At 42.9% G+C, this 288,358-nt stretch overlaps 2 protein-coding genes and 1 long non-coding RNA gene across 6 annotated transcripts; 2 read left to right on the forward strand and 1 right to left on the reverse strand.

Moving 5' to 3' along the window:
• Nucleotides 1–182: 182 nt before the first annotated feature.
• On the forward strand, nucleotides 183–5,929 carry LSM8 (LSM8 homolog, U6 small nuclear RNA associated). The gene is made up of 4 exons (XM_074952115.1): nucleotides 183–314; nucleotides 1,626–1,666; nucleotides 3,093–3,220; nucleotides 5,713–5,929. Exons 1-4 carry the CDS (start codon nucleotides 284–286, stop codon nucleotides 5,801–5,803), a joined length of 291 nt encoding a protein of 96 aa, XP_074808216.1. The 5' UTR covers nucleotides 183–283; the 3' UTR covers nucleotides 5,804–5,929.
• Nucleotides 5,930–25,859: 19,930 nt separating this feature from the next.
• ANKRD26 (ankyrin repeat domain containing 26) lies at nucleotides 25,860–222,621 on the reverse strand. Of its 4 annotated transcripts, XM_074942300.1 has the most exons (41): nucleotides 222,308–222,620; nucleotides 216,718–216,832; nucleotides 216,305–216,478; nucleotides 203,185–203,291; nucleotides 201,471–201,608; nucleotides 192,384–192,532; nucleotides 185,725–185,775; nucleotides 180,579–180,612; nucleotides 180,418–180,490; nucleotides 171,284–171,344; nucleotides 169,896–170,875; nucleotides 168,770–168,896; nucleotides 167,300–167,361; nucleotides 165,951–166,053; nucleotides 162,475–162,503; nucleotides 162,288–162,375; nucleotides 162,151–162,195; nucleotides 156,920–157,177; nucleotides 144,126–144,205; nucleotides 139,420–140,472; nucleotides 138,311–138,543; nucleotides 136,090–136,248; nucleotides 127,629–127,662; nucleotides 127,228–127,369; nucleotides 125,434–125,650; nucleotides 117,643–117,826; nucleotides 113,799–113,945; nucleotides 110,930–111,883; nucleotides 108,019–108,171; nucleotides 104,889–105,064; nucleotides 104,540–104,633; nucleotides 102,023–102,100; nucleotides 89,137–89,271; nucleotides 74,633–74,745; nucleotides 74,065–74,206; nucleotides 67,627–67,917; nucleotides 66,358–66,593; nucleotides 60,019–60,265; nucleotides 32,492–32,549; nucleotides 27,931–27,976; nucleotides 27,034–27,167 (listed from the first exon to the last, which is right to left on the reverse strand). In XM_074942300.1, exons 1-40 carry the CDS (start codon nucleotides 222,514–222,516, stop codon nucleotides 27,945–27,947), a joined length of 7,761 nt encoding a protein of 2,586 aa, XP_074798401.1. In that variant the 5' UTR covers nucleotides 222,517–222,620; the 3' UTR covers nucleotides 27,034–27,167; nucleotides 27,931–27,944. The 4 variants fall into 4 exon arrangements, with proteins under 4 accessions (XP_074798400.1, XP_074798403.1, XP_074798401.1 ...); XM_074942299.1 differs by lacking the exon at nucleotides 32,492–32,549 and having other exon boundaries at nucleotides 25,860–27,167; nucleotides 167,300–167,349; nucleotides 222,308–222,621; XM_074942302.1 differs by lacking the exons at nucleotides 32,492–32,549; nucleotides 169,896–170,875 and adding an exon at nucleotides 170,956–171,158 and having other exon boundaries at nucleotides 25,862–27,167; nucleotides 167,300–167,349; nucleotides 222,308–222,614.
• LOC141980746 (uncharacterized) lies at nucleotides 59,792–62,035 on the forward strand. The gene is made up of 3 exons (XR_012637599.1): nucleotides 59,792–59,812; nucleotides 61,470–61,600; nucleotides 61,764–62,035. It is a non-coding gene; the product is annotated as an uncharacterized LOC141980746 (long non-coding RNA).
• Nucleotides 222,622–288,358: the final 65,737 nt, after the last annotated feature.

Genomic DNA, 288,358 nt, shown 5'->3' on the forward strand with positions numbered 1-288,358 from the left:
ACTCACCTTGCTCCTTCTTCAGCCTCGAGTCCCACCTGTCTGAGGGAGGGGCCAATGCTTGGCCCCCCCGCCCGGGGGCTGTCCTAGCCGCGGGACAGCCCCGGCGCCCGCATTCGGAAAACCCCACCCCACACACCTCCCTCAAGCCCCTCCCAATCCTGCGCGTGCGCAGTGCGTCAAGCCCGCGGCGTCACTGAACGTTCGGCGCGGGACGTCTCGCGAGAGCCGGTTGCCGGCCCCGGTGGTGCTGGGAAGTAGCGCGCGGAACGGAGCCCTTGCCGCCATGACTTCTGCGCTGGAGAACTACATCAACCGTATCCTTCCGCCGGGATACGTGTGCTGCTGAGAGTCGAGAGTCGCGAGCCGCGCAGGGAGGGCGGGGGGAGCCGCGGGGAGGCGGAGTGGGGTCTGCAGTGGCCTCTCTCTCTCCCTCCGCCTTCAAGGGGTCGGTGGCGGCGGCGACTGCTGCTGCTGCTCCGAGACCCTTGTGGGACCCGCCCCCAACACACACACACCCCCTGGCTCAGCCCGGGCGGGGATGGAGGCCACGGTCTTCCCGGTCCGTGGGGCTCTGCGGGGCGGGGGCTGGGCCGGCGCTGCCTGCGGTGCTCTCTGGCGTGGGGCAGCGCGGCCTAGGGGGCTGAGCACTGAGCTGGGACTCCGGAGACCTGGTTTGGTTCTGGGGTCTGCCGCTGCCCGGCTGGTTGATTTTGGGCAGGTCACGTCCCTCATGGCGTGTGCCTCAGTCTCCCTGTCTGCAAACTGGGGCTAATGATAGTGACACCCCCCCCCCCCGCGCTCTATGGATGAAAACGCCAGGTCTGAACAGGTTTCAGAGGCCGTGTTAGTCTGTATTTGCAAAAAGAAAAGGAGTACTTGTAGCACCTTAGAGATTAGCCAATTTATTTGAGCATAAGCTTTCGTGACAGATCAGGGCACCACTCTGAGCCGAGGCACATTCAAATTGACAATAAGGTGTACATTTTTAGTAGTGAGGGTGATTTACCATTGGCGCAAACTAGCCAGGCATATGGTGGAGTCTACGTCTCTTGATGTCTTCAGCACAACACTGGTTTGTTTTTTGGGGTAGTATGTTTTAGCCCAACACAAGTTATGGTGGACAATATGGGGGTAAGTGGGTGAAATGTGATATGTAGGTCAGAGTAGATGATCTAATGATTCAATTCTGGTCTTAAATTCAATGACTGTGAACAAAATAAATAGCCCAGACTCAGAAACTGTAACGGGATGGGACATCTAAAACGCTTTAGGGAGCCAGCACAGGCTGTCTGAGGCTGTCCTGATGATAAAGGAAAATACTTGCCTCTATATATTTGGGGGTCTGCTGCTTTGATTTTCTGACTCTCCTGCAAAGAAAAGCACAGTGATGCTGGTTTGACAGAACAAAAAAAAATTACCCCAGACCACTGCTAATTTCAGAGGTTGATTTCATTAGTCAGTTAACACATTTCTTTAACAATTTTTTGAGTAAGAAATTTTTAAGGCACAAAGTTAATCTCTTGAATCATAATTAATACTACAGATTTGTGTTGAACACAACACCTTCATCTTGTTTCAAGCTGTGAATATGTTTTCTTTAAACATTTCCTTGACTGTACTGTTAGGTACTGTTGCAGTAATTACTTCTGATGGAAGAATGATTGTGGTGAATATAAAATTAGTACTATGTAAATAGTGTTGTTTGGATTATGTGGGTTTTTAAAAAATAACTAGAGCATTAACCTTCTAATGGCAGATGCCACACTCAAATAACAAAGCATGGAAACTGCTCATCTTGAACATTGTTCATCTTTCCTACAGAGCCTAAATAACCTTTTTTTTAAAGAGACATCACTTTTAAAATCCTGTCAATTTAAAAACAAGATTCAAATATTGGTGGGGTATGAAAGACCCACACAAACAGGGAAAACTAAATATACAGCAGAAATGGGGAAATTCGCTATTTTTAATTGACCATCAACTGCACAAAGTACACTTGAAAAAAGTAACTGCCTTTAATAGAGTGGTTTTCAAACTGCGGGTCGTGACCCAGTACTCGGTCGCGGAATGTAAGGCACTGGGTCGCGGCAGCTCTGGTCAGCCCGTTAAAAAGTCCCGGGCCGTTAAAAGTCCCGTCAGCAGTGCTGCCCAGCTAAGGCAGGCTTGTCCCTACCTGTTCTGATGCCGTGCTGTGCCCCGGAAGTATCCAGCAGCAGGTGCGGCTCCTAGGCGGGGGGGCCACGGGGCTCAACGTGCTGCCCATGCCCCGAGCACCAGCTCCACACTCCCATTGGTCGGGAGCTGGGGGTGGGGCAGCGCCTGTGGGCGAGAGCTGTGTGGAGCTGCTTGCATACCTCCGCCTAGGAGCTGGAGCTGCTGCTGGCTGCTTCTGGGGTGCAGCGCGGTCTGTGGTGCCAGGACAGGCAGGGAGCCTGCCTTAGCACCCCTGCTGTGCCACTGACCTGACCGGGGGCCACCCAAGGTAAGCCTCTGCCCCAACCCCACACCCTAATCCTCTGCACCAGCCCTGAGCCCTCGGAGCCCCTTCCTGCATCCCAAACCCCTCATCTCCAGCCCCACCCCAGAGCCTGCAACCCCAGCCCAGACCCCCTCCTGCACCCTTGCCCCAGCCTTGAGGCCCTCCCCCCAACTTAGATCCCCATCCTGCACCCCAAACCCCTCATCCCTGGCCCCACCCCGCAGCCCTCACCCCTGCACCCCAACCCTCTGCCCAAGCTCTGAGCCCCTCCCACACCCCAAACCCCTCATCCCCAGCTCCGTTGGGTCGTGGGCATCAACAATTTTTTTCAACTGGGTTGCCAGAAAAAAGTTTGAAAACCACTGCTCTAATACTAAGTTACAGTAATCTTAACTGTTACTTGTAACACGTGATAGTGCATTATAATCATCTTAACCTGACTGCTATCAAGTTCCAATCTCTAACAGTACATGTTTATTCAGCTTTAAAGCTCAGAGTAAAATCTAGATTGATCATCTCTTCTACAGTATATTGCTGCCTGAATTATTCTTGTGAGCTAAAATGAAAAACTTAAAGATAATTGGAACACTTAAATTTTTTGTGCGCTTTTCAGGGAACCCTCAAAGGTTTTGATCAGACCATCAACTTGATTTTGGATGAAAGCCATGAACGAGTGTTCAGTTCTTCACAAGGAGTTGAACAAGTAGTATTGGGATTGTACATTGTTCGAGGAGATAATGTGTAAGTATATCTTATTCTTTTCTAAAACAAATCAGAATTAGTTAAAACTGTTTTAAAGCTGTAATGATGCAAGATGTCAGATTGATAAACCTAGAAACCCTAAATTCTCTTTATCCACAGGTTCAGAACAGACAGTAACAGCAAACCTGCCTCAACCTTGACATAGTGGGCAAACATCTGTAGAATGGCTAAAATAGTTCAGGCTCCAGTTTTGGCACCCCTTACTGAAACAGCCAAAAAGTGTTCCAGTTAGCACTAGCTTGGATGAAGATGTGCACACTTATCACTAGAAGTGAGGAAGACATTTTACAAAGGCCCTGAATAGCCATCAGAGGGTTGTTTTTGGTCAGTAACAGGTTTAGTCATATTGAAACTGGTAACCTAGAGCATTGTTTCTCAAATGCAACCACGACAGCATCCTGGGCAGAGATGGGGAGGGGGTAAAGCAGTGGCCCCTCCCTGCAGCACCTGGAGCAGGCTTCCGCCCCCCTCTTCTTCTCTCCTCCTCCCCCCCATCTTCAATTGTGGGACTGTGGGGGCAGGCTTCACACCCCAACCCCTGCCCGGCTTCAGCCCGAGGCTCCAGTGGCAAGCTTCAGCCCACCCTGCTTGGCTTCAGCCATGGGACTCTGTGGGAGAGCTTCAGCCCCCACCCTGCCCCTTCAGCCGTGGGCCTCTGGTGATGGGCTCTCTGCTTCAGCCCCCCTCTGCCCCAGATCCAGATGTGGGGCTCTGGCTCTGGGCTTCACGCCATGGTCAAGAGGCAAGGAGCAGGGTGAGCCTGGGTTGCGAGGCCCTGAAAGGGAGCTTGGGGCAATGCGGCGGGGGAGCAATAGTGTCCAGGGGGGTGCTAGAGAGTCCTGGGGAGGCAGCAGAGGCCGGGGGCACCAAAATACAACTATACATTATTTTTATTATTGGGTCTGCAAAAAACAAAACAAAACCCTACATAAAGGAATTGCAATGATTTGGACATGTATATGTGCATATTTATTTGTTTTTCTTAAAGTTAATTAAGTATTTTAGGAAACTGTGTCTGAGCAGCCACCAGAAGGAGTTGTTGGCCACAGTCTGAGACCACCAAAATAATTTGTTGTGAGAACCCGTGACCTAGAAGTGAAAGGGAGTTGTATGCTTCAGACCTGATGACCTGTAATAAAAATTGTAACATAAGTTCTCACTTGTGGATTTAGGACTTATTATTTATTTGTATTACCATAGTGCCCAGCTCCCTGTAGTGCTAGGTACTGTACCCACACACAACAAAAAAGGCCATCCTGCCCCAAAGAGCTTCCAATCTAAGTATAAGATGAAACAACAGATCCTGGAGTACAAGGAAATAATATTGGTCAAAATGATAGGAGCAGCCTAAGTGTTTAATATTCTGTAAATATCAGGGAAAAGAAGAATTAAGTAGAGCTGGATGAAGTTTTTCAGATGAACAGTTTATTTGCCGAAAAATGCAGTTTTGAGGCTACCAAAACTATTTGCGTTGAGTTTGACAAATAGTTTCAACCAAACTGAAAAATTTGAAACATTTTTGGTAATGTCAAACAAAATGTTTGATTTCTATTAAAAACAAATCATTTTTATTTTTCTGGCCTTTTTACCAAAGAAAAGAATTCACAAAATAGCTGGAGGAGGTGGTGGTGGTGGTGATGCCTTCCTCATAACCGTTAGGCTGCTTACCTAGGATGTGACAGACCCAGGTTCAAATCACTGCTCCCATTGCAGGAGAGTGCCCAGGACACTGGGCAGTGGAGTATTCTGATACAGGGCTTTCTTAATCTCTCTTTTCAGAGTAGCAGCCGTGTTAGTCTGCAGCCGTAAAAAAAAAAAAAAAAAAAGGAGTACTTGTGGCACCTTAGAGACTAACAAATTTATTAGAGCATAAGCTTTCATGAGCTACAGCTCACTTCATCGGATACTTTAATCTCTCTTGAAACTGTTCCACTTTTTGTAAATAATTAGTCACTGAAGCAGGGACTTGAAATTAAGCCTCTCACATCCCAGGTGAGTGCCCCAACTACCAGGCTGTAGAGTCATTCTCACTCTTTCCCTGGCTCAATGACTGTACATGGTTATTCACACACAATCGTGGTGAAGTCATTGCCCCAAGGAAAGCAAATGAGAATAACTCTACCGCCTTGTAGTTAGGACACTTGCCTAGAATGTGAGAGACCCAAATTCAAATCCCTGCTCTAGTGACTAGGAGTAAACAGATTTCATCCAAAGTTGTTGAAGCATCAAAATGTATAATATCTTTTCAGGCTTCTAGATTGCCAAATGTTTGCAGAATGTACTTATTGTTCAATTTTATTTTATTTTTTTGCTCCAAATAAAATCTGTGGGGAAAAATTACTGAAGTTTTGCAATTCTGTAATCACAGACCTCATTCTGGTATAGCAAGTCACCATATTTGTGGTTTCCATCTTGTTTCAAAGTGGGACAATTTCTACTAGTGATATTTAATCTATTTTGTTACTTTATAGTGCTGTCATTGGTGAAATTGATGAAGAGACAGATTCAGCACTTGACTTGGGGAATATTCGAGCAGAACCTTTGAACTCAGTAGCACACTGAACAGGAGAAACACAAGGATGCACAAGGACTTTGTAAACTTTGGCTATATAGAACTATTTAAAAAACAGCATGAAGAATTTTTACAAATTGTTATAACTTGGTTGGCCCACACTTTATTTTGTGAATGTGTTGTAGTTTGATATGTAAATTAAAATACCTACATTTTATTGAAGTCTCTCGTATAATTTCACTGCAAAGTAAACATACATCTAACGTTAGCATTTAATTTCAGTGGCAGACTTGACACTTCAGACATAAACGACTCGTGAATGCCACTTTTGAAGCAGAAACATAAATCACTACTCTTAAAGGTGAAGTGTGCTTTACTGTGTTGATTTGTAAATTACACTGCAAAAACACAAGTCAATTTAACTTCTGCCAACAAGTAGCTTTTTTTAATGTGTGATATTTCAGTATTACAAATAGTGACACATTTTGGACAAATATAGTTCTGATTTGAGTGCAGGAGTGAAAGTCTTAATACTAGGATCCTTGTTTACTAACCTATATGTGGAAATTTCATGATGCATGTTTCCAAAGTATTGCAAATTTGCTTTTATCAAGTTAATGGGACTGTTACTCTTCTGGTAATCACAAAACATCTGAATGTATTTTGTTTATTAAACCATTCCAGCCATTGCACCAATTCACAAATGACAGAGCATTCATAACTTCAGTGCACCTCTGTGGTGTTTGTGAATATCAGTTTGCAAAATAAACATAATTTTCTGTCACTTGCACTAACACACATTAGGCTACTATAATAGTGAGATCTATTCATTGTGAACAGGGGACTTAAACAGAGTAGTCAGATGGAAGGAAGACTGATAAGTTCCAGAACAAAAATTATTCTTGTCCTGTACTCTAAACAATCCCTCTTGCATCTTAAACTTTGGGGAAGAGCTGAATAAAGAGAATGAATTGTTTGTTTGCTAATGTGTAACTTATTTTTGTTAAGCATTAGTTTTTTACATATTGCTGGCTCAGGTTAATGTCAGAGTAGAACAAATTATTCATTTTTCATGTGTATTTGCATGTACAATTACTAAATGAATGTACTTATCTTTGTAAAGTTCTTTAAGATTATGGATCAAAAGCACTAAATAGGAGCTAAATATCGTAAATTGGGCAGATGTAACTATGCACTAAACCGAGGGAGGCTAGAGTGCCTGTACTGGAAAAGGCTGCAGTAGCAGTAATTACTGCACAAAGGCAGAGTCCTTACACATTTAAATGTGCAATACACAGAAAACAGACATCATAGCTACATACATCAGTCAGGTAAAACTGACTCGCCAGAGCTGTATTAAAATTATTTTCTCAGTCTGAAGAGTTATCCATCTACTTAGCTGTTTGTGCATCCCAGGATCATATTAGATCTTTCAGCCACAGCATCAGACTGGAAGCTCATGTTCAGCTGATTATCCACTACAACCCCCAGATTTTTTCAGAAGTGCTGCTTCCCAGGTTAGAGTCTCCAACCTTGCAAGTGTGGCCTACGTTCTTTGTTCCTAGACGCATACATTTATGTCTAGCCGTATTAAAACACATATTGTTTGCTTGTACCTAGTTTCTCAAGTGATCCAGATTGCTCTGAATCAAGGGCCTGTCCTCTTCATTATTTACCACTCCTAAATTTTTTTGTGTCATCTGCAAACTTTATCAGTGATTTTATTTTTTCTTCTAGGTCATTGATAAAGATATTAAATAGGGTGGGGGTCAAGACCTAATCCCTGCGGGACCCTCCTGGAAACAGACCCTCTTGATGATGATTCCCCGCTTACAGTTACATTTTGAGACCATTTAGCTAATTTTTAATCCATGTAATGTGTGCCATGTTAACTTTATAGTGTTCTAGTTTTTAATCAAAATGTCATATGGCACCAAATCAGCCACCTTACCAAAGAGTACATCAACACTATTACATGTAGCAACCAAACTTGTAATCTCATCAAAAAAAGATATCAAGGTAGTCTGCCAGGATCCATTTTCCATAAACCCATGTTGATTTACATTAGTTACATTACCCTCCTTTAGTTCATTATTAATTGAGTCCCATATCAGCAGCTCTTATTATCTTTCCTGGGATCAAAAGTTAGGCTGACAGGCCTATAATTACCCTAGTCATCCTGTTAACCCTTTTTAAAAACTGGCACAACATTAGTTTTCTTCCAGTTTTCTAGAACTTCCCCAGTGCTCCAAGACTTATTGAAAATCAACAGTAACAGTCCAGAGAGCTCCTCAGCCAGCTCCTTTAAAACTCTGGGAGGCAAGATGTCTGGACCTGCTGATTTTAAAATGTCTGATTTTAGAAGCTTCTGTTTAACATCCTCCAGATATACTAGTAGACTGGAAAGAGTGTTATCACCATATGGTGAGACATAATCTGTTTTTTCCTCAAATATAGAACAGAAATATTTATTGAACACCTCTTCCTTTTCTGCAAAGTATTGTTTAATCATAATAGTAGGACCAGAGCATAGCAAGATAAAAAGTTTTAATGTAACATAATATCTAAGTGTATGTTGGTCTTACCCAAAGCTTAGGTTGGCCTACCTTCACTTGAGTACCCCCACCTCTGGGGACTGGGGTTTAGTTTGCTTCCTCACTGACCCTCTCTCTCCTCTGTGCTTCAAGAGCTCTCAGTTTCTCAGTCCCAAAGTTGTTTGTTCCAGTTTCCTGCCTGAAGGCATCACCTCTCTTGGGTACAAGCTGAAACGCTTCCCCCACCCCAGGTCCCCAGCCATACAATTGATCTCAGCATGGTCAGAGAGAAATTTCTAGGGGGATGACACCTGCATTGTCCTTTTAAGTGTTGGTAAATGGGGCAATCTGAAGCTATTGTCTTCCCTTTCCTGTGAACATGTAAGTAAATCCTGCATGAATTAATCCTTGAATTTGACAGTCATTGAGCAAACAACACAATCACAAATAGATGGAAATATCATTCATAAAATATTACAGGCATCTTCCCATCCTTCACAATCTGAGCTCCATCCAAAGACCTGAAAAACGTCCATGTGGTATCATTGGTACTCCTTGTCTCCTGTGCACTGGGGAAGGCCATCCCTCAGATTGTTGTTTGGCATGCTGTGTCTTCATGCCTCGGACTTGAAAGGATAGGCACATTTAGCTCCTGGCCTTCCTCATGACAGAAGCCATACAAGCCAGCTCTTCGGATCCATCCACTAGTCAGGCCCCAATCCTCAGGCAAAAGAAACTTTAGAAGTCCCTAATGTGCCCAGCACCATTATTGGGTTTTGAGTCAGAACACTAAGTCTAGTTTCACTTCCAGATCTCCAGTGCCAAAGAGGCTGGTTCTGTCATTTGAACCTTTATCTCAGGGTGTGTGAGGTACTGGGGAATTCAGTGCCTTTTCTGGCCAAAAACTGGCTGGTGCTATCAGTGCAGGTTCTTCCATGCCAAGTCTGTTCCATTGCTCTGGAAGTTTCCAGTTAAGTGCCTTTGTGTCAGTGCTAAGCTTTCCTCTGATCTCGGTTCTCCATCAGACCTAAAGTTTAGGAATGCCTGGGTTCCCTTCTCTGTATTTGGAATGGTGCTGGGTGCAGGGGAAATTATAACTTATGTTAGGGAAAGAAAAGTACTGTGATGTTATAAGGTCAACCTGGTAGCCATACAAGGGCAGAGTTATGGTTGTGTGGTTGTCTTGTGTGAGAAATATTCCCTTAACTCTGCATTTCCTCATGCTCTAACCTTTGTTTTCATAGTGTCTAACACTCTTTTAAGAGAGAGGTGCTGAGACTGTAACTGAGCAGGTTCTGTTTCCAAAGGTTTGACTTTGCCTTATGCATTTCAAAATCTCTTGTTCCAGAAGGATCAGAGGAGCAGGATACAATATTGTGCAGCAGCAACCTTTACAATGTTCCTTGTAAATGAATACATAATTACGGACAAAATATACACATCTGAAAGAGGCGGTTAACGTAGACACATTCATTGATGATATATCTGCCTAGATAACATATTGACGAGAAAGAACCTCCTCTGATGCTCTGTGCCTGTTCCAGAGAGCTGTGTCTAGAATTATAGAATAGGTACCTCTATGCACACATACAGTGATGGCTGTAGAGGGTGCAGGGCGCACCAACAACATGGACACACTGAACAGTTTCAGCAGTAATAGACACACTTTGTTGTGCTGCTTGACCTTGGAGTGGAACAATTTTTTTTAGTGCATCTGGGGCTATAAAATGCTACTTAAAGGCAGTGATCCCAAAGCATCCACCCTTGATTTTTCACTTGTGCATGGGAAAAAGATGAACTTCTGGAGGCAATGGATTGAATAGTTTTGTTATCCCTATGGCAGCGGTAAACAGCAGTTCCTAATGCTATGGCTGGTGCGCATGCTGACTCTCAACACCTCTGCTCCAGCAGCCAGTGTTTGGAAACTTCAGCTCCTTCTGCCAACAGGTAATAAAAAAGCAATGGCATTGTATTTTTAAGCAAATATAACTTTTTACAACAGGCAATATATATATATATATATATATATGTAGTGTGACAAATATGGCGATAGGTGAAGCAGATAGGGAGGCTAAAGAGAAGAAGGGGATGGTCAGCTGGGCATTGGTCCTGTTGGTATCGAGGAGGTGAGCGGGCTTCTGCCCACCCACTACTAAAGGACCTCCCCCAGCCTAAGGGGAGGATCCACAAGTAGGCCAGATTTATAGTCTTTGCGCAAAGCAGTGTGGAAGCAGTCATAGTTGTAAAGCCTTGTAATGAATTATAAGTGGCTGACTGCAAATCTCAAGAGTCAGGATTGAGTTGTCTGACTACTATCTCTACAGCAGCCCTACTTGAATGAGCTTTAACTGGTTCCTCAAGCAACAGTTCTGCCAATGAATAACAAAGAGAAAGCATGCTTGTTCTTTGGACAAAATGCACTACATCTTGAATAAAGCAAAAAGCTGGATGGGCTTTTTTAAAATGTTTGCTCCTGGTAAAAACTAATGGACATGATCAGATGCAGTTTGTGAAAGGAAGTTTTCCTGGTATCTTATTTGTATAGCTATAGCCTATGACAGTACAACCTATTTTTGAAAAAGGAATTTGCCATGATGCAGTTTAAAAATCTAGAAGTTGATCCTAAAAGAATACTTAGAAAGCTGCCTTTGTGACACATCTTAGCAAGGAAATTAAGAGGTGTTTCTGACACTAACTATATAACAACCAGTGTATAGATAAAACAGCAAAAATTTATACAACTCATTAGCACAAAATCCCAACAACAGCTTCTATGCCAAGTCACACAAGGGACTTTCACAATACAATGATGTGTTTCAAATAAAAGAATCACAAAATACTTAAGAGCTAATTAGCCTCTTCATACAATTATCTAACGTCAGAAGAAAGGTTACAAAGTGGCAGAGAAGTATATGGGCCCACACCATCCTCTCCTATGGTAAAACCAGAAGGAGATGGCTTATTAAGATGAAATCTCTGTGAGCAGCCATTTACAGAGATCCCATGCGGGAGGTGGGGTTGCCCCCCTACCAGAATAGGCCAGGGGACCTGGCTCAAACTTGAGAGTACCCAAGGTTCTATTGGAGGCCATCTGTGGAGAAGCTCTGTGCTTCCACAACAGCTCTGGCCCCTGCCACCTGATAACACACCTGCTGTTAGAGTTCCATTACCGGGGATCCCTGCTGCCTGAGGTTGTCCCCAGATTGTTGAGTGGGAGGTTCCATAACTTGAATTATTTTCTCTGGGGAAATCTCTGCAGGGCCAAAGGAGGCATAAGGTACATGCCCCTCACCACCCCTCTCCCCTGCCCATTCACTCTCCAAGTCTTCCTGAGGGCTGATGCTAGGCCCCAGGAAAGGCCTCCTGGGGGAGGGTGGAACAGTGTGGTACACATGGATACATGGCTACCATCCATATGTGTGCCTGGATTTCAAAAGGGAAGGCTAGGCAAAGAATGAGACATTTCTTACCTGATAATTTTCTTTTAGCAGTTTCTTTTCTTGTTCATTTCTAATGGGTTAAAACCCCCACCCCTCCAGAATTCAGAGGCAGTCCAGTGTTGTTTCTGGAGGCTCCGGGACTAAGCCCCCACCCTTCCACACAGGCCACTGGAGGAGTACTTCGACAGCTGTAGAAATACTACAGCAACCGATTATTAGCATTAAGACAACCTGATACAATGTGTTAAATTAACCTTAAAACAATTATAAATATCTAACTCTCCCTCTAGTCATTTACCAGACTACCAGGGTGGGCTGAATGAGGAGAGAAGCTGCTAATGGAAAGAAAATGATCAGGTAAGAAATTTGGCATTCTCTTGCACAGCATCTCTCCTCATTCATCACTAATGGGAAGCAGCAAGCAGTGAATTCAAAAAGTGGGGGAGGGGAAAAGGATGCTTTAATTATTATTATAGTTGAATAATAGGCAAGAATGGAAGTTTCCCTCCATAAAGAGCCAGAGCTCTGTAATCTAAGGAATTATGTGGGAACCAACCCAGTAGCAGCTTCCTGTGGAGAAATGGAAACTCACTTTGCAAATCTTCCTCAGATGAGGCTTATACACTTTCCCTGCAGTGCCTCTAAAGACTTCTGTGATGCCTAGCATGCCACTTAGTGCAGAATTTTTGTGTTTTGCCTGGAGCAACTTTGATGCGTTATATTACCTTGACATTTTGGATAGCATTAGATGAACAAGACACAACTGGTGCATGTACTCCATGTGCTTCAGATATATTTTAAAGCACTAGGAATACCTATTTATGACACAACCTTCCAAGGTTTAGAACAAAACAACTGGAGACCTGTTTCCCAGGAATTGTGGAAAGAGGAACTTATCTTGATCAGAAAGATTTCTGGAGCTATAAGAGTAACCTTTTCCTCATGACAACAACAGAGTAGTTCTTGTAGAGATAGGGGAGCTAATTCCAAAAGCTGCATTTCAGAGGTACTGGCAACTAGAAAGGCCAGATACAAGCTTGTGTAATCTTGTTATTCTGATTAATCTTGGCACCTGATACTCAAATGAAGACTCGAATGTGCCTACCTATGGAACATTGCTCGGGCCAGTTCTTCTTCGAGGGCTTCTTCATGTCAATTCCAATCAGGTGTGTGCGTGTGCACGTGCACAGTAGCAGGAAGATTTTTCCCCTACCAGCATCTGTGGGGTCGGCCTGGGCCCCCCCATGAGTCACGCCTTCATGGCGCCCAATAAAGGGTCCTGCTGACCCACCACCTCCTCAGTTCCTTCTTATTGCCAATGACGGTTGCTGGAACTTCCCCTTGCTCTTGCTTCGGCAAGCGGCTTAGCAGTAATTTCGGTTTTCACTGTAGATAGTTAGTTCTAGTTGGTTAGTATAACATAAATTCACTTATAAGTTACACGGGGTTCCTCCCCCTTGTTTTTCTCCTCCCCACCCCCTGCCCCGTTATCTGTCAGTGGGGCACTCCGCGATCCCTGGGCTTCAAGACTTGCTCGGACTGCGTGAAGCACATGCCTAAAAGTGACCCCCACACCTCCTGTTTACGGTGTCTGGGCAAGGGAAAAAGACCACTGCAAGATCTGTTGGGAAGTCTGACCGAGAACTCTAAGAGAGGGAGCAGCGGCTTAAAATCCTCCTCATGGAGGCAGCTCTCCGACCTCGGTTGGACCCAGGTGCCGGGGATCCTGCTCCCAGTACGTCTTCTTCAGTGCAGAGTGCTCCAGCGCCATCTTCGAGAGATCCGGTGTCGAAGAAAGACACTGCCAAGGAGGCTTGGCACTGGCATGGAGCCTCTTGGGGGCATTCCAGCCTTCGGCACCGGTCCCAATCACCGGCACAGAAGAAGAGGATGGGAAAGAGGCTGATCCCCCTTAGCAAGATTCAGGGACCAGCCATCAGTGGCACCTCAGTCGGGCCACAATTCCGAGGCTCAGAGTGGGGCTATGTCGACTCCTGCCCAAGTGAGGCAGTCGAGTCTAGGCCCATCACACTCGCTGAACCCCTTGGAGCACCTGCTGCTCCCATCCACCCAGGAGACTTTTGAGGTGGCGCAGGACCTGCTGAGATTCACGGTGCCATTCTCACCCTCGAGGCAGAAGGATTCGCCGGCACTGCAGGCTCCATCCTGGCACCCATTCAGTCAAAGGGAAAGCCGGCGATGATGTCATGCTAATCCCCGTCACCTCAGCACCCCCTGATGCCAGCACCTCCATCCAGGGAGCGCAGTCGGTCCCCAGGCTCCTGACGCTCTACGTCGAGAGGTACAGTGCTGCCCTGGTCCTCCTATTGTGAAACATCAGAGTCGGCGTCAGACTCGTACCGCTCTGACTATAGCAGAAGCAGAAGGTCCAGCTCAAGGCACCATAGGGGGTCCCGCCCGATGCAGTGGCCCTCACAATGGCAGAACCCGGCTCAGTGGCCCTTTTGGACTCTGTGGGCTTTCCATCAAGGCCAGGGTCAGAGCCAAGGATCCCGCTCGGGAGCTGCATTAGTGGCGTCTGCAACATTTGTTCCACCACAACCAGCGACTGAGCCATTATCTCCAGTGCCGCCGCTGCCCTCGACAACATCTTTGGCACTGGAGGCGTCAGTGGCTCAGACTGGTGCTACGGTGCTGGCTGCACCTTCGGCACCGACGATGGTACCGGCACCAGCATTTACACCAACATCGTCATCGATGCTGGCTGCGATGGCGTTGATGAAGACCCTGGTGCAGATGCTACACCAGGCGTCTAGACTGGCACTGGTGTGGGACCCGACATCGGCACCAATACCCGCATCCTTCACGGCACTGGGACCAGGCCAACCAATCACAGCCTCCTGGGGGTCAAAAGATCCTTCGGGTGGGGATGGTAGAGAGCAACCACCTCCTTTGGTGGCCTCCGCCTCTTCACCAGATGAGGTACTAGTGGGCACTTCCGTAGCCCGAGCTCTGGAAGACTCTAGGGTTTGCAGCAATTGCTGTGCTGGGTCACCCAGGGTCTGGGCATTAAGGTGACCCAGCCTTAATGGTAGATGACGCAGACCCTATGGTTAACATCCTGGCCCCCTCTGGCCCTTCCCGTATCACCCTACCATTTATAAAGACAATTACCGACATGACTAAGACCCTGTGGCAGACCCTGGCCTTGCTATCACCCACCGCCAAGCGTAATGAACACCGGTACTTTGTGCCCTCCAGGGGATATGAAATCATGCTGCATCCATCTGTTAGAATTCTTTGAGGGTATCAACAAACTTGTGGACAAAGGTGATCCAGTGGATATAGTGTACTTGGACTTTCAGAAAAATCTTTGACAAGATCCCTCACCAAAGACTCTTAAGCAAAGTAAGGAGTCATGGGATAGGAGGGTAGGTCCACTCATGGATCAGTAACTGGTTAAAAGATAGGAAATAAAGGGTAGGAATAAACAATCAGTTTTTCACACTTGAGAGAGGTAACTAGCAGGGTCCCTCAAGGATCTGTACTGGGACAAGTGCTACACAAATGTTGAAACGAAAAACTTCAGTGATGTGGTGTTCACCGGGGCAATGTTGTTGGCTCATTTCCTCAAACTACCCAGGCAAACATTATCTGGCTGCATAGACAATTGCTCATGTTTTTTTTCTTTACTGGGGCAATTGCACAGTAATCCTTCCAGACTACACATGCAAAGAAACGAGAACACATTCTTAAATATCATTCTCAATTTGCATCCCCCAAAGATTTAGTGGGTATCATGCCCTATCTGTGATAAAACTTGTCAGAGTGAGACCATTTTGACCCACATCACAGCAATAGTTTGATCTCTAGATCTGTGTAAAAATAAAACAAAACACCAAAAACTCTTTGAAAAAACGCCTATTTTGGGGGCTTATATTTTTGCACCCCCCTAGCTCAAATAACCCCAATTTTTGGTCTCTACCATAGGCTGATGTATCCTCCCAATTCAATGCGTGCACTGTCCCTCCCATCCACCCAAATGCCACAGGTTTGGGCAGGAGCGCCATTTCAGATTTTGATGGGGGGAGCCCAGCAGGGGCCCAGGGAGGCCACATGGCCATTGGAAGCTTGAGGAATTTTTGAAGTGACAGAGAAGTTTATTATGCCAGAAATAACTTGGACAATCTTCTCCTCCAATTCTGTACTTGTATCACACAGATCTAAGATATATTGGGAAACAAGAAGGAGAGGGGCGAAGTTAGCTATGTAACCCTTCTGCCATGTGCTGAAGGCAGCAACAAGGGCTGGGTTCAATATATAGGACAGGGGTGGTCAAACTACGGCCCGCGGGCCGCATCTGGACCGTCGGACCTTTTAATCCAGTCCTCGAGCTCCCACCGAGGAGTGGGGTTGGGAGCTTTCCCTGCTCTGGTGCTTTGGCTGGGGAGCAGGGTTGGGGGGCGTGCCTTGCTCATCATCGCGCATGCAACAGCTCCGTGCGGCTCCTTGAAGCAGGAGCAGCCAGGGGGCTCCGCACACTGCCCCCGCCCCAAGCACTGGCCCTGTAGCTCTCATTGGCCAGGAACCGTGGCCAATGGGAGCTGCGGGGACGGTGCCTGCGGATGGGACAGTGCACAGAGCGGTGTGGCCCTGCCTCCGGATAGGGGACGGGCCGCTGTTTCCAGGAGCCGCTTCAGGTAAGCACCATCTGGATCCTGCAGCCTTGAGCCCCACCAGGCCCTAACCCCCTTCCCCAGCCCTGATTGCCCTCCAAACCCTTTGATCCCAGCCCAGAGCACCCTTCTGCACCCCAAACCCCTCAGCCCCACCCCAGAGTCTGCAACCACAGCCGGAGCCTTTATCCCCCCTGTGTGCCCCAATCCCCTGCCCCAACCGGCCCTCCATACAATATCCATACCGAGATGTGGTGCTCAAGCCAAAAAGTTTGCCCACCCTTGATTTGGGAGGGGGTGTGTGTGTGGGGGTCCTCTTAACAATGCAAAATAGAACTGTCTTGAGCCCGGTAAACTGGGAAAACTGAACACCACCCCTGGCCGCCGCGAAGAGGCAATACTTCACCATGCGCAAGTCCTGTGTATAACCAAAAAACCCTTTTATTAAAGGAAGAAAACACAGCATTAATTTCAGAAAATACTGCAACAATGACGTGAAAGGACTTGCATATTTGAATGTGACCTGCTCGGTGACAGGTTCAGGGGCCCTCGCATTCACTGCAGTTCTCCGTGGGGCTAGCTTGGCTCCAAGAGCCAGGAAAAAGGCCTCAAACCAGCAGCAGCGCGAGCGCTCCAAGGGGTGCACTGTCAATCACCCTATTTTCCTTCCTGATTGGTTAACTCTGTTCCGATTTTACTGCGCCTTAGCCACTAGTGAGACGTTGCTGGGCAGGATAGCAGGAGGGCGGGCTCTGCCTGCCTGATGTTCTGATTGGCCGTGCGTCACGCCGTGTTGCCGGGTAGAGAAACCACTCTTCCCTTGGTGGTTTGTTCGGCAGCGGAGGTTGAGCTTGGAGCTTTATGATTGGCCAGAGAAATGTGATTTTGTTTTTCGATTGGCTGTCGTGATGCCAGTCTGGATTTTTGATTGGCCTGAGAAAGCTGTTGCTAGGCAGAGTGACCAGCTCTGGGACTTTGCACAGGCAAGGCGGGAGCGCAAGAGAATCGGGGTCAGGGGCGGGGCGGTGGTGGCGAGGGCTGCTTTTGTGTCCACCCGTGATGGCGGTGGGTGCAGCTACACCCGTGGGCCCCGGCCAGAGCCACCACTGACCCTGGCCCTGCGCCCTCAGAGGAACCGGACTGAGCGCGCGGCTTTCAGGGGACTCAGAGGGGTCGAGGTTTAAACAGAAGACGGGAGGCAGCCTGGGCTGTAGCGGGCTGCGGCATCACTCGAGTCCCACCGAGCCCCAAAGAGCTCACAGCGTAAGGGGCGGGGCGGGTGGGTGCAGTGGGCGAGCCGTGGGCGCAGGTGGATTGGGGGGTGCGGGGGGGTTGGGGTGCACCAGCAGAGCTAGAGGATGCGGGGTATGTTGGGGTGCACTGGCAAAGCTGGCATGTCCCTCACTTGAAACCCGCATCATCTCTCCCTATCACCCGTCCCCATGTATCGCTCTCCCCGTAACCCCCTGCCTGTTGCTACAACCCCAAGCTCCTGTTCCCCCAGTCCTCTACCTCATAATGCCCCCCTCTCCAGGAAGCAGGCCCATCTAATTCCCCCTCCCACGAAGACTTGGATTACATTCCCCCTAAATAAAATTGCCACCCGTCACCCACAAATAGGGTGCCCAGGTGTCTGGTTTTTGACTGGAACACCTGGTCGAAAAGGGACCCTGGCGGCTCTGATCAGCGCGTCTGACGGGGCTGTTAAAAGACCCATTGGCGATGCTGCGATGCTAAGGCAGGCGAGTTCCTACCGGTCCTGGCTGGCACCGCGCTGCGCTCCAGGAGCGGCCAGCAGGCCTGGCTCCTGAGGGCGGGGGGAGGGGGCACAGAAGTCCATGCGCTGGCCCCACCCCGAGCAGTGGCTATGCACTCCCATTGGCTGGGAACTGGCCAATGGGAGCTGGGGAGGGGGGCAGTGCCTGTGGGCAAAAGCGGCATGTGGAGCCTCGTGCCCCCCCGCCTAGGACCCAGACCTACTGGCTGATTCCAGGGCACGTGCAGCACAGTGCCAGGACAGGCTGGCAGCCTGCCTTAACACCCCACCCCGCTGCGCCACTGACCGGGAGCTGCCCAAGATAAGCCGTGCCCCAACCCTCTGCCCCAGCTCTGAGCTCTGCCCCCAAGCCTGGAGCACCTTTCTGCACTCCAAACCCCTCATCCCTGGCCATAGCCCAGAGCCCACACCCCCAGCTCAGAGCCCTCATCCCCCCTGCACCCCAACCCCTTGCCCCAGCCCAGAGCTCCCTCCCACACGCTGAACCCCTCATCCTCTCCTGCAACCCAACCCCCGGCTCAATTTGCAGTCCTGTCCCGCACTCCAAATCCCTCTGCCCCATCCCCCAGCGTGGAGCCCCCTCCTGCACCCTAAACCCCTCATCCCCAGCCCCCACCCCTGAGCCTGCACCCCCAGCCAGATCCCTCACCCACTCCTGCAACCCAACCCCCTGCCCCAGCTCAGCGAAAGTGAGTGAGGGTGGGGGAGAGCGAGCCACCGATGGAGGGGGAATGTAGTGAGTGGGGGGCAGGGCCTCCGGGCAGGAGGGAGCCTCAGGGCAGGGGTGGGGCTAGGGTGTTTGGTTTTGTGCAACTAGGAAGTTGGCAACCCTACCCACAAATCGCTGCAACCTCCACCCACTCACTCCAAAACTCCTTTTGTCTTAGGTGAGGGCTGCTTGTGATTAACTTCATAGAGTCCAAGGCCAGAAGGGACCATTGTTACCATCTAGTCTGAACTACTGTATAACACAGGCCAGAGAACTTTCCCCAAATGATTCCTAGACTATATCTTAGAAAAGAAATCCAATCGTGATGGAAAATCATCAGTGCTGAAGAATCAATCATGAGTGTTGGAAAACTGTTGCTATAGTTAATTACCCTCATTACATCTTATTTCCAGTCTGAATTTGTCTTGCTTCAACTTTCAGCCATTATTTGTGTTATACCTTTCTCTGCTAGATCGAAGAGCCCATATTAAATATTTGTTCCCCATATACGTAAAGACTGCAATCAAGTCACTCCTTAACCTTCTATCTGTTACGCTAAATAGATTGAGCTCCTGGAATCTATCACTATAACATGTTTTCTAATCCTTTAATCATTCTTGTGGCTCTTCTCTGAACCCTCTCCAATTTATCAAACTCCTTCTTGAGTTGTGGCACCAGAACAGGATACAGTGGTCGCACCAGTGGTAAGTACAGAGGTGAAATAACTTCTCTATTCCTACTCGAGTTCCCCTATTTATGCGTCCCAGGGTCGCATTAGCTATTTTGGTCACATCACCACACTGGGAGCTCATGTTCAGCTGATTATCCAGCATGACCCCCAAAACCTTTTCAGTCACTGATTCCCAGGATACAGTAGGCCATACTTATAGAATGGGGGACCTTTTTTGTTAAAATGCATATTGCTTACATCCAGTTTACTAAGTAATCCAGATTGCTCTGAATCAGTGACTTGTTCTCTTCATTATTTACTACTCTCCCAATTTTTGTATCATCTGCAAACTTTATCAGTGCTTATTATATGTTTTCTTCCAGGTCACTGATACATGTTAAATTGTGTAGGGCCCTAAGAATCAATCCATGGAGGACCCCATTGGGAACACACCTGCTTGATGACAATTCCCCATTTACAGTTACATTTTGAGACCTCTGTTAGCCAGTTTTTATTCATTTAGTGGTTACCATCTAAACTGTATATTCTAGTTTTTTTAATCAAAATATCTTCTGATACCAAGGCAAATGTCTTACAGAAATCTAAATATATTACATCAGTACTGTTACCTTTATCAACCAAATTTGTATACTCACCACCAAAAAAAAAAAAAATCAAGTTAGTTTGACAGGACCTATTTTCCATAAACCCATATTGATTTGCATTAATTACCCTCGTTTAATTCTTTATTAATTGAGTCTCTTTATCAGCTGCTCCATTATCTTGGCTGGGATTGAGGTCAGGCTGATACAGGCCATTTACCCTTTTTAAAAATTGGCACATTAGCTTTCTCCAGTCTTCTGGAACTTTCTCAGTGCTCCACAATTTATTGAAAATCAATTGTAACAGTCCAGAGAGCTCCTGAGCCAGCTCTTTTAAAACACTTGGATGTAAGTTATGTGGACCTGCTGATTTAAAAATGGAATAGAAAGGGTGTTCACACCAGCTGATGAGATTATATCATGTATTCTTTCCCCAAATACAGAACAAAAATATTTATTGAACACTTCTGTCTTTTCTGCATTATTATTGATAATTCTCCTATTTCCATCTAGTAATGGACAATACCATGTTCAAGATTGCTTTTGTTCATAATATATTTTAGAAAACTCTTTACTTTCCTTAATTCTGCTGGCCATAAATTTCTCCTTCTGTCTCTTGGCTTCCCTTCTACTATTCCTAACTTTTGCTTTATAGTAATTACTATCAACTTCCCCTTTCTTCCATGTGTTATATTTTTTTACTTTTTATAGCTGCCTTCACTTCCCCTCTCAACAAAGTCAGTTTTTTAACCATTGTGGCCTTCTTCTTTGATTGTGGCTTTTGGGGCTTCTAGTAAGATGTTCTTAAATCATTCCTAATTATCATTCATATTTTTTCTGATTAAATTCTTTCTTACAGCTGATTTAGCTCAGAATTGTTTTCAGCTTTATGAAGTTGGCCCTGTTAAAGCACCAAGTATATATATATACACTGGTATGGACTTTATTCTCTTTGTACATTATAAATGTGATTGTGTCACATTTAAGCTACTATTATCTTTTAGTTCTGTGATCAGTTCGTTTTTATCTATTAGGACAAGGTCTGATAAAGAATTCCCCTGTGTTGGCAGCAACACTTTTTGAGTTATGAAATTGTCTTATATGATGTTTAACAATTCCAATAAATTAGAATGTTTTAGGACAGGCAGAATGAGACCTCCAGCATATGTTACTCAAACTGAAATCCCCCCAAGTCACACAGATTATTTTCCTACACATTATAGATAGGTGCATAAGGAGGTGGTCATTCTGTTCCCTAGTGTGATTGGGTGACATCAATCTAAAGACTAATAGCCCAGCTTGTGCTTATTTGATTGGGCATTGATCCATAAGCATTCAAGATAATTTTCTTCTAAGTTATCAGTGACTTGGAAACGCATAATGCCATTTTTTGACAGTGAATGCCATTCCCCTTCCGCCCATTTGATCCTTCCTAAATAAGTTGTAACCATTGATTTTAACAGTCCAGTCATGTGAATCTTCGCACAAGATTCAGTAATACCAACTAGATCAAATTTATGCTCAAATTAGCAATTTCAGTTCCTCATTTACTACCCAGGCTCCTAGCATTGGTGTATAGGCAATTCAAACATTTCTTCTCTTCATGTCCTTTGGTTTCTTGATTAATTTTGTTCTCAACATCTCGATTTTGTGCTGACTGCTCCTATCTTCCCTCTCTTTACCCTGCCCTTTTGCTATTAGTGTAACACTCTCCTGACTACTGTAGCCAGCCTGTCCCTGCGAAGATTGGTCTCCCTTCTATTAAGGTGGAGGCCATCCAAATGGCCCCAGTAGGTGGTGGACCATTGTTCCACAAAACCAAACCTCTCCACCCTATACCACTTCTCTAGCCTGCAGTTCACTTCCAAAATCTTCTGACTTCTACCTTCCTTCCCTCATGGGACAGGAACCATCTCAAAGAAGATCGCTTGGATATTTTAATTCTTCAGCACGCTTCCAAGTTCCCTGAAGTCATCTACTCTCTACGAAATATCTCACAACACAGTGTCATTAGCACCAATATGAACCATCATCAATGGATCCCTGCCCGTCGACTTCAGAAAGCTAGCCAATCTTATTGTGACGTCTTGTGTCTTGGCTCCAGGAAGGCAGCGTACTGTCCTGTTTTCTGTCTGTCCCTTGTAGAATGTTCTTTCAATTCTTCAGAGTATTGAATCTGCAACAAGGATAGTCTGTCTTCCTTGGAAAGCTGGAAAACTCTTTGTGAGAAAGCTAGATTTTCTTGCAGGTTAGACTGAGTTACCATCCACACGTGTCCTACGCATCTTTCCATTCCCTTGGACCTGCTTGATTTAGGGGATATCTTCCAGAGTTTCCATATTGATGAATTGGTATCAATTTGAAAGTTCTAGCTGTGTGGAATCCCCCCTGGTCCTCTTCCCTCTGGTGGCCACAGCCTGCTCATCTTCATCTGTCTCCAGCCACCTACAATGCCACCCTGACTATCTTGATATTACTTGTAGTGCTGAAGCTGGAAGGACAGCTGCTCACACTCTCTCTGAAACTCCAGTTAGCTTCCTCTGTGACTCTTGAGTTTGCTTAGCAAGTGACTTTTTATACTAAGTCTTTCCTGCTTAGTGCAGCTCAGCCCTGCCCCTCACCACTAGGGAGCAATCAACCACTCAGCGACTTCAAACTTATCCTTAGTTATGCTAAGTGAAAGGTGATCTCACAGTAATCAATCTCAATAAGGTCTGTGATTCATCCAGACACTAGTACCTTTAGCTTTAAAATGCAGCAAAAAGAAACCAGTGTTTTCTTGGGAACCCCATGGTCAGATGACCCCAATTTTGGATCACTAATGCTACTGGGCACCTCCATGAGGCAAATTTCAAAGCAGTCGGAGTCACTATTCAGATTTAGTGGGAGCCATGCATGACCTTGGGTGAAACTCAACAGATTGAGACCAATGGATCACAGCAATGATTTGATCTCTAGATATGGACAAAAACCAAACAAACAAAAAACCCCAAACACCTGGAAACTTTAAAAAAATGACTTCTTTTTTCAGGGCTTATATCTCCACCACCTTAGTCCAAAGGCCCCCAACTTTGGGTGACTAACTCTACCTGTCACCTTCCTGAAGCACACCAAATTTCAAAAGGACACGGACTAAGAATATTGATTTTAGAGGATCTAGGAAGGTCAAGCTTTAAACATAAGCTGTGGTACAACTTTACTGTAGTGGTGCTGCTGCACCACTGTAATGCTTGAAGGGGAAGATATTTTATTAACATTTAATAAATTCCTTTCAAGCCACTGGCATCCTGTCCTGGCACGTTTTTTGTGAATAGGCTGTCTACAAGAAGAAGATAGCACACTATTGATCCTGGCCTGGACACCACTCAACTGAGGCGAGGTGCTGGTACAAATACCTTGTGTATGGGACTAGCTTGCTAGATGGCCTCAGAAGCCTTGAAGGATGCCTGTCTCCTCCCCAGTTTGTCTAGCACCATGAATGTTGGGCAGGAGTCATTTAGTACCACTCGAGGCTTTATTCAGTAAATCGAGTAATTCTGAACATGGGAAGAGATATCTCACTTATCTCTCTATAATCCCATGATGGTGCAACCCTATGGGGAATGGAGTCCTCATGTGTCTTTGATCTGGTCATAATCTGCCTGAAGTACTACTTACATTTTAGTGTGGGGCCAGCCTGAAGAGAGAGGCCCCCTTATCCCATCGTTAAGACTCTGAGCCCCGTTTGCTGGTAGGGCATGGTTTTGTGGGCTGAAAGCCAGATAGGCACAATTCCCATTACGCTGCAGCCTGACGCAGATAGGAGTAGGTTGGTTTCCATACTATGATGTTCTCTGTTTACACAAGAGCAAAATATGAATGGATTTCCATTTGCATTTAATTCTGTGTCTGGAGAATGATGGTCAGTGTGGAACAGGAAGAGTTTTGGGTCCCAGTAGATATTAAAGGATCCTGTGTATTGTGCTATTCGGCTCCTTGCCACAGAGTTGGACTTCAGCATATTAGCTTTCATTTTAAAAGCAAAACACCTTGTAGCCCTTGTGGTTGCAAAGAAAACCTCAAAACCCTTAATCAAGTGTAAATGGATGCAGTGTCATCTGCCTGTGTCTGAAGAGAGGCTGATTAATAGCTCTGAGAAGGGTCACTTGCCCCATTCATCTGAATCACAGCCACACGGACTGCAATTCTGTAACTGGTAATTTGGCAGTTTTCTCAAGATGTCACAAAATTAACTGTTTCTGTTTTAGCATCACCTGTTGCTGCACTCAAGACACCTGACATTTTGTTTTGTTACCCTGTACCTTGTCTGTACCTACCTCTTGCTCTGCATCTTTCCATATCACAGGGAATTAATTGGATTACAGTGCATGCTCATTACAATATTCTGTGGACCTAGGCAGCAGGAGGTTGGGGAGTGAGAACTGGAGTACAGCCAGAGGGAGGGAGGGACAGAAGCAGAGACTAGCTAGCGCAGCAACTGAGGTCTGGGGATCTGGTGAGTACAAGCTTCTCTCTTCAGTAGCACATATGGGAGAAGGAGGTTGTGAGCTGGGTTGCCATGGGAGCTGAAGCCCAACCACCAAGAGAGCATACCAGAACAAATGCTCTAGTCTAAACTAATCATGGTTGAAAAGTATAATGAAGTTTTATGCCAATGATTATTTTCTACTAGAAGCCACAGTGGTGTATGTTTTCATGACGGTGCAGATCATAACAACTGATGTTGATACACAAGAAATTAATGTTACAGTGGAATTTAGGAGTTGCTGCTGTGGAATTTTGTCCCATTGTGTCATGGAATACAAATGGCTCTGGTTAGCTGAAGGGTTTGATGGCTGATTGCTAAGAGATTACCAATTTAGGATACTCAATTTCATATTAGGGGCATTTAGGGAAGACTCCAGAGCCAAAAATGATTTCGATTTTTGAGTTGTAGTTTGAGGTTGGGTTCCTAGTGCTTTCCCTTAAAGATGTGTGTGTTGGGGGAAGGGATGTAATTTCAGTGAGAGCTGCTGGGAGTGCTGAATACTTTGGAAAAAATCAGGTCATTTATTTAGAAGTCTAACTTTTGGGGCACCCATTTTTGAGTCTTGGCTGGGGTATCTAGAGGTGGTAGATAATGAGCTGGATCCTCAGCTGCTGTAAATCAGCATAGTTCCATTAAAGTCAATAGGACGGTGCTGAACGACACCAGCAAAGGATCTGCTGCAATACCGCCCCTAAACTGTATGAGGTTTTAAAAGGCAACTTGCTCAGGGTGAGTGGAAGTTTTATATGGGATATTGAACTCAGTAGGAACCATTCTCTCTGGCCCACTGAGCTGCTGTTCCTTCAATCAGAAGGAAGGAGAAGACCAGAGAGAAAGGAGTATGTGGATAAGCATGGACATGGGTGTGTAGGAAAGAGAGGCACGGGACTGACATTTTGTGGGGAGAAAGGAGAGACAGAAGTATTAGAAATGAGATCAGTTGTGAGGGTTGGGCAGAAGACAGGAGAGGGAGTAAAGGGATGGTAGGAGAAGGACGGAAAGAAAGAACAGACACTGAAAACAACACAGAGGATGATGCGCACAAGTATAGTCAGGAAGAGAAGCAATGTAAAACAAAAAGTGAGACATGTTACATTTAAAAATTTATTGAACAGCTGATATGGAGTATTTTATAAGTAAAGACAATATACCAACTGTACAAAACTGTTTTATTCCTTTAAAACTGTTAAGAGACATGGTGGCACAGGTTTTTTCCACCCAGGCTAGTTAGCTTAGTTCTTGGAATAGTGGGTACAGGACAAATTTTTCATGTCCTGCTCATCTCAGTATAATCATTGTTCATGTTTTCTCTAGTGGGGATTTCTTCCTCCATTTCACCATCTTGAACCACAACATTAATGACTTTTAAAGATATTTAATGGCAGAAATATGGGTCTTCAGTAACAATGGATGAATCGCTGGAATAAGTAAAACTGTCTTGATCATTGAAACAGACTCGCTGTAAGTCCAGTCTACTAGATTTATGATCAAGGGGTCTTCTGATTTTAGTAATAATGCAAAACTTAGCTTTTCCGTGCACCAACTTTGAAAAATAACAAGAAAATTGGAGGTAGGCGCACACAAAATATATATAGTTTTACTCTATTTCATCTACAGAAGAGTTGTACTTATAACATAGCAGTGATCTACTAACAACTCAGAATGCCCCAAGTTGCTGTATTATTCAATTAAAAATTCAGTGCATTGTATTGATAAGTTCCTCTACTGTATAAAACACACACTACAAATCTCTTGGCACTATTACAGATATGTAGTATTTTTTAAACTCAAACACAATGGAATAAAAGCAAAAACAAATTAGGCAAGTGCCTAATTCTGCAAACCTAATATAGGTAAATCTTACAGTGAATCAACAGGAGTTTTCCCTGTGTCAGGACTACAGAACTGGGCACAAAACAGATGCATCAGATCTGAACAGGCTAATGGGCTACTTAAGAGAACATTTAAAAACATAAAATACATGTAAAAGAGAAAACACAAAACAAAATTCAGGAAATGCTTTGGTTAAAATACATCAGAGAAAATGAATGGGACAAGACTCAGAACAACTATTGTAACAACTAACATTCTGGCAGTTCTGTCAAACTCAAGAACACTGGTCTGTATTTCCTTTGCTAGTTACAAATGAAAACAAGGTATGGCTTATATATTTAATTTAAAAGGAGACTATATAACTATGTGCTGTTTCTCCAGAGAGAAGTGCAATGTGCCTGATATTTATAAAATACCTTTATAGTTTATATTTAAATTGTAATTAAGATTTTTCACATCTGAACCCATTTAATGGGAAACCATTAAAATGTTATGTAAACAAAGTCATTTCCACAAACTTGCTTTAATGTTTTGTTCAAATCATATAATTTTTCTTTAATACATCTAGATACTGCTGTGTTGCCCTGGAAACCGGATCCTGATCCACATTTAGATTTTTTGAAGATCCATCAGTAGATCCTACAGGAGAGACTCTTACAGACCCAGTTTCAAGTTCAGCTGTGGCTAGAAAGAGCAAGAAAAACAAATGACGATATATGTTCTGTGTTATGTTGTGTGATGGTTTTACAATAGGCTTTGTCATAAACCCATTGAATTTTTTCCACTGACAGCGGTGGACGTTGTGTCAGGTCCAGAGACAGCAGATATACATTTTAAATCAATACAAAGGAAACACGATGAAAATTACATAAAAGGGATATTCACAAAGGAAGGGACCAGATTTTTTAATTATATAAGCAATATATTAGCCTTTTTGCTAATCAGTAAATAACTGTTAGTATTTCAAGGGCTATTGAAAATCATAGGTCAAATCCATAGATGCTCTAAGCACACCAAATTCCAATAAAGACAACGGAATGACAATTGCTTATTCTAGTGATACATTTGGAAGAATATGAATTATATACAATAATACTGATTAAAATATGTGTGAGAGGAGAAGTGATTTTTAAAGTTTGTGAAAAATCTTAAAAGAGGATTTACTGTATTTGTGTTAATCCTATGTGTATGGTATTTGGGAATTCCTGCAAAACTGACTTCAGATTAAGACTTTTTTTTGTGGGGGAATTACATAATATTCTGTACAGCACTTTGGTAAGTGGGCAGTCCTTGCAAATTTTTTTTATCAAATTTGAAAATTAGTAGAAACAGCAATGGTGTATGACATAATAGCTTAATACTATTTTTGAATTATAACTATATCATAAATTATATTTAGTAACACTCAGTTTTTGAAAAAAAATGTTAACATGCTCTAACAAATTACCTTGGTCAAGTTCTTTAGTGATACTTTTTTCTAGTTCCTGCTGCATCTGAAATTAAATATTAACAATATTTTACATATAAACAGTTTAGGGTAGTTAGTGTCACAAAAATATTGCTATATATTTAAAAACAGAGTGTAACTAAAAGTGAAACCGAAATCCTGAACAGAGATTTAATTTTGTTTTGGAGAAAATCCTGATTAGCTGAGTCTTCATATTCTGATGGTTGAACAATATCAGCAGCATCGTAAAACAATCTATACCTTCATAGACATCATAGAAATGTAGGGCTGGAAGGGACCTCAAGAGGTCATCAAGTCCAGCCTCCTGCACTGAGTGAGGACCAAATAAACTAGACCATCTCAACTGACTAGACGGTTACTAATTAGCCTCTTCTGTCCCTATGAAGTATTTTTACAAACTATAATTCACTACTCTATAGCTCAGAAGAGTGTTGGACTCTTGGCTTTTGCTCCCCTTCATGTACATGCTGCTTAATAAACCGTCCTTACTAGCTGTTGGCTTATTAATGTATTTAACTAATGATAAATGATTCATAATTTAGTAGTTAAACACATACAAACAAGCACAATCAATTAATAATGGAGGGCTAAATTCTATCTTCAGATATGTGAATAAAACCACAATTAAATTCAGTGGTGGATATATGTATCTAATTCTAAGTTTGACCTGTTAAAAATATGAGGCCCAGTCCTGCAACCCAATGAAGCTACTGTTGCATGAATAAGTTTTGCAAGATTGAGTCCTTAAATTGTATATAAAAATAAAGTATCAGTATTTAATTTAGCTGCTATAAAAATGTACAATATCAGTTTACTGCAAGGCCCTCAGATCACACTGAGAACCTTCTCTCTATCTTTGTGGAAAGATGCAACACTCATCTCTTTTTGTCATCCTTCTCCTAAGGATGGTGAAATGATGGTTATGGGATCGGAGAACAAGTTCTGCACCTTTGTATTAAGTGGCTTAAATTGACTAGGAGAAACGGAAAGGTGTGTTCCTCTCTCAAGGGAATTAGTTACTGTCACTTTTACAGTTCTGATTGCAAGCTCTTTCTAAGCATTTTGTTTATTCATACCCATGGTACTGTGTAAGTTATTGTTATTTATAACTTGTATTTCTGTAGTGTCCACAATAGACTTTTCATTAAGACAGTCAATGACCTGAAGAATTTAAAATCTAAACAGACAAGACACAACAACAGCCAGCATATAAGAAAGCATAATTTCTAAATATATGGAGCTAGCACACAGATATAACAGTGGTGAGTACCTCATGAACAGTAATTAATACTTTTACAAATGATGAGTTTTACCCGTTCAGTATACTGAGAAACAAATGGAAGAATTTAAATACTGGTTAATATCCCTTTTTTTCCTTTACAAGGTTAATTTACTCACCAGTTCAGCATTTTGGGATGAAGAAACTGCTTCAGTAAGGGAGTAAGGTAAGACACAATTGGGGAAAGCGTAAGAACAGAAAGAGAGCACAGAGTCTGACTGGTACTGAGTGGCAAGGCAAACAGTTTAGAGTGCACATAGGTGCCTTCTGTTGGATTTACAGGATAACTGGAATCAAATTAAGAAGCATGCCAATGGAAAGAACCATCAGGAAGCCAAGGTGGGGGAAATTCTGAAAATTCTGTACCTTAATGGGTAAAGAAGGGAAGTGGAGAAAAGGAGCCCCTAAATCCCAAAGCTCCAAATTATGTATGGCCAGGAAGAACAGCAGCAAAGCCCTGGGAAGGAAAAGGCTATTAGGGTTGAGGGGGAGAAGCTGAAGGAGCAGAAGACAGCAAGAAGTGGGGAGTCAAACAGCCCACCATGGGAGGAGACTAGCCAGGATCCCTGGGAAAGGAGAAGTTATGCAGTCTGAAAAAGTACATCCACAATCTGTTTCTGGAGCCTGCACAAACAGGTGCATGGCGTACACAGATTACTGAGTATCTGCTCTACTGGTACAGAATCATCAGTCAGGATCCCCTTGGCCTTCCCTTGACCCATTTCATCCTATTTTTACCTCTTCTTTTTCTTCTCCCAAAGCCTGAAGTCATCCCTCTTATTCTCATCCGTATCTGTCAAAGAGGGACCAACTGGAAAGAAAAAGCTGAGAAGAGATGGCTAAGAGTTGTGTTTCACACTTCCAGAAAAGGAAGCAAAGAATACTAGGGTGGTCAGGAGTCAACCTACATATATCTTGGGCATTATTTTTGATTCACCTCTCCTCTGTCAGGAAGACTCTGATTCTCTTGTGCCTTTCTCAGCTCCTATTGTGGACTATCCTCAAGAGAGATCAGGGAACTCTTTTTTAACTTTATCATGAACCTGTGTGACTGAAGTATCGAGAGAGTCACCTGGGTCACTTCCGATGAGGTTCCTGGGGATGATCCTCTAATGAGCATGTCATTTAAGAATTATTACAGATGAGTTCCTAAACTCACATGATTTATTATCAGTGTCAGTACCTTTATGAACCTGAGTAGAGACAGATGACAGATAAAAGGAGTAATACTTTGTATTTGTAGTGACTACTTGTGTAGGGAGGGAACAAAAAAATTGAAGAAATTGCTAGTGATGGGAGCAGAGTGGAATATGCAGCTAAGCTTCTGTCAGGCCTGCTGGAGAGATTGTAAAAAATAATGGAAGCTAGAATCCGATCCTGAATTTAATTCTTCTTCGTTGACCTGTTCAGCCTCTTGAGGTCTAAGATGGCTTGGATTCTTCCTGATCTTTCCCTTTCTATGAAGAATATGGAATAGAACCCTGAAAACATTTGCTCTTGGGAGAGAGGCTCTACTACTCATAGCTCTGGGAGATGAGAGATTTACTTCAGGATGGCTTGCTGTGTCTTAAGGCTGCAGAATGGATAAGATGTAGAAGAGCCTGGAGCACCAGAGATTATCAGTGTTGTACTCTAATGTTGACTGGAACCATGTGTCTAAGTGCCCTCCAGGAGTATTTCTGGGTGGAATCAGGCACAGTTGCATCCATACTGACTGTCTGGATTGGAAACAAGGGCTAAACTTGTTCCCTGATCAGGACTTGTCTGTGGGTTACTGGTTTACTGTTTACCCTGGAATAAGAGAAGTCCCTTATCTGGTGGCCTGTGTTGTGGGTAGCAATGAAAGGAGCTTTTGTATAAGGACTGTAGTCCTTTTATCTTTTTTGGTGTAGAGAATAAATACTTTCACTTCCACCTTATCCCAGTGTCTACCTAAACAGGATTCCCACCTGAGACCTTTGAGGCACAGAGGGAGTTGCTTTGAATAGTTTTGCACAGCCTTTTGCTGCCAGCTTCATGGAGTCCATGGATCCATCTGCCACAAATGTAGTTGCTAGGGATAGTTTCTTCAGTGTTGACTCGACCTTGTCATGGGCTTCTGGTGGTCCAAGCTTTTCAACTCACTGCACCAGGACATCATGGCTCTAGTGAAGAATATGCTTGCGAATGAGTGTCTATGGGTTTATCTACACAGCAATTAAAAACCTGCCAAGTGGGAGGGTCTCAGACCTTGGGCTGCAGCCTGAGCCTGAAGGTCCACACTGTAATTAAACAGCCCCTCAGCCTGAGCCTTTTGAGCCTGAGTCAGCTGGCACAGGCACCCTTGGGTGTCTAATTGCAACTCTATGGATCACTGAAGAAATTTCCAAGTCCTATCTAAGGGTAGCGTCCATCTTCTTATCTGCAATGTCTTTTGGGAAGAAATAACGGTTGGTAAGATTAGCACAAATTTTTACTTGGGGAGTTTCTGTTAATCAGCTTTAGGGAGAATAAAGAACCTTTGGCTTTTAAGATCCTATGAAACTCCAGGGCTTGTTGACAGCATTTTTTGTCTTCGGTTGGGAGTTTCTTATCTTTCCCCAGGAAAGAGGAGTGGAGGATGAAAAGGAAGTGAGAAAACTATTAACATCAAGAAAAAATGAAAAACTAAACTATAAAAAATACAACTTAAATGATAAAGTAAGTATTGAGGTCTAGACTGATAGGCAAAAAGGAAATGAAAGGGTCATCATATACAATATATACAGTACTGTAGCATGACACTAGTCCATACACAGTAAATGCACGACTGATGGACTTTTCCTGGATTCAGTGGATTAGATAACTATAAGGCAGTCCTTGTGAGAAACTCCAAGAGTAGATTTTACAAAAGAAAGACTAAGTTGGAAAACAACTTTTTACCTAAAAGATAAAAAAATATATCCACCAACCCCTGCTGTTTAAAGACAGCCATGATTCAAATATAATAAATATGATTCTGCACATTCCATTCTTCAGTACTGATCAATGGTATCATTTTAGATGTTGTCAGTGTTACACACAAATACATAAAACACAGCAGTACTGTCTTGCTAATTTAAATAATTATGCTATTCACTTTTGTAAAGTATAACAAAAGTATAAACTAAGTTTTAAAATTTGCAATATGATGACAATCCAGACAAAATCTGTTCTTAATTGAAATTAAAATTTAAACAATACAAACAGACAAACGTGCCCAGTAAAAACAACTACATTTATTAAGCAATACTGACTACACACCTTGCCATGTATCTGGTTGCAGAGAAGAGAAGGAAGAAACAGACTTTTGATCAAGGAGCTGAAGAAGTAAGAACAAAAGCCAATAAGTTTATAGGTCTTGGAAGTCAGAACTGAAAAATGACCCATAAATAAATGAAGAAAATAAAATTACTTAGGATTTTTGAATACTATACTACAAGAGAGTGCAGATGGAAAAAGACTGGAAACAGAACTGAAATTTAGAGATAAAATAAGGAGATTCCGCCTATTTTCACAGATTAAAAGATGTGCTTTATAAATATACTGACTCATGCTTAGTGTGGTTGGCAATAGAGATCGCTATTGTTTTCCAACGTAAACTGTTTATTTTTATTAACTATATTTTAAAATATTCACCTATTAGTTTTATGCATAGCTCTTTGTTTAATGTTTACTAAGGCCTCAATCCTGCAAAGAACTCCACGTGGGCAGATCTCCCCTAAAGTCATCACAGCTCCCTGAAAGATTGGGGCCTATTAGCTAGAACCTATCCTAGTGAACAGTGTGCAGGTATAGCACTCCATACACAGATCTCCCTCTGCCCCTGCACAAGGGAGGGCAACGCATACTCCTCACTTCCTCCTGGCTACAGAGAAGCTCTGCTGTTGGAGATCCAGAGAGTTAGGAGGAGTTGAGGTGGGCTAGCAAGTTTAAACCTCCCTCCCTTCATAACATTGTAAGTTATCTAAGTTACTACAGATGCAGTTTGCAGTCGATTTCCCAAGTACTTATAGTTGCTGTTTCTTCAGAATAATGTTGTATTTTTAATATGAAAACTGTATGTTATTTATCTGTAATTTTCTATTTAAGGCCGACCAATGTGGGTCGTTAACGTGTACATATTTTTTTGTTTCCTTTTCAAAAAGGTTTTATATGCAGTGTTTACATTTTGAGGTTACTGATGAATATAGTATTTATTCTGGGTCAGAGTTAAGGGTGCTGTGATTTGATTAAATATGCTTTTAAAAATACTTAATATGAATAATGAGTTTATATTTCTTCTATACCCAGCATCAGATTTATGAGGTTCTTAATTAATAATTTCTTTGGTTTTAAGTGCTTCGGTTTTTAGATGATGTGACAGGTAACTATCTTGTTATCTTTTCTTTTGTGTAGGTAAATGAAAAGACCATTTACATTTTTTTTATTTAGTGGGCTGGACAAGGTCACTAAATTATTAAACCAAAGGAGCGGCTAGCACTGAGCAAACTAATAATGGCTTCTGAAGAATAATGTCTCATTCAATTGTATCTGGCAGTGTATTTCCATTCTGTATATAGCTGAGATAGTCACGGATGCATGCACAGCATAGCCTACCTTCACTGAATGTTGGTAAAAAGTGCCAAAAAGTTGACACATTAAGTATCAATTTCAAGGCTGAAACCTAGGTATCTTCATTAAAGAATCAATGCCTAACACATTAGGAGACTCTTCTTCCCTGCCAAGACACTGAACCTCTCTGTTGTGCTTTAGTTGCCCCATCTTAAAAATGTGTTTAATAATGCTTTGTATGTACATACAACACTTGTTCATCCATACATCTCAAAGCCCTTTACACATAGCTGAGTGAACATTATCGTTAAGGCTACGTTTTAGTCAGAGGTATTTTTAGTAAAATCATGGACAAGTCATGGGCAGTAAACAAAAATTCATTTTACTGTATACCCCTGACTAAACCTTGTGGGGACAAGCGACCATGGGGGCAATGCAGGTGCTGGGGGGGGTGGCCCGGGGGTGTGTGCCGCAGGTACTCAAGGGGGCGCAGCCTGGGGGGGCGCCACAGGTACTTGAGGGGGCAGGTGCCGCGGGTGCTTGGCAGAGGGAGGGTTTGGTAGGGCTAGGGCAGGTTCCCTACCCAGCTCCTGGGAAGCGGTGACCTCCAGCTCCTAGCTCCACATGCTGCCTCCACTCCACCCCAAGCCCCGGTTCTGCAGCTCCCATTGGCTGGGAACCGCGGGCCAATGGGAGCTGTGGGTGGAGGCAGCACATGGAGCTAGAAGCTGAGGGAGAGGAGTTCCTGTCGGCCTTCCAGGGAGCCTCCACCAGGTAAGTACTGCCCCGCACCCCAATCCCTAGCCTGAGCCCCCCCACACCCAAACTCCTGCCGCTGCTGGAGGGTTTCGTGGGGAGGGGGCATGAGACTGCCCCAGCAGCAGCCAGTGCAACTGGTCCAGGGGCTGCCCGAGCTGCTCAGGCAGCTCCCGGGCCAGCCACATGGGGCTGTTGCAGAAGTCATGGAGGTCACGGAATCTCTAACTTCCGTGACCTCCGTGACAAACATGGAGTCTTAATCATCATCTCCAATTTACAGGTGACCTAAGCAACCACTTTTGAAACAGTGTGTATGAGAGGCATGTAAGAACGTGTACTGTTTCTTTAAATCTGTGGAGGAATCTTGGAAGGTCAGAATTTGGGGAGGATTGTAGGAAGAAGCTCAACAGAAAAGAAGACAAACACAGGGTAGCTGTAAGATTAGTCCAATTTTCCTTATTTAGTGTTAGAAGAAACCAACTATTTTACCACATCCCAAAGTCTCTTTCCACTTTTGAAAAATCACCCAAGGATGTTGACAAAAAATATCTTCTATTGCCACTCAGTGCTGCCTCAAAACAGCTCAGCTGATAGAGAATTCATACCTGATTTTCAAAAAGCACCACTTTTTAAAACATTTTATCATTCTTGTCCTTGAATGCTATTTCTAGCATAAACCAATGTCAAAATCTACTTAAGTTTCAATTTTTGTGAGGTAATGTAGACATATACAAAGAAAAACACTTTTCTGAAGTTTCAGAGGGGTATTGTTAAGACATTTTAAATTTCTTGAGAGTAAAACAATCAAAACAGTCAGAAAAAGTTCTAGCTGAAAATGGAACTTAATCTTAAAAAATCTCTAAGTATGGAAAATTCTCTTCTTTGCATTAGAAAAGGGATTAAAAATCAATCAGAATGGGACTGTGGTTGTAATCTCTAAACCATGAGGAGGCTATCACTTGAAAAGAATAATGAACACTTGTGGAGCTCAGACTGGAATTCTGCTTGGCTACACAAACACAGGATCCACCACTTGAGCTAAGGAAAATATCAGTTTGCTGCCATCTAGAGAAATACCATTATGTTTTAAGCTACAACCAGAAAAAAAAAAAAGCAACATGCTTTACTCCACAGGACAGTGCCCAAGTCTGTTTCCACTTTAGTCTACATGAAAGAACTCACATTGATAGCAGTAAAAGGATGATTGGGTCCATAACGCTCCACGTGGGTGGTGGGTGAACCTCCGCTTTGGAGTGGCTAGTGTGCTGGCGGTGCCCGCTTCTGCCCGAGGCCCTGCCCCCTCTGCATGCTGGAGCTCCAACCTCCCCCCATAACAGGAGAAGCCCTCCTAAGGCCCATCCCCACGACTGGAGGAGCTCTGTGGCCTGCCCACCCCAGCCACACCAGGCCACTCACCCCCCCCCCGCCCCGAGCGCCAGTCTGGCCCCAGCCAGGCTGGACCGAGCCCCCGCACCTCCAGACAGGCCAAGCACCCGGCTGAGCCACTCCCCGGACAGGATGGACCCCAGCTCCCCTCAAGTCAGGATGCCAGGCCGAGCAGCCGGCCCCAACCATGCTGAGCACCAGGCCAGCCCCAGCCACACTGGCTGGGCCAAGCTGCTGGTCCCCCCGTGTCCAGCGAAGCAAGCCGCCTCACTCCCCCACCAGACCTTCCTGCCCACTGCTGGCTAACTGCGTTCCCTCCTCACTCCCCTACCCCCGAGGAGTAGGGATGTGGCGAGCAGCAGCAGGCAGGCAGCAGCAGAAGTTGGGGGCCTTGGGAAAGGGGAAGGGACATGGCCACCATGGCCCAGGTGTCCAGCAGCAGGTCAGTGGCAGCTGCGCCAGGGAAGGCTTAGAATTCTTTGTCCTATTATACCCGCTGCCCATGATGCTCCACAATAAAAATTGTTAAGAACTTTGCCTTATCTCCAAACATAGGCAGTATATGATTTTCACAGAGATTTAACAACTGGGAAAGTTTGAAGAGTTAATAACAAGTGGTTTTTGATGCAGAGGGAGAAAAATGTTTTTGTTTTCTGTTAATCTGTAAATCAAGATTTCTGAATTACTTCAGACTGACTGTTGAAAATACAAAAACGGCTTCAGATGATGCAGAGAATCTGAGAACTTGTGTCTTGTTTATTGTACACCATTCATTCTTTATAGTGAATAAGGCAGGAGTCAGGCAGAAGAGAAGGTTACTCACCTTGTGCAAAAAGAAAAAAGAAAAGGAGTACTTGTGGCACCTTAGAGACTAACCAGTTTATTTGAGCATGAGCTTTCGTGAGCTACAGCTCACTTCATCGGATGCATAGCATATTATGGAAACTGCAGAAGACATTATATACACACAGAGACCATGAAACAAAACTTCCTCCCACCCCACTATCCTGCTCGTAACAGCTTATCTAAAGTGATCATCAAGGAGGGCCATTTCCAGCACAAATCCAGGTTTTCTCACCCTCCCCCCCCCCAACAGACACACATACAAACTCACTCTCCTGCTGGTAATAGCCCATCCCTCTTTGAAACCTCTCTTTATAATGCGCATGATAATCAAGGTGGGTCATTTCCAGCACTAATCCAGGTTTTCTCACCCCCCCCCCACACACCCCCCTCCAAAAACCACACACACAAACTCACTCTCCTGCTGGCAATAGCTCATCTTACAATGTGCACAGCAATAATCCAAGTTTAACCAGAACGTCTTGGGGGGGGGGGGGGGTTGTAGGAAAAAAACAAGGGGAGATAGGCTACCTTGCATAATGACTTAGCCACTCCCAGTCTCTATTCAAGCCCAAATTAATAGTATCCAATTTGCAAATGAATTCCAATTCAGCAGTTTCTCGCTGGAGTCTGGATTTGAAGTTTTTTTGCTTTAAGATAGCGACCCTCATGTCTGTGATTGCGTGACCAGAGAGATTGAAGTGTTCTCCGACTGGTTTATGAATGTTATAATTCTTAACATCTGATTTGTGTCCATTTATTCTTTTACGTAGAGACTGTCAAGTTTGACCAATGTACATGGCAGAGGGGCATTGCTGGCACATGATGGCATATATCATATTGGTGGATGTGCAGGTGAACGAGCCTCTGATAGTGTGGCTGATGTTGTTAGGCCCTGTGATGGTGTTCCCTGAATAGATATGTGGGCACAGTTGGCAACGGGCTTTGTTGCAAGGATAGGTTCCTGGGTTAGTGGTTCTGTTGTGTGGTATGTGGTTGTTGGTGAGTATTCGCTTCAGGTTGGGGGGCTGTCTGTAGGCAAGGACTGGCCTTTCTCCCAAGATTTGTGAGAGTGTTGGGTCATCCTTCAGGATAGGTTGTAGATCCTTAATAATGCGTTGGAGGGGTTTTAGTTGGGGGCTGAAGGTGACGGCTAGTGGCGTTCTGTTATTTTCTTTGTTAGGCCTGTCCTGTAGTAGGTGACTTCTGGGAACTCTTCTGACTCTATCAATCTGTTTCTTCACTTCCGCAGGTGGGTATTGTAGTTGTAAGAATGCTTGATAGAGATCTTGTAGGTGTTTGTAACTGAAGTTCTTTGAGATGTGTGTCCCTGTGGGTGCTCCACTTCAGGTGTCGGTGCATCACAGAGCCGTTGATTGGAGATTTTCGGTTGCAGTGTCTGTTCGGGGTCCGCATGTGCAGTAGCAGGCTCACGGTGCCGCTGGTGCCTCATCTAGCCCGCACATGGCCTGACTCCTTCAATTCCTTCTCTACCATGGAGTGTTTAGCTTGTACTCCAAAGTAGAGGGGAGGAGGGTGGGTAGTGGAGCACCCCCAGGGACACACATCTTGAAGAACTTCAGTTACTGCACAAGGTGAGTAACCTTCTCTTCTTTGAGTGCTGTCCCTGTGGGTACTCCACTTCAGGTGAATGTAGAACAGTGCCCTCATGAGGATGCAAGGGGCTTTGGAGTTGAGTTCGTTGCTGAAGCTAGTACCGTGAGACCTAGCCTTGTATCTGAACTTAAGCTGAGAGTAATTGCGTAGTGGTTCATGAATGTCTGTTCAGAGGCCCAGGCGGCCGCCCTGCAGATGTCTAGAACGGGCACATTGTGTAGGAATTCTATGGAGGTAGATAAAGCTCTTGTCGAGTCGGTTCTGATGCCTGGAGGGGCTTCAGTGTTGTGTAGTGAATAGCACATATGGATACAGCTGGATATCCATTTAGATATTCTTTGCGTAGATATGGCAGAGCCCTTCGATCGTTCTGTTGTGGACACAAAAAGTCAAGGTGATTTTCAGAAGGGCTTCATTCTGTCCAGACAAAATGCTAAGGCACGGCACACATCCAGTGTGTGCAGGACCACTTCTTGAGTGTTAGTGCATGGTTTTGGATGAAATGTAGGTAAGTGAATTGGTTGGTTGAGGTGGAACGAGGAAGATATTTTGGGCATAAACTTAGGATGTGTTCTAAGTGTCACTTTATCTTAGAAGAATATTGTGTATGGGGGATGAGCCATGAGAGCCCTTATCTCGCTGACTCTTTGCACCAATGTAATGGCAACCAGGAATGCCACTTTCATAGATAGTAATGAGCATGTGGCTAAAGGTTCGAATGGGGCCCTGGTTAGATTTCTGAGCACCAGATTTAAGTCTCAGGCTGGTGTGGGTTCTAGGATGTCTGGGTACATGTTCTGTATGCCCATTAAAAATCGCTTAGTAATCGGGTGAGTGAATATCAAAGTCCTGTCTACCTGTTGGTGGAAGGTCGTGAGGCGGCGAGATGAACTCTAAGTGAGCTTGTAGCTCCATCTCAAGCTGAGGACGGCTGAGAAGGAACTGAAGGGGTTGGGGTGTGCGCGTGCAAGATGAGGCACCAGCGGCGCCGCAAGACTACTATTGCACACACACACCCTGACCAGACACTGCTACTGAAGATCTCCCATCAACAGCGCCGGGATGCACCAACACCTGTAGTGGACCACCCACAGGGACAGCACTCAAAGAAGACATAACAGTACGAGATCATGGGGCCCTAATTCTAGCCTAGTTTTGCCACTGATTTAAAGGGAAGCAAGATCAAGTTCTATAGTACTACACATACCGTAACAAACATATGCAGTCTTTTCTTTGGTATTTCTGACTTGAACCCTTTACTCTGAAACTTTAATCTCTGAACATCACTGTTCGTATGGAATAGATATCTTGTACTTTTACTTCTTCAGAAATGGGTGCAGAAGAAGAATATGGCTTCAAATACGATGCTGAAATACTGGGCTATGAATAGATACCCTCAGTCTGCACAGCTATGGGAAATATGTATTTTACTCAACTGTTCTCCAGCAATGACTGTACTTATTGCTGATAGTTCTGTTTATTTTTCTGAAGCATGTTTGAAAGAAGAAAATAAGAGGTATAACCCTTTGGAAAAAAACTAACTATTCAGTGATCTGAGATGATCAATGTTGACATTAAAGTGGAGTCAAAGTTGTTCCCTGACCAGTGAATAGATTAAAAGAATCTTGCTGAAAGTTCTGCAGCTTAATGAAAAAGTTAATGAAAGAGAAGACTGATAGACACTGAAGGTTTAAGCTCCTAAGATCAGACTCCTGTTTTGTTAGAATACATGGCAGCTGAAAATCCAACAAAGAAGAAATTAGAGGATCTACATGAAAAGAGCTGAGTAAAATGGGAAAACTTGGGAGGCAGCATCACTACAGAGGCAGATGAAAGTATCAAAATGGAAGAACTGGATGACACGGAGGACTGGAATAACTGAAATGGGATCAGATTTAATAGTACAAAGTGTATGGTCTTGCACTTAGGGACAAATAAGAATTTATCCTATAAACTAGGGACTCATTAGCTGGAAATGACAAAGGAGGAGAAAGATTAGGGTCTATTAGTCAATCACTGGATGACTGTGGCCCACCAATGTAATGTGCTACAAAAAAGGCAAATGTGATCCTGGATATATCGGGAAAAATATTTCCAATAGAGACAGGGAAGTATTAATATCATTGTACAAGGCACTGGTAAGACCTCATCTAGAATATCGTGTACAATTCTGGTTACCTGTGTTCAAGAAAGATTAATTTAAACTGGAATAGGTGCAGAGAAGGGCTACTGAGATGATCAGGGAATGGACAGCCTATCTTATAAGAGGAGACTAAAAGAGCTTGACTTGTTTAGCCTAACAAAAGAAAGGCTGAGAGGGAATATGACTGCTCTCTATAAGTACATCGGGGAGCAAACACCAGGGAGACAGAAGAGCTATTGAAACTAAAGGACCATGTTGGCAAAAGAACAAACGGGTATAAACTGGCAATGAATAAATTTGGGCTAGAAATTAGAGGAAGGTTTCTAACAGTCAGAAGGGGAGTGAGGTTCTGGAACAGCCTTCCAAGAGAACAGTGGGGCAAACAACCTAACTAATTTTAAGATGGAGCTTCATAAATTTATAAACAGGACTATACGACGAGGTTGCCTGCAATCGCTGGGAACTGTACTTGATAATGCAGGAAGTCCCTCCCAGTCCTGTGTTCTTATGGGAAGAGAGGGGAATGGTAAATTACCCATGAATCTAATAGTAGTTCTGCTTACTTTCATCTAGAGAAGGAAATCATCTCTATTAGAATAAAAAAATAATCCTGCCCTGAAAAGGTAAATTTCAGATTTTACTATGGATATGTAGTATGTAAAAGTATGTTTGAACTATCTACAAATATTTGTAGGATGTAATCAATAAACAAGGCTAGAGAGCAACTTTTTAGGGTGGTAAAAGGGAATTTAATTTGGAGTTATAGGATGAAATTAGGAGAGGGAAATTTAGGCTGAGTAACAGGAAAATCTTCCTGACAGTAAGACTCTTCCTGATATTCACCTCAAATCTTTTTCCTAATAAGATTATTGAATTTTGTTTTCAAAACTATTTAAGATATTTCAAAAGTAAACCACATAAAAGCACTTGCAAATATATAGTGAAGAACAATCCTCCACTGCCAGCTAGATACAACAAATGACCTAAAAGTAGGCATTTATTTTTAATTGTAAAGAAAAAATCCAAAATTAAGAATGAGAACATGTAGAAAATGTTTGACATTATTAACCCAACAGCAGAATTAGTTACATTCATGCAACCCTAAGAGATGCCTGGAAAATACCAAACTGTTTTTAAAACTTAAAGGAAATAATTGTTTAGATAATTTCACTGTAATTAATGCGATGTAAGAGCTCCCATCAAAGATGCTAAAACATGATTGACACACAATTATAGAACCTGGTCTACTGTACTACTAATTAAACGTTAGACCTGGCTTTAGCACCTGAAACTAAAAGGGACTGAAAGTGACAGATTCTTTCTTTTTTTAAACCAATAGGTGGTGTTGCTGAAGTAAAATGAAGAGAGATATTCGGGTATGTAAAGAGCCTATCACAAAGATGAAGTCTTACAAGTGCCATGCAATAATTAAGCAGCACTGAGGATGCTCACTGCGATTTCGCAAATCTCACATTTTTCGGAAGGCTGGCAATTGATGAATCCTATTGAAAAGGATTACCCATTAGAAAACGCTCTGGGAGGAAATCTCATGAACAGTTAGAATGCTGTGAATGTTCAAGACCTTTGCCATTTTGTGAAACACATACTGAAAGGAAGTTAATCGCCAAAGAAGTTTGCATAAGGGATCTTCAAAACTTCAAATCTTCAAAAGGGATGTTCCTTCTTTCCGAAAACTTTCCACCTAAAATCAGAGAATGCGATGACAAAAGGGTTAGTGCTGTATTATCATTTGTACAGCTAGGTCTGGAACATCATTCTTAATAGATCAAATTAATGGTGCAAAGAAAGCCAATGACTGACATGTTTCTAGTCAATATTTTATATTCCAGAATGCATGAACAAAAATACTCCAAAATTCCTAGGTTAAGTCAATGAATAATAACAAGAAGTCATCATCTGCCAGAGTCAAAATTGGAGCGTGAAAGGAATAAAATTTAAGTCCAGTGTACAGGCTCAGATTGGCTTCTATTTAGTCTCTCAGAGGGCTTGACAGCCTTCTATGAAATAAAGGAGGCTTAATTACATTGGTACCAATGATGTCCCTGAAGGGATTAACAGGGTTCCATGAGGGCATACCTCAGTCCTGTAATTGGCACCATGGCTAGTGCTGGCACCTTTTTCTGTGCTGATGCTGGCTTACTTAGTGCCACTCCCTTGGCACAGAACTGAAGTGCCCTTCCCTTGATGGAATAATTTCTGTTCTCTGTGAGGCAGTGCCTCTGTGCTTGCAGCCATGTCTGATCTCTACACGGCCCTTCCTTTCAGTGTCGTCCTGGAGTTGGGACACTGGTGCTGGCTCTGATGAAGTCATTGTTGGTGTTGGTGGAGCTTGTGCTAAGGCCAGTGCCAAGTCTGTTGATGATGATACAGAATTGGCAGTGATGCCAAAATGTACTGGGCAATTGGCATCAATGTCACCAGTGTCTGTTTCAACAGTTTTATTCTCAGCCTTTGTTTCACTGCTAGGCCCTGGGGCATTGTGTCTGCTTGGAGTGGCACTCACTGAGGATAAGCCTTTGGGTTCCTTTCAGGTGGATGTCTCCACTGGGTCTAAGGTGACATGCACCAATTGCACAACTACCAGTAGTTTCAGCAACGCCATCCCTCAACTTGTGAGTCCACAACAAGAAGGATTTCAAACTTATCAGGAATGAGGTCTCCCCGCAGACAGAAAAGGCACTGACTGTGTTGATCAGCCAGGGGAGTAAGTCCATCGCAGGTTGGGCAGGGCTTAAATCCCGAGTCCATGGCACCTTGCCTCACTGTACAGCATGCTATCTTTCTGTTGTTTTTTAAAACGTCGAAATTGGAAAATTAATCAAAGGTAATACTTCTTCACCAAACTAATTCCAAAAGATTAATTTGAAACTAGAGGAAAGTTAACAAGTCAGACACTTGCTAAATCCCATCTCACTTCCATGTGCAATAAGAGAGAACCGAGGAAGGGCAATGGGCTGCTCTGCCCTTTATGTCCTTACACGGGAGCATGACGCAGCACAGGGTGCATGTGTGGCCCAGATGGACACTGCTATTAAATTTTTTTTTTTAAAGAGTAAGATGCTCCAGGGAAACCCCAGAAGAAAATGAGATCACAATTACACCAAGCAGCAGCAACAAGGTCAATGTCTTGAGAAGAGGGAGTTTATTTAACACAGAGTTTGCCCTCCCTTCTTTGAAAACAAGTTCTTGAAGATGGAGAGTCTGAAACAGGATGTTTTCCTAGAGGCCAAATCCAAGCAATAATGTGGAGAGTGTGCCAAGTAGCTGCATTTGTCTGGATAGATGAAGATGTCTGTGAGGTAAAATGTGGTAGCAGTCTCACCTTGGATCAAGTAAGCCTTGACAAAGCCTTTGGGCCAGCTGGATCACAGAAATGAGGAATACAATCTGACAGCCATCTAGACCGCATCCTTTTGGTAACAGCATTGCCCAGGGCAAACTGAGCACCCCCTCAAGAAGTGGTCTTCTCCCAGAGACTCAAGGAAACTGGTGTGCTGGTCCTTTACAGATACTTTATTACCACATGGCACATACTGTTCAATGGTAGATATTTTATCTGGATCTGATATGAGATTAGTCAACTTTAAATCAGGAAACTGATTAGAACTAACCAACTTAAAACAGTATTAACACTACTTAAGGTTTTAAAAATATTTTAATTGAAACTATAGCTAACCTACAAACTGATCTGATATAATTCACCATACTGCAGTACAGCTGAAGCAAGTGATCATTTTGAAAACTACTGACTATGGTGGAAGCAGCCCTGGGTCCCCAATATATGGTAACAAACAGATCAGTGAGTTGCTGTTCTTGCATTCTTGATGATTTTGGGGTTTGTAGCCCAACAGTGGAGCTCTGTCAAGACAATTCTTAGTGGAGAAATTATTGTCTGTTGATCTTATTAACTGCCTATTGTTAACAGTGTTCTCAGATCTCAGTACCCGCTGAAAGGGGAAATAATAGAAACTAGTTGATTTGTCATAGCCTCATTTCAGCCAGTAATGAGTTAGTTAATGGAGAAAAAATTCCTATAATTGGTTTAATTTAATTCTTCTAAAATAAGTTATGACCAAAGCATTTAAATACGCTATTATAAAAACCCTTAAGGTAAGCAGAGATTAAAGTAAACCAGCAGTGAGCAGCTCACCAATTTTGGTGGCTGTTGTCAAAGATCTCCGTCTCGTGCTGCTTTGAGATTGCATTATCTGGTGGCGATGTGATGCACCAAGAGGTAGGACAAGGAATTAATGTCCTCATGCAGGTCAAAGCAGGAAAGAAAGTAGGTGTATTATGAGCACACATGCACATGCGTGCACTGTCAAGAGTGGTGTAGAGATATACTCCTGGTGCTCCCCTTTTCTGTATCTTATATACACACACACTATAAAATCTAGTAAGACATAAAAAAATCACTAACCTAAAAGTTGCCTGTGTCTTCTTTTCCTGCTTACATTTCTTTATTCTGATTTTCTCTACTTCCATTTCCACTTTCTTTCCCTTCTCTGTCTTTCTTTTTCTGCTTCTTTAAAAAAACACAACTCTTACCCCTTTTTGTTTAAGCTGGAACAGCGTTCTTTCTTTTATCTATATAGAACAGATTCCTCCCTTCCCCTTGTTCTTCCTGTTCTTTATTCTGTTCCATTTTCTCCCTGCTGCTCTTCATTCCCTCCATTCTACTCCTATCCTAACTCCTATTCTTCCTTGTTCGGCTGCTTCCTCCCCTTTTCGCCCTTCAACTTTTCTGTCTCCCATTTCTAATCTTTGCCTTCCTAAATCCTTTCTTACTTCCTTCTTTCTGGATTGCCTATTCCCTGCTGCTTGCCTTTTTTGCCATGGGTTAGTTCTTCAACAGACAACATGTCCATATTCTGTCCTAAATATATGTTCGTAATTATCAAGAGAACGTTGCCCTCTTTAGATTTGCCACTGCTACTCATTAATTCATATTGGTTTGTCCTGAAGCCATTTTCTCAGGTACAGTAAGCAGACACATTTTTAACAGGATGCTGATTAAATGGATTCTACTGTAGAACTAAACTGAAGAACTTGTCACTGAAGTGACAAAAAATATTTCTCAGCTCCTACCAATGGTGGAGTGAATGGGGGGAAAAAAGAGAGAAAGTAAGTCTGAGCTGAAAGCAAAGTCTTATTCACAGAAGGGAACTGAGAGGTATTTTGTGAAGAATCCTGTACTCAAGTGATCTAAATATAGTTTGGTGGTTCCTTAGCCTCATAGTAGGAGGCCAATGCATTCTTCATAGAGTGAAGATCATGCATTGAACATGTGATCCCTGTTAGGGTAAATGCTGAGCAGTTCAAGAGATTCTGTGAACCCATTTAATGAAGAAAAGACAGTTACCTTTTCTGTAACTGTTGTTCTTCGAGATGTGTTGCTCATGTCCATTCCATATTAGTGTGTGTGCTTACCACATGCACGGGTGCCAGAAGTTTTTCCCTCAGCAGTATCCGTAGGGGACCGGCTCTGGTGCCCTCTGGAGTGGCACCCGCATGGCACGGTATAAGGGGTGCCACTGGCTCCCCTCACCCTCAGTTCCTTCTTGCTGGAAACTCTGACAATGGGGAAGGAGGGCGGGTTGTGGAATGGACATGAGCAACACATCTCGAAGAACACCAGCTGCAGAAAAGGTAACTGTCTTTTCTTCTTCGAATGCTTGCTCATGTCCATTCTATATTAGATGACTCCAAAGCAGTACCCCAGAGGTGGGTAGGAGTTCATGGATATGTCGATTGCAACATAGCTCTGCCAAATCCAGCATCATCTCTGGCCTGGTGAGTGATGGCATAATGAGCCATGAACATGTGGACAGAGGACCATGTTGCAGCTCTACAGATGTCCTGGATAGGGATGTGCACCAGGAAGGCCGCCGAAGACGCCTGTGCTCTTGTCAAGTGGGCTCTGACAATTGGCGACGGCGGAACCCCCGCCAGGTTGTAACATGTCCTTATGGACAAGGTGATCCAACTGGCAATCCTCTGCGAGAACACGGGAAGGCCTTTCATTCTATCTGCTGTAGCGATGAAGAGCTGAGTTGATTCACGGAAAGGCTTGGTACGTTCTAAATAAAAAGCCAATGCTCTTTGGCCGTCCAGCATGTGAAGATGCTTCTCTTCACTGGTCTTGTGCGGTTTGGGACAGAACACCGGGAGGAAGATGTCCTGGTTCATATGGATACCACCTTCATCAGGAAGGCCTGGTGGGGCTGCAGCTGAGCCATGTCTTTGTAGAAGAAGTTCTGAGGTCAAGGCTTTGATTTCAGAGACCCATCTTCCCAACGTCACTGCCACTTGGAACACGACCTTTCATGACAGGTGGGAAATGGAGCAAGAACCCAGCGGCTCAAAGGGCGGGCCGGTAAGCCTAGAGAGGACCAAGTTAAGAGGGCTATGGGACAGGAGCCCGCACCTGCAGGAGGAGTCTCTTGAGCCCTCTCAAGAATCGGATCGTCATGTCATGGGAAAACATTGTCGTCCTTGGATCAGTTGGTGAAAAGCAGAGATGGCCCCGAGATGCACTCTAATGGAAGTGTGTGCCAGGCCCTGGTTCCTCAAATGGAGCAGGTAGTCCAGGACAGCCTGTATGGAAGAACGTGAGGGAGAGATGCCACGTTCGGATGCCCAGCGGGAAAACCTCGTCCATTTAGCCAGGTAAGTCAGTCTGGTTGAAGGCTTTCTACTCCCCAGGAGGACCTGTTGGACTCCTTTTGAACAGGTCCGTTCCTCTGGGTTCAGCCACACAGCATACATGCCGAGAGGTGGAGGGACTCGAGGTTGGGGTGTAGGCGCTGACCATGGTCCTGTGACAGCAGGTCCAGACAGTTGGGCAGGGGCCAGGGTGGGGCCACTGACAAGTTCATGAGCATGCCGAACCAATGCTGGCGAGGCCACGCCGGGGCGATCATGACAACCTGCACATTGTCTCTCTTGATCTTTGCCAGGATCCTGCTGATGAGTGGAATCAGAGGGAATGCATAATCAGGCTCCCTGACCACAACAGGAGGAAGGCATCAGAGAGGGAGCCCTTGCTCAGACCTTGCCAAGAATAAAACCGGTGCATTTCCTGTTCTGTCTGGTAGTGAACAGGTCCACTTGGGGAGTTCCCCACCTTTGGAAGATCATGCAGGCTACTTCTAGATGGAGCGACCACTCGTGGTGAGAGGAGAAGTCCCTCCTGACCTGGTCCGCCAGCATATTCTTGACACGGGAAAGTGACAAGCTTCCAGGTGGATTTCGTGGCTGATGTAGAAGTCCCATAGATGGAGTGCCTTTTGACAGAGAGCCAATGAGCACGCTCCCCCTGGCCTGTTGATGTAGAACATCGAGGCTGTGTTGTCCGTCAGGACTTGTACCACCTTGCCCCAGAGGTGGGACAGGAAGACTGCAAGCCAACCGGACTGCTCGGAACTCTTTGATGTTTATATGCAACCTCACCTCCTTTGGGGGCCACATCCCCTGTGTCTGGCCGTTGCCAAGGTGCGCACGCCAGCCAAGGTCTGAGGCGTCCGACACCAACTCGATGTAGTGAAGGGGTTTGTTGAATGGAACGCCATCCAGGACTTGCCCTCAGTTGGTCCACCATTGCAGCGAGGTAAGTATTGCCTGGGGAATGGTAATGATAATTTCTAAGGGGTGCTGGGACTGGGAATAGACTGTCCCCAGCCATAGTTGCAGGGGCTGCATCCAGAGCCTGGCACAGTGGATCACGTAAGTGCAGGCTGCCATGTGACCCAGCAGGTGCATACGGACCCTGGCTGTAGTCAAAGGGAACGTGGAGACTTCCGCGCTGAGGTTTGTCAATGCGTGGAACCTCTTCAGTGGCAGGAACACCCTGGTGCAGGTCGAGTCGAGGACTGTTCCAATGAACTCTATCCTCTGCACCGGCACTAACGTTGACTTTTTGTCATTCACCAGTAGGCCCAGGGAGCGGCACGTGGCTTGAAGCACCGGGACATCCCTTTGGACTTGAGACCTGGAGCTGCCCTTGACGAGCCAGTCATCGAGGTATGGGTAGATCTGGATACCCTGTCACCTGAGGTAAGCTACTACCACCGACATGCACTTGGTAAACACTCTCGGTGCTGTCGCCAACCCAAATGGGAGAACCGCAAACTGGTAGTGGTGGGGCCCCACTGTAAACCGGAGAAAGCGTCTGTGTCCTTGAAAGATTGCTATGTGGAAGTATGCATCCTTCAAGTTGAGGGTGGCATACAAGTCTCCCGGATCCAGGGAGGGGATAATAGAAGCCAGGGAAACCATGTGGAACTTTAACTTCTTTAGGTACTTGTTGAGATCTCACACGTCCAGGATGGGCTGTAGACTGCCCTTGGCCTTTGGGATTAAAAAGTACCAGGAATAGAACCCCTTGTTCCTGTAGTCAAGAGAAACTTCCTCCACCACTCCCAGCTGTAGCAACCCCTTTACCTCCTGTGCAAGGAGACTTTTGTGAGGGGGGTCCCTGAAGAGGGACAGGGAAGGCAGATGGGGGGGGGTAGAAAGGAACTGGAGGGTATAACCCTGCTCCACCATGCTGACGACCCATCGGTCCAAGGTTACAGTGGTCCAAGAAGGTAGGAAAAGGGAAAGGTGGTTGGAGAACACTGGGACAGATGGATCCAGGGAATAGTCTGCTAGGTTGCCCTCGGGCACACCCACAAAATGACTGTTTGGCCCCTTGCTTGGCACAGGTCGAGCCCGACTGGGCAGAGGGTGGAGGCGTGTGGCTCTGACAGTGCTTGTAGCCCTTGGCTCGTTTGTGAGGCTGGTCCTGCCAAGGCTGGCTCCCCTGGCCCTGAGGCTGCTGCGGTTTGAACCACTTACGTGCCGGGGTTGGGACATAAAGACCCAGGGTTTTCAGGGTGGAGTGGGAGTCCTTGAGGCCATGGAACTTGCTGTCTGTTTGCTCTGCAAATAGGGCTCAGCCATCGAAGGGCAGTCCTTCATTGACTGCTGAGCCTCAGAGGGCAACTCAAAGAGGAGCAGCCAGGAGGCTCTGCATGGAGATAGTGGAAGCCATGGTGCGGACAGCAGCATCAGCGGTATCCAACACCGCCTGGAGGGCTGCCCTGGCCATGGTTGTGCCCTCATCAAGGATTGCTCGGAACTCCTTCTTGGAAGCCTTGGGGAGCGACCCTTCGAACTTGGCCATGGCTTGCCACATATTAAAGTCATATCAGCCAAGGAGGGCTTAGTGGTTGCCACGCTCAGCTGAAGGCTGGAAGATGAATAAACCTTACGCCCAAAGAGATCCAACCTCCTCTAGTCTTTATTTTGGGGGTGGCCCTGGGTTGTCCTTGACTCTCTTTGTGGTTAACCACCTCTACCACAAGGGAATTGGGGGCCGAATAGGAGTAGAAGTACTCATGCCTCTTGGTTGGCACAAAGTACTTGCATTCAGCCCTCTTAGAGATAGGGGCCAGGGAAGAGGGGGTTTGCCACAGGACATTCATGATTTTGGATACCCCTTCATGAAGGGGTATGGCCACCCTGGCAGGAACCGAGGAGCAGAGGACATCAAACAGGGAGTCCGAGGGCTCTTCCAGTTCCTCTGCCTGAAGCCCCAGGATGGACGCGATCATTTTCAAAAGTTTGTGGTGCACTTTGGTGTCATCTTGAGGAACTGGGTGAGGGGGCCCCGTGCGATGAGGACAATGCCACAAGGCCCTCTACTTCCATTGGTGGTCCAGTAGCTTGCTCCCCTGGGTCCTCCTGGACCTGTGGGGTCTTACCCCCCAAAGCCTCGACCAACAGAGGGGGATGAGATACTGAGGCCGCTGGCCTCTCCGAGGCTCTCAATGCCAACCGGGCAGCCTGGGAGGGTTGGGTGATAACAAGGGTTCCACAAGTACAATGGTACTGTCCACTGCGCCTGGGGCCATGGGACAGGTTTCAGTGCTGATGATGTAGGCGGCACTGCAGGTATCGGGGCTAGCCCCACGGTCAGGGAACCTCGCTTAGTGCCGGAGGTATAAACGGAGCGATTGGTACCGGGTGACCAGGATCAGGTGGAATGGTGGCTCTTGTCTGACCGGTGCCCATCACTGTGTCCCGAAGCCAACCTGTCCGAATGAGACAGGCATCTTGGTTGGGATCTCGGGGACCAATAGCATTTGGCGGATCTGCGTTGGAGACCTGGCAATTCACACCTCACTCTACTTGACTAGTACTGGGACGTCAAACTGGACCGGGAGCTAATAGGGGCTGGTTGCCAGGAGGATCTTCCTGGATAAGGTGACCTATTGCTAGGAGATGGGCGATGATGACCTGGTGATCTGCAATCTCTGATCCTCGATTGGTCCCTGTGATTGGTACCGGGCCCTTGGAGACAGTCGGGGCCGATCCAGGAGTTCTTGCCAGGTAGCGCGTGCCTCAGAGGGTCTGTGCCAATCTACCGACGAGGTACGCCTTGAGTCCCTCCATTGGTGCTCCCTGTGCGGAGACCAAAGAGGGCTCTGCTGAGCCTGCCTCTCTAGTCCTGAGGCATGACGGCTTCTGGTGGGTGCGCAATGATGGGACGTCCCTCTCGATGGGGAACAGTGCCGCTGAAGTGGGGACACCCGCATAGGTTTTCCCCAAGACCAGGGTACTGCTGGAGCCGGTGTGGGCAGCACCGGGAACGTAAGGCTCTCCTGAGCTGCCTGAAGGGCTTCGGGTGTCAATGGCACCTGAAGCTGGCTGGGGCCTGCACCGCTATCCGGAGTCACAGGTGAGGGATGGGCTACACTGCTTGACTTGAGCTGGGGCCCGACTTCCTGAAGGGGGCATTGAGCTGCATGGCATGGGTCGTGGCTCACCCCCAGCCCTCTCCTTTCCCTTACGGGAGGTAGGAGATCTTCCCCTCCCAGTCTTTTTCGGCTTCTTGACTGGAGCCATGGAGGGGGATCAGTGCTGGCTCGTAGACGGTGCCAGCCGAGCACTGCGCATGGAGTCCACGGTGCTGGATGTGGAGTCAGACCATTGCTCCGGTGCCAGAGTAAATGCCGACTCCATTAGGAGCTTTTTCAGACAGATATCATGCTCCTTCTTCGTCCTAGGTTTAAAGGACTTACAGATCTGACACTTGTCACTTACGTGCCCCTCGCCTAAGCACCTTAGGCAGCTGGTATGTGGATCGCTGGTGGGCATAGGTCCTGTGCACTGGTCACAGGGCTTAAAGCCTGGGGACCAGAGCATGCCCCATCCCCTGGCTGACTGCCATTGGGACTAACGATGAGTTTGAATACTACTAAGGGTAACTAAGAAACTACTAACTATATTACAGGTTTTCGAAGTTCGCATGAAACAATGCTAGCTGAAGCAGCAGATGTTCCAACACCATCACTGGTGGCAAGAAGGAACTAAGGGTGGGGGTAACTGGCGGTGCCCCTTATACTGCACCATGCGGGCACCAGAGCCAGTGCCCTACGGATACTGCTGAGGGAAAAAACTTCCATCACCGGTGCACGTGGCGAGCACACACACTTAATATGGAATGGACCTGAGCAAGCACTTGAAGAAGAAAGAGTAGTTACTTACCTTAATGTAACTGTGTTTTTTTGTGATGCGTTGTTTGCACAAATTCCACCTTGAACATGCATGTGCCCCATGTGCACCATATCAGATTCTTTTAAAATATCAATATCCATTGGGGCTGCTCCTGAGTCCTGGGAGCTCTCAAAACCACCATAGCCAAGGATATAAGGGATGGGACGGCCTCAACCACTTTTCAGTTTTTTCATTGATAAAGAATCCCATGTGACGGGACTTTGAATTAGCAAGGACAGAGGGCAGGTTGTGGAATCTGTGTGGACAATACATCTTGAAGAACCTCACTTACTGACTGTAAAGTTAAGTAACCTTTCTTTTTTGAGTAACTGTCCACACAGATTTCACTGTTGGTGATAAATAGGGCTGTCAATTAATCGCAGTTAACTCATGCGATTAACTCAAAAAAATTAATTGCAATTAAAAAAATGAATTGTGATTAATCGCAGTGTTAAACAATAGAATGCCAATTGAAATGTATTAAATATTTGTGGATGTTCTTCTACATTTTCAAATATATTGTTTTCAATTACTACTAACACAGACCACAAAGTGTACAGCGCTCACTTTATGTTATCATTTTTGATGACAAATAGTTGCACTGTAAAAAGGATAAATGAAATAGTATTTTTCCGTTAAGCTCATACAAGTACTGTAGTGCAATCTCTATCATGAAAGTGCAACTTACAAATGTAGATTTTTTTGCTACATAACTGCACTCAAAAACAAAACAATGTAAAACTTTAGAGCCGACAAGTCCACTCAGTGCTACTTGTTCAGCCAATCACTAAGACAAACAAGTTTGTTTACATTTACGGGAGATAATGCTGCCCATTTCTTATTTACAATATCACGTGACAGTGAGAACAGGTGTTCACATGACACTTTTGTAGCTGCTATTGCAAGGTATTTACATGCGAGATATGCTAAACATTCGTATGCCCCTTCATGCTTCAGCCACCATTCCAAAGGACATGCTTCTATGCTGATGATGCTTGTTAAAAAAATAATGAATTAATTCATTAAATAGTGACTGAACTCCTCGGGGGGAGAACTGTATGCCTCCTGCTGTTTCACTCGCATTCTGCCATATATTTCTTGTTTTAGCAGCCTCGGATGATAACCCAGCAGATGTTGTTCGTTTTAAGAAGACTTTCAGAGCAGATTTGACAAAACACAAAGAAGGTACCTATGTGAGATTTCTAAAGATAGCTACAGCACTTGACCCAAGGTTTAAGAATCTGAAGTGCCTTCCAAAATCTGAGAGGGATGAGATGTGGAGCATGCTTTTCAGAAGTCTTAAAAGAGCAACACTCTGATGTGGAAACTATAGAACCCGAACCACCAAAAAAGAAAATCAACCTCCTGCTGGTAGCATCTGACACAGATGTTGAAAATGAACACCTTTTGGTCCGCGCTGCTTTGGATCATTATCGAGCAGAACCTGTCATCAGCATGGACGCATGTCCTCTAGAATGGTGGTAAAAGCATGAAGGGACATATGAATCTTTACCGCATCTGGCTCCTAAATATCTTGTGACACCGGCTACAACAGTGCCATGTGAACACCTGTTCTCATTTTTAGGTGACACTGTAAACTAGAAGCGGGAAACATTATCTCCTGCAAATGTAAACAAACTTCTTTGTCTGAGCGATTGGCTGAACAAGAGGTAAGACTGAGTGGGCTTGTAGGCTCTAAAGTTTTATATTGTTTTATTTTCGAATGCAGGTTTTTTTGGTACATAATTCTATATGTGTAAGTTCAACTTTCATGATAAAGAGATTACACTACAGTACTTGTATTAGGTGAATTGAAAAATACTATTTCTTTTGATTTTTACATGCAAATATTTGTAATAAAAATAAACAAAGTGAGCGCTGTACACTTTGTACTCTGTGTTGTCATTGAAATCAATATACAGTATTTGAAAATGTAGAAAGCATCCAAAAATATTTAAATAAATGGTATTCTATTATTGTTTAATAGCACGATAAATCACGATTAATTTATTTAATCGCTTGACAGCCCTAGCGATAAGCAAACAGTATCCTGCGCCCAGATTATGTAAAGGAGTCATATTTAAGTACTGATTGAAGAATCACCTGACCAAAGCTTGCATCTGATCTAGAGGCTTGAATGGTAAAAGTATCGACTGAACTCCATATAGCTCTTCTACATATCTCAGTCAATGGGTCCATTAAAAGAGGCAGTGTAGACCCAGTGGATTCGAATCAAATGAGACCAGATGTGTCTAAGGTAATATCATTCTTTAATAATACATACAAAGTATGTATATTGTTCAAAATCCATTTAGACAATCTCTGCAAGGATATCTGTTGTCCCCTCATCTGTCCTACAAAAGTACTAAGCAGTCTCAGTGAAGCTCTAATCAATCAATCTAGTCCTGTCCAAATAAAAAGACTGCTCTAACTACATCCAGTGTGTAAAGGTTTGCTTCGGCAGGTGAAGAATGAGGTTTGGGGAAAAAGACTGGCAGATGAAGAGACTCATTAATGTGGAAGTCTAAGACTACCTTAGGCAGCAACTTCAGATGAGGCCAAATAGTGACTTTGTCCTTGTGAATGATGGTATAAAGAGGGCCTGCTATAAAGGCCTGAATCACCCATATCCTTCTGGATAGGGGCATAGACACTGGGAAGGCCACATCTTCACTGAGATGTGATGGAAGGAGCAGGTAATCATGGGCTTGAAGGAAGAACCCATTAAACTAGACATTGCAATCAGATTGCACGGGACAGGGACTGATGGAAAAGCTTGGATTAGTCCTTTCAGCAATTTTTCCACAGTGGGGTGACAAAATATCATGTAGCTTTATACTGGGGAACAATTTGCTGAGATTGCAGCCAACTGGACTCTAACCAAGTGCAGGGATAGTCCTGATTGCTTTAACAAGAGCAAATAATCTATATCTGAAGCTGTTGTCTAGAGAGGTGAGCAGTGATGTTGTTCAGCCCAAATAAACAATTGTTTCCATTTGGACTGGTAAATTTTCCTTGATGAAGGCTTTATGTTTCTGAAGCAAGACGAGTAGGATTGATGCAAAACAGCTCCTCTCTGTAGGTGTCAGTCAACCAGACTCCAAACTGCCAGGTGCAGGGACTATGGGTCTGGATGGAGGACCTGGGTATTGTTCTGAGACAGCAGGTTGGGTAAAACCAGTTAGGTGATTGGCTTTTGAACAGACAGTTCAATCAGGTCCAAACAATACAACTGCCTGGATTAAGCTGGGCTATCATGGTTTTATCTGAGCTTCCTAGCACGCTCGGAATCATGTGTATTGGTGGAAAAGCATACATCACCCCTGGTGTCCAAGGGATGAGGAAGGTATCTGTGAGGATCCCAGACTCCTGCCTTCTCTGGAGCAAAATCTTGGACATTTGTTGTTATGGCATATAGCAAGCAGGTCTACTGTCAGAGACCCTCATCTGTGCAAGATAGCCCAGGGAGTCAAACACTTGAGGGACCACTCACAAATCTCCAAGAGTCCTCTGCTGAGGCAGACTACCAGCATGTTCTGATGCCCCAGAAGATGAATAGTTAGTGGGATGACATGATGCTGAACGCTCCAAGTATGACTTCCTGGCACAGAGGGGATGGCTGGGCTTCTCCTTGCCTATTGATGTAACACTTTGCAATGGTGTTTTTGGTAAGCACTTGAAAGGCCCTGAAAGAGAGGCAGAAAGGGCCTTGCATGCCAAACAAATTGTTCTGAGTTCTAGCATAGCAATGTGGAAGGAGGATTCAGGAGCTGACCATTTCTGTTGAATCTGAAGTTGATTCAGGTGTGCTCCCCACCCTTAACAAGTGGAGGTGTACATGATTAATCTTTGATGGAAGGAATGTGAAAAATGGAACTTTTCAATACACTTATTTTGGTTGTGCCCACCAATCAAATGATCACAGGACTTCTGTGTGCCCCTTCTTGTCCATGCTGCACTGAGCAGATACACCGATTTCAACCACACTTCGAGTGGACAAAAGTGAAGCGTGGCAAAATCTTTAGAGAAGTTCTCACTTGCGTTATGAAATGCACCTGGAACTGCTTTATGATGTCTGATCTCTGTTGCGGTTGGTATGTCTTTGCTAACCTGGAATCTAAACATTGCCCCTATGAGTTCAATGCATTGTGTTGGAGTTAGTGTGGATTTGTTTTTGTTGCCCATTGAGTCCCAGAGGGCTGAAGAGAGCTAGAGTTTTTTGTATGGAGTAGGTGACTTATTGAGGGGACTGATTAATGTGGAAATCAGATGAAGCCTAAGGGTGACTAAGGTATATTTTCTGTGATACTCCCAGCACAATGTGAAAGTAGCTGTGAACCAGCCCATGGGATCCAAAAAGGGGATAACACAGGCTAAGGTGACCATCCTGAATTTGAAACACTGAGCAAAAGGACTGAGATGTTGAAGATTCAGGTGGGGTCTCCATGCCCCCTTCTTCTTTGGGATCAAGAAGTAGTGGGAATAGAGCCCTTTTCCTTTGAATCCTTAAGGAACTTCCGCCACTATTCCCAGTGTTAAATTTATTGTCTTAAAAGTGTCTCGTGAGAGAGATCTCTGAGGAGGAGCGGGAAGAGTGGGGAGGAGATTGTAACAGCTTGAAACTGGATGGGATACCCCTTGTTCACTATCTTGAGGACTGACTGGTCTGAAGTAATCCCAGCCCAAGCTTCTCTGAAATAAAACAGGTGGTTTCCAACATGAATAGAAGGGAGTCGATGCACAGGTGGTCCAGCTGGGCTCTCGACATTGCTTTCAGAGATGTTTTGTGACCAACTGTCCCTGTTGCAGGGGTGCCAAGGAAGAGCTCAAGGAATGTCATTGGTGAAAACACTGCCTCTTCCTTGGTGGCTATGAAATGCGTTGTTGAGGATAGCATTGCTGCTGTATTTATACAAGGACTGCTGACAAAACATTGTTGTTTACCTCTAAGAGCTGGATCACATAAGCCTCAGTGACTGGAGGGTTGTTCTCTGTATCTTTAAGAAAGTGCAATGCCCCATCAGTGTCACTACTGAACAGTTAATTACCTGGGAAGGGTAGATCCTGTATGGTCACTTAGACTTCATGAGGGATAGTAGATGTCTATAGCCAGGACAACCTTCTCATTGTCACAGCCATAGCTGTGGTTCTGATGCATTGCTTGGAGCAATGTTCTAGCAGTGAGCTGTCCATCTGTCATGGTTGACCTTAACTCTTCCTAGTATTCACGGGGGAGCTTCTATGTTAAGGTGAAGAACCTGTCCCAAAAGCGGACATCATACTTAAAAAGAAGTGCTTGATAACTGGCAACTCCTAGTTGACGATTCGCTGAGAAGTATATTTTTTTGTCTGAAAAGATCTAATTTCTTTGTCTTTTTCTGGGAATGGATTTGGGCTGTTTAGATTTCTCATGAACAGCCTGGACAATCAGGGTACTGAGGCTGGGATTCTAAAAAGTATTTGTGCCCATTAGCTAGCACAAACATCTCTTGTTTGTGCACTTGGAAGTTGTGGGGGGAATGGATGCAGGAGTGTCCCAGATGACCTTTGTTGGTTCCAAAAGCCCTAAATTAATAGGTGAAGTCATTTTGCTTAAAGATGATGGGTGGAGAAGGGCTAATATCTTATGTTGCTTTTCTTGGATTATCTCTAATAGGATATCCAATGTTTCTGCTAGTCTCATCATTTCCTGAAAAACTTTTAACCACCCTGAAGAGTATGTAGGAGGAGGGTTGGTCGTTTCATCAGCAAGCGAGGAGGAAATAGCTAGAGATTGTGAGTGGTCCGAGGAGAGGTCATCTCCACTGAGGTCTTCCTCTCCTTTCAGAAACTGATGATGTCTGGGGGTGGGTACTAGGACTGGCTCAATCTGCTGTGTAGGCAAGGGGTGGTCTTGGTCTGAAGACCACTGAGGGAGCTGGTTTCCCAACATAAGGGTTGATACTGCATGGAGACCAATGAAGCCAGTGTTGGTAGGAGTGTTGAGGGGGAGGACGACACATGGAATGGGAGAGTACCAGTTTAGAAGTTCCCTTATCAATTCAGAACTTGTGGGTGCCTCTTAGGGGCACCATCATTATGTATGCATCACTGGTTTTCTTGGTGCTGCTGCCATTGGTATGGACCTATCCAGCGCCAGAGAGGAGTCTGCCGCCTGAGTGGTATCAGAAGTGGCAAAGTGCTTACTGTGTGAAGTGACTGTCAATGCCGACTTCGGCTTTTCTGTACTTGTGTGAGGCTCAGCCTCAAGGGACTGGAGTGTCAGAGCCTCAGGTGAGGACTTAAGTCTTCTGACTGGGAAGGAAGATTTGTACGTTCCTTGGTCCGAGGAGCAGTGCTCCTTATGGTCCCTCTCCTGGGTCAATGCCAGAGGAGTGGGTATTCTGAGTGTTCTGTGAGTTTGGGATGACATCATAACTTGCTGGAGTGTGTGTGACTGACTGGATAGAGAAGGTCTCTCAGGTCACTTGCCAGGATCTGAAGATGCATGCATAGACGTCTCCAGGTGATGCAGCTTCAGGGTACTCAGAGATATTTGTGTACCAAGTATCACTCAGCTACGTGTCCTTCTCTTACACCTAAGAGGCATCTTGAATGTCTATCACTGATGGACACTGCTGTCTCGCAGGACAGGCAAATATTGAATCCTGGAGACTTGACTTCAGTCATTCTGAGCCTGTGTATGTGGGGTGAGGGGAGAAGTGTCTAGCTCTTACACAGAGAGATTGGGGGTGTGTGTGTGTGCAAGAAATCAGATATTAAGTAAAAACTCCCCCCCCCCCACAGTGTTAACTAAGCTTATGTAAGCTACCAACTACATACCAGACAATAGCTCCAAATCCTCTCTGTAGATGAAGGGAAGTGGACACCATGGGGTTCCATTTTGTAGCCACAAGCAGTAAGAAGGAATTGAGAGGTGGTTGAGGCTGCCCAGCCCATTTTAAACTCAGCTATGGTGGTTGTAAGGGCTCCCAGGCTACAGGCATGGCCCCAATAGACACTGCTATTGAAAAACAATCCAACCTTGCATGCATGGAATCCATGCACACTCAGGGTAGAATTTGTGTTGACAGTAACTTGAAGAACAATTAGTTTTACCTTTTAATTATTATTTACCATTCATATTTCAGCAGAGGAGGAAACCAGGCAATAATACAGTACATATACGGTATCATTTATCTTGCCATATTATGCTACTCTTCAACCTGAGACAGCCCAAAGAGACTAAGCTAAGGAGCTATTAAAAAGTAAATATTTACTGTGCATGGCATAAATTCCTCACCAAGGGATGTATACTAAATACAGACATCCCCATTGTACAGCATTCTTTTTTAACGGGGCCCAAGTGGCCAGTATTCTGTGCCAAGTCACTTGCCAAAGAGTGGAGCCCTATGACGCATGTATATAGCATAAACATTAGGAAGGTAACAGAGGAAGGCAAAAGTACCGTTAACTAATACTTGTTCTTCAGAATTTTTGTACCCCTCTTTTAAATTAAAGCTAGCAAGAATTACAACATCATGAGCTTTTTATCTTCACCCTTTCATAATACAAACGATCTTTCTATGTAAATAAATAATATGCACCTGTGTTAGGAGTTTCCTGCAACCTAAGACAAATATTCTTAAGATTTTTTTCTTCTTCTTGTTAGATGTTAATTGCCAGATATTCTGTCTTGTGTGCATGCTTATTTGCACACAGGCCCATACGGCCCACTGTATGTAAGTACTATAGTCTCTTTTCCCTCTAAAATTATATATATATTTATTTTCATGATTAATTATTGTGGTTTTTACACTATTAGGTTACAAACATTGGGATATATATTTTGCATTTAAAATGAACGCTCATTAATAAGACTAAGACAGACTATGCTTTAACCTAAATTATATAAAAATAATTTAGAATGATATTTGTAATTACTCACCTTAGCAAGATAAGCTTCCACTCTGTTTTTTGAAGATAATGCATTTCCAGTTGGGTTTATGAAACTTCCTCCAAGACCAAGACTTCTATTTAGTGTTAAATTATTGCCGAGATTGCCAAGTTGAGTTGTATCCAGGACTGGACTTGCAGAAAGACCTCCATTTACAATGCTGTTAGCAATTAAAGATTTGCTCCTATGGCGCTCATGAAGGAGTTTTGCATTGGCCTCTGCTATCCTTTCATTAGCTCTGTGAAAAATATAGATGTAGTTTTTACTCACGCTTTCACAACTAAATGTTATCATCCAAATTTCAAGCTATTTTTATTATATTTCTATAACTGTAAATGATTAAGAATATTAGAAATGAGGAATTACTCAATTCCCTCTATCAAAGAAGTAGCCATGTTAGTCTGTATCCACAAAAATAACGAGGAGTCCGGTGGCACCTTAAAGACTAACGGATTTATTTGGGCATAAGCTTTAGTGGGTAAAAAACCCACTTCTTCAGATGCATGGAGTCCCACAAAAGCTTATGCCCAAATAAATCTGTTAGTCTTTCAGGTGCCACTGGACTCCTCGTTTTTGTCAATTCCCTCTGGAGTTTTCTGAGAACCCAATTCTGAAAGATTCTGAGTGCCTCTTGGGAATGAATGGGAGTTAGAGATGCTCAGCAGTTCTCAGAATTTGACCTCAAGACAATTTATCTTAGGTAGTTATAAGTCCCGATTACTATAATCTTTAATGTATTTATATTATCTCATAATACCCTGTGAGAACAGAAAGTAATATTATCTCCATATTACATAAGGGGGAAACTGAGGCCCAGAGAGAGTAAGCAACTTGCCCAAGATCACAGAGGAAATCTTTGGCAGAGCTGGGAACTAAACCCAGGTCTCCCAAATCCTAGACTAGTACCCTAATAACTGGACTGTCCTTCCTCTCAATGTAGTTCCAATCCTGAGAAGTACTGTTATAATGGGAGCTGAACTGACCCTAAACACACCATCAGATCAGGCTTTTTTTCTAGAGAGCCCTATTCTTATTCAAGCATGGATTGAGGCTGATAGGGTAAGGAAAAAAGAGATTACTCACCCTGGGCAGTAACTGCAGTTCTTCGAGATGTGTCCTCCTACAGGTGCTCCACTTCAGATGTGCATGCGCCCCACACATATTTAATCTGAGATTTTCATGAGCAGTCTGCATTTGGCCCATGCATGTGCTGCTGATAGCCTCATGCCCTGCAGCGAGGCTATATTAGGCTGCATGAGCAAACTGCCCTCAGTTCCTTCTTCACCGCTGCACCTCAGAAGAAAACTCTGAAGCAAAGGGGAAGGAGGGCGGGTAGTGTAGCACCCAAAGAGGGACACATTTAGAAGAACTACAGCTAATGCACAGGGTGAGTAACCTCTCTTTCTTCTTTGAATAATGTCCCTATGGGTGCTCCACTTCAGGTAACTCCCGAGCAGTATCCCCATAAGGAGGAGGAAGCCTCAGAATCAAGTCCAGCACAGAAGAAAGAACTGCATTGCCAACTGCTACATCAGCTCTAGAGGCACTGACTAAGGCGTAGTGCCTGGAGAAGGTATGTACCAAAGACCATGTAGCAGCTCTGCAAATCTCAGATACTGGGGAATTTTTAGGTTGAGCTATAGATATAGATTGTGACTTAAGTGAGAACCTTTAGATCTGTCTACAAACAAAATGAGCAGTCTAGGAGATTTACAAAATGATTTAATCCTATCTAGGTAGAAGGATAACACCCTCTTGACATCTTCAGTATGGAACACAGTCTCCAGATTGGAATTATGTGGTTTTGGAAAGAACACTGGCAGGTAAATGACTTGACTCACATGAAACTCAGAAGACACTTTAGGAAGAAACCTGATGTGTGGTCGTAAAGTAACTTTGTCCTTGCAGAATACTGTGAAAGGAAGGTGTCATAAATATAAAGGGAAGGGTAACCACCTCTCTGTATACAGTGCTATAAAATCCCTTCTGGCCAGAGGCAAAGTCCTTTTACCTGTAAAGGGTTAAGAAGCGCAAGTAACCTGGCTGGCACCTGACCCAAAATGACCAATGAGGGGACAAGATACTTTCAAATCTGGAGGGGGGAAAAGGCTTTTGTCTGTCTGTGTGATGATACCTTTGCCGGGAACAGATCAAGGATGCAAGCCCTACAACTCCTGTAAAGCTAGTAAGTAATCTAGCTAGAAAATGCGTTAGGTTTTCTTTGTTTTGGCTTGTGAAATTCGCTGTGCTGGAGGAAATGTGTATTCCTGTTTTGTGTCTTTTTGTAACTTAAGGTTTTGCCTGGAGGGATTCTCTATGTTTTGAATCTGACTGCCTGTAAGATTATCTTCCATTCTGATCTTACAGAGTTGTTCTCTTATCTTTTTTTGTTCTTCTAATAAAGTTCTGTTTTTTAAGAATCTGATTGGGTTTTTTGAGTCTTAAAAATCCAAGGCTGGTTTGTGCTCATCTTGTTTATTCTCAAGCCTCCCCAGGAAAGGGGGTGTAAGGGCTTGGGGGGATATTTTGGGGAAATAGGAACTCCAAGTGGTCCTTTCCCTGATTGTTTGATAAATCACTTGATGGTCGCAGCGTTCTCCCTAATCCAAGAGCAAAGACTTTGTGCCTTGGGGAAGTTTTAACTTAAGCTGGTAGAAATAAGCGTAGGGGGTCTTTCATGCGGGTCCCCACATCTGTACCCTAGAGTTCAGAGTGGGGGGGAACTCTGACAGAGGGTCTACCATGAAGGCCCCATCTCCCCGATTCTGTGGGCTGAGGTAATAGCCACTAAGAAGGCTGTTTTCATAGACAAATTCAGTAAGGAGCGTGTCACCATCGGTTCAAAAGGAGATTTCATGAGTCTTTTAAGAGACAAAATTAAGGTCCCAAACTGGGGTGGGGATTACCCAGACCTTTCATGAATGTTATGGTTGTAGAGTGAGCAAACAGTGAGAACCTCCAATAATGGTATGAAAAGCTGTTAAGGCACCCAATTGAATCTTGAGAGAACTAAGTAATAGACCCATTTGCTTTAGTTGTAGCAGGTATACCAGAACAAGAGGAAGCAAAGCAGATTTGGGGACAGGATTCTGGAATTCAAACCAGTGACTAAATCTTCTCCACTTTTTGAAGGTATTTCTGGTAGAATCTTTCCTATTTTATCTATTGTACTTCTGCAAAGCAGACCAACTCTAACGCCACGAACCATCAAGGAGCCATGCCTTCAGGCGGAGAATGCTCAGATTACGATGCAGCAGCTGACTGGCACCCTGGGAGAAGAATGATTAGAAGATTTATCACTGGACAAAGAGCTAGGCAAAACAGGTAGGAAATCAGGCCTGCCTTGATTGCGTTGGGGCTATTAGGATAAGTCTGCTCTTATCCTGTCTGATTTTGTTCACCACTTTGAGAATCAGAGGTGTTGGGGGAAACGCATAAAACAGTTTCTTCGTCCAAGTGAGGGGGAAGGTGTCCCCCAATAAATTATGACCTAAGCCCCTCCTTGAATAGAATAGATAGCATTTTTTGTTTATAGCTGTGGCAAAGAGGACCACTTCTGGAAATCCCGGAGTCTGAAATATGCCAAGAACCTGGGAATCCAACCCCGATTTGTAGTCTTGGGAAAAACGCTTGCTGAGAGTGTCAGCTGTGACATTCATTATTGAAATTCTTATGCAATGTTTTATATAGCAGTTCCATAACCTTATTGCTTCAGCGCAGAGGGAAGGGGATCTCGCTCCTTCTTGCCGACTGATATATAACATGCAGGCCACATTGCCTATCATAACTTCGATACACCTGTGTCTGATGAGAGGCAGAAAACAAACGCAGGCATTTCCGACTGCTCTGAGCTCGAACAGGTTGATGGGGGGGGGGTGGATTCTTAGGGTGACCATCTGCACTGTAACATTAGAGCACTGAGGTGCGCCCTCCTCCATCCTAACAGAGATGCAACTAGGGTTACAGTTACCATTGGCATTGGTTGAAGGAAGGGAATCCGTACCCCTACATTGTGATGAACATTCCACCAGTCTAGGGAGTACCTGACTTGTTGAGAAACTGACACCTGTTTGTCTAGGCTGTATCTGTTTGGTAAGTAAACTGGTCTGAGCCACCACTGGAAACAGCAAAGGCACAATCTTGCATGTTCTGTCACAAAAGTGCAAGCTACCATGTGACCTAGAAGTTGAAGACTGTTTCTAACAGAAGTCTGGGGTTTTCTTTGAATATTTCTGACAAGGTTTGATAGTGTTGTGGATCTGTCCAAGGGAAGGAAGGCCCTGGATGCCAAGGAATACAGGGATACCCCTATAAATTGTATGTTCGGAACAGGAGTCAGTGTGGATTGTCCCACTTTCAATTGAAAACCCAAGTCCAAGAACAAAAAGTGCTTTCTGTTTGGCAGATAACATTTCTTGGTATGACTGAACCTTGAGCAACCAATCGTCAAGGTATGGGAATACTGTAATTGCCTGATGACACAGGTAGGCAGCCACCACTGACAGAACCTTTGACAACAATCTTGGAACCGATCAGGGCTCTGGAGAACTGCTGCCAATAAGCTGCCCAGGAATCCCAATATGGCCATTGAAGACCATAAGGGGGAGGTGGGTGGTATCCAGGGTTGCTCTTATCAGGAGTCATGAGGTCCCCGGACATCATCTGTCTCTTAGAGAAAGGGGGTTTATATATGGATATGTAGGAGAGCCCTAAACAGAGATCCGTGATACTGAAGAGAGGTTTCCATCATCATTATCTTCCTCCTCTAATGGGGGAACTCTGACCAAAAAGGGAAGTGACTGTACTGGGGATATATAAGGGTCTGGAGATTGAGAGGTTCTCGGTACCTAGAGATGCTTGGTACTTGCCAGCAATGGAGACTCTGGTTCAGGAGTCACTGATAAGTCCTTTGGATACCTAATGTCTTGCAGTACTGAGTGGAGCTGCGGCACTGAGTGCTGTTGCAGCACCGACAGACTGGAATGCTTGTCCCTGCAGAATGGTGATGATGGTTTTGAGTGATTCACAGGCAGCGCTGATGTAGATGGAGGCTTAGTTCTACATGATATTGAAAAGCTTGACATAGGTACCAGGAGAGGGGTTAGGTCTGATGGTACCTATATTCTTCTGTGTTTTCTCTGATCATCTCCACTAGATGGTACTGGAGCCTTCTCAGAGCCAGGTTTACTCTTCAAGCTGCTGGATTTTCCTGACTCACTGGTACTGGAGGAGCCCTTCACTTTTATGGTACCAAGCCTTGAGGATGAAGTCTTTGAGGCTGCTGGCCTGGTCTAAGAGCGAGGGTTTTTGAGATGGATCTCTTCAGAGGGGAATTAGAGCTTCTCTTTTTAGGATCTTTAGAGGAGGTCTCTGAGGCTTTCCCCTTTGCAGGAGAGTGTTGCACCAAAGTCAAAGGGGCACTAGAGGGACTGATGTACGGGGTGCAGGGGTTCTCCTGACTTGGCTCCGAAGTGGGGAGAAGGGAGCTCTCCTTCATTAACAGTCACAGCTTGAGTTCCCAGTTCTTCTGTGCCCTGGATTTGAGGGCTAACCGGAAGTTACACTTCTGTGGACCATGCAACTCTCCCCGGCAGTGAACCCACTTAGACTGTCCATTGCTGATCAGGATAGCTTCTCTCCATGTGAGGCAACATTTGAACCCCGGTGAACCGGGCAGGCCCCTCAAAGAAAGGATTTTCCCAGAAGCAATAAAATAATCTTTCAATAACCAGTAACTAACTACTGTACTACTACTACAAATTAACTAAACTAAATAAACTCAGTAGAATGAACTCAGCAAGAACCCGAGGCAGGCACAATGTAGACATGCTAAGCTCCATCTCAGGCTGAGGCAGTTGCCTGCGCAGCCTCATATAGCCTCAGTGCAGAGCACGAGGATATCAGCAGTGCATGTACTGGCCAAATGGACATTGCTGATGAAAATCTTTGATCAAAGACATGTGGAATGTAAGTGCACCTGAAGTGAAGCACCCACAGAACACTACTCAAAGAACTGCAATTTCTCTTGCCTACTGTAAGTACAGATTATTACAGAGCAGCCAGAAGACATGCCTGTTAAAAATCAAAATAACTTTATAATATACTCTATAAAAACGAATGATATTTCTGCTACTTATAAAATATTGACAGGAATTCATGTTTCTCAGCCTTCCAGTTAGTTGTGAAAGTCTACTGCATCCACAGATAACTGCTCTTGGATTGATGCATATTACGGTGAGCAGGTCCAGGAGTGAGGCATTTTAAGATGAAAGTTAATGAAGGGAAAAATAGTATTTTACCATTTGTTTTAAAATAAAGATTTTGACTTACCTATCCAGTTTACTTGCTAGTGATTTTCTAATTTTTAACTCTTCCAAATAAAGTTCTTTGTATCTTTCCAGTTCTGTCTGCGTAGACTGTTTTTGAAAGACACTGTCTTCTTGTGTGTTTTTTATTCTAGCCAGTTCAGATTCTAGATCTCTAATTCTGTGCTCCAACTGGTTTCTCAGTGAAGTATTATTAGTAGTTCTTATTTGTTCTAATGTCTCTTGGGAGGCTGCCTGCGTCTAAAGCAAATAATACAACTTTAATAAATTGGAAGAAAGAGGATTTTTTTCCCAACTGTTACTCATATTCAATATAAGTACACTATCTTACTCTGATAGGGAACTACTCTTCCTTAGTGCCATCAACGATACAGGGAGACATTTGAAGTCACTACGCAATAGAAAGATTTCAGCTTAGAAAGAAACTGTCCATTATTAAGGATCTATTACATTAAAGTTAGCACTACACAACTTTCAGTCTTATAGGACAATAGTCTAATGGAAACTGGAGCCAGAATCCCATGTGATCTATACACACATAGATAATACTTCCAGCATTGAAATAATAAATGTGGAGTCAAAAAGAGGAGGTTATTTTGTAACTTTTGTTCTCTCAACATACTGTGTTCAGAACCACACTGTAGCAGTTAACATGCCTGGTCACTGACCATGGAACCATCAGTAATAACAAATCGAGGGGGTGAGGGGAAGCGAAGGGGTGGTGTAGGTGAGGTGGTAGACACACATCTTTTGAGCCCAAATAGTCTACTGGCCGAGGATATAAATAATCCATCCCCTTAGTCTTTCCTCAGTTCATCTTTATCTACAGAAGCTCATGAACTGAATTCCAAAGAAGAGGGGAGGAGGGAAAATCAGTGTAGCTCTGCAAAAGAAATACAAAGAACAAAAGCTACTTTGGTCAGTGTGATAGGATACAATCCCTCTAAGAGTAAGCAAGTTGAGCATCCCCTCCAGGGTAAAAAATGAGTCATGAGGGAAAATCAGTCTGGGGCAGTCTTTGGGATAGAATGACCTGCAGGCGCTACTGTAAGGGATTGTACTCAATTTTACTTTTCTTTGTATTTTTTTTCTTCCTTCTACTGTATCTCTAGTTCCCTAACTACCAAACTGGAAACATATGGAAATACTATACATTTAGCTTTTATGATGAAAACAAAGCACCTAAAATATAAATTTCAACATGGAAATGAATATGGAATATAAAGCGTAAAGTACCAATTTACAGCATACAGTAAGTAGCAAATAAATTAACCTGCAAAAATAGATTGACTTCTTCTAGTTTTTGTCTTATTTCTTGTCTAGCTCGTTCTTCAATCTCTCTTTTATACTGTTCTAGTTGACTGTGGTCCATCATATTAGTCTCTACTTGATGTTTGAGAGTAGCTACTTCTCCTTCCAGCTGCCATTTGCTCTTCTCCAGCTTTTCATGATTCTTATGCAGTATCTTCATAGAAGACAACTGTTCTCGTAGATCACGATTTGTAGATTCTAACTGCGTAGATTTTTTTGACTCTATATCCAGCTTTTTGGAAAGTTCATCTATCTGTACACATTGAAAAAGTTTAAACTCAATCATCAAACAGGGGGTTCAAAATTTCTCTAAATTCAATGAAAGTCAGTGAAAAAAATCACAATAATTTTACAAGTTCATAATTTTGCATTTAAAATTATAATAAATCATTCTAAACTTACTAAAAGCAGATCTTTTAAATTATTTTTCATAGAACAGCTTAAGTTCTCTTCTTTATCAGCCTATATACAGTAGTTTCCAGAAATACTTTAAAAAATAAAATCATTTAGGCCCCAAACCTACAAGCATTTTGCCCATGTATTTGGCTTTAAATGCGTAAGTAGTCCCAATGAAGTCACGGGCCTATTCATATGCTCTAAAGTAAACAGGAGCATAAGAGATGGGGCCTTGTTATGTATCAAAAATGCTATGCAACCCTTTAAAACTTGCAAAATTGGATTGTAGGAAGCCTTTTATGTTAGCAGAGAAATAAAATATATTTGTGGTAAATCAAAAGGTAGTTTGCTTATAAGAATTTAAAAGACAATGTGAGATCTTTCAGTAGGATCTGAAACCTGAATAAAACTCACTGGAAAAAAAACTGTTAATCTTTTCTGTCATTACTGCATATTTTATGGTTTCCTTGTCCTTTTTAACATAAAAAAGGAAAATAGGAAAATAAATAAAATAAATACTGTGTAAAAATATGTAGACAGTATCAAACAGACCTTCTTATTCCAACTGTACTGATATGTATAAACATAACTGCAAGGAAGGGAATATATACAAATCCTCTTCCTTGATGTTCAAATATAATTTTTACATTTTAACTGCAACAAAGTCATACAAATACTATTAATTTTATTTATAAAAATGCTCTGATGTGAAGGCACTCAAAGCACTAAACACATAATTAAAAAAGTTACTTAATTTCTAAAATATAGTGCACTAGCAACAAAGCTAAACTCATAAAATGATGGGAACAGACTGTAGTAAGTTAGGCCCTACCTAGGAATGGTGGAAATGTTTCTAAATATAAGCCAGATAAGGATAATAAAAGCTATTTCTAGGACACGTTTTCAGGTTTTTAACAATAGGGCAGGATGGGCTGAGACAGCTGACAAGGGGAAAAAAGTTCCACTCCCTACAGACCTACCTCATTGCCTGCTTACCTAAAATATGATGGTGGAATCCCTAAAAGGCAGGTGACATCAGAGCCTTAACATATAATAAGACTCAAGAAGATGGTCTGGAACAAAACCAAGTATATTCAATGGCAAAAAACTACGTTAATGCAGATTTAAGGTTGCTTGGGGCGTGTGGTCCCCATGCAGAACGTTGAGTTGAGCAAATCTCAAAACTTCTGAAAACCAGCAAATGCAGTTAAGGTTGTCCATGCAACCTTAACTCTGCTTTCTTTCAGCAATGCCCCAATACACCCTGTTAACACACATACCTTTACTCTGCCACTCCCCAGGTGCTGAAATGAACAAGCTCTTCACCTCCTTTTACAACACATTCACTCTCACCCACAGAATTCCATCTAATACTATGGGTGGGGAGGAAGGTTGCCCACATCACCTCTGCTCTGTTCCCCTGGAGATGGCAGCAACCAATGGGAACTATTTGCATGCAGACAGTGTTAGGCATATCTACACTAAATGGTGGAAGGCATAAGGCATTTTTTACAAAGACCATTGTCAGTGGTGAGGGGCAATATGAGAGGATTCTAATGCTTTAATTATGTTTAAGTGAAAGTGATGGCTGAGATGATATCGTGTTGTGACAGATTTCTGTTACCAATCTGCCTGAGGCGTCAGGTGATCAGGCTGACGCCACAGGATTGTTTGGGGGAGGAGATTACAGAACATACCAAGTAACTGAGTTTTTAAAGCTTTATTGATAAAATAATAAAACAACAGCAGAGAGTGCTGGGCGGGGGGGGGGGGGGAGGTTCCCCACATCACTCTGAGAAAGGAAGAAAGCATTAGTGCCCCAAGCCCTAACCCACTTTCATACTCACACCCACACTACCCGAGGCTGGCCAAGCCTGGGTGTAACATAAGAAGAAGAGGGGGAGGGGTGGACGGCAGTTCTTGTGCTGTGCACAGGTTGTCCAGGGTCCGCTGTTGATCTCCAATTTGCCTCAGCTCCCGGGCGGGTTTTTAAGTCCTGGGGTCTCTTGGGGGGTGTCTCCTTCAGAGACCTTTGTTCCCCATGCTCTGTGTACCAGTCTAAACTGGCCTTCCATGGTTTCTTCAGCTTTCCCAAAACACACCGGTTTCAGGGCCGTGAGACAGTTATGTTTTTTCCTTGTTGGCCTTTGCTGTCTTGGTCTTTTTTGCAGCCCCTGCATTTCGTTCAACAACTCTTCTTTCTTACAGCTGGTCGGGGGAGTGGGGGGTGGACTCCCCCCCCCCCCCTTCTGTCTTGGCAGGTAGCAGAGTGAGTGTGGGTAGTGGCCTTGGGCTGATGTCAGCTCCTTATTTTCGGGTTTAGCTGGAACATCAAGTTAACCCGTTTCCCACCCCCCCGCCTTCTGTCTTTTTGCCGCCTGTAAAGAAACCTTTTGTTCCGTATTTATACCTTTAACCCTTCCCAACATTCTTTCTAATACATACAAAAACATTTGCAACATATGAGGCTGGTATTTACACGGGGGACCCCCGGGGGGGAAGGGGGCAGCCATCTTGTGACAGTGTGAGTAAGCGCAAGGGAGTTGTAAAAGGCTGTGAAATAGGCTATGTATACACTATGAACCTTACAGCTGTACTGGTGCAGCTGCGCTGCTGTAAGGTCTCCTGTGTAGCGGCTCTTTGCTGGTGGGAGAGAGCTCTCCCGCCGGCATAATTAAACCACCCCCAACGAGCCGTAGTACCTGTCGGCAGAAGAGAGACATACCACAGTCCACACTGGCGCTTTTGTCGGTGAAACTTATGTCGGTCTGGGTTGTGGTTTTTTTTCACACCCCTGACTGACAAAAGGGCTAGTGAGGACAAAACCATAGTTCTTATATTGCACAGTGGTATTCTTTATGGGGAGTTGGCTAAGTGTGTGAGCATATGCCAGGATCCGGGACCTCCTCAATCTTATAGTGCCAAGGGCCAGAGTGAGTATATGCATATTGAAGCATTGCTCAAAGAGTGCAGAGGGAAGCTGGCGTGGGCAACCTTTTTTTTTCTCCTTTTTGTTTTTCAGTAGTGTTCGATGAAAATCATGTGGGTGAGAGTGAAGGGGTTGTAAAAGAAGCGAACAGCTTGTACATTTCAGCAACTACTGGGTTGGAAGAGTAAAGAGATGTGTGTTTATGGGACATATTGGGCATTGCTGAATGAGGGAACAGAAATGTTGCATTGGCTTAACTGTGCATTTCCTGGTTTTCAGAAGTTTGAGTTTTGCTCAACTCAACATTCTGCAAGGGGACAACATATCACCAAGCAAAGCTTAACTCCATTAACAGTTTTTTGCCAATTGATTTCCTGGGTTTTTTAATAGGAAAAGATACATTGTTGATAGGAGTTAATAGTCATGTAGACAGTTGTTCATATCCCGTCCTGCAGTTTGCATACTCAGTCAAATCAGCAATCCCTATACTGTACTCCATACTGTGTCACAAACTTCTCCAACCTTGTGGATGAGGAATCACCCAGAATCGACATATTGGCAACCTGGCAGAACACATATTGCTCTTCCCTTAGCAGTCAAGTCACCTGTGCTGTCAGTTCTGTACTATGTGTTTTAGGAAACACCACATTAATCTACTCCAAGATCAGGAAATAGCCCTTTGCCCTAACCTCCCCAGAGGCTAGTAAAATGAAAAAAATCTGTAAACCACCAACGCAAGGCTCACCTACAGTGGCGTAGCCAAGTGGAAAAAACAGGGGGAACGGAGATAAAAAAAGGCGCCAACCCCTGGTACTGACCCGGCAGTGCTCCGGGTCTTCAGCAGCACTTCGGCGTCAGGTCTTTCACTCACTCCAGTCTTCGGCACTGAAGGACCCCCCCCACCCCCAGCCACTGCAATGCCGCCGAAGACCGGAGCGAGTGAAGGACCTGACGCCGAAGAGCTGCTGAAGACCGGAGCACCGCCGGGTCAGTACCAGGAGGTGGCACCTTTTTTAAATCTCCACTCCCCCTGACCCTCCACTGAAGACCCAGAGCGCCGCCAGGTGAGTAAAAATTTTAAAGGCGCCAAGTAATTAAAAAGGTGCCACTTCTGCTCGGTGGAGGAGCGGCTGCTGCCCCACTCCCCCACTAGCTACGCTACTGCCCACCCCTTCTGCAACTGCAACCCCTCTCCTTGTCTGTCCTTCTTGCCAACCCACAAGTCGTCTGTCATCAGCTCCTCCCAACCCAAAATAAACATTTTGCTTAAATCAGCTACTGACTATTCTGCTGTTGTCATAAATATAAAGGGAAGGGGTTAAGAAGTTCTGATACAGTACTATAAAATCCTCTTACTTGTAAGGGGTTAAGAAACTCCAGTAACCTGGCTGGCACCTGACCAAAAGAACCAATAAGGGGACAAGATACTTTCAAATCTGAGGCGGGGGAAAAGGCTTTGTTTGTCTGTCTGTGTGTTGCCTCTGCTGGGGACAGATCAAGAAAGCAAGCAATCCAACTCCTATAGAGTTAGTATGTAATCTAGCTAGAAAATGCGTTAGATTTTCTTTTGTTTTTGGCTTGTGAAATTTGCTGTGCTAGAGGAAATGTGTATTCCTGGTTTTTTTTCTTCTTTCTGTAACTTAAGGTTTTGCCTCGAGGAATTCTCTGTGTTTTGAATCTGACTGCCTGTGAGATTATCTTCCATTCTAATCTTACAGAGTTGTTCTTTTATCTTTGTTTTGTTCTTCTAAGAAAGTTATGTTTTTTAAGAATCTGATTGGGTTTTTAGGATCCTAAAAACCCAAGGCTGGTCTGTGCTCATCTTGTTTATTCTCAAGCCTCCCCAGGAAAGGGGGTGTAAGGCTTGGGGGGATATTGGTCCTTTCCCTAATTCTTTGTTAAATCACTTGGTGGTGGCAGCGTACCCTCCAAGCACAAAGAGTTTGTGCCTTGGGGAAGTTTTACCCTAAGCTGGTAGAAATAAGCTTAGGGGGTCTTTCATGCGGGTCCCCACATCTGTACCCTAGAGTTCAGAGTGAGGAAGGGAACCTTGACAGCTATGTTCACAGTAAACCTCCCCATAAAATACAAGCACACGATATTATAACAGATAACTTGCAGCAAGCAGCGTGAGTTATTAGATCTTTATTGCACAGGTGTACACAGATTAGAACTAGAAACATCAGTGGAGGGCTGTTCACTGGTTTAATGGTATTGGCACATTCCCTCAAACTACCCAGGTAAGCATAAAGTGCTTGCATAGAAACCCTTTCACGGTTTCTTCTTTACTGGGGCCTGTACATTGTAATCCTTCCAGACTGCACAAGTACGCAATTGAAGAAACAAACACTTTCTTAAATTCCCCAAAGATCTAGTGGATGCCGTCCATTACCGTGGGTAATAACCAATCAATTAAGAACATTTTGAGCTGCATCCCAGCAACAGTTTTATCTCTGGCTCTGCGCAAAAAAGCCTACCTAGTAACTTTTTGAAAAACTGCTATCTTTTTCAGAACTTATATCTCTGGAACTACTGTCTCAAATGATCCCGAATGTGGTCACTAGCCCTACAATGTATTCCTGCAAAGCAATGCGAATTTCAAGAAAATCAGTGCAAGCATGCAAATTTTAGAGCACTGTGAAGCACAGTTCATTAAGCAGGAAGGATAGAGGGACGATGGAGGGAAAAGGCTTCTCTACGCATCCTCCTTCAGCACAGGAGTCTCTGAAAGGTCTGAAGTGGCCCTCTCATCTCAATGTGTTCTTTTGAGCAGAATGAGAACATCCTATTGAGATGAATACAACCTGAAACAATAACTCTGAGATGTGTGAACTAGTCCATTTATCTCAATGGGTGTTCCCATCCCCCTCCTGAGTGCTTTTTAGAGCCTGTGAGATGCATCAGGATCTCATGAGGCTCTTTGGGTGGGGAGCTGAGAACGGTTATTTCTTTACAATCTTTAACCAGAATAAAAACAACAAAAATCCAACTCAAAATGTAGCCACCACATTTATAGCAATTCTAAGAGGAATATATGAAGAATGAATTATGTGAGTTTCAAATATTAGAACCTACCTTTGTCTTTAATCTACTAACTTCATTGTCCATTTCAGAATATCTGTTCTTCAGTTCTCCCTGGAAACTAAACTGGGACACACTCTCTCCATTCTCATATTCCTTTAGTTTCTTCTTAGCTGTTTTTAGAAGTTTCTTCATTCTGCGTAGTAAGTACAGTAGAAAGACATACAGACTTGTTTATGTATTTTTAGAAACCATAGCCAAGCCCCTCAAACCCATTTTAAATATATTTGATAGACAAATCTGAGGAATCATCCTCTCAGTCTCAGAAATCATTTTTAGGGCAAACTTCTGGCTGCCCCATGTGGGATGTAGGTGTAGGTCCTTTTTTCTCCTTCCCTACCTGAAGAGTTGCATGGCAGCCTGGCATAACATACCTGCTCACTGCACTTTGCAACAGGTGCTCAATTACAAAAGTGAACAACATTAAAAGTTCGGCATTATACAAGCAATTTGTGAGGTCAGTTGTGCAATCATTTTTCAGTTAAAGTTTAATTTTGTAAACAGAACAAAGTCATGTTTTAGTTTACTTGATATTTTCTTGAAAGTGCTGAAAAAACTGTACCCATTACATTCTTTTTGTAATTCACTGTTTCTCTTCATTTCTTGATCCAGCCGGGCTTCCACTGATCGTTTTAACTCTACTAGCTTCTTCACTTTTTTCCTTTCACTCTCGAACTTTCAAAATGAAAAAAAAAACCAAACATATACACATTACTACATATAGTATTAATGGAAGTTTTCACTTGCTATGTATGATACATACAGGAAGCAGACCTTCACATTCTTTACAGAGAAGCTGGAATACATCTTTGTTTTAAAATTTTGATGTTTTAATATAAAACTCTATTAAACATACATTCATGGCCAATTAAGAAGCAGATACAACTGATGCTAAGTCTTGTTAACCTTATTAACTCACTGTTCATTATTATTAAATATTATTTATTTCAGTGTTGCTCACATCGTGATAGGTGCTGTCCATGTACATATTAAGACACATTTTTGCATCACCAATTATCTCATATTAAAACTCTGGGGTTTTCATTAGCTGCTATTCTTCCAGATGTAGAAAGTATATTTCATCTCATCTCAAATTTAGATTTTGTCTTGCATCCCTTCAGTATGGGCTGAAATGAATAGGCTACTTTCTTCTCTGTTCTCACTTAGGACATGGGATCAAATTGTCACAGTGGAATTTTGGCACCTCCTGCAGTAGCAAGAGATCAAGACTATCAGCCCCAAATCTTGATTATAGAGTTGGCTTTCCAGAGTAGGGAAGATCTTCACAGAAATCTGTATTTCAGGAAATACATGGGGAAAAGTTGCCATTTTATGTTTAACTTCACCACATCAGAGACTAATGGATTTCATCTAACAGTAACCCAGTAGACTCAGAGAAGGCACTATCATGTGACAGAAATACGTATTTTCTGGGATTACCACACTGAAATCTTCAAAATGTAGCACAAGGAGTCCCTTCCATCAAAATGGTGATGCCTAGTGGATGAGTGTGGACTGAGCACTATGTTGCTTTCTGGAAGATCTCTAGCACCAAAGTAGACTCCTGTTTGGATCAAGAAGCTACTATGAGTCTCACTAAACATCCTTTGCCCCTCCAAGGGGCAAAAGACTTAAGCAAATAAGGTTTCTCAATGTAAGTTTACAGTCACTTAGCTAGAGTGGAACAAGAAATTGGCTGCCCTCTCCAGGAATTTACCCCATACTTGTGGGCTCAGTTTAGCATTTGTTACATTAATCTCACTCATGGTTGAGATTTTCAGGGTCCTGGTGAGATACAACTATTGGGGGAGGTCATGATCATGTAGATGGTGCCTTAGGTAACATGGGTCAATCCCACGGAGGCTTTTGAAGATGAGGGCTGAAATTTTAAGTTTGTCCCCAGTAGTTACAATGAGTTAGTGACAGGGGAGCATTATGGTGATGTACTCTTGGAGGCCTGTGGCTCTGTAAGCAGGCTGCTATGTTCTGAACTAATCAATGTTGTGTTTTTTTTTTTTTTTAAGTAGTTTCATTCCTAGTTAAGTATATTCCAGTAATCAAGCCTGGAGAGCATAAATGCTTAGTCTGAATGTAACAGATTTTGGCCAGCAGTAGGTGAGAAAAGGATTTTTTTTGGTAAAAAAATAAAAATAAAAATAGTTGTGGTTAATGAGGTATCCAGCGCAATGAGGAGACCAGATGAACACGTACACCATTTCCACGATCTGAGGGCAGACACCCTCAAAGAAGCGTGATGTTATGGAGATGGCAAGTTCTTAACAGTTTCTGTCCCTCTCTGACATCAGCCCCATCTCTGTCCTTCTGGATTCAGTTTCAGTCAGCTGCTACTCTTCATCCAGCCAGGCTCTTGGAAAGCTGGAAAACTGTGCTGCTTGAGTCTGATGTGGTACTTGTGACTTTCCTGATGGATGGAGGAAGGGAAAGCTTGACTTGAGGGAACTACAGGTCACTTTTGTTTTCTTGGCATTAGTGTGATTAGCCTTAATTGTCTCCCTAATATGATTTCCATCATGAGGCAGCAGGCCCTTAAGCTTCTGTTGTACCTACTTCCGAAGGCCAGACACTTGCCGCAGCAATCCATAACTATAGGCATCTGGTTCCAGAGGCAGTTGCTCTTACTGTGGTATCTGCAACATCAAGCAACTTTCCAACTACCTTGATAACATTTCTGAATTCTTTCTGTTCTTCAAGAAAAGAATATATGATGTAGCAAGACTTGCTCCACATTTTGTACTCATAGTAGCCCATGTGAGACTGGCAGTTTCCTATGCAAGTGGCAAACTCAGCAAACTATGTTTCTGAAGGAAATCAGCATCTGGAATTATGGCAAGGCAACAGAAAGAATGGATACCTGTGTTGTAACTGTTGTTCTTCCAGATGTGGTTGCACATATGTATTCCACTGAGGTATTCGCTTGCCCAACAAGCTGGACCCAGAGTTTTCTGTAGCAGTAGCCATCAGGGCAGTGCATGTGTCCTGTACCTCCCCATAACCCTTCCAGAAGCTACGTAAGTGCAGTGCCACCTCAACACCCCCTCAGTTCCTTTACAATGGAATATGGGGGGTGTTAGGATATCGATATTCAGGCCTTTCTGTAAAGGCCTATACTCTAAGAATTTAGGTGTATTCTTATCACTTGGCTAGTTATAGAGGTATAAAAGAAAGAATCAAAATCACTGTCTGCCTGTGTAAAGTCCTTCTCTTACTGTGACAGTCTGAGGCCCTGTGCTTAGGCAAAGATCTTTGGCTAAGCAACAGAGGCAGCCATAAGCTGAGAAGCAACTGGTCACCTCCTCACATTCCAAACTAGTCACATTGAAATAAGGTGCTATTGGGCTGTTAGGAATACAATCCTGTCTTGATAATGCCTATCACCTCCAGAGAAAGGGAAGTGCCTAGAAGATGTAAAAGGAAACTTAGTTTGATAGCATCCTGTCTGGCAAGAACTCACTTATCAATAGCTGGGATGTGAAATCCTCACTTCTGTATTGTTTTGTCATTATAGTTCCCACTTTGCTATTGTTTGTCTGTATAATCTCTGTCTGGTTCTGTGATTGTTTCTGTCTGCTGTGTAATTAATTTTGCTGGGTGTAAACTAATTAAGGTGGTGGGATATAATTGGTTACATAATCATGTTACAGTATGTTACGATTGGTTAGTTAAATTTCAGTAAAATGATTGGTTAAGGTATAGCTAAGCAGAACTCAAGTTTTACTATATAGTCTGCAGTCAGTCAGGAAGTAAGGGGGAAATGGGAACAGGGAATAGGCGTGGGGAAATTGGAATCATGTTTTGCTAACTTGGGGAATGGGAACAAGGACACAGGTAAGGCTCTGTGGTGTCAGAGCTGGGAAGGGGGACACTCAGGAAGGAACCTGGAATCATGCTTACTGGAAGTTCACCCCAATAAACATCAAATTGTTTGCACCTTTGGACTTCGGGTATTGTTGCTCTCTGTTCATGTGAGAAGGACCAGGGAAGTAAGTGGGTGAAGGAATAAGCCCCCTAACAGGGGGGTCAGGACTCCAATGCAGATGTGATAGAAGGCGGGTCCTGGCATACATGTGTGCAACCATATCTCTAAAGGACAACCCTTAGAATACAGGTATGTAACTTTTTTCTTTTTTGAGTGGTTGCACACACATATTTCACTTAGTTGACTCGTAATCAGTACTCTTAGGAGGTGAGACTTGGAGTCTACTTAAATAATGACTGCAATATTGCTTTCCTAAAGTTGCAGCAGCTCTTGAAGCAGTTGTGATGGCATAATTATGAGTGAAGGTACGCTTCCACGGAGGACCAAGTAGCAGCCCTACAGATATCCAATATAGAAGTGTTTCTCAGAAAAGTTATCGAGGTAGCTTGAACTCTTGCTGAATGGGCCAATAGTCTCTGTGGAGGAGGTGTATTTGCTAAACTGTACGTCATTATGATACAGGAAGTAAGTGTCCATCTAGAAAGTGTCCATGCTGAAACAGGTTGGCCTCTCACTCTGTCAGAATACAAAACAAAGAGCCAAGCCAAGGGGACAACCTGAAACATCAGAGCCATTAAACACAGAATCATAGAACTGGAAGGGACCTCGAGAGGCCATCTAGTCCAGTCTCCTGCACTCGTGGCAAGACTAATTATCTAGACCATTCCTGACAGGTGTTTGTCTAACCTGCTCTTAAAAATCTCCAGTGATCTCCACAACCTCCCTAGGCAATTTATTCCAGTGCTTAACCACCGTGACAGTTAGGAAGTTTTTCCTAATGTCCAACCTAAACCTCCCTTGCTGCAATTTAAGACCATTGCTTCTTGCCCTATCCTCAGAGGTTAAGAAAAACAATTTTTCTTCCTCCTCCTTATAACAATCTTTTACATACTTGAAAACTGTTATGTCCCCTCGCTGTCTTCTCTTTTCCAGATTAAACAAACCAAATTTTTTCAATCTTCCCTCATAGGTCATGTTTTCTAGACCTTTAATCATTTTTGTTGCTCTTCTCTGGACTCTCTCCAATTTGTCCGCATCCTTCCTGAAGTATGGCGCCCAGAACTGGACACAATACTCCAGTTGTGGCCTAATCAGAGCGGATTATTAATGAGCTCCTGGAGAGACTCCACTTAGCTTGGATCCTTACAAAATTAGACCTGCGTGGAGTGAAAAACAGCCATTTTGAATATTTGGCTATGCTGTTTGGCCTCTGTAATGCTCCTGCTACCTTCCAGCATTTTATGAATGAAGTATTTAGGGATATTCCAGATCAGTTCATGGTCACCTATTTAGCTGACATTCTCATTTTCTCTGAAAATCAAGAGCTCTGTATCTGTATCATTCTAGACTGGTTTAGTCAGAACCACCTCTGTGCCAAGTCAGAAAAATGTGAATGTGACAAGAACATGGTGGAATTTCTGGGTTATGTCGTATCCCTCGCAGGACTCACCGTGGACTCCTGCAAGGTAACGGTGATTACAGCCATGTCCTTCTTTGAATGGTTCCAGTCTATCTTATGAGTTTGTTTTTGGGGAAGACCTAGAGAGGAAGACCAACCCCACTTTCTCCCAGGAGAAAAGTCCAAGTCCAGGGGTCTGTCAAAAACCACTATAGCCTTGGTAGTGAACTGTGTACAGGTGGCAGGGTATTCAAATGAGGGCCCTGGGGAGAGAAGAATCTCACTGCCTGTTCCATTAAGTGTTGCTTGAGGCATACTCGATGTCATAAATAGAAAGGGAAGGGTAAACCCCTTTAAAATCCCTCCTGGCCAGAGGAAATCTCCTCTCACCTGTAAAGGGTTAAGAAGCTAAAGGTAACCTCGCTGGCACCTGACCAAAATGACCAATGAGGAGACAAGATACTTTCAAAAGCTGGGAGGAGGGAGAGAAACAAAGGGTTTGTGGGTCTGTCTACTTTTTGTCTTTGCCGGGGATAGACCAGGAATGAAGCCTTAGAACTTTTAGTAAGTAATCTAGCTAGGTATGTGTTAGATTATGATTTCTTTAAATGGCTGAGAAAAGAATTGTGCTGAATAGAATAACTATTTCTGTCTGTGTATCTTTTTTGTAACTTAAGGTTTTTGCCTAGAGGGGTTCTCTATGTTTTGAATCTAATTACCCTGTAAGGTATTTACCATCCTGATTTTACAGGGGGGATTTCTTATTTCTAATTCTATTTTTATTAAAAGTCTTCTTGTAAGAAAACTGAATGCTTTTTCATTGTTCTCAGATCCAGAGGTTTGGGTCTGTGGTCACCTATGCAAATTGGTGAGGCTTTTTATCCAACATTTCCCAGGAAAGGGAGGGTGCAAGTGTTGGGAGGATTGTTCATTGTTCTTAAGATCCAAGGTCTGGGTCTGTAGTCACCTAGGCAAATTGGTGAGGCTTTTTACCAAACCTTGTCCAGAAAGTAGGGTGCAAGGTTTTTGGGAAGTATTTTGGGGGGAAAGACGTGTCCAAACAGCTCTTCCCCAGTAACCAGTATTTGTTTGGTGGTGGTAGCGGCCAATCCAAGGACAAAAGGGTGGAATATTTTGTACCTTGGGGAAGTTTTGACCTAAGCTGGTAAAGATAAGCTCAGGAGGTTTTTCATGCAGGTCCCCACATCTGTACCCTAGAGTTCAGAGTGGGGGAGGAACCTTGACATGGTGGCAGAGTGGTGGGATTAACCTGAAATCATTTTGAGATCCAGTTGAGATTTTTTTGAACTAGAAATACAGATTTAAAAAAAAAAAAAAAAAGGAAGTCCAGAAGCAGCTGAAACTGAAAGCAGCTTGTTTTTCTCTGCTTTGTGGCCAAGCAGAGACAAAAGGGGATTATCTTTGTGAATTGCAGGTTTTCTTTGCCTGGAGGCAGGGTACTTAACTCCTGCAGGGAAATTCACAGTCTTCCAACCCAGAGTTTTTTGTTTCCCTAAAAGTAAATAGAAGGAGGGGTGTTCTACCCATTTGCCTGGAGACAAAAGTGGCAGGGTTTTTTTTTTTGGATTTTGATTTTTTACAAGGAGCACAAGTTTAAAAAGGAAACTTGTTTTTTCTTTGGGCTGGGTAAACAGGTTTCAAAGTAGTTGGAAGTTTTTGCTTTGATTTGGGCCCAGAGCAGAGACAAGGGAATTGTCTTTTTCTGTAGGCTGACAATCACTATCAGAGAATAGGTATTCTATTCCAGCACAGCAAAATTTTACAGCCAAGTTTTGTTTGTTTATTTCTAAGCCTCGGGTGTAAAGTTAGTTAAAAACAGAGAGGTTAGGATGACAGAATCCACAGCACAACAAAAGATGGAATTAGCCAGATTTCAGGCTGAGGAAAAACAAAAGGAACATGAAAGACAGATAGAACTCATGCAGCTGGAAAAGGAGGTACAGGAGGCTGCCCACAGGAGGGAAATGGAGGCAAGGAAGCATGGGGAGGAGGAGAAGGAAAAAGAGAGGAAGCATGCACTGGAGATGGAGAAGGTAAAGGCTCAGCAGAATATACCAACAAACCCTAGCAATCCTTCTCCAGGTACCACTCCCCATCCCAGAAAGTTCCCCACCTACAAGGCAGGTGATGATACTGAGGCCTTCTTAGAAAACTTCGAAAGGGCCTGCCTTGGGTACAACATCTCTACTGACCAATACATGGTAGAGCTGAGGCCACAGCTCAGTGGACCCTTAGCTGAGGTGGCAGCTGAAATGCCTAAAGAACACATGAACAAGTATGAACTGTTTAAATCCAAGGCGAGAGTCAGAATGGGGATAACACCCGAGCAGTCTCGTCGGAGGTTCAGAGCCCTAAGGTGGAAACCAGACGTGTCATTTACCCGACATGCCTACCACATTGTGAAACATTGGGATGCCTGGATATCCGGAGCAAGTGTTGAATCTCCAGTAAATTTGCCCTTCCTAATGCAAATGGAACAATTCTTAGAGGGTGTTCCTGAAGAAATAGAAAGGTACATCCTAGATGGGAAGCCCAAAACTGTAATCGAGGCAGGAGAGATTAGAGCCAGATGGGTGGAGGTGGCAGAGAAGAAAAAAACTGGTCGCAGTTGGAGCGGAGACCAGAAGGGACAACCCCAGGCCACACCCTATTACCGGGGGCCGCCCAAAGCCCCACCTACCTCCCAAAGAACCCTCCAGACCCCTTATCGTCCCACCACCCCGTTCTCCAGCAACCCTCCTCGCCCCAGTGACCCGTCAGCTGGACGATGTTTTAAATGTAACGAGCTGGGGCATGTAAAGGCCAACTGCCCCAAGAACCCCAACAGATTACAGTTCATTGCACCGGAATCACACCAGAGGTCCACAGGCCCAGATACCTCCCAGATACCCTTGGAGCGGAGGGAAACTGTGAGTGTGGGCGGGAAGAAGGTCACCGCGTGGAGGGACACCGGAGCACAAGTGTCAGCTATCCATGCTTCCTTAGTGGACCCCAAGTTAATCAACCCAGAGATCCAAGTGACAATTCAACCCTTCAAGTCCAACTCTTTCGATTTGCCTACAGCCAAGTTGCCTGTCCAGTACAAGGGCTGGTCAGGAACGTGGACTTTTGCAGTCTATGATGATTATCCCATCCCCATGCTGTTGGGGGAAGACTTGGCCAATCATGTGAAGCAGGCCAAGAGGGTGGGAACGGTCACCCGCAGCCAGGCTAAACAAGCCGTGAGGCCTAGCTCTGTTCCGGAAACTTCTATCAGGACCCGGTCAGAGGTGATGGACCCGGACCCCAGACCAATGTCTGCAACAGCAGTAGTGGATCCAGTCCCAGAGACCCAGACGGAACCAGTCCCAGAACCGGAACCAGCCGAACAACCAACACCAGACCCATTGCCAGCACTGAATCCAGTACTTGCAACCTCAACACCAGAGGGCCCCACCGACCCTGAACTGGTAGCAGCCGATAACCCTACACAAGAGGCTCAGCCGGAGCCTGAATCCCAACATAGTGCACCAGCGGAGAGCGGTTCACAGTCAACAGAAACGGCTCCATCCCCTATATCACTTCCAGAGGGACCAAGCCTAGGTCCACAATCCAATGAGGAACTGATGTCTCCAGCATCAAGGGAACAGTTCCAGACCGAACAGGAAGCAGATGAAAGCCTCCAGAGAGCTTGGACGGCGGCACGGAGCAACCCACCGCCTCTCAGCTCTTCTAATCGATCCAGGTTTGTTGTAGAAAGAGGACTTTTATACAAGGAAACTCTTTCTGGTGGACACCAGGAAGACTGGCATCCTCAGAGACAGTTGGTAGTTCCAACTAAATACCGGGCCAAGCTCTTGAGCTTAGCCCATGATCACCCTAGTGGCCATGCTGGGGTGAACAGGACCAAAGACCGTTTGGGGGGGTCATTCCACTGGGAGGGAATGGGCAAGGATGTTTCTACCTATGTCCAGTCTTGTGAGGTGTGCCAAAGAGTGGGAAAGCCCCAAGACCAGGTCAAAGCCCCTCTCCAGCCACTCCCCATCATTGAAGTTCCATTTCAGCGAGTAGCTGTGGATATTCTGGGTCCTTTTCCGAAAAAGACACCCAGAGGAAAGCAGTACATACTGACTTTCATGGATTTTGCCACCCGATGGCCGGAAGCAGTAGCTCTAAGCAACACCAGGGCTAAAAGTGTGTGCCAGGCACTAGCAGACATTTTTGCCAGGGTAGGTTGGCCCTCCGACATCCTCACAGATGCAGGGACTAATTTCCTGGCAGGAACTATGAAAAACCTTTGGGAAGCTCATGGGGTAAATCACTTGGTTGCCACTCCTTACCACCATCAAACAAATGGCATGGTGGAGAAGTTTAATGGAACTTTGGGGGCCATGATACGTAAATTCGTAAATGAGCACTCCAATGATTGGGACCTAGTGTTGCAGCAGTTGCTCTTTGCCTACAGAGCTGTACCACACCCCAGTTTAGGGTTTTCCCCATTTGAACTTGTATATGGCCGTGAGGTTAAGGGGCCATTGCAGTTGGTGAAGCAGCAATGGGAGGGATTTACACCTTCTCCAGGAACTAACATTCTGGACTTTGTAACCAACCTACAAAACACCCTCCGAACCTCTTTAGCCCTTGCTAAAGAAAACTTACAGGATGCTCAAAAAGAGCAAAAAGCCTGGTATGATAAACATGCCAGAGAGCGTTCCTTCAAAGTAGGGGACCAGGTCATGGTCTTAAAGGCGCTCCAGGCCCATAAAATGGAAGCATCGTGGGAAGGGCCATTCACGGTCCAGGAGCGCCTGGGAGCTGTTAATTATCTCATAGCATTCCCCACCTCCAACCGAAAGCCTAAGGTGTACCATATTAATTCTCTAAAGCCCTTTTATTCCAGAGAATTAAAGGTTTGTCAGTTTACAGCCCAGGGAGGAGACGACGCTGAGTGGCCTGAAGGTGTCTACTACGAAGGGAAATGTGCTGGTGGTGTGGAAGAGGTGAACCTCTCCATGACCCTTGGGCGTATGCAGCGACAGCAGATCCAGGAGCTGTGCACTAGCTACGCGCCAACGTTCTCAGCCACCCCAGGACTGACTGAACGGGCATACCACTCCATTGACACAGGTAATGCTCGCCCAATTAGAGTCCAACCTTACCGAGTGTCTCCTCAAGCTAAAACTGCTATAGAACGGGAGATCCGGGATATGTTACAGATGGGTGTAATCCGCCCCTCTGAAAGTGCATGGGCATCTCCAGTGGTTCTAGTTCCCAAACCAGATGGGGAAATACGTTTTTGCGTGGACTACCGTAAGCTAAATGCTGTAACTCGCCCAGACAACTATCCAATGCCACGCACAGATGAACTATTAGAGAAACTGGGACGGGCCCAGTTCATCTCTACCTTGGACTTAACCAAGGGGTACTGGCAGGTACCGCTAGATGAATCTGCCAAGGAAAGGTCAGCCTTCACCACACATCTCGGGCTGTATGAATTTAATGTACTCCCTTTCGGGCTGCGAAATGCACCCGCCACCTTCCAAAGACTTGTAGATGGTCTCCTAGCGGGATTAGGAGAATATGCAGTCGCCTACCTTGACGATGTGGCCATATTTTCGGATTCCTGGGCAGACCACCTGGAACATCTACAAAAAGTCCTTGAGCGCATAAGGGAGGCAGGACTAACTGTTAAGGCTAAGAAGTGTCAAATAGGCCTAAACAGAGTGACTTACCTTGGACACCAGGTGGGTCAAGGAACTATCAGCCCCCTACAGGCCAAAGTGGATGCTATCCAAAAGTGGCCTGTCCCAAAGTCAAAGAAACAGGTTCAATCCTTTTTAGGCTTGGCCGGTTATTACAGACGATTTGTACCGCACTACAGCCAAATCGCCGCCCCACTGACAGACCTAACCAAAAAGAAACAGCCAAATGCTGTGCAGTGGACCGAAAAGTGTCAGAAGGCCTTTAACAAGCTTAAAGCGACACTCATGTCTGACCCTGTACTAAGGGCCCCAGACTTTGACAAACCGTTCCTAGTTACCACAGATGCGTCCGAGCGTGGTGTGGGAGCAGTTTTAATGCAGAAAGGACCTGATCAAGAATTCCACCCTGTAGTGTTTCTCAGCAAAAAACTGTCTGAGAGGGAAAGCAACTGGTCAATCACTGAAAAAGAATGTTACGCCATTGTCTACGCTCTGGAAAAGCTACGCCCATATGTTTGGGGACGGCGTTTCCACCTGCAAACCGACCATGCTGCACTGAAGTGGCTTCACACCGTCAAAGAAACTAACAAAAAACTTCTTCGGTGGAGTTTAGCTCTCCAAGATTTTGATTTCGACATCCAACACATCTCAGGAGCTTCTAACAAAGTGGCTGATGCACTCTCACGTGAAAGTTTCCCAGAATCAACTGGTTAAAATCGTCCTTGAGATGTGGAAAATATTGTTAGTCTTTATGTACTGGGTAGTATATTTAGAGATGCATGTGTCTTATTAACTCTGTTTTCCTAGAGCTCCAGGAAGAAATCCCAGCCAGTGTTTCACCCTAGCTGAGATTTGGGGGGCGTGTCATAAATAGAAAGGGAAGGGTAAACCCCTTTAAAATCCCTCCTGGCCAGAGGAAATCTCCTCTCACCTGTAAAGGGTTAAGAAGCTAAAGGTAACCTCGCTGGCACCTGACCAAAATGACCAATGAGGAGACAAGATACTTTCAAAAGCTGGGAGGAGGGAGAGAAACAAAGGGTTTGTGGGTCTGTCTACTTTTTGTCTTTGCCGGGGATAGACCAGGAATGAAGCCTTAGAACTTTTAGTAAGTAATCTAGCTAGGTATGTGTTAGATTATGATTTCTTTAAATGGCTGAGAAAAGAATTGTGCTGAATAGAATAACTATTTCTGTCTGTGTATCTTTTTTGTAACTTAAGGTTTTTGCCTAGAGGGGTTCTCTATGTTTTGAATCTAATTACCCTGTAAGGTATTTACCATCCTGATTTTACAGGGGGGATTTCTTATTTCTAATTCTATTTTTATTAAAAGTCTTCTTGTAAGAAAACTGAATGCTTTTTCATTGTTCTCAGATCCAGAGGTTTGGGTCTGTGGTCACCTATGCAAATTGGTGAGGCTTTTTATCCAACATTTCCCAGGAAAGGGAGGGTGCAAGTGTTGGGAGGATTGTTCATTGTTCTTAAGATCCAAGGTCTGGGTCTGTAGTCACCTAGGCAAATTGGTGAGGCTTTTTACCAAACCTTGTCCAGAAAGTAGGGTGCAAGGTTTTTGGGAAGTATTTTGGGGGGAAAGACGTGTCCAAACAGCTCTTCCCCAGTAACCAGTATTTGTTTGGTGGTGGTAGCGGCCAATCCAAGGACAAAAGGGTGGAATATTTTGTACCTTGGGGAAGTTTTGACCTAAGCTGGTAAAGATAAGCTTAGGAGGTTTTTCATGCAGGTCCCCACATCTGTACCCTAGAGTTCAGAGTGGGGGAGGAACCTTGACACTCGAAAACTGTGTTCTCTTGAAAAAATGACTGATACTGCACCTTTCTTTAACGTATCCCTCACAAAAACACAAAAGCCAACACATGTAGAGGGCACTATTTGAGACAGACACCCCCGAAAGGCAGTGCTTTAAGCTCAGTGAGTGCTGCATGCCATCGATGCCTAACACTGAAAGCCAAGTACTACACACTTTAAAAACAAAAATAAAATCATAAAGGAAGCCTAACTACAGGATACTAACTGCTAAGTAACTATTTACAAAAAAGGCAGAGATCTGCTCACTGACTATGCAGATAAAAAAACATGTGGTAAACTACAAAGGGCGACGAGCAGTGACTCAGGCCACGAGCAGTGAGAAGGAACTGATTATGGGTGTGATGGCATCCCCACTCTCCCAACATTGCTTCAGGAGGGGCTATGAGTTGGTGAAGGGCACATGCACCACCTCAACAGGTACTGCTGCAGAAAACAGTCTGGCTCCTATGCACCAGGCACACACACACCCAGGGCCAGATTAGGCACCCCTAGGCATAGCATTTTCAGTGCCCCCCTGCCTACAACGGACCTATGTGTAAGAGTCCTGGCCAATTTGTGGGCCCACAGAAAAATGGGTGCCCAAGCCTTGGCAGGAGCTGCTGGGTGAAGCCCTGAGCCTGGTGTCCCGAGCCCAGGCAGCAGTGGGGTGCGGGGGTGGAAGCTCCGAACCCAGGCGCCCAGTGCCCCGGCAAGAGTGGGAGGCAGAAGCCCGAAGCCCAGGCGCCCTGGTTGGAGCTGTGGAGCAGAACCCCCAAGCCTGGGTGCATAAGTCCTGGCTGTAGCCGTGGGGGCTGTAGCCTTGAGCCCCAGCTGCAGCCACCAGGTGGAAGCCCTGAGCCTGGGCGCCCTGGCTGAAGCAATGGAGGGCTGAAGCCCTGAGTCTGGTTACCCAAAACCCCATGGCAGGAGCAGGAGAGAGGGTGGAAGTCTCCACCCAGGCAGAAGCTAATCTTACTACCTGGCTACTGCAGCACATTGCCTGGCAACTCTGAAAAGAGACTCCTGAGGGCTTCCATAAAAATACACAACGTTCCCGTATAAAACACATTTGGAGGGAATTTGGCTATAAACCAACATTTCAGTGGTCTCATTTACAGATGAGCTATAGGTACTAAATATGTGGAAGAGGACATAAGCCTCATTAATCTCAAGAAGAATCCCACTGAGACAGAGGCTGTTCTAAAATCAGTGAAACAGATTGGTGAATGTCCTTGAATCTCTTTCCTGAAAGAAAGATTTTGGCCAGAGCCAAGTCCAGGATGACTCTATGAAGGATAATCTTAGGTAGGAACAAAAATGGAATTGTCCCAATTTAGATGGACAGCTAAAGATTTGGAACAGTGTGCGTGTCATGTTGAAGAAACATTTTAATGCTTATTGAGAACAATAAAACCGCTGTAACAATTTTTATTGCTTCACAGGCAACTGGCAAGACAAAGGCGTCTGGAACGGGATAAGTCAGAAAATATAGGAACCCCAATTGTTAAAGGTGCTACCTTCTGAGTTTTGGCCAGGATCAAGGCTGATGTTATTCCAAGGTTTAGTGACTTTTGGAAAATGAAATTTTTTATGGTAATTTTTAATAAATTTACCTGCACAGAAAGTACTAATAATGGAAAACTTGTTTTTATTTATTTTAAACTAAAAAGTATAGCTGAGACAGCCATCAAGATTTTCTGGGAGCTCCTCCAGTCTTCCTGCATACAGTGAAACTGAAAGCTGATGATATATAAGGGATTGCTGTGGTTCCTCTCCAGAAGTGGTGCACAAAATACACTAGTGAAGTCAATGGTTGTAGAACTACAGAGCTATGTGACTTTCTTGGCAAACACAAAGAGCATACACCCAAGAAGGTGGATCTATTATATGTTGTAGCTTTAGAGAATCTGACAGTTACTGGCTATCATATCATCATATAATATACCACATCACCCCTCAAGAGACACAAAATCTTCCAGATTTTTAAGAGGCTCTCCGCCTTCTGTTATAAACCTGCCAGCTGACTTCCCAGAATTCGTATGTCACCGTAAGCTTGAATTTCACAGGATACTAAGAAGGGTGACATAAAATGAAAATGTAACTATTTAAAATACAGATACAGCCTAAAACTGACAAATTATTTGGGTATTTTTTTTTTGACTTACTTGTTCCAACATCTCAGCCTTTTCCCTATCAAGTTGAGATAGACGAACTCCAAGTTTGGATCTGGACTTCAACTCCTCCTCCCACAGATTATGTGTATCTTTTGCAGTCATTGACAGCATGGTTTGCTTTTGGACCTACAGAGTAAGCATTTGCACAGAACAAAAATGTAACAAAGAAATGTCAAGATTATTGTCAGGCTGGAAGTTATAGAAATTTTAGTCACATATGAAGGCCCTAATTATCAGTACAGTAACTCCTCACTTATGTTGTAGTTATTTTCCTGAAAAATGATACTTTAAACGAAACGATGTTAAGTGAATCCAATTTCCCCATAAGAATGAATGTAAACGCAGGGGTTAGGTTCCAGGGAAATTTTTTTCCCCAGAAAAAAGACTATATATACACACGCGCACACACACACACATATACACACACACACACACACACATATATACACACACAGTATAAGTTTTAAACAAACAATTTAATACTGTACACAGCAATGATGATTGTGAAGCTTGGTTGAGGTAGTGGAGTCAGAGGGTGGGATATTTCCCAGGGAATGCCTTACTACTAAATGATGAACTAGAACTCGGCTGAGCCCTCAAGTGTTAACATGTTGTTAATGTAGCCTCACACGCTACAAGGCAGCAGGAATGGAGGGAGGAGACACAGCATGGCAGAGAGAGACAGAGACACACACCGTGTGTGTGTGCGTGTATGTATGAGAGAGAGAGAGATCGTGTGTGTGAGAGAGACGCACATTACCTCTTTAAGTACGCTGACCCCACTCTAAGTACATCGCCTTTTTAAGTAGATCAGCAAGTTGAGACAGCAGCTGCTGCCAGCAAGCTCCCTCCATCCTGAGCCCTGTTGTGCCGCCCCCCCGCTCTGTTGAGATGGGGAAAAGGAGTGGGGGGCAGGAGTGGGAGGAGGGGGCCACCCTGACATCAGCACACCTCTTTCCCCCTCCCAGCACAGCAGCTCCAAGGCAGAGGGCAGGAGCAGCACACGGCAGTAGGGGGAGGGACACCTGAACTGCCTGGCAATTGATAGACTGCTGGGTGGCTGCTGCACAGGGAACTTAGGGGAGCTGATAGGGGATCTGCTGGTCCACCCTGGTTCCAAGCACCCCCACCAGCTAGCTCCAACAGGCTGCTCTTTCTGCAAGCAGTGGACAAAGCAGGTGGCTGCCAAACAACATTATAAGGGAGCATTGCGCAACTTTAAACAAGCATGTTCTCTAATTCGTCAGCAACGTAACAATGTTAACCGGGACGACATTAAGTGAGGAGTTATTGTACTGGTCTTTTTATCTGCTAATTTCTCTCTTAAGAAGCCCATCCAACAATTTATAACAAGAGCGCTGTCTTGTTACTTATGACCGGGAGGCAGTAACAAAGAAATTAGAGGAACAAACCAATACGGCCCACTCCAACTCAACTCTCCAGAATGAAGTATAAAGTTAACTCAAGAAAGAAAACTAAGAGCAACACTGGGAGAACTGGTGGACAGAAATGGCATGCCATATTATATATCTCCAGAAAAATCAGCAGGTGAAATTTCTCTATTTCTAATAGAAGGCAGGCATTAGATGATTAGAAGCAAAAATATATAAACACTCACTCCAACCACTCTCACAAATTTTAATATTATGTACAGATTTCCTGTCAGCCCTACACCAACCTACAAGACTTCTGTTAAAAGGCTGCATCAAAAGAAGTCAAACTTATACAGCCTGGTAAAACTGTTGATGCTTGATCATGATGTAAACTTGAAAATTTCTTGCATGTGTCCCTTACACTTACTTACGAAGTTGTTGTAGACTGACTGAATGGTAATAATTCCTCTGCTTTTTGGTAAGAAGAAACTCCTTATATTGTAGGCTTCCCCAACAATTCCTGATCCACTTAGAAATAGAAAAAAAGACAGTTACCTTTTCCGTAACTGGCGTTCTTTGAGATGTGTTGCTCATGTCCATTCCATATTAGGTGTGTGTGCTCGCCACATGCACCGGTGCCAGAAGTTTTTCCCTCAGTGGTATCCACAGGGGACTAGCTCTGGTGCCCCCTCGAGTGGCGCGCAAATGCCGCGGTACAAGGGGCGCCACCAGCTCCCCCCACCTCAGTTCCTCCTTGACGGAAACTCTGACAGTGGGGAAGGAGGGCGGGTTATGGAATGGACATGAGCAACACATCTTAAATACCACCAGTTACGGAAAAGGTAACTGTCTTTTCTTCTTTGAGTGCTTGCTCATGTCCAGTCCATATTAGGTGACTTCCAAGCAATGCCAATGGAAGCAGGCAGGAGTTCACAGACGTATAGATTGCAACACACCTCTGCCAAACGCAACATCGTCTCTGACTTGCTGAGTGATGGTGCAGCGTGCCGTCAATGTGTGAACTGAAGACCACGTCGCAGCTCTGCAAAAGTACTGGATGGGAACATGTGCCAGGAAGGCCGCCGAAGACGCCTGAACTCTGGTTGAGTGGGCCCTCGCAATCGGCAGTGGTGGTGGGACCTGTGCCAGCTCATAACAGATCTGGATGCAGGAGGTGATCCAGTTGGAAATCCTCTGCGATGACACCGGAAGGCCCTTCATGCAGTCTGCTGTCATGACAAAGAGCTGGGTCAACCTGCGAAAGGGCTTGGTATGCTCCAGGTAAAACGCCAGGGCATGTCTGACGTCCAGGGCATGTCTGATGTCCAGGGCATGCAGCCTCCTTTCCTCCCTAGTGGTGTGCGGCTTCAGACAAAACACTGGGAGGAAGAAGTCCTGGTTAACATGGAAGGAAGACACCACCTTCAGCAGAAAGGCAGGATGGGGTCGCAGTTGAACTTTGTTCTTGTAGAACACCGTATACAGTGGCTCCAATGTCAGGGCTTTAAGCTCTGACACTCATCTCATGTTATCGCCACAGGGAATGCGACCTTCAATGACAGGTGGGAGATGGAGCAGGAGCCCACAGGCTCCAAGGACTGGCCCGTGAGCCTGGAAAGAACCAAGTTAAGGTCCCACTGTGGGACAGGTGCCTGGGCCAGTGGGAAGAGTCTTTCAAGGCCTCTCAGGAATCGGACCAACAAGTCATGTGAAAACAATGTCTGACCTTGGATTGGTGGGTGAAAAGCGGAGATAGCTGCAAGGTGTACTCTGATGGAAGAGAGGGCCAGCCCCTGGTACTTAAGATGGAGCAGATAATCTAAGATAGACTTAAAGAGGAGCGCATTGGAGAGATGGTATGCTCCAACGCCCAGTGGGAGAACCTCGTCCATTTAGCCAGGTAGGTTGCTCTAGTGTAGTGGTTCTTAACCTTTACTGCAGCCTGCACCCCTTTGGTTCTCAAAATATGTTCTTGCACCCCTTATCAAAAATCAAAATATGTTCTCACACCCCTTATCCAAAATTGTTGAAGTAGGTCAGTTCTTTAAACCTAGATATATTTTTTGTTTGTATATTACAGTAATCGTTAAAAAAATGTATAATGTTAATAAATACATAGGTTTGATGAAAGCGTTTTGAGGGTACTTATGTGCCTGTGCTTAATTTGTCTTTTGATGATTTACCTTCTAAAAAAATCTGGCTTGTCTCGCACCCCCAGAAAGGGCATCTCACACCCCCAGGTGGTGCGTACACCCTAGGTTAAGAACCACTGCTCTAGTGAAAGTCTTCCTGCTTTCCAAAAGCATTTTCTGGACCTCGTTAGAGCAAGCCCGCTCCTCCAAGTTCAACCACGCAGAATCCACACCGTGAGGTGAAGGGGGGCGAGGTTGGGGTGTAGGAGATGCCTGTGATCCTGCAAGAGGAGATCTGGTCGGGATGGGGCCAGGGAGCGGCCACCGCCAGGTCCATCAGCGTGCCAAACCAATGTTGGCGTGGCCACACACTGCAACCATGATGACATCCCTCTGTACTTGGGACCTGGAGCAGCCTTTGATGAGCCAGTCATCAAGGTATAGGTAAATCTGGATACTTTGACGTCTGAGGTAAGTGGCTACTACCGACATGCACTTGGTGAACACCCTCAGTGCTGTCACAAGGCTGAATGGGAGGACCGCGAACTGATAGTGGTCGGGTCCCACAGTGAAACGTAGGAAGTGTCTGTGACCTTGAAATATCGTTATGTGGAAATATGCGTCCTTCAAATCAAGGGCGGCATACCAGTCTCCCGGATCCAGGGAGGGGATGATGGAGGCCAGGGAGACCATGCGGAACTTCAGCTTCTTTAGGTATTTGTTGAGGTCTTGCAGGTCCAGGATGGGCTGTAGACCACTCTTGGCCTTCGGAATTAAAAAGTACCGGGAACAGAACCCCTTGTTCCTGTACTCACGAGGAACCTTTTCCACCACACCCAGCTGCAGCAACCCTTCTACCTCCTGTGCGAGAAGACTCTTGTGAGGGGGTCCCTGAAGAGGGAAGGGGGATGGGAGAAAGAAAGAAACTGGAGGGTGTAATCCTGTGACACAGTACTGAGGACCCAGCGGTCCAAAGTTATAGTGGTCCATGCAGGGAGGAAAAAAGAAAGGCAGTTGGAAAACAGTGGGAAAGACGGATCCGGGGTATAGTCTGGTAGGTAGCCCTTGAGTGCACCCTCAAAATGCTTGCTTGTCCCTCTATTTATTGCGGGTCAGGCCCGATTGGGCAGATGGTAGAGGAGGGTGGCTTGGGCAGTGCTTGTAGCCCCTACTCTTCTTATGGGGCGGCTCCTGCCAGGGTTGACTCCTTTGACCCTGAGATGGCTGCAGTGTGAACCGTTTATGGGCTGGACCGGCGACATACAGCCCTAGAGTATGCAGGGTAGAGTGGGAGTCTTTCAGTCCTTGCAGCTTACTGTCCATCTGTTCTGAAAACAGGGCCTGGCTGTCGAAGGGGAGGTGCTGCATCGACTGCTGAGCCTCAGTTGACAGACCTGAGAGGAGCAGCCAGGATGCCCTCTGCATGGAAATGGCCGAGGCCCTGGTGCAAACCAGAGTCTGCTGCGTCTGAAGCTGCTTGGAGGGCCGCTCTGGCCACCACCGTGCCCTATTCGAGGATCGCCCGGATTGCCACTGTGCCTCAATGTCGACCTGTTCAATTGAGACGAGTCCCTCGCGCGGGCCCTTTGGGATCTTCGGTGATCGGCGTTGGTAGACCAGCGATCTATGCCTCATGCTGCTCGTCTGGTGTCGGGACCTAGAGCAGGCCCAGGAGCCGGAGCGGGCCGGTCGTCAGGAGGATCTCCCCGACTGTGGGAATTTGCATCTCAGTGACAGGTGCCAGCAGGCGGGTGACCAGTGGCTCCGTTCAACCGATTGGTCGCATGATCGGTGCCGAGGCATTGGAGACACGAAGGGTTGGTCTTGATGCTCATGTCAGGGGGTGCATGCCTCTGCAAGTCTGCGCCAGATTACCGGCGAGCCTCGCCTTGAATCCAGCTGTTGGTGCCCAGGGTTTGGAGACCGAAGAGGGCTTCTCTGAACCTGCCTCCCTACTTCCGAGGCATGATGGCTCCATGCGGGCGAGCGCTGGTGGGACATCTCCCGTGATAGGGAATGGTGCTGATGAATGGTGCCACTGAGGCGGGGACACGTGAAATGGTCCCAAGGCTTCAGCCCCAGACAGGGGGCCTGTAATCTGAGCCCTGCTGCTCAGGGTTGAAGCCTTCGGGCCTGGGCAAGTGTAAGCCAGCCCCAAAGACCCCATTAAAACAGGGTCGCGACCCACTTTGGGGTCCTGACCCACAGTTTGAGAACAGGTGTCTTAAACAATTCAGAAGGGAATAAAGGAATATGTGCCTCCTTCTGTTTATTTGGAGCAGATTTTAATCTTGCCTTCCTCACAAGTGGATATGGGTAAGGAAGAAGAGTATTCTGAAAAGGAGCAAGTGAATACAAGTTGATATTATTTTCTGGACTTGGTCCTAGGATTGCTCAGTCTGTGTTTCTGCCTTCTTTCTCCTTTAGAGGCTCTTGGAATGCTCCCAAGAAGATTGAAACTGCTGCATGTTGGTCCCTTCTTAAGCACCTGTAAATCCTTTCAATGGTGATGGTCATGCTCCTGGCTGAAAAAACTTGTGATCTAACTTGTTTATGCCAATTTAATTTGATTTCAAATACTGGCATAATCTGTTGAGCCCTTCTGCTGTTCTTAGTCTCCCACTTCCATACTCTCAAATTATATAATAGATAAAAATAATGATAAATATTTTATACTATTTTGCCTTTCATTGAATGTTTTCAAAATACTTTATAAGCAATTATTTTGGTCTCAACCCTCTGTGAGGTATGGAAGTACTATCCCCATTTTGCATATGGAGAAAATGAAGCACATTCTAACATGTTCAAGATGACATGGCAATCCACAGCTGAGACAAGAACAGAAAGTTTCCCACATTCCACTCCTGTGCCTTAACTACATAAGCATTTCTTCCCTATAGGCCACAAAACATATTATGCTTGAAACTGTTCATGTTGATGAAAACATCACATGTTTACAGTGGCCTCATATACTTTAATGTCAGAAGGGACCATCATGATCATCCAGTCTGACCACCACACATAACCTCACCCATCCACCTCAGAAAAAGGAACTGTTAAACCCATAATATGGCTCTTAGGAAACATATTAACAAGTCCTTACTAAGACACCTTGTTCTATAATAGGGTCTTGAATGCAACTCCTCTGGGTATTGTGCAATTTCCCGCCTTCATACAAAGCTCCCAATCCAAAAACAGTTATTTCATTCCTGCCCCACAACCATGATCACTTATAACAGTTTGCAGAGGAGATAAAAATTCATGGCCATGTGAAAAAAAGGTTACTCACCTTCTCGTAACTGTTGTTCCTCGAGATGTGCTGTTCATGTCCATTCCAATCAGTTGTGTACGCGCGTAAGTGCACGCTGGCCGGAAGATTTTTCCCTTAGCAGCATCCGTCGGGTCGGCGTGGGCGCCCCCTGGAGTCGCGCCCTCATGGCGCCTAATATATAGCCCTGCTGACCCGCCACCCCTTCAGTTCCTTCTTGCCAGCTACTTCGACAGAGGGGTAGGGGGGGTGGGTATTGGAATGGACATGAACAACACATCTCGAAGAACAACAGTTACGAGAAGGTAAACAACCGTTTTTTCTTCTTCGAGTGCTTGTTCATGTCGATTCCAATCAGGTGACTCACAAGCAAAAATAGGAGGTGGGGCCAGAGCTGTCCACTGACTGGAGTACTGCTCTACCAAAGGCTGTGTCATCTCTGGCCTGCCTAATAACCGCATAGTGTGCGGTGAAGCTGTGTACTGATGACCACGTTGCCGCCCTGCAGATTTCCTGGGTGGGGATTTGAGCCAGGAAAGCTGTTGATGAAGCTTGCGCCCTTGTAGAGTGTGCTGTTATCGGGGGCGCTGGGATCCCTGCTAGATTGTAGCACTCAGTAATGCAGGCCACAATCCATGATGAAATGTGCTGTGTCGAAACAGGCTGGCCCTTCATCCCGTCCGCTACTGAGACAAAGAGTTGTACCGACTTCCTGAACGGTTTTGTCCTCTCGATGTAAAAGCGCTCTGCGGACATCGAGTGTGTGGAGTCTCTGTTCCCGGCTACTCGCATGAGGCTTGGGGTAGAAAACAGGGAGGAAAATGTCCTGGTTGACGTGGAACTGCGATACAACCTTCGGGAGGAAGTCCGGATGGGGCCTGAGCTGAACTTTGTCCTTAAAATATAGGGTGTAGGGCGACTCGTATGTTACACCCCTGAGCTCAGACACCCTCCGGGCTGATGTTATTGCCGTAAGGAACGCGACCTTATAGGAAAGGTAGAACAGGGAGCATGTTGCTAGAGGCTCAAAGGAATGCCCCATGAGCCTAGAGAGGACCCAGTTAATGTCCCAAGCAGGAACCGGTTGGCAGACAGGCGGGTACAACCCGTCGAGGCCCTTCAGGAAGCGACTGACCAGGGGGTTAGCAAAAACCAAGCGGCCCTGTACCCCCGGATGGAAAGCCGAGATGGCAGCCAGGTGTACTCTTCTAGAAGACAAGGAGAGACCTTCCTGCTTTAGGTGGAAAAGATAATCCAAAATCTGGGGCACTGAGGCTAGCACCGGGGGAAAGTCACGCTGAGCTCACCAGATTGAAAATCTCTTCCACTTGGCCAGGTACGTGGCCCTAGTGGAGGGTTTCCTACTGCCCAGAAAAACCTGTCTGACTTGTTCTGAACAGGAGAGCTCAAACAGATTCAGCCATGGAGCCTCCATGCTGTGAGATGTAGCGACTGCAAGTTCAGGTGCAGGAGCCGCCCGTGATCCTGTGTGAGAAGGTCCAGGAAGAGTGGTAAGGGGCTCCCGCTGACATGTCTAGGAGAGACGTGTACCAATGCTGGTGGGGCCAGGCTGGTGCTATGAGGATCTTGAGCAGGACCTTGTGTACAAGCGGTAGGGGTGGGAAGGCATTTAGAAGCGGACCCCCACAATGGAGGAGGAACACATCTGCTGTGAAGCCCGGACTGTGATTCTGGAAGGAGCAGAACTGCTGACACTTCCTGTTGCGTCGCGTGGCGAAGAGGTCAATCAGGGGACAGCCCCACTTCTGGAAGAGTGAGGATGCAACATCCGGGCAAAGGGACCACTCGTGGATGTGAAAAGACTGCTGAGGTGGTCCGCCAACTCGTTCTGAACTGCTGGAAGGTACAACACCTGTAGATCGACTGAATACTCTATACAAAAGTCCCATAACTTGAGGGCTTCCTGGCACAGGGAAGAGAAGCGTGCACCCACCTGTTTGTTGATATAGAACATCGTGGTCGTATTGTCCGTCATGACCGATACACATCGACCTGCCAGATACGGGTGGAATGACTGGCACGCTAGGCGTACCGCCCTGAGCTCCCTGACCCCAGTGCTACGAGCGATTAAACCTCCTGAATGAGAAGTTGCTCGTGAGAAGGGTCCCTGAAGAGGGACGGGAAAGGGGGTGGAAGGGCGGGAGGACACAGAATTGGATGGAGTATCCCCGGCTCTACCGTGCGAAGCACCCAGCAGTCCAAAGTTATATGGGATCATGCACCATAGAAAGGGGATAGTCAGAAGGAATAGGTAAGGCGGGGTAGATCCAGTCTCTGGTCTGATATGAAGATGGAGATCTGTCTGTGACCAGAGGTCCTGAGTCCTGTGGCCCCCAAGATGAGCTCCCCACCCCAAATCTGATACGTCCATCACTAGCACTAGGGATGGTTGTGGGGCAGCTAAGGGAAGTCCTGAGCATACCTGCTGAGCGTCCGTCGACCACAGGAGTGATAGGGCGAGGCAGGGTCATGATCCTGTCCAAACTGTCCCTGGCAGGTCTGTACACTGATGCAAGCCACGACTGCAGCGGTTGAAGCCTGAGTCTGGCGTGCTGAACCACATACATACAGGCCGCCATGCGGCCAAGAAGTTTGAGACAATTTCTCGTGGTGGTGGTGGGGAACTGGCTGAGTCCCTGGATCATGGCATCGAGGCCCTGGAATCTCGCCTGTGGGAGGAATGCTCTGGCTTGGGTTGAGTCCAGAACCCCCCCATGAACTCTATCCTCTGGACTGGGGACAGAGTCAATTTTGCCTCATTCAGAAGCAGGCCCAGATTCTTGAAGGTGGCTCTGATGAATGCCACCTCAGCTTTCACCTGAGCCCTGGATCAGCCTTTGATCAGCCAGTCATCAAGGTATGGGAACATCTGTACCTGATGTCTCTGCAGAAAAGTGGCAATGACTGCCATGCACTTGGTGAAGACTAGAGGTGCTGCTGACAGGCCGAAAGGGAGGGCAGTAAATTGGTAATGGGAACCATTGACCACAAACCTGAGGAACTTTCTGTGGTTGTGCGTGATTGCTATGTGAAAATATGCATCCTTCAAGTTGAGGGCGGCATACCAGTCTGTTGGATCCAGTGAAGGGATAATGGAGGTCAGGGAGACCATGTGGAACCTGAGTTTCCTCACAAACTTGTTGAGGTCGCGCAGGCCCAGGATAGGCCTGAGGCCGCCTTTGGCCTTCGGTATTAGGAAATAGCGGGAATAGAAACCCTTGCCCCTGTGCTCCAGTGGAACCTCCTCCACCGCCCCCAGTGCTACGAGCGATTACACCTCCTGAATGAGAAGTTGCTCGTGAGAAGGGTCCCTGAAGAGGGATGGGAAAGGGGGTGGAAGGGCGGGAGGACACAGAATTGGATGAAGTATCCCCGGCTCTACCGTGTGAAGAACCCAGCAGTCCAAAGTTATATGGGATCATGCACCATAGAAAGGGGATAGTCAGAAGGAATAGGTAAGGCGGGGTAGATCCAGTCTCTGGTCTGGCGCGCCGTCCTCGACCACACCTTCAAAAGGCCGGTTTAGGGCCAGAGGGTGGTTTGGGCTGGCCTTGATTAGTGGAGGAATGTTGCCTTCTCCTACCGTTCTGGTTCCTCCTCCTAGAATTGTCCTGGCGGTTCTGCTGCTGGAACCTTTGAGGAGGTTGTGGGCGAAAGTGTCTCCACTGTGGGGTGGGGGCATGCAAGCCCAAGGATCTGAGGGTGGCTTGGGAACCTTTTAGGCTCTGAAGCCGTTTGTCCATCTTTTCTGAAAAGAGTCTCACCCTCAAGCAGGAGGTCCTGAACTGTCTGTTGGACTTTGTAGGGCAACCCTGAGACTGCAACCAGGCCCCCCGCCGCATAGCCACCCCTGTTGCCATGACTCTTGTGGCAGCATCGGCAACTTCTAAAGCTATGTGCAATGAAGCGTGGGAGACTAATTTCCCTTCTTCCACCAAGGCAGTGAACTTTGACCGAGAGTCCAAAGAGACGAGCTCCATGAACTTTGCCATTGAAGCACAGGTGTTATAAGAGTACCTGCTCACAATGGCCTGCTGGTTAGCAATACGGAGTTGTAACCCACCAGTGGAGTAGACTTTTCTATCCACGAGGTCCAGGCATTTAGCATCTCTATTCCTTGGGTAAGGACCTTGGAAACCTTGTCTTTCCCGCTGGTTAGCTGCATCGCCCACTAGCGAGTCTGGAGGCGGATGGGAGTAGAGATGCTCAAAACCTCTGGAGGGGACGAAGTACCGCCGCTCATTACGTTTGGCAGTGGGTGACAGGGATGCCGGTGTCTGCCACAGGGTCTTAGTGGTGTCCACCACCGTCTTTATGAGGGTAACGCTACCCGTGAAGGCCCCGAGGGTGCTAGGATGTCCACCATGGGATCCGTGTCCTCTATCACCTCCTCAGCCTTGATGCCCAGACTTTGGGCAGCCCTACGGAGCAACTTTTGTAGGACTCTGTTATCCTCTAACGCAGGAGCTATAGTCGTCCCTGCCAACGCTTTGTCTGGCGACGAGGAGGAGGAAGCGTGTGCCAGTAGTGGAAGCTCTCTACCGTCTGCCCTGGAGGGTCACGTGACTCCCAGGGCAGCGTTGGAGGAAGTGGTGCCAGGGCCATAGGTGTCGTAGCAAACATCGGCATCAGCATTAGTCTCACCGGACGGAGCTGAGTCAGCACGCTCACAGGAGCTGTCGGGGTCAGGGAGGGGGGCGAGGTGCCTGCATCGAGCTTGACAGAGACAACGGTGCAGGTGTGGGAGACAGGTGCATCAATGTCATGAAGGCCGATGCTGAAGTCAGAGCCGAGCACGGTGCCAGAGTTGATGCCGGGGCCAGAGGCAAAGGCGTCGGGACTGTAGGTGCCAGGGTGGATGCACAGTGGAAGGTGGCACGAAAGTGGCGGAGGCCACTGAAGATGTCACTGAGTGTGGGCCCCTGGTGATAAGCCCAGGGAATCCAGAAGGGCCACTTAGGTGGATACTGCCACTGCAGAGGCCACGTCTGATGCTACCTTCTGTCTCTGCCTGACCTTGCTCTAAGGCTTCTGCTCCTACTCGAGTGGTAGGAGTCAGGCTCCGACTCCGGGGTCTCAGACACCTAAGACCACAGAGGAGCTGATCCTCAGTGCCTCGAATGTCAAGAGCTCGGGGAGTGGGAAGGCACTCTGTCGGCGCGTGTAGGTGCCGATGGACAAGGCGAAGGGGAGTGCCTCGACATCATAGCCAGCTTTCCCTTCGCACTGGAGGATGGAGCTCCGTCGGCGCTGAGGGTTCCTCCATGGTAGGCGAGAACAGTGCTGTCAGATGGAGGAGATCTCTGGCGGCCTGGTATGCTTCCGGCGTGGATGGGAGCTGCAACTGCTGTGTAGGCGCTGGTGATCGAGGTGGGGCTGGAATCGACTGCCTCACCTGGACAGGAGTCGACACCGCCCCAGAAGGAGACCCTGAGGAGTGTCCCGCCTGGGGTCACACGTCTCAAGGCTTTGCCAGAGGAGAACGGTCGTCTGGCTTTTTCTTGTTTTGAGGCACTGGAGAATGGGAGCAGTGCCTACTATCAGATGGGCCCCGCGAGGAGCTGTGGCAGTGCCGAGCGTCCCTGGAGGAGTCCTTCCTCAGCATCGAAGTTGCTGATGGCGCCAGGGCACTCCACATTGAGGACGACGCCGTAGAGGTCGGGTCTCTTGAGCCCAGGTAGGAGTGGGGGCGTAGGCCTGCATCCATGAGGATCACCTTCAGCCGCTGTTCCCTTTCTTTAAGTGTTCTCGGGCGGAAGTCGCAGCAGATCTTACAACAATCTTTCTGATGGGTCTCCCCCAGGCACTGAAGATACGACGAGTGCGGGTCAGTCTTCTGCACGTGCTTGGCACAGGCCATGCAGTTCTTGAAGCCCAGGGACCACGGCATGCCACGACACTGGGGCTAAAGTGGGGGGGGAACCCCAACTACTATACTATACTATTAACTGGCGTACTATTAAAAACAACCCGATGGATGCTGCTAAGGGAAAAATCTTCTGGCCAACGTGCACTTACGCGCGCACACACCTGATTGGAATTGACGTGAACAAGCACTCGAAGAATTATGTCTTTTAATTTACCTGCTGATTTAGCTGTTCTTCTAAATTGATTTTTGCTGTCTGTAAGCCTGTTATCAAGTCTTCAAGGCGATTATGAACCTATACAAGCATTAAAAAAATATATCACATTTGTAACTTTCCACACTCAAGTTCATATACAGTTACAGAACAAAAGTGATGCAAAGAAACAAACAAGTATTGTGAAAATTTCTAAGGGCAGTCAGACATATTCAAAGAATATTTCCCTTTTTGTATTATACATACCAATCATATCTGTTTTGATGTCTATGTCAACTGATTATTTCTCCTAACATTCCAGACATTATGGGACAGATTTTCAAAGGGCTTCTGAAAACGTGCTAATAAAATTGAGAAGTCGTTCATCTGCTAAATGAAAATCCACATTCTTTTCTAAATTAAAAAACCACAAATATTATCTATATTTGAGATCCTATTTGATTTTGGAAGCCGTGTGCAATGTGTTGCAATGCAGGAGGTGCAGGTTCAGGAACCATTGAGAGATTCCAATTCCAATAGACTAGTGGAATTTGGAAACATCAGAAGCATTATGGCCATCACCTTTATAAAGAAATGGTTTAGATTTTTCTCAGATGTTCAAGGAGAGGATGGACTGAAAGGGGCAAGTTATACGTTGTGGGCAGTTAGGGTTTTAAGCTATTATGCTAGATAAAATGTATATAGAAGACAATGTAAAAATAGCTTTGTATGTATAATAGTTTCAATGTTTATATTGTGTTTTCTACTTTTTGTAAGGTGCTCAGAGCAATGAGTGTGTGCTTGAAATCAGTCAAAAAAAGAAGAAAAACTGTGCTTTATAGAAAGGATAACTTACGTGATGGCCCTCACAAGATTAAAAAAGGACTGTCAATCCAGAGAGGATGACAAATTACCAATAATTTGCCTTCACAGAGTATTTTGACTCAACAATTCTACGTGTCACACGTCTATGAACTATGTAAAATGCAGTAACTGTTGTGAAAGCATGCATACCCTATTCTCAGAATCAAATATTCAAGGCAAAAATTATATAAAGTTCACAGCCTAAATAACCCCAGTTTTTTACTGTGGCTCATCATCTAGCAGAGAACTTAGAAGAAGTGTGGATCTTCAGAGTCAACATACAAGTCTCCTATGTTATTTGCCATATATAGAGAGAAACATAGAGGAGCCTCTGTTCAGATCCATTCAATTGATCTCTAAATCCAGGCCTCTTATTACACTGCAGGTGTCTCAGTACCTTAGGGTATACGGTGGTAATTCATTGCATATAAAATCTCTTCCATAGCATGCCTAGAAATAGCCTAATAGCATCTTCTTCTCCCGACCCCAAAACTACTTCCCACTTACTTCAGTGATAGAATCTTCTCCCGTGATTGAAATAGACTGTGGATACCAAGAATAATTCCTCTCAGAACAACTTGCTTCTGCTAGCATTTCTCCTCAGTTTCCACACAGTCCAACTCAGAGAGCTACAGGACTATGTGACAAAAGGTCTATCTTTGAGGAAGAGGTGTACGGTAAGATGAGTCTATATTAGACCTGAAAACAATGGCCTTCATAGCTAATTCGGAAAGATGAAAACTAATGATGCTCCCCATATTGCTTTGCCAGTTGGGTGGAGTGGACAGTTCAATATCTGTGCCCATTCATATTTGACTTCTCTATGGCGCTGCCTACAAGGGTGTCAATTAGTGACAACTGTTGTGATGATTTCTCTGATATGGACCTTATTTAAATGAAAAGCTAGCCATCACAGAAGAAAAACGGATCTTAAACAAAAAATCAACATCTCACAAAAGGTACCTACCACAGGGATCCAACTTTGTTGTTTATTGCACATCACTAAACACAGTATTAGGAAGCAAAGGGAAAAAGCAACTATACATAGCAAAACCAACCTCTGCTTATTGAAAAATCTCATCAGCTGACAACCTAAAAATGATTTTTTCCTTCTATACATGTGTTCTTCCCCTATTCATTGCATATTTAAACCTTTAGAGTTCTTTCATTTAGATTATGTTAAAGAAATTCTAGCCATGAAATCAGTTGTTAAAATTGAGAAGCCGACATATAATACAAGGGATGTAATTCTATTCAGATGTTCTGATGATGTCATTTAGCATCAGCAGACTAGTGCGGAAGTATTTTGTCACCAAAATCCCAAGGGAATTTCTATTTATTAGCTGGTTACATACATATTTTTAACAATTTGCATGTCTAATGAATGTTTGAAAACTTGTCTGATTTAAAGTCAAACATTCACATTAGTATTAATAATAAAATATATCATACTGAAACTGATTTAATATATAATGACAAATGTATAATAATAATACATATAATGCCGTTTAAAAGTTCTCAGAAACCAAGTATTTGGCTATATTAGACTGGGATTTTCATAAGAGCGTAACTCCATCAGATCTGAGAATCTATTTCCTTTAGGCTCCTTTGAAAATCCCAGCCTTAATGCATAGATGCAATAAACTCACAAGAAAGTTAAGCCTGTGGGTGACTTACGGAAGCAGAATCCTGCAGGTCTTTCTGAAGTACCTCAATTCTGATTGTTTGCTGTTTGGTTGTAGCTTCCAATCTGGCATTTTCAATTTCTAGTCTTAAAAGCAAATATACTTTTTAATATGTAACAATATAATTTTTCTGGACAAGTCTCTAAATCCATAATAGCACAAAACTTGAAATAGTTTTGAAATAATCATTTATATATGAATTTCATAATCTAAAACTCATTTTAAAATTGTATCTAGTATTTAATTCTGTAATATTTAATTGTGTATTAGCAAAAGTCCTTTTATTTCTGGCCATATTTTAACAATAAAACCTGGTTTCAACATATTGGAAATTTTCCTACCTTTGTATATGTTCTTCCAGTTGTTTTATAGCATTATTTGTTCCAGATGATGCTATTAGAAGGTCTTGCAATTTCTGGGAAGAAGCATTCACTTCTCGTTCCTTACTATCCAATGCATTCTTCAAATCATGAACACGTCGTTCAGACTGAATATATTGATCTTCCGATTCTTGCAGCTGTAAACAAATCAAATTTCAGGTAACTGATGTTTGAAGTGCAAGTATTTAAATCATTATTGAATTTCAGATGAAAATTCAACTTCCTGTACATACACATTTGTTTTAAATAAATCCCTTGTCCATTTCCTTTCCTTTCTGTCCAGATGTATGAAAGCCTTGTCCATGCCTTATCTTCTTCCTCAATTACTGCAACACCCTCCATACTGGCCTCACTAGTCCCATATTGCTCCTCTCCAATTTGTCCAAAACAGAGCTGCAAAAATGATTTCTCCTCATCTTATAAGACCACATCACTCTTTGGATGTCTTTACTTGCTCCTCCTTGCCCACTATATCTTGTTTAAAATTTGGCTCTGGGCTCCAGCAAGTATAAGCCAGCCCCAGCTACCCCATTAAAACAGGGTCGCGACCCACTTTGGGGTCCTGACCCACAGTTTGAGAACCGCTGAACTAGATAATATGTTAAGTAAAAGATATATACATGCATCGCTTTGTCCAAGTGAGTTAATGAGCTTAGTTACTCTAAGACAAATTGTTATCAGGTATGTACAACAGTTATAAAAGAATGTAAATTACTTAAATGTCACTGTGTTTTAGATGCCTAGAAATAATGTTAAGTCAATAAGTGTTTAAAGTGCTGAGACGACAAAAACTACTCATTGTACTACTCTAAACATAAATTGTATGTAGGTGCTGAAAAAGAGATAATGAATACAGCAACTGGAGCGTATACATCTTTCAGAACACATGGTTTGTGATGTCACAAAATGGACAGCTCCTTAGATAATAGAGAAAAGTGTGAATTGAAGAGTTTATTGTTTCTAATGTAAGAGGTAAACCATTATTAAAGTTACAAGTTACCCATAGTTATATGTACTGGTGAATAACAATAAAATGAGAAGTGGCTTTGAATCATCAAGTGCACACTTGATGTTAGTAGGTGTTGTGTGTGTGGAAAAGGAATAGGTTTAATTGGGTTCTAGTTTAGTTTATGAGTTTTGCTTCTCTAAGCATTCAAGAATAGGTTTAGCTTAGAATTATGTGGTAAGATGATTTTAAATTGAATTGACATTTCAGTAGTTAAAGCAACTTAAATTTCTAACTTTAGAATTTTTTTGATTGAACTGTTTTGATAATTGTACAGTATTTGATTTGTATAAAGCTTGTCTGGCAATTTGGCAAAAGACTTGTATTAAGTTTCCATAGTGATACCAAATTATTTCCACAAAATAATACACAAGAAGTTTTATCACTGAATGATAAAATTTTGTACCTTTCAGTTACTGTGATTTGATGTATTACTTCAACAAGTAATAGCATCCTATGTCAAAGCAATTCACTTAAACCTTGTAAACACTATCCTATAAATATTTTTAGTTTGCTTTCTGTAAACTTATTTTTTTTAAATTCTATTCTGATAACACAAAGTCTTCAGAAATGTCAAATGCAGACAATAAAGTTTTCAGGCTCTATGGCAAAACTCCTCATTTGAATAGTTAATCACATTCCCCCGTCTCCTGGGGGAAGGCTGCTAATCAGAGTTACAACATGTGCCTAAGGAATAGCCTACTTCCTCCAAAAAGGGCAACTGCAACCACCACTGGTCCTATCCTCCTCGCCTGCAAAGAAGTCTTTGGAACTGGCTGGAGAGAAGCTCGATTTTAGTACCAATACACAACTCTTTCTGGCTTCCAGCTCTACCTACACTTCCAAGACTAGAAGGGTGACAAAAAGGATTGAAACTACACTTCAGACGAGCTTCCAATCCTGCCCCATTCCACACCACCACAGCCTGAGGCAGAACCACAGAGTAAAGGAGTTTCTGATCCTGCTCCCTGCCTCAGTCCTCAGAAGAGGGGGTGAAGAGCTAAGTGTTTTCCTAAAAATAAAGAGGGTGGAGAGAAAATAAAATGCTTGGGATGGCAGAGAGGATGAAATGCTTTGTAGGAGGGGGCTGAAAATTGAATTGTTAGAGGAGAAATGGAGAAAGAAGAGAGGACTGATAAATTCTAGGAGCAGGGAGGACAGAATCAGTTATTTGCAGGTGTTCTGAACTGATCAGTTGGAGAACTGCTGCTGCTCCAAAATTCAATGAATTAATGAGAAATTAATGCATGTTTAATTGATTAGTTAAAATTATTTACCTTGTGTTTTGCACTGTATCTGTCCTAATACTCTCACATTAAATGCCCTACTCTAGTCTTTCTAGTGCACGTGCACAGATCTTCTTGCTGCTGCCAATAAAATATGTTGTCCCAATTCTGCTTAAAATGGAGATTAGACTTTCTGCAATGTTTAGAAGAAAAATATAGTAATGAGAAACAACTATTTTTACCTATAGTTAATGAGGGCTGACATCATGCAGAACATTTTTCTTGAATGCTTAGAGAAGCAAAACTCATGTTATAAACTAGAACCCAATTAAACTATTCAATTACTTTACACTTAAAGAAAAAATGAAAATTTTAAAAGGCCAATTTTGTGTTTCCTCACCTTGCTTCAAGACTTTAGCGTGACCATAATAGTTAAAGTAAAGCTACTATTAGACGACAAAGGACTCCCTCCCTTCATAACACTGAAGTCAAAGGAAAGTGTACAAGTTTAACCACAAGGTGACTGTTGTGACAAACCATCAGTAAAACACTAGCAACAGAAATTAGCTTCTGATTTTATGTGACAAAATAAGACACTAGATATACTTGTATTTGAACTGTCATACTATCATAATCTTTAAAATAGACTCCTATTAGAAAGATTCCATTTAGTTTTATGAATTGTGACATTTCGTAATATCTTGCCATTTATAACAAAGTAAATTAAATTAATTCATGAATACAACTGTATTTGATATTATTCTCAAAATAAGCAGAACATGTTATGTTTTTCACTATTTGTAAAATCAATGAACCAACTACGGATTTACTACTATATGAAGTTAACAGACTTGTATACCTTCGTTTTAATCTTGTCTATTTCCTTTTGCAAATGTAGTTTGTCCTCTTCCAGGTCATTGCGATAACGTGTTGTAACTTCAAGTGAAGCTTCTGACATTGATTGCTTTTTAAGAGCATCAGCAAGTTCTTGTTGCAGTTGTCTTACTGTACCCTAATGAAATATTTTCAAGTTAGTATTAATAAAGATTACAAAAATTAGTATGAAGAGTCCAGATTAGGATTTAAAATATATTTTATGATTTGTCAGGTTATATATGTCAACTAATCCATTCAGAAGAGCATAAAATGGTAAACAATCATGACTGCCAGTGATGCGCCTAAATAGCTGCAGGCTCCCTCCCACCTGACCACTGTCAATCAAAGCCAGTTGGACAGCTGGTGCCAATGAATGCGGATTGCTATTTCTAGAGAGGTTAAATGTTTTAGACTGTTTAGGATGTGTGCTATCTTCTGCTCACGGTCATTAAAAAGAAAGGGTCTTGGTCATTCCATTGATGTAGGAAAGGCCTTTTACAGAGAGTTTTCATTGTTAAGTCTGGTTTTGTTTTATTTTTTTAAGATATACCAGAATACAGATTTAACCATTTAGGCATAAAAGCCACAATTTGATTGAGTGTATAGTTGGGACATTTAGCATTTAAGAATTTAGTCATTAGCTAGGCCTTCAACATCTTAACATATCTGACCTTCTCAGAGCTTCTGGAATCATAATACATAAAGGTAAATGCAATTTCAGAGTATCAATAATTTCCCAGCAACACTAAACTTAAGGCAGAGATCTACCGAAGAATTGCTGACATTCAGGGTTTATTTTCAAAAAGACAAGGGACAGGAGAAAATGTCTGAAAGAACACTGCCAACTTAAAAATCATAACTCTGTCTGAAAATTTTGTTTCTGATCTTCTTACAAGTAGCACATAAAAAGACAACAACAGAAAGAGATTACAGGAAAAAAATAGTTTCCTCCAAGCTTGTTTGTTTACTTTGGGTGTAGTTCAACCCACTGCGGATGGCTAGCACATGGCCTCTGCATCACTCAAATTTCAATTCTGAGGGCTTAAATGAGATCTCAGAGGTACATAGACTTGTGCTGGCCCCTACACAGAGGCGATTTTCACTCTTGTGCGTTTGCAAGCACTTTAGCTATAGTTCGTTTTAGCTGTTTTCCTGTTCAGTCACTCACTACCTTTCCATTTTTTTGTGTGGTCTCTCATACAGCATCAGAGGAGCAAAAACATGCTTACATCTCACTGAAAAGCCTAAGTAGGGGAAGCTTGGAGCTATTGTAGTACCTGAAACTAACTCATTTTTGAAGATGGTGACTAGATTTCAAATTGCCAGCATATCCTCTTCTCCACTCATCTGTCTCTTACCAATTGTCCACCCTTCCGAATGATTCTTCAATTGATTTCCACCCATGCCCAAATCTAATTTACTCTCTCTTATGTTCAGCCTCCCTTTCTTAATCTGTTGCTTTTCTTAGTTTTCTCCAATATTCTTCTTTGTCCTTGTCAAGGCTGATTCCCCACTCTGGCACTTCGAGTACAGAAAGTGGGGGCCCGCAAGGACTCTAAAAATTAATACTTGCCACTCTGGGCTTGTATTAAACTCCCAAGGTTACAGCTTTTCTCTGACCTTGGATAGGTAGTTGCTGCTACCACCCAAGTGCAGAACCCCTTTGAGATCCCAGGAAGGCACATTTGGGAATTTCTTCCTGTGGGGTACCCTCAAGCCCTCGCACCCCATCCCCTTCTGGGGAAGAGCTGAGAAAGAAAAACAAAGGAAATCAGCTGTTGTCACCAGCTAATTAAACAACATGTGCATAAACCTCTTAGGACACAAAAATCCAATTCTGTTCTTAAAAAAGGTAAATTTTATTAATAAAAAAAGAAAAGAAAATACATCTTGGAACTTAGGCTTTTGCTAGATTTAAAACAAACAAACAAACTACAAGGATTAAGTATCAAGAATAGGTTTCCTGAGGTCTAGCTTAAAGGTCACAAGCAAAACAAAAGCATCTGGGGCTAGCACAGAGGAGTCCACAAGCCATAAAGAAATAAAGAGATAAACCTAATCGCGTCTTCCTAGAAATTTCCTGATCTACTTACATATTTGGGGTTTTAGATGAGTAGTTTCTAGGTATGATATTGATGATTTTTCATACCTGGCCCAAGCTTCTCACAGCATAACTGACTCTCCCCAAGAACAACAGACAGACAGACAAAAAGGGAGTCTTGTTTCAATTTTAAAAAGTTCTAGCCTTCCCACATTGGCTCTTTTGGCCAGGTGCCCACTCACTTCCTTTTACCTATGCATAGCAGTGAGACTTTTTAACCCTTTAGAAGTAGAGCACTTAGAGAACAGTTACTAAGAGCGATTTTATAGCTACTGGCTGGCTGGGTGTCCATAAAATGGAGCTATCCCTTCATTTATCACAGTCCTATTGCCTCACTTATTTCCTACTTCCTCTCTTCTAATCTTTTGCTTCTGTGGCTTTCCTTTGTTCCATGGCACTCCAGTCTAATGCTACCTGCAATTTCTTGAACTGTTTGGAAAGTTTTACTTTCCATTCCATGGTGCACAAATACTACTAGGTAAAAACTGAAAGGAGATCACACTTGTAGACAAAGTAGTTTATCCTTGAATAGTCTGAATTCGGAAGTCATTGCTCAAATCTTCCGAGCAGAATACATAGGTGAGGAAAAGCAGAGATGGATTTATTTGCCGCAAGCTATTACTATTCCAAGTACAAAACAGATAAGTGTATTCCCCTGTAAGTAAATTACACAATTATTTTTTCCAACTGGTGTATTTCAAAATTTTACAAGGATAAATTTTAAACTTTGTTATGGGACCTTTAGTGAATAAATGATAAAACTCAAATCACTGTTTGAAGTTTTTATACTTACCTCTCTTTCTACTTTCTCTGTTTCATATTTAAAGACTTGCTCCCTTAAATTATTACATTTTGTGATTAATTCCTTATTTCTCTCTTCCATCATATGAATTTGCTTTTCAGTATCAGCTCTAAGTTTACTGAATATATCACTAAATCTGTCTTGGACATCACTCACTACTTTTTCTTTGATGATCCCCTTGTTTTGCATATCTTCCAACTGCTGCCGGAGTAAGACGTTTTCACTTTGAAGCTGTGCCAATCGTTCTTGCATAGATTCCTGTTTTACAATATATTTGCTCATTTGATCCTTCTCAGTTTGTCGAGCATAATCAAGTTCCTTTGCCTGACATTGTGCATGACTTAGATCTCTTTGAGTACTTTCTAAAAGCAAAGTTTTTTCTCTAAATGTGTGTGTTACATGATGAAGTTCATTTTCTAGACTGTTAGCTTTAGTTTCGACTTTACTAAGCTGTTGAGACAAGATATTATTGGTGTCTCGCAGATTGGACAGGTCATGATTGAGCTTGTCTTGCAAACGAAGCCATTCATCACGCTCTCTTTGTAGTGTTCGCTCAACATCAGTTTTTGATTTCCGACAGCATTCAAGTTCTTGAACAGCAGAGTTCAAACGGGAACGGAATGATTCCATCTCTGTCTCCAGTCTATCTTTATTTTCTTTTGCATGCTCTATTTTGGAAGTTAACATTGCAGATTCTGTCTTTAATACATTCAGCTGTCCATTGTACTGAAAAACTGTTTGTGTCAAAGCTTCCTCATTTAGTTTTAGCTCCTTCCTAAGATCTTCATTTTTTTCTTTCAAGACCTCATTTTCTTCTAAATATTTGGTTTCTTCCTCCTGGTGCCGAATTCTTATTTGATCAAGCTCTAGTCTTAGTATAGCAATTTCATCTTGCAATTTCTGATTTTTGTGTAACAGATCCTTTTCTCTCAGATTATCAGGTACCTGAGTAATTGAGAAGATATAAACATAGAGGTGGGGGGGGGGGAAGAAGGGAGAGGAGTTACATTTAAAAAAACTGATAACAAACATGCATTTTGATGTTTTCTAATAATCAAACTTGACTTACTTAAAATAGCTTTATAAACTACAATCTAATCGGCTGAAAAGGCTCTGAACGCATGTTATCTTTTAGTGAATGAACTCACTGGAACTATAAGATACTATTCAGCAACCAAATCAGTAAGCCACATTCAAGTTTCTTTTTTACATCAACAATAATATAAACAAAGCCTTTAAATATTTTAAATCTAAATCCTTTCAAATACATTACCGTACATGTACGCTTTAGTACAGGCACCACACTATAGGCCCTACAAGAAGGATGTGGAAAAATTGGAAAGAATCCAGTGGAGGGCAACAAAAATGATTAGGGGACTGGAACACATGATTTATGAAGAGAGACTGAGGGAACTGGGATTGTTTAGTCTGCGGAAGAAAAGAACGAGGTGGGATTTGATAGCTGCTTTCAACTATCTGAAAGGAGGTTCCAAAGAGAATGGATTTACATTGTTCTCAGTGGTAGCAGATGACAGAATGAGGAGTAATGGTCTCAAGTTGCGGTGGGGGAGGTTTAGGTTGGATATTAGGAAAAACTTTTTCACTAGGAGGGTGGTGAAGCACTGGAATGCATTACCTAGGGAGGTGGTGGAATCTCCTTCCTTTGAATTTTTTAAGGTCAGGCTTGACAAAGCTCTGGCTGGGATGATTTAGTTGGGAATTGGTCCTGCTTTGAGCAGGGGGTTGGACTAGATGACCTCCTGAGGTCCCTTCCAACCCTGATATTCTAGGATATGGGGGTGTTTTTATATTCCTTTAAAAATATGGTTTAGGCTTGTTATCCCATTTGCAGAATCAGCAACAGAACCTCGCTCTCCTGATTCATTGTGTTTTAACTTCCCTATTTATTATCTCCTTCTCTGACTTCTATTTGAATATATATCCTACATATTTTAACTTTATGTATTATCTTGGCATTAAAGTGTGGTTTTTTTCCCCACGTATCCTTCGTTTTCCTTCCCTCTCTCTTTTTTCCCATATTGCTGAAGCTTAGGTATGTAGTCTTCCAATCATCCAAACAGCATACTGTACTCAGATAATAATCAAATAGGAGATGCATATGTAATCTCTTTTGCTCTGGAGACGGATAATTCATCCACTGTACCAAGAATTTTGGGTAGTGTGGTGAGGAAGAAGTACGACCAAAAGTTGGAGTGTTCCTGTCAAACAGCTTCTCACTGTGTCAGCCTCAGGCATGTTAAATGTAATCACATTACTTTGAAGATGAAGTTACACTCTCAAAAGTGACTGTAAAAATGGGGTTCTTGGAGTCCACGTTTGTCTCAAATTTGCTCAGTTTACAAATAAACAGCTATTTTTAATAGATGTGTTCTTTCTGCTTTGTCCATCACTGCTAGTAGTAAGGAACTCAAATGGGAACTTTGTTATCTAGTATATCATAGTATTTGAGCCAGAAAAGGATCCAGATCAATCTCCTGCAGCTTCACTGGCTCTGCACTGCTCGCAGGAGTTAAAAGTAATTAAAAAAACAACAGAAAACATTTGAGAATATTGTCAGAAAAATAAGCAGATGACTGAAGTTGAGAAAAGTGTCATTTTTACTTTACAAATTTTCTAAGAGTATTTGGTGGATACTGCCGTCCACAACATACCAATTTTAAATCTGGAAGTGAAACAAAGAAAGATAGGAATGTTTACAAAACTATATTACTTTCATATATTGTAAATATTCTGGCAAAGGGTGGCATGTTAAGTCAATGCAATTACAAAACATCCTTTGTTTACACTCAATAATGAACACTGTGTAATTTTTCCTTGAACTGGACAGAACGCTGCTTACTTCTGAACTTTTAGCTGCAGTTATTTTAGTTTCTTCTTCTATTTCTTTCTGTCTCCAAAGATGGTTGTTCAAAATACCCTCTTGTAGAGCTCTGGCACTCTGTTCTTGAGAGAGCTGTCTCTGGGTTTCATTACGTTCTTCTTCAACCTAACACAAACACATTTTAAATATTTTAATATTGGAAAAATATACTGGATATAGTAATCATTGTCCTTTTCATCATGGCTTCCTCACCCATACATGAAGAGGTTCTGCACATTTGCCTAAAGAACACCTCTTTCAGATATGTCTGCTTCCTTAGGATGCATATAGGATGGAAGTCTATCTTGAAAAGACAGAATTTAATATGGTCTTTAACTGACCTTTTAACAGTAAATTGAAAAGAACTTCCAATATTTAGATCACCCCAAGCATTAAGAAAAAACATTTTTGTAACAAATTTTTCTTTCAAAGATGAAAGTAGTCACAAGTAAACATAGCTCTAAAGTTTCAAAAATATGTCCCCAAATTATGGACTTAAAGTTGCAAATACAATTACTGCACCTGCAGTAATTACTGCAATTGTGGACTAAACTCCTGATTGCCACAGAAAATACACAAATAATTGCATTTGCAATCCTGAAGCCTTAACTGAGACCCAGCTAAAAGTCAGGTTCTTCATATCACTGCACAGTAATTTACAGCAGAATTTAGTTAAGACATTAAACCTCAGAAATTTATAGCATCTTGACTTCAAAAGGACTTAGGTATGTGCTTAAAGTTAAGCATATGCTTAAATGCTGTGCAGAACAGGACTTCAGTGCTTCGCTGAAATGGGATTTATAACTTGTGCTCAATCCAAGACTTTGTCAAATTGTTGTACAAACAGTTCAGTGTGTTCATACTAGTCATGCTTACTGGTGTCTTGAAGTGTTGCAGTTTTCACCACATCCACAAAGTCTGTTCTAAACCATTTCAGATGCCCTTTCGGTACTGATCATACAGTTCCTGGCACAGCTTCCAGAAGCAACTGATTCTGGGAGATTTCAAAATATTGATGATGGAATGTGTGACAGTAACAGAAAGACCACCTGAGCCATTTTATTCTGAACCATATTAGTTCCACGTACATTTGCACGAAATCTGTAGAAGTTGAAACTGTTCAGACTAATCTAGTATTTATTCCTACTGAAAGAAAGTCTAATCTAAATGGTAGTTGGTACCAATAAAAACAATTTGGATCTTGTATGCGTAAAAATAGGATGTGTTCTACAAGTGTGGTAGAAGGACCATGCTATTCTTAGCATAGTAAGTTTCTCTAGAGAAGACAAGGCCTAAAAGTCACAATGGGGAATTGCTATCATGTTTTGAGGATAAGTTCGTATGCAGGCTGAACTTAAGAATGTTCAATGATAAAGCAGCCTTAATGTTAAATACATTTCAACAATGAGGGTTATAAGTAGGTCAAGGCTAGTGAAAAGATCCATGAGATCATGTGCAGACAGCTGAATGGTACACACTGCATAAACATGACTGTTTAAATAGCTTAATCATTGGATTTGAGATACCCAATCCTTTACGATAGAAATCATGATCCTTATTTTATAGTCAGTGTCTCACTGAGTATCAACTACCTACACAAGCCCAATAAAAACTATCTGTTAGAAATAGAGACCATGAATTCATAGCTTTACGATGTTTTGCTTTTTTTAAAAAAAAAGCAGTCAACATTAAGTGAAGACTGACACTAAAATGCAAGTCAGAAACACACAAAAATTCTGTGTGTGTTTTCTGAAAATACGAGAAAAAAATAAATCAAATGATCTTTTCAACTTAAAGTGATATTCTCAATATTCTTTGTCACAGACTTCTTAAGCTGAACTAATTGGACAATTTTAGATTATTTCTGAAGCTGTACCAAAAACACCAGTCCTCTCTGATGAGCAGGTTACTTTTCATGGAAAACTAATTTGGTACTGAAAATGTACAGAATCTACAATTAAACAATTTGATCACCTAGTATCACCTAATATCAAATATGGGTAAATGAATTTTCCAGTGTTTGGTATTGAATAAAGAACCATTTTGCAAGAATGGACACCCTGCTTCCATTTTAAAAGTTTAAATAACTAGAGCCCTGCAGAGATACAAAATTTGAGTCCACATCCATCCATGATCCGCAGACATGGTCTGCGGATATAAAGCAGATATCTGCAGATTTGCAGGGCTCTATAAATAACACACACAGTTCTCACAGCTAGGATGTTACCAAGGGACACAAAGTTCTTACCATTTTTCGAACCATATTCACAAGGCCTTGTATTTCCTGAGGTGTTTTCCTCTTGAACCCCAGGTCTAATGTAGTTGAAGGAAAATTAATTCCTTTAAGAGCGTTCTCTCTCACCGGAGGAATAGAAAATGATAGAAGAGGGGAAGGAAATCTGCTTTCAAGTCTGCTGGGAACATGTGCTCTACACAAAGGAGTAGAGGCAACAGAGCCTCTAAGAGGAGGACTAGAGAAAGAAGAGATGGGCTCCTGATGAGGCTGAATAACTTTCTTCATTCTACTAATTCTAGATCTGCCAGACCATTTGCTACAATCCACACAGACAGAAGTCAAAAGAAAATTTCCTAGCACGCTACACTCTGAAAATATCCACTTTCGAGCAACACTATTGCAGTCTGCACAAATATTTCTTAAATCTACATTTTTTTCAGCTTGTTAAAGATCTTCTATTCCAAATTCCCGAACAAAATACTAAGCTGGAGATAACAGGATTCCAGGAAAAATTTATAAAAGAAAATACAAGGCCCGGGGAACTTGGCAGAGTGTCCTGGAGTGAGACAAAAACCTTCAATAATTTCTTGATGTTTGTTCATAAGTTCTACCTCTCATACTGACAGTATGAGAGGGATGAAAAATAGGCAGGTATTTGAACTATTCTTAAAATTGAACTCAGACAGGCAAATATGGCAAATTTAAAATAAAATCAGTAAACTAACAATGTTCCTCTACTTAATTTTACCAATTTGTAATCAATTTATTATGGAAAAATAAAAATAACGATACATCCTTATCTGCATCCATCTCTCTTGCTGTGTTCATCTGACATCACAAAACACTAGAGCTTTGCTTTCATGGCTAATTATGACGTCACTAAAAATTTCTCCACACCTGCCTATCTTTATTACTCAATTTCTTGTTTGTTCTCAATCATAAGGTTACAAAGGAACAAGATACACATTTGTCATTCCTCTAAATTCAATGAAGCAGGGTGAAATGACAAATATTTTTTGTCAAGAACCAAAAAAGAACAATTATCAGACATTTATCTTCTTCACTTTAGAGAGTCCATAAGAAGATGAAGAAGTTCTTCGAGTTTACCACCCTGGCATATCCACATTTTTGAACATGGCTTAGTGCCACAAGCTCAATAGCATCTGGAAAGCAGTGACCATTAGGGGTCTGAATAAGCCTCCCCACAGATCAGGATTGTTGTTGTCAGATAACAGAAACTGAGGGTTGCTGGGACTACAGTCCCTTTTATGCCTATATTCAACAAACAATATGATCAGTCTGAGAAAAATAAAAAACAACATGGGGTATATCTGTAGAAGCAGCATATTCTGAGATTGCATATGCTACTGAGTGCTGGAATCTGCAGAGCCAGCTCTTGAAAGAGAATCATAGTTTCATGAGCATGTATATAGAGAATTATATACTGCCATTGTATGTTTGACAATTTTTTAAAACCCATTTTTAAAAACATATTAGAACAACACATCTGAATTAAAACAAATTGGAAGAAACACATACAAGAAAATTGTGTTGAATTACATATTTTAAGATTTAATAAACAATAACCTGTTTCAAGTGATTTCTCAATGTTCTCAACTCCATTTCTAGACTCCTTTGGGTTAGCTCAAGCTGTTGTTTCTCCTCCATCTCTTTACAGTACTGATCTTCTTTCTTTCTAAGCAGTTCTCTGTTTTTGTCATACAGCATTTCTATACTCAATCTCTTTTCTTCTTCTTGTTTCAAAGTAAACCTGGTATTTAACACAACATTATTTTAAAACCAAACCCCTGGAACATGCTTGCACCCATCATGATTTTCAACTGTTGATATTTCAGCCTACTTAAAAATTGGTAAAGAGAAATTTTCCACAGTATATAGCCTGAAGACCAAACAAACAGAAGAAGCACATTTTTAAAATCCCCACCACCTTCAATTCTTATTGTGTGACTCTGAAACGGACTTTTAAAGCAAATTGTAACCTCAATCAGAGGTGCCAGCTGTACAAAAGTTTTGATGAAGATACATAACACACAAACTCACTAAAACAACACAATATTTGGTTATAAAGTTATAAAAGGCAAAGTTGTAAAACACATTTCCTTACATAATGAACACAATGCCTTACTTAAAATTAAATACATACTTTGATTATCTTCAATGCCATAAGGGCCAAATCCTATATCTTATCCCAAACCATGGAAGTGGGAAAGAAAGGGCTTCTCCCTGCTCCCTTCCAAAAAGGTACTATCCAAAATGTTGAGTCATTCTACAGTAATATGGAATAAAGCATATTAAAACAGAGCAATTAACATAGAAATAAAACATATGGCCAGATTCTCAAGCTAGTGTAAATCAGTGGAGCTATGACAATTTACTATAGTTGAAGATATGGTCCAATGAATCTAAATAAGGTAAAACTTGGCAGCTACTTTAACTAAATATCTTTACTCTGAACCTGTAATATTCACTAGTAATTCCAAATAATAAGTATAGGTAATACTACCAGTAAAGTAAGTGTTTAAGGCAAAACTGGCAAGATTTTAAACATGACTTTTGTACAAATAAACTGACTGAACACCTTGTAGTAATTAAGCAGAATGTTTTCTCCTCTGCAAAGGTTTTTTTCCATAATGGAGTGTACTTAAAGAATGAAGCCAATAATCTAAAATAAGTTTAGAAAAAAGTCTTGCTAGTTAATCAGCATAAGCTTCAAGCTTAATGTGATAAAAATGACAAGCATTTTTTTTAAATGCATGAAACTGAACCTTAAGGTATAACATCGATTTAATTTTTAGGTTAACAGAGAATGAAGGCCTTGAGGAGAGTTTAGCAATTTTATTTTTTTTCTTTTCTGATAATTGAATCCAATTATCTATAAGCGTAGAGACAGTGAACAATGAAAAACACAATGCATGGTATGTTTCCTTGTTCCCATGACATGAATAATAAAGCATTTGAGTATTGGGTGACCTTTTAGATATTTTAACCAATATCACAAATCATATAGACAACAAGGAAAATCTGATTGTATACGAGGAAATGGCTGGTTTAAAATCATGCTAAACATTTTCCAAGTATTTGTAACTACTAATATACAAGTGATTCATATTTCAGAGTCTGAACTCCAAACTTTACAAATAGTAAGGAAGACAAAGTGTCCCATTATGAAAAACACTGACATGTAACATATGAATCTGAACTTCAAAGATAAAGGGTTCAATGCCATACTTACTGTAACTCTGCTAGATTACAGCTGCTCATGAGTGTAGACCTGGTATTCATTTAGTTGTAATTTTATTTAAAAAAAAACAACATTCAAATATTTGTTATGAAAATAAACAATGTGTAAGGATTTGGTAAATAGAAAAGAAAAACAAAAGTATGCCAAATTTGGGATCAAAGTGAAGTGTCCTTTTAAATACTAATACTTATTTGTTACACAAAAATCAACTTCTAAAAACAGTCTATTAATGTGAACAGTAACAAAACAAAATTACCCCCCCCCCCCAAAAAAAAAAAAAACCAAAAACAAAAAACACCATACTATTCAGATGTATAGTTAAGAGATACTGCTCAGGTGGAAGCCCAAAGTTTGATCTTCCTTAACGGTGGAGTCCATCTAAAAAAGGAGTATCTGCCCTCTGTCTCAAAATTTGCTTGTTTCCATCAGCCTTTCAGCACTGAACCCAACCCTGGCCTTCATTCTAGACACTACCCACAGTTCCTAATACCATATATTAAACTAAAAAGTTTCAAAGATCACTAACATTAACATTAACAACTCATGAGCTTTCATCATTATAAATGAAGGTTACTTTCTTGTAACCGGAGTTCTTTGAGATGGCTCTGCACATTCCCACTTAAGGTATTGAGCCACCTAGTGGTGCTTAATGGTAGAACCTTCGCCAAATGGCATCTGTTAGAGTGCTCATGTGCCCCTCAGCATCTCCAAATGGTCTGAGAGTGAGGCTATATAAGGTGCACAGAGTCCTCTATCAACTCAGTTCCTTTCACCACCGACACAGAGAAAAGAACAAAACAACTGTGAGAAAGAGGGTGAGAAGTGTGAATATACAGATTTCAGAGTAGCAGCCGTGTTAGTCTGTATTCGCAAAAAGAAAAGGAGTACTTGTGGCACCTTAGAGACTAACAAATTTATTTGAGAATAAGCTTTCGTGAGCTACAGCTCACTTCATCAGATGCCTCCGATGAAGTGAGCTGTAGCTCACGAAAGCTTATTCTCAAATAAATTTGAATATATAGAGCCATTTTGAAGCACTCTGGTTACAAGTAAGTAACCTTCATTTCTTCTTTGAGTGGCTGTGGATATTCCAATTTATGAATAATTTGTTAAGCAGTGCTGAAAATAACATGAAGCCGGGAAACGTAGTCCTAATTGAATAGAGAATGAAGCACTGTTCTATTAAATCTAGCATCATCCCCTGAAGCCAAATATAGAGCATAATGTTTTGTAAAGTGTGCATAGAACTCCAGGTTGCAGTCCTGCAAATCTCAGCAAAAGGGAATTATTTAAGACAAGCAAAAAACACTGCCACATATCTAGTGGGATGATATCACAGGTACAGGAGTTTTTGCTAACGTGTAACATTCAACAATACATTGATTAGTCCATCTAGAAATAGTCTGGTGAGACACAGTATGACCCATGTGATTTTTACCACAAGGGATGAACAATCTAGATGGTTTTTGAAAACTTTTAGTTCTATTTAAATAATATTCAAGAACTCTTCTTGCATCTAACGTATTTAAAACAGATTTCCCCTTATTTGTACACAGTCTTGGAAGAAATAGCAGCACAGTAATTGTCTGATTGGTGTGAAATTTAGAAAACTACTTTTAGCAAAAACCTAGGATCACGTCTAAGAAACACTTTGTCTTTATGAAAAGACAAATGGTAAATCAGCCATCAAGGCATTGAATTCACTTACCCTTCTGGCTGACATTATGGAAATAATGAATGCCATTTTTAGAGACAGATGATACAAAAACCACTCAGCCAAGGGTACAGAGTGTAGATAAAACCAAATTAAGATCCCAAGGAGGGACAGGATACCTCAAAGTGGGATACATTTTAGATAATCCCTTCTTAACTTTTTAACCATATTATGCACAAACAGTGATCTCAAATGGTAAGCTGAGATAGCTGCCAACTGAACTTTCAAATATAACCCCTTAGTCTTTAAGTACACTAAATATTCTGAAATACAAGGAACAGAAGCTGAGACAAGGGAATCAGATTTTCACCACATAAAACAGCAGCCTTCAACAGCCAATCATCCCAATATGGGTAAACAAAAATACCTTGCTTTCTCAAATGAGCCTAGAGACACTTTGTACATATACTCTTGGTGTTGTGGACAGGTCAAATGGGACCACCTTGTACTGGAAATGCTGTCCCGCCGCCATGAAACAGATACTTTCTATGACTGTGTCTGATAGAAATATGAAAGTATGCATCTTTTAAATCTAGACTTGCATACCAATCCATAGTTGAAAGTGAAGGGATTACGGACGCCAAAGTTAACATACAGAAGAACCAAAACTCACAAATATATTTCGTCAGGTTTACTGAAAAGACCATCCCATTCGAAGGGGAGATCTTCCATCTTAATTCCAGTATCCAGAACCAGAGAAGAGGACGAAAGCCTGGAGAGAGTACTTTGACACATTTTGATCTTCCATTAGGATTGCATTTGCCAATCTCCTTTTGTCATCTGACAAACCCTTCACAAACAATGCCATCTTTTCCAGCAGGTGGAATTAACAGCTGGTCATAACTGCTTGATAATTTGCCATCCTACCACCAAGAGAGGAAGAGAACACCACCTTTCTCCGTAGAGACTATCATTAGGAGTGGAATATGCTTGTCCAGACCTCAACCTGCTACTAACAGCAGCCACCACCAGTGATTTAGGTATAGGATGTGTGTTAAAATATGAAAATCTTTCTAAGGGTATCTGATATAATTTGTCTGCCTTCTTGTAAACAGGCTGGCAAGATGCAGGAATGGACCAAATAGTCTTAGCCAGCTGCAGCAGACAATGAAGAACTGGCAATGACATGCCACTTTTGGAGATAGGCACAAAAATGTTGAACACTGGATGGAATGTTTCCTCCACAGCTACTGAAGGTAAGGTCAAAGTGGACGCCATGCGATCCACCAGGCCATGAACTGCAGAGTCCTCAGAAAGGGAAGTGGCGCAAGCCATTCCCACATACTCATTTGGTGATAAATCAGGATCATAGTCTGTGTCAGCATGCTCATGTTCAAAAAGAGGAGCTATTTCCTCATCTTCTTCAGACAGAATTTCAGGTACCACTGTTTGTGATGCAGACAGATCCGGTGGAACCAGATCTCAGGATTTCTCCACCACCAAATTCTTTATAAAGGAAACATCATCTCTCCATTCATAAAGAAGACAACTGAAAAATTTCTGCAGCCTCACCCAATAAGGTTCTGGAGCCCAGGACTGTCGTTTCTCCAGCAACTGGGTTCCAAGAATATACTTGTAAGAGGAGGAGGAGCCAGGAAGAAACAAGTCTCTTTATTCTTCCTCTATCCTCCTGTAAACACAGATTTGGCCTCAGATACAGAACGGAGTGCACCAGAGACAGCAACAGACCTGGAGGATGGAGAGAAAACTGTTTGTGGAGATTCTGTAAGAATCTTAGGAGGAGGTGGTATAGGTGAATCAGGAGAAAGACCAACAATCTCCTCTGTTCTTCCCTTTTTTTTAAGTGAAGACAATGCAGACCTTGGAATCGACGAAGCCTGTCTTTTCTTGAAGACTCTCACATCTAGATCTGAGGAATGCTTGGAAGTTGAATGGTATACATCAGCCACAAAAGTAAAAGTCTTCTTTGGATCTGAAGATGGACTCGGAACCAGAGCAGATGTCAAAGCCAGAGCTGAAGATCTGAGCAGCACAGGATCCAGTGAAACACTCAGGTCTACTCCATTGGTCCTTGAAGCTGAAGCTAGAACTGGCCTGGGTTTCAGAGCCGTAGCCATAGAGGCCCTGTCAGAATCAGATGGATCCGATAAAAATGACTCAAGAGATCTGTCACTGCTAACTGTGCTTGTCTTCACCCTTGCTTTCTTCCTAACAACTGACACAGCCGGAACAGAGTTCCTGGAACCCTTAAGGTTCTTCAGTTTGCTGGAGGAAGTCATGGAAGCCAAGACTGGCCTCTTAGACCTTGGATCCAACAAGTTTTTGCAACTGGATGGTTTGGCCTCAAGAGGCTCCTTAAGGAGAAGCAGCTGTAATCTGTTGTGCCTCTCATCGTGCACTCTGGGCATGAAGATCAGCAGATGGAACACCCAGAAGGAAAAAAGTTGTCTCACAAGCATTTCAGGCACCGAATGTGGTCATCTGATGCTGGGAAGACAGCTGGGCTTGAAACCCAGCTTCTTTCTCTTCGGTTCCACCATAATCCAGAACTGAAATATTAACTAACTATACTTCTATATGGGGGGGTGGGGGGGACACAACAGGGGATTGGATGGGTGGGGCTCGGCGGGGGGCGAGCCTTGGTGGGATAGGGATTCAAGGGCAGGGAGGGTGGCTCGATGGGGCGGGGGGGCTCAGTGTAGTAGGTTCTCTGTGTGTGTGAGTCTTAATGCAAGGGGATTGTGCAGACATGAGGGCAGCTCCCCATACAGTGACCCCTTCTCCTTGTGACCGAGGAGTAATGTGGGCAGGAAGTGGGGGAGGGATGTGGCCTTTCCTGGGGTGGGTCTGATTTGGCCCCAGCTGCTCCAGGGGAAGAGAAAGTTCCAGTCCCCCCCGCCCCCAGCAGCTGAGCCAGATGCAGAATTCCAATTCTCCCAAGAGTAATTCACTCTGTCACTCACCTGGGCTGTACACTGTGAAAGCAGCTGAGCCACCTGGTTCTCCTGGGTCACTGCTTTCCTGACCTCCCCTTACACAGATCATGAAGGCGAAACTTACCTGCTAGCAGAGAACACGTGGCTGAACTCCCTCAACATTCCTCTGTGCCCCCTTAAGGGGATGAGGGAGAGGGGGGACAAGCAGCAAAGCCAGGCGCTCTATGCCTGCTGGTCAATTTCCCCACGTGGGCTGTGCAGTGAGTCAACAGGAGCTGCTCCCTGCCCTCCCCTTATACAACCTACATGGGCAAACTGACTGGCAAACACAGAGTGCCTTGTGTTGCCGCTCACCCCTGCCCCCCAATGTTCTTTCGCGGGGAGGAAGCAGGGCTAAGGGAGAAATCTGTATGCTCCCCCCATGCATCCCCTCTGCGACATATTCAGTTTTGGGGGGGGGGGGCAATGCTTCCCCCTCCCCCAAAATCCCTGCTTATGGTTATCGCTAAACAATTATCAAGACACTAAGAACTGGAGAAAAACCAGGCCTGAACAGACTGGAGTGATTCATTTTTGTCTGCCACAGCAGTTGGAAGGAACTGAGGTGGTAGGGGGCATCTGTGCCCCCTTATAAAGCCTCACCCTCAGAATGTTTGGAAACACTGAGGGGAAGACTAGGAGATGGTGTGCGAGGACTCTAACAGGCACTGCTTTGAGAAAGTTCTGCCATTAGGCTCCACTAGGCAGTGCAATACCCATAAGTGGAAATAGCAGAGCTACTCAAAGAACCCTCATTTTTCCATACTCTCTCCATCTCCTTTTTGTTTGCCATCATTCTTTGGGGCACGGATTTGTCACATTATTTGTCTGTAAAGCACTGTGTGTACTCATGATCCTATGTAAAAAATGTCTAGAAAGTCCTAATTTTGTAAATAAGCAACTTGTTTCTGAAGATTGGAAAAACAACAGCCTGGAACAGATCTTACTTAGAGACTCTACCAAAAGCATATCACCACACAGTCTCTTTCATATAAGGTGTACACTGGATTGTTTATGGTTAGTGTGACAGAGGTTACAAGGGTAGTTCTCACCATGGCAGCCAAGAAGGGGGAAACTGTATGGAGTGAGATTTACCTGAGCAAGAGATAGCAAAAGGCAGCAAAAGGGCAGCTGTGCTCTATTCCTTACTTTATCCCCAAGTAAATCACTCCCTCCCTTTCCATGTTACAACAATTAGCTGAAAAAAAGATTGCATGAAAAATATCTGGCAGGTAGACTTTCCAGGCAAAACTACTATCGAACAGTAAGCTTTTGACCAAACAATTTTGAGCTGGATGCTGTAAAGTGCTGAGAACTAGCCCAATCCAGCAAAGTACTTAAGAATGTACTTAACACTGAAAAGCATGCTAATCGTCCAATTGACTTTAATTCCAGCATCCCTTTTGTTATTTGCATTCAGACAAAGTAACCTGGTAAAATGCTTATTAGAATTTAAGATTCCGTACTTGAGACTGCTGACATCGCTTTCCCATTCCATTTTTTGGTGATCCAGCATGGATTTCAATTCTCTGGTCTCTTCCAATACTGCTTGTAGCTCTTTCTTTTCGTTCTCCAGCTTTCTTACTTTTCCCAAAAGCTGTGTATAGCGGCCCTTTTCACGTTCTATTAATCGTTCATATCCATGAAGTAAGTTCTGAATTTTCAAGAGACTAATAGAATCTGCTTTGTGAAGAAAATCAACAATGTAAAGATATGTGCAGATTTCAATTTGCAAAAAAACCAAAAGCACTTCAGATTGCTTTAATTTTCTATACTGTATCTGGAAACAAATGTAAATGTCTCTTTCAGTACTATTCAAAATCCAATATAACAAACATAACAAATGCTCGCAGAGTATTGCTTGCAGATTTCTTTTGCATCTCTGTCGAAGAAGAAATATTTTCTAAAAATACTTCTGTTCACTGTATAATTTATGTAAAATATATAAACTATCATTTACATTAGAAGTGCAATGTTAAAATTTTATTTTCATTTTTATTTCATTATGCGAAGTACAAACCAGATTATACACACACATATTCTGTGTGCGTGTCTGAACATAAAACATTTTATACCTCCAGTGATTGTGAATGCATGTCCAATTCAGTAACTTCTATATACTACAAAATGCATGCTTCTACAGTGAGGAGGCAATTTTCAAAGGCATAAAGAGGAACTGGGCACCTAACTGTCTTTTATGCCTTTGAGAATCTCCGCTTGCAATACCCGACAGAGAAATTTTGTGGCATGTTAAGTGGTCATTGCTTGTTCTAAGTAAAGATACTGTAGAGTAAAGATTATACAGTAAAGCTACATCACTTCTGTGCAAAATGGAGACAGATATTAAGTTTGATCTCTACTTCCCCTGACAAAGGTATTACAGAGGCCACATACCCAGCTCTGGGAGTGGGATAAAGGAGCCCTTTGCAGCTGCAATACTGGATACCATTGTCTCTTTAAATGCCAATGCTAATAGATTCTGTAGTGTCTGGCTGCTGCTTGTGGAAGCTAGACAAATAATGGGGGGGGGGGGGGGAGGAGAAGGAAAATATCTAGCTAAAGCTCAGCAAATCTACAGAGAATGGGGAGGAGATTCTGTGGCATCTCTATAGCTTTGTCTCCACTGCAATTAAAACCCTGCAACTGGCCCATGGCAGCTGATTCAGGCTTGCGGAGCGTGGGGTAACAGGCAGTTTAATTGCAGTGTAGACATTCAGGCTTGGGTCAGAGCCCAGACTTTAGGGCCCTGAAAGGTAGGAGGGTCACAGAGCCTCAGGGCTGCAGCCTGAGCCCGAATGTCTAAACTGCAATTAAGCATCTCCTTGAGTCCTGAGTCTGAGTCAACTGGCATGGGCCAGTTGCAGGTTTTTAATTGCATTGCAGACATACTCTAAGAGGCTATCTCCCTTAATACCTTTGCTGGGGATTTTCCTCCCCCTGTTGTGTGTCTGGCTCTGGGGCTTTTAGAGACCTTTTAGGAGGTAGAATAGGCCCTTTTACCCAGTCTATGAGGGTTATCCTGGCTTACTACCCTGAATCAGTGCATCAGACAGCCAGAGCTCCCAGGGAATGTATCCTTCTTTATGGTCAAAGGAGACAATAAGTTTGGGAACAAATAGCTAGAAATACCAAGGATTTAAAAATAAATATGTGCTTTAATTTACAATGAGAATTCCAAGACACACAGGTGAAAAGCATTAATGTTGTCCAGAAATTGAAATCATTTGTCTTCTGTTGCTATGGAAACATAACTCTTTTACCTTTGCCATCCATACTAAGCTGCTCTATCAGCAACACAGCATCTCTGTAGGTTGAAGCAGGCAAGTCAAAGTCCTCTGTAGCAGTGTCAGAAGACTGAGTTAATTCATCAAAATCATCTGCAACATCCATCTGTTTGCCAATCTACAAACAAGACATAATTTCATGAGTAAAAAATAACGCAAATTACCGTACATTATAACAAAAACAGGGTTATTATTAATTTACTCAACTATTTCCCACACATTGTGGTCTCAAACATAATAGACTGTAAACTCTTCAGAGACGGGACAGTGATTTACATATCTGGTGAAACACCATCCCATTTATGAGTACATAAAGTGCTATATAAATGCTTAACATTTAAAGCAATATTTTTGTTTAGTAAGCTATTTTACAGTACCTTGTTCCTTTCATCTACTGTTCTGGCTCCAGGTCTAGAAGACAAAAATAAATTTTGATATTGGAAAACTGATGTTAAGATAGAAGTAAAATTATATGTTTGTTCTGAAAATATTGATTTATTTATTTAGTAAATGTGAATTCTTTTACGGTCAATCCTGCATGAGATGTGGACAAGGGCTCAGAGTATACAGCTGAGTTACCATCAGAGCTGCTTAACACAGTGCTTTGTTACTCACAGTCCAACAAGATGAATAAGCTGAGAGCAGTGGGTGGACTGGCAAGAACACTGCCCAGAATAAGTCATGAGGTATTAAACAGCTGGCTGAAAAAGTAATACTATTTTCTTACAACTAGGCCTGGACATGGACGCTTGCTCACATTGCTCAGAACCATGTACACTTCACTACACTCTGCAGTAGATGGCTCTCTGTGTAGATGCCGAACAAACATTATGCTCAAAACTGGGGGTTTTGGTTCTCTCTCTTCTTTCAGCATTAAGGACAAAGCCTCTTATGGTCCAAAATAATTTTAAACCACTTATTTTTGGATTCCCCAGTTCTCCACCAACAATGTTTAATTTTAGTTATAGCTGTTGAGAACCTAGAAAAGCAATCTAAATGAGTCTTGCAAATATATTCCATAAATGCAGAAACTTAATCCTTTTAGTGTGCCATAAAGTGTAAATATGGTCTCAACAGGAAACAACAGGAACATTTTTTCAATGAACTTTGGATGTTGCAGAGCATTACACACAAAAATGGTTTGATTTTCTAAAAAGAATAAAAATTACAGTTTCTGACATGACTTTTTTTAAGCAGTGATAAACTTAATTTTTAAATACTCAGAAACATACCTGAACTGAGTCACCATGTGATCTTATTGATATAACTGTTCTTCCCCTCCTCATCCTGTTCTTTCCTTCACTGATTTTGTTATTTCCATATTTTAGATTAGAGGTTCTCTAACTGTGGTCCCTGGATAACTGCTAGCCTAAAGTACGTGCTGGTGGTCTGTCACATGCTGCTAGCTCCTCCTTATTTCTAAAAATATATAGACAGCTAAAAATAGATTCTACTTCCCTAAATATATTTTTCTTCATAAGCAATTACGCAAAGTGAGCAGTCATGGGGTAAGAGGGATGGTCCTCTCATGGATCAGTAAGATAGGAAACAAAGGGTAGGAATAAATGGTCAGTTTTCACAATGGAGAGAGGAAATTAGCAGGGTCCCCCCAAGGATCTGTATTGGGACCTGTTCTGTTCAACATATTCATAAATGATATGGAAAAAAAGTAAACAGTGAGGTGGCTCTGGGGCTTTTAGAGACCTTTTAGGAGGTGGAATAGGCCCTTTTACCCAGTCTATGAGGGTTATCCTGGCTGGTTATCCAAAGTTTTCAGACGATACTAAATTAATCAAGATAGTTAAGTCCAAAGCTGATTGTGAAGAGTTACAAAGGGATCTCACAAAATTGGGTGACTGGGCAAGAAATGACAAATGAAATTCAATGTTGATAAATGCAAAATAATGAAACCTAATCCCAACTATGCGTACAAAATGATGGGGTCTAAATTAGTTGCTACCACTCAAGAATGAGATTTCGGAGTCATAGCGGCTAGTTCTCTGAAAACATCTGCTCAAAGTGCAGCAGCAGTTTAAAAAAAGCTAACCATGTTGGGAATCATTAGGAAAGGGATAGATAAGACAGAAAATATCACAAAGCCACTACATAAATCCATGGCACACCTACACCTTGAACACTGCATGTGATTCTGGTCGCCCCATCTCAAAAGAGATATATTAGAAATGGGAAAAGTAGAGAAACAGGCAACAAAAATGATGAGGGAGATGGAACAGCTTCTGTATGAGGAGAGATTAAGAAGACTGGGACTGTTCAGCTTGGAAAAAAGAAGACAGAGAGGGATATTATAGAGGTATATAAAAACATGAACGGTGTGGAGAAAGTGAAAGTGAATTTACCCCTTCACATAACACACGAACCAGGATTCATTCACCCAATGAATTAATAGAAAGCAGGTTTAAAACAAACAAAAGGAAGTATTTCCTCACACAACACAGTCAAACTGTGGAATTCATTGACAGGGGATATTGTGAAGGTCAAAAGTATACACAGGTTCAAAAAAGAATTAGATAAGTTCATGGAAGATATATCTATTAATGGCTATTAGCCAAGATGGTCAGGGACGCAACCCCATGCTCTGGGAGTACCTATACTTCTGACTGTCAGAAGTTGGGACTTTATGACAGGGGAGAGATCACTCATTAATGGCCCTGTTCTATTCATTCCACCTGAAACATCTGGCACTGGCCACTGTCAGAAGACAGGATACTGCGCTAAGATGGACCATTGGTCTCACGCAGTAAGGCCATTTATTTGTTGCAATTACCAGTGTGTTAGGCATCTGTACAAAGGAAGAGATGCTCTAAACATCTGTAAATAGGATAGCAGACAGTCCCTGAGGATTTTCTGTATTAAAATATATTCCAAGCTATGAAAAACACTGAGAACTGTTATTTTAGATTACAAACTCTTTGGGTAGAGACATTAGAATTTGTTTTGCGAAGTCCCTCGCAAAACAAATTCTAAGCTCTGTTGGTACTACAGTAGACACTCATTAGTAGCAACATATCAGTGCCCTTTTGCTATCATGGAATCATAGGACTGCAAGATACCTTGAGAGGTCATCTAGTCCAGTCCCCTGAACCCATGACAAGTGTTGATCTAACCTGCTCTTAAAAATCTCTAATGATGGAGATTCTATAACCTCCCTGGGCAATTTATTTCAGTGCTTAACCACCCTGACAGTTAGGAAGTTTTTCCTAATGTCCAACCTAAACCGCCCTTGCTGCAATTTAAGCCCATTGCTTCTTATCCTATCTTCAGAGGTTAAAGAGAACAATTTTTCTCCCTCCTCCTTGTAATAACCTTTTACGTACTTGAAAACTGTTATATCCCCTCTCAGTCTTCTCTTCTCCAGACTAAACAAACCCAATTTTTTCAATCTTCCCTCATAGGTCATGATTTCTAGACCTTTAATCATTTTTGTTGCTCTTCTCTGGACCTTCTCCAATTTGTCCACATCTTTCCTGAAATGTGGCACCCAGAACTGGACACAATACCCCTAATCAGCGCAGAGTAGAGAGGAAGAATTACTTCTTGTGTCTTACTTACAACATTCCTGCTAATAAATCCCAGAATGATAACTGCTTTTTTTGGAACAGTGCTACACTGTTGATTCATATTTAGCTTGTGATCCACTCTGATCCCCAGATCCCTTTCTGCAGTACTCCTTCCTAGGCAGTCATTTCCCATTTTATTTGTGTGCAACAGATTGTTCCTTCCCTATTTACTTCAGGCCATTTCTCCAGTTTGTCCAGATCCTTTTGAATTTTAATCCTATCCTCCAAAGCACTTGCAACTCCTCCTACCTTGTTATCATCCGCAAACTTTATAAGTGTACTGTCTATGCCATTATCTAAATCATTGATGAAGATATTGAACAGAACCAGACCCCGAACTGCTCCCTGTGGGACCCCATTTGATATGCCTTTCCAGCTGGACTGTGAATCACTGATAACTACTCTCTGGGAATGGTTTTCCAACCAGTTATGCTCCCACCTTACAGTAGCTCCATTTAGGTTGTAGTCCCCTAGTTTGTTTATGAGACGGTTACATGAGACAGTATCAAAAGCCTTACTAAAGTCACGATATACCACATCTACCGCTTCCCCCCTAGCCACAATGCTTGTTATCCTGTCAAAGAAAGCCCTTAGGTTGGTCTGACATGATTTCAAATCCATCCTGACTGTTACTTATCACCTTATTATCTTCTAGGTGTTTGCAAATTGATTGGTTAATTATTTGCTCCATTATCTTTCTGGGTACTGAAGTTAAGCTGATTTGTCTGTAATTCCCTGGATTGTCCTTATTTCCCTTTTCCTATGCTGCTCTTAAGTGGCGGTTGCTGTTATGGGGAGTGTCTGACCAAAGGCATATGAAGAGTTAAGAGGGTTTTGGAAGGGATGTGGCAGCCACATTGTGAGGGGGAAGTTAGGGGGCGTGTGTGTGTGTGTGTGTGTGTGTGTGTGTGTGTGTGTGTGTGTGTGTGTGTGTGAGACCCCAAGTTTGGGGGGAACTGGGCAGCGGAACCCTGTGTTTGGCAGGGGAACCCCCAGTTGGCAAAATGGCTGAGCAAACCTGGTTGCCAGGGCCAGGATGAGGATGCTCCCACTGGCAGGTTCATGCTCCACCCTGGACAGGTCAGTGCCCTGACCCCTCATTGCAAAACAGCATACCCACACCCCACTGCCAGCAATCGAGATGGAGGGGACAGCTCAGTGCACGGGGGGTCTCCACTGCAAAATAGCGGCCTCCCCATCCCCACCAAGCCAGACGCTGAGGAAGGGAGAAAGCCCTCTAGCTGTGCCTCTGATGCTCCGTCAACCCCAGCTCCCTGCCCCCCAAAATCCCTTTCTTCCAGATCTTCCCCCAAAACTCTCCCTCACACATGCTCTCTACGCAGGTTCTGTCAGGCAGGGCAAGTGGACAGGGATGTGTGCTCTGGAGCTTCGCTGAAGGGCCAGGGTCGCAAGGGGAGTGCAAGTATGCAGTTTGGGGAGGCAGTGCCCCTACATGCCCCCTCAATCTCCACCACTGGATATGATATCACAATGTCACAAATAGTGATCTTATGTGATGGCTATGTTGCTGTTACCGAGTGGACACAGTTGGGAAAGTGTTTCTCATAGCGGCAGTTGCTCTTATAAGGTGTTGCTACGAACAAATGTCTATAGTATTACTCACAGCTGAAGAATAACTTCGTCACCGAATAAAATTACAAGAGCAACAAAAATAAGCTAAGAATGACTTCGACACTATGCTGTTAATTTTATGTCATGAAAATGTGTTGCAATGGGTAATATCACAATGAAATAATGGAAATCAGTGATCTTCTCATGTGGGGCTCTGCAAGGAGGCAAAAATATTTGTGAGATACTGTCACTTATCTATGTAAGCACCAATCTGTTTCCCCTTCTCACCAGTTAGATAGCAAAGTTGAGAGCAAAGGAAGAACAGGAGAGCAGCACCACCCTACCCCAGCAGGGAAATGGGTAAGATGTAAAAAAAAAAAAAAAAAACTCTCTCAAACAAATGCTAGTGAGTAACTTTTCCTTTTCGTAAGTCTTTCTTCTGCCCTCGTCTAATATGCATTCAGGATATTTAGTGAATGTTGAGACAAGAACCCAACATTTACTTAACAGCGATACTTGAAGGACCCAGGCCCAATGAGAGAGCACTGGGATGCAGAGGAGTTCAACTCATATTGTTATATGAAGGAATGTGGAGACAACAAGGTTACTGTCTGGCAGTCATCCAAGCAGATAAAGTGACAACCCCTATAACAGAATGTCACTGAACCTCCTAATGGTGAGTAATGGCCAGCCTTCTTGTAAGCTAGACAGTGTTTCTCAATGACTGGTCCATGAACCAGCGCTGGTCCCTAAGATCTCCCTGACACAGTTTAGGAAGGTAGCAAGCTGGTCCCTGCTATCTAAAAGGATGAGAAACACCTGAGCTAGAAGATACAAGTGCATACCCTTCTAACAATGGTAGTCTTCATTATCAATTTATCTCTATTGCAGCTATCAAAAAAGGCTAATGTCCACATCCACAAACACCATGTGGAGTTCTTTAAATGGGGAAAAGTAGTACCCTAACTATGCTCCAATCCCCCATGAAGATGCCAAAAAGGAAGGCTAGGTGGGTTCAGAAGCAAAGTCTTCTTTCCTTTTTTATTTTGCTTTTCCTCCTATACTCCTATCTTTTTTCCCTAAAAGAAAAAGACTACGGGCTGGTCTTCACTGTGGGGAGATCAACGCCACTGCCCATAGATTCCTTCTGCAGGAATTCCATGTATATCCCCTCACACACCAACTAAATTGTTGCTTCAACCCTTATATGTATGTGCTGCAGTTGGAGTGTACCTGGTCCACCCACCATTCTCTGGGGTGTACAACCCATCCATGCAGCAGGAATCAATTTAGAGGGTGAAGACCAACTAAATCAACAGCAGAGCGCTCTCCAAATCGACCCCAGTACTCCAGCTCCCCGAGAAGATTCAGGTAAGTTGATGGGAGAGCATTCGGGGGGACGGATAGCTCAGTGGTTTGAGCATTGGCCTGCTAAACCCAGGGTTGTGAGTTCAGTCCTTGAGGGGGCCATTTGGGATCTGGGGCAAAAATTGGGGATTGGTCCTGCTTTGAGCAGGGGGTTGGACTAGATGACCTCCTGAGGTCCCTTCCAACCCTGATATTCTATGATTCTATGACGCAGCACAGTGAAGACACTGCGGTAAGTCAACCTAAGTTACGTCGACTCCAGCTATGTTATTCATGTAGCTGGAGTAGCATAAATCAGGTCAACTTACCCCTGTAATGAAGATAAGCCCTAAGCATTAAAAGAAGAGAAGGGGAACAGAGCAGTACTAAAATGAGGGCTACACATTTCTGAATAAAAGGAAGCAAAAGAACCTGGAGAGGAGGAAGGTTTTTATAGATAAGAGAGAGTGAGCTCTCAACTCATTTACCTCTTTATTTCCTGACATACTACACACTTTTTGAGAAAATTATTATGGAAGGGATGGTATATGGTCATGGTACTAGTGGACAACCAGCAAGATGGATGGATGGGGCATGTCAGACCACTGGAAGGTCAGCTGCTGAGAGCTCAAGTTAGCGATGGATCGTGAAGGCTACCAAAAATTCTGCTACAATGTCACTGATATTCAGACATGAATAAATAGATTTACTATACTTTTTAGATAGCTCACTTATATTAAGTTGTTCTGAATGTCTGAAATAGGATGGGAGAATAGTCATATACTGCAAAGATCCTCCTAGAATACTTCAAAGAGAAGTGTGCTAAGCTTACAGCCACAGACTATCACTGATTTCGTGTACCTGAACAACAAAACAAATAGCAGTATGCAGTGTTGTAGCTTTGTCGCTCCCAGGATATTAGAGAAACACGGTGGGTGAAGCAATATCTTTTATTGGACCAAATTCTGTTGGTGAGAGAGAAGCTTTTGAGCTGCAGAGCTCTTCCTCAGGTCTGGGAAAGGTACTCAGAGTGTCACAGCTAAATACAAGCTTGAATAGATAATTTAGCATAAGGAGTGAGAATATATACTAAGGGACCATTCAAGGTGAAGTGGCCTGTTAACACCCCTATAAGTCATAGGACAAAAAGGGGGCGGATACTGGGTTACAGATTGTTGTTGTAAGTCATGAATCCAGTGTCTTTATTAAGTCTATGATTTTTAGTGTCTAGCAAAGGTATGAATTTAAGCTGCCAGGCTCATCTTTCGAAAATGTTTTGCAGGTTTCCTTTGAGGATGAGGACTGATCAATCACTCTATAGCTAACCTCTTTGTTAAAAGCGTTCACCCACAGGTGATACAATGTTTTTTGTCGTTTATCATTTCCCTGTGAGAGTTCATTTGAGAACATAGTGATTGTCTGGCTTCACCCACATAGTTATGAGGCATTTAGTGCACTGGATGAGGTACACTAAATGTCCCAATAAAAATTGAAAAAAATCAGACATAAAAATACAAAAGTGTGAGAGCACACTATTACTGAAAACTTGCTTACTTTTTCATTTTTACCATATAATTATAAAATAGATTGAAATATAAGTATTGTACTTAAATTTCAGTGTATAGTATATAGAGCTGTATAAACAAGTCATTGCCTGTATGAAATTTTAGTTTGTATTGACTTCAAGAACCACTGGTATGTGCTAACTACTTACGTGGAACTATCTGTCCTAGTATTTAGCTGTGACAGTGAATACCTTTCCCAAACCTGAGGAAAAAAATTCTCGCCCTCTCCAACAGACGCTGGTCCAATAAAAGATATTACCTCACCCACCTTGTATACAATAGCACCTCAGAGTTACAAACACCAGAGTTATGAACTGACCAGTCAAACACACACCTCTTTGGGACTGGAAGTACGTAATCAGGTAGCAAAGGGGAAAAAAAAGCAAATACTGTACAGTACTGTGTTAAATGTAAACTACAAAAAAAATAAAGGGAAAGTTTAAAAAAAGATTTGACAAGGTAAGGAAACTGTTTCTGTGCTTGTTTCATTTCAATTAAGATGGTTAAAAGCAACATTTTTTCTACTGCATAGTAAAGTTTCAAGGCTGTATTCAGTCAATGTTCAGTTATAAACTTTTGGAAGAACCACCATAACATTTTGTTGAGTTATGAACATTTCAGAGTTATGAACCACCTCCATTCCTGAGGTGTTCGTAACTCCGAAGTTCTACTGTAGTACTTATTGTTAGTGTCAGTTCTCAAGCTAATTTCTACCTTAAATAAGTTATAGCTCTAATAGTCTTAAATTAGAAATACAGCATTGGTATATTCTGTACCTTCCTTCATCCTGAGATGTTTCACTTAAAGTGCTATCATCCAGTATTTGGAATTGATTTCCATTGGTAGAATTCATCTGCTGATTACCCCTCTGTTTTGAAATACGCTTTTTGTTTTCATTTTTCTTTGCATCCTTCACATTCAAGGCAGAATTACTACTTTAAACATAAAGAAAGAAAAAAATCCAGTACTTAAGTATCTTCAAATAAAATACTTTGTAACATAGACAAATACAAAAATAATACAGACGACAATACCCAGGAACACTGAAGCACTTAAAAGAAACATGTCTTCTATGATAAAGTACTGAAGCTGATTCCACCAAATAGTGAAGGACACACCAACAGTCTAAGCACAAATTTTTCTCCACACATGCATGTGGCAACATATATTAGAATTCCTGGGCCAGATTCAGCCCAGCAGGAGCAAATGTCACTCTTCTGCACTTGAGTAGTTCCAATGGGATTTCAGTGGCACTACTCACATGCTTTAAATTAAGCACAGTTTGCTGGAAAAGACTCAGCAGCTTGCAGGCTCAAACCCCACAAAGTGCTCTTACTTACTGTTTGGGAAATTCCAAGAACTACTTATCTGCAATTTGATCAACTTGGTAACAATTTTCTGAGATTTCTGTACGGGCAAGGAATAGCGATGGAATTCTTTATAGACATAAATGTGACTCTTACTAATCCATTTCTTTAGCTAAAGTTAAGTTGAAATAGATATCTGAAAACTGTAAATTTCCATCATTTATAGAAAAGATTTTCACGTTGTAAATATTTTTTAGATTACTAGAATACACTTTTGTATTCAAATATAAGCAGTGTTTAGTTTCTTTTAATCACTCTTTTAATCAATCTATCATGTGGTTATTTTTAATTCTCTTATTAATTATATGTAATATAACAAAAATACTTTATATTGTCATTCTACATCCTGCCTTGTCTCAACCCTTACTCCAGAGGTGGCCACATTTTTGGATAGATGGGATATGAGGTGGATAGACCCTGATCCTTGTTAGTTGTCACTGTGGCCTGACTTTCATGGATGCACAAGTACACAGGGAGGCATAAATGCCCCCTTATTCCCTTGCACCTATAGGCAGAGGTAGAGAAAACAGCCTCCACAGTGCTCATCCTTTGTACCCCACATAAATGAAAGACAGTAGGAGACACAGAATGGGGAGCAGGCAGAGCACTGGCTTCACCCACAATGAACCAGCTAGCATAACTATCCTGGTACAACCAGCTAGCACAAAGATGGTACAGGGTACTTATTGAAGCAAGGGGGAACCCAAAAAGCAGACTGTGACTCACTGTGCCTCCCTGTCTGCTCCAGGGGTCGTGCAACAACTGAGTCACAGTGTTCCTTCTGGTCTGCTCTACAGGCAACCCAACAATGTGCTACCACGTACTCAGGGCAAAAGTATGACTGTGCCTAAAAGGGGAAGAAAAGAAGAAAGGTGATGAGAACTAGTGTTTGCCTACACTCTCAGCTGAGTTCAGAAGAAAAAAAGTTACTAAAAGGTTACGTTGCAGTTAAGAAAACCTTGCTGCCACTAAGCAGCAAAATTAAAAAGAAATGGTCATGTGTGATGGCAAGCCAACCTTTGTCCATCTGCATGTTATTCCAACTCTGCGTAACTCATTAAAAGTATCATCTCTCCCCTTATTCCTGCGAAACACACATGAATAGAATGACAATTAAATCTATAATCTTATTGATTATAAAAGAGACAACTTGCACCCAACCAGAAAAGGAAAAAATTAAACTGTGAGCCACTGTCTCTCTATAGCTAAGTCTGCAACCAGTTTCCACAATGCCATCGTATTTTTGCAGGTCTAATTTTGGCTTTGAAAATGTATTTGGCCTGAATATTGATACTGAAGTCAAAGAGAATTTTTAGGTGGTTCAACATTTTTAAAAAAGCAGCTAATTTAGGGTCCTAAGTCTATTTTAGGTGCCTAACTTTTGGCAACCTTTTAAAAAAATCTTGGTCAATGTGTTCATTTATTCAATGGGTAGTGCACAAATTATTATGTCCTTAACGATTTTTAGGAAGGAAGGTAAATTTAGTGTTATTTGTAAGCAAACACAATGTGTACCCCAAGTTTTCACAGGTGGAAGACTATTTCATTAAGCTACAGAATAAAAAATACTTCAGACAATTAGGTTTAAATGCAAATAAATAAAGATCATTATTTATTTTTACTATCTTACCCCTTCAAAGGTATTTGAATTAACTTCGCTCTTTCCTTGGAGGAAATACTGTTCTTCGTGTGTTTTTCTTCTTCTGTGGTTTCTCCACTTTCTACTGTAGAATATTGATTCCCTTTTACAGTGAGCTTCTGTTTCATTTGCTGGTTAATACCATTTCCAGCCAATGTTTGCATATATGACTTATAAGCATCTTCTCTTTCCCCACATTTTTGCTTTCTCTTTTCTTTTTCTACCTAGGATAAGAAAGTTTGACGCTTAACATTTTTGTTATCATTTTCTTGAATTAATAAAGAGGTACTCTTGCCAAAATGTACACTAAATTGTACTCCTATGATTCACATAAAGGAACTAAAAAGTTAAAAGAACTACACTTACATAATATTCCATTACATAGGTTAGCAAGGGAGTGGGAATACTTTCACCATTGGGGGAAAAAAGATGAATTCACTCACTACTAAAAAGTTTAATAAAAACATACCCTTTAAAACTGAAATACAATTTACATCTTAAAACATGAAGCAATGAAGAGCGTAACTGTATTAATGACAGCAAGTTAGAAGGAATGAATAGTGTTTGTTATGTAGACATAATAGATATGATTAACAGAAATGTGTACACAATTCTTTTTGAATGAAAAACACCTAATCAGAGAATGGTTTCACTGAAAACTGAAGAGTTTCAGCAAAGGGTAATGAAAGATACACATGCACAGAACAGAGCAGATGCAAAGATTAGTCAATACCCTGTTCAGATGCTATTTTCATTCTTTGGTTCAAAGTGAGAACTGATGTAAATGTGTGCATTTCCTTTGAAGTCAATGGAGTGCCAACTACTTACACTAGAACTGAATGTGGTCCTTTATGTTTGAATTGTAGACTACTATTAAGAATAACTAAATTTTAGATTTCTTAAATCTTCTATACCACATAATGGAGGAAAGGAAGATTCTCTCCATCTGCCCTCTTTCGAGATATGAAATATATTTGCATTGCACAAAAAGCCAATTTGCACAAGAAACCTTTCTGAAATGATGAATAGCTGAAGTGAACAGGATGGTTGATGTGGAGCAAAGACCAATGAAAATGAAGCAGCAGCAGGTGAACCTCTACCTCTTTTTGTAGTTGTACTTTCTCTTTCTCCAAAGCCAGGAATACTATCTGCAGCATTCCTACCTCATTCTTAAATCTTTCCATATCTTGTTCCAGTTCTTCATCCAATAGTCTTTTCAAAGTTTCATCACGAGATTGTCGAGAGTTTCCCAAATTACTTTCAATTTCAGTATTACTAGTTTTAGGATTGCCAACAAAGCAGTCTTTGGGAATATCATTAAAATAGCATGTGTCTTTTCCAGGTTTGTTTTTTGCTACAGCAAGAAGTGTGCTTTTATCATCTGTAGAAACAGGTCTTACAACATCTGGAATATTAGCTCTTTTGTCCAAAATGCTTTCTTTCAAACTATGTTTTAGTGAACAACCAGGACTATTCTCTAAATCTGAAATATTTCCATCCACATTTTCTTCTATTTCCATAGCAGCTATTTGGTCTCCCCTCTCTTTGTTTGCAGCTACTTTTGTACTTTCTGCATTGTTAGTAAAACCCTCTTCATTTACATTCCATACATGTTCAGTACACAGTTTGTTATCATTTTCACATAGCCTGATAATATACTGATTGGGATGCTCATGAGAACTGGAATTTAAAGCATAGCAAATTACGTTTTCGTTGCTGGATTCCTTTTGTTCAAGCACAGAGCATAGGTCCATAAATTCACTTCTTCCTTCTATTCTACTGGTGGGTTTTGTCAAATTATGTGGTGCTTCGTGAATGCTCTCCAATTCTTCACTGAAGCCATCTTGAAATGTCCCTTCCATGGGGGTAGTTTGCTGAACTTCATTAATTTCACCAAACATTTTCTTTAGCTCTGCTGTAATGCTTTTAAAATTTGTTTTCACTTCCCTTTTGTCTTTTTCAACCCACATTTTCTCATATCTTTCTTCCCAAAGTTTTGGATTTAATTGCACATCATCACCATGTGAGTCCTCATTTTGTTTTAGTGGCTCAGTTTTCGTTTTTGGATGTGGAAATGAAATTTCTGTTTTGTCAGTCTGATTATCAGATGCTGTTTTTTCTGTGAAGTTGGTTGTGCCTAATATGTGTTTATCCTTAAGAAGGCAGGTATGGAGAAAGAAAAATTAGTTAAAGATCAGCAGTTACAATTAGTCTAGTAAGCTTATGTTGCAAACTTGTCCAACTACCACAAATCTGAGCCAAAGAAATCTTGAAAATAACTGGTCTGTAACCAAATCTTGTAAAAAATCCCTAAACATTAAAAAGGTTTATTGAATGTTGTTTTTATAAAAGGAGTCTTTATTTTTTATTTTATAGAGTCTTATTTTGGCTGGATTGGATTTATCTGAGCAATTTGGTTTCTTAAACCATTTTAAATTTTCAACCCGTCTACTTTCTGTAATTTCAAATATACAAATTAAAGACAGACACTGGAATGGATTATGCCTCTGAAATCCATGTGGAGAAAGAGTTTACCCATATACAGATCTCCTTCTCTCTGTGCAGAAGGGCTTTCTACCTAGACCCCTCTCTCAATGGTCCAGAGACTGCACTCGGAAAGCAAGAAAGGGGAAGAAGAGACAGGCTAGAGCTCATGTTATTCCCTAAGGGGAGCCATGCTGGCCCTATGTCTCCTTTCAAATATTTGAAATTAGAGAAAATTTCAACACAGAAGTCACCTGTAAAAGTTTGTACACAGATTGTGTTAATTATCTTCCCTCACCCTAAATTCCAGGATCTGCCCCACCCAAGGGGAGGTCATAGTAAGACAGATCCAAAGATGCGGAGCTCTCACGGGGGCCATGCAGCTGCATGGATAGCCTGGTCTCTCACAGATCCCCTGAAATCCTCCAGGTTTGAGGGGGCAAACTTTCTGTGGTGATGAGGCAAACTCCAACTCCCACTGGGATAATTGGGATAATCTCTGTGAGGGAATCCTTGTGGAGATTTCTTCACAAGAAGTCCCCGCCCACAGTTTCTAACAAAGAAGGGACTCAGATCTATTTCTAGTTATTTGCTGAAAACACCACATGGGGTGGAGGTTGGTTCTGCTCCAATGATGTGCATGTATCCTTCACATTTGTAATTCACTATACCTTGATTTTCAAGTTTTAAAACCTACAAAATTATTCAAATTAATGATAATACGCCCAATGGGTTTAAACATTGACACAAGATTTCCATGCCATGCAAAATGCAGGGGGCTTTAACCTTTGTGCAATATTCTGTTTCATTGGCTTTATTTTTACAATACAAATAATTAATGTTTTGGCGATCATCACCTAGTTTAATGAATACAGTAATAATTACTGCACCATTATTGAACAGGTGTTTTCTTCCAGTTACAGGGTTTTTAAAAATAGCTTATATTGAGTACCCATGTCCCTTTAACAAAAAGTTGTTGAAAAGGAAATTAAGATCTTGTCTCCTAAGTAAAATCTTGTGCAATTTAAACAGGCAGGCTGAAGAAGAGAGCTCGCCTACTGAAGCCAATAGGGTTATACACATAATAAAGCAGACAGAACTTGGCCCTTCATTTGTATGATTCCTTTATTTTTCTTCTTCCATTTAACCATATTTGTTTTGCATGAACTCCGATTGGTTTGTCCCAAAATTACAATTTTGTAATTTACATTTTAATAAGGTTATTGTTGTAACAAATAAAAATTTACAGGTTTGTATTATGGTTTGTTTAATGAATCTTTGCTTCAGCCAATCAAAAACCAGCCGTGAAAAACAAATCTAAATATGCAAAGGCGAAATAAACAACATTTAAAGTCTGTGTCATAACGCATGGGGGTCAGACAAAGGCTACATAGGCACCCTTAATTCTAGCATTTCCAAACGTCTGAGTGCTTGACTTTAAAAGAACATTATTACAGTTGCAATCTCATTTTGTGTGTGTGTCATTTCCTTGGTTTTTAAATAAGCAAACTGAAAAAAACCATTCCCATGTGGCATCATATTAGGCCATGGATCATTAATAGGGTTGAAACCTTTAGATCCATAGATCTCTGCCACTTGAGCTAATGGAGTAATTGATAGCAGCTGTAGCTTGTCAGCTTCAATGAGGAGAAACACAAAAAGGGGATGAGACACTTTACCAGCAGGTTTCATAAATATTTGCTGACAGCTGAGGAATGGTGCCACTCAGGAATTTTGAGTTCCATTCCAGCCTCCACGGGGAGTGTGCACTACTGAATATACACACAGTCCATTCCCCCAAGTGGGGCCTTTTCTGCCCCACTTCTCCAAATGGTCTGTCTCTGTCCATCTTTTTCCTACATCTTTGCTCCTTGTTCCAGTTCCAGTCCCCACTCCTCAGGCTTCTTATTCCATCCCAGTCTTCTTGCCCAGCCAGTTCTAGTCGCACCCCCAAGTCCCCAGCTCCTTTTCCCCGGTCTCCTTGCCCACTGATCCCAATTCCTCTCTCGGCTCCTCATCCAATCTATCTCCTGCAACCTGGCCTCCAGTCACCTCTATCCTCCCCCATCCCCTCTGGCTCCAAAGCCCTATTTCCTTCCAAGACTGCTAGTTCAATCTGACAGACACATAACAGGTCCTTGCACCAGTCTCTTTGACCAGCCAGTCCCAATTCTCTCCCCACAATCTGACTCCTTGGCAGATCTGTCTTCTCTCCCTCATCACATCATTCCTCCCAACCCATAGGTTCTCAGTCCCAGTTTCCCCTTGGCTTCTCATCTTATGTCAGTTTCCCTGCCATCTACTAGCTCCCAGTCCCTCTCACATTCTCAGTTTTCAACCCTCCCAGGCCCAAGTCTCAGTCTCCCCATCTCTCCAGGCTTCTTGTCCCAATCTACTACCCCACTTCCCTCAGGCTCAGTTCTTGTCACCTCTGTATTCAAATCAGGCAGCTTCCTCCTCCACACTGCCTGGGTCCATGGCGGAGAGAGGAAATGGGGGTGGAGGCGGATGCGTGATTGAAAGCACAGGAGACAGTCTCCCTGCTCTGAGTTCAGGTGCCTAGTCCCAGAAAAGACTGCAGCAGTCCAGCACTGCATTTGATGAGTAAGTCCTGCTCAGCCCCAAGCTAGAACACGCTCACTACAGACAGAATATTTGGGGAATTCAGCTACAAAAATCTAAATTTTCTACTGTGAATGTGTGAACTGCTAGTTTTCAAAAGCCTGTAACTTGGTGAAATTTGCAAAGATTTTTATGGGGACAGCAAAAGGAATCTCCTCTATTCCTCCTCTTCCCTTCACCTTCCCTGCAAATTCAAGTTCTTTCTCCAAAGCACAGAGCTTTTCAAAGAAATCGTTGCCAGAATCTTTTAACATGGGCCAATCAAGGTTTTTCTCCCTAGCTTCACTCTGAAAAATGGCAGACCCATTTTGGCTGAAATATTCCAAACAAACAAACAAACAAAATCAGCCTGAGGCAGAAAACCAGCAAAGAAAATCTCAGCCCCAATGGTTAAAGTATGACAAAGTTATAAGCAACTGAGAACAGGCTCTTTTACTGGGAAGTGCTAGGCACCCTTAATAAAAGGTGGCACTACGAGTCCCACCTATAAAATGATTTTAGTCTACAGGGCTGATTTGATTCATGGACTCCAAAGCTTATTTACAGTTTTTTAAAAGTACTTAGCAAGGGCTTTGTGACATTTATCATCCAGCAATTCGGCATGTGAACTGGCTAAGGTCAATTTTATTTGGTATAACATTAGCGTGAAACAATTTTCAAGATAGTCTTATCTAAATTAAAACAAATTTGCTTTACATACCTGCTTCTTGCAGTTTTCACCTGCATCTTCTTGTTCTTCATCTGGTGATGGCATATTAAAGGAAGGTTCGGATAGTTCATCTATATTAATATTGAATAAAAATGCTTGTAATTGTAACTTAAAGGCATTAGCCTTTAGCATTTACTTCTGCCTATATTACTTTGCAAAAGGTCAATTCTTACAGCTAATATATATACATTAAACAACAAGGAAGTTTTAAAACATCAATGGAAAATTCAAGTTTCTCATAAACTTATGCAATTTTGAAGCAGAAACTGACACAAAAGTAGATTTAAGATAGAGCTGGTTTAGTTTTGAATCTTTTCTTCTAATTAATTGCCTTTTTTTATATATATATGAAAGAAATCTATTATAGATCATTATAATAATAGACGCCAAACACATATCACTCCTCTCTCTCATGGAAATAGAAAATTAGACATATAATTTCTCAGTCATGTTGCTCATTCCACCTTACTCATCCTGTTGCATATCTGTATTATGACACCGTCTAATTACATGATCACATTTTTCCATAGGATGCCTGCCTCATTCAGTGCACAGGATGGACCTGCTTTGGGGGTCAATCAAGGCTGAGTAGTAAAGGAGGATGTTTACAGGACCCCTGCCTCATTTGTTGCAGAAATTGGGAATAGGCTTATCAGAATTCAATTATTTTTTATAATTTCAGTGGATAACATCAACATTTATCTTTAAGCATTTTTTTCAATTATTGATTTACATTTTCACAGCTGCAAAAAAATTATGGGTTTTAAAAAATTAAAAAATTAGTTTTTATTTAAATAAAATTGTTTAAGTTAAATATATTTTTCTTTTTAAAAATAAACCTATTTAAAAATAAATTTGAAATTATGACAACCTACGTCAAGGCCTAAATTTACTATAATCTATTAAAATAATTCAATTAAATAAAAAATATTAAACAGTACATTTTTGCTCTGAAGTTTTAAAGAAAGCTAAACTATGGAACTGGTCAAGCACATGGAACAAGAGTTTGTTGAAGTGCTAAACTAGTGTCTGACAGCAGGGGCAGAGAGAATATTTTCTTCATTTAAGATTATAAAAACAGTTCATTTCAATGACTAGCTCATTTAAAGTTAAGTAACCATTTGGGAGTTGAAAAACCAGGAAAGCTCGTTTTCTTCCAATGTAAGAATAAAAATTAGGTGAGAGAGGATGAGCTCTACTAGTACTAAAATCTTAAAGGATATGGTGACCAGAAACAATCAGTTCAATTCACGAAGTACAGACAATATTCCTCAGTTTGATAATGTTTTAAACCAAAATGTTTTGATTCAGTTTTTATAAAATGTATCCAGCACACTGAAGGTAATTATTTAAATATTGTTTGTGCATTTTTAATTGAATTCTAATTCCCATCCAAATAGAGACTGAAACAAATTGCGAGTAAAAATATTAATCTAGTAAATAAGAAACATCACCATTTCCTACCATAAGGAAAAAAAAAAGGAAAAATTAAGCATCTAATAAATGTTAAGCAATGTAATTGCTTAAATGTGTATAGATACAGTGCATCTGTCTGGTAAGCAAAAAGAGGTACCAAATTTAACTAAAAGACTATAATTTAGTTGCAAATCAACATGTTTTAATGGTTATCAACTAATGAGAATCAATAGCTCTTTAGAAAAAGAAAAGACAGTTACCTTTTCTGTAACTGGTGTTCTTCGAGATGTGTTGCTCATGTCTATTCCACAATAGGTGTGCGTGCTTGCCATGTGCACCGGTGCCGGAAGTTTTCCCCCTAACAGTACCCATAGTGGGGAGTGCCCCCCACGACACCTGGAGTGGCGCCTGCCTGGTGCGGTATAAGGGGAGCTGCGCGCTCCCCCCACCCTCAATTCCTTCTTGCCAGATAACTCTGACAGAGGGGAAGGAGGGTGGGATGTGGAATAGACATGAGCAACACATCTCGAAGAACACCAGTTACAGAAAAGGTAACTGTATTTTCTTCTTCGAGTGATTGCTCATGTGTATTCCACAATAGGTGATTCCAAGCTATATCTGTTGAAGCTGGGTAGGAGTTCACAAATTCCCAGGATGGAGGACAGCCCTGCCCAACCCGACGTCATCCCTGGTTTGGGGGACGATAGCATAGTGCGAGGTGAACGTGTGAACCAAAGACCACGAGGCGGCCCTACAGATGTCCTGGATGGGGATGCGGGCCACGAAGGCAGCCGACGAGGCCTGCACCCGAGTCAAGCGTGTCCTCACAATGGGTGGCGGGGGGACACCTGCCAGCTCATAACAGGAATGGATGCATGAAGTGATCCGATTGGAAAGCTGCTGAGTGGAAATCGGCTGATCCCTCGCGTGCTCAGCTGAGGCGACGAACAGTTGCAAGGACTTTCTGAATGGCTTGGTCCGCTCAAGGTAGAAAGCCAGAGCCCACCACACATTGAGCGTGTGGAGACGGCACTCCTCACTGGATGAGTGAGGCTTGCAGCAGAGGACCGGTAGAAAAATATCCTGATCCATGTGGTAGGCAGAGACCATCTTCAGGAGGAACGCGGGGTATGGGTGGAGCTGGACCTGGTTTTTATGAAAGACTGTGTACGGTGGCTCGGAGGTCAGGGCCCTGAGGTCCGAGACTCACCGGGCAGACGTGATTGCAACCAGGAAGGCCACCTTTCACGAGAGATGAGACCAGGAGCACATGGCCAGTGGTTCAAACGGGGGCCCCGTGAGACGAGCCAACACCAGGTTTAGGTCCCACTGTGGGACCGGGGGTCTAGAATACAGAAAAAGGCAGTCCAAACCCTTAAGGAACTGGCCAGTCACAGCATGGGAAAATACCATGTGCCCTTGCACCGGCGGATGGAAGGCTGATATGGCTGCCAAGTGCACCTTGACTGACGAGGGCGCCAGGCCATGGGCCCTCAGGTGGAGGAGGTAATCAAGGATAAGATGGATTGGGGCGGTCACTGGGGAGATACCCTGGTCTGCCGCCCACCTAGAAAACTGGGACCACTTTGCCAAATAAGCGCGGCAAGTGGAAGGCCGTCTACTTTTGAGGAGGAGGCGCTGAACCTGTTCTGAGCATGTTCTTTCCTCTCCACCTAACCACTGAGCAGTCACGCCATGAGGTGACGCGCCGCCAGGTTGGGGTGGAGGAGACGGCCCTGGTCCTGAGAGAGCTGGTCCAGCGGAGTGGCAACGGCCACGGTGGAGCTACCGGCAGGCCTGTGAGGGTCCCGTACCAATGCTGCCTGGGCCACGCCAGAGCAATCAGGAGGACCCGGGCCTTGTCCGTCTTTATCTTCTCCAGGACCCTGCTGATTAGAGGGAATGGGGAAAAGGCGTAGAGAAACCAGCCTGACCAGGACAGGAGAAAGGCATCGGAGATAGTGCCACTCCCCACTCCCCCCCCCCCCGAGCAGAACTGGGGCCATCGCTCGTTCTGCCGAGTCATGAACAGGTCCACCAGGGAGTTCCCCACCTTCAGAAGAGCCAGTGGGCCACTTCCAGGTGGAGGGACCACTCGAGTTGCGAGGAAAAGTCCCTGCTCAAGCAATGTGCCCTCTTGTTCCAGGCTCCCGGCAGGTGGAAGGCCTTCAGGTGGATGTCATGGGCTATACAGAAGTCCCACAGCCTGAGGGCTTTGCAGCAGAGGATCAGGCCCCGCCTTGCCTGTTGATATAGAACACTGAGGCCGTGTTGTCCGTGAGGACCCTGACTACCTTGCCCTCCAGGTGCGAGCGGAAGGCCATACAAGTCAGTCGCACTGCCCTGAGCTCCTTGACGTTTATATGTAAGGTCAGGTCTTGAGCCAACCACAGGCCTTGGGTCTGGAAGTTCCCCACATGGGCCCCCAAACCCAGGTCCGACGCATCGGACACCAGCTCCAATGATGGGGCCCTGTCCCTTAACAGGACCCCGTGGAGCATGTTGTTTGGGGCGGACCACCACCGTAGGGAGGTGATCACAGAGTCCGGCACTGTGAGGACCTTGACCATCCTGTCCATGGCATGGGAGAACTTTGAGGCCAACCAGAGCTGGAGGGGCCTCATCCTGAGTCTGGCATAATGGACCATGTATGTGCACGCCGACATGTGACCCAAGAGTTGTAGGCAAACCCTGGCTGTTGTCACCGGGAACCTTGTGACCAAGTCAATGAGACCTTTCAGGGTCTCGAATCTGTCTGGCGGGAGAGAGGCACTGGCTGACACTGCATCCAGGAGTGCCCCGATAAACTTTATGCGTTGGACCGGGACTAACATGGATTTGGTGTTGTTTACCAACAGACCCAAGGCGGTGCATGTGGACAGGAGGAGAGCCACGTGATCCCTCACCTGTGACCGGGAGGTACCCTTGACAAGCCAATCATCCAGATAGGGAAAATATCTGGACCCCCCGCCGTCTGAGGTCGGCCGCTGCCACCGACATGCATTTTGTAAACACCCTGGGGGCAGTGGACAGACCAAACGGGAGGACCATGAATTGGTAATGATTCTGTCCCACCACGAAATGGAGAAAGCGCCTGTGCCCCTTGAATATGTGGATGTGGACGTATGCAACCTCTTGCTCAAGGGCAGCGTACCAGTCCCCGGGATCCAGGAAGGGGATGACGGAGGCCAGGGAGACCATGAGGAACTTGAGCTTCACCCATGTACCGGTTCAGACCTCGGAGGTCCAAGATGGGCCTGAGCCCCCCTTTGGCCTTCGGGATAAGGAAATAACAGGAGTAATACCCCTTGCCCATGAACTCCTCGGGCACCGCCTCTATCGCTCCTAGACCTGGGAGCCGCCCCACCTCCTGCTCGAGCAGAGCTTTGTGCGAGGGGTCCCCCAAGGGGGACGGAGGGTGGTTGGGCAGGGAGGAAGTAAACTGGAGGGTGTAACCCCAGGAGATGGTGTTGAGAACCCACTGGTCCGAGGTTAGCCACAACCATTCTGGGAGGAAAGCACCCAACTGGTTGGAGAAGGGAAGCTTTATTGGGGGTGGATCCCTGATGAGGACTGGTGGGGTGCCCCCGAGCATCCTGTCAAAAAAGTCTTTTCCCCACCTGCCTGCCCTTGGAGGACTCAGGCTGGGGGGCAGACCGAGACTGCCTCTGAGGGCGTCTCTTATAGTCCTGCTGTATCTTATGGGCGGCCTCGTACTTTGGGAGGGCGGCCTGGGCAGGAGTCTGCTGTGGCTTGAACTTAGGTTTTGCCGGAGTCGGGACCCAGAAGCCCAGAGTCTGGAGGGTCGTGCGGGAGTCTTTCATGCCATTCAGCCTTGTACCTGTTTCCTTTGCAAACAGAGCTTTCCCATCGAACGGGAAATCCTGCATGGAAGACTGCGCCTCCCTGGACAGCCCAGAGAGCAGGAGCCATGACGCCTGTCTCATGGACACCGCAAAGGCCATTGATCGTGCGGCTGTGTCCGCAGCATCCTAGGCTGCCTGCAGGGACGCCCTAGCGGCCTTTGCCCCTTCCTCCGCTAGCGCCTTGAACTCCTTCCTATCACACTCCTGGAGGGAGTCCTCAAACTTGGGCAGGGAGCCCCATAGATTCAATTCGTACCGGCCCAGGAGAGCCTGATGGTTTGCCACTTGTAACTGGAAGCTCGAAGATGAATAAACTTTCCTTCTGAAAGGGTCCAGGATCTAAGAGTCTTTGTTCTTTGGGGTCGGGGCTGGCTGACCCTGCTGTTCCCTGTGGTTGACCGACTCGACCACCAGGGAGTTGTGCGCCTGGTGGGTATACAAGTACTCATGCCCCTTAATGGGTACAAAGTACTTGCGTTCTGCCTTTTTAGAGATGGGGGCCAACGAGGCCGGTGTTTGCCACAGGGCATTTGAAATCTTAGCCACTCCTTCATGGAGAGGCAAGGCCACCCTACCTGGTGCTGATGGGGACAACATGTTAAACAGGGAGTCTGAGGGCTCCTCCATCTCCTCTGCCTGGAGGTGGAGGCTTGCTGCCACCCTCTCTAAGAGTTCTTGGTGTGCCCTGAAGTCCTCCTGCAGGACGGAGCGGGGCGGGGCCGCAATCGCCTCCTCCGGGTGGGGCGAAGAGGCCGGTGCAGTGCTCTGGGTGTTGGCCTGCACTGGAGGATGCACCACGTGGTCGGACTCCGGGCACGATCCTGAGGACGCATGTCCCACCGCCTCCTTTCTCGGGGGTCTGGAGAGGGAGGCCGATGGTGCCTCCGAAGCTCCGGCCACCAAGCGAGCTCCCACTGGGAGCTGCGCTGGAGGCCACAGTGCCCACTGGTACCATTGGGCTGGCCACGACGCTCGGTGCCACTGCACCTGCTGTGGCATCGGCGGGGCCGGCTGTTCGGGTTGGCTGGCCTCGCCCATCGAAGGACAGCTACGAATGGAGGCCGGGCTGGTGTAAGATCTGCTGCTGTCTCTGGACTGGGAGGAGCAGCGGTGCTGGGATCTATGACGGCCACGGGACCGCAATCTCGACATGGAAGACCGGTACCGGCGGTAACAACTGCTCTGCGAACGGTCTTGACGGGCGGACCCGCAACAGCGAAACGCTAGCGATCGACACCCGGGCCTGCGATGTCTTGGCGGAGACTTGGAGCGGGACTCCAAGGGGGAATGGTGTCGACGACCGTGGTACCCTCTCCGAGACAAGGACCGATTGCAACACCCGCCACGGTCCCGCCGATATTCGCTCCTTGAGGATGAGTGGTGGCGCGAGTCCCAGCCGGCCGGAACCCAGCCAGACAGTCTGGTCGGCGTCGAGGGCAATCCACATGGACTCTGCCCCGAGCGATCACTGGGCGGTGATTGGCGTCAGGAACGTTTCCTCGACTGAGATCAGTACCGGAATGGAGGCGACTGCAGAGATCCCAGCGGCGGCTTGCCTCTGGAGCGCAGGGCCAACATCGGTGGCGCTCCGGGCACCAGCATGGACATAATGTCCCAGGCTGCCTGGAGGGCTTCAGTCGTGGATGGCATCCGGACATCCAGAGAGGCCAGTTCCGAAGGGGCTGGGCTACTCCGCTCAACGTGAGTCGGAGGCCTGGGGCCCGGTGGGGATCGAGGACTGCCCAACATGGGCCTAGCCTCTGTTCCAGACTTCCCTCAGTGCCGCTGCGAAGAGGGAGTCTTCCTGGCCCGCTTGGCATGCCCAATGGACGGGGACCGGTGCCGACTGGTCGATGGCACTGGAGGGTCACCGCGTACCGCGGTGCCGGTTCGGAGCAGCGTGCCGGGGTTGGGGTCAGCGCTGACTCCATCAGGATGGCCCGGAGCCTAATGTCCCTTTCTCTTTTGGTCCGAGGCTTACATGACTTGCAAATCTTGCACCTTTCGCTAATATGGGTTTCTCCCAAGCAGCGCAACAGTCTGCATACAGGTCACTTCTTGGCATAGAACGCCTACAAGAGCCGCACGACTTAAACCCCGGAGCACACCCTGGCCCGGGCTCACTGACTAACAAAATAGCTAACTAACTATAGGTACTAACGCTGAATGAACTAACAGTTCTGGGGATGGGCTACAGCAAAGCTGGAGTTGAGCAGTTCCGACGCACCTTCACTGGTGGCAAGAAAGAACTGAGGGTGGGGGGAGCACGCAGCTCCCCTTATACTGCGCCAGGCAGGTGCCACTCCGGGGGTCGCGGAGGGCGCTCCCCCCCACTACGGGTACTGCTAGGGGAAAAACTTCCGGCACCGGTGCATGTGGCGAGCACACACACCTATTGTGGAATACACATGAGCAATCACTTGAAGAAGAACTAAAAAGTACAAATGCAAAACAAGATTAAAATCAAATATTTAAAATTACTTTGATTAAAATTAATCCACTCTATTTACAGAACAATTATCCACTTTGGGAGTCTCCCAAGCATCTGGTACTAGCCACATCTCATATGGCAATTCCAATGTTCCTAAGAACTTCAAAAATGGCCAATTCAAGTAAGAGACAACTGAAAAAAAAAGATCTCTATAGGAATGTTTGGAACCCTTTTCAAAAACAGGTTCTGAAGACTGAAAGATGTACTGTGATTCCTCTCCTTAAACAGAACCTAAACCAGTGGTCCTCAACCTTTCCAGACTACTGTACCCCTTGTAGGAGTCTAATTTGTCTTGCACACCCCCAAGTTACACTTCACTTAAAAAAACTACTTGCTTAAAAAATCAGACATAAAATACAAAAAGTCACAGCATACTATTACTGAAAAATTGCTTATATTCTCTTTTTATCATACAGTTATAAAATAAACCAATTGGAATATAACTATTGTGCTGACATTTCTGTATATAGTATATAGAGCAGTATAAACAAGTCATTGTTGTCTGTATGAAATTTTAGTTTGTACAGACTTCGCTAGTGGTTTTGATGTAGCCCGTTGTAAAACTAAGCAAATATCTAGATGAGCTGATGTCCCCGCTGGAAGACTTCTAAGTACCCCCAGGGGTACACACACCCCTGGTTGAGAACCAATGATCTTAATCAACAGTGCTTTGCAGAAGTGTTCACAGATGACCATGTGACTGCTTTGAACATATCTGCTAGTACAGTACATCTTAGGTTGGCAATCAGAGCTATTCTGCCTCAATGAGGGCCATGTTCATGATGTGACTGCAGACCTGCCCAGTCACAGCAGTAATACAATACAATATTAGACAGGTATTTAGACATGGTTGTTTTAGTAATGACAGCGCCCACACAGATGGTGTCAAACACCACATCTACATCCAGCACCCTCCAGGTTTACTCCTAGGCTCCTTCCCTCTCCCTCAGCTCCTCTGTTACCCCTGACTCCCCCATGCCTTTGCACTCTTCTGACAGGTGCAGGAAATACAGTTCTGTATGGTAATTTAAATGAATTACACAAAGTTCTGTATTAATATGCCTAGTAAGGAATCTATTTGTCAAAAAAAATTACAAGAATCTTTTTTTTTGTTTGTTTTGTTGTTACAGACATACTTGACAGATATTTTGAAATAAATTACCAAAATAGTTCAAACTGTCATGATTTATTTTGACAAATAAAATATGCAGATTTTTCAAATATTGTGTGCAGAATATTTAATTTTTTGGTACATAATTCCCCCCGAAGTAACCAATTTGGTGCAACAATAGGCTGAAGCCTTGCTTTGTGAATGGCATAAATCTTTGCAAGATAACTGGTGAAGCACATTTGCTGAGCCAGAAGGGCTGCTAGGACTGAACCAATACCAAATCTCAGCATCCATTGGAGAGACAGTAATAAGGAAATTGCTTGAAGGAGAAATCCTTTAGAAGTATTCTGGGCTGGTATCTTATCAACCTTACAGGATTCTCTCAAGTGCCTCAAAGAATAACCCCATTTATTCCACATCAGGAAATAAAGTTGCACCTTCTCTATTAGGTTGCTGTAAAAACATCAGGCCCATGTTCAAGTCCCCTCAGTCAGCCTCCAATGACAGTTTATGGCTTTTGTCCCAATCCTTATAGTGATTAATGGATCAAACCCCAGTTACGTTAAAGACCAAACTGCAATCCATCAACTGCTCAGACAGCTGTACTCCTGTGGGACATTGCAGATCACAAAACCCAGGACTAAGCATGCAAGTATTGGGGGCAGGACATTCTCAGTTCAGGGAATCCAGCTACAGAACAATCTTTCACCTGAAACCAGTGGGTATACGGTCGGCATGGCTAAGCTGTGCTGCCACTGCCCATGCGAACACAACTACACTACTATTTATACTTGTGTTAGCTCGATGTGCTAGCGCAAGTATGTGTACACTTGCTGGGAATCACAGCTCTACTTCATAATGCAGATCGGGTCTAAGAGTGCCCTTAGGCAGTTTAGCTTAGAATACTTTAAAGTGGACTAAGCTCAAGTGCACAAAGGTATTTTCAGTACACAGTAAGAGGGCAGATGGAGAGTTAGTATAGAGTAGCTAGGGTATAGTAAATCCAAACCCTACCTTGCTGTTCCCTAACTTCCCATGTAGACAAGCCCTTAGTGAATGCAATGCCTTACTGTTTTTAGGAAACATTGCAAACCCTTCTCTTTAAAAAGACTTTTCCATCATAATGGCAACAACAACTCTGACTCCCCTTCTAAGTGAAAAGAACCCAACAAAAACAAATCAACCAATTTTTCTTTTTAAAAAAGAACTCTACCCCAGGCAGAGGTTTTATCCTGAAAAGGTTGAAGTACCAGACATACTGCAAAGTCTAGTAGGGACTTGACTATTATTATCAATTTTAAGTGGAAAGGTGACAGTGTATAGTCCTAAAATAGAAAAAAAAGTTAAATGCTGGGTATCTTCTGTTAGAGGATAGCTAGGAACACTATTACCATCTTTTGATGTTCATGGTCTTGTATGTTTCTTTTCAACATTTTTCTGTCTTTCTACATTTTGTGTAATGAAGTTACTGGAAAACCAACTGCTTACCAGTGAGAAATGAGATCCTGTTGTTGGAACAGTAAAGTTATTTTTATTACAGTATTCTGACTTTGAAGGTCTTAGTTTTTTCCATGCTCTTTGAAGCATTAATCGTTTACAGCTTAATAACAGCAACTTCAAAGCAGGTGTCATTATGTGCTTTCCATGAAGCATCACAATTCTCCAAGTAGACCTAATACACAACTACATCATGCTCATCTCCCAGGCACTGTTTCAAGTAGCTGGGCTTCTTTCCTGAGGTGAATCAGGTCTGATGCATCTTTGTGTCAGAGTTTTCTCCTCCGCCACTCCCAACCCAGAAAGTTATCCTCATCATCACCATCCAGAAGAAAGGTTCATGTCCAAAGCCTCTTATTTATGAATGACTTGCACCATGTTTCACCTTCTCTTCAGCTATATTTTTGAATTGGTGTCAAACTTTAGAATAATGTGACTCAAATATAAACTGATTTCAGAGTAACAGCCGTGTTAGTGTGTATTCGCAAAAAGAAAAGGAGTACTTGTGGCACCTTAGAGACTAACCAATTTATTTGAGCATAAGCTTTCATGAGCTACAGCTCACTTCATCAGATGCATACTGTGGAAAATACAGAAGATGTTTTTATACACACAAACCTTGAAAAAATGGGTGTTTATCACTACAAAAGGTTTTCTCTCCCCCCACCCCACTCTCCTGCTGGTAACAGCTTATCTAAAGTGATCACTCTCCTTACAATGTGTATGATAATCAAGGTGGGCCATTTCCAGCACAAATCCAGGTTATCTCCCCACCCTCCCCAACAAACCCACTCTCCTGTTGGTAATAGCTTATCTAAAGTGATCGCTCTCCTTACAATGTGTGTGATAATCAAGGTGGGCCATTTCCAGCACAAATCCAGGGTTTAACAAGAACGTCTGAGGAACGGGGGGGAGGGGTAGGAAAAAACAAGGGGAAATAGGTTACCTTGCTTAATGACTTAGCCACTCCCAGTCTCTATTCAAGCCTAAGTTAATTGTATCCAATTTGCAAATGAATTCCAATTCAGCAGTCTCTCGCTGGAGTCTGGTTTTGAAGTTTTTCTGTTGTAATATCGCAACTTTTATGTCTGTAATCGCGTGACCAGAGAGATTGAAGTGTTCTCCGACTGGTTTATGAATGTTATAATTCTTGACATCTGATTTGTGTCCATTTTTTCCTACCCCCCCAATCCCCCCGTTCCTCAGACATTCTTGTTAAACCCTGGATTTGTGCTGGAAATGGCCCACCTTGATTATCATACACATTGTAAGGAGAGCGATCTCTTTAGATAAGCTATTACCAACAGGAGAGTGGGTTTGTTGGGGAGGGTGGGGAGAAAACCTGGATTTGTGCTGGAAATGGCCCACCTTGATTATGCTCAAATAAATTGGTTAGTCTCTAAGGTGCCACAAGTACTCCTTTTCTTTTTGCGAATATAAACTGAGAGACTCGGAGTCAAAGACAATTTTTAAAACATATCAACAATGCAAAGACAATCAGTGTGTGAAACAGCTTACCAAAACAATTACAGGAATAACTGTGCAACAAAAAGACATATATAAGGTAAAAACAATATACAAAGAGTATAGTGATTAAGAGAAACATTTTCAAAAGCACCTAGGAGAGTTATGATTCTTAGTAGTCTTGTCTTCACTATGGAGCTAAATCAGCGCTGCTGCAACAAATGCAGCGGTTATCGAGATATTCTGCTGACATTGACCATCCACAGGCATGGCCTCCCGCAGCTCCCAGTGGCCGCGGTTCACCATTCCCGGCTAATGGGAGCTGCAGGAAGCGGCGGGCTGCAGGGACGTGCCGGCCGCTGCTTCTCGCAACTCCCATTGGCCAGGAATGATGAACCTCGGCCGCTGGGAGCTGCAGAGGGCCGTGCCTGTGGATGGTCAATGTCAGCAAAATGTCTCACAGCCCGCAATCAGATTACCCTGATGGGCCGCAGGTTGCCCACCACTGCGCTAAATCGATGGGAGAGCGCTCTCCCATCAATATCTATACTCCACCTCAACGAGAGGCAGAAGCAATGTCGGTGGGAGAGTGGCTCCCATTGACACAGTGTAGTGTGGACCCCGTAGTAAGTAGACTTGAGTTATGTCGACTTGAGTTATGCTACTAACTTAACTCAAATTGCGTATCTTAGATCAACCAGCAGCTGTAGTGAAGACAAGCCTTAAGTTCCACTGAATTTAAATGGGACTTTGTGATGTCTGAAAATGGGATGCAGGCACACTTCCTCACGCCAAATTAAGGTATAGAGAGTGTGGAAAGGACAAGATAGAAGGATCACAAAGGTTTTCCACTCCCCAAATTCCAGTTTTCAAGTAAGTTCTTCCACAGTAATTGTAACTAAGAAAAAATTATAACAGATTATATCAAACAAACAAATACCTTTGCTTTTTAGTATTACTGGCAGGAGTTGTTTTTGGAGAGAATATAAATGGGTATTTTCTGGTGCAGTCACAGTTTGAGCTTTTGACATTTCTTCTAATCTTGGAGGAATAACTTCAGAAGCTGTGGCTGCTGCATCATCCTTTGCTGTTAACATTGGTAGTAAAGATGAAGGATTCCCAAATGTCAAAACGTTGGGGCTTTTAGTACCTGGTAAATTTTTAAGTGAAATGCTAGTAGAATCCCAGTCTGATACATCTGAAAAGAATATCAGATTTAAAAGAATTAAAATGCAGACAGTAATGCTAAATTCTAGTAGCATACTCAGTTATCCATAACCACCACATAGCAGACTGCATCTTTCTACCCTCAGATGCACATGTAGAGGTCAGAGTTATCCCAACAGTATCAAAGCCACTTAGACACATCTCAAGGCAATCTGTGCACATCCAGCGACTATTACTCTAACAGAACATAGTTTGCGTGTACCTTAGCAAGCCACAAAACATTATTTTTGATGCTATCTTGTGATTAAGGGGAGAGATCATTTTTTTCCTTTCTGAACTGAGATTTCCTTCCTAAGAAATAAGGGTTCTTTACAGAGGGATTCTTGCAGTGACTCCAGAGTGAAAAAGGAACTGATTATTTTATTTGCGTAAAAACACTATGGGAAAGGGATATTTATCTATGCTCTGAAAGCCCCATATTCTAAAAACAGATATGATTTGAAAATCAGTATCTAGGGAAGCAATATGGAAAAGTAATATCTCTGATGCTTTGGGGGTCATCCAAGCCAGTAAAGGGTTCAGTCAACACCTGCCTTGGAACTCTGGGTACCTTAAATGTTATGCTGTTGTGGTTCACAGCCCTGACACCAACAGCTAGCATACAAGCAAGCAGGTCACACCCTGGATTCTACTGCCCAATTACTCTTTACAGGGGACATCGAAAATCTTTTCAGCCCTGAGCTCTGCCCCCAAAACATCTTTCTCTACAGTACTCAGACCCTCTTACTGTGGCATCCACAAATCTTATCAAGTTTGCTGCTCCTTTAAAGAGACAGTACACAGCAGCTTATTAATTGGGCTGTCAAGTGATTAAAAAAATTAATCGCTCTGTTAAACAATACTAGAATACCATTTATTTAAATATTTTTGACTGTTTTCTACATTTTCAAATATATTGATTTCAATTACAGCACACAATACAAAGTGTACAGTGCTCACTTTATATTTATTTTTATTACAAATACTTGCATTAATCACGACTAATTTTTTGAGTTAATCGAGTGAGTTAACTGCGATTAATCGACAGCCCTACTTATTAACTTAACTGGAATTGACAAACAAGCAAAGCACTGAGTTGGTTTATGGCAAATGTAAAACAAGCTTATTAATAAAGAGACATAGGTTTAAGTCAGGGATTGGCAACCTTTGGCACGCGGCCCGTCAGGGAAATCCGCTGCAAACCGCGGCCAGTGGGAGCTGCAATCGGCCGAACCTGCAGGCACTGCAGGTAAACAAACCGCCCCGGCCCGCCAGCAGATTTCCCTGACACATCGCATGCCAAAGGTTGCCGATCCCTGGTTTAAGTGATACCAAGTATAAGGAACAAGGTTAGAAATGGCTACAAAAAATAAAAAGTAAAAATATGTTTCTACAACTGAATTTCAACTTAAACTAGTCTTTTCTTCAAATAAGTTTCTCACCACAGACCTCAAAGTGTGTCAGAGTGAGGAGACAGAGCTGGAGCAACAGAAGCTTACTGACCAGGACAAACACAGGTGGCTTGAACAGAAGAGGGGGGTAAATCACACAAATGAAACTTGGAGGAAGGACATAATGATGTGCCTGATCAGGTGGTAGCACACAGACAGGTGTATTGTGGACCCCGTTACTCCGCTTGTAGCCTGAGTCACTATGGACACTAAACGTTATTCCGACTGTGTGAACATGGGAAGTGTTTTTTTCTTGATGTGCTACTTTCTGTGATGATATAACAAGGCTGAGCCCAAGGGCTAAGGTACAAACCTGCCATGACCACACTCAGTGATTAAGGGTATAAACCCTCACTGGGGAAATTGAGTCAGTGTTTTGTGTGTCTGTGGCACAGCTAAAAGGTGCTGCTAGAAGTGGTAGGACCCTAGCACAGATAGGTTAATAGCTATGAGCCAGCACTCCACTGAGAGCAGGGAAACTGAGGCACAGCTGGAAGGTGTTGTGGCCCAAAATCTGCTGGGAGTGGTGAGTCACTAGTACAGCAATGTAAATAGCTGTGGGCCAAGATTCCTCTGGGAGCATAGCAGAGTCAGGGTGGTAAGATCTGGTTTCATGCCCTTGGAACCCTTTGGCCTAAGTGACCCAGATGGGTGTGCAGCAACTGCTGAGGAAATACAGATGGGTAGGGAGGGGAAAAGGTGACCCGTAACCTATGGGCTCAGGGGGATTTAGGACCAACGCCTAAGGAATGGCTAATTGTACTGCATCAATGTCAGGGGGGAGATGTGACAAAAATGCCCATTGGTGGTTCACTACTCTGTGTCAGCAACTTTTGTCAGGCCTGACATACTCACTAAACCTTACACACTGTTGTCATAATTTGTCTCTAAAAGGTATCACATGTAAGGAATAATATGCAACTGGGAACACCTGGCCCCCAAAATCATTGTGTAGTATATGTATACTGTGTACAAAGAGTTATAAATACATGCTAGAATTATGTTCTTAAAACGTGTTTGACCAACAATGCATAACCCAGTCTGTCCAGGAAAAAGGAATATGTATTTGTTTGTCTGACCAGCCTGGTCGTCAGGCAGAGACAATGAAGATCCCAATATATATAAGGTAAATAAAACTATCAAGCAAAAAAGTGGGGGAGAAGATAGCATAGAATTTACACCCCTGAAGGAGAAAAACTTTATCTGGGCTCATGTTTCACAGAATACATTTTAAACGTTTACTCGACTATGAAAAGAAAGGAAGAGAACCCCATAGTTATCCTTCACTCAAATAGTCAGAGAAACCAAACACTTTGAGCTCTGTGTGTTGGGTCCTGGTTCAAGAATAGGCCAGCCATGTTGGAAGAATGTCAGTGATGAGACAAACTACTTTAGTTAATATTTTAAGTAGATTTTTAGTGTTAGAAACATATTTTTACTTTTGTTTGTAACCATTTCTACCTTATTCTTTATACTTGGTAACACTTAAACCTATGTCTTTTTGTTAGTAAACTTGTTTTACTTTTACAATAAACCAACTCAGTGATTTGAAGTGGAAGGTTTGTCAACCCCAGTTAAGTTAATAAGCTGCTGTGTACTGTCACTTTAAAGGAGCAGCGAACTTGATACGGTTTTGTGGATGCTACAGTAGGAGGGGCTGTGCACTGCAGAGAAAGATGATTTTGGGGCAGAACTCAAGGCTGGAAGGGTTGTGGAGTTCCCCCTGCAAAGAGAAATTGGGCAGTGGAAGCCAGGGTACAACTTGCATGCTAGCTGTTGGTGTCGGAGCTGTGAGCCACAACAGCATAGCATTTAAGTCACCCAGAGTTCCATGGCAGATGTTGACTGAACACCATAACTGGCCAGGGTGAACCCGTAAGTGTCACATTGGCATAGGCAGCAGGATTCACATACAGGTTGCTATTTGAGAATTACACTTCAAGCAACAATAAAATAGTTTTAAGTGATTCACAAGTCAAAAGGCTGGAAACAATCAAAGAAAAATTACAGCTTAATTATTTTCTGTTTATTATCTCAAGTGTGGAAATAGAATAAAGGAAGTTTAAAATTAGCAACTGTGAAACAACTGCAAATTTAGAGCTGGCTCTATCGGAAAAGAAGCAAAAAGCCCTAAAATGAGAGGCTGAGAAAGCTGCACAAGAATACCAGAAATGAGAAGTCAAACAAGACAGACAGACATTTTTGGGGAAGAACTCAGGTATGGAAGGGCTGTTGAGGTGCCCCAGAAAAGCGTAACTGGTTGGTGGTAACTAGTTGCATGCTTGTATACTGGCTGTTGGTGTCAGGGCTGTGAGCCACAACAGCATAGCATTTAAGGTACCCAGAGATCCAACTCCTTACTGAACTCTTTACTGGCCTGTGTGAATCCTTATGTATCACAGTATCTTCTTCATTCTGTCTTTTACAGGCTTGGCAAATGCAGTACATTTCCCTTCCCCCACAGATTTACAGAGTAATGAAATAGGTGCTCCTAGGCCCCTTGGACACTGGAAACATCTAGCCACTAGTGACATGAGACCATCTCCATGCGCATGAACTCTGCTTAAAACTGCTTTGAAACAAAGAAATATCTGTGAATGTTTCTCTCAAGTCTGACTCTTGAGATAATGTTAAACTGAAGAGAATAAGGTGTCATGGAACTTACTGGAAAACACTGAGCAGATGAACAGTAAGAGCCAACAAAAATATGCTACTAACTGCCCATCTGTTTGTTCTGCATTTGTAACATAATGGGATCCTGGTCTATTACTAGTGCTCTGTAGTGCTACTGTAATAGAAATAATAAAATATCCAACTCTTTCAGCTTCTTCCAAAAAAGCACATGCTGCAAAAAGATGAGAAAAATGGAAGCTCATGCTTTTAACACATGTTCTGCTCTCAAACTACAAGCATACATTTACAAATTTCTCTAAAAAGAAGCTTAGTCTCCATTGAATTCGAAGTGGGGAGAACTGAAGTACCTTTCCTTTTTAAAAACAAAAAGAATTTGAGATCCTAAATCATAAACAGACTACATGTATGCTATATATACTTTATTTACAATGCATTTCAAAATACATGAAAGTTCTCTCTTTTACTTACCTGCCTAGAACTGAATCCAGGGTTTTGTATTCCCCCATTTCAGTTGATATGCTTAACACCTAATTTTTGCAGTGGGAACACAGAACCCTGAATTCAGCTCTTGGCTGATTAATAAAAGAAAAAAAGACACATTACAAATCAATGTAAATTAAAGCAAACTTAAAAATCCTTTAAGTCCACATTTTCTCTATACAAGATTTAGGATCTCAAACTGGGGCTGTATTTTTGGATCAGTTATTGTGTGCTCTTCAAGAAAGAATTAGCAAATGTCACAAGGCATGTTAAAAGCACAGAATACTAACAAATTAAATATGGAGTTTTATACATTGACTGTAAATCATTTTTTGTATAAATTGCAATTAAAACATATGTTAGTAAAAAAAAAAAAAAAGGACAAAAAACATATAAATACCTTCAATATCATCTGCATCATCTAAACCAAGTTCTTCCATTAAATCTTCAAAAGAAAAAAATAAGCAATGTTGAAGATAAATATTTGTTAATGAAGATGTCCAATCCCACACCAAAATTTGATGTAGTGAATATTACCTGACTTTTGCCTTTTGCCAATCTCGATTCCCTTTGCAGGACAAGAAGAGGTGTCATTTGTTTCTAAAATTGCTTGAGTGGTCTTTGGCTATTATAGACAATCCAACACACAAAAATTAAATAAAATTCAAAATAATGATATATTCTTTAATTAGTAAGACAAATTCTTAGCATAAATGACACTTACCTGTGAATCAAGATTTTTTTCACAAAAACCTAAAAAGAGGAGGAAAAAGTATTATCTACTGTCTTTTAAAATCCTGAAGTGTAATAGTGATCAACTTCATGCAATATTAGTACCTTGTGTGACAACTATGTATTGACTATTTGCAACCATTGTTTTAATTCCACAAGACTTATTTTTAGTGAGGTAAAATATATCATAGCAACCAGCACGTTAGTATTATAGAAACTCAAGATTGTTCAATCATGCATCTCAGATTTCAAGTGACCAAGCTAGAGTAATTCATGTGAAGCAATAAGGCCATGCTGATCAACAGTACAAAAATAAAACCTTTATTCTTTCTTAGAAGGCAATAATCCATTCCCTGAGTGGAAAGTTACAAAAGCCAAAGTGGAATGGAGTAGTTTAATGTGTTATAAAGCAGTGCAACAGTACAATTATTATGATTATCCCACAAGTGTTTGTGTGTTGAAGAATCTCTATTTTCTGTAGATGGGAGGAGTCGGAGGAGAGTTATATGCAAGTACAGATGTCATCTCAGTTTAGTTATCTGGCAACAAATTCTCAACACAGAGACCTCTAAATGATGTTATCTCAGTTTAGTGATCTACAGATCAGTGTGCTTTGATTACCAGGAACTAACAGAAACAACTCTTCTGTTTGGCTGTATTGTCCACTTTTAATACAATTCTCAATAACAGCTTCAACTTTTGTCTAGCGTAAAATCATTTCCATACCCATGTGATCTACTGGCCTATCTACACTTCTTGTAGCCTCTACCTTAGTCATCATATAGTTTCTCGATCCTCTTTTGCAACGAGGAATATAAACTGTTAGAAAGGATGTACAGCACAATTTTAATACTACCAACATTCAAGTGTTCTTATAAGCAACTATTACTTCATCTCAACAAAACTGCTGTCCAGTGATACAGTAATCTTTCTCATATATTTCCACAATTGTCTTTTGATCTTTTTAAAAAACATTTTATTTAGTTTAGCAGAATCATACCAAAGTAAAGGGAATGCAAAGCAACAGACTTCCCCAAAGCAACCCTGCAGTACAGGATTTCAAGCCTTCAAAAAGATGGAAAAGTTTTGGCTACAACTTAATGACATATGATATGAAATTTTCATTTAATTGTGTCAATATGTTCATCATGTTCCAATGAGAGTGAATTCTTTAAAGACAAAAATAGGAAGAAACATGCTGTCTTAGCAGTAGAACGTTCTTGCCCTCCTCATAAGCACGTAGTCACAGAGCACCATGCAGAAAGTTTATTATTTTAAATATTAAGGTTTATGTATTATTTTATCAAATAACATTTTATCCATTACTTTAGCTTCCAGGCAAAACAAAGAGAGAGATCAATATAAAAGTAGCTACAAAAGGAGGAAGTATTACCCTTTTGTGTTCAACGTTCACCCACCAGGAAAAGTCAAGAAATTCAGAAGAGGACAGATACTGCCAACAAAGTTTAGAGAATCAGGCAGATGCTGGGTTGAAAAGAGTCAGTCTTTGCTCTACAGGCTAACAGATTTGAACTCTGGCTAACCAGCAGAAGTAGCAAGTTCCACAGCCCAGAACTTTCAAATGAGAACAGTTTCTTCCAGGTGTCAAGAGCGCGCTTCTGGGGACAGGAAGCAAAAGTGGATCAGGTATCTCAGACATTTTGTTGGCGCACAGAGAACGAGAAGAGGTTTGATTCTTAATAGTGGATTGGCAGAGCACAGGGGTTCTCAAACTGGGGGTCATGACCCCTCAGGAGGTCGCAAGGTTACTACATGGGGGGTCATGAACTGTCAGCCTCCACCCCAAATCCCGCTTCGCCTCCAGCATTTATAATGGTGTTAAATATATCAATTTTTTTTTAAATTTATAAGGAGGGTTGCATTCACAGGTTTTCTGTGTGAAAGGGGTCACCAATACAAAAGTTTGAGAACCCCTGCCATAGCAGATTGGAACTCTACACCAGATGGGGCACGGAGAAAAGGCACAGACCTGGATCTGGCAAAGTTACACCCAACAGAGAGTTCCTCCCATGGTCCCTCTGAGAATTTGTGGCCAGATTACAGCACCTTTATGTGCCTAAGCAGTGCCAAAGGGCCCCAGCACTCAAGAAAATCTGGTCTGATATGTCCAAAATTGTCCAGCTCTAAGCCAGGTAGGGCTTTACATACCGACACATAATATTAATCGCAGCCAAAACCACTGGAATGAATGAAGAATAAGGATGATGGGTCCAGCTGGACCTGCTCCACTAACCATGCAGACTACCAAATTCTGCATAAACTGAAACAAGGTGGCCACTAAGGTAGCTTTAAGTATTGCACAATTATGCTAATCAAGATATGAGGTGTCAAATGTCTTGATCAAAAGACATCTGTAACTATTAACCATTATTTTGTGCAAGGTTCATATTGTTATTCTTTTTTAATATTGAATAGAACAATAATCTTTTACAGTGATTTACGGAAAGATTATTTGGCGCACAAAAGGGATACAACTACGGACTTCCCATTTGCCATTTGAACAGTTAAGAAAACTAGACTTCTCAGATGCCAAGTACTACCCTTTCTGGACTCAAAAATAAATTAGTATTCAGAGATAAAGTCTGAATTCAGAAAATGAAAAAAATCATATATTTCCGAGAAAATTATCTACTTCATTCACTCCTTTCTATCTAGAACCATCTGTTAAGCTCTGGAAAGTGGAGTATTTGAAAATATAAATGCAATGGATCCAAAACAGCTGGGCACTGAGAGTACCATTTATGAGACACACAGATGCTAAGCAAATAAAATACTCTGTCTTTGCCTCTGGGAGTTCACCCAAATCTTCCTTCCCCCTTAAGGTTTCTCACTCTCAGGATGGAGATTATGAGGTCCTCAAGTAATACATAATGGATGATCTCAGGTCATTCAGAGTCAGACATTCTATCAAGCCAAAACCTCCCCATCTCTTTATAACTTTCATAGGCTAAACCTCCTGGGCCAATAAAACTATAGAGAGGAAATAAATATAACAGCAGCAAATCATAACACTTTTTGACCATAAAAAAATCTCGTATACCATCTTTTCTGTCAGAAAAAACTTTCTATACAAATAAAAAAAATGAACCTTGTCAAGATTTTGAAGAACATTTACAAGTCTAGTGAAAATAGAGTTTGAACTACTAAGGAGAGTATCATTCCAATTACTACCCATTTTAGCTGCTAGTCAATGGCCAAGGACATACAAACTACCAGAGTTCCTTTGAAATGGATCATCTCCTGAATTAATGTCAAAGCATTTTCTGCTCTTATTAAGAATAAAAAAACCCAATCTATTAATAATGACAATTAACAAACAGTTTTCTATTGCCACTGAGAGAACCACCCTCTCCTTTTTTTTGAAGAATTCCTAAGGAATACATAGAAAATTAAGCTTATTCTATAAAAGCTCATGAAGTATGGATAAGAATACAATGATAAAATTACCTTCACTTGGTTCCTCAGAAATACTCTGCATGTGTGTTTCAGTTCTGACAGCAGATGAAATTGACAGGCTGACTGGTAGTTTTCTTGGGCTTTCAGAAGCACACTGGTTAATTAAAAATATGCATGATAACCTGGATACAATTCATTTTTAATTGCTTTCTACAGAAAAAGTATAAATATTTTTAGTTGTTGGGTATCAGCAATGATTTACAACCAAATACTTTTGCGTTCTACCCACTCACTATACATAGTACTCATATATCTCTGAAAAAGCTTTGGAAAAGAATTGTCATAATATAGACTATTTAAAAATCGTAATACTTATGAATATTTTTAATTAAAGTGTTAATATAATGCTAGTTAAAATTTCTGTCAACTAAGATGTCTGAACTAGCCTGGATAAACATGAAGTAGGGAAATAAGATAACAAATCAAGAAAATGAAAAAAAACGACTGCTTGAATAATAATTGTAGTTCTTTACAATGATTGTTTGTTTGTATCTCTATACTGTAAGTGCAGGTGATGTTCATGTCCTCAGCACACAAGTCTATGGGAATTGTGCATACACCCTACGATAATCAATAGGCCCACAGCTGCACAGGGAATACTATGAGGAGGACTGCAGAAACAAAGTCCAACAAGGCCAAAAAGTTGACAAACACTAACACTAACTATCCTAAAACTTTAAGATTAACATTTTAAAAGGATAAAAGTTAAACGCTCTCAAAAGACGACTAATGTGATAAAACACCACTACATTCTCCTTTCTTCCTAAAGCAGTCTGCAAGAACTGAGTAGCAACTGGGGCTATCCTCCGGATATGGGAGAGGCAAGAGACCATAGCTAGGATTTATGTGCAGCTCCAATGGTTACAGCTTTTTCATAATGTGCATCAGCTTAAGAGGGGATTTATAGAGGCAATGCTTGCAGATCAGATAAAGGGTGAAAACCTGGCCCCAAATCCATTCAATGAGAGTTTTACTGTTGACTTAAATGGGGCCAAGATTTCATTGTCTTTTTTAAAATAAAATTAAAAAAAAAGATTTAAATACCTAATATTTTTAACTTTCAAAAACATTTAAAACAACTAAACTCTTTAATAATTCAATATGATGCTAGAAATACTAATTGAATCGGGGGGGGGGGGGTCACTGCCAGGAGACCTAGATTATTAGCAGTCTTAACTAGTCAGCCCCTAATATAGCATAAGTACTTCAAAACCACAGCATCAAGCCCTATGATCCATTAAGCAGCAAAGAAGTCAGAAATGCAATAAAAGTAAACTCTTAAGAGGTAGTGAATTGAATACAATTGGTGCGATCATAATAGCCATATTAATAGAAAGTACCTCTGAATCCCAGGGTGATTCTGTATCCTCCTCCTCTTCCAATCCTAATACTGACATTGTATCCACAGAATAAAACAAATATGAAATTTTACTTTTCTCTTATAAACATTTCACATTAGTTTGTTCTCTATCAGATAAGCCCTGTATTCATAAAATAGCCAATAGGCATACATAATTTATCTCAATCTGTATACAAATAATTCACATGTGCTGCTAAGGTAGCTGCACACCACAGTGTGTCACTCTGTTTTCTTTAGGACTCCATCTTTCTTCCCTCCTCCAGTGGGAGCCTGCTAAACACCTGCTATACCTGCTGAAGAAAGAAACTGAAGGCTAAGGCCTGGTCTACACTTAAAACTTACATTGACTTAGCTATGTCCTTCAGGGCTGTGAAGTATTTTGCAACTTAAGTGCAGCCCTTAAATTGACCTAACGCCGGGTGCAAATATGGCTAAATCAACAGAAGAATTCTTCCATCGATTTCGTTACTGCCTCTCACGGAGGTTGGTTACCTACACTGATGAAACAACTCCTACGCTGATACAGGAAGCATCTATACTACGGTGCTACACTGGCACACATGCAGTGCTGTAGCTGAGCAGCTGTAGTGTAGACATACCCTGAGAAATACCTAAATCCTTATATGTGAAGGCATGATGACATCCTCAAAATTCAGTGTTCTGGCTGCATCTGCTGGTTGGGAGGAACTTTAACAAATATCTGAACTGGTACAGAAGATTCAATAGAATAAGGATTTTTATAGAGCACTGGTGTTACATGCTGCCACTGAGTAGCTCCACTTAAATGTATTCTGTACTAGCCACAGTTTCCAAATGGTTTTAAGGTGTAGCATGATTTGGAGTGTGTTGCAGTACTCAAAAGTTACAAAGGCACGGCGATGGAAGCTACATCCCACCAAAAAATAGATTTGAACCCTACCTGCCAGACACAGAAGAAAAATAACATCAGTACTAGCCACTGCTGCTATTTGATCATCTAAAAGCAACTGAAGGTTGTGAAATTAGATAATTTGTAGAAATACATCTTTAACTAAAGGGTTGGATGTAACATTCACCCTCTCTTCTGATTGTTGTCAACTCACCAATGTCATTTTAGACATATCTGTGAGGTGACAATTTAAAAATGTAGGCTATAAAAAATCCGAATTATTCCTATTTCTGTGCTTTACAATATGTCCAATCTACTTTATGCCTTTTTTAGATTATAAGTGCTTCAAGACAGGTGTAAGTGCTTCAAGTGTAATGTGTGTCCTGTACTCTTTGGAGTCCTTCAGAAACAAAGGAACAAAGTGATTTATCAGCTGAGTCATTCCCTGAAAGTGTACCAGGGCAAGTGAAAAACATCTCATGGTTCACAATACCAGAGGCAGCAGATTATGATCTTTTCTTAGTACTCTCACACAGTAAACTAATCTAAGAAAAACATTTGGGTTACTATTTACTAATTTACCTTTCCTAATAGGAGTATCTTCTGAGGGATTCTGTGCTTCACGGTTGCCATTACAAATCAAACTTTTATCTCCAACATTTGAAATTTGTGGTTGTTCTATGTCATCTTCCTCCTCTGATGATTCTTCCTAGTAGAAAGAGATTGAATGAAAAATATCTTCCCAAAGAAAAATACTAAACAAAACCAAATTATTTTCTATTTTAAGATGTTATACTCCCACTCATTATTGTAGTGTCTGAGTGCCTGCTACATTAAATCAACAGTAATAGCAGAGTCACTTTTTGAGGCAAAAAACTCTGCTTGGGTATGGGGTTTGTTTAGTTGGGTGGATGATTCATTTGTTTTAGGTGGGTTTTGTTTTTTTTTTTTGGATGGGGGCACATTTGTTTGGATGAAGGTATCAATGTTGAGAGTATCATTTTGCTATGGTGAAAAGTTCTTGCAGCATTTTCTAAAGATGGTCAGATTCACCTAATCTCCTCTGGAATTTCATTCCTTATTTGATCACCTCAACCAAGAATGCTTTTATTCCCAGATCTCACACACTTAACAATGGGCTTTATCTGTATTGTCCCAGAGGTGCGCAACTGACCTTCTGATTCTAAATGTGACTTTATATTCCAACCACCTTCTTTTACTCATTTTTTGTATTAAAAAAAAGTAAATTAAAAAAAATTCAGTTTATGCTGTTATAGTTCAATTTACTTTTCATAACACATTTGGATTTTGTCAGAGCCCAGTTACTCTTGCAAATAATACCCTATTTATTTTATGCATCATTCTTTAGGCCACAAATTATACTGACTTCAGAATAATGAGTCTAAAATTCATCCTTCTATAGCATCATAACCACATTTAGAATAAAAAAAATGCTGCTCATTACTATCCTAACTAATGCATGAAAACTCTGCTTTATTGGAAACAAATTTATGGTCAGTCATTTCTTTATTCAATGCTGAAGATCAGATTAAATTTGAGTTACATGATTCTTGTTATCAATCTTGTATAAAGGTTTTTCATTTAACTATATTCAAACCATTCAGTTACAATACAAGTACCTTGTGTCTTATCTTCTGCTTTACCTGTGTAAAAATCCTTGTTATTGGGTTTGTCCCTTTTTACTTACTTTGATGCTTGGTTGAAACGCTTCTTTTAGATTTTCTTCAACGCTATTTACAGGCAAATTCTCACTTTCTGGTTCCAGTGTTTCACAGACTGTATTATCCAATTCCTTGGAATTCTTGCATTGCTCCTTTCCAGCATTTTGATCACCTAGAAATCTAAGCTTCTCTGAGTCCTGTCTTCTGTTCTCACACCTTGGATTTTCTGTCTCTGACCAAGGATCATCATCACTTTCAAAGATATCATCTACTAGATTTGGGTTTTCCTCCTTAATATAACAACTATTTAAGACAGATGGAGATGCACCTTTTTTCCAGGCTGTCATTTCAGAACCTTCAAAAGAAGAGCAGTTCTTACATCTGATTTTCTCATTTCCATCAGTATGTAACAATTCATTTGTATTCTGAAATTCATTAATTTCTTCATGTTCACTACCATCTCCTTTTTTTGATGAATCATAAGGTACTTCATTATTTACCATCTTAGATGATATAGCAGTTATATTTTCCTTTAAACCTTCATAATGTCCAGCTATAAAAGACACAGGAATATCAACAGATTCCTGCATTTCCTGATCTTTCTCTTCACATGTTTCATGACTACCACCATCGTGTATATTTTTGCTTCCACTTTTAACTTCCCTTTCAGATTTAACAGCATTGTTAAAGATTTCTAACTCTTGATCATGCTTATGCTCCAATTTTCCAACATATTCCTCTTCCTCATCCTCTGTGTAATCATCATGACTTCCTTCTTCATCTTCTGTACCTTCATCCTCCTTTTCTTCCTGACTAAATTCTTCCTCATCATCTTCCTCCTCTTCTTCTTCCTCTAATTCTCCTTTCTCCTGTTCACTTGCTTCTGAAATATCTTCATTTGTCAGTTCTTTACATTCCTTTTTATTCAAATTTGTGTGATTTCTGGTTACTTGTTTGAGGTTTTGCCTTGATGACTGAGGACTTCCAATTCTAATATCCTCGCCATCTTCATAAAATCATAGATGAATTTGAAAAAGAAAACACAACATAGGAACCAACAAATTAATTGCACAAACAAAAATTTACCTGTTTAAACCCCAGGAGAGGAGGAGTCATCTGGGAAGGTTCTGAAAAGGAGCCAGGTGAGGGATGGACAGGTCGAGGGTAGGACTTGACTTGGGAAAAAGGCTTAGGAGGGGATTCAATGACATCTTCAGCTTCACAATCAGATTTATTTTGCTGTGAAATGGCTACATGTTCTGTTCTCATAATGCTACTTTTCTCACCTACTACAGTAAAAAAACCAAAGATTAAGTATACTTAAAGAGGAAGTAAAATACATAATAAATCTACAATTTCCTATCAACATATAATGTAGTAAAGGAGATTCCCCCTGCCGCCCCCAATTGCTTACTGTTTTTGTTGAATTGCTGGGAAGAGTTCATTAGCAGAGTCAAACTTGGTTTCTGTGGTTTCTGTAAATAAAGTTAACTTTAAGCACATTGAGTTTTTACATGAATAGTAAGCAACACCCCTCTCATCAAATATTGAAGACTAAATTCATTAACATTTTCTTACTGACAACGCCAGTTGAGGTCTCCATCCTGCAGTCCTGACTCAGCCAGCACTCTCATTGAAGTCAGTCAATGAGAGTTTTGCCCAAAAGATTTAGCCCATACATCATTAAATAAAATATTTCTAAGTGAATTATATTCTACAAAATCTTTTCTTTAATCCAGTCGGCATTAGCAATACTGGCATTTAGGATGTTTTGTTTCAATTTTATGTCAAAGAGTCTTTAATACTTGGCTCCCTAGGATTCCCTAGGATTAGCCAACAGATTAGTCACTTAAAATGGCCCAGTCCACTGCCTGATGACACCAAAATTCCTACATCATGATGGGAAGATGTTACTGCTTCTATTTTAACACACAATGCACATGAAATACAGTGGAAATTCAGCAATTTATCATCTGAGTGGAAGAGGAAAAGTCATCAAATTGATACAAAAAATACTTACACAGAAGTTTGCAGGAATTTGGATAAGAAGAAATTAGTGATCCAGACAGATAATCTAATGACTGTATTTTAAGGTAAGTTTTCAAAGAAGTTCACGAAGATTTAACTATGTGTTTCCTCACTGGTGTAACATAGGAAATTCCCTAAGCAATGCTTTTAAAACATACTCCTAAATTTTCATGTACAACTTCTAAGGAGGTTTCAGAAGATCTAATGAAAACCAGAGTTGAGAGAGTGGACCTTCAGCAGGTAGTGCTTCCATTATTCACGTTCCATGCTTAATGAGAATGGAAAAGGCCTAATAAATAATTCTAGTGTCTACCATGTTCAATCAAATTATTCAGCAAGTGGTGGTGCTTAGAAAAAGACCTAGTGCTCCTTAACAGCCTATTGTGTATTTTAGCAATGGTATGTTAATACTATAAGCACTTGTATTTAAAAAGAGAAATCAAAATACAGAACAGTTACTTACATTTCAATGCCTGTTGCTTCAAGATGTTTTGTCCACATAGATCCCACAGGAGCATGCAAGATCAGATTCTTTTGGCCAGCAATCTCCACTGGGACTGCGGCTTCACCCTTCACATCCTCATGTCCCACCCAAGAACATAAAGGGTAGAGCAAACTCAATCACTTCTCATTCCTTTCACCAATATCAAATCCCAAGCTAAAGAATGCTGCAATACAGGGGAAGGCATACATAAAAAATATGCAGTTTGCTGATCAAAAGTCACAAACCAATCCTGAGGTTTTAGGGAGGGAATTATAGAAGCCAGAGTGACCATCCTGAGCCCAAAGTGATAAATGAATTTGTTGAGTTGGAGATGTCATCCTCCTTTCTTTTTCAGATTGGCAATACAAACTTCTGCACCGAGCAGTAGGAGAATGACTCTCTCTTGTTTCTTGTAAGAGGAATCTCTAAAAATGAATGGGGATGGGTGGGCAAGGCCAGAAACTGGACCAAATAACCCTGTTTGATAACTTCCAGGATCCTGCAATCCTTAATTCTAGTACAGTACCACCCTACAAAAAGAAATAAAGGAGGTTGATAAGGGACAGGTGTGCAGGGGCAGAGTGTGTGTGAGAGAGTAACAGGTGAACAGATCTGTATAGATCAGTCCAGGACTCTTGACTGTAGAATCTATTTCTTGTCTCAGGGATGGTGATGTGTGGGTTCTAACAGAAGATAAGGTTGAGCTTCTCCTTCACTGATAGTGAGGTCTTTTCTTGGGAAGCTCTGAGGACTCCTGTTGATAACAGTAAGAGAAGCTGACCTTAGCCTGGAAAAAATTTGAGGTGTAACATGCCTCCTCCTCTGGACTATACTGTAGGGGCCAAAGTGTCTTTCTATAGTTTTCAAAGAGAGTGGACCTCTTTATCTAGGTCATGACTTTCACATGAAAGGTCCTCAATTGTGATCTGACATTGTCATCATGGATGAAACCAATATAATCTGTACAGATTAGATGGGCTGATTATGGAGCTCAACTGACATGAGGCCAGAGCCGAGGAGCATGCATCAGACAGTAGATTTGATCAGCAGTGGGGGGTCAGGCTTTGAAGGAGGAACTGTGGCCAAATCGGAAACAGAATGACTCCTCAGCCTACTCTTTGATTGTACCAGGGAAGGTGATTGGTACAGTTGTTGTTTTTGACCATGGTCAGCAGGAACAACTGACTCACCTGTGGAAACCTCAACTGATCGATCATGAACTCTAGATGAGGTCTGAGGTCTTTTGGTAGCTGTCGTCCCCTGGGTGCTAGGGATAGTGTCTGAGTTTACCAGAGAACTAGCTGAATGTGGTTTAAGAGCAATTAAACCATTTTTCAACTCACAATTCTCTGAGTCAGAGATTCTCTTCATAATTTCTACTGGAATAATCAATTTCAGGCAGCATTTCAGGCTTTCTGCATCCATTCAGAGAAAGATCTACAGATGGAGCACTTGTGAAGTAGGTGGCCTTCTCTAAGGCAAAAAGTCATTTAGAATGGCCATCATTTTGGGATTGGCCACCTCAAAAGAAGGGCAGGAGGGCAGGACTTAAAGTCTAGAGACTTTGTCTTGGCCATGACATTAATGCTTTCGTACCAAGTATCCTCATAGTTTCTAACTTATTTTTTGGCCCAATGGGCAAATAAAATGTTAAGTACTAAACTAATCCTAACATTAATTGAGGGAGTTATGGTTTGGCAGACCAACACTGCTGAATTCAATCTCGCTGCCATGGGTGATAAGAGGAACTAGGAGATGGTTGGGCCTGCTTTACCCACTATCGCTTCACGTGGATTGGTGCGAGCACATGCAGGGTAAAGAGGCAGCCCCAATGAACACTGCTGGCCAAACTAATCTGATCATCACACACACAGCGCATGCCCACCTAGAGCAGGATCCATGTAGAAAAATACTCAAAGAACAACTTCTTGTTTCAGGAAATTGCTAGTAGGCATATGATCTGAGGAGAAGGAAAATGTATGTGGCTTCTTCACAAGTAGCTGATTTGTTTCATACGGTATATAAGCTCATGAAGATTTTTTGAGTCTGTAAACAAGCAACTTAAGAGGTAAATTGTGTAATAACTTTAAAGGAGAGAAAGACTTGGTAGAATGTTGCTGCACATATACTCTCCCCGCCCCTGCAATTTCAAAGCACTTTGGCCCAGATTTTTAAAGGTATTTAGGCACTGCTGCCCTCGACATTGTAATACCTAAGTTAGGAGCCTAAGTCTCTGTGATGGGGTGCGACTCACCATTGTGGTGCCTCCGGCTGGCTGTCTTGGGGATTAGCTCTGCTAGCCAGTGCACCCTTTTCTGGTGGTGTCTCACCGCTGTCACTTCTCCTCCAGGACCCTTGTCACTCCCGAAACCATGTCATTGTCTTCATGGCACAGCCCTCTGGCTGTGTCATGCTCTGTTCTCCCCCCTTCCAGGGGAAATGCAGTGTACTGTCCAGCCACTTCCCTCAGTGGCAACTGCAGCCCATTGTCTGGCCAATTCCTCATTGGTGGTGGTCGGGGGGGTGGGGGAGGTTTGACCTGGGCCCACCCACTACTCTGGGTCATAGAATCATAGAATATCAGGGTTGGAAGGGACCTCAGGAGGTCATCTAGTCCAACCCCCTGCTCAAAGCAGGACCAATCTCCAACTAAATCATCCCAGCCAGGGCTCTCTCAAGCCTGACCTTAAAAACTTCTAAGGAAGGAGATTCCACCACCTCCCTAGGTAACGCATTCCAGCGTTTCACCACCCTCCTAGTGAAAAAGTTTTTCCTAATATCCAACCTAAACCTCTCCCACTGCAACTTGAGACCATTACTCCTCGTTCTGTCATCTGCAACCACTGAGAACAGTCTAGATCCATCCTCTTTGGAACCCCCGTTCAGGTAGTTGAAAGCAGCTATCAAATGCCCCCTCATTCTTCTCTTCCGCAGACTAAACAATCCCAGTTCCCTCAGCCTCTCCTCATAACTCATGTGTTCCAGTCCCCTAATCATTTTTGTTGCCCTCCGCTGGATGCTTTCCAATTTTTCCACATCCTTCTTGTAGTGCGGGGCCCAAAACTGGACACAGTACTCCAGATGAGGCCTCACCAATGTCGAATAGAGGGGAACGATCACATCCCTCGATCTGCTGGCAATGCCCCTACTTATACATCCCAAAATGCCATTGGCCTTCTTGGCAACAACGGTACACTGTTGATTCATATCCAGCTTCTCATCCACTGTAACCCCTAGGTTCTTTTCTGCAGAACTGCTGCCTAGCCATTTGGTCCCTAGTCTGTAGCAGTGCATGAGATTCTTCCATCCTAAGTGCAGGACTCTGCACTTGTCCTCATTGAACCTCATCACATTTCTTTTGGCCCAATCCTCTGATTTGTCTAGGTCTCTCTGTATCCTATCCCTAGCCTCCAGCATATCTAAATGTAAATAGCCCTGTAAATAGCCGCCACTTGCTGCGTCTCCTCCAACTCCTCTGTTCCTTTCCCTGGGCCACTTCTCTGAGGCCCCAGCACCATCTTTGCCCTTGCCTCAGGACTTCAGTCTGCAGATCCCTGCAGCCTACCAGGAGCTATCTTAAGCTTTCCCGGTCCCTGCCTAAAGCACTGCTCTGTCCAGAGTGATAGCTGTCTTCAGCCTGCAAGGCAGCCAGTCCTCCCCTTCTCAAGCTCCAGGGAGCAATTGAAACTGCTCTCCCCTGCAGTCCTTTTTTTATGGACCTCCCTGGCCCTGATTGGCCGCTCCTTGGAGCCCCTCTTTAATTGGCTGCCTCCTGTGCAGCCTCCCTAGGGCTCAATTAACCCCATTATAGGCTACTGTGGGATGGACACCTCATCACAGTCTCATTTTCAGAAGAAACTCAGGCACTTAGATGTCAACACCCAATTTACAGTCATCAGGATTTAGGCTTCTAAGTGTCTATATCAATTTTGAAAATGAGACTTAGGTGATGCAACGCTGAGTGCCACAACCTCTAAATACCTTTAAAAATCTGGGCCTTTCATACCACAGCGAACATAGAAGGGGAGAATATTTAAATCTCATGGATTTAAACTGGTTAATCATTTCCAATATCCCCTTTTCTCTTTTTGAAGACTCTGTGTTTGAATAATAGTCCATCTTCTCCTCCTGCCTAACTCTATAAATGAATACATAAGTCAAACTTCATGACCTTTTAGATACTGGACATAAAAAAAAAATATGACTCAAAAAATTCAGCATGTTGAATTTACAGAAGGATCCCAGATTGGAAGAGACAGATAATAGGTTTTGTTCAAATATAAACTATTTTCTATAACACAGAAGAGTTATAAACATGAATATTAAATATAGTTCAAAATCCCTGGTGTAGTTTTCCCAGTCCTTCTTTATTGGAATATGATGCCTGGTTTTCACTTAAACTGTAGATCGACCTAGCTACTTTGGGTACGTAAAATTCACACTCCTGAACACCACTGGTAAGTCAACCCAAACCTCAGTGTAAATGTGATTTGGTCAATGGAAGAACTATTTCCTTTTTGTTTAACATGTACTGTAAAATTAAATTCTCTAAGACCACAATTTTTGCTAAGTTTGGATATTTCTGGAAGTGCTTTCTTGCCTCATGAAAATAGATTATATGATCCATATAAGATTAATAAAGATTTTTAGACTGCTATAATCAGAATTTTTGCCTAGACTGAATGATTTCAGCCTAGGCAAATATCTCAGTGCTCATCAAAAAAACAGAAGAGTATATTTTCAGTTAAAACTAAGTAAAGTTTCTCTGCATTTATAATTTTTTTTTATAGCATATAGGGGAATGAAATGAAATGGATTGTTAATGAAGCTGAAGGATATGGGAAAATTGTTCCACATAGTGAGAACTGCAGAGAAAAAGACTCTTGTATCAACAGTAATGAGAATGTAGGTGTGACATTACTGACATGAACTGTGACCGTATAGATCATTGTTGCAACCAGGATCCTACGGTGGCACCAGGTCTTGTACAGAGGAGGTCAAGTGGGGTGTCTACGGAAAGGTTGTAGTTTGCTGGTTATAATTATGCTCTCTGTATGTGTGTATCATTTTTGTATTTGATGTTATGAATATTGGCTATGTCCTTCTATCTCAATGTTTTTTGATTCTAAGTAGCCTCAGTGAAGCATTTGGTCAGCTTCTTGAGAATGGGCACTTACTGAGAATAGTCCTATCAAAAAACACTTAACTGACAATGGACTTTGGGAGATGCCAGTCCACATCTGAGCTTTCCCGGGAAAGTTCAAACTAACATGTAAACAATGGTGTCAGCCTACAAAAAACTGAATCACTCATAGACATGTGACTTGCCCAGGTGGCGACAAACTCCATCTTGTTGCTGTGATTTTGCACAGAAGAACAAAGGGGTTTCCGCCCACAAGAGAGAGAATATAAAAGGCCCTGAAAATCCCTCCATTTTGTCTTCAGCTGGCTTAAGAGATGGCCTCTCCACCCCAAATTGATGCCTGAAAGAAACTGGAACAAAGGACAACTACAGGGTGTGAGTGATTGCTGGACGCAGACTAGGAAGGAGTCCAGTCTGTGAAAGAAGCTTATTGGAACATCTCTGAGGGTGAGACTTACCTGCATTCAGTTTCCTTCTGTATTAGTCTTAGACTTGTGTGTTTTTGTTTTATTTTGCATGGTAACTTACTTTGTTCTGTCTGTTATTACTTGGAACCACTTAAATCCTACTTTTATATTTAATAAAATCACTTTTGCTTATTAATTAACCCAGAGTAAGTAATCAATACCTGGGGGAGCAAACAGCTGTGCGTATCTCTTTATCAGTGTGATAGAGGGAGGACAATTTATGAGTTTACCCTGTATAAGCTTTATACAGAGTAAAACGGATTTCTTTGGGGTTTGGATCCCACTGGGAGTTGGGTGTCTGGGTGCTAGAGACAGGAGCATTTGCTAAGCCGTTCTCAGTTAAGTCTGCGGCTTTGGGGGACGTGGTTCAGACCTGTGTTTGCAGCAGGCTAGCGTGTCTGGCTCAACAAGGCAGGGTTCTGAAGTCTCAAACTGGCAGGGAGAATGGGCTTAGAGGTAGTCTCAGCACATCAGGTGGCAGTCCCAAGGGAGTCTCTGTGACAAAGTGACAGCAGACCTCTGAGGTGAGGAAAAGGAAGAGAGATAGGAAACAAGGGGGGAAAGAATACTGCTTATGAATGAGTAACATTCTTCAAAGACAACTGACTAGTTGTTTCACTTTCATATTTTCTCCCTTTTAAAAACAAAATCACCAAGTATGTGTGTGGTAATAGACCGGGGTGGGCAAACTTTTTGGCCTGAGGGCCACATCTGGATATGGAAATTGTATGGCGGGCCATGAATGCTCACAAAATTGGGGTTGGGGTACGGGAGGTGGTGAGGGCTCCGCGCTGGGGTCAGAAATGAAGAGTTCAGGTGTGGGAGGGGGCTCCGGGCTGGGGTAGGGGGCTAGGATATGGGGGAGGAGGCTGGGGATGAGAGGTTTGGGGTGCAGGAGTGTGCTCTGGCCTGGGACTGAGGGGTTTGGAAGGTGGGAGGGGATTCAGGCCTGGGGCAGGGGGAGGAGGTTGGGGCGCAGTCTCCAGGCGGCACTTACCTCAAGTAGCTCCCGGAAGCAGTGGCATGTCCCTCCTCTGGCTCCTACGCGGAGGCGTGGCCAGGGGCTCTGCGCACTGACCCGTCTGCAGGTGCCTCCCCTGCAGCTCCCATTGGCTGTGGTTCCTGGCCAATGGGAGCTGCGGGGGTGGCGCTTGGGGCCTTGGCAGTGCGCTGACCTCCCTGGCTGCCCCTACGTGTAGCAGCCGGAGGGGAGACATGCTGCATTGCCGCTGCTTCTCAGAGCCACGCAGAGCCAACCCCCAACTCCGCTCCCTGGCTGGAGTGCCAGAGTGGGGCAAGCCCCAGACCCCACTCTCTGGCTGGACCTTAAGGGCCAGATTAAAACATTTTGGCCTGCGGGCCATAGTTTTCCCACCCCTGTAACAGACAAAACCAATCTGAAGATTATAAATTAGAGGCTAACCAGAAGAAATTAGATTTCAGAAGGGACTGGAAGTTTGAATGACATTTGAAAATAGCTAGCTACATAGAAAAGAGGCTATTCCAAGTTGGGAGACAATGAGAAAAACAGTGGGAGTCACAGAGGGAGAAACAAAGACAATATGGAAGCAGCAAGAGTGTGCAGAGAGTAAGGCGAAGAGTGGGACTATAGAGGAAATGAGAGCTGAAAGCAAGCAAGGCGAGCTGTGTAAATGCTTAAAGTTGAAGTAATGGAGTTTGAAGCTAATAAATCATCAGAAAGCCAGTAAAAGTATTTTAGGAGTGGGGTGGAAGAACATGATCGGAGCACCAGGAAAGAGGGCATTTAAGTACCCCGAGGTTAGCATGAGCAATATAACAACAAAGTAGAAGGTAGAACCACTTCAGTGAGTAATCGACAGAGCCCACTTGAGGAACAATTAATTTGTTGCTGAGGAAATGGGAACCAGTCAACATGGTGAAGCATTTAAGTGGAACTGTATATAAGAAATGTCTGATGAAAAGAACAACAGGCAAATAAATAATTTCATTTTAATGCACTGTTACCCTGTCATAAATATACTACAGTTCAAGATCAAATTCTTAATTCTGGAAGGGAGTAGAGGTAATTGTAGGGTTTAAAGAACTACCTTTATTCTCTTGAAACCCTGATTTAAATGAGCAGAAATAAGTACAATATATGAGGTGGTCTTTATCTCATCATCTACTGAATATTTATCCAAATCATAAAATCTTCATACACTCTGCCACAACTAAAAGTCTTTTTAGAAGGGGCTCAAAGTGGGAACAGAAAGGGTGAAGATCAGGTCAGCTGCATTTGTATTTTGGGAAAACTTGCACTATGGCTGACTAGAAGTAAAGTCTCTCAATCACAGCAAAAAAAAAATCTTTGCTAAAATCTCCCAAATGTTAAAAAAAAAAAAAAAAAAAAAGGATATATGCTTCCTCTTATATCTAGGAAATATTTTTCCATAAGAGTATGATACCTTAGGCGTAAAATCTAGTTCTTCCTCCTCTGATGTAAGCCAGCTGTCATCCCCTTCATCTTTTTTAGAGCTTCTTAAATAACAAAAACATAAGACAATAATAAGTGGTGCGCTCTCTCTCTCGGATTTGCTAAAATATGTTATTTTTTTTTAAATCTTACCTTACTGAATCTCCTTGGGAAAGGTCATCTATAACTGTTCAAATATTGATTAAAATAAAAAATAAATTAATAATTTTAGCATTAAAAACAAAAGACTTGGAAGCTGCCAAAGGTAAGTAAAAATATTTAGCATGAGCAAACCTACAAGTAATTCAAGGCTGAAACTTAGTATAGACATCTTAATCAAGGGTAGTATGAATGTAAATACATTTTCTATTATCAGTTGAAAAAATCTGTATGTTCAAAGGATGAAACAAATAAGGTCTTCAGTTTGGTAAGCACTTTTGTACTTATGTTCAAAATATGACATACAATTTAAAAATGAAACTAAGTTCCAAACAATTGGAACATAGTTAATCATTTTTGGTGGGCATGATGTGGTGAAAGGGAAGTAAAACTGCTAAGATTATAAAATTTGGAATTGTGGGCAATTCATATGAATAGAAACTTAGTCTTTTTTATATTTACAGTATGGGCTATACATTGACATATGTTGGACTATGTCCGCAGCACCATTCTCTTCTCTGCATTACTCTGGTAATGCATAGGGAATGGAGAGCAGTACCCTTGTATAGGGAAATTGCCAGGTGGTGTAAAGCTGATTGGGCCTGCTCTACATCACCCACTCTTGACCCCTCTGAGTAAGGAGCGCTACAGGGACAGAAAGGATGTGAGTACAGCATGTTGCACTGAACCACACTTCGCTAGTGGAACGGCAGTAACATATATCAGTGGCCAAACTAGATCCATGTTTCCCCCAGGACTGGGGAGGCCAAAAGATGGTGGAAAACCACTTATGCATCCCCATTCCCAGCTATTCCGAGGCCAGCTCTAGCACACCCAAAGATTGGGTCCATAGATTAGTCAGCAATGACTCTCTGAAGATTTTAGACGTGCTTAACTTTACAGATTGCAAGTAGTCGAATAGAAATAAATGGAACTACACACTGTTCATAAAGCTAAGAACATAGTTACATGTGTGCAGGATTTGGGACTTTACCATAGAGTGATATCCAAGACATTGTAATTAGAATGAAAATGGTTGAGATTCCCCAACTCCACTGACTTTAATGAGACTTGACGGAGCTCTGGAATTTCCAGGATCAGAAAATAAATACTGTTCTATGTTCAGAAAAATTGATATTTGAGATATCATTGTGCATTAACTCGTGTAATTCTTATTTTAAAAGACAAAATTAATATGCCTTTTGTGACTTTCCATGAAGAATTTTTTTTTTAAACTTCTTAACATGGAAATCAAAGAGCAAAGAGCAATTAAGAGTCTTAAACAAAAGACTGATATAAACATAATAAAGTCAGGAAACTGAAAATTAACAGCAACATGTTAGTTACTTAAGCATAGGCCAAGTTCATCTCAAGGCATACATGTCCTCTGTTCTACAAACAACCAAACAAAATACAAATAAACTTGTTTTACTATGACAGTAATTATATTCTTCATAACTCCAGAATGCTGGTACACTGATGATTATTTTTTCATAATCTGAGCAGAATTTTCATATTTTGCCTTACTGTTTGCACCTACTGTGTCATTTTTGCTAGACAGGCCTGAATGGTTGTAACTTCAACTCTGGGCATAGATGAAACACTGAAAAAATTCTGATTAGCAAGAATGGAGGTAAGTGCAAATATTTTTAATGAATTTTGACCTTTTCTCCAAAAGAGTAACTCTCAAAAACAATCATTTCCCCAATTTTTTTTTTCCATTTTAAAAATATTTTTATTATAAAAATACTATACTCTTAACGCGGCAGAAGAGTCTGTCCTATCTCAGGCCCTCTCCTTTTGTCCCTCCAGGCCCACGAACATGATACAGTTCTGTTGTGACCTAGAATCCTACTTTCAACGTCTCCGACTCAAAGAATATTTCCAACACACCTCTGAACAACATACTAACCCACAAAATCCTTCCTACCAACACTACAAAAAGAAGGATTCTGCGTGGACTCCTCCTGAAGGTCGAAACAACATTCTGGACTTCTACACAGATTGCTTCCGTCGACGTGCACGGGCTGAAATTGTGGAAAAGCAGCATCACTTGCCCCATAACCTCAGTCGTGCTGAACACAATGCCATCAACAGCCTCAGGAACAACTCTGACATCATAATCAAAAAGGCTGACAAAGGAGGTGCTGTCGTCATCATGAATAAGTTGGAATATGAACAAGAGGCTGCTAGGCAGCTCTCTAACTCCACATTCTACAGACCATTATCCTCTGATCCCACTGAGGATTACCAAAAGAAACTACACCATCCGCTCAAGAAACACCCTGAAAAAGCACAGAAACAGATCTGTGCAGACACATGCCTAGAACCCCGACCAGGGGTATTCTATTTGCTACCCAAGATCCATAAACCTGGAAATCGTGGACGCCCCATCATCTCAGGCATTGGCACCCTAACAGCAGGATTGTCTGGCTAAGTGGACTCTCTCCTCAGGCGCTATGCTACCAGAACTCCCAGCTATCTTCGAGACACCACTGACTTCCTGAGGAAACTACAATCCATTGGTGATCTTCCAGAAAACACCATCCTGGCCACTATGGATGTAGAAGCCCTCTACGCCAACATTCCACACAAAGATGGACTACAAGCTATCAGGAACAGTATCCCCGGTAATGTCACGGCAAACCTGGTGGCTGAACTTTGTACTCAACCACAACTATTTCACATTTGGGGACAATATATACCTTCCAGTCAGCGGTACTGCCAGGGGTACCCGCATGGCCCCACAGTATGCCAACATTTTTATGGATGACTTAGAACGACACTTCCTTAGCTCTCGTCCCCTAATGCCCCTATTCTACTTGCACTACATTGATGACATCTTCATCATCTGGACCCATGGAAAAGAAGCCCTTGAGGAATTCCACCATGATTTCAACAATTTCCATCCCACTATCAACCTCAGCCTAGACCAATCCACACAAGCGGTCCATTTCCTGGACACTACTATGCTAATAAACGATGGTCACATAAACACCACCCTATACAGGAAACCTACTGACCACTATACTTACCTACATGCCTCCAGCTTCCATCCAGGACACACCACACGATCCATTGTCTACAGCCAAGCTCTAAGATACAACCACATTTGCTCCAATCCCTCAGACAGAGACAAATACCTACAAGATCTCTATCAATCATTCTTAAAACTACAATACCCACCTGCTGAAGTGAAAAAACAGATTGACAGAGCCAGAAGAGTACTCAGAAGTTACCTACTACAGGACAGGCCCAACAAAGAAAATAACAGAACGCCACAAGCTGTCACCTTCAGCCCCCAACTAAAACCTCTCCAACGCATCATCAAAGATCTACAACCTATCCTGTAAAATGATCCCTCACTCTCACAGATCTTGGGAGACAGGCCAATCATTGCTTACAGACAGCCCCCCAACCTGAAGCAAATACTCTCCAGCAACCACACACCATACAACAAAAACACTAACCCAGGAACGTATCCTTGCAACAAAGCCCGATGCCAACTCTGTCCACATATTTATTCAAGTGACACCATCATAGGACCTAATCACATTAGCCACGCCATCAGGGACTCGTTCACCTGCACATCTACCAATGTGATATATGCCATCATGTGCCAGCAATGCCCCTCTGCCATGTACATTGGCCAAACCGGACAGTCTCTATGCAAAAGAATAAATGGACACAAATCTGACACCAGGAATGATAACATTCAAAAACCAGTAGGAGAACACTTCAACCTCTCTGGCCACTCAGTAAAAGACTTAAGGGTGGCAATTCTGCTACAGAAAAGCTTCAAAAACAGACTCCAACGAGAAACTGCTGAGCTTGAATTAATATGCAAACTAGATACCATGAACTTGGGTTTGAATAGACACTGGGAGTGGCTGGGTCATTACACATATTGAATCTATTTCCCCACGTTAAGTATCCTCACACCTTCTTGTCAACTGTCTAAATCGGCCATCTTGATTATCACTACAAAAGTTTTTTTCTCCTGATGATAATAGCTCATCTTAATTAATTAGCCTCTTACAGTTTGTATGGCAACTTCCACCTTCTCTGTATGTATGTGTATATATCTTCTTACTATATGTTCCATTCAATGCAGCCGATGAAGTGGGCCGTAGCCCACAAAAGCTTATGCTGTAATAAATGTGTTAGTCTCTAAGGTGCCACAAGTACTCCTGTTTTTTTTTTTTTTTTTTTGCAGATACAGACTAACACGGCTGCTACCCTGAAACCTATAATGTAGTTTGTTGGTTGTTCTTAAAAATGTTTTTTTTGCACTGCAATTTTGATCAGTCTTTTAGTCACATTATGCCTTTAAAAAAATCAGAAGTTTTACTTACAAAAGTTGACTTCAAAAACAAAATACTTTTTTAAAATGACAGAGAACATTTAATTTGATTGTTTTTTCCAAAAGATTACAATACACACAAACAAAAAACCCTGATTTTGCAGGAATTCCCATAAATTATGTATTTTTAACCAATTTGTCTCTTTATTGAAGGAGAAGGGGCAGCTATGAAGTAGAAAGTCTTGACTAATGGGTTCCAGTTCTGTTGGGAGTCTATTATTATTGTTGCAGTCCATTTATTTAAATTGAAAATGTTCTCAATTCTTGATGGTTACCTATAATTGTTACATATTTTACAACAATAATGAATTATGATTTTTCTTTAGAAGATAAGAGAGAAATTCATGCTGCAAGTTTTGGGTGTTTCAGACACCCTTGCATTTGGTTTGGACCAGCCATAAAGCGTTTGATCTAAATCCAAACTGTATTTGAGGGTTGCTCATATCCACTGTTTTGGCTCAGGCCCATCTCAAGTTTGTAGTAATATCAAAATAATAGATGTAAATAAGAACACCCTATTACTTAATGTCACGCTACAACACACATTAACACACAACATTCTGCACTCTTACATGACGAATGCCAGGACTGACTAATTAGTTCTTAAATATTTGCAAAACAACAAAAGCTATAACATCACCACCACAAAAAACAATTTAAAAAGTAAAATCAAGCCATTAAAGGACTTTTGAATTCACACAAAAATAATAACCATCAAATATGTATAAACACTTGAATTTGGTATTTTCACATTGGAAGTCTTATTGTATGGAATACCTTTCCCTGAATCTCTTGTTCTTGATGTCTGGCTGGGAGACTGTTGCATTTCTATTTCCATTTAGGGAAAGGCATGGAAAGGACAGATGAAACAATGAAATCAGAAAATAAAGTTGTAAAGCAGAAACATGCATATATGAAGATGAAACAAAGAAATACACAACTACTGACTGTTATTAATCCATTGAGCAATTATGATAGTGCTGAAAGCAAACAAGAAATGCTATTTGTATAGACTCTTAATACCGTGCCAATAAGTTTAATTTTCATCTTATTCTCCATAATCTGAAATGCCCTCAATTCAATATTAAAACAAAAACATTTCTCTATCAGGATCTGTACTTTACTACTGGCAATCTCTAATCCCTGCCTCCCTGAACTCATGTGATTCTAGTCTGTCACAAACTATTTTATTATGTTTCTATAAGCACCCATTCCTTGTACTGCAGGTATGTTTATTTTCACCATATACATGGAATGCAGGGAAACCATCAGTGCAGTACAATAAAGTTTGCCTGCTGGAGGGCCTAAATTCCCTTCACAAATACTATGCTCCAAAGCTGCTGATGTATCTGTGCTGGAAATGGCCCACCTTGATTATCATACACATTGTGAAGAGAGTGGTCACTTTGGATGGGCTATTACCAGCAGGAGAGTGAGTTTGTGTGGGGGGGGGCGGAGGGTGAGAAAACCTGGATTGGTGCTGGAAATGGCCCAACTTGATGATCACTTTAGATAAGCTATTACCAGCAGGAGAGTGGGGTGGGAGGTGGTATTGTTTCATGGTCTCTGTGTATATAATGTCTTCTGCAGTTTCCATGCAGTATGCATCCGATGAAGTGAGCTATAGCTCACGAAAGCTCATGCTCAAATAAATTGGTTAGTCTCTAAGGTGCCACAAGTACTCCTTTTCTTTTTGCGAATACAGACTAACACGGCTGTTACTCTGAAACCAAGCTAAATATGTGAGCTCCATAGTCCAGAGCTAGTGCAGGAGACCTTTGCACTGGGGATCCCATGCATAGGTCTCCGGCACTTTGGATCAGGGCACATTCTCCAGTTGTGACGTGGTTTGAGACCATTTCCCCATAGGCATGGTTAAGTATGTTTCTAATACTTGCTAATAAAGTTGTAGCTTTAAGGCAGCTCACCTTAAAATAGCGTCTCTTATTTGTGCACACCTGAAATAATAAAAAGACCTACCTATTGTCCTAAATCTGGGCCTGGAGGGGATCCTCTTTACATATATTGGTCCATGACCCATGTGAAAATGATGAGAGAATTCCTCCTACTCCAGACCCACAAGTGGGAAGAGTGAACAGTGTGTGGAGGGGACGGGGCAGGACACACATTGACCTCCAATTTCACAGGAAATACTCTGAAAAAAGTAATTCATACTGGAGCTATATTAGTTTTCTGAGAATGCTCCATGCTGTGGAAAAAACTCCAGAGGTAGCCATAAGCAGAAATCAGAATGAGGCAGCTATCCCAGAGCCAATGCAGGGGCTCTGCACTTCCACACAAAAGACCCTATGACTTTGCTACAACCCCAAGGTCTACGCAAACCTGAGGGGAAACCATGGACTGAACGTCTCATGAGTGGGAAGGTGCGGGCAGATGAAATTCAGAAGAAATACCACCAGGTTCCCTCACAGGCCTTTCTTCCCTATGCCTCTGCAGTGGGTTTTCCCACAGAAAGGGAAAACTGGCCAAGGTTTCATCAATTACTGTAACTGCAGTTGCAGATATAGCAGGGGAATATGAACATGCTATTTGGCAAGCACTATAAACATGATGCCCTTTCAAAGTTATATTTTTTCTTTGACAGAGCAGTGAACTTTGAATTTAGAATCTGGTAATTATCTTGTGACTAATCTACTTGACAGTCTTTTAAAGACTTTAAAAGAGACTAAACAGTTAAATAAGGAAAAAATAAGGGACATTAATAGGGCCCTACCAAATACAGAGCCCTTTTGGTCAATTTCAGTCATAGGATTTTAAAAATCATAAATTTCATGTTTTCTGATATTTAAATCTGAAATTTCACGGTGTTGTAACTGTAGGAGTGCTGACCCAACTCTGATGGCAGCAGCGCAGAAGTAAAGGGTGGCATGGTATGACCCTGCCACTCTTTACTTCTGTGCTGCTGCTGGCAGCATGCAGCCTTCAGAGCTGGATGCCTGGCCAGCAGCCACTCTCTGGCCTCCCAGCTCTGAAGGCAGTGCAGAAGGAAGGGTGACAATACTGCATCCCCACTACAGTAACATTGCAACCCACACCGCCCATGACCCTCTTTTGGGTTGGGACCCCCAATTTGAGAAACGCTGGTCTTCCCCATTAAATCTGTATAATAAAGACCAGATTTCACAGGGGAGACCAGATTTCACAGTTGTGATGCGTTTTTCACAGCCATGAATTTGGTATACATTAAGGATCCCAAAAATAAACAAAATAAATAATGTTTACTGGCTCTGAGATAAAGTAGTGCCTAATCAATCACAATTTGTAAAACATTAGCTTAATTTACATTACAAAATGATATTAAAAATTAGCAAAATTTGTCATGACCTGTACACGGTTTGTATTCTAATCAAATATTTTTCTGCCCAAATGGAGTTTTTACTGAATCTGGCAATGATGAATCAAAACAGTACATTTAAGAACTGTTTTGATAAAAATTTAAAACATTAAAACAGACATGCTAAAATGCAAAAAGAATTTCAAGTTTTCTGAACATCTTTTCCAACAAGAAGGGCAAAAGGGTAGAAGAATGTAAGGAAATAAATAAATGTAAGGAAATAAAGTGGCATGCAGGGACATTTTTTGGTCTTTGAACCTCATCAAATTTTTCTCTAATTCCTAATATGCTTTCTTCCCCCACAAAATCTTTTAATTAAACTACAGCCACTCTACTTTCCACATATTTTACAGAGTATAGCTCTTAAAGAGAAATATTAAAATCTCATTCCATTTTATTTCTTTTAATTAAGGTCATCTGTCCAGGAAAATAAAAAGGAAGTTTTCTGATCCTACAACCACTTGTACTGGCTTGCCAGTATAGTGCAGTTTCTGGACCTTAAAGAAGTTTAAAAATGCGTGAGCTGGTTGGGGAAAAATGTAATTTTTTTTAACCATTTTGTCCAATTTGTGTTTTGATTATCATTTTCCCTTACCTTACAAATGAGAATGACCATGATGTACAAAGTTAAGGCCCAAACTGTTTTAAGTGTTCACTAATTTGGGGTACTTCAGTTCTTAAATGCCCAACTTGAGATACGTATGGTTGATTTTCAGGTATATTGTATGCTCAGAGCTCTCCTTGTCTTAAGACTAATGACATCCATGCAATAAAGCAGGCACTTAAAAAAAGTAGGTGTTGAAACACCACCTAGACACCTGACCAGACCCAGCTGGAAAGCAGGGTGTAGATAAGAAAGGATACAACAATGAGGCATCATTGGGATCCAGAAAAGAGACAGAACAACAGCTGATGAAGCAAACTCCTGTGGGGAGCTCCTCTGACAACCTTGGTCAAAAAAGACCTACATGGCTGTTTTTAGAACAGTATTTAAAGTAGGTAGAGGGTAGTGCTCAACAGCTAGTAAAGACCTAGCTCCTGATCCAACCTACAAAGGCCAAAAAAACCTTAAGAGAAAGGGGAGGTCTATCAGCCTTGAGATAAGGAATCCTGCAAAGTGTTTCTTTAAAGAAACTTTCTTTATTCATTACTAACAACTGTTTGCAAACAGAGAAAGGCAAAGAAAGAAGAAACAAGGAAGAGATAACCACAGCCCTTCACTACAATAAAGACTTGGTGCTTGAAACACAGCAGCCTCAGAATGGCTAATGAGTAGGGCCCTAACAAATTCATGGCCATGAAAAACGCATCACGAACCGTGAAATCTGGTCTCCTCCCATGAAATCTGGTCGTTTGTGTGCTTTTTCCCAATACTATACAGATTTCATGGGGGAAAACCACTGTTTCTCAAATTGGGAGTCCAGATCCAAAAGGGAGTTGCAGGAGGGTCGCAAGGTTATTTTAGGGAGGTCGCAGTATTGCCACCCTTACTTCTGCACTGCCTTCAGAGCTGGGTGGCCAGAGAGTGGCGGCTGCTGACTGAGGCCCCAGCTCTGCAGGCAGCAGCGCAGAAGTAAGGGTGGCAATACCATACCATGCCATTCTTACCTCTGCACTGCTGTTGCAGGCAGCAACTCTACCTTCAGAGCTGGGATACCTGCCCGCAGCCATCGGTTTCCAGCTGCCCAGCTCTGAAGGCAGCACCACCGCCAGTGCAGAAGTAAGGGAAGCAGTACTGCAACCCCAACTATAATAACCTTGCAACTCCTCCACAACTCCTTTTTGGGTCAGGACCTCTACACTTACCACACCTTGAAATTTCAGATTGAAATAGCTGAAATTATGAAATTTATGATTTTTTAAATCCTATGACAGTGAAATTGACCAAAATGGACCGTGAGATTTCCCGCATATACAAGAATATGACAAACTGCTGATCTAATAGCATATTCTCCACTAAGGACAAATGGTGACATTACCTCCTTTTATTTTCATTGAAAAGACTTCAAAAGCCAAATTCCAATCTCTTATAGGAAGCATGTTAGATCCCAATTCCTGATTATTCTGGCTTTGCAACAGTGTGAATGATCCTGAGTATGCAGAACAGGATCCATGCCTGTTTTCCAGTCACAATTGCCAGAGCTGCTCAGGAGCCCAAGAACTCAAATAAACTTCACATCTCCAGACAACCCTTCTGCGTCTCCACAGGTCAGTGCCATCACACATCTGCACTAACCACTTCAGAGATGCAACATTAGGAGAGACGTGGTCCAGGGAGATTATTTAAGTGCCATCACAACCAAAGAAGAAAAAAGAACCTTTGAGACCTGGACTCAGTAAATTGGGGGGATGGTATATTCTTCCCTGAGCCTTTTTCTCTCAGCTGTAATGTTTTTATTCAGGTATGTACAGTTCGATAAGTCTTCACTCATGTTCTGTTTATCTGTAACAGCAATACCAGGTGGTTCCATAGGTGACAATAATTGCCCAGGAGATGGAGGTGTTATTTGGCCCAATTGTTCATCCTTTCCTCCCAGCCAGTAGCTCCATTTTGGAACTATAAGATGGTACTGTTCTTTGAGCCTCACAAACTCCATGTGTGACTGTCAGCCATGAGACCTGTCACTACAGGATCAGTAGGCATGTGCCCTGCTTTCTGCCGTCAAACCCTCAAGATCAGGAGCCACATCACAGTCTTTTGGGAGGGAGCTACAATTTGATGTGTGTGTGGGTGGTGTGTGGAGCCCGTAAACACAAGATTTAATTCTTCAAGATACCAGCACACATAGCACTCCACATACAGAATCAGGCAGGATCAAGGAGTTCAGCTCTATGCCACTGAGCAGGCCTGGAACAGGATTTGGCCCTAAATTTGGTTTAGTCTTTTGGGAAGGAAAAAGGAGAGCAAGGGTGACCCTGTTGTGTTTTACTTTGCTCACACACTTCCTCAAAATTTTCAAAAATTGTGTGATTTGCTGCATTTGAATGATATCAGCTCTGTCCACTCACCACATTATTACATTTACAGATTATGTATTAATATCATTAACAATATGAAATCTTAATTTAAAATAATAAGCCTGAGTGATTTATATTGCTTGTACTTTACATGGAAAAGGGGGATTTCAAGGTGGGAAAATAAGTTTTGTTTATGGAATCTATTTTTAGTGCGTGAGAGGCTTGTAGCTGTAGATTAGATTTTGTAAATTCCTTAATAAATTCTTTTGCCATATAAAGATATTTAATATAATTTCCTGATCATGTAACTATTCATAATTTGTGTTTCTACTCAGTGCATTACTTGACTAAATTAAACATTAGTTTACAAAATGATATGTAAGAATCAAAACCAAACCAAAGCTCTATCCAACAATGTACCTAATTATTTTAAAGGACATAATGTATACACAGAAAATGTATTTTTGCTGTTTATGAGTTTGTTTACACAAAGCCATAATACTTTGTAATATCATAAAAAACCTCACAACAGCTTAGTTATGACAGAAACAGAAAACTGTGACTGAAGGTGACAAATAAAAGTTAACCCACTCTTTCTATTTTAAACAGCCTACTTAAGGTTGCACATATATACGCACACACAAATTCAGTGGAAGCCAAATATAGAGCCATGTGTTCTAATACTGAATTTATTGATCACTTCCTTACTGCAGAAAGAAGAAATCGCTTGACTTAAAGTATGGATTAATCTGCAGTTTCCTGTAAGCGGATTCACCACATCATAAGTGAATAGGCAGCAGCAAAAATTACTTGCCTGAACAAATATAATATTTCAGTTCGCATTTTTTTTTTTTTTTAAACAGCAGTATTTTTTGGTATATATCCTAGTGAGATCTGGTGGGAAGGAGGCTGGAATCCTTTAGCAAGACAGATCACAACCAGCCACAGGAGATGCAACAAGAATCTGCTGAGATCCATAGCCAACTAACGAGAGAAGTACAAAACTTCCTAGGTTGGTCACTCTCTTTCCTTCGCTGGATGATTAAAAACAGTTTTAACAAGGCATGTGTGAGTAAAATAGTTATTGACTCTTCATTTAATTGAATTTTTTTAACAATCCTACCTTCTTTATCTGTAGCAGGTGCACCCAAAGCAAAACCAACATCTCCAACCCTGTCTGGACTGCTAAACACCGACATGCCTTTTGTATTGTTTGGAGAAGGTTTTTCTACATTTTTCCAGTTGGCATACTCAGAAAGTTGTTTACTAAGACTAACCATAGAAAGAAAGAAAGAAAGAAAGAAAAACACATTAGGGAAAAAGTAATGTGACATTTAAATATATCATATTTACTATAACAATAACATCCATTAATTATTCATGGTGAGGTTTAAAAGGATAAAGAAAAGGAGTACTTGTGGCACCTTAGAGACTATCCAATTTATTTGAGCATAAGCTTTCGTGAGCTACAGCTCACTTCATCGGATGCATACTGTGGAAAGTATAGAAGATCTTTTATACACACAAAGCATGAAAAAATGGGTGTTTACCACTACAAAAGGTTTTCTCTCCCCCCACCCCACTCTCCTGCTGGTAATAGCTTATCTAAAGTGATCACTCTCCTTACAATGTGTATGATAATCAAGGTGGGCCATTTCCAGCACAAATCCAGGGTTTAACAAGAACGTCTGAGGAGGGCGGGGGGGCGTAGGAAAAAACAAGGGGAAATAGGTTACCTTGCATAATGACTTAGCCACTCCCAGTCTCTATTCAAGCCTAAGTTAATTGTATCCAATTTGCAAATGAATTCCAATTCAACAGTCTCTCGCTGGAGTCTGGTTTTGAAGTTTTTTTGTTGTAATATCGCAACTTTCATGTCTGTAATCGCGTGACCAGAGAGATTGAAGTGTTCTCCAACTGGTTTATGAATGTTATAATTCTTGACATCTGATTTGTGTCCATTTATTCTTTTACGTAGAGACTGTCCAGTTTGACCAATGTACATGGCAGAGGGGCATTGCGGGCACATGATGGCATAGATCACATTGGTGGATGTGCAGGTGAACGAGCCTCTGATAGTGTGGCTGATGTTATTAGGCCCTGTGATGGTGTCTCCTGAATAGATATGTGGGCACAGTTGGCAACGGGCTTTGTTGCAAGGATACATTCCTGGGTTAGTGGTTCTGTTGTGTGGTATGTGGTTGCTGGTGAGTATTTGCTTCAGGTTGGGGGGCTGTCTGTAGGCAAGGACTGGCCTGTCTCCCAAGATTTGTGAGAGTGTTGGGTCATCCTTCAGGATAGGTTGTAGATCCTTAATAATGCGTTGGAGGGGTTTTAGTTGGGGGCTGAAGGTGACGGCTAGTGGCGTTCTGTTATTTTCTTTGTTAGGCCTGTCCTGTCACGTACTACAGGACAGGCCTAACAAAGAAAATAACAGAACGCCACTAGCCGTCACCTTCAGCCCCCAACTAAAACCCCTCCAACGCATTATTAAGGATCTACAACCTATCCTGAAGGATGACCCAACACTCTCACAAATCTTGGGAGACAGGCCAGTCCTTGCCTACAGACAGCCCCCCAACCTGAAGCAAATACTCACCAGCAACCACATACCACACAACAGAACCACTAACCCAGGAATGTATCCTTGCAACAAAGCCCGTTGCCAACTGTGCCCACATATCTATTCAGGAGACACCATCACAGGGCCTAATAACATCAGCCACACTATCAGAGGCTCGTTCACCTGCACATCCACCAATGTGATCTATGCCATCATGTGCCCGCAATGCCCCTCTGCCATGTACATTGGTCAAACTGGACAGTCTCTACGTAAAAGAATAAATGGACACAAATCAGATGTCAAGAATTATAACATTCATAAACCAGTTGGAGAACACTTCAATCTCTCTGGTCACGCGATTACAGACATGAAAGTTGCGATATTACAACAAAAAAACTTCAAAACCAGACTCCAGCGAGAGACTGTTGAATTGGAATTCATTTGCAAATTGGATACAATTAACTTAGGCTTGAATAGAGACTGGGAGTGGCTAAGTCATTATGCAAGGTAACCTATTTCCCCTTGTTTTTTCCTACGCCCCCCCGCCCTCCTCAGACGTTCTTGTTAAACCCTGGATTTGTGCTGGAAATGGCCCACCTTGATTATCATACACATTGTAAGGAGAGTGATCACTTTAGATAAGCTATTACCAGCAGGAGAGTGGGGTGGGGGGAGAGAAAACCTTTTGTAGTGGTAAACACCCATTTTTTCATGCTTTGTGTGTATAAAAGATCTTCTGTACTTTCCACAGTATGCATCCGATGAAGTGAGCTGTAGCTCACGAAAGCTTATGCTCAAATAAATTGGTTAGTCTCTAAGGTGACACAAGTACTCCTTTTCTTTTTGCGAATACAGACTAACACGGCTGTTACTCTAAAACCTTTAAAAGGATAATGTACAATATTTCACTGTATTAGAGGCTATTGTTAAAATTTTAATTGTAAACTGTACCATTTTAAATATATATTTTAATAATCTAGATACCTAACCTGCAATCTGATCTGCACTGGCAGACCGTTAAACATGCATGGAGTTACACTGATGTCAATGCAGCTCCTCAAATACAGATCAAATTGCAGGATAATAATCTTGGTGTGATGGGATTTTCTTGGTGTGAGTTAATAGAGAATGTGGATAAAAATTTTCCAGAGCATGTAATTGATTTTTATTGGAATTTAGGCACTTTTGAAACCTTTAGGGAATTAAAGCATAAAGACTTTCTAATGTTTAAAAGAAAAAAAAGGTCAAACAAACCTAAACTATTTATTTAGGAAGTATTAACAGGTTTGCAAGTCTTTTCCATGTAAATATCAGAAACAATACAATAATCATTACAATAGTGAGCTTTTGTTTAAAGATATATTATACAGGAATGTAGTTATCAGTATCTCTATTTAACAGGGTGTTACCATATTACAGAGTATCATAACAACACCTATGACATGCTGTTCCTAATGACTATTAAATTGAGTGAAATCTCTGATGACACATATTTAACAGACCAGGCATGTCTACGAAATCCTAATATTTGAAAAAAATTACAGGGGGTGTTATGCAACTGAATAAATGTACTTGAATAAAAAGGTATACAAATATCTAAGTATCTATTTGTTCTCTATTTTGCTGGGTACATAATTGGTGTTAATTTTTCATAACAACCACCTCTCATATTTTTTGAACCATTCCTCTATGGTTGGACTATTTTTGTTTTTTCCAAGGAGAGGCTATCAGTAGCCAAGCAGCTACTACCAGATGAGAGCTTAATTCTTCATTTCCTTCAGTGTGATAATTTCCACAAGAATCTCCAGGAGGACTACCAAAGTATCATTTGGTAATAAATATCCAACAATATGTGATATTTGCTTACAGATTGCGTTCCAATATTCTCTAATGACTGGACATGTCCACAATATATACATAAAAATCTCCTCTTTCACCATAATTTATCCAACTTTATCCCAATCTCTCTATATTTTTTATCTGACTGGTGTGAGATAACACTGAAACAGTAATTCAAAGGAAATTTCTTTCATTGTGCTTCAGACTGAGGATGCTGATCCTCTTTTGCAGATCAAACCCCATTCCTCTGGGATAATTTGCCTACCCCAGTCCTTTTTCTAGTGTGTTATATATATACTTTTTTTTTCTTTTTTCTTTTAAAAGGAAAGCTGTCTGCAAAGATATAAATTAGGGCCATCAATTAATCGCAGTTAACTCATGCGATTAACTGAAAAAATAAATCGTGATTTAAAAAATTAATCGTGATTAATCACAGTTTTAATTGCATTGTTAAACAATAGAATACCAACTGAAATTTATTAAATTTTTGGATGTTTTTCTACATTTTCAAATATATTGACTTCAATTACAACACAGAATACAAAGTGTACACTGCTCACTTTATATTATTTTTGTTTACAAATATTTGCACTGTAAAAATGATAAAAGAAACCATATTTTTCAATTCACCTCATACAAGTACCGCAGTGCAATCTCTTTATCATGAAAGTGCAACTTACAAATGAAGGAGTTTTTTGGTTACATAACTGCACTCAAAAACAAAACAATGTAAAACTTTAGAGCCTACAAATCCACTGAGTCCTACTTCTCATTCAGCCAATCACTAAGACAAACAAGTTTGATTACATTTACAGGAGATAATGCTGCCCACTTCTTATTTACCTTTTCACCAGAAAGTGAGAACAGGCATTCTCATGGGACTTTTGTAGCTGGCATTACAAGGTATTTACATGCCAGATATGAGAAACGTTCATAGGCCCCTCCATGCTTCTGTCACCATTCCAGAGGACATACTTCCATGCTGATGACGGTCATTAAAAAAATAATGCATTAATTAAATTTGTGACTGAACTCTTTGGGGGAGAATTGTATGTCTCCAGCTCTATTTTACCTGAATTCTGCCATATATTTCATGTTACAGTAGTTTCAGATGATGACTCAGCACATGTTCATTTTAAGAACACTTTCGCTGCAGATTTGACAAAACGCAAAGAAGGTACCAATGTGAGATTTCTAAATATAGATACAGCACTCAACCCCAGGTTTAAGAATCTGAAGTGTCTTTCGATATCTGAGAGGGATGAGGTGTGGAGTATGCTTTCAGAAGTCTTAGAAGAGCAACACTCCGATGTGGAAACTATAGAACCCGAACCACTAAAAAAGAAAATCAACCTGCTGCTGGCGGCATCTGACTCAGATGATGAAAATGAACATGCATCAGTCCGCACTGCTTTTGATTGTTATCAAGCAGAACCTGTCATCAGCATGGACCCATGTCCTCTGGAATTGTGACTGAAGCATGAAGGCACATATGAATCTTTAGCCCATCTGGCATGTAAACATCTTGTGACACCAGCTACAACAGGGCCATGAGAACACCTGTTCTCACTTTCAGGTGACACTGTGAACAAGAAGCAGGCAGCATTATCTCCTGCAAATGTAAACAAACTTGTTTGTCTGAGCGACTGGCTGAACAAGAAATAGGACTGAGTGGACTTTGTGACAGTTTGCCCCCCTCTCCCCCCCTGCATGCCACCAGATGTGTTGGGATGCCACTGAGTCAGCCTATTCTGCCAGCCTGGGTCCCCTTTACCTGGTCTTGCTGGGCTAGGCTCACAAACCTCTTCCAGCCAAGCACACAGGCAGGGCCACACCCAGCTGCACAGAGAGACAGAGATCTGCTCTAGAAAGATTCAGCCTTAGGGACTTGCCCCAGCACTCTGGTGCCCACTCCCTTAATGGGGTACAAACCCAAAGGTTTTACGAAATTCGCCCTCTCCCTCAATGTGAAGGGAGATATGCACAACTGCTTCTCCCCACCCCGTCAGAAATTACATAAACTGGGTTATATTATAAACAAGAAATAAGTTTATTAACTACAATAGGTGAATTTTAAGTGGTAAAGAGATAGCAAACAGAACAAAGCAGATTACCAAGCAAATAAAACAAAGCACACAAACTAAGCTTGATGCACTAAAGAAACTGGTTACAAATAGTAATTCCTCACCCTAGATATTGTCTTAGGTAGAGTCCTTCACAGGCTACGTATCTTTCCAGCCTGGGTCAAGAAGTTCTATACATACACACACACACACACCCCTCATTCCAGTCCTTTTGTTTCCAGCCATTTTAAAGTATCTCTTTGGGCAGGGAGGTGGAGGAGAAATGAACTGAAGACCTTGATTGTTTTCCTCCCCCACCTTATATAGATTTCCATAAGGCAGGAATCCTTTGATTCCTCCACCTCCCAGTGGAAACGTTCAGCAGTCCAAGATGGAGTTTAGTATCAGGTGACCAGGTCACCTGACTCTGTAGTGTCACAGCGTCCATGAGTCAGTGGCAGTACGGAGCGTCCACAGGAAGGCCAAGCCTTTTCACAGTCCACTGTCCACACTGATGGGCCATCAGCCCTGTCTGGCTTTTCCATTGCTGTACCTGAAGTGTTAGCAGTGGGTGTCACCCAAAGTAGCATAGTTGATATACAGATACATAGTCAATATTCCTAACTTCAGATACAGAAATGATACAGGCATGCAAATTGGATAAACACATTCAGTAAATTATAACCTTTCCGATGATACCTTTCAAGACCCATCTAGCATAAAGTACATCTCAGTTATATCATATTCATAACATAAGCATATTTTGATAAAGAATATGGAGTGCAACGTCACAACCTTGTTGGCTCTGAAGTTTTACATTGTTTTATTTTTTAATGCAGGGGTTTTTTTGGTACATAATTCTACATTTGTAAGTTCAACTTTTATTATAAAGAGATTGCACTCAGTACTTGTATTAGGTGAATTGAAAAATACTATTTGTTTTGGTTTACAGTGCAATTATTTGTAATAAAAAATATAAAGTGAGCACTTTACACTTTGTATTCTGTGTTATAATTGACCACAGGACGACTATGAGCTGCCAATGTGATATGGCCATGAAAAAAGCTAATGTGGTCCTGGGATGCATCAGGCGAGGTATTTCCAGTAGAGATAAGGAGGTGTTAGTACCGTTATACAAGGCACTGGTGAGACCTCATCTGGAATACTGTGTGCAGTTCTGGTCTCCCATGTTTAAGAAGGATGAATTCAAACTGGAACAGGTACAGAGAAGGGCTACTAGGATGATCCGAGGAATGGAAAACCTGTCTTATGAAAGGAGACTTAAAGCGCTTGGCTTGTTTAGCCTAACCAAAAGAAGGCTGAGGGGAGATATGATTGCTCTCTATAAATATATCAGAGGGATCAATACCGGAGAGGGAGAGGAATTATTTAAGCTCAGTACCAATGTGGACACAAGAACAGATGGATATAAACTGGCCATTGGGAAGTTTAGACTTGAAATTAGACGAAGGTTTCTAACCATCAGAGGAGTGAAGTTCTAGAACAGCCTTCCAAGGGAAGCAGTGGGGGCAAAAGACCTATCTGGCTTCAAGATTAAACTCGTTAAGTTTATGGAGAAGATGGTATGATGGGATAACATGATTTTGGCAATTAATTGATCTTTAACTATTCATGGTAAATAGGCCCAATGGCCTGTGATGGGATGGGATCTGAGTTACTACAGAGAATTCTTTCCTGGGTATCTGGCTGGTGAATCTTGCCCACATGCTCAGGGTCCAGCTGACTGCCATATTTGCGGTCGGGAAGGAATTTTCCTCCAGGGCAGATTGGAAGAGGCCCTCGGGGTTTTTCGTCTTCCTCTGTAGCAAGGGGCACGGGTCACTTGCTGGAGGATTCTCTGCACCTTGAAGTCTTTAAACCATGATTTGAGGACTTCAATAGCTCAGACATAGGTGAGAGGTTTATTGCAGGAGTGGGTGGGTGAGATTTGGTGGCCTGCATTGTGCAGGAGGTAAGACTAGATGATCATAATGGTCCCTTCTGACCTTAATATCTATGAATCTATTAATTTGAAAATGTAGAAAACATCCAAAAATATTTAAATAAATGGTATTTTATTATTGTTTAATCGCGCGCTTAATTTTTTTAATCGCTTGACAGCCCTAATATAAATTAGCTATAATTTTTTTTTGTTTTTTAATTGACCAGATGCCACTATCCTTGGCAAAATGTTCATTTTGACTGGGTTTTTCTTCCCAAAAAAAGAAATTGCATGCTTTCACCAGCACTCCAGATCTTTTTCATTTGCTAAAGTAGTGGTTCGACATTTAAATCTTGGAGCTCTTCTAGGCTGTTTGAGATCTAAATTTCCAGGTATCTTATATAACTTGTTGCTCATGTGTACCAAAATGTTTTCTAAAGGAATGACTTTTCAGAATTTGGCAAATTTTTAGCTAGCATTTCAGATTTGGCATAATTTACTTTAAATCCAGATGCTTTTGCAAAGTCATGGATTGCTTCAGAAACTAATTTTAGGGAACTATGTGGTTTAGATAAATAAAATAACATTACATCATCTGCATATGAAGCTATTTTCTGATGTGCTCCTCAAGTTTAATTCTTAGGATAGATTTATTTATCCTTATTCTCTGTGCAAAAGTATCGATAGCCAGTGCAAAAGTAAAGGAAAAATCAGAAATCCCTGTTTAGTCCTTCTGTTCATCTGAAATGAGATTTAACCCCATTTTGTTGACATTTTGTAACAAATGTATGATCAGGAGGCTTAAAATGGAGTAATAATTTAGTCTCTGATATCTACACAGCAGGGATTTGTAAACCTGTTAAAACGTCAACGAATCTTTTTTTTCATTTAAAAAAAAACCTAAGTATTATCGTCTCAATGCCCTGAGGAATTCCTAACTCTGAAATGGCAAGAAACCCTACAAAACACTGGGAACTGAGGTCAGTACCGGCAGTAAATTCTACCTGGAGCAGCCAGATACCCCAGGGATCTTAGGAAGCCTGCAAGAGCCTCTGATAGGGGTAGATGATTAAAACTTTATGGACATATTTATTCTTTTCTAGGAAAATAGGAATTTCATACTAGATCAGACCAGTGTTTCAGTTCCCTGTCTCGGACAGTGGCCAGTTCTTGCAGACAACCATGGAATTGCCATCCTTAAGGAAATTTTCTTCCTAATACTCATCAGCTACTGGTTGGCTTATGTCCTGAAACATAACAATACAACCTTTTCAAATATTTATCTTTTCTAATCTATGCATGTTCTCATTCACGTCTAATCTTTTTTAATCTTACTAAGCTCTTGGCATCAATGATCTACTGTAGCAATGAGTTCTACAGGTTAATTATGTTAGTTGTTGAGGTTGAGAAGGAGAACTGACAGATGAAATCCAGATATAATGCTGAATGATTTAACTGCTCATTTCCTCGCTTTTTAGGTTTTGTATTGCACAATATGCAGTCTAGCAACTTAAATGCCAATTTAACAAAAAAAATTTTGTGGGGGACTCTGAAAAATTTTAAATAGATACATATCAATACTGTATGTTCGATCAACATGGAACTTTCAACTGTCTTTTGACAAGTTATCATGCCAAATTTGAAGACTAAACTCAATCTCTAAGGTGTGAAATAGAGGAATTCTTTTTCAAATTTGAAATTAAAATTTCAATACTTCGTTGAACTATGGAGTTGCTACCAAGGACTCCATCATCAAATCTGTAGTTCTGACTTTACAGTTTTGAAAGAGGTGTAAACACTTACCCAGAGTATCCACCAATAAGAGCATAGTCCTCAGATGTCCATCCATTTATATCTTTATGGGAAACATCAGCACCATACTGAAGGAGAACTTTTATTAAACTAAGCTCTCCTCCAGAGGCAGCAATCATGAGAGGTGTTCTAAAACAACCACAAGATGACATTTAACATATCAATTTATATGATCTTTCATCTTCATTTTTTTAATCCCTAATTGTTCTCAAAACATAATTAATCTCTTTCTTCCTAGCGCAAGTTAAACAAAATCCAAACAAGACACCCAAAAAATTCAGACTCAAGTGAAAACAGAAGAGAAAATAAACTACTGCACTCAGTCTTCTTACAAGTTAGTATAACACTAACAATATAGAAGGTATGTTTGAATTAGGGAATTTTTCAAAAAATTCTCACCTGTACTAACACTAATTCAACTCACTAGTAGGCCTCCCACCAGTCTGGTATTACCAGTGGGAATTCTTTCCTAAAAGTCTCTTTATAGAAAAAGAATGGCTGCAGAAGTCAGTGGAAGAGGACTTATTAGATGATGAACCCAAGATAAGAACGGTAGTTCAGTTTTCAGAAGTCACTATGAAAGGAGTTTGCATACTTAGCTGTTTAATTAACAACATTTATAGCGCTCTCCCATACCCGTAATCAAGCAGATTGTAAGAATATTAAGGGGACGTGTTATAGCCAAAGCATTTTTGAATGTGCAATGAAACAGATATAGGAACTGAAATTTCACCAAGGAAAAATCTTTCTTCACTCATACTCAATATGGCTTCCAAGTAGACTACTTTCTGACAAGGAACCAAGACGCGCTTCTTTTTAATCACACAGACATACACTTCTTACATGGCATGTATTCTGCAAACTGCAGACTCCTTCTGTATTTATTACTGCACAGGCACAAATAAAAAGGCAGCCAATCCACAGAAATATAATTTCTCAGAGAGGATTTACTCTCTTTTGCACTTGAAGTGAGATATAATCAATCACAAGTCTGATGTTAGGGAGACCTGCCAGCAGCAAAATATACATGATTTTGCACTAGCAAATTAAATCCATATTGGGAAGATGATCACCTGTGAGCTGTACGTGCTAGGATCTTTCCTTCTACTAAGTCTTCATTAGGATACCACGACATGTATCAAGGGCACACAACAGCAAGCTGTTAAAGAACGGAAGTTGCTGCAAGAATGAAGTCCTGCTCTCCTAGGCCTTACTATGCAGTAAAATAACTCCTAACCATCCAGAATTGGGGTTTCTTCCACTTGCTTGAAAAAGGAAGCATCTAAGATAAGTGTCAATTAATCCCCTGATCAGAATTTGGTATAATCTGAATTCCTTATTCATGCAATCACCTTCTGCTAAAAATAAACCTCGCTGGGCTAATTAATACAAAATTGGAGGATTAAACATCTTAAAATGTATTTGTAATGGTTATTCACGACCATGGTTATTCTCAAAAGTAGACATCTAGCAAGAATAGTCCAGATTTTGCTTAGATGGCATAGGCTTTCTTACAACACAGCACTTCCCTCATGCAGATTGCAGGCTTCAACGTACCTTTTTACACACATCTTTCTTTGATCTGCACTTTGTCAAGATCAGCTACGCCAGAGGACCTGCCTCTGTATTACTTTTGTAGCATCCACCATTTGGGGCTACTGCTTATTTCGTAGATTAGTCAATAATAGTTTGACCTATACTTTACCTTTTAGACTTGTCTCTAGCATGTACATCAGCTCCTTTTCTAAGAAGAAACTCTACCATCTCTTGGTGATTTTCAGTTATAGCAATAGTAAGCGGTGTATACCCCTCCTATGGAATAAAGATAAATTATTTTTCCCGTAGATATATTGTGCACATGCACACACTCCTACTTTCTATTTAAAATAAAAGTTAAATTTAATATGATTAATAACTAAAAAGAGACAATGTGGGTGAGGTAAAATCTTTTCTTTGTGAAAGAAACAAGCTTTTGAGCTACAAAGAGCTCTTTGGCTGGTGAAACAGACAACCTTCAGAAGAGATCTGTGTAGCTCAAAAGCCTGTCTCTTTCACCAACAGAAGTTGATCCAATAAAAGATATTATCTCACCCACCTTGTCTCTAATATCCTGGGACCAACACAGCTAAAACACCACTGCTAATAATTGAAGGATTTTTTAAAAAATAGAATGTTGCAATCATAAAATCTGCTAACACAACACTGTACACTGAAATAAAACAATATTTATCTATACAACACACATAGCACAGGCCAGAGTGGCACAAGATTCCCATACTGATCCACTAAAGTTCCTCATCCTTGATAGTAGGGTAAAGCTAGTAGGCAGGTTCACTTTCCAGGCTGATCTAATTCATATATGTGGTGAGACTGCCAACAAAATAACAGTGCCAGGTTTTATGATATGTATACTTTCCACTTAAAGCTTGACAGAGACCAAAAATTAAATTTCACATACACCATTGCACAGTAGTAACGTAACACATTTGATCGCTAAAATCGTATTCACAGTAGTGAAAAAAGTCTATTTTAAAATGTTGAATTCTGAGGAACTTTACACAACACAGAAGCTACAAATCCTAAATTTCTATACTACTTTAGAATGTACTGACATCAGAATAGCAAGACACTAATCTTTACATAACTTAATTCTTGAGACAAGCATCCCTGTCCCAGTTCCAATCACCTATCGCTAACTTTGACCAAGTACGATATGATAGAATAATTGGTTTGCAAGTTGCTGCATATAACCTCATGCTCAGACATTTTATTTTATTTTTTATGCCAAATTCAGTTTACAGTATCTTGCTGAAGCTTGTATTTTCCTCAATGACACCACAGACAGAGAAACTGAGGAAAGATTAAGTTCTTATTTTGCAATTTCAAGATTTAATAGGTGCCCTCTTTTATTCAGAAGAGTAGTCAGCTTGTTTCCTTATTTACACTGCTATTACAGAGCTATAACTCCATCAATTTCAATGGATTTACTCCAGATTTACAACAGTTTAAATTAGAGCAGACAGTTAGTCCAATGAACTCTAAACATGAACCATCTGAAAGATGTATATATTCATTTTGTTTCTTTTTACTGGATATTAATAAAAACTCTAAAAATATTAAAAACACCTTTATTATATTATGATAGTACCCAAATGCCCCAACACTGGATGTTTTATAAACACAATGGTAGACATAGTCCATGCTTCTGAAAATTACAACCTAGGATAAAACAAGACACAGCCAGTAATGAACAATGGGGGGGGGGGGGGGGAGAAATAACTATTACTGTATAGCAGTATAAAAATTAACAAGGCCCCAGTTTGATAGTTCCATATAATTTAACTTTTTTTGTTTTTGATTTTATTTAAAAAAAAATGATCATTTAAATTTTTTTCTACCAAATCATAACACCTGGCGCTCACTTAACATTTCCCACTTCTATCCCCATAAAAGTGACCTGGACTTGCTTATTATGTTTATACTATTTGTTGGTCTAGCTAGAACATGGAAAAATGATCTGCAACTGCCTCTATACCAAACATACTTGTTTCCTTTCATGAAAAGAAACTAACAAACTATCCCCACAACTCCTTTAGGCAATGTACATAAAGCCCTATTTCCTCTGGACTGCCTTCGGCACTGAGGCTTAAGAGCTCTCCCATCCCCTCTACTACTGTTCAGGGTTAGGGATGGGTCCTGGCAGCTATCACATACCAGCAGAGGAAAAGGTTCTTTGATTAATATGCAGCATATACTTTGATAACTCTGCAATTCAGAATGGCAAAAAGGGCTACTGACGACAGTCCATAAATTACACCCTCTCCACTATTCCTCCCCTCTCCACTGTAACATCAGCCTCACCAGACAGTCAATCTCCCAACCTCATAAAGCAGATTACAGTCTGGAACTGCTGATATCATCAAAGTTCCTGAGGTTGTAAAGACAGCACCTTTTAGCTGCTGAAAGGGGAGGGGGGCTGCTGGGGCCATGTGCCCCCAAGGATATGGCTCTGTGGAAGGACCACAAAAGCAGAGGTCTCAGTTGTTAGGCCACGTGTATACTGCAAACTTTCAGCAGCACAGCTACATCAGTTAGTGCTGTGACCCCAGACTGAAGTAACTTTGCAGGCAAAAGCTTCAAGTGTAGACACAGTTATACCAGCAGAACTGTGCTTTTGCCAATACAGCTTATTTTGCTCGAGGAGGGAAAAGAAGCACAACTTTGCTGGCATAATGTGTGTCCACACTAGCAGCCCTTTGCCAATATAGTGTACCAGCAAAGCTTTCCTAGCATGGTGTTACTTCTTTACCCTGTTCCCTGGTGCTGGGGGGCAGGAGAGCTGGGAAGTCATGCATGCTAGAAAGAGAGAGACACTCTGTCCCTCTTGCTTGCTTTGCAGCACTCTTGGTGTGGAGAGGCAGGGCTTTGAGGTGTTTCTAAAGAGGTAGGCATGGGGCAGTCTCTGTTCCCTCAGGCAGAGCAGAATGTAGCAGCCTGTCTGCTCAGTGAATTGTTCCCATTGTTCTTAGTGAATTCCCCCAGGAGTATAAAACAGGTGTAAAAATTTTAAGGCTCCTTTACATTGCCAGAGTGGTATAAAGGAGCGTTATTGTAAAGGACAGTATGGCCTTATAAATGCTTATGGTGCTTTTGTGATTAGAACTAGTATAAATTTTTGGACTGAAAAACTGATGACCTGTTTGCTACTGACCTTTTTGGTGGTGGTCAGTAGCCAGTATAAATTGTGAGTTTGAGTCCCCAGCCCTCACTTTCTCTTCAGTTGCCTATGATTTAACACTGAGCATATGGCTGCATATATTTGTTGACTAACAACATGAAGGGTGAATACTAGCTACATTACTAATACACAGAGGGGGGTTGGTGACTTCCTTCAGTGCTCCCCACTCCCATTCTCCATCCATTGTATTGTAGTTTAAATAAATTGCCAAAATAATTGACGAAAAATATGCAGAATTTTAAAACATTGTGCACAGAATTTTTAATTATTTGGTGCAGAACTCCTCCAGGAGCAAAAGGCATACTACTAGATGGAGATGGTAAAATTGTTAATAATGAGGCAGAAAGTGTTCAATAAATATTTCTGTTCTATATTTGAAAAGAAGCAGGATGATGTATTTGTATCACATGAGGCTAATGAACTGCTTTCCAGTCCATCAGCAGGCACTAACAACTTGCACCCAAGAGTCCTAAAAGAGTTGACTCAGGAGATCTATGTCCCAGGGAAATTCCAGAAGACTGGAAGAGTACTAACGCTGTGCCAATATTCAGACAGTGCAAGCGGTATGACCTGGGTAACTATAAGCCAGTAAGCCTGACATCAATCCCAGACCAAAAAAAAAAAATGGAAATGCTTATATGGGATTCAGTTGCTAAGGAATTAAAGAACAGGAATATAATGAATTCCAATCAACATGTTTTATGGAAAATAAGTCTTGTCAAATTTCATTCTATGATGACATTATAAATGTGATTGATCAAGACAAAGGGTTTGCAGCCACAGTTCAGTCTCCTTTGGCTGAAGATGCACATCCACAGTTCGTCTATTAGAGTCATAGTTTAAGAATACTCCTGGATTCCTCGCTGATGCTAAGCTCTCACATAGCAGCAGCTTTGAGTAATGCTTTCTGCGCTCTCCACATGGCTAGGAGACTCTATCCCATCCTAGCAGACAATGTTTTGGCCTCAGTTATCCATACTTTTGTTACTCCTCAGCTGGACTATAGCAACATGATATACTGGGGCACGAAGACTTCAGCATTTTGAAAATTCCATCTAGTACAGAATGCTGGAGTGCACCTCCTCGGCAACAAAGGCTATCATGAAGACATCACAGCTCTCTTCCACTCTTTACGCTGGCTTCCCATAGAATTTCAAATCAAGTTTAAGGTGTCAACCTTATTTTCAGGGAGCTCAGTGGCCTAGACCCAGGATATCTAAAACATTTCCATCATTCCAAAACAAAGACATTGGTCAATAACTCTGATCCTCAAGCACAATGGAACTCTCTACAATAAGGGTAGAGCTTGTCTGTGTAGTAGACAGAACTCTCGGTGGGGCTAGTCCCACACTGTCGAATGAACTCCCCCAGGAACTAAGAACCATCACAAACCTCACCACTTTCTGCTAAAATTGCAAGGCTCATTTCTTTGATCTTGCCTTCTCTAACATAAACACATAGCAACAGGTATGTTTAATAAAAAACAAAACTTAAAAAACTGCCAAAACAAGACACTCTGCTGCTATCCCTGGGGAGGATGAGACACCAAACACGTCTCACGTGTAGTCACATTGCTTAATGCACTACTAGAAGATGCTGGTGATGAGTGCAGTATAAGGACCTCTATGGAAGAGAATATAATGTACTTCGACTTATTTCCACACAACATTCTGATTAAAGAATTAGAGCTATAACATACCAATTAAGCATACATTAAATGGATTAAGAAATGGTTAATTGACAGGTCTCAAATCGTTGTTGTCAGTGGAGAGTCATCAATGAATATGGGTGCTTTTAGTGGGGTTCTGCAAGGATACAGACTACGCCCAATGCTACTCAACATTTTCACCAACGATAAGTAAATATAAAGACACTGCTGATAAAATTTGTGGATGACAAAGATTGGCAGAGAGGTAAATAGTGATGAGGACAAAGCAGTCCTACAAAGCAATCTGGATTCAAACAAAATACATTTTAATACATCTAAAAACAAAGAATTCAGACAACTTACCGAATGGGGGACTGAATCCCGGAAAGCAATGATTCTGAAAAGGGTTTAGTGACCACAGAATCAGAGAAATGTACAGCCTGAAGGGATCTTAAGAGATCATCTAGTCCAGTCCCCGGCGCAGGACCAAGTATATCTAAACCATCCCTGACGTGCTTTTCTAAGGGTACGTCTACAGTACAAAATTATTTCGAAATTATTCTATTTGAATTTTTGGAAGCAATTTTATACATTCAGCCTTGCGTGTCCCCACTAAAGCACGTGAATTCAGCGGAGTGAGTCCACAGTAACGAGGCTAGCATCGAATGTCGGAGCGGTGCACTGTGGGTAGCTATCCCACAGTTCCTGCAGTCCCCGCCGCCCATTGGAATTCTGTGTTAAGCTCCCAGTGCATGATGGGGAAAAAAACATTCTCACGGGTGTTTCTGGGTGTCTGTCATCAGTCGCTCCTCTCCTCATGAAAGTTATGGCAGACAATTGTTTCGTGCCTTTTTGGCATGCAGACGCCATACTGCTTTCAGCAGACGGTGCAGTAGGGTCTGCATGCTCCTGGTACTATGAATCCACCTCGCATTTCCTCTCGTCTTTCTATGTAACCTCTATAAGTATCTACTCTTTCTCTTCTTCATTGACCGCTTCCGCTGCCAACTCTGCTAGGCCATCGTGAACTGAGCAGCACAGCTTCCGCCCCCAACTCAGCTCTCCCACTCTTGCTGCGTTACCGAGCTTCTCCATGTTCCCGCCTTCGTGCTCACCTCACGGAGCTCCCGCCTCCGTGAAAGCTACAGAAGACAACCACTTCCCGCCTTTTTTCAGCTATCATGAACCGAACAGCACCTCTTCCGCTGCCACTCTGCTCTCCTACGTTTCACGCCCTTTTTCCAGGATTACCCATGCAGGTGCCATAGTGTGGCAAGCATGGAGCCCGCTCAGATCTCCGCTGTAGTTTTGACCATTGTAAATACCTCGCACATTATCCAGCAGTATGTGCAGTACCTGCAAAACCGGGCGAGGAAGTAATGACAGCACTATTACTATACTGATGAAGACATGGACGCAGACGTTCCTAGAAGCATGGCATGTGGCGACTGGGAGATCATGGTGGCATTGGGCCAGGTTCATGCCGTGGAATGCTGATTTTGGGCCCGGGAAACAAGCACAGACTGATGGGACTGCATAGTGTTGCAGGTATGGGATGATTCACAGTGGCTGCGAAACTTTCATATGCGTAGGGTCACTTCCATGGAACTTTGTGACTTGCTGTCCCCTGCCCTGAAGCGCAAAGACACCAAAATGACAGCAGCCCTCACAGCTGAGAAGCAAGTGGCGATAGCCCTGTGGAAGCTTGCAACGCCCGACAGCAACCTGTCATTCGGGAATCAGTTTAGAGTGGGCAAATCTACTGTGGGGGTTGCTGTGCTGCAAGTAGCCAACGCAATCATTGACCAGCTGCTATCAAGGGTAGTGACTTTGGGAAATGTGCAGACCATTGTGGATGGCTTTAATGAAATGGGGTTCCCTAACTGCGGCGGGGCGATAGACGGAACACATATCCCTATCTTGGCCCCGGAACAGCAGGGCGGCCAGTATGTAAACCGCAAAGGGTACTTTTTAATGGTGCTGCAAGCACTGGTGGATCACAAGGGACGTTTCACCGACATCAACGTGGGATGGCTGGGAAAGGTGCATGACACTCACATCTTCAGAAACTCTGATCTGTTTGAACAGCTGCAGGAAGGGACTTACTTCCCACACCAGAAAATTACTATTGGGGATGTTGAAATGCCTATAGTTATCCTCGGTGACCCAGCCTACCCCTTAATGCCATGGCTCATGAAGCCGTACACAGGTATCCTGGACAGTAGTAAGGAGCAGTTCAACTATAGGCTGAGCAAGTGTAGAATGGTGGTAGAATGTGCTTTCGGACTTTTGAAAGCACACTGGCACAGTTTACTGATTCAGTTAGATCTCAGCACAACCAATATTCCAACTGTAATTGCTGCTTGTTGTGTGCTCCACAATATCTGTGAGAGTAAGGGGGAAGACGTTTATGGCAGGGTGGGAGGTTGAGGCAACTCGTCTGGCGGCCAATTTCACACAGCCAGACAACAGGGCCATTAGAAGAGAGCAGCAGGGAGCGCTGTGCACCAGAGAAGCTTTGAAAGACAGTTTCATGACTGGCCAGGGTACGGTGTAACAGTTGTGTGTTTCTCTTGAAGTTACCCGCCCCATATATATATATATTATATATATAAAGGAAATAAAGTCACAATTGTTTAAAAACCATTCTTTTTTATTTGTTGCACAACACACAGAGAAATCAGAAGGTAGCCGGTGGGGGGGGGGGGGGGGGGGGAGAGGGTATTGGGTTAGGGGGGTGGAGGAGGAGGGAAGGACAAGTCCAGAAACCAAGTCAAAAATTTCGGAAATGCCAGCTTCGTGGTGGGGTAGTGGTGGCGTCACTCCCCATAATTGCATGCAACTCACGGTAGAAGCGGCATGTATGGGGCTGTGACCCAGAGCGCCCATTCGCCTTCCTGGCTTTTTGGTACGCTTGCCTGAGCTCCTTGATTTTTGTACGACACTGCTCTGTGTCCCTGGAGTAGCCTCTTTCCGTCATGGCCCTGGAGACTTTGGCGTACGTATTTGCATTTCTTTTTTTGGAATGCAGTTCTGCCATAACAGATTCGTCTCCTCAACATGCGATGAGATCCAGTACCTCCCATTCGGACCATGCTGGAGCTCGTCTGCGAATCTGGGACTGCGTGGGCTCTTGTGATAGTGGACTCTGCATGGTCGCCTTTGATGGTGGACTGTGCTGATGGTGACCAAACAGAAAATGAAATTCAAAAGTTCTTGGGGCTTTTCTGCCTACCTGGCTAGTGCATCAGAGTTGAGAGTGTTGTCCAGCGCGGACACAACGGAGCATTCTGGGATAACTCCTGAAGGCCAATAACGTCGAATTGCGTCCACAGTACCTGTAACCTGGAACTGCGATCTCGATTTTAGCGCTACTCCACTTGCCGAGGTGGAGTACATAAATCAGATTAAAGAGCCCTTTAAATAGAAAAAACCGGTTTGGTCGTGTGGACGGAATCAGTTTTATTTCGAATTAACTCAACTAATTCCAAAATAACCGCCTACAGTAGACCAGGCCTAACTCACTCTTACAAACTTCCAATGACAGGGATTCCACAACCTTCCTTGATAACATATTCTAGTGCTTAGCTATCCTTATATTTAGAAAGTTTTCCTTAATATCTTACCTGAATCTCCCCTGCCATAGATTAAACCCATTATATCTTGTCCTACCATAAGTGGACATGGAGAACAATTGATCACCATACTCTTTATTACAGTCCTTAACATATCTGAAGACTTGTCAGGTCCCTCCCCAGTCTTCTTTTCTCAAGGACTAAACTTTTAAACCTTATCTCAGAGATTAGGTTTTTTAAACTTTTTATCATTTTTGTACCTCTCCTCTGGACTCTCTCCAATTTCTACACATCTTTTTAAAAAAGTGTGGTGCCCAAAACTGGCCACACCACTCCAGTGCTGAGTAGAGGCCCCACCAGTGCCGAGTAGAGCTGAACAATTACCTCCCATATCTGACCTACAACACGCCTGTTAATGAACCCCAGAATTACGTTTGCCTTTTTCGCCACTGCATGATACTATTGGCTCGTATTCAATTTGTGATCTGCTCTAACCTGCACATCCTTTTCTGTAGTACTGTCACCTACCCAGTTATTCCCCATTTGATCTTTCCTTCCTGTGATGAAGTGGGAAGTTTCCCTTATTATGTTGTATGTGAGCCTATGTGAGTCTTACTGTTTTGCATGAATGCTGTGTGCACCTCAGTTTCCCTGTATATTGCACCAATGTCTAGGTGGTGCATAGCTACCCCTTCGTAACCTGTGACCCAGGAGGGGGATGCGACCAGGTGACTCTTGGCCCGGGGAGGAGCAATGGGAAGGGTAGGAGCCAGGCAACTGGAAGTGAGTCAGTCTCGGCTGGCGTGGGGCGCAGGGGGAGGGCCAGACCCCTGGCTCTGGACTCCCTTCCCCTCAAGATGGACTTGGCTGAAAGTCACTTATTTCTGTGCTAACAAGTTCTGGCCTACACTGTGTTCCTGTCGACTAATAAACCTTCTGTTTTACCGGCTGGCTGAGAGTCACATTTGACTGCAGAGTTGGGGTGCAGGGCCCTCTGGCTTCCCCAGGAGCTCCACTCGGATGGACTCACTGTGGGAAGCGCACGGTGTGGAAGGGGATGCTGAATGCTCCGAGGTCAGACCCAGGAAGGTCGAAGCTGTGTGCACTTCTTGCCCTGGAGACAGTATGCTCAGAGAGAGGAGGCATGCTCCCCAAAGTCCTGACTGGCTTCATATGGAGTAGTTCCAGAGCATTGACCTGGTGACTCCATGACACTTCCTAAGTGTAGTACTTTTGACTTGTCTTCACTGAATTTCATCTTGTTGATTTCAGACCAATTTTCCAGTTTGTCAAGGTCATCTTGAATTCTAACTCTGTCACCAAAAGCTTGCAATCCCTCCCAGGGTGGTGTTATCCACAAATGTTATAAATGTATTCTACACTTCATTATCCAAGTCATTAATGATGTAGACAAACAACCGAACATGAGCTCCCAATGCAATTCTGTGGAAAAATGGGCTAATGTCATCCTCGTACGTACAAATGGAAGTACTGAGTAAGGAGTAGGGAGGTGATTTTTACCGCAGTTTATGGCATTGGGGAGATTGATACTAGAATATTGCATTCAGTTGTGTCCCCATTTTAAAAAGAATGTTGAAATACTGGACAGGGCACGGAAGAGAGCCTCAAAAACGATTCAAGGGCTGGAGAAAATGCCTTACAGTGACAGTCAAAGAGCTCCATATGTTCAGCTTACCAAAAACAAGACTGAGACATGAATTAATTATGATATGTAAGGACCTTCATGTGTACAAAAAACTGGGTACTAAAGACAAAGGCAGAATAAGCAATAATGGCTAGAAGCTAAAGCTAGACAAATTCAAATTAGAAATTAGGCACAAATTTTTAATAGAGAGGATGATCAACCATTGGAACAAACTACCAATAGAAGTAATGAATTCTCCGTCTCTTGATATCTGCAAATCAAGAGTGGATGTCATTCTAGAACATATATTTTAGTCAAACAAATTGGTACAGTGCTGAATACAAAAGCAACTGAATAAAATTTTATGGAGATATACAAGAGATCAGATTGGATGATCTAATGGTCCCCTCTGACCTAAAAATGTCTATCTATCAAACCCTGTTACTAAACCTTCTGCACACATTTTTTTTCAGAGTTTCCCACTCCATGTGGATGTTTGGTGTAGTAGTTGGCTGTGTCAGGATTACAGACCATAAGACCTTCCTTATGGAGAGCAGAGAGCACCAAATTATGCAGAAATTCATGCAGAAACTTCCCATCTGTGTAAATCAGTGTCTTATCACACAAATCCTTAGGAATGCTTAAGTACAGGTGCCACCACTGATCAGCACTAACAGCAGCAACAATTGCTCAATTAAAATATTGTATTACAATATATAGCAAATTATTTACTTATTTCACAATTTCAGAATTAAAGTGAACAAGTGCAATTGATTACATTAATTGAGTATGTCATTTCATTAATGGTGAAACATGCATCTTACTAATTACACTTGCAGGTAAGTCTGATCACAAGAAAGATGTAAAAATTTAACCCTTGCCTACTTTCTTCAGAGATTTCTGAGTATGATAGCAAGTAAGCTGAAAGAAAACACGATGCATTTTGGAGGATATCTCAAAGTAGTGACCTACATCTTTTCAAATACCAATCGCTGATTATTTAGACAAAAATGAAATGCCCCTAGTCCAGAAAAAAAACCTTCATCTGCCCTCTCTGTAGAACTATACAAGGTAACTTGCATATAGCATTAATAATGTTTCAAATATTCACAAAAAGAAAAGGAGTACTTGTGGCACCTTAGAGACTAACTAATTTATCTGAGCATAAGCTTTCGTGAGCTACAGTTCATCGGATGATGAAGTGAGCTGTAGCTCACGAAAGCTTATGCTCAAATAAATTGGTTAGTCTCTAAGGTGCCACAAGTACTCCTTTTCTTTTTGCGAATACAGACTAACATGGCTGTTACTCTGAAACGTTTCAAATATTGATCAATTCAACAGAAGTCATCAACATTATTTGTGTAAACAGTAAAGTTCATTAAAGAAAGGTGTTATCACAGATTTTGCAACAACATACAACACTGAGAATAATTTTGTATGTTCCCACAAACTTGCTCAACCTGAGGGCTGGCATTTCTATGACAGAATTTTAGAATTAAAAGGGAAGGGGTGGAGATATTCAAGCCACAAGTAGAGTTCTCCAAATTCTAGTGAAGTGTACCAAGTCACATGGCTGCTGCCCGAGTCTTACAGCAACACTAAAGATACTAGCTGGTTCAACTAATTGTAGTATTCAGCAATAAAGTAGTATTCCTTGAAGTAGTTTGTGAGCATTCTAGTGATATTCACTGTTTTCTATATTTTAGAAACCACTCAAGACAGTAGTATGCATTAATCTAGGCATATAGTTAATAAACACGATTATTTGGGAGCCAACTGTGCCCATGCAGGGTTTTCATATTAGTTTTGTTGTGTAAAGATCAAAAAACAACTCTAAAATTAAAAAAATTTAAATAAATGTAGCCATTTTTCCTATTTTTAATTTATCTCACAATAAACCTAAGTTCCTACCAGCACTTTCACTTGTAACTATCATATAATTTCTGTGAAAACATTACAGTTGGATTTGCAACAAATTGATTGAATATTGCTTTTTGTTGTTTTTCACATGCATATTACATGTTAACTAAGAAAGAAAACACAAAATAAAAATTGGGATAATATACTTGTCAGACCAGAAATAAAGGTTCACCTCTAAAAGTGACATATCCTTATCTCTTCCTAACAAAGTAACAATCTCTGGAACATGTCATTTTGATGACCCAATACATTATTTTGCCATAGACAGCCCCTATTACTTCAGAAGTGTATAACACTTATAGACAAATCATTTGGGGTGACCAGAGACTTATTTTATCTCATACAGCCAGTTAAAATCCAGCTCCTTATTCAAGCACCATTTACAATATGGAAGTGGGATAGGGATGGGATATTAAGTAGCATATTGCAAAAAAGAATAAAAGCTTCAGGTCAGGGAGTGGCATGTCACAGATCCTTCAAAAACTGTCTGACAATCACAGAGATGCTTCACTTGGGGCGAGCAAAACGCATTTTGTCAGATACTGTCTGTCAAAACCCAGTTCCTTATTCAAGTCCTCTGTACAATATGGAAGCAGGGTGGAAGCATGAATTTAGCAGCAAATTGCACAGGAACAAAGTTTCAGGTCAGCAAGTGGCATGTCCCAAATCCTTCAGAACTGTCTGACAGTCAGAGAGATGTATCACTTGGGGTGACCTGAAACTTATTTCATCATGTACAGCCACTCAAATCCTAGCTCCTTGATTAATTAATAAACAAGTAAATAGGAATTTAATTTATCAGAATCTGATTAATTTGACGACATTTCTAAAAATTTAATCTTATATTGATATATTTCTAAGTAATTTTGGCCTTGGAATAAAGAACTGGGAGCCACATAAGGAGCTGGTAGCACAAATAAGAAACTTGGAAAATGTAACCAGGAATAAGGAACCAACTTCAGCCTCTTCAACGGCCTCAGGAAAATTATGTGTGGGGCTCCAGGCCACACAGTACTCCTGGGAGGGATCACAGAGTCTGCTGAGGCCATGTCCCCAAAGTTCTGGCTCCGCAGGAGGCCTGGGGGGAACATTTGGCTAGCCACCCCCACCCCAGAAGTGCTGCTTTACCGATGATGATTTATATACCAAGATTCTGATTAAAACAGATTTTAAAAGGAAATTTAAAAATACTGTTTTAAGACAAAAATGAGCGTTGTTCTTTTTTAGAAAACACACATTAAACTAGAAGTTGAAATCTACAATTTTTCTTGTTCTCTTTTTCTAAAAATAAGCAGTTACCTTATTCTGTGCTTCAATATGGGCATTGTACTCAAGCAATAGTACTGCTAGAGATATATTAGCAGTCTGGGCAGCCAGGTGAAGGGCAGTGCTGCTGTTAACATCCACAAGATTAGGGTCTGCACCATGTTCTAGCAGCATAGTTGCACATTTTTCCTGCTGGCATTGTACTGCCTGTGAATATAACAGAAAAAGAGAGAATAAATTCTGCAAGTTAAATTCCATCTTATTAGAATTGCCACAACTTAATGAAATTAATAAATAAAAAACTGCATTAACATTTTGTTTATATACTATATTACATACCCACTGACAGTAACGTAACTTTATACATTCCATAATACAGAATTTGTAGTTAAGTGGAAAAATAATATTAGTACATCTTACATAACTGCATTAAATACTGTGCATACCTTCATCAACGGGGATCTGTTATCATTGTCACACAGATTTAGTTTGCACTTGTTGTCCACTAAGTAAGTAACAACATCTGAATGTCCATTAGCACAGGCAAGATGCAAAGGTGTCCTAAAAATAAGATGATACATCAGATTAACAGACAACCAAATAAAAGTTTGATGTTTATGTTACAGGAATAATGTCAATTTAAATTTGGCCCAAATTTTAGATTCTGTAAAAATAAGCTTTAAATGAAACCATATTACCAATGGAAAACATTTCTATACTTTAAAACATTACAAAACTAAGAATCTGAAACTAATAATAACTATTTAAAATATCCTTGAAAGAATACACTTATTAGACGCTGATCCTGCAACTGGACCATACAGGTGGACTCCTGTGCCCAAATAGGGTGCTTCAATGAGACCCCAGTGGAAAGCAGAGTTCTGCCAATGCAGAACAGATTGCAGGATTGGAATCTTAGTCTATAACAACCAAACCTGCAATTTTTCTTTATAATTAGAATGCCAAAACTGTCCAAAGTGTTAGGATATCGGCTTTTGACCCAAAATGTCAAGACAGTTCTGAATTTTGTAAAGATAAAATATATATTACATTTTCTAGCTACTGCAGCAAATGTAAGCCTACGCTCACTGGAGTGGGTTTATAAAACTTCTGACTGGCAGAATAAAATAAGGAAATTATCACCTTTAATTTTTAATCACTAAAAAACAAAGCAAAAAACACAAAAAAAGTGTCCTGTCTTTGTGCCAATCTCAACTGTAATAGTCCTAACATTGAATCTTGCTATAAGAAGAGTCCTCTCTAAGGCAGAACTTCTTGCAGGATCAGGGCCTAACTGGCAAAGTAATTTTCATAATAGTTGACCCATGTAACAAAACAAAACATTTTTCTTGAAAAGAAGGCCAAAACTAAATATGTAGTATGAATATTCAAGGGTGTGTAACTTAATGTATTCGTTTATAAAAATCTACCAAAATATTACATAAACCCCCCTACGTTCAGAATACTGTAAAACATTTTATCCCCGGCCTCAACTCTCATTGATTCTAATGAGAATAGCATGGCTGAAGGCCTCACGTGATGCTTGAAATATTGAGCATAGATTTTCTCAGGATGGGACAACAGAATCATTTTTGCAATTTGTACTTCCTGCTTGAAAGTTAGTGGTTGCATAATTTAAACTTCTCTTCTGTTCCTGATTGCAAGAAATATCATTCAAAAGCATTACCTCTCATATGAATTGTTGTGTGAATCCAAAAATTCCAATATCAGTTGATCACTTGTTCCAAAACATAAACCACAATTGGCTAATTACCATCCTTAGAGGGTATAGTTATTTTCATTACCTTACCACAATTTCACCAAACAGAAAACCCAGTCAACATTGCAGTGTGTCAATAAATAAAATATATTTAATTTATTTCAGCCTGTAATTCTCCTTTTATCTACACTGCACATATGCGCCTTGAATCTTTTGCATTTGAAACATTGTAGATTATTTTCTTTTAGTACTAAACAAGCCAATCACTTCAACTTTCTGCATCTTTTAAGTCTTAATATACCTAGTTCAATGGATTATCAACGGTACTTCAAAAACTAAAGGCAGACAATGTGCCCCATGGCTCCATTAATTGCGCTTGCCAGGGTACTATAAGAAAGCTACCTTCCTGATTACTGGAGATGTTAGCACCACAGGTGGCCTTACAATTTTCCTTCCATTCAAACTTCTTCCAAGACAGAGGAGAGAAATAAGCATCCAATGGAGGGTCCGGACAGGAGTTTGAATGGGTGCAAAAGGTAAAGAACAGTCTTAAAATAATTTGCACCAAGCAACCATGGCCATAGCTATGGCGGGGTGAGCAGAGCAGCCACCCATGGTGCAGAGCCAGCAAGGGTACAAAAATGGGGTGGCGTGCAGGATTGGGCGCAGTAGCATCAGCCCCCAGCCACTTGCAAGATTGGGCCCAGCTGCATTGGCCGGAGCCCAGGTTAGCAAACTGTGATGCATGGTTGATGCTCTGTCACAATTTGCTACTCCTGGTCCAGAGGATGGATAAGTTGAGAAGTAGCGAACTGTGACAGGTGACCCCATCTGTCAGAATTTGCTAACCCTGGGCCAGAGAATTTCAAAGGTGAGAGGTAGCAAATTATGACAAGGCAGGAAAAGACCATTCGGAGGTGTCAGTAACTGCTTCTTGTAGCAAAATCTGTCAGTAGTGGTTTTTGACATTACACCCTGGCTCCTGGCAGGGAGGCGACAGTTTTCAAACTATGGGGTGCATCCCTCCATGGAAGTGTACCCCACAGTTTGAAAACCTCTGTGCTAAACGGAAGGCAGAAATCGGGGGGGGGGGGGGGAATGTGACCCTACATGCCCCCCACAGGTCGCATCTAGGGAGCACAAATATGCTTGCTCACCACAGGAGCTAAAATGCTTTGTTACAGCTCTGCAAGCAACTGGCAGTTTTCAAAAGCATGAAACCATCTAAAAGTGTGTCTACATTTGGTAACATTTAAGGTATATTACGGAGCCATTCTGGCTCCCCAACTTCTGTTTCAAGGGGGAAAATAGCTTTGCCATAAGTAGGGTGACCATATTTCCCTATGCTGAATACGGAACACCTGGTAAAATTATTCATATTCAAATAAGCTCAATGGTAACCAATCAGAACTAATGTTCAAATTAGCATCAAGTTGACTGAGCCCGTTTTACAAAGAAATACTGAGTAGTTAGATTATTTTTATTTACCTTCTTATCTTTAAGGCTTTAGGGTTCACACAGGGAGAGGTGACATACACACACTCCCATACACCTCTCTCACATGGGGTGGTGACCGACTGACCTGACCCAACCCTCCCTGCCCGGCGCTCTCCGCCCTCCACGCTTGGCTTGGCTGGGCCCCCCCGGGACAGACCTGCCTCTCCTGGTACCTGGCACAGTCTCTTCCAGAGGCAACACATGGGGGCAGCATGCAGGGTCACATACCACCGCCCTGTCCAGATTTTTGCCAGGGTTCACATCAGAATATGGCCAGCAGCAGCCTTCCAGCACTGTGAGGGACAGATGGGACAGGAGCTGCTTTCAGCAGCAGGGGACTGGGAAGGGATGACCCGGCCCCTGTCTTTGCAGAGCTCATCTCTTCCTCCCCATCCTTGTGTCTGGAAGCAGCTTGTCCCTTCCTGACTGCACAGTGTCGAAAGACAGCTAACACTTCCAGGCTTCTGTTGGCCACCAACACAACACAACCGCCTCCTATCCCCTCACTATGGCATGGGCAGGAAAGGGTTAAGTCCCGAGGATGCATTGTACACTAGGGCCCAGGGAACCTGACTGCAGGGGCTTCAGCAAACCCGGCCAGAGAGGTGGCTCAGCAGAGGAGGGTGCCCAGGGGACACAGCATCCCTGTGTTCCCTGGCGGCAGGACCCTGGGTGGGGGTGTGTGTGAAGAGGATGCTAAGACCCTGCTCGGGGGTCTGCTGTGGAGCTTGCAAGGTCGGAGTGCAAACAGGCTGGAAATCTCTGGAGTGGCGGAGAGGCTTCCCTGTGCTAGTGCTGTGCTTGGCTCTTCCTGGCCAGCGCCCCAGGCCAGAGGGTCTTGGGCTTTCCTGGGGTGCCAGCCCAGCCAGAGGCAGTGGGGGAAGGAGCCTGCTGGCCAGGAGCCTGGTGAGCCAAGCTCACCAACCGCGGGTGGTGGTGGTGGTGGAGAGAGATATGAAGGAGCAGCAGGGTTGGGGAGGCTGAAGGGGCAAAGCAAGGAGAGGACAGCAAGAGGGGGAGCACATAAGGAGCAGATGCATGGGCTACACTTAACTAGCTGATGCCTGGCGCCTGCCCTCATGCATCAGCCCCTGCAGCTCGCAGCCAGTGCTGAATGGAAACAGGACAGGGGCTGGGGCCCTGCTGGCCTCGCACACCCACGCTCATCATCAGCCACTGGACCCCACACACTGCTGGTGGGCAGGTGGCTGGCAAGTAGGGATTGAGCCAGCAGCAGGAATCGCCAGTAACGATGGGGGCTGGGGGTGGACAGAAAATACAGGACAATTTGCCCGTTTTTAAGAAAAAGTCAGGACACTTGCAGGAGAGCTTAAATATAGGACTTTAAAAGTGGGACACGTGGTCACCCTAGCCATAAGACTCATAAATTTTAAGGTCAGAAGGGACCACTGTGATCATCTAATATCTGATCTCCTTTTCAGTCACAGAACCTCACCCACCAACTCCTATAATCAACCCCCTCACCTCTGGCTGAGTTACTGAAGTCCTTAACTCATGGTTTAAAGACTTCAAAAGTTACAGAGAGAGAGAGAGAGAGAGAGAGAGAGAGAGAGAGAATCCACCATTTACAGTAATTTAAATTACAACTGACCCATGCCCATACTGCACAGGAAGGCTACAGCATCATTAGGGTACAGCGTTTCTCAACCTGTTTACTACTGTGGACCCCATATGCAGCTCTCTATCGGTTATGTGGGCCACACCCACACACTGTATATACTACCTGTTTCAGAGTAACAGCCGTGTTAGTCTGTATTCGTAAAAAGAAAAAAGAAAAGGAGTACTTGTGGCACCTTAGAGACTAACCAGTTTATCTGAGCATGAGCTTTCGTGAGCTACAGCTCACTTCATCGGATGCATAGCATATCGTGGAAACTGCAGAAGACATTATATACACACAGAGACCATGAAACAAAACTTCCTCCCACCCCACTCTCCTGCTGGTAACAGCTTATCTAAAGTGACCATCAAGTAGGGCCATTTCCAGCACAAATCCAGGTTTTCTCACCCTTCCCCCCCCACACACACATACAAACTCACTCTCCTGCTGGTAATAGCCCATCCCTCTTTGAAACCTCTCTTTATAATGCGCATGATAATCAAGGTGGGTCATTTCCAGCACTAATCCAGGTTTTCTCACCCCCCCCCCCACACACCCCCCTCCAAAAACCACACACACAAACTCACTCTCCTGCTGGCAATAGCTCATCTTACAATGTGCACAGCAATAATCCAAGTTTAACCAGAACGTCTTGGGAGTGGCTAAAGTCATTATGCAAGGTAGCCTATCTCCCCTTGTTTTTTTTCCTACAAACCCCCCCCAAGACGTTCTGGTTAAACTTGGATTATTGCTGTGCACATTGTAAGATGAGCTATTGCCAGCAGGAGAGTGAGTTTGTGTGTGTGGTTTTTGGAGGGGGGTGTGTGTGTGGGGGGGGGGTGAGAAAACCTGGATTAGTGCTGGAAATGACCCACCTTGATTATCATGCGCATTATAAAGAGAGGTTTCAAAGAGGGATGGGCTATTACCAGCAGGAGAGTGAGTTTGTATGTGTGTGTGTGTGGGGGGGGGAAGGGTGAGAAAACCTGGATTTGTGCTGGAAATGGCCCTACTTGATGGTCACTTTAGGGTGGTGCCTATGTAAGTGCTGCTTCTCGGGAGCTAGGGAAGGAGGGTCTCTGGCCCCACGTGGGGATCCCCGGCAACAGGGAGGTGAAGGGGCTGCTCCGAGTCGCGCTGCCCGGCCGTGGCTGGGATGGGGAGGGCCGCAGCGCTGCGCGCCGCCCGCCCCCGTTACCTGTTCTCTTTATCCAGCTGGTTGATGTCGTTTTTCTTCAGCAGCTGCTGGAGCCTGCCCAGGTCCCCGCCGGCGGCCGCTCGGTGCAATTTGCCCAGCTCCTTCTCCCGCAGCTCGTAGCCGCCGCCGCCGGGGACACCGGGCAGCGAGGCGCGGCTAGACGGCGACTGCCCCTTCTTCTTCTTCCCGAAGCCGAAGATCTTCTTCATCCTCCGGCGGGCCGGCTCGCCCAGCTCAGGGGTCGCGGCGGCGGCAGGGGGCAGGACCGCGGCGATTCCCCCCGCCCATCACAGGCCCCGGCCCCAGGGGCGTCCGGGCCCCGCAGGGTCAGGAACTTTCCGCCCGCCGCCGCGGCCAAGCCCGGATTAGCTGCGCGCTCAGGCGGCTCCGGGCCCGGGCGCTCACTGCGGGGAGCGTCCGGCTGAGAACGGTGGGGGCTGAAGGGCCGCGCCCCCTCACGGTGGGGCGGGGGACCCCTAGGGGCTGGGGCTCATTCAGCGGCGGCAGCAGCAGCCACGGCAACGGCGTCCCAATCCCGAACGCGCATGCGCAGGACACGGCGGCTGCTGGTGGGGGTGGCTCGACGCGCAAACGCGAAAGACTCTTTGCTGCTGGGCCCTGCCTACTTGTTCTCATTGCAGTCCGCCCCGATCTCCGCCCCGCGGCCTGAGGCGAGCCAAGGCCGGACGCCAGCAGCACGTCCCGTCGCTGTCACCTCTGCCCTCCTCGCTCGGCGGCGCCTCATGCCCTCTTCCCCTTCCGCCGATAGACCTTGGATACCCCGGTATCCCTCCGCCGTTCTCCTGCATGCGGTCAGGTGATTTATATGGAGCTGGCCTAATGCTTTCTGTTAGGTTTTATCTCCGTGTTTTTTGCCATTGTACAACCTAGTTTACCATTCACCCCTGACTACAGCTACTTGATCACACATGATTATCGACCTATTCACAGTGGCCCCAGACATTTTCTGTATGGGGTTACTTTGTTACAGGCTATCTGCATCTACTGTAATTTCAAATTAGTTCTCCCTATGTACACTACCCATTAAAACCATGTAAGACCTCATTTACATACATTTAGCTGTCTACTTGCCTGCTTTGCTTAGTATGTTCTTTTAGTTCAAGCCCTGTACCGGGATGCCAGAGACTTAAGTTCAATTTCCAGCCCTCCCACAGCCTTCTTTTCTGGCCTTGGGCAAGTCACTTAATCTCTGTGCCGCAATTCCCCACCTGTAAAATGAGGATAATAATGCCCCACCCACTTTTTGTCTCTTGTATATTTAGATTGTAAGCTCTTTGGGGCAAGGATTGTCTCTTCTGTACAAATACACAGTTAGTATAACCTAATTTTGCTTTGGCCTCCTAGATGCCACTATAATATCAAAAAAATCACTTACCTCTTACATTGCTTTAACAGTAAATAATTAGGGTGCCAGCCTGCAGATCTAGCCACCTCACTGCCCCAAAAGTTTTCCAAGTCGTTCTTGGACGGCCTGTATAAATTGTTTGACAACTGCATATGAAACAATGTAAACCATCTGATTCTAGCTAAAAGTCAGGTATGTGGAATGGTTTCTGGGAACATACAGGGTCTTGATGGTTCTCAAACCCACCAGGTAGAACATTGTTCTATAACAAGAACATTATGGCAATTATGACTTCCAAAGCAAATTTGTCAATAGGTAACAGCCTATGTTTCATTTTCAGAAGTGACTTAGGGTGCTCGAGTCTCATTGAAAGTCAGTTGATTTGGTAAAGTAGTTGACTGGGAGATCTCCAAACCCCTACATACTGCAGGGAGGGTAGATAATATAGCAGGTGGCACTGCTAAATTAGTAATGAACACGTGTTTCAACATGGTATGAGGGGTCACTGCATGACTAGAGGAGCCACTTTCAGGTAGGATGTGACACTTTTACAAAAACTGTCAAGGGATCATTAATTATAAAGTCCCTAATTAATATTTATATAGTATTTTGAAAATTTGACAATAGTAATAATACTTAGCACTTATATAATATTATTACCACAATTCTCCCTCAGTCTTCATTTCTTCCTAAAATTATTGCATTATGCTCCAGGACCATGAACCTGTTGCTTGGTTTTATCCTAAGACATAGTTGCATTTCAGTGGTGAGTGAAATGAAGCTGTGATGGAGTTCACTCCCCATATGCTGGGAAATGGTTAATATGGGCCTGAGGGGCCAATTAATCTGCCTACTTGTACTTGGAGGCTGGGCTAGCCCTAATTAGAAATAAAGCCCAGCTGGGGAAGGGCAGGGCTTGTTGCCCTAAAGAGCTGGGGGAGGCCAGTTGGAGGGAGGGGAGATCTAGAAGAAAGGAGGCAGAGAAGGTTCATGCTCTTGCTCTAGGAAGTAGTATCAAAGAAGGCTGAGAAGCAGAGTAGACAGGATGCTAGAGATGTGTGGGCTAGAAGCCTGGCTGGAGTAGGGTCCCCCCCAAGGAGCTGTAGCTTGTGCTAACCCTCAAGTGAGGGGAGGAGTGTGCTAGCCTCTGGGTTGTGGGGTTGATCAAGACACAGAAGCCTATGATTAGACAGGACAGGAGGACAGTCATGGGCAGCGGAGGCATGCCTGTGCTGAGGTGGCTGTTAACTGAGCCTAACCAGGCTGAAGGTTTAGTTTTGTTTACATTTTTTTCTACTTTAGTTAAGGACTGTGTGGGCCTAGGCCTGGAACAGGTAGGACTCTAAGATGTAAGGCATAAATGTTGTTTCTATTATTATTTATTATGAATTTTTAGGGAAAGTTTGGAAAAAATCACCCATTTCTCAATTTCTAAGACTTACTTTGCTTGCAGCACGTCCCATTTTACTTGGACTATCCAACTGGAAAAATGTATTCATTGGTGGCCTGCCCTTCCATTCTAACAGGATTACATTTATTTTTGACTAGTGTTGTCATAATATCTGTACCAAGACAGTGGGGCACAGCATGAGGTAGGAGTCAGTCCCCAGAGTGAGTGGCCAGCCAGGGGCAATGGGGCAAGGGGGAATCTATCCTGGGAGTGAGAGGCTAGCTGGGGGAAATGGGGCATGGAGGGGTTAGGATCCCTACCTCTCCGCCGGAGCTGGGATGGGAGATGCTTCCTCTTTTCTTCCCACCATCCGAAGGCGGATTGGGTTACTGCACCTGACCAGACACTGTCAGGTCCCTCTGCAGCCAATGCCTCCCTCCCTGCTCAGAAGTATGTGATTAAATCTGTTTTTTAAAAGCGTTAATTTTGTTTTCAGTGAATTGCAGACATTAACTGTGATTAATTGACAGCCCTATTAAAATAGGGAAGATGTATCATGATGAGTTGTACTGGAGTCAGAGGGCCAGTGTTTCTCTGGAGGGACTGTTATTGACAAGGCACTAGTAGAACCAAGAACATAGGCAGATAGGCTGCAAGCAATTCAGCCATGTGACATAGCAGTCTACAGGGTTTAGTAAGGTTCTCCTTGCTCAACTTAACCTGCATTCAGCTTCATGCTGTGTGAATGAAACACTCGGGACCTGAGGAACCCCAATAATGACACTGTTTAGAACATGATTACACTGGAGCTGGAGGTGTAATTTCCAGCTTGGGTATATGTACCTGCAGGGCCTGATTAAGGCTATGAGGGGCCTAAGACTAATGGGAGGGAAGGGCCTAAGTATGAATTACATATTTGTAAGCAGTGTCAGGATGAGCTCCACCCTGACATCTGGTGGTGCAGTGTGGCAAGTTGTGGGAAAAAAAACTTCAGGGGCTGATCTCATTTGCATAGGCACACCCACCCCGCCTAGACTGAGGCCATAGCTGCCCAAATGGTCACTTCGGCTGCTGTGGGATCCCCAGTGTCTCTGTTATTGGGGCAGGAAGAATAAATTGTTATTACCCTGATTATGGGAACTGTGCTTGGAACTGTACTTGGCCTTTTGCTATGATGGAGGGACTCACCATCAACTAAGTAGCACTCGCTAGGCGAGGGTCATGGGTTCCAAAACTGTGTGAATTGAGAGAGACTTGAGACAGGTATTAGTACCTGGTGGTGTGGGCCCCTTTGTGAGGGCCTGAAGCACCAATTGCACCTCTGTCTCTCTCCACTGTGGAATGTCAGAGCTAATTTTGGGTCTATTAAGAGTCTTGCTACAGGTACTGTGCTGCATTCACTTTGGCCTTAAGGTGCACCAGCACTAAGGCCCCCACTACTATGAGCTGAAATCACTATGAGCTGAAATCACTGAGCACTGTGTCAAGTAGTGGGGAGCCGGAAGATCTAGAGTGCAGCGGTGTGTTTGTGAGATGGCGAGCTGTGCGGAGTGGAGCCGGTCGTGGTGGAGCGGAGCCATCTGTGAGACAGCGGTGTGTTCGTGAGACGGCGAGCTGAGCAGAGCTATTCTTGAGACAGCGAGCTGTGCAGAGCAGAGCCGGTCGTGGTGGAGTGGAGCCGTTCGTGAGACAGCGGTGTGTTCGTGAGACGGCGAGCTGAGCAGAGCTATTCTTGAGACAGTGAGCTGTGCAGAGCAGAGCCGGTCGTGGTGGAGTGGAGCTGTTCGTGAGACGGCGAGCTGAGCAGAGCTGTTCGTGAGACGGCGAGCGGTGCAGAGTGGAGCCGGTTGTGGTGGAGCAGAGCCGTTCGTGAGACAGCGTAGCAGAGCAGAGCCCTGTGGGGCAGTCAGCTTCAGGACACGTAAGGTGCCCCTTACCCCTTTCCCCCACACACAGGCACATTTTTAGCCAGACTGGGGAGTAACACTATGCAGATGAACTTTTGAACTCTGGGGCTGGACTTTTTGGACTTTGGGTGATTTGTGGATTGCTGGACTCAAGAGACGTTTGGGTGCTGGGACTCAAGAACCCGAGGGAAAGGGGCATGCCCCAATTTGCTTGGGGTGGTTTTTTTTTTTGCTCACGGGTTGTGTTATGAATCCTGTTGGTGGTGTTTCCCCAACATAATGCCACATTGTTTCTCTCTGTTATTAAAAGGCTTTTTGCTACACTCAGACTATGTGCTTGCGAGAGGGGAAGTATTGCCTCTTGGAGGCGCCCAGCGGGGGTGGTATATATTTGTCCCAGGTCACTGGGTCGGGGCTCGAGCCGGTTTGCATTGTGTTATTGGAATGGATCCCCTAGATATTGAACCCGGCCCTTGTTGCTGCCCACTCTGATGGGCAGAAGGGTTACATATTGCAAAAAAATTATGAAGTCATCAAATATTTATCTACATACATATTTACATTTTATTTATGTAAAATTAACAAGTTTATTCTATTCTCACTACACTCAATTCTTCAAACAGATACTTCTGAGTAAGAGAGAGCACGGGATGCTACACTGTCCTTCTCTTAAGCCTCCTTCATCCTCATACAGATGAGGACTCCACTACCTAGGAGGAACACTGAAACATTCCCCATCCTGCTCACCTCTTCCATCCTTGTGCTTCTACCCTCAGTTCTCCACATGGCACAGTTCAAAGCCAAGCCCTGCAAGTGTTCCCCCCCCCCCCCCCCAAACTATGGACTCTACACCACATACCCTATCTCATTCTGACTGCAGTCTGGGAGGTAGCCTGCTTTTATTATGTAAAAGAAAACCACTCAGGTGTAAAATCCACTGAAGTAGAGGAAGTAATAGTGGGGAAAATTACATTGGGTGGCATTGTATTTTAGGCTGTCTGGCTCTGAAAGCTGCCTCCCAGTGTTGCACTGGCTGAGGGCAATGAATTACTGTTTTCACACTGAACCCAAATATTATTTGTGGGATGATACCCAGTTTGTGTGGTTAAACTCCAGCGATTCACCACATCAGGCCATTCTGTCGCCAAGCTCTTCCACAATTAGAATAATAGAATAGAATCATAGGAATCATGGGCAAGATCACCTGGGAGAATAACATGAGGGGGAAAGGAGTCCAGGACAGCTGGCTGTATTTTAAAGAATCCTTATTGAGGTTACAGGGACAAACCATCCCGATGTGTAGAAAGAATAGTAAATATGGCAGGCGACAAGCATTGGCTTCACAGTGAAATCCTTGCTGATCTTAACCACAAAAAAGAAGCTTACAAGAAGTGGAAGATTGGACAAATGACCAGGGAAGAGTATAAAAATATTGCTCGGGCATGCAGGAGTGAAATCAGGAAGGCCAAATCACTCCTGGAGTTGCAGCTAGCAAGAGATGTTAAGAGTAACAAGAAGGGTTTCTTCAGGTATGTTAGCAACAAGAAGAAAGTCAAGGAAAGTGTGGGCCCCTTACTGAATGAGGGAGGCAACCTAGTGTCAGAGGATGTGGAAAAAGCTAATGTACTCAATGCTTTTTTTGCCTCTGTCTTCACGAACAAGGTCAGCTCCCAGACTACTGCACTGGGCAGCACAGCATGGGGAGGAGGTGACCAGCCCTCTGTGGAGAAAGAAGTGGTTCGGGACTATTTAGAAAAGCTGGACGAGCACAAGTCCATGGGGCCGGATGCGTTGCATCCGAGAGTGCTAAAGGAGTTGGCGGATGTGATTGCAGAGCCATTGGCCATTATCTTTGAAAACTCATGGCGATCGGGGGAGGTCCCAGATGACTGGGAAAAGGCTAATGTAGTGCCCATCCTTAAAAAAGGGAAGAAGGAGGATCCTGGGAACTACAGGCCAGTCAGCCTCACCTCAGTCCCTGGAAAAATCATGGAGCAGATCCTCAAGGAATCAATTCTGAAGCACTTAGAGGAGAGGAAAGTGATCAGGAACAGTCAGCATGGATTCACCAAGGGCAAGTCATGCCTGACTAATCTAATTGCCTTCTATGACGAGATAACTGGCTCTGTGGATGAAGGGAAAGCAGTGGACGTGTTGTTCCTTGACTTTAGCAAAGCTTTTGACACGGTCTCCCACAGTATTCTTGCCAGCAAGTTAAAGAAGTATGGGCTGGATGAAGAGACTATAAGGTGGATAGAAAGTTGGCTAGATTGTCGGGCTCAACGGGTAGTGATCAATGGCTCCAAGTCTAGTTGGCAGCCGGTATCAAGTGGAGTGCCCCAAGGGTCGGTCCTGGGGCCGGTTTTGTTCAATATCTTCATAAATGATTTGGAGGATGGTGTGGATTGCAAGTTTGCAGGTGACGCTAAACTGGGAGGAGAGGTAGATACGCTGGAGGGTAGGGATAGGATACAGAGGGCCCTAGACAAATTGGAGGATTGGGCCAAAAGAAATCTGATGAGGTTCAACAAGGACAAGTGCAGAGTCCTGCACTTAGGACGGAAGAATCCCATGCACCACTACAGACTAGGGACCGAATGGCTAGGCAGCAGTTCTGCAGAAAAGAACCTAGGGGTTACAGTGGACGAGAAGCTGGGTATGAGTCAACAGTGTGCCCTTGTTGCCAAGAAGGCCAGTGGCATTTTGGGCTGTATAAGTAGGGGCATTGCCAGCAGATCCAGGAACGTGATTGTTCCCCTCTATTTGACATTGGTGAGGCCTCATCTGGAGTACTGTGTCCAGTTTTGGGCCCCACACTACAAGAAGGATGTGGAAAAATTGGAAAGAGTCCAGCGGAGGGCAACAAAAATGATTAGGGGACTGGAACACATGACTTATGAGGAGAGGCTGAGGGACCTGGGGATGTTTATTCGGTGGAAGAGAAGAATGAGGGGGGATTTGATAGCTGCTTTCAACTACCTGAAAGGGGGTTCCAAAGAGGATGGATCTGGACTGTTCTCAGTGGTAGCAGATGACAGAACAAGGAGTAATGGTCTCAAGTTGAAGTGGGGGAGATTTAGGTTGGATATTAGGAAAAACCGTTTCACTACGAGGGTGGTGAAACACTGGAATGCATTACCTAGGAAGGTGGTGGAATCTCCTTCCCTAGAAGTTTTTAAGGTCAGGCTTGACAAAGCCCTGGCTGGGATGATTTAGTCAGGGATCGGTCCTGCTTTGAGCAGGGGGTTGGACTAGATGACCTCCTGAGGTCCCTTCCAACCCTGATATTCTATGATTTTATAGCACTCTAACTTGCTGGCTCAGGGGTATGAAAAATCACCCCCCTGAGTGAAGCACATCTGAGTGCTTTAAAGTGCTAGTGTGGACAGGCTCCAAGCGCTGGGAGCTGTGCTCCCAGAGCTCGGCGCTAATCCCCTCGTGGAGGTGGATTACCAGACCTTTCTCTTAGCGCTTGTGCGCAACCACACTCGCACATCAAAGTGCTGCTGTGGGAGCTTTCCTCCTTGACTGCTCACCTCCCTGCTGAGAGGTGGAACTGAAGTTGCACCACAGGTTATGAGCACAGTTTTCTAAATATACAAATACAGAAATTTCATAACCACAGCCTGTATACATATCTCATCATGATTAGTAAGTTTAGAACATTACAAGCTTTCATAAAAGACCTTGTTTGATATATTTAATTGTATAATAATATAGTATGCAATCAGTTGGTTTAATTTCTTATTTTGGGGGTTAAAACCTTTTATTCTCCCTTTGGGGAGTCTGGACCCTGGTTGTAACCATGGTCATTTAACACCCTCTCCCCCCACAGACACACCTCCTCACTAAACTAGTTGTCACAATTATATCCAGTAGTAGTGAGCTCCAAAAGTTAATTACACTTTACAAATATCTCCTTTCTTTGAGGGCTGTCTTGTTCTAGTATTAAGGCATAAGGTAAAAATGACTACTTGGTGTTTTACGTACCTCTGTCAGATCTCGTATTCTTCCAAATTATTTGCCCTTCCAAACTAAGGGCTCAAGCCTGCATGGTACTGAGCACTCTGAATCCAATCCAGCAAAACCCTTAAATAACTTTAAGCACATGAGTAATTCTATTGATGTCAGTGGGATTAGCCACATTCTTAAGTGTTGGATCAGAGCTAGCACATTGTGGAATTGAGCCCTAAGCTTTTAATTGTGCCCAGTTTTAGCAGATGTGTAAGGGGAGGGAGGATACACAAGGAGCATTCATACAAGAGCCGGGCACACTGACAACACATGTTCCCTAAATCCAAGGCTTCTCTAGTTTAGCACCTATGTTAGCCCTAGACTATCTTGAAGGTGATGCCATGGTCCTGACTCCCTCCCCAGGAGTGTCAGGGAGCTCCAAGTATGGTGCAGCTTCTGAAGGTATTATACCTGCCACACAATGACACAATGTGTCCAGCAACTCCTGCTGGGATGCCATGCCTCAATATTACTATTATTATTGTGGGCTGTGGCTTAATGCCACAATTGAGCCCTTCATCATCCTAGTTGTTTAGACCCAGTGTACCCTACAATATCATAGCTAGAATTGTGTTTAAAAACTGTTGTCAAGCATAGTTCTGTTCAACATAGTTTGGTGGATCCACATTGTTGATGTGTGGTAGGCATTGGGTATCCCTACTCAACAGTGTTCAGTCTGAACCATGGTCATCTGTTCAGAAACTTGCAGATGTGGGGCCTCAACATTAAACCACATTAACAGAACAGAATACCTATTCACTAACGCACAACAATATTGCAAACAACTTTGTTGGCAAAAGTGGTATTCTGTGTTATCCATCTATCTGGTTCTGACGTGGTCTGTAATTGTCCTAAGTGTGAATGCCAGCTGTTCCAAAAAGCACTTGGTTGCAGTTGTGTTTTGAACAGGTTTTAAACAAGATTTGCAAATATTAGTGTGGACAGAGCCTTAAAATGCTCCTGCTGGAAGCCTCCCCCCCCCCCCCCCCAAAAAAAAAGCTTCAGCAGGCAAACGTTTCTCCTTTTGACGCAAACATACAATTTTAAATAGCTATTTTTAAAATAAATCAGAATTGGTTAATTAATGCCCTTTGGATTTTAAGCTACTTTAGAGCTTGAATATTTAAAATCTCAAGAGCATAGCATAAAAGTATTGCCAAATCTATATGCATATGCAAATAGTGCAGCTCTTGTATTGCATAATCTTTGATTATACTACAAAGCAATCAGATTTCATCTAATTACAAATCATTACACAGCTTTCTCCTAGTGCATATATAATTGATCATTGTTGCAAGTTTACTGTACTTTCATTACCTCATTAGGCTCCCCTTCTTTGTAATGTGGCATAATAGACACTAATAATTGTTCCAGTGTATGAAGTCTACTCCAAATGCAATTTTAGCTTTACAGCGCATGCATTCATTAACTATAATAAACAGAATTGACCATCAGCGTGGCAGAGAGAAGGGGTATTATTGCAATTGTTTTCTCTACATGTGCAGTTGTGTATATGGCCAGAATGTTTGTCAAAGTTGTAATGCTCAGTCAGGTTCCTTGCATTTAAAGAAAAAGGGAGGCATTTTGCATACAAAATTCATAACCTTCTGAAAATGTGGATGCATTTCAAATAGTGCCAGTCTCAAGCAAATATAATTGAAACTGGAGCACTAGGGCTGTTAACAGAAAAAAAAAGAAAGATAATACAAGGCCTCCAAGTCAATAAAAGTGTAAACATTATAGTGCATATGGTACAGCCACCTTCCCTGCCCAGTAACCAGGGTACTGGTTATGGGGCTTGTTGCACCTCTGTCCTGGCCCTGAGCTACAGTACTTTGTGTATCAACCATGATTACCCAGTAAGTCCAACTGAGTTTGTAGACCTGCTATTCTTCCCTTTGGGAGTTTGTGATCACTGGTGCATAGAGCTACCAGTGTGCTTAAACCAAAGTACTGTTTGTTTCAACAGTGTGAACAAAGCATTTAGACTAAGGGCACATCTACACTTGCAAAGTTATAGCGCCATCAGTTACAACGCTGCTCAGAGAGTGCCGAAGGGAAACTACCGTTGTGTATTCACACTGACAGCTGCCTGCGCAATAGCATGTTCACACTTGCTGCACTTGTGGTACTATTCGGAGCAGTGCACTCTGGGCAGCTATCCCACAGAGCACATCTTTCTCTTTTGTCACTAAGACTTGTGGGAAGGCAGAAGGGGTTGCAGGGCATCCTGGGTCCTGTCTCAATGACCCGTGATGCATTGCTTTGCATCCCAGCAATCCCTGTGCTTCCGTCCGCATTTGGCGCCATCTTTCAATGGTTTCTGTACTGCGCACCCTGCCCCACCTCTTTCGGGCTGCAGGAATGGATACCAAGCTGTTGACCAGTATGCTGCTTGCACTGACCAACACATCACGAGTGGCAGTGGAGTTATTCCTTAAACTATAAAGTCAAGAGGTGTGCAACGTTGATCTCGCCACGTGTAGTAGCTACGACACGAGATTGTTTGTGGCATTCACGGAGGTGCTGACCACAGTGGAACGCCGCTTTTGGGCTTGGGAAACCAGCACTGAGTGGTGGGAATCACATCGTGATGCATGTCTGGGATGACGAGCAGTGGCTGCAGGACTTTCGCATGAGGAAAGCCACATTCATGGGACTGTGTGATGGGCTCGCCCAGCCCTGCGGCGCAAGGACATGAGACTGAGAGCTGCCCTGTCATTGGAGAAGTGTGTGGCAATTGCACTGTGGAAGCTGGCTGCTCCAGACTGCTTCGAATCGGTTGCTGACTTTCCCATTCCGATCTGGTTGACCATTGGAGTCGTGTTGATGGAAGTGTGCAGGGCCATTAATCACATCCTGCTCCAAAAGACCGTGACCTTGGGCAACATGTGTGACGTGGTTGGCTTTGAACAAATGGGCTTCCCTAACTGCAGAGGGGCGATCGATGGCATGCACATTCCAATTCTGGCACCAGACCATCTAGCCACTGAGTACATTAATCGCAAGGTGTATTTCTCAATGGTTCTCCAGGCGCTTGTGGATCACCGTGGGCGTTTCACAGACATTAACGCAGGCTCGTCCAGAAAGGTGCATGACGCACACATCTTTCATAACACTGGCCTGTTCAAGAAGCTGCAAGCAGGACTTTCTTCCCTGACCAGAAGATCACCATAGGGGGAAGTTGAAATACCCATTGTGATCCTGGGAGACCCCACCTACCCCTTAATGGCACGGCTTATGAAGCCATATATGGGGCAACTTGACAGCAGCAAGGAGTGGTTCAACAACAGGCTGAGCAAGTGCAGAATGACTGTGGGGTGTGCATTTGGCCATTTAAAAGCCCGCTGGTGATGCCTGTATGGGAAGCTGGACATGGTCGATGACAAAATTCCTGTGCTTATAGCCGCGTGCTGTACGTGCCATAATATTTGTGAAGGGAAGGGTGAAAGCTTCACTCAGGGCTGGACCGCAGAGGCTCAGCGCCTGGAGGCTGAGTTGGAAGAGCCAGAGACCAGGGCTATTAGAGGGGCACAGCGCGGGGCCGTAAGGATCAGGGATGCTTTGAGGCAGCAATTTGAAGCTGAAAGCCACTAATATTTCTTGCTATGCTTAGGATTGCAGTGCTTGTAATGCTAGGAGGTGATTGGTGCACATGATGCAAGAAGGGGCCTTAACATAATTGCATGTTGCTTTGCAGTGCTCTTTTTGCTTTCACTTAATAGAATAACGATTGCTTTCAAACACAATTTTTTTTTTTTTTTGAAAGATAGCAACCAGAGGAGAGAGTCAAACGAAAAAAATCATCAGCAGGGATGGGGATTGGGAAAGGGAAGGTCTCAAGAGGAGGAGGGGTCCCGGGACAGCTACAGATTTGTGTATGTCTGAGGATCATATCCAGCCTTCTCCTTTGGAGTACAATGCAGCAGGTGCTGTACTTCAGCAGGGCAAAACTGCAGAGGGATGGGTGTTGAGTGCAGTGGGTAATGGGAGTCCACATTGCTGGACTGTGAGGAGGGAGGAGTGGAATGCTGTGGGTAGAGAGTGTGGCCAGTAGGTTGATAACAGTGTGTTGGCGGTGTGTGTGGGGGGGCACATGGGAAAGAGTTTTGTGACAGCGGCTGCAGGGGAGGGCGGGCGCGGAGCTGCTCTGTTTGAAGAGCTAGTATCGCCTGGAGCGTGTCTGCTTGGCTCTCCATAACCCTTAAGAGCCGCTCCGTGGACTCTTTCTGGTGTGCCGCGTTCTTCTTTCAGTTCCTCTTCTCACTGTCCCACCACTCCTTCAGTTCTTTTTTCTCCATGAGAGTTTCCTGGAGATCTGAGGGAAATTCCTGTGAAGTGAGGGAGTGTATCAGCAGCCTGTTCTGAGGCTCAGACTAGGCATGAGGTGGGTGACAAGCCTGCTTTCTACAACCCTCTTGCCCCCAACAACTTGTTTCAGCAATTCCAAAAATCAGGTCCACTTACCAGGGGCCTCCTCTCCTGTTTGCGCTTCGCCAAGATCCAACTGCTGTGACTGGCTAGCCTCCTCCGGGGTAGAAAAGAACTCCTGACTGCATGCATCTCTGCCTCTGGGTCCCCCTCCCCCTCTTCGTCCAAGATTACTTCCTCCTGGCTCGATCCACTCTCGACTGGCACGCAAGCCAACGAAGTATCCACAGGGTCCTTCGCAGTGGAGGTGGGGTCGCCACCAAGTATCGTGTCCAGCTCTTTGTAGAACCGGCAGCTCGTGGGCGCAGCGCTGGAGCGGCAGTTTGCCTCCCTTGCCTTGTGGTAGGCATTTTGCAGCTTCTTCACTTTGACCCTGCACTGCAATGTGTCCCGGTCATGGCCCCTTTCTGTCATGCATCTAGAAATCTGTCCGTAAGTATCATAATTCTGACAGCTGGAGCACAGCTGTGACTGCACTGCCTCCTCTCCCCGAATGCCAGTGAGGTCCAGCAGCTCGGCATTGCTCCAAGCGGGGGATCGCCTGGTGTGTGGAGCAGGCATGGCCACCTGGAAAGATGCGCTGAGACCACTTCACGCATCACTGAGCAAACAGGAAGGGGACTTTCAAATTTGCAAAGGAATGTATGGGGTGGGGCTGACAGTTGGTCACCTGGGGGCAGGGCAGTAGAGTTCAAACCGATGGCCAGAGAGGTGAAAACAGGCATTGTGGGACACCTCCCGGAGGCCAATCGCAGCGCTGTAATCCCCTCGGTGTCTACACAGGCACCACAGGGCTATAGCCCTGGTGCAGAAAGCTCTACGCCTCTCGTCGGGGTGGTTTTTTTGGAGCGCTGCATCTGCGCAATTTCTATGCACTAAGTAGCTTGGCAGCGTGTACCCCTTGGGAGTTACAGCACTCAAAGCTGCTTTACTGCGCACAAACTTGCTGGTGTAGACAGGGCCTAAGAGAGAGGATTTTAAAACAAAGTACACAAACGTCTGTTTTATCTAAAGGCGTATCATCCCCTGATGGCAATCAAGGCAGGCCTGATTTCTTCAGACACGCTAGTGATGTCCGTGTGTCAGTCTCGTTCCCCTGAACAGCACCTGCTCCATCCCTTGAGAGATGTTTCTTTTTGAACTACAAGAATCCTTTTGATCTTCTGGTTCCCAAGGCTAAAGCTTATGCTCCAATACATCTGTTAGTCTATAAGGTGCCACAGGACTCTTTGCCGCTTTTACAAACCACTTCTGTAAATCGGCCAGAGCTAATAGTTCAGGAATTATCTCTTATTAACCCTTACCAGTGGGTGGCTTCTCTTGAGCCATTGTTTCCCTACCTGCTTATCTCCTCATTAAAGTAAACCTATATGTTCATACAGTAAACATCTCAATAACCAGGACAACATACAGTATGCATAAATTATTACAGAGCTGCTCCAGTTCTGTCACAACAAATCTAGAAATGATTCACATGGGGCCTCCCAACAATATATAAAAAGACATTTGATTGACAGCTTGTCTCTACTGTAGGGACAAATTGCTTGAGATTTCTGAGATGTAGCACTGCCTCCCAAATCCAGTTGCACATCTTACCCAGTCCTGAATTTACAAAGATACATTTTATTTATATTTCACTTCATGGCTTTTCCCAGGGGGGGAAATATTACCGCAGTGCAGACAGCCTGCACAAGTCTCTACTGGCCAGTTAAGCCCTGCGTTAAAGGGACATTATCAATTTGAAATTTAACCAATTTAGAAAACTACTTAGAATTCATATCGGGTATTACACCTCTCTTGAGTCCCTCTGCCAATTTTTTGGTTTGACAATGACATTTTTGTATTTTAAAAATTGTTTTCTGTTGTCTGTTGCTGTGTGAACAACTCAAGCAAACAACAGGGGACATTGTCTAACTAGCTGACTCTACAGAAGAAACAGTAAAACTGATTACATAGCGAGTGCTATCGAATGCACAAAGTGAAAAATAGAGCGTGCTATTTTTATCCAACCTCTTGTGTTGTTACAATAGGAGATAAATGTTTTCTTAGAAAAGTGCAATTTTTAGATTGGCAGCCTTTCATCAAAGGTGAGATTCACTTCAGGGCACAGCAGTTTATTCATCACTTAAGATGTTAATGCAGGATTTAAGTACAGCTTAAATGAAGGGGGCCTCTGCACAGGGTTATGAAGTTCACCTTAGGTGAGGGCCAGTGCAAGTCCCTGCTGGAGCTGTATCTGGATGAAGCACTGGTAAAGCAACTACCCAGGACTTCCTCTATGCACTATGGGCTGGCTTCTTCAGTCCACCAAGTTGTCATCCCAGCCCTTGCATAAGGGGCTATTGAGGGGGCAGGTTGGGACATGGAGCTGCACTGCACTACACCTTATACTCTGCTGGTGTAAGCTCCATTACAGAGCTTCTGCCTCTGGCAAAAGTTAGTCCACCTGCCACTCTAACTTCTGCAGGGCTTGGCGACTGAGGATCAGGGATCTACTGTCATGGCACTCAGATTTAGTGGAGAATTGAAGTCTATGTACCTGCAGAATGGGTCACTTTCTTGGACAAACATAGGCCAGGGAGAATTAGAGGTTGGTGGCTGGCAAGCGAGGGACTACAGGATCTATGCTTACAGGAGGTGCAGAAAAGTTGCAGTCACCTTTCTAGCCCACAGGTTAGAGTAACACACACACAGGAAAGAAGAGCTACATGGCAGACTTGGGCCCTGGTTTTAACCTCTCTATGGCATTCTTTCACATATTGTAAAGCCCAATTTATTGGTTTTTATGCAGGTGAAACAAATTTCACTCTTAATATGAGGCTTACATGGTACTTAAGGCCTTGTGTGAGCTCATTGCATCAGCATGAATTTTGCCTGTGGAATCAAAATGGAATTTTATACTTTGTATTGGGGTGACATTCACCACAAAAGCGGATGCAATGCTTTTGTCTAAACATTAATTCTCTTGCAAATTTTGACCACAACCTATTTGAAACACAGCTCCATTTTAACACTATGCTGTAAATGTTTTCTGGTTAATCTATATGTCAAAAATGGCCAAGGCAGTTTAGTTTCTTTTGCTAGTGTGGAAAAAATATCACATGGCCAAAAATGTCTATCAATATTACTGTTAAGTTCATTCAGGGACTAAACAGTACTTGACAGTATCTCTATCAACACACTTGCTCCCTGACCTGCTTCAACATGATTAAAATACCTGGTATGGACAGTATCTAGCTGTCTAAGCATGTCTGGGGACATCAGTGTTATAATTGAGTCCCGTGAGCTGGTTGTTTCAGTAGCTTAGATGGGTTCTGAGTTCAGGTAGTATTTGCCTCTTGTCTCCACTCTTCATTGTCAGTGATAAGTCTACCCATCATACTTGATCAGACATCAGGGTATTCAGCAAGCCTGTGTGAGAGATGTTTATCTCCAAATGTCTTGGTAAGGGATAGATCTTCTTGACATACTGTTATTTTATCCAGACAGCAGCGTGAGCAATACTTCTTATTGGCATTTGTTAGTTTCATCCAAATGTCACTGTGGGAAAGAAGCTTGCTTGGCACTTGTCTCTTTTATACATCCTCTGAGCATTCTTGGCAGGTTGTCCTGAATGAATAATCTCACCAAAGTGTTCTTTCCCTCCCCAGTAGCACTCTTTGCTACACAGCATGCCATCTAGTGTGCTAAATGATTATATACATTTGAAAAATAAACCAGTACTATAGCAATAGCACAAGTTGCATATGGGTTACTTTCTATTCAACTCAAAACACATATTTAGATTGTAAGAGTCTTGGGGCAGATTCTGTCTTTTCTATTATGTTTGACAGTAGTCAGCATAATGAGGGCCTAATACTGATTAGGACCTTTGAATGCTACTGAGTCACAAATAAATATTAATCATCACTGTTCTAGCAGATACTTAGATATGCAGAGTGATCCTTATTTATACCATAGTCCCTTAAGAGAACTGTAGCCGCATAAAACTGCTTTAAAATTATTGTAAGATACATCTTTCTTCCGGCAACTCACGGAAGTTACTAGATCGCAGGCCCTAGTTCTCATGGGAGACTTCAATCAGCCTGATATCTGCTGGGAGAGCAATACAGCAGTGCACAGACAATCCAGGAAGCTTTTGGGAAATGCAGGGGACAAGTTCCTGGTGCAAGTGCTGGAGGAACCAACGAGGGACAGAGCTCTTCTTCACCTGCTGCTCACAAACCAGGAAGAATTAGTAGGGGAAGCAAAAGTGGATGGGAACCTGGGAGGCAGTGACCATGAGATGGTCGAGTTCAGGATCCTGACACAGGGAAGAAAGGAGAGCAGCAGAATACAGACCCTGGACTTCAGAAAAGCAGACTTTGACTCCCTCAGGGAACTGATGGGCAGGATCCCCTGGGAGAATAACATGAGGGGGAAAGGAGTCCAGGACAGCTGGCTATATTTTAAAGAATCCTTATTGAGGTTACAGGGACAAACCATCCCGATGTGTAGAAAGAATAGTAAATATGGCAGGCGACAAGCATTGGCTTCACAGTGAAATCCTTGCTGATCTTAACCACAAAAAAGAAGCTTACAAGAAGTGGGAGATTGGACAAATGACCAGGGAAGAGTATAAAAATATTGCTCGGGCATGCAGGAGTGAAATCAGGAAGGCCAAATCACTCCTGGAGTTGCAGCTAGCAAGAGATGTTAAGAGTAACAAGAAGGGTTTCTTCAGGTATGTTAGCAACAAGAAGAAAGTCAAGGAAAGTGTGGGCCCCTTACTGAATGAGGGAGGCAACCTAGTGTCAGAGGATGTGGAAAAAGCTAATGTACTCAATGCTTTTTTTGCCTCTGTCTTCACGAACAAGGTCAGCTCCCAGACTACTGCACTGGGCAGCACAGCATGGGGAGGAGGTGACCAGCCCTCTGTGGAGAAAGAAGTGGTTCGGGACTATTTAGAAAAGCTGGACGAGCACAAGTCCATGGGGCCGGATGCGTTGCATCCGAGAGTGCTAAAGGAGTTGGCGGATGTGATTGCAGAGCCATTGGCCATTATCTTTGAAAACTCATGGCGATCGGGGGAGGTCCCAGATGACTGGGAAAAGGCTAATGTAGTGCCCATCCTTAAAAAAGGGAAGAAGGAGGATCCTGGGAACTACAGGCCAGTCAGCCTCACCTCAGTCCCTGGAAAAATCATGGAGCAGATCCTCAAGGAATCAATTCTGAAGCACTTAGAGGAGAGGAAAGTGATCAGGAACAGTCAGCATGGATTCACCAAGGGCAAGTCATGCCTGACTAATCTAATTGCCTTCTATGACGAGATAACTGGCTCTGTGGATGAAGGGAAAGCAGTGGACGTGTTGTTCCTTGACTTTAGCAAAGCTTTTGACACGGTCTCCCACAGTATTCTTGCCAGCAAGTTAAAGAAGTATGGGCTGGATGAAGAGACTATAAGGTGGATAGAAAGTTGGCTAGATTGTCGGGCTCAACGGGTAGTGATCAATGGCTCCAAGTCTAGTTGGCAGCCGGTATCAAGTGGAGTGCCCCAAGGGTCGGTCCTGGGGCCGGTTTTGTTCAATATCTTCATAAATGATTTGGAGGATGGTGTGGATTGCAAGTTTGCAGGTGACGCTAAACTGGGAGGAGAGGTAGATACGCTGGAGGGTAGGGATAGGATACAGAGGGCCCTAGACAAATTGGAGGATTGGGCCAAAAGAAATCTGATGAGGTTCAACAAGGACAAGTGCAGAGTCCTGCACTTAGGACGGAAGAATCCCATGCACCACTACAGACTAGGGACCGAATGGCTAGGCAGCAGTTCTGCAGAAAAGAACCTAGGGGTTACAGTGGACGAGAAGCTGGGTATGAGTCAACAGTGTGCCCTTGTTGCCAAGAAGGCCAGTGGCATTTTGGGCTGTATAAGTAGGGGCATTGCCAGCAGATCGAGGAACGTGATTGTTCCCCTCTATTTGACATTGGTGAGGCCTCATCTGGAGTACTGTGTCCAGTTTTGGGCCCCACACGACAAGAAGGATGTGGAAAAATTGGAAAGCGTCCAGCGGAGGGCAACAAAAATGATTAGGGGACTGGAACACGTGACTTATGAGGAGAGACTGAGAGAACTGGGATTGTTTAGTCTGCGGAAGAGAAGAATGAGGGGGGATTTGATAGCTGCTTTCAACTACCTGAAAGGGGATTCCAAAGAGGATGGATCTAGACTGTTCTCAGTGGTAGCAAATGACAGAACAAGGAGTAATGGTCTCAAGTTGCAGTGGGGGAGGTTTAGGTTGGATATTAGGAAAAACTTTCACTCGGAGGGTGGTGAAACACTGGAATGCATTACCTAGGGAGGTGGTGGAATCTCCTTCCCTAGAAGTTTTTAAGGTCAGGCTTGACAAAGCCCTGGCTGAGATGATTTAGTTGGAGATTGGTCCTGCTTTGAGCAGGGGGTTGGACTAGATGACCTCTTGAGGTCCCTTCCAACCCTGATATTCTATGTTTCTATGATCTACTTTAAGGCCCCTTTACACTTTCAGAATGGCATAAAGTGGCCTTCGCATAAATGAGAATCCGGTCTATTGTATCTGCCTCTAACCAAGACTTGAGGTTGCTGTTGTTGTTACACTTTGAAAAGTCCTGTATAGCCTGTCAGTCTAGTGAGGTACTGAAACAGAGTTCTATTGTTGTACTGTATAGGGAAAAAGAAAAGTTGATACAAGTTGATACAAGAAGAAGTATCAGTTTACTCCTGGGGGAATGCGAATCTCCCCAGCAGTATGTTCTGGGTGCCCAGGGTGGCTGGCAGAGAAGTAAATCACTGTGGAGCAGGGGGTGAGACTGCGGAAGACCTGGCTGGTTGCTCCTATTCTGCACCAAGCTCAGCTGCTAGTCCTGGCTGGGCTGGGGAGGATGGGATTTCCTCTTCCCCTGCACAGCATCCAGGGCCATGTCAGACCCACCCCCAGATTTCTTCACCAGCTGTAGGAAGCACTGCAAACTCCCCCTCCATGCTTCCTGCACCCATCACTCTTCAGATGCAGGGAGAGGGATCACTCTACAGTGAGCTGCTCCCACATCTGCCCAACCCCTGTGCATCCAGACCCCCCTCATATCCAGAGCCTCCTGCCCAGCCTCACCCCCCTCCCTTCTGCACTCAGAATCCCCCTGGGGTGTTTATTGGGCAGGTCCAGTCCTCGTGCTGTGTCAGGGTTGGGTGCAGCCTCACTGCTGAGTCCGTGTCAGGGGAGCTGCACAGGGATCTCCCGCCTCTGTGCAGCCAGTGGCCTGTGTTCCCCAATGCCGTGCTGGAGTATCCACATTTATTTGACAAATAAAATTTGCAGAATTTTGCAGAATTAAATATTAAAATATTGTGTGCAGAATTTTTAAGTTTTTGGCACAGAATGCCCTCAGGAGTATCAGGTGCCCTCCTGTGGTGCATTCTGCTGAGTGCAGCATATGTACAGGATACAGAGGGCCTCATTTTTGGGTTCATGGAGAGCCAGTAGAATTTTTAGTTCCCCAGCCTAGTGCTCAAAGGAGTACATGTGGTGTGATACCATCTGACTGTATTTTGGGGGGAAAGAAGCCCCATGACATCATCACCTTATTACATGGGTCTCTGTGCCTCCATTCCCCTTCTTCTGGATCCAGATTTCTCCATCTCCTGTTCTTGGAGGGGCCAAATGCTTCTATATTATTTAGCTCTCTGGACAAATCATGCAATGCTCTCCATCCACCTACCCTTCCAGAGGTAAAGAAAAATTTAAACAAAACAAACCCTTCAGTTCTTAACCCAGGGCTCCCCACATCCCTTTATCTACCCTCCAGGCCTCCCCCATTTCTTGTATCATGACTTCTTAAGTTCAACTGATCCCTTCCTCAAAGCTGCCCTACTACCCTGATATCACAGTTTCAGCTGCAGACTTTCTGATTCACTCTAGAAAACCACCCACCTGTCTTTACTAAAGCACCAACTTCCTGCTCTCTGCAGGTCTCTCTCCATCTTTTTTCTTTTTCTTTATTTTAAATGGCAAAGAAGACTTTTATAGGAAGCACTGGCTCCAGGTTACTGTCATGTGATGCTTGGTCACTTGACCCAACCATGGGGCCCAAAACCCATCTCTTAAGGCACAGGTAGGGCTCAGCGTAAGGACTGACTCCGGAGGTGCTCCGGGGCTGGAGCACCCATGGAAAAAAAATTAGTGGGTGCTCAGCACCCACCAGCAGCCCCACTGATCAGCTCTTTCCCCTCTCCCTCAGCCCTCCCATCCGCCAGCGGGCCCTGCTGATTAACTCCTCCCCCTTCCTCCCAGCACCTTCCGCCCACCACGATCAGCTGTTCAGTGGCATGCAGGAGGTGCTGGGGGGAGGGGGTAGAACTGACAGGAAGAGGTGGGGTGGGGCCTTGGGAAAAGGATGGAGTGGGGGGCGGGGTGAGGGGTGGAGCAGGGGTTGAGCACAGTGTGAAAATGTGGGGCTGAGCCCAATTCTCTTAAAGGGCCAGCCCACCCTCTGACAAAATCTCTATACTTTTTCACTTTCTTCAAACTCATGCAGCACAGGGCAGGATTTAGTACGTAATACATCTCATTTTGAAGTCTGAAGTATATGTTCCTGCATTTATTTTAGAGTATGTAGTTCTTGCCATCTAGTGGCAGTAACATATTGTTTCACTACCCTGAAGTGTTATGCAATGAGCTTCTCTGCGGTGTTGATACATAGCTCTGAAGAGCTTAGCGTATCAGCTTAGCATATCCAATCTTACTTTTTCTAACAAGCAGTAGAGTAAAATGTTGAGCAGTTGAAGTTATATATGACTTCCTAGAATACTGTAACTATAAATGACACCTTTCCTTGACTGATTTCCATAGGTAATAATTTCCATTCAGTTTAGGCATGCTGTCTCTTTTTTTTCTATAGATAATTAGTAAGGCTACATTTTAGTCACTGGTTAGTCTCTAAGGTGCCACAAGTACTCCTTTTCTTTTTATTTTAGTCACTGGTATTTTTAGTAAAAGTCATGGACAGGTCACGGGCAGTAAACAAAAATTCATGGCCTGTGACCTGTCTATGACTTGTACTATATCCCTGACTAAAACTCGGGCTGGGGGTGCTCTGGGGGTGGTGGACTGGGGGTGCCACAGGTGTTCTGGGGGGGTGGCCCGAGACCCCTGCTGGAGCTGGGGAGGTGGGGCGGCAGCGCGTGGCCCGGGACCCCTGCTGGTGCTGTGGGGGGAGGGTTGGTGGGACTGGCAGGATCCCTACCCGGCTCCGTATGTCCCTGCAGCTCCTGGGGGAAGGAAGGCCAAGGGGGCTCCGTGCCCCTGCCACGAGCTCTGGCTGAACAGTTCCTGTTGGCTGCGCAGCTCCCATTGGCCAGGAATCACAGCCAATGGGAGCTGCAGGGATGGTACCTCCAGGCAGGGGCAGCGCGCAGAGCCCCCTGACCCTTCTGCCTAGGAGCTAGAGGGACATGTCAGATGCTTTCGGGGAGCCTCCCCCAAAGTAAGTGCCACCCCACACCCTAATCCCCAGCCCGTCCCACAGCTAAACTGCTCAGTAGTGGCCGGTACGACTGGCCCAGGGGCTGCCTGATCTGCTTGGGTAGCCCGGAGCCAGCTGCACCGGCTGCTGCAGAAGTCACAGAAAGTCACAAAATCCATGACCTCCGTGACAGACATGGAGCCTTAATAATTAGTAAAGCTGATTGGGAATTTTCCATCAGTTTTTTTCAACTGAAAATACAATTTCCCCCAAATCAACATTTTCTACACAAAATTTTTGATTTTTCCAGACTATTTAGATTTTTCATTGGGAAATCAAAACAAAATATTTCATTTTCAGGTTGACTCAAATTGAAATACTTCATTTTATTGAACAGGGGATGGATCACTCAAAAACTGAATTGAGAAGTGGTTCTATAAATACATTAGAAGTAAAAGAATGATGAAGGGTATCTGCAGATCCACTACTTAATGGAGAAGGAGAGCAAATAATGGATAATACGCAGAAGGCTGACATGGTTAAAACCTTTTTTGTTTCAGTCTTCACTAGAAAAGTTAAATTATGACCAGATAATTAATATTAAAAAGGAAGGAGGATCTTGGGTCAGGAAAGGGAGGAGCAGGTTAAAAATATTTAGATAAGTTAGATGTATTCAAATTGACATGGCCTGATAAAATTCACCCTATTGTATTTAAGGAACTAGCTGAAGCAGTCTCTTAAACTGTAGTGCTTACCTTCGAGAACTCATGGAGGGCAGGTGAGGTCTCAGAGGACTAGAGAAGGGCAAACAAAGGGGAAAAAGAAAGACCAGGGAATTATAGACCAGCCAGTTTAACTCCCAGGCACAGGGGTGAAGTTGATTACAGGACAAAACCATACCTATGGAAAGTTTGACATGTCAGCTTCCACAGTAAATGGTCTGGGTGGATAAGGATGGATGCTGTAGTGAATGCCCTCTTCTGTTGATCAACGGCAGACTGAACTTCCAAGGACCCAGAAGAACCGTGCTCCTTTTCACAGAAGCGTCTGCATAGAGGCAACCAGGCTAGAAAATCGCTTGATGAAATGCTGGTAGAAACTGGCAAAACTCAAGAACCACTATTGCCCTTGTATGTTTTTCAATGGCCTTTAGCTGGATATTGCTACCACTTTGCATGGGTCCATAGTTAGTCTCTTAGGGGAGACATTATACCCTAGGAATTCAACCATGTCCTTGTCAAACCTGTAATTCTCAACATTTGTGTATCGGTTTTGCCAGAGTCTTTCTAAGACATGGTGCATAAGGAGATCCTGCTCCTCCAAAAAAAAAAATGAGTATTGTCAAGGTAAATGACCACAAACTGGTCCAACATGTCTCAGAAGATACCATTAATGAAGTGCTGAAAGGTCCCTGGGGTGTTGGTCATGCCTTTCAGCCTGTGCAGTTATTCAGAATGCCCATATCTGGTATGGAAAGTGATCTTCCACTCTTCTTGTGAAATCTGAACTAGATTATAGGCTCCATGAAAGTCCACCTTGGTGAAGACCCGGGCAGAGCACAGTCTTTCAGAGAGCTCCCTTATAAGGGATATGGGGTACCAGTTCCAGATCATAATCTTATTTAATGTCCAATAATCCACACACATGGGTTCAGGAAGCCATCCTTCTTAGTCACAAAAAAGATTGGAGCCCCAGCCAGGGATGTGGAGGGAGTGGATGAACTCTTTTGTAGGTTTTCCTTGAGATAGCTCTGGAGAGCCTGTAGCTCTGGCTCTGAGAGGGAACAGATTTGTCTGAAAGGTACCTCTACTCCAAACTGGAGGTCAATGGGGCCATCATATCTGCCATGCAATGGCAAGATGTCAGCCTTTTTTTTAGTTGAATACGTTTGTGAAAGCCTTATACTTGGCAGTGTTGGCTCATATTAAAGAAGTTCTGTATTAAAATCACAAATGAGTTTGAGTCCCCATAGTTTAAATTCCAGGGTATTACTAATTAAGAGGTCTCTAGGTTTTTGGTACTGTTTCTCTTCCTCTCTGTGTGAAACCTGCAAGCTGTTAATTGTGTTAGTACATCCTAAGACAGAGTCTATTCTCAAAGTAATACTTTGTAACAACAGAAACAGCACACAGAGACTCCCCGCCCTTTTATTGTATTTATCTCGCTTTGTTAACAATTGTGATTAAAACAGAGATAGAGGATGTATATGGATGGATGCTTGGTGTGGATAATAACTGAATGATCAGGGAGGTGCCAGCCTAAGAATCCAGTGTCCATCGGCCGAAGAAGGTGTCAAGTGGAAACAACCAGAGGACCCCCGGAGGGCAGACTTGAATCCATCCAACAGCCTCAAGGATGGGAGAACCGCAAAACAACACGGAGCCGTCAGGAATGTGCCATCTGCTGATTGATTCAGCAAAAGCATGATGAAGTAATTCCCATAGACTGGCATAGGAATAAATTCCTATAAAAATGGACTCTAGAAACTGAGAACTTTGGGGTCTGATTCTGCAAACCAACTTCCAGGAGTGTCAGATGTGCATCTGACCAGGCCCTGCTCCCTCCTCGTGTCCAAGCCACCTGGCCAGTGGCTTGGCATGAGCAACTGTAAGGCTGGTAACTATGATAACAACCTTGCAGAACCTGTGTGTGTGTGTGGTAACTATGATAACAACCTTGCAGAACCTGTGTGTGTGTGTGTGTGTGTGTGTGTGTATGAATGAATGAATGAATGTGTGAATAAATATGAAACTGAATGGAATGTTATAGCTATAACTAACTGCTTACTATGATTCTTTCTGTATTCACAATAAATGTGGCATTTTGCCTTTCCCCTTTAATAAGATCCTGCTGGTTTTTATTTTATTGGTATAACAGCAGGTATTCCCAAGGCAGTTGGGAGAGTAACAGAGGCTGCTGGGGTTCCTTCCAGACTAACTCCTTTGGTCTCGGGATCCATTGGGGGGCAGGTAGAGCTGCAGAGGACCTCTGACAAACATGGAGCCTTAATGATGAGCCATAGGATGCTGAAAATGACTGGAGAGTTCAGTGAGCAGATCAACCACAACTAGAGGACCAGGATAACAACTTCTAAGGGGGCTGTGTGGTGGATGACCAGGCCTGAAGAGAACAGTGATCTGTCAATGGCCTCTGTGAAGTCAGGAGGGAATTTTGCACTGGGTCAGGGTATTATGAGCTTGGGAAAACTCCAAATCCATGAAATTGCCTGAAGCCCCAGAGTTCACTATGGCTTTTAGGTTAACCTCCAACGTAACGGAGTGCCGGAGAAGAAGCAGGAGTTGGAGGGATGTCAGACTATGATTAGCTGCTGCCGAAGTTCTGGCAGACCATGCTGACATGAGGTGTCGGAGCAAGGGAGTGCAGGCCTGGCTGAGCATAAGTAACTTGTATAAGTAAGATCTCATTTCTTACTGGACATGAATGGGAAGGTGAATGGAAGGTTAAGTTGTAAATAGGGGCTTAACAAGCAGCATGCTGGAGTCAGGATATCTGTACTAGCTAAAATAAGCAGGAACACCCTGGTGCTAGGGACAAGGGACAAGATAAGTCGGGAATGTAAAAATCAGGTTTTACATGGATAGAACATGCTGTACAGGTATTGGTTCCTTGAAAGTAACCAAGCCAATCATAAATCATATGATGCAATGTACAGGTAAGAATGCATGTGTTATTAGAGTTAATAAAAATGTGTATAAGGTAAAGTTTTGCTGTATAACTTTGAATGTATGGTATGCCCTATGCCCACTCCCTATGCTTGAGTCTGATCAACTCAGCATAGCTTTGATGGATGCCAAATAACGGAACCTGAGTCATGAGACTGGAGTCGAACGGAGTTCTTGAAGAACCCAGTGGAAGAGGTTTCGGGAGAACCTGAACCGGGAAAGATGCCAACTGACCCTGGACCCCTGTATCGGGGCTGGAGTTTCCCATTTCCTGACTGGAAATGCAGACTGGGCTTTCGCAGGGCAGTTTGATGTGAAATGTCCCAGTTCATCGCAGTACAGGATAGGCCCGATGTTCAATCCTGGTTTTTCTCTGTATCAGAGACCGGGCTGGCCTTGGTTGAGTTGCATGGCTTCGGGCTGGGACAAGAGTGCCAGGAATTGGCAGACTGGACCTGGTGAGCCTGGCAGGGGTCAGGATCTCAACCTTCTTTTTAGTCAGCATTCCATTAGGCAGTTTTTAACGCTTAGCTCATTCAAGATGTCCAGACCAGCCAGTGGGTCTGCTCATGCCAGCTCATCTTTCATCTCATTTTTGAGGCTGAGCCGGAGGTGGCAGCACTGCACAGCCTCATTTCATGCAGTGTCAGCTACCAGATACCAAATTAGCATACTTAGCATAATTAGCGGCACGATAACTGGCCAGTGAGCCTGCTGGAGGGTCTGGAGTGTGGCCTCAGCTGTGTGCACATGGCTCAGGTCATCAAAAATTACTGCCATGGCTTGAACAAAGTTCTCAGACTGGTTCAGCAGAGGGCTAGACTTTTCCAGGAGCGGGGAGGCCCAAGCCAGCGTCTCCCTGGTCAGCAGGCTAATAAGTCTCAGCCACGATGACTGATCAGCAGGTAAAGACTGGGAGCAGCAGGAATAGGAGCCAGCACAGGTTCATAAACTGGCAGGAGGATTTTAGGTTCCCGAAGGGGAGGAGTTGTGAGTAACATGGCCTTTGCCTGCAGTGTAGCATTCTGTGTCTGCAGGAGGTCTGCCTGAGTCCATAGCTTCTGTATGGTGCCCACTACCACAACAGGGAGATGCTGGCCTTAGTGAGATCCATTCCAATAATAGACTCATTTCTACTCCCCTTCTTTACCTCCCTTTTTTGTTAGGCAGCTAAAACTGTCACGGACTAGGGCATGGGTGGTCATGCCTAATGGTTAGAGCAGTGGCGGTTGGGAGCCAAGAGTCAGAGCCAGAAACAGGAGTGATCGCAGCTGTGGGCATAAGTGTGGAGCAGCCACTGGCCAAATGCTACTGCTGGGCATAAGAGCGGTCCTGACAATGCTGCTCAGCCAGTCAGGCAATCTGGCCAATTAAAGGTTTCAGCTGCGGTTAGCTAGCTGATTCCAGGCCCTCATTTCTGACACTCCCGTATGGCTCTTGGTTGAACTACAGTCCCACCTCTGGTTGAACTGCCCTGAGAGAACTGTGACCTTGGTGTATCATGGAAAATGTATTCCAGAAAATAATGGGAGGATGAGGCTGTCGCACTGTCTAGATTGGCTCGCAGCTGTGAGTGCCTACCTCAGGGCAGACTGTCAGAAAACAGGGCAGACACCCCAAACTGGTGGTCTGTTCTCTAATTAGATTTCACCAAACCAGTAACAAAGGTGAACTCTTGGATCACTATACCAGACTTACCCTGGAGTCACAGAGAGTCCCCTTAGACACTCCAGTCTATCTTGTCACCCAGACAAACTGGATTTTGTGATAAAATGGCTATTACACCAAAAATCACATCACATATAGGTTGCTTACAGACTCAAAAGACCAGTCGCTTACCCCAGATCAGTTGGTACTCTAGATCTTACACCAAAGACAACGCTGGTAGCCAATTCTATAGTAAACTAACTAAAGGTTTATCAGCTAAGAAAAGGAAGTGAGAATTATTGAGATGTTAAACCAGGTAAAATATATGCACAGGTGAGTCACAATTTGTAATTCCAAATGGTGGCAGTGATGTAATAAACTCCTAGTTTCCCAGAAGTCTTTTCAGGGTACCCAGATTGTCTTTGGGGATCTCTGCTTTGCATCTGGTACACTGTTAGAATTCTTCATTTGCATTCCATAAGGCTTCTTTCTTGTTTGATGGATTATTTAGTTCTGAGGTATACACAATGTAAATGTTTGCTACTACATTACAATAGGATACAGATAAGTGAAAACAATGCAAGTGATATCCCATTAGTTTTCGTTAAGATTAAACACCAAATACACTCTTATACATTTAACAATCACTTTGATCTATAGTAATACAAGAAGCGAATTGGCCTGGGGCTCTGGCATGAGCTGGAACCTGGTCTGCCAGCATCACAGAGGCATCTAAACTACCACTCCTGTAAGATACCACAGCAGCTCGGTTGGATGCAGTTCAATGTCAGACTGAGCCAAAATGAAACGGTTTGACATTTCTGAATCAAAATGTTTTGGAACTTTCTGTTCCAAGAAAAATTTTGATACTCTCATTTTTCATCCTAATTCAGGAATTAGGAATAGGAGTATCAAAATTTACCAAGGGATGGAGATTCCAATTTTCTACCAGCTCTAATAATTAAGTTTTCCAGCTATAACTGAAAATATTCACTACTTTGCCAAAATATAGCTTTAAATTCTAGAAGCACTATTACACTACAGATGCTCCACAGGTTACACAAGACCCGATTTACGCAAATCCGCACTTACAGAAAAAGTTCTGTAAACCAGAAATAGGAGGGGTCTTTTGTTTTGGTTTTTTTTTGGTTTGGCTTTTTTGTGTAATGGTCGGGTATACGTTTCTGATTTACGCAAAATTCGAGTTACGCAAGGTGTTCTGGAACGAAACGATGGTGTAAGTCGGGGAGCATCTGTATAAGTATTTCAAAATGCAGCTCCAAATTAGCAGCAGGGCATTCATTTGATCAAATAGCTTGCTCGAATAAAGCAACATAAAAAAAATAGGCTCATAAAAGTACAGATTATGAGCATTCCTGCAGTTTTAATTTCTGCTCATATTGAGATACTATGCCTAATTTCTGATTAAAAAAATGCAAAGATATCCTAGTATCTTTTAGTTCTTGGTGAATATTCTGCAATAGTATGTGAGACTTTTATCTTTTTGTCAACATATGCACTTTGGAACAAAGAGAAACATATTTTTCCATCTGTAAAAAAAAATTATACTGATTAGTAATTCAACTGGAGTAACTTGTCCCGTGGATCTCAGCATTTACCTTAACCATTGGATTTGGCATGTCTGTGTTTTGTTCTGTGAGGCATTACAGCAATTAAAATATCTAAATCATAATAGGTTGTTGTGATATGGAGAAATTAAGTAACAGGGTAGAGGAGTGCTGAGGTAATATGTGAATAATATGTTCACCTTTCGTGTGCCTCAGTGTACATCTCTGCTGATGCACCAGAGCTCAGTCTTTTTCAAACCTGGGGGGGGGGGTGGGAAAGGAATGATCGAGTTAAACCCCAGAATAAAATTTCAAGCTTACAAACAGTTGCAATCGGGCATTTGGAAATCAGTAAATAAATTTTTTAAACAAAACTATTATCCACTAATTCTCTTGATAGTTCCACACAGAATCCCCCACTGTGTTGCTGTTACAAACGTTTCAGTTTCAGATGTACCTTAGTACATTCACATACATCCATACTACTCTCCAACCGTCTCATGCAGATGACTTCTTATCTTTCAGTGTGGTATCAAAGGTGTCTGTGTATCACCTGGACTTCTCAAAGCCAGAGAAGAATGGCACCCCCATATTCCCCTCTAAACTCCTCAGAATTTCCTCACTAAAAACTATAAGAAGATCCTTACATCCAGCAGCAATTTTCAGTCCCAAAGTCAATTGTGGGACATCTCCTCAGTATCCAGTGAGATAGGGAGTCTCTAGCCTGGATCCAGAGTGGCACAGGCTTTGGGATGTAGCCCTAACAGCAGGCACATCTTAGGACTTGTCTTCACTGCAACATTTAGCTGTAGTTACTCCACTCGATCTAGCACACATGAGAGCAACCACATTGGGAAACAACATAAGATGTTTGGGTTAGCACCAAGTGACTGGATTAGCCTCTGATGAGTTGTGCTAACTGGAGCTGTACCGTGTAGTTGCATCCTCACTGGAACTTCAACCCATACACAGATGGTCCAACTAGTTCAAATTAAAAGCACAACTTAACTGGAGCTAGAGATTTGGGTGTGAAAATCAGGTTGGGGCAACATTTAAGTTATACCTTGGAGCTAACACGGCAGTGACGCCAAACCATTAGTCCTGTGTTGTTTAGCTGCTGAATCCCCAGGGCTTTCTCTACCCACCTCCCCATTTATAACATTTTCCCCTCTGAGCTCCAGTTGGCTCAGCTCTTAGATGGCGGATGAAGTATGGAACCTGCTAGACAGCTTTGCCTTAATAGAAACCCTCTGCACACTTCAGAGACAGCTACTGAGCAAGCCCAGAAACTATCAGATCCCCTCTCCTCTAATGCCTTTGAGCCCTTTTAAGTGCTGTACCCTGCTTTCTGCAGAGACACATACTGGCAAAGAAATCCATGTCTCCTCCCCACCTCTTCTCTTCCCTTTGGGAAGGGGCAGAGAATGGGGGGAATTAATTGCTGCAGTACCAGCTTGTGGATTACACTTGGAGAGAATTTTAAAAGGCCAGCAAAAAAACAAAAAAAACCTGCACACACAAATCACATCATCTTGGAGCCAAGGATGTATATATGTAATCAGCATACTGTATCTTGCATAATAAGTGAAAATGAAATCTGAGCCCAACAAACTATTACAACAGATAGTGGGTACCAAGGCTACATAAATATCCTAAGGAAAATGGCTACCCAATCAGAAAGCCACACATGATGGGCCAGATTTTCAGTCCCTGTTCTGTCCACTTTGTACTTCCTTTAGGGTGACCAGATGTCCCGATTTTATAGGGACAGTCCCGATATTTGTGGCTTTTTTCTTATATAGGCACCTATTACCCCCCCACCTCCTGTCCCGACTTTCACACTTTCTATCTGGTCACCCTAACTGCCTTACATGGTTAAGTGCTGTTCTGAGCAGGAAATTCAGCCTTTTGTGTACCTTTGAGATTATGTATACAGGGAATACAGTATTTTTCCTGTTTCTGGGCACTAGACTTATTACAGTGGAACTACTCATGTTCTTGAAGATAGGCACTTGCTTAAATATTTTGTTGGGTTAAGGCCTTAGTGTTTATGGAAATTGGTGTTTTTGTTCCTCATTCCCATTCCCCTTTTGGTTTCTTCCTCTCCTTAAGCTAATAGTTTGCATCAGCCTTAACAGAGAGAGGAACTTTCCCAACAAATAACCCTCAAAACCCTTAATTTAGTTAAAAAAACACCACAGAATAAAACTTAAAGACTCAAATTGTAAAGCTTTTATAGGCTTGAATCTGGGTTATTTTCAGCCAGTGACATGATTGTAAGTGGTACTGGTTCTCAGGCTGACTGGAGTAGTTCACAAGTGTGAGTGCCAACCTCAGGGCAGACTGTCAAGGAACAGGGCACAAAACCCAAACTGGTTGTATGTTCTATAATTTCACCAACCAGGTATCAAGTGTGAACTCCTAAAGCACTGGAACAGCCTTAACAAGACAGTGCCTATGGGCACTCTGGTATTTAGTGCCACGCAGGTAAACCTGCCTTTGTGATAGATGGTCACTTACCTCAAAAATCACAGCAATATTCAGGTTATGTCCAGTCCCAAAAGACCAGTCACTTACCCCGGGTCACTTGTACCCTAGATCTCACACCAAAGACAATGTTTGTAGCCAATCCTATAGTAAACTAACTAAAGATTTATTAACTAAGAAAAGAAATGCGTTATTTACTAGATTAATGCCAGTAAACATACATACGCAAATGAGTGACAGTCTTGGGTTTCAACAGATAATAGAAGCTTCTGTAATATGCAAGTTGTGTGTGTCCTTTTGGGCTAACTCAAGCTAAGCAGCTTGGGGGTCCCTTGCTCATGCTTAGAAATATTGCTCTCTCCAAATTCCAAGCAGCATAGTGATAATTCCTCCTAGACAAGGATTTTTATGCACTCCCCTCAGCGTTCAAGCTGTGATGGGATGACAGCTTGTGCATGTGCCCTGTTCACGGGTGTTGGAGAAGCAATCAGCAGAGTCTTTTGTCCATTGATGTTCCATAGTGGTTTGTCTGGTGTCTTTCGGCCTTCTTTTGTTGGGGAAGAGATGACACCTCTTGTTGTAAACTAGTATTGCACACTTGGTAAAGCTTCTTTCCTGACTGTGGGGTCTTGCAGTTTTAGCAAACACTTTCATAGTTACAGAGCAAATACTTAAATTTTACCTTATAACATGGGATATAGATATTATAAGTGAGGTTAATGCATGCAGCAACTTACAAGCATTTCATAAAGTCTAAACTCTATACACATTCTTATAATTTATCTATTTTAACAATGCGAACACACAGGTGAGTCTGACTGGTTTCCAGCTATGCATTTGTCACTGTTAGTGAGACAAACTGAGAAATTGTCATGTAAAAGAAGGACTGATTAAAATGAGTTGGAAATACCCCACTAGTCCTCCAGGAGTGGATGGTGCTCAAATAGCAATATCTGGTATACTCACAGAGAAGCAGTTATGTTTTTGTGTCATTGCTTATTATGCTGCTCATAATTGTCTCTTTGTTACCTTGTGCTTCCTCACCCCGTCTAGTTGTTGCATTCACCTGTCATTTCACCTCTCATATTTAGATTAGGTGCAGAGCTGTCTTTTTGTTATGTTTGTACAGTGCCTGGCTCAATGGGGTGGAGATATTGCGGCAATACAAATGATACAACAATAATAATTTCCCATATCTGGGCTGCTTTTAATTTTTCAAATGAATTTGATCTTGAACTGTGTAAAACAAACAACCCCTACTCCAAAAATCCCCATAATTTTGCATACCAAGCAATATTTGCTACAAGAATAACTGTCACTGAAATAACCAGAGTAAAAGGAGAATAAGTAATAAATACTGAGTTACATGGAGACATGTTGGTCAGCATCTTTCTAAGTTGTAGTGGTGCTATTAGCATCTGCATTTCATCCACAAAGTTGAAAGGCAGCGAAGAAAAATACGCCCACACAACATGCACACTGGAAAATGTAGGTTAAACGTTTCTTCAGCATCAGGGTTTTAAAAACATTGATTTATATGTTTGTGGATACCCCAGTATAATGTTATGCCAGTGGGGGGAAAAATACAGAGTATGCAATTTACATGGGTTAATGGAAAGGCTTCTTTTAAGGATGAAAATATGAAGTGTTTTTTCAGAAAAGTATAATTTTTTAAATGATATATGAAAACACTTTCATATGAGTGCACTTCTTTGTTCTGTCTGTGGGTACCACTGTTTTGCCATGCATTTGCTTCTGTGCATGATTAGTTTCTACTAGCATGGATTTACAAAAGAGCTATCATACTTGAATCAATTTCTCACTACCAACAGGGAAATTGGAGTCTGGGTTGTCTTTTGCTATAAATTTCAAATCACAAATAACTGACTTCATGGTCTTTTGTTATGTATGCAATGCAGTGTTTGAGGATTTATTCATATATTTAAAACAAAATGGTTTAGGCTGGGATTTTCAAAAGCACCTCAGTGGCTTAGGGGCACAAGTCCCATTTATTTGCAATGGGAGTTATGCTCCTAATCACTTACATGCTTTTGAAAATCCCTCACTTCTTTGTTCATGTAGAAAAGAAATCAAATTTGCTATTGTGATTACTACAATTAACTGACCAGGGGCCTGATCCGGTATACAATAGTCTCAGTTTTGCTCCTATTTCAAGAGGGTGCTTCCCCGCTACATAAAAACCACAAAATGTCAGTTTACTCAAAACATTCCCATTTTAGGGTAAAGTCACATCTGACAAGCCCCCTCTCTCTGCACCTGCCATGTCAAGCTGACAGAGAATGCAGTCATTGAATCCTGAGGTCATTCCCATGAGCCTGACTCCACTCAGCATTTAACTCTCACCATAAAGTTCACAAGGGTGCTTCTCTGGCTGTTATCTAGGGAATATTTTTAAGGGTATTATTTTTTAAACTGAAACAACTGGCCCTTAAGACAAACCTAGGAGCTGTCACTCTCACACATTGGGGCCAGGTTGTAGGGGAGTTACTCCAGCCCTATCATCTGTAGGAACTTCCATAAATTCCAGCAGAGATGGAGAGGGTCAGTCCAGCATAAGGGAGATCTTCTTTCCTTACAGCTCTGCAATTCTTCATGCAGAACTGCAGGGCCTGGGGTTTTTCACCTTTTGTGGGGACCTTTGTTTTATTTCACTAACTTGCCCATCATGTGCCTTTGGGCACATCACAGATAAAAACAAACATACATAAGTTATAACCCAGAAGTCTGAACACTGTTAGCTAGAAAAGTCAATGCCTCAGTTAAGGCTTGCCTGCAAAGATAAACTCTGCTCTGTGTTCTCAAAGGTATCAAACTGTATCTCATGTTTCAGAGTAGCAACCGTGATAGTCTGTATCCGCAAAAAAACCAGGAGTACTTGCGGCACCTTAGAGACTAACAAATTTATTAGAGCATAAGCTTTCGTGGGCTACAGCCCACTTCATCAGATGCATTGAATGGAACATATAGTAAGAAGATATATAGATACATACAGAGAAGGTGGAAGTTGCCATACAAACTGTAAGAGGCTAATTAATTAAGATGAGCTGATATCAGCAGGAGAAAAAAAACTTTTGTAGTGTTAATCAAGATGGCCCATTTAGACAGTTGACAAGAAAGTGTGAGGATACTTAACGTGGAAATAGATTCAATATGTGTAATGACCCAGCCACTCCCAGTCTCTATTCAAACCCAAGTTCATGGTATCTAGTTTGCATATTAATTCAAGCTCAGCAGTTGCTCGTTGGAGTCTGTTTTTGAAGCTTTTCTATTGCAGAATTGCCACCCTTAAGTCTTTTACTGAGTGGCCAGAGAGGTTGAAGTGTTCTCCTACTGGTTTTTGAATGTTATCATTCCTGGTGTCAGATTTGTGTCCATTTATTCTTTTGCGTAGAGACTGTCCGGTTTGGCCAATGTACATGGCAGAGGGGCATTGCTGGCACACGATGGCATATATTACATTGGTAGATGTGCAGGTGAATGAGCCCCTGATGGCGTGGCTAATGTGATTAGGTCCTATGATGGTGTCACTTGAATAAATATGTGGACAGAGTTGGCATCGGGCTTTGTTGCAAGGATACGTTCCTGGGTTAGTGTTTTTGTTGTGTGGTTGCTGGAGAGTATTAGCTTCAGGTTGGGGGGCTGTCTGTTAGCAAGGACTGGTCTGTCTCCCAAGATCTGTGAGAGTGAGGGATCATTTTTCAGGATAGGTTGTAAATCTTTGATGATGCGTTGGAGAGGTTATAGTTGGGGGCTGAAGGTGACAGCTAGTGGCGTTCTGTTATTTTCTTTGTTGGGCCTGTCCTGTAGTAGGTAACTTCTGAGTGCTCTTCTGGCTCTGTCAATCTGTTTTTTCACTTCAACAGGTGGTACTGTAGTTTTAAGAATGCTTGATAGAGATCTTGTAGGTGTTTGTCTCTGTCTGAGGGATTGGAGCAAATGCGGTTGTCTCTTAGAGCTTGGCTGTAGACAATGGATCGTGTGGTGTGTCCTGGATGGAAGCTGGAGGCATGTAGGTAAGTATAGCGGTCAGTAGGTTTCCGGTATAGGGTGGTGTTTATGTGACCATCGTTTATTAGCACAGTAGTGTCCAGGAAATGGACCGCTTGTGTGGATTGGTCTAGGCTGAGGTTGATAGTGGGATGGAAATTGTTGAAATCATGGTGGAATTCCTCAAGGGCTTCTTTTCCATGGGTCCAGATGATGAAGATGTCATCAATGTAGCGCAAGTAGAATAGGGGCATTAGGGGACGAGAGCTAAGGAAGCGTCGTTCTAAGTCATCCATAAAAATGTTGGCATACTGTGGGGCCATGCGGGTACCCATGGCAGTGCCACTTACTGGAAGGTATATATTGTCCCCAAATGTGAAATAGTAGTGGTTGAGGACAAAGTCACAAAGTTCAGCCACCAGGTTTGCCGTGACATTATCGGGGATACCGTTCCTGATAGCTTGTAGTCCATCTTTGTGTGGAATGTTGGTGTAGAGGGCTTCTATATCCATAGTGGCCAGGAGGGTGTTTTCTGGAAGATCACTGATGGATTCTAGTTTCCTCAGGAAGTCAGTGGTGTCTCGAAGATAACTGGGAGTGCTGGTAGCATAGCACCTGAGGAGAGAATCCACATAGCCAAACAGTCCTGCTGTTAGAGTGCCAATGCCTGAGATGATGGGGTGTCCAGGATTTCCAGGATTTTGGGTAGCAAATAGAATACCCCTGGTCGGGGTTCTAGGCATGTGTCTGCACAGATCTGTTTCTGTGCTTTTTCAGGGTGTTTCTTGAGCAGATGGTGTAGTTTCTTTTGGTAATCCTCAGTGAGATCAGAGGATAATGGCCTGTAGAATGTGGAGTTAGAGAGCTGCCTAGCATCTCATGGACATTCCATAGTTCAAATGTATCTGAGATGGTAAACCCTTTGGCATGGAGTGGCTCAGTGCATGGGGCATGGGAATGGGACCCAGGAGGCCTGGGCTCTTTACTCAGTTTTGTCACAATAGGGTTCTGCTCTCAGATGGGGCCTCTAGGTACAACCATAATAAAAACAATAAATATTAATCTTCCAAGAGATGAATCTTCAGTATTCCTGTCATTTCCTCTAGCTGCTTCCCCATACATTAGCATCACCTCCATTTCATTTACCGTAGCTTATTCTGATCCTGATACTTATTTTAGCTTGATAGTTGAATTTCTCCTAGTTCTGCTATATCTTTTTTGAGATAAGATGATCAGCATTCAACACAGAACTCCAGCTGAGGGTGTGCCACCATTTGTACAATAGCATTACAAATATTTTCATTATTGACTTCTATTCAGTTGAATGCATCCTAATATTTTGTTTTCTCTTTTGAGCAGCTCTGTACATCAAGCAGATGTTTTCCATAATCTGTCCAAACTGACACTCGGGTCTTTTCCCTACAAGAGTACAGTTGATTTAGAAGCCAGTGAGGTGTATGAGTTCAAATTATTTCTTCCAGTATGCATTACATGAAACTTGTCAAAACTGAACAGAATCTGCCATTGTGCTACCCAATTATCTAGGTGTGTTAGGTCCCCCCTGGAGTCCCCTCACTAATTGTTTCCAGCTAGCTACACAACAGCTCAGGCTAGGGCATGGTATATATTTAAAAGTTACGTTAACATAGCTGTGTTGATCGGGGTATGAAAAACCTACAGCAGAATCTGTCCCTCTGTAATTAACCCTTTCCATGGAGGTTTTCATGCAAGTATTCAGTCATATCAATAATTCATAATTTACATTTAATTGTCATCCTTGCCCCAACATTATTATAGGAATACTCTCTACCTTTCAGTTTCAATATTGCACCAGGTTAGAAGTCAGATCTTGGAAAGAAGTGTTACAGAAGAACTTTGCACTCTGTTAATCTGCATACATTGTCATTTGTACAGAGGAGAGGTTTCTTGAAGTGACTGCATACGAAGTAGTACTGTGGAAAGGGATCTGGGGATCATAGTGGATCACAAGCTAAATATGAGTGAACAGTGTAACACCATTGCAAAAAAAAGCAAACATCATTCTGGGATGTATTGGCAGGAGTGTTGTAGCAAGACACAAGAAGTAAGTCTTCCGCTCTACTCTGTGCTGATTAGGTCTCAGCTGGAGTATTGTGTCCAGTTCTTCTCTCCCCTGCCATGGTAGCCCCGGGCTGGGAAGGAGGGGGTCTCTCCCCCACCACGGCAGCCCCCAAGCTGGGGCTGGGAAGGAGGGGGGTGGGTCTCTCCTCTGCCACAGCAGCCACAGAGCTGAGGCTGGGAAGGAGGGCCGTCTCTCCCCGGCAGCCACAGCCCTGGAGCTGGGGAAAGTCGCTTCTTTCTCTGGCCACCGCAGCCCTGCATGTCCCAAATTCCCCCTGTGACGTTGCACTCCATATGTTTATGGAAATATGCTTATGACTGTAAATATAATGTAACTGGAATATGCTTTATGCAAAAGGTCTCTTGTAAGGTATCATTACAAAGCTTATGATCTACTGAGTGTGTTCATCCTATTTGTATGAATGTGTCATTCTTGTATCTAAAACTAGAAATATGAAGTTACCCCTGAGGTCCTATTGTAATTATGCAAAGTGTGGACCATTAATGGTGGTTTATAATCTTGATGGCACCCATTGACTAGGACAATTGGCTGTAGATGGTTTATTTACCTGCAAGCCTTCTTGTGGATGTGGGGGCCAGCCTGTGGGTAGTGAAGAATGAGGTCTTACAGTGACATGTGACCATGTCATCTGATACTGGAATCCATCTTATACTTGGTGCTTTTCCATTTAGAGAGAGGGGTAGGAACCCAGAGAGACAAAGGATTCCAGTCTTGGGCCAAAGCTATAAAAGGGGGCTGCAGTCATGAGAAATCCCATAGTTACCACCTGAGCTGGAACTAACAAGAGCTGTACCGGGGAAAGGATTGGGCCCAGATTAAGAAGGAGTCTAGTCTGTGAAAGAAGCTTATTGGGACATCTCTGAGAGTGAGATTTACCTGTATTCAGTTTCCTACTGTATTAGGCTTAGACTTGCATGTTTTGTTTTATTTTGCTTGGTAACTTATTTTGTTCTGTCTGTTATTACTTGGAACCACTTAAATCCTATTTTTTATACTTAATAAAATCACTGTTGCTTATTATTGAACCCAAAGTAAGTGACTAATACCGGGGGGAGGAAAGAGCAGTGCATGTCTCTCTATCAGTGTTATAGAGGGCAGACAATTTATGAGTTTACCCTGTATAAGCTTTATACAGAGTAAAATGGATTCATTTGGGGTTTGGATCCCATTGGGAGCTGGATGTGTCGGTGCTAGAGACAGGAGCATTTGCTAAGCTGTTTTCAGTTAAGTCTGCAGCTTTGGGGGCATGGGTCAGACCCTGGGTCTGCGTTGCAGCAGATTAGCATATCTAGCTCAACAAGGCAGGGTTCTGAAGGCCCAAACTGGCAGAGAAAACGAGCTCAGAGGTAGTCTCAGCATATCAGGTGACAGTCCCAAGGGAGTCTCTGTGACTGAACCCATCACACCCCCCACTTCCTCTTCTCACCCCACTGCCCCCCCCAAGGCCACCACCTCATCTTACATGTGCATCTTCTCCAGGGTCCAGGCACCTAATTAGTGGAGCCACACCTGCGCGGCTCCACTAATTAGGTGTGTGGCCCTTCATTGTCTTGTGTGCGGCCGCCCAGGCGCACACCTTAGAGGGAACTATCCATGTACCACCTGAATGGAGCTCTCAGACCACTGGTTTAAGAACCTCCACGGACCACAGTTTGAGAACCTCTGGTCTAGATAATTCTTAGTCCTGCCATGAGTGCAGGGGACTGAACTAGATGACCTCTCGAGGTCCCTTCCAGTCCTATTGTTCTGTGATTCCAACAACCCTTAACCTATTCAAATCTGTCTTGAAGAACCACTTATGTCATTTCATCTACATTGAATCTACACCCACTTCGTCCATAAGGCCTGCAATGAATGTAAGGCCTGTAATGTGCCAGTTCTAATGTACTGCCAAAATGTATCTAGACCCACTTCTGCCATACTGCAGACAATGATTCTAGCTGAAATGTACATTCACTATATGTTGCTTTTCCTTCTCCCTAACTTCTGTCTACTTGTCTGTCTTTCTGTCCTCAGACTGTGAGCTCCATGAGGTGGGGATGGTGCACACTAGTCTGCTTGGAAAGCTTTTAGAAAATTGTGAGCACTACCATAAACAAATTATAACTAATAATAATTCTCCGCAACATCCAGGTTCTGGTTTTGGGTCTTGTATTCAAAAATCCATTACTTTTATCTGAATATACATTAAATAACATTTACTAGTGTGCTATATGTGCTATTATCATAAATAAATACTGTGGCCTCTTTTGATCTGAGTGGCTAGTCAAAGTTTAGGACCCCATGGGTGTTCCAGTTGGGAGCAGAAATTTGTGATAGTCAGGTACTTCTCTGATGCAGTTTTGCTTATTTACAAAGAACATACAAAGTCCCGTGTCACTGAACACAGAAGGAATCAAATAGCAGGAAGCAGCTTCGTTAGCTCACAGCACGAAAAGCACCCTTTTCAGCGTGCACACCTGAACCGAGAACCTCTCCCCAGGTTTTCTTCCAGGATCAGCCACTGTGCTTTCTGCTGCTCCTTTAGGCCCTTTCTCTCAGGGCTTGTCTACACTGCCCTGCAGTTTGGTCTAAGAGGATGTGCATAGCCGTGCGTACCAAAATGCTGTGCTATAACTCCCTTGTGTGGATGCTGGAGGCAAAAACCAAAAAGGTTCCTAGTTTACATAAATGTAATCCTACTGACACACCTATCCAAAACAATACTCAGCAAAACTCCTGGGCCAGTTCACAACTTTTGTTTTAGGTGAGTTTTATGCTTCCAGTTATGTTAACTGAAGGGTGAGTTCACACATATCAGTCTCAATCCCATAATAAGGTTTCATCTAGCTCATAATAATCTTTACTACCAAACTGTACTTATCAAATCAATTAAAAAAACATTAGGTGATTCACTATCCTTTCTTTTTTAATGTGTTTGTTCAGTTACTCTCTAATTTGAATCTTCCAGTCATTAGTGCAAATTAGATAGATATGTACTTTCAGGAATGTCTGAGATACGTTTTCAATATTTAGTTTAGTTTGTTGGCTAACAGCTACAGTACATTTTTAGCAATGCTAAAAATCCACTTTTAATACATAATGCAGCATTCATTATAAAGATAGGATATACATTTTCCTTTATATACCAAAACAAAATGACACCAGTTGTGTAGGCTTTTACCATGGAAGAAGCGTGTGGGAGTTGAATTTTTTTGCTGGCTGTTGAGTCATTAGGAAGATCAATTTCATAACTGAAGCACAGTTTATAGATGGGTTTTGAGAAACGGAAGAAAACAGAGGTCAAGAAAGAGGTTATCCTATATTGGCTAACAGATGTCGCTCCATCTCTTGTTTTACTTAAACTGCTGGAATATTAGCCACTCCCTGCTATAATATGTGCATTTTATACTTTTCCCCACAATGGTTCATTTGACCATTAAAAGGTATTCTTATCCTTTGGATAATGAATAGGAGCGAAGTTGAAAATTAGGACTCTTTTATGTTAGTGTTTCTGATGCTATTGGCAAATTGAGTGCCCAGGTCAGGCATGGAACCAATTTAACAACAAATGTAAGAACACTTTTTCCAACATTCCATTTTTAAAATTTTTGGTATCGTTTTCAGAAGGTGAATAAAGGGAAATTTTGGGACTATCAGACTGTTTTCAATAACATCACAAATGCCCCCCAAAGTTATTTTAATATGTGACAAGTGCTTTATCCTTCTCCTAGTCTGTCTTACTTTTTTGCCTAGTTCACACGCAGTTTCTGTTACTACACATTTGTCTATCAATTTTCCCAGCATGTTTGAAGGGGAAATTCCATAGCTCTTCCTTTAGTTATGCAGAATTAGAATATTTACATTGTTGTTTGCTTGGGGCCATGTCATTCCTTTCACTTATTGTTGCATCATACCCACTTCCCTCCAACCTCATGAAAGCCACCCACCAGGCCAGATCCTTGCACAGTATAAAGCGATACAGATCTAAGCGTAAGGGGCAGCAGGTCTAGAACCTAGGTCTGCAGATTCCTTAGGCAGACAAGGCCTTCATATTGCTATCTTACAACTCTGGCAGTAGAAAGACTGACCAGATCATGAGCCTTGGGGGCCCATACATCAAATGCTGTGCCATTCACAGAGGGCCTGACTGACAGGACCTTCCTGCCTGGCCCAGTGTGACCATAGGGGCACCCCAATGATAGAAGGTCAAGGGTCTTCTGGTATGTATCAATGAATCTTGATCAGCTCAGTGCACCTCACACATTGTTGTCATGATATTTATTTAAAAGGTGTCTTTCACTTTGAGCTCTGTGCTGGATCTTGGCTAAGAAGTAGCCAGCCATGCTGGAAGAATGACCAGGGTGAAAAAATCACTTTGAAAAGAAGACTGTAGTTTCTTAAGTTTGGTTTTAGCCTTAGAACTTGGAAGCATATTTTTACTTCTGTTTGTTTGTAACTATTTCTATCCCAATTCCTTCTACTTGGTTTCACTTAAATATCAATCCTTTGTTAATTAATTAATCTTGTTTCATTATACAACTGTATCAGTGCTGTGTTTCAAACTGAAGAGTAAAATCTTCAACCAAACTAATAGGCTGGTGCTGTGTACTATCTCTTTAAAGGAGCAGCAAACTTGATAAGGTTTTGTAAGTGCTACAGTCAAAGGAGCTGAGCACTGCAGAGATGGTTTTGGGGAAACTCCGGATTGGAAGTGCTGTAGGTGTCACCGTGCAAGGAGTAACCAGACTGGTGGAAGCCAGGGTGAGGTAACTATGCTGTAAGCAGACTGCTGGTGTCAGGTCTCTGAGCCAGGGTACACAGTCTTTTGGTCTGGTTGAACCTCCAAACCATCATACCTGGAAATACTATTCAAGCGTGGGGAGGAATCTATAGAAATTGGTAAATCTTAGAAAGCACTGGACATCCCAGATGCTCTTGGGATGTCCATGTCAAAACTGCCGAGACTTTTCCTAGATCCATGCTTATTCCATTTGGAGAGATGACATAACACAAGAGTCCACCGGGGTGCGATCAAATTTGCATTCTCAGGTTTCTGTTCAGGTTGACCATTTGCTCGAAATTGTTCATGCTGGTCATGTAGGGTTTGATTCTCTGGAAAAAAAAAAAGAATGTCATCGAGGTAGATTACAACAAACTGGTCCAGAACATTCCTGAAGATATCATTAAGTGCTGGAATGTGCTGGGGACGTTACAGAAATCAAAAGACATAACTGGGTACTCAAAATGCCCATACAGAGTGTGAAAGGCTGTTTTCCATTCATTGCCTTCTCAGATGTGGAACAGGTTCTAGGTGCTGCGTTGGTCAAGATTAGTGAAAATTTTATCCACGCCTACCCTCTCCAGTAGTTCATTGATCAATGGCAAGGGATATTTATTCTTGATGTTGATATTGTTCAGAGGTCGATAGTCTATGCAAAGGCACAGAGTACCATCCTTTTTCTTGACAAACAGGTTTGAGATCTAAGGGGGACATGTAGAAGGATGGATAAAATTCTTTGCTAGATTTTCATTCAGGTATTCCCATAAGGCCCTGAGTTCAGGTTCTGACAAAGAATAAATTCACCCAAAGGGGATTTTGGCCCTTGACTGGAGATTGGTGGGGCAACCGTAATGCCTGTGTGAGAGCAGGGCATTGGCATTTCTTTTATTGACTATGTCTGCAAAGACTCAAAGCTGCTTTCATTGACATTCCCATCCTGATACACCTGGATCCAGCCCAAGCATTTGTAATAGAAGCTGATGCATCCATTGAGGCTATTGGGGCCATAGTCTCGCAGAGACACGGACCCCAACAATTACTGCATCCATGTACCTAACGCTCTTAGAAGCTGTCCTTTCAGATTCCCGACAAAGAATGCTACTAGCTCAGAGGTATATACAGACCACAAGAACCTTGAGTATTTATGCAAGGCCAAAGCCCTGAACTAAAGACAGTTTCATTGGGCATTATGTATTGACCTGAAACCAAGAATGGTAAAGCTGATGCTGTGTCACATAAGGGGGAATACTTCAAGGAGCAAGAAAACCCTAATTGAGAAAAGCCCCTCCTCCTCCTCAAACCTTGCAAATTCCTTGATGCTGCGGTGGAATGGAATCTCCTTACTCTGATTTGGTCAGCTTCTCAAGGCGACCTGTTGACCAAGGAAACTGCAGCTTCCCCAGAGCAACCTGGTAGTGGTTCCAAGAGACCACATTCTGTGATAGAATAACATACATGAATGGTTGCATCTATGTCCTACCAGGGTGCCCCCAGATAGAGATACCCTGTATATGCCACGATGCCCCCCAGGTCTGGCATCCTGCTTCTTTTGATGTCCCAGGATGCAGACAGAGATTTAGACTTATGTCAATTCCTGTGATGTATATGCTCACACCAAAGTTCTGTGCACAAAACTCCTTAGCACCTTTATGACCCTATAAACCTATCTCAATCTTGGACAGCAATCATCCTTGACTTTATCATGGAACTCCCAGAATCAAAAAGATACAGCACCATACTCACAGTAGTAGATCAGCAGACTAAGATGATGCATTTCATTCCTTGAGTCCAACTGCCCAGAGCCACAGTGACTGCTCTACTTCTGTTTGCACACATCTTTTATCTCCATGGGCTCCCTAACTGCATCACATCTGACAAAGTCCCAGTTCATCTCCCAATTTGTTCATCCCCAATTTTGGCATGAGATTTGCCAGCTATTTAAACATCTGTACCGGCGTATCATGTACCACCCCAGACAAATGGCAAACAGAAAGTGTAAAATAAATACTAGAACAAAACCTGTGGTGTTTCACCAATTACTGTACTATAAAGGTAACTGATCCACTCTTCTCTCGTACGCTTAGTTCACATATAACAACACTGACCATGTCACCACAGGCCAAAGTCCCTTTTTCACCAAATATGGATTTCATCCCTGTTTTCATCTCATGTTCCCAACCATCTCCAAGAATCCAGCAGCTTGCGTTATGGTCCAGTAAATCCACTATATCCGGGAAGAGCTCAAGGAACACCCAGCAGAGGCAAAGCAGGCCTATAAGCAATAAGCAGCTCACTGGAGACAAGAAGACCAAAAATCAAGGTTTGGCTATCAATCAAACTTCTTGAAATCAGTTAACTGTCCCATAAACTAGATCACGGTATCTCAGACCATTTCAGATTTTCCAACTTGTTAACCCCATCAGCATTAAACTCCACCTGCCAAGGTTGCTTAAAATATACCCCGTTTTCCATATCTCCCTTTTGAAGCCATTCACAGAAAACCTGTGGCTGAATGCAACCACCTCCACTACCCATCCAGGTCCAGGGCTATGAAGAATACCTAGTTTTGGCCATACTGGATCAAGCAGAGTCAAATATGGTATCTTATGGATTCAAAGGGGTGTGGTCCCAAGGAATGGTCCTAGGAACTGGCCCACCACATAAGCACCCCCAATCTCATGGAGACTTTCCACAAAAAGTGTCCCAAGAAGCCAAGCCCAATGATGTTGAAGGGTCACTCCTCTGGAGGCGGAGGGGGTGGAGCAGCAGGTTTAGAACCTAGATCAGCAGACTCCCTGGTCAGTGACCACCTTCACCTAACAGTTCTACCAGTAGAAATGCTTGGTGGGGCATGAGTATCGGGGATGCATACACTACAGGATGTGCCAGCCACAGAATGCCGGGCTGACAGGATATTCCCAATTCCTGATTGGCCCAGACGTACGTTTTAAGCCCAAGGAGGCTACAGGAAGTTTGTTTGTGCAACTAGATGAAACCTCAGCTAGCTAGTGCTACAGACTCTGCTTCCGTGTGCTGCTCCTGATGCACCGTTCCTGACTGTGGCTTTACCTCTTGACTCTGTTATCTGGTTTCCCCTGCTTCTGACTTCAGCTTCCTGACCTCGGTCTTACCTCCCAGCACCAACATGACCTTGATACCTGACTCTGGCCCCTGGTGTCTGACCTTAGATAGACTCAGATTCTTGGCATCTGACTGTGGCTCTAGCCACTAGGCCAGCTGCCCACAACTTTACTTTGACAAACTATGTCAGTTTATACCAGCTAAGGACCTAGCTCTACATGTCTAGAGCTTCATGTTTTAAAGGTACGTATGGCTAGGTGAGGAGGGCAGGAGTTGGGTATGAATCATTTTCTGTGACATCATACTCCTTCAAGCTTGCAGAGATTTCCCTGGGTGAGATAATGTTTTCCCTCTTTGGTGTCGCTCATGCTATAAGCTGTCAAACTTCCCAAAGATTAAGAAGGGGCTGGGATACTGCACAAATCCCCTAACCCATAGTGGATGCTTTGAGATCTGCAGATTTCCCCAGGTACCTCTATGTGGTTGAAAGACAATGTTCTCTGCCTCCACTACTAGAAGTTTCCCCCCTATTTTTGGCTTTCCTCTAGATCTTTACATGGAAGGACATGATTAAGTCCTTTCATTAGTACTGTAGCTAGAGGCCCCAATCCAGCAAAATAATTATGCATGTGTTTAAGATAAGTGGTCCTATTGAAATCAGTGGGACTACTTTCATGGGTCCAAGTTAAACATGTGCTTAAATGCTTTGCTGGTTCAGGACCAAAATGAGTACAAATTTTTTGTGTCTCTACTTAGGACTTGCGATAATCACAGATATCTTTCTGAGAGTCCCGTTTGGTTAAATTACACACTAACATGCAAAAGGATAATTGTATGTACTGTATCTAAAAGATGTGTGAGTATTAAAACACCTCACACAGGATCAGCAATCAGTATTATTATAGTACCACCAACCTGCCAAGTGTGATGACTCTACAGCTCTAGGCAGTCAGTATTGCTGGTCCTGCCTGACAGGAGCCAAAGTGTAATTATGCTAGAGATATGTGGGCTTAGCATTTGTCTTTTCCAAAGTTATAAATCTCATTACAACTTCATAGTAATTTTAAATAAAGGCAACTTGTTTTAAAAAAAGAGTTTTGGGATATATTGTCTTTCAATGGTGGAAAGCAAGAAGCATTCAATAAAAACACATCAAAGGATACACAAAAGGACATGTATCAGAATATCTACGGGTCAGAGGCTGTCTCCCCTTGTGCACCACACAACACCTCTAATGCTCAAATGCCAGTTGTAACAATATTGAGGTTATTCTGTAACTCCACAGCATTACACCCACGTATAACACGTTTGCTTTCTAGTTACAGTAAGTAAGCAATTGCAGGTATAATTAATTAGTGCAAATTAATAGTGCAGCACTTTTGCTGACCAAACAATGGAAAAAATGCCCAAGATTGCCCACTAGTGAGAAGGTATATAGGTATATGTAGGGGCCAGATACCAGAAAGGACATGAGATGCTTGCATCTCTAAATTCTCACTGTATATGTACAAAAAGGAACCTACATGTCCACAACATTTTCAGATTAGCCTATTTAGGCATGCCTAAATAGATGCACTAGCTTTTGTTTGTGCACAGTGGGCATTCCAGGGTCATGCCTACATGGAGTCAGACACACTTAAGTTTCAGAGCAGTGTGTCTAAAGGGCAACTGTATTAGGCATGCTGTTTGTGTGCAGGTAGCAACAGTTGGAGCAATCACAAAGCTACTATCACAGCCAACAAAAAATGCCCTTCAGCACAGAGGTCAAGGGCTGAATAGGCATGGAGACTGATTCAAGTGGCACTGTAGTTACTTCACACAGGAGTAAATATGGTGACCAGATATTCAAAATATAAAACTGGGAGAGCTAACACCAGACATAGTGAGAATAGAGCACAGGAGATGTCTTTGGAAAAGGTCACGGAGGTGCACACAGGAACACATTGGCAGCTAAGAATTATGGAGAAACGAGCATTTGGCTTTCAGGTTTTTGGTTGGTTGATTGGTTTTCTCCAGAAGATCATATCATTTCAGGGTGACAAACTAATTTGATTGCGAACTAGAAACATTATAAGTCTTGTCGATATCGGCTATGATACAGAACATTCATTCAGACACAAAATCCCTACATTCAAACTGCTTCTTGCATGAAGGCAATTAAATATTGCAAGTTTTATGTAATGGAAGTCTACAATATAATTTTATTTAAAGCTACAGGAGTGTAACATGGATATGGGCACTGTAGTTACTGACAGTAAATAAAACACAATAACAATTACCCAAGACAGTGAACAAGAGCTAAATCACAAGCCATTCAAAAACAGGGAAAATACGAGGAAAAGACATATGATACAAAATTAGATTATTTGTGTAATTCTAATTATTCATTTCCTGCTCTAGTCAGTGTATTTTGTTCTTTACATGTTGTGATAGGGTCAGGCCAGATGGCTACAGGAGAGTGCTGGAAGGCAGATATATTAGTCCCAGATTAAGCAGGTCCATTTTCCCTGGGTAAGGTAACAGGGACAGTTCCAGAACAAGAAGGAACTTGCTGGAACAAATTCAGGCAGGCAAGCTAATTAGGATACCTGGAGCTAATTAAGAAGCTGCTAGAATCAATTAGGGCAGGCTGGCTAATCAGGGCACCTGGGTTTAAAAACTTCAGTTTGTGGTGTACGTGCGAGGAGCTGGGAGCAAGAGGCACTAGGAGCTGAGAGTGAGAAGGCATACTGCTGGAGGACTGAGGAGTACAAGCATTATCAGACACCAGGATGATAAAGAAGGTGTTGGGAGGAGGCCATGGGGAAGTAGCCCAGGGAGTTGTAGCTGTTGCGCAGCTGTTCCAGGAAGCACTCTGGACAGCTGCATTCCACAGGGCCCTAGACTGGAACCCGGAGTAGAGGGCGGGCCCGGGTTCCCCCCAAACCTCCCAACTCCTTATCAGACTCAGGAGGAGTTGGCCAGAGGGGAAGGTCTCTGGGCTGTTCCCCAACCCACATAGTGGATCAGCAGAGACTGCGGGGATTGTTCTCCTTCCTTTTTCCCATGCTGGCCAGCGTTAAGTTTAGCTGAGTGAACGGCAGGTTTGAGCCACTAGCAAAAGTGGCCAAACTGAGGGCTGCCGTGAATCTCTGAGGCAAGCAAATCTGCCAATATACACAGGACCCACCAAGGCAGAGGAGGAACTTTGTCACAATGTAAAATATTCTGTCTTGATTAATTTTATCTGGTTCAGCAGAGGCACAAATAAGACCATTTTCTTTTGCTAAGAATTTGTGTATTTTAGGGGGTGGATCACTCAAAATTGCTCTGTTCTGTTAATTTTCTCTGAAGAATCTGGCACTGGCTACTGTCAGAAACAAGATACTAGGGTTGATGGAACATTGGTCTGACCCATTATGGCCATTCTTCTGTTCTTAAGATCTCAGCTTAATCAATAGATAAATGTAGATTTTTGCATATAATTATTACCTATTCTACAACACTGGAGAAAATATTAATAAAAAGGAATATAATTCCATTTCCTTCCTAATATATGGTTTCTGTCCAGTACATTGTAGAGGACAGGCATAATTTGTGAAGATTTTCTCTTTGGTGAACCCTTGTTTTGCAATGAGATTATCCATACTTCACAGGGATATTGACACAGCAGTGTGAGAAAGCAATCAGTGTGAAAAAGGCATTTGGAAAGGAAGACAAGCTGTGGTTTGTAGGTGTGCAATCTTGGAAACAATATGGATGGAGTTTTCAGTAAAAGCACATGAAGCAGGGGTCTGTTTAATAATCAATAGATATGAACAGGAATACACAGAAAGGAGAGGGCACCATATATTGCACAGTTATTAAAACAGTTGCAGAATTATGTCGCTGGTGTGGGGCACTGCAGAAAGTCACTTCCTGGCTCTGCTCAGCTGTGTGAGAAACTCCTCTTAAGCTCCCTAAATCCAGAATTTACAGAAATCCAAAGCAGTCCTTGCTTTCCAATATTTAAGAATAGGTTCCAACTGAATCTCAACTGACCTTTTCCAAAATAATAATGGCCACAAGTCAGTGGGAGTTTTACCTAATGAGGGAGTGCAGGATTTGACCCAATTAGAACAACAGATTTTTTTTTTCCAGACATTGCATCCAGAATTCTCTCCCTATTCTGCCAAATTTCCCATTGACTGTGTACTAAAACCAGGATTTTTCTATGTGCTGTACCCATTGAAGGAACAAGGGGCTAAATTTTGCCGATGGATTGTATGGGTGTAAGCAAGGATAAAATTTCACCCCTCACTTCTGCACTGGGTCCAGCACATAATAGGATCTTGGTTTCAGTACTGTACCTTCCCTGACATCATGATGCATTTCAGACATTGCTTAGCACTAGTTTAATGACTAAGGCTCCAAACTGTAAACACCCACATTCTTAGCCTTAGATTGTGTTTGCAGGATAAAGGGCCTAATGTGGTTATTTATCAGGCTTCCCAAATCTTCACTTGGGAGAACACATTTTCTGACACTCCTTTAGCAGAAGGATACATACAAATAAAATTGTATTGCTGATTAGTCATTTTCCTGAATTAGAGAGCACGTAAGAACAAATGGATATAAACTGGGCATCAAGAACTTTAGGCTTGAAATTAGACAAACGTTTCTAATCACCAGAGGAGTGAAGTTCTGGAACACCTTCCAAGGAGAACAGTGGGGGCAAAAAGCCCAACTGGCTTTAAGACTGAGCGTAATACGTTTATGGAAGGGATGGTAAGATGAGGCTGTCTACAATGGCATGTAGCTGATCTGTGACTGCTAGCAGCAAATATCTCCAGTGGCTGGTGATGGGACACTAGATGGGGAGGGCTCTGAGTTACTACAGAGAATTCTTTCTTAAGTGTCTGACCGGTGGGTCTTGCCCATGTACTCAGGGTCCAACTGATCGCCATATTTGGGACCAGGAAGGAATTTCCCCCTGGGTCAGATTGGCAGAAATCCTGGGGGGGGTGGAGGGGGTTGCCTTCCTCCGCTGCATGGGGCCCAGGTCACTTGCAGATTTAAACTAGTGTAAACAGTGGATTCACTGTAATTCAAAGTATAAATCATGATTTGAGATTCAGGGCTATTACAGGACTGGGTGGGTGAGGTTCTTTGGCCTGCGTTGTGCAGGAGATCAGACTAGATGATCATGATGGTCCCTTCTGACCTTAAAATCTATGAAAGAAGCTGAATGGTTTATTTTCCTCACTCCTGTCCCATTTGCCTAGAATCTTAAAGCCATCTCATAAAACCATCCTCAATGCACATTACTGCACATCAAAGCTTTCATTGTTTTTATGCTTGAATCTTAAAATGCAACTTTCAAGCTTGTTTATTTCTAATGAGCATATTATTCAGGACTAAGGGATAGAGAGAGCTTTACTTAAGTGCACCGCAGAGGTGTGTTTTTCCCCCACGTTTCCTGGGTAATATGTCACCATCGGTTGCGCAGTCATATCATGTTCCATTATTTGGAGTGATGCATGGTAACTATGACAGTCAGTTGTAACATGTCCCTAAAGGAGACACAACCTGGGAAAATGGAAACAAAAGTCATTATTCTGAAACCCATGACATTCTTCAGAAATAAAATTTAAAAAAAAAAAAGTTTTTTTAAAAATAACTCCTCCTCCTGGTGGAAAGATTTGAGCTGATTTTCCCAGCAAAGATTGTAATGAAAGCAGACGCTAACACGCAATTAATCCATTAATCTAATCAAGTTTTAATGAAAACAGAAAATGGCTCAGAATTCCATTCTTCTGATAAAAACTGTAATGAGAATAAAAGAACAAAATCCAGTGTTAAGATTACCATGTGAACAAAAATTATACAAACTATCCACTTGATCAAAATTATGAGAATTTTGGGACAAGTGAATGGTATACATTTAATCAGTTCTCTGGGCAGTATGAACATGACATTTTCATTGTTCTCTGTAGATGTTTTGCCACACTTGAGAGAGGTATAATATACTGAGAGCTAGGCTGAAAAAAAAAAAACCCCAGCCTAGTAAGGAAGATACAGACAACAAAGGAATGATAAAAACTACACGTGTAACAGCTGATGAGAGGAAAACAGAACACATACAGGTATTTAAGAGGGTAAGAAAGTAGCCAGTAAGATTAAGGGAGAGAGAAAAATATTCTTCACTGTGGGCTACTAACAAAAGATTTTTATGATTTATTGAAGGGAGCTGTCAAGGGAAAACTTACAGCTTGTTCACATTACTGTACTTGGTAAACAAACAAATGGAAAAAGAGAGAGTTCCATAAATAGCTAATGGTGGAACACAAGGAACACCAACTGTTGTTCCTTGATAGGGTGAGGTATTTCTATTTCAGCTGTGCTAACCTAATGGAAAAACAGATATAAATTATTTGTTGATGTATTTGAAAGTAACATCCCAAGATTTGATCTGGAACAAAGCAGAGGGCTGATCCTGCACTTAAAATAGGGGCCCTAATTATATCTAGAACAGAAGAAAGGACGCATTGCCTCCCTGGACTGCTCTTTTTATTCAAAGACACAGCATTTGGATACCACAGTGAAAATCTGTTTATTGATGACAATAAGGTAGATCAAATTTAATGTAATAATGAGTTCCTGGAAGCACCCACTGGTAACTAAACAGACATTATCAGCTAGTTATCTAATAATTTTCAAACTTGATTCAGAAATAATCTAAGGTACCTCTACCCGTTGCCAATTTTTGTAGTTATTCAAGCACATTTCACTCTATCTTAATAAAGTTTTTCGCTCCTCTGCTGGTATATGAAAAGTCCACATAAATAGGAGAAACTAAGTCGTCCCCCCTTGAATCCTACAAACAGTTATGCATGCTCATTCATAGCTTTATATAATACTAATCCCATTGTTGATGGACTTGAGCTAATAGCTGAATCTGCACATCCTCCCCCAAACTATTTCCTGCAAGCCTAAATGCATCTTACTTACCAAAGGACTATACAAGGCTAGGCAAGCTGAGGGATACCTCTGATCACTAAGTGAGCATAAGTGTCTTAATTTAATTTTTGTAGCACCTATCCCTGCTTTCTTGCAGTTTCTTAAGAAGGATTCATCACTAGATAGATCACTTTGCTCTTTCTATTATCCATGATATTTGTTTAGCATCTTGGTTCTTTTGGCTTTTTCTATATCACCTTCTGGTAATGCTGAGCAAAATATGTATCTTTTTCATTTTTTTGAGGATCACAGGTCTTTGTTAATAAATTTGAAATCTGTAGTTCTTAAGTTTTCATCCACGCACATAATTCTTTTTATTGTATTTATAGTCTCTAGAGTCTAAGCATAAAGTTCTACTTTAATCGTGCTGCAGGTTCAAGAAAAAATACCCATCGACTTATATTGAACAGGTTTATTTTCATTTAGGAAGCAAAAGGCAGCCATTATTTTTGTTCTGAAATTATATCTGAACCCATCTTACCCTGCCAAAAAGAACAGTAGTTTAAAACCTCCAACATTTAGAATACAAAAAAGCCACCATAAACAAGGAAAAGTTTTTGTCTCCACAATGTGGCTGTTTAATTCTTCTCTTGCCTATGATCACTAAAGAATTTTCTAGTTATATTTTTATAGAATATGAACTATGCGTGTTAATCTACCACTCATACGCATGTTGAGTAGCCCTTACTTTCCTATTGTCCAATTTATATCAGTGGAACCACTTGAGAAGTAAAATGCCACTCAAACTGATTAAGGGGCTAGAGACAGCAAATCGGAGCATTTAAAGTGTGAAGAGTAAATGGGTTCAGATAAGCTACAAATTTCTGGGGAATTCACTTTATTGTTCAAATAGTTATTTCGGTTTTTCTCATATCATGCAGATAAGTCAGTAAAATAGAATAAAGGACTATTTTCTTTAGCACGGCTTCAGTTGAGGCAAATCTCAAAGTCCTCATCAGATAAAGATCCCATTGTTTCCAAAGGGAGTTTTGATTGTGTAAGAATTGAATAAGGACTGTAGGACGTGGCCCTTCATTTTTAAAGGAAAAATAAAAAATAGTAATTGTTCTTACAAGAATAAAAAGAACAAAAGCCTGATTGTGCTTTTCTTTGGAGTCAATGGGTTTTTGCCTGATTGTCAATTAGAGCAGGATCAAGTCCTCTGTAGACTACATTGAACATATACTTTTGCTAAACTCAACAGACCTGGGCCTGCAACTCTTACTCATGCAAGCAGACCCATCGAAGCTCAAGGTTTACTCATTTGAGTATGGTTGCAGACCCTACTGATAGGAGTATATTTGCTCATATGAAGAAATATATTTCTAATATATGACCAAATATAATTTGCATGTTACACAACTACAAAACAGACTGAGTTCAAATAATTAAAAATAAAGAATGTGAAGTAAATCTGTAAAATGTCTAAACACCAACTTCAAAACAGCAGCAATTATTTAATAATTTCAAATACATCAAATTTCAGCAGTTTTGCATGTAGGGTCAACACTTCTCAGTCATGACATCTATGATATATGTCATGTCATGATATATAGTTAACATATCTACAGCATCGACAAGTTAACTGCATTGTTTTACTACAAAATGCAGTAATGCTAATACAGCTGTGTATGAAATAAGTATGCTGCAAACCACCATGTCCTATACTGCAGGTACATACAACCTAACCTTAGATGTGAGGAATAGCTCATGATCTTGCTAGGGACATATTTAACATGGATTTAATTTATGATTCAAGTATTTTCCATATATGTGTCCAACTGACTAGGAAATTTGTTGGTTTTGCTACATTTGTTTACAGCACCAGTCCTGCAGTAGATTCCACAGAGGCCCAGAGCTCTGTGCAGACATAATCCATTACAAGATCGGGGACTAAAATGATAGCCTGTTTTGAAGATATTGTAAAGATCTGTGAAATGGCATTAGTCGTTTGGGTTTATGAGACATAAATGGGACAAATTTGACAAGATATTAGATCAACAGTTTGGTTCTGAAATGTGGTTCCTGGAACTGGCAAAAAAAAAAAAAGTGGGGGGTGGGGGAAGAATGGGAAAGAAGAAAAGAAACAGTAAATTGAAATTAGTTAGAGAATATCAAACAGTGTTATTAATGGAGTATATTCAAGCTGGTAGACAGTCATTAGTGAGGGACCCATAGGGAGCAGTTTTAAGGCTATTAGAGTGCCTTATCTATCATAAATGACAGAAATAAGGGAATGAAGAATAAGATACCTAAATGTGCTGATGACAATAACAGAATGGAAGATCAAATATTAGTGACAATCTCTGGATTCAGCAAAATTTTTGTCCATTAACAAAATGGGCTGTTAAGAAACTAACATCATTCATCAAATTATGTGAACAGGAAATAGACTGAATGAGTTCCCCTAAAATGATTTTTTTTCTTTGTTGATTGTACACTGAGCAGTGGCATCAACTGAGATATTTCTTGTCGGGTGGGACGAATCTGGTCCCCACAACCCGCTGAAGGGACCCCATTCCTATCCCCATTTGTCCCTCTTCCTTTTCTTGTAGGGACCCTGGGTCTCCCTCAGCTGGGGAATCTCCCCTCTCTCTTACCCACACAGTGCATGAGCCAGTGCCACCCCGAGTCAAGTTCTTGGTGGCCTTTGCTGTGCTCCACCATACAGAAACAGACTGCCCATGTCCCAGGTCAAAACACCATTGGGCCAGCCATCCCGCCATCTGGCCGGAGCAGTGGCTGGGCCAAATTTGAGTGGCACTGTGACCCAGTGTGCCAGATCACAGTGCCTTTGTATGGAAGGGTGGACAAATTTTCTCCAGACCGCGCCGGCAGCAGCCATACTGATTTACAGAGGACATTGTGTAAAAGCGGTCGAGCAATGCCCCCTTCCCATCCCTGCTCAGTAGCCTGTAGAGCTTTGAGCAAGTGCAAAAACCTTGGAGAGTGGGGAAGCATTCCCCCGCCAGCCGTTAAGCAAACTGGAGTGAATTAGATCAGCAAGGTATAGCAGAGGCTGGAGTGTTAGGAATTATTAGTTTTATAACAAACACTACTTTTAAAGAACATTATTTTAGTTTCTTCCAATAACAAGAATAGGCAGATATTTTTGATCACTGTGGTCGGGCATGCATCTGTGCAGTGGGAGAGAAACAATAGGAACCCTCCTTGGAGTTTCTGGTTTATTTTTGCAAGAGCGTTGTGCACCTAAAAACACATACACAAATCAGAGCCAGAGACCACATTCCCTTCATGCAGCTTAAATCCTTGAAAACAAAAAACCCAAACCCAGAACCATCTATCAGCACAAAACAACACACACAAGACCGTCTTGTTGCTAAAGCTCCCTGTCCTGACTTTAACAGCAACTCCTTTCTCTCACCTGAATGCCCAGCCATGGTTTTAAGGTTCTGATACTCGGGTAACAAGGCTCAGCTGAGCCCAATTACCTCCCAGCTGGGAATATCTTCCTGAGCTGACTCTGAAACCCCGTGCTGAAATTTAACTCAAAGCCATGTTCCTCTGTTGGCTTGTTCCATACTGTATGTGTTTATAGAAGTTCTGGTTTTTTTAGTGGTTTAGAATTTAAACTGCACATAGGGATTCCACTGGGATGGCATGCATTATGGGGAAGGCTAAGATTTTGTCATGGTTATTTTTAGTAAAAGTCACAGACAGGTCATGGGCAATAAGCAAAAATTCATGGAAGCCATGACCTGTCTGTGACTTTTGCTAGTGCGGCTCCATGATTTCCCCTGCCACCGTGGTGGCTGGGAGCTGTGGGGTACCCCCTCTGTCAGCGGCAGCTGGAAGCTGCAGCCCCTCCAGCAACTGGGAGCTGCAGGGTGACCATATTTCCCAAAGAGAAAACGGGACACCCCCAGCCGCTCACCCAAGGTGCTCCCCTCCCCGAGGCTGTCGCCCACTGCTGGACCCCTGAGGACGCCCCCTCAGGAGGCTGTCGCCTGTTGCTGGAACCCTCCTGGGGCCCTGCTGGCTGCTAGCTCCAGTCCCTTGTCCCCTGGGGCTGAAGCAGAAAATGTCACACAGGTCTCTGGAAGTCAAACATTACATGACTTCCATGACATAGCCTTAATTATGGGTGGGGAAAATCCCTTCTAGGGGGTGCCAAAAGGTTTGTCAAATCTATCACGGTCATCTTGCTCGTCAAAGTCTTTTGAGGGCTTGGAGAGAATCAGGAAGAGGGCATTTAGTTAAGAATATCTATTTGCTCAACAAAAGCGGAACCAGGTTAGATCTACAGAAGCATATTCCAGGATACAGAAAAATCTCACTAATCAAACACACACAAACCACTGGCCTCTCCCCACTTCTCAGTGAGGGCTAATAGCAGATACTGTAATGAGGCCTTACATTACCAATATTTCATTACTTTTACAAGTCATATATAGACCATTTTTTATTAGTGCACTGTAAAATATCAACAATAAAACAAAACACTGTTCAAGTAAGGGTCATAGTCTTATTCCCTTATGCATATTGAATAAAAAATATCTTGCTTCAATGGGACTACACATGGCATGAGGTGCTACTCATTGTGAGTAAGCATGTCAGAATCTGATCCTATATAAGCAAAGCACATTTTATGATGCAATATCATTGCTTTATACAATGGCTTGTTTGCTTATTCCATCACGGCTTAACCATGCAGACTCCCTGCATCACCATGCAGACTCCCTGCACCATCTTCATCATGATGAATGGGACACAAAGAGGCAAAATTCTAGTGCTGAGTACTCAGATTTCACTCAGCCTCTGTTTAAAGAGGCTTCTGCACTGCGCCAAGAAATGTGTGCAGTGCTCAGCAAATTGAGCAAGGCTTTAAATTGATTCTCCACTGCATTACTCTGGTTCTATACCTGTGTAATTACCCGGATTTCAATAGTTACATGACCTTTAAATCTGTTGTTTCACAGTGTGGCATGTCTACACTACAAAATGAAGTCGAGCTAAGTTATGGTGACTTACAGCCACCGTAGTAATTAAATTGCTTTTGCATGTCTGCACTATGCTTTGTGTCCTTACCAGGAGCGCTTGCACTGATTTAACTGTCAGTGTGAGGCATTGTGGGACAGCTTCTGAAAGGCAGCAACAGCCAATGTAAGCAATGCAGTGTCGACCTAACCACTTTGACCTGAGTGCTACGCCTTTTGTGGAGGTGGAGTTATTAAGTCAGTGTAGTTACATTGGGTGAGTTACATTTTAGTGTAGACACTTAGAGAGTTAGATATGTCGACCTAACTCTGTAGTGTAGACCAGGCTGGGAAGCAGAGAAAAGGTGGGTTAGCACACAGTGCTTTCTTCATAATGTCAGTCCTGTGCATGCAAGTGATGTGGGTGGTCATTGTTTATACTTCTCCTGCCACCCTGCAATACTGCTTTGCCTGTGTAGTCATTCGAGTTAACTATGGTGTATTGAAATCTGTGTTAAAATTACAAGCTATCACTTTAAATTCTGAGGGATTTCTTGGTCCTGCTTGCAGGCTTGGGGGCTTTGAAGGAAGTATGCAATTTGGGGAGGGTTGCCAACTCTGACTGAAGCTATTCTAGGAGATTTTTTTCCCTCAACATGACATGTCATTTTCTTAAAATAGCCTATTAAAATCTCCTGGATTTCTTTCAGTAGTCACCGGGAGATTGATGCTGATTCTGGGGGACTCCAGGCCAGTCCTGGAGGGATGGCAACCCTAAATTTGGGGCTTCAGCAGTCAGTCTGCTAATCTGGAGCAAGGTGCACTGAGCTGTTCCTCCTCTGCCTTAGGGAGCAGCCTGCTATGTGTCTCAAAACCTGGTAGATGTATATTAGAGTTCTGAATTCACACGAATAAAGTAGTGTTGCATTGTTGTCTTATGTTTTTGTTTTTAACTCTTAGTGTATATATAGGGCCCTACCAAACTCACCGTCCATTTTGATCAATTTCATGGTCATAGGATTTTCAAAATAATAAATTTCATGATTTCAGCTATTTAAATCTGAAATGTCATGGTGTTGTAATTGTTGGGGTCCTGACCCAAAAAGGAGTTGTGAGGAGGGTTGCAGTACTGTTACCCTTACTTCTGCACTGCTGCAAGCAGCAGCTGCCTTCAGAGCTGGGCAGCTGGAGGGGGGCGGCTGCTGGCTGGGAGCCAAGCTCTGAAGGCAGAGCCACTGCCAGCAGCAGCAGCAGCGCAGAAGTAAGGATGGCATGGTATGCTATTGCTAACCTCACCTCTGTGTTACTGCTGGCGGGGCGCTGCCTTTGGAGCTGGGCGCCCGCCAATAGCTGCCACTCTCTGGCCACCCAGCTCTGAAGGCAGTGCAGAAATAAGGGTGGCAATATCACAATCCCTCCTAAAATAACCTTGTGACCCCTCCCCCCACAACTTCCGTTGGGGTCAGGAGAAATTCTGGTCTCTCCTGTGAAATCTGTATAGTACAGGGTAAAAGAATATAAAAAAGACAAGATTTCATGTGGGGGCAGACCAGATTTCAGAGTGCATGATGCATTTTTCATGGCTGTGAATTTGGTAGGGCCCTATGGATATACCATGAACATAACATTAACCTCAGGAGAGGGTGAAAGCTGCTGAAGTGTTTCCAGGGAGCATTGTTTTTTTCCTGTCTGTTGCTCAGTGTATATGTTGGACCTAGGGTTCTGGCAGCTCAAGCTCCTATCAATTCATTGTTGAGAGGAAGAATGGTCCAGCGATTAGGGCACTAGCCTTGCACTTCAGAGACTTCCTGTGTGTGACCTTAGAAAAGTCCCGTAGTTTTTCTCTGTCTCCATTTCCTGTCTGTGAAATGGGGCTAAGAGCATTTGCTGATCTCACAAGGGTGTTGTGGGCAGAAACAACTTAAAGCTTGCAGATTGTGAGGCGCTCAGATACTAATAAGGACAGATAAATACCTTAGAAAGATACATCAGGGTATTGCATTGTGCTTAGTACTGCATCATGCTCAGCAGCCATGCTGGGGGCTCAGCACTGTTCTCTCTCATATCTTGTCTCCCTCCCCCACAGGAGCCTTAATCCCTAACATTCAGTAATTCTCAGTGGGTGATGGATCAAGCAGCTAAAGGATGGGCCAATAGTGGAAAGCACAGTTGTCAAACATAGTGTTGTATATTTACCCTAACACTGTTTTTCATGTATTAAGACTATTTTTTTTTACTAACCAAAAACAGTCAGGGATATATAAATAATTACTCTACGAAGACATAGCCAGTCATGGAACAGGATTAATTATGCTGCTTAGCTCTGCATAATTGGGCCCAAATCTCAAGAGTAACATGCACCCAGCAATCCACAGCATTTGAAATGGCTAATACGTCTGAATTGCGTAGCACCAAAGAAACGTTCTTCAATAATTATGACACTGAGTCTTTTGTACCACAAAGCTCTACAGCATTGCATTATCCAGGACATTAGTAACAAGAGAGCCCAGTAGTGAAAGGGCTGCTGTAGTGTATAGTTAAAATAGATTTAAAAAACAAATAAATATTTCTCTTGGTGAGCAGAGTGTTGACATAGGTGACTGTGCTGCAACCAGTGAAAATATAAACTATTTCCATTGAAAACCTAACTAACTTTCTATTGAGTCTCCAGTATGCTCAGGCTTCATGATGGGCTGGAGCCCCATCTCCATCTCCCAGAGGCAGAGACAGAAACTCAACAGCCAGGAGGGGTTGCTACTGGAGGTTGAGACTAAGGGCCAGCTAGTATTTTCTCCACCCCCAATACAAGAGAACACAAATGGGCCTCCAGAAGCTCCACTTGAAGACATGACATAAGGTTGAGCTTCAGATTGTCCACCTGGGGGCAGAGCCAGACCCCTGAAAGGCAAAGACTTCTCAATCAGGAGAAGGAGCGGAGAACTAGGCAGATCTCCATCTTTACTCCTCTCCAGACGTTGGACACAACAGGGACTGACTAAGGACACCAAGAATCCAGTGGCTCTCCTCCAAAGATACCACATGGGTCTCAGTACCAGTACCACCTCACAGAAGGAGAGCCAGACCCTCAGAGGCAGTGACTCCCCAGCCAGGAAAAAGTTACTAAAGGGGCTCACCACAACTACTTTTGAAGCCCTTATGATGGCATCAGCATCAGGTGTCTATGTAGGAGAAGGATTGTCTGCCGAGAGAGAGGTAGGGGGATGAGGCTGAGAGAGGATCTGAGGTCATAGTGTGAAAGGACAGGGCAAGAGGAAAGGAGCGTTTAACTGGTGGAAAACAACAGCCTGTTTAATGGGGAAGAGAGGGTTAGGGGCTGAGTGTGAGCTAGAAATATGGGTAGAGGAAATTACATTGACAAAGCTGGGGAAAACATGAAATGAATAAGGAAAGGTTGATTTAAGTGATAAAATAGGAAAATCAGAGTGAAAATAATACAAATTCTACACCAAATAAATATTTTGTTTTCATTCTGTTCCCTACTTCTTTCTCTGTGTGTTACCTACTCGGGTCCTGATCCAGCAATGATCTCTGTGCAGACGGAACCCTGCACCTGCACAGAGCCCATTTGAGGACACAGAGTTCTGTCCTCCTGGAGCTCATGCCAGGATTGGGGCCATAGAGTGTAAGCTTTTTGAAGCAAGGCCCTATCTTTCTGGGTCTGAAGTAGCAAGCACATTTGGGATGCTATACATAAATATATTAATAATCTGGCTGAATAGTGTTAAATTCAAAATGGACATGATGAAAGGAGGGGTGTGATTGGCCTCTGGGGGTTCTGACTGTGGAAGTATCCAGTATAACTACAGAGTTCAGGAGTTGTTACCTACCTTACTCTCTTGAATCACAATGTCAAAAATATAGCCAAGAATGCCCTTCAAGATGTTTTCCTTCCAATTTTTTTTTCCTGGAACCCAATATTTGCACATGCCATTGTGAAAATGGCACCTGCAGCTCTCAGCCTACAGCCTCTGAATTTAACAAAGTTCTAATGACACTGCTCCTGGAAGCCAGCTGATGCTCCCTGCTTCTCGACAGAAAAAGAATGTGATACGAATGATTTTAAAACAAAAAAACCCCACTATATTTCAGTGAACCAGTGTCCAAGGTGACTCAGAATAATCACTGTTGTTCCTCCCCTTTTTGTCAAATCAGCATCTGTTTCCATATTTTGGGGGGGAAATGCTACTGTTAGGAGAAAAATTGTTAGAATTGTGTAGGTTTCAGTAGCTGTCAATGACAGATGCAAGTCTTAATGGATATAAATCCTATGGGTTTCAGTATTTAACAGACTGTTAAGAGTCTGCAGTCTGCTATCACTGGGGAAGAGTGGCATGAAATAAAAATCTTTAAAACCCAGTAACTTTGATTTCCAAAGCCTATTTAACTAATACTCCCAATTCTCTGGAAACCACATAAGTCCCTCAAGGTTTTCTGCCAGTGCCAACCAGCTGAAAGAGTTTGAGGGAGAGGGGGAGGAGTGGAGTTTCCTTAGCTTTAATAGCCAGCTTCCTTAAATTTAGCTACATGGAGAGGAAGCTGGAGACAAAGAGGTTTTATGCACGTATGGCTGTGTAGCTAAAATCCTCTGCACAGTCGCCAGCTGAAGTAGTTGGTCTGGGATCTGGACAGATATTCAGTTGGGAAGAAATCATTTCCCCATCAGGTAGAGTACATGACGATCTGTGTAGTGGAGGAATCTCTGGCCATGGCCCCATCTGTCCTGACACTAGCACACTTTGTGTAAGAAGGCCCTTGCAGAGACGAGCTCCATGCCCCACAAGGGGGTGTCCTCAGCCCCCAATGCATCAGGCTTACCACTTGTGCACTAAAACTGCACAGGTTCTGCTTCTTGGATAGTCACTGAGTGGTGGAGACAGGGCTGAATTTTAGCCTACAGCTATGATTGTAATGGCTTCAGTGCATAAAACCAGCTCTACCTAATTAACCCTAATTATTCAAAGGTTTCAGTTGTCCCGTGAGACTTCTAGGTAATTGAGGTTCTACTGTCGTTTGTTGTAAAGGGGGAACTTTCAACTGTCATAAAAAAACACTCTCAGATGAATAGCTCTTGATTTTAATGGGATTTGTATTGGAACTGACTTTGGAAAGAGGGTGAACTACTCAACCTGTCAGTAGTAAGTATGTGATGCACTGGCAGATAAGCAAATAACTGGCTTACTCAGAGAAGTGCATCCAGCCTCAGAAAGACTTGAAGTACATCTAATGGTTTCAACTCATCTATAAAAGCAACTGAGTAGTTCAAGCCAGCTTCCAAAGCTTTCCAGTACAAATTCTATTAAAATAAATGAGTGAGGGGGATCAAATGGCTTGTTTTATCGCTTCACAGCCCCAAGTTATAGACTGTGCCTAAAGGAACAAAAAGCAAAAATGACTGAAGAAAACCCTTCAGCAGCAGCAAGTCACAATTAAAATGTTTATGCTGTGCACTAATATTACAGACTAACTTTGGGTGAGCCTACCAAAGATGCAGAAATGTAAATTTAAGGGCCATTGGACTTTTTACATTTTCCTAATGTATCACAGCTCCCGCAAACATCTGTGTTGATTTGAATAATGTTGTGCCGATGTGCTCTGAGAACTGGGTGTTAAATAGCCCTCTGTACTTTTGAGTGGTTGCACATTGGATTATAGCATTTAGCAGGAAGGGTCACTTAAATGCCATTGGGCCTGATTTTGGAGGTTTTACCCATGTGAATAGTCCGATTGACTTCAGTAGGACTAGTTGTAACAGAAGTGGAGCTGCTCAGGTTGTTTGAGACGTTTACTGTATGACTATATTGGTTTAGTAAGAGGGACTGTATTAGCAGTGAAGCTGCAATGTAATAATTTAGGAATACTGATATGTAATAAATGCCATGAACACTGTATGTGACCTGGTCAGTGAGATAAAGTTAGAATATAGCAATGGTGGGTTATTAGAATTTCCTGAATTAATAAATTGATCTAACTTAATGGAGGGATGTGGGAAGAACAAGCAGGAAAGCAATGCAATGGCTCCCTGGGTAAGCATCCTTTGGCACATGCCTGAAAGACAATGGGGGGAAAATATCAGCTTTGAGGAGTTTACATCTCGTTTCCAACAAGTTGCAAGCTTTGTTTTGCCAATGCAATGACCACTAGCAGATCAAAGGGCTTTAAACATTTAAAAAGTGACTTGTCTAAGGGAAAGGAAAGGTGAACAAAAGGACTAAGAAGCTGTTATAGGACACCCTCCCTGAAGTTGGAGAGAGAACTGGTTTGTGAGTTAAAGGAAGAGACTGTCACCCTTAGCCACCTTGAAGGGCCTATGAGAAGCTTTGACCTACCAGGATTCCTATATGGAAGATGATGGGGCACCTAGTAAGCTAGCCATGTGTATAGCTTGCTTTATTGTTTTTAAGATCTGCTTTCTCAAACTTTTTTGTTCTAAATAATACTTTGCTTTAAGAAGGTTGTTTGGTTACTAGATACCACTGTCATTGCTCCCCAGAGTGAGCAGAACTACAGCCACTGAAGATAAGTCAAGCCTGCTGAGAATATCATGCTTAGTACCAGGGGACTGCAGCCCAAGGTCTGGTGTGAGAAGGGAGAATCATGTGATTCCACCCTGGTACCTGAGTGGGTGTGCTTGAGGGGACCAGGAGATATCGGAGGGGCAGTTACATGATAAGGCCTGAAGGGAGCACTGTGATCACCTAGCCTGACCTTTTGGATAACACAGGCTGTAGAACTTCTGTAAATTAATCCGTCTGAACGGTTAGAAAAACCACTCAATCAGGATTTAAAAATTTCCAGTGATTGAGAATCCATCATGACCCTAGATAAGTTGTAATGGTTCGTTACCCTCACTGTTTAACCAAAAGCCTTATTTCTTTATTTAACTTCCACTTTGAGCCATGGGATCATGTTCTACTCTTGTCTGATAGGAAAAACTTTATAATAGTTCTTCAGTCTATGGTGTTACTCATAGATTGATCGATCAACTCTCAACATTCTTTGTTAAGCTAAATAGATGAGCTCGAGTCTGTCACTATAAGGCATGCTTTCCAGGCCTTTAATCATTCTTGTGGCTCTTCTCTGCAGCAGAACTGGAGACAATATTCCAGTAGCAATCACACCAGTGCCAAATAAAGACATAAAATAACCTCTCTGCTCCTACTTGAGATTCCTCTGTTAATGCATACAAGGATCGCATTAGCCCTTTTAGCCACAGCATTGCACTGGGAGCTCATGTTCAGCTGATTATCCACCATGACCCCTAAGTCTTTTTCAATGTTACCGATTCCCAGGCTAGAGTCCCCCAGCCTGTAATTCTTTGTTCCTAGATGTAGGACTTTTCATTGGCTATATTAAAACACATATCGTAGTTAGCCTTGTACCTGTGACAGGAATTGTAAGGAAAATGAGAGGGAAGGGACATGATGGCTCAAGATAAGTCACCTCTCAGTAAACACTTAAGGGCTGTAAAGAGACAATTCCTGAATTATTAGCTTTGGTTGCAGTAATGCACAGAACTGGTTTTGATGAGCAGGCCCAAGGCCTGGGAACCAGAAAAATCAAGAAGACCGAAGCTATTTAATAAGGATGCTCTCTCAAGACAAGTTGTGGCAGTGGGTGTTAGTAGTTTGGGGAGTTATTCAGGAAGCCAGATGATATGCAGACATATCCACTGGGGATGTCTGAAGTTAAGTCTATGTTGTCAACCATCAGGAGATAAGATTTTAGGTAAGACAGACATGTGAATAGAGCAGGGACCGGCAACCTTTGGCATGCGGTCTGCCAGGGTAAGCCCCCTGGTGGGCCGGGCCGGTTTGTTTACCTGTTGCATCCGCAGGTTCAGCCGATTGCAGCTCCACTGGCCGTGGTTCACTGCTCCAGGCCAATGGGGCTGCAGGAAGCGGCGCGGGCTGAGGGATGTGCTGGCCGCCGCTTCCCTCTGGCAGCCCCCATTGGCCTGGAGTGGTGAACCGGCCAGTGGGAGCTGTGACCAGCCAAACCTGAGGACACAGCAGGTAAACAAACCAGCCCGGCCCACCAAGGGGCTTACCCTGGCGGACTGCATGCCAAAGGTTGCCAATCTCTGGAATAAAAGGTTGTTTTCAAATCCTTTTTTCCCCAAAAAATGCTTTGTTCCTATTGTTAAAACAAAGAATACTTTGATTTGTTTTAAACGAA

This window comes from Natator depressus, chromosome 1 (genome assembly GCF_965152275.1).
Source record: "Natator depressus isolate rNatDep1 chromosome 1, rNatDep2.hap1, whole genome shotgun sequence".
Lineage (NCBI taxonomy): Eukaryota > Metazoa > Chordata > Testudines > Cheloniidae > Natator > Natator depressus.

Excerpts from the sequence above, each read along its gene's own strand:
- LSM8 (XM_074952115.1), top strand. The coding sequence starts at position 284 with ATGACTTCTGCGCTGGAGAACTACATCAACC. Across the intron at positions 315-1,625 it reads GCTGGAGAACTACATCAACC|GTACTGTTGCAGTAATTACT; the intron begins GTATCCTTCCGC and ends CTGTACTGTTAG. Across the intron at positions 1,667-3,092 it reads CTGATGGAAGAATGATTGTG|GGAACCCTCAAAGGTTTTGA; the intron begins GTGAATATAAAA and ends TGCGCTTTTCAG.
- ANKRD26 (XM_074942299.1), bottom strand. The coding sequence starts at position 222,516 with ATGAAGAAGATCTTCGGCTTCGGGAAGAAGAAGAAGGGGCAGTCGCCG. Across the intron at positions 216,479-216,717 it reads ACAGATCCCCGTTGATGAAG|GCAGTACAATGCCAGCAGGA; the intron begins GTATGCACAGTA and ends TTATATTCACAG. Across the intron at positions 167,350-168,769 it reads AGATACTCCTATTAGGAAAG|TATTAGGATTGGAAGAGGAG; the intron begins GTAAATTAGTAA and ends ATACAATGTCAG.